This window comes from Scleropages formosus, chromosome 15 (genome assembly GCF_900964775.1).
Source record: "Scleropages formosus chromosome 15, fSclFor1.1, whole genome shotgun sequence".
Lineage (NCBI taxonomy): Eukaryota > Metazoa > Chordata > Actinopteri > Osteoglossiformes > Osteoglossidae > Scleropages > Scleropages formosus.
The window spans coordinates 6,794,891-7,048,461 of NC_041820.1; the positions used below are offsets into that span (position 1 = coordinate 6,794,891).

General features: G+C 40.8%; 4 protein-coding genes and 1 non-coding gene across 10 annotated transcripts; 1 reads left to right on the forward strand and 4 right to left on the reverse strand.

The window, feature by feature from the left end:
• Positions 1-64,108: 64,108 nt before the first annotated feature.
• dcdc2c (doublecortin domain containing 2C) lies at positions 64,109-157,667 on the reverse strand. The gene is made up of 11 exons (XM_018764247.2): positions 157,375-157,667; positions 156,717-156,765; positions 156,050-156,126; positions 155,584-155,715; positions 154,678-154,827; positions 154,539-154,590; positions 149,618-149,768; positions 147,184-147,284; positions 145,305-145,436; positions 67,402-67,549; positions 64,109-64,395 (listed from the first exon to the last, which is right to left on the reverse strand). The coding sequence occupies exons 1-11, from the start codon at positions 157,665-157,667 to the stop codon at positions 64,109-64,111; spliced, it is 1,572 nt and encodes a 523-aa protein (XP_018619763.2).
• trnam-cau (transfer RNA methionine (anticodon CAU)) lies at positions 143,042-143,114 on the reverse strand. Its single transcript has one exon. It is a non-coding gene; the product is annotated as a tRNA-Met (tRNA).
• Positions 157,668-160,151: 2,484 nt separating the features above from the next.
• On the reverse strand, positions 160,152-167,182 carry colec11 (collectin sub-family member 11). Of its 2 annotated transcripts, none has more exons than XM_018730895.1 (7): positions 167,113-167,182; positions 165,177-165,372; positions 164,863-164,934; positions 162,036-162,107; positions 161,826-161,879; positions 161,247-161,342; positions 160,152-160,682 (listed from the first exon to the last, which is right to left on the reverse strand). In XM_018730895.1, the coding sequence occupies exons 2-7, from the start codon at positions 165,304-165,306 to the stop codon at positions 160,291-160,293; spliced, it is 816 nt and encodes a 271-aa protein (XP_018586411.1). In that variant the 5' UTR covers positions 165,307-165,372; positions 167,113-167,182; the 3' UTR covers positions 160,152-160,290. The 2 variants fall into 2 exon arrangements, with proteins under 2 accessions (XP_018586411.1, XP_018586403.1); XM_018730887.1 differs by having other exon boundaries at positions 160,152-160,700.
• Positions 167,183-170,995: 3,813 nt separating this feature from the next.
• myo6b (myosin VIb) lies at positions 170,996-213,387 on the forward strand. 5 transcript variants are annotated; one of them, XM_029258475.1, is made up of 33 exons: positions 170,996-171,147; positions 180,229-180,366; positions 182,396-182,465; positions 182,682-182,755; positions 183,677-183,806; positions 184,052-184,157; positions 184,558-184,613; positions 184,725-184,822; positions 185,091-185,255; positions 187,087-187,167; positions 189,545-189,725; positions 190,415-190,559; positions 193,056-193,213; positions 193,374-193,465; positions 193,847-193,919; positions 195,061-195,188; positions 195,560-195,655; positions 196,838-197,008; positions 199,044-199,082; positions 199,183-199,276; positions 200,030-200,160; positions 200,249-200,326; positions 200,577-200,706; positions 201,152-201,242; positions 201,385-201,535; positions 202,897-203,105; positions 203,816-203,894; positions 204,376-204,533; positions 204,706-204,747; positions 207,180-207,283; positions 207,631-207,762; positions 210,993-211,211; positions 211,958-213,387. In XM_029258475.1, exons 2-33 carry the CDS (start codon positions 180,250-180,252, stop codon positions 212,155-212,157), a joined length of 3,798 nt encoding a protein of 1,265 aa, XP_029114308.1. In that variant the 5' UTR covers positions 170,996-171,147; positions 180,229-180,249; the 3' UTR covers positions 212,158-213,387. The 5 variants fall into 5 exon arrangements, 4 of the variants coding, with proteins under 4 accessions (XP_029114308.1, XP_029114309.1, XP_029114310.1 ...); XM_029258476.1 differs by having other exon boundaries at positions 170,996-171,143; XM_029258477.1 differs by lacking the exon at positions 204,706-204,747.
• A 2,301-nt stretch (positions 213,388-215,688) lies between these two features.
• Positions 215,689-233,047, reverse strand: impg1b (interphotoreceptor matrix proteoglycan 1b). Its single transcript, XM_029258579.1, has 16 exons — positions 232,906-233,047; positions 232,276-232,442; positions 232,051-232,085; positions 231,055-231,061; positions 230,803-230,952; positions 229,989-230,047; positions 229,456-229,670; positions 228,546-228,749; positions 227,801-228,225; positions 227,249-227,338; positions 223,279-223,498; positions 222,182-222,392; positions 221,389-221,574; positions 221,087-221,270; positions 217,303-217,386; positions 215,689-215,775 (listed from the first exon to the last, which is right to left on the reverse strand). Exons 1-16 carry the CDS (start codon positions 233,045-233,047, stop codon positions 215,689-215,691), a joined length of 2,466 nt encoding a protein of 821 aa, XP_029114412.1.
• Between the last annotated feature and the right edge of the window lie 20,524 nt (positions 233,048-253,571).

The following is a 253,571-nucleotide window of genomic DNA, read 5'->3' on the forward strand; positions in this document are numbered from 1 at the left end:
TATCGCTGCGCATCAAACTTGCTGTGTAATTGTACTTATAATCACAAGCCCTGTCTGAGTGGTTAGGCCTCTCAAATTATTCTTTATTATTTCTTTAATAACCCAGCCCCAGAGAACAGGAGGGTACAGGAAAAAAAAAAAAAGCAAAAAAATACAGGGGTCTCGGTGTTTGGGAGGGGGGTCGAGGGGCCTGAACAAAAAAGGAGTTCTCATCCAGTTGTCAACCTGGTTATCATGACAATGACCAGAGCGCTGACCCCAAGACTTGAGCACCAGGTCTTTTTAATCTCTCTTCAGTGCTTCGCGTCAGCTCTCCAAGGTAACCTTGGCTGCATGTGCCAAAAAGCTTGGCCCCCGCTGGCCCCCGCGAGAGACTCAGGCTTCTGTTCCCGCAAGTCTGATGCGTGAAGGAGGGGATGGGTGGGGGTGGGGTGGGGGAGGGGAGGGCAGGGTGTGGGTGGCTGCTGCGGGCGCCTCGCTGGTAGTACCCTCAGCTCAGTCCCGCTGGAAAATCAGTTTTTCCAGTCCCCAAAACACAGCCAATCTCACGGAAGCATGGTCACACTTAGAGAAACGTGGTCGCTCTTACAGAAATATGGTCACTCTTACCTACATTTATTTATTTAGCAGACACTTTTCTTCAAAGTGACTTCCAATGAACTCCATGTAGTGTTATGAGCCCACACACCTTATTCACCGCGGTGACTTACACTGCTAGATACACTACTTACACTGGGTCACTCATCCATACATCAGCGGAACACACACACCCCCTCTCTGTCACTCACACACCATGGGGCAACCTGGACAGCATATCTTTGGACTGTGGGAGGAAACCAGAGCACCCGGAGGAAACCTATGTAGACACAAGGAGAACTTGCAAACTCCACACAGACTGAGCGGGAATCAAACCCATGCCCTAGGTGCTATGAGACTAGATGCTATGAGAGAGAGCTCACAGAAACATGGTCCCTCTTACGAAACCCTTCGGTATTTGTAAAGGTGCAGAACTGTACTGTGCTGCAGGAGCTTGAGTGTCTCTCTGCTTATAGGGTTAGTTTAAACACATTCGGTGCTTCCAGAATAGGCTCTGAACCACCATGACCCTGCGCTGGATGAGTAGTTATTGATAATGGATGAATAATTAATAAGAAAACTTTCCCTAAGTCCATTTTTGTCATTTCTCTTGTGTCAAATCTCCGCCTGGCTTCATATTTCGCAGAAGTACAAATGAATGCTGCCTGTGGAACTGATGACATCGTCTGCATTTCTTCTCCTTCACTTATCAAAAGTTTGTCTAAAAAGCGGTGGATGGAAATGGAATATCAATATGTCGCAGTCTAAAAGAAACAAATCCTTGAAGCATTCCCTAGTGCTAAACTATTCTTTCGGCCCTCATTCCGCTACATAATACATTATACTGATTTTCTTGTGCTGGTTACACACTGCTATATATTTAAATTACAAGGAAAAAGGATTAATTATTAAAGACTTTTCAGAAATTAAGCGGCATCAGACTTTACTTGGGTGCTTATTTCCCTCCAACACTACGGAGAAAAAGATGATGATGATGATGGTGATATTATTATTATTATTATTATTATTATTATTATTATTATTACTACTACTATTACTACTACTATTGTTGTAATACTCTGTCCAAAGGTTCTGTTTAGTGCAGCTCTATTCATCAAAAACAGAAACCTTTAAAGCTGTATAATAATTACAGCCAGTTTTATGACCGTCACGCCATATAGCGTCTTTATACATGATACAGCAACAAAACAAGGTGATGCGGCTCAGCGGGTAGCACTGGTGCCTCATACTATTTGAATTTGCATGCTGTCCCCTAGTTAAAGTTTATTTCCTCCAGGTGCTCCAATGTCCTCCCATGGTGTGAAGATGCGTTTCAGGGGAATTGGTGACTTTAAACTGCCATGAGCATGTGCATATGTGGCAATGAGTGTGTTACAGTGCAGTGCTGTATAGATTGCTGAGCCGCTGTCGGAAGTTTAGCGCAGTGCACATAGTACTGTAAGTCACCGTGGATAAAGGTGTTCCTTGAATACTAGTATTAAATAATTATGTTTAATAATCATTGTATGTTGCTTTGTAGAAAAGCATCTGCTAAATTAATAAATGTTCACTTTTTTCATGGATTATTCAGTACAAAATATGGAGCACATAGAGCATTCAAGTTTTTTTTTTTTTTCTTCTTCTTCCCATGCTGTGGGATTTGCAATTTTGTCCTAAAGGTGTTTTATATCCCGGCGAACGACAGTCCAGATTGCAGCTCGTTCACAATTTTTTCGCTACATAGCGGTTGACAGGGGGGAAACTGCAGGTAATTTTAGTGTCAACAGTAATCTCCCCAAGTCCAGCAGCTACTCGGTGTAACACGGTTATCCCAGGGATGGATCATCTTCCACCTCACCTAAATCCGATCATGAAAAAAAAGAGAAAAACTAGTTCCTTTCAGAAACCAGAGCACAATTTTGAGTTCTGACCGGCAAAACTGACAAAGCTTCCTGTCTTAGGCTTCCAGAAGGTTCATGAGCCAGACTGATTTACAGCCACCGCTTGCATGGCCTGGAAACGGAGTAAAACACTGTGTAAAATATGTTCAAATGTTCAACGTAACTCTCCAGCTGCACCAGTCTGTCTGTTTTTCTTAAATATCTTAATTATTGGTTTGTTTTATTTTATTTCATTATTTTTTAAAATAGCAAAACAAGAAGTTCTTTGCAGTTGTGTTCTATACTTGTGTTTCTCGTTATATATGGAGGGTGTCAGTGGCAAAGTTTCTTCCATCTGATAAAATTTGATCTGATTTGATTGACATCTCATAAGTTCACACTTTTTCGGACAACTGACTTGGATCCATGTGGTCCAGCTGATCATTTCTAAGAAACATTGAAATTTGCTTTTTTTGATTTATACTTGCAGTTTCACTTTCACTTCTACTCTGAGATGATACCATATTCTGTAGGTCACTGTGACCAAATGTTTCTGTTGTCCCATTAAAATAAAATAAAACAATATAAAATAAATAAAATAAAAAAAGGGATCAAGATGCCACCACAATATTCCTGTATAACTTGACAATACTTCCACTGATCATTTTTGGTGCTCCTAAAAAGCGAAAGGGATGAAATTGTGCAACACCCTTTCTATAAAGTGTCATCCCGCACATTTTTAGGAGAAGCTGAGTTGAACGTTGCCACCAAATTAGCCGTATCGCACAGAAGATGGCGAAGAGCCACGTGTCTCGATTAATCAATTGTCCTGTGTTGTCGCCGTGCTTGACCTCAAGGCCATTGCAATATTTCAACGGAGCAAATTGACAGAGGGACTGAAAGCAGGATGACAGTAACAGCTGAGCTCATCTCAGAGTCTCCGGCACAAGATCCTCCAGAAGATGCTCCATCGGGGCTGAGATTAGCAAAGGTAAAAAAAAAAAAAAACAATATTTTACTTACTGGAAAGGTCAATGAGACCTCTTTCGTGAAGAAGCCTCTTCTTTACACATCAAGATACATTCACATCTGAATAACCCTGGAAAAATATGAATAATGCATGTTGCACAGCACTCAGAAAGGTAAGTTACAGTGTTTTGGTTTACAGAAGTATATTTGTACTCACTTTTCTGTTTGTTAACTCACTAGGGTATATATTTATCAGGCGTCTGTCGTGGTTTTGAAGAGTTGCTGTTACCCATAATTCTCCCCACATGGGTAGATGATCATATTGAAATAAAGAATTAAGAGGAAACCGTCCATCAAGCAGTGATGCCCTTTAGGAAGCGCTTTCAGCTCTGATATGCAATTTTAGTATTTGAGTATTTATTATAAATCCTGATCACATTTTGAGATCATTGGATCAGATGTTGGCATAAAAGATTAAAAATCAGAATTTTTTTTTTTTTTTTGGCTGCAATATTACTTGTTTTCTTTGAGGAGATGAACACTTTTCAATAATTTGCAACATTCTGCCCAGGGTCTGGCTGACTTGAAGTCTTTTACATGAACCCAAAGTTAATTGGAATCAGATGCTCTTCTTTCAGCAAAAAGGACCTTATAATAGGGGCATTTTCTAGTGAATTAATTTTAGAGTTATGGATCATATGTTTAGTGACATATAGAGTGTCCTATTAAATTGAACACTGGATTTGTTTAAGCCAAGCCTTATTCTACACAGACACACACACAGAAAACTCATTTTGGTAAAAAAAAAAAAAAAAAAAACGAAAAAAAAACTTTACAGGTGCAGTACAACAAGCCATTGTGATAATCAGCCCTGAAGCACTTTTGCTTATGTTTAGACGTACTTGAAATGAATTAAGAGCAGATGTCAAAAAAATTGGTAACATAGTGTAGACTGACACACTTTTCATCTAAATTTTAAAAGTCACAGTAACAACATTTGTCAGAACATTTATTCTTATTCTTATTCTCATTCTTATTATTATTATGGTATAGGAAGGAATAATACAGGAAGGCAGCTGGCTCATGGTGAAGTCAGACTGATGCTCATAGTGAGATTATGGATGACTGCCTCACAGATTACTGTGCCCCCACCCCTGAGTGACCACAGGACGGAAGGGAGGATTACAACCGTTCTGGAGGATGACAACTATTTCAGTAGCTCCTGTCCCTGCAGGGCCGGAATGGCGGACTGGTAGGATGGCGGGTCGCTGCCTGTCCAGGACCAACGCTCCACAGAGCATGTGGTGCAAACTTGCCAGAACATCCTGAATAAATGGCGTGTGATCCCTCAGATGTGAGAGGGCTTCAATGTCTCTGCCAAACCCCCTCCACCCAACGCCACCCCACCCCCTGGGATGCCAGCAAATGGGACGCTAATCTGTCTGTGACACTGCAGATGCTCCTTACAGTCACCAGCTTCATGGCCCATTATTCGTGGATCAGATGCGGAGGTGAGGCCCGAGGCGACGGCGGTTCCTCATTTCTTCCGTTTGGGACGACACCAAACCCATCTGCTGAGGAAGACTCTTTGCGAGATGGAATTTTAAAAGATTTCCAGTTATCCTTTGATTTCTAACAAATGTGCTGCAACTCTGCTGTTTCAAATGAAAATTAACAGAACATAACCCTTAAAGTGCATTTTTCAGTGAAGAAATAATATGAATAAAAGCCGCTGTAATTTGAATAATAATAATAACAATAACAATTTAAATGAGGGCTAAAATTGAACTGTGTGGAGATGTTCAGGCTCCATACTGATACTCTTTTGAAGTTTATGAGGTAATATTTAGAATCTCTGCGTTCCTGTGTGCACTGACAGCATGAGACGGGGTACACCGAGTAGGTTTAGCTAATTATTAAACGAGAGATGGATCAGAAGTGAAAAAGACGTGAAAGAGGTATGTTTTGAGACCATTCTTGAATGTGGAAAGGGATTCAGCAGTTCTGAGGGAGAGAGGGAGCTCTACTCTGCTGTACTTCTATGGGTTAAAACACCTTGTTAATGAGAAATGCCAGAAGACAACAACCACATTCATTAAAGCACAGAGGAAGGCGACAAGATTTGTTTGTTTTACGTAACAAGGGAAAAGACAAGAATCGAAGTATGCCCACCTTTTGAAAAGATTCACATAACATGGTGAGTTAGTGACACAAAATTTGGTTAGAACTACCAAAATAGTTCATACTTCTTTCATTACTTTTTAAACACATCAACCTGATGAGCGGACAAAGTGATTGACTGATGATCTTGTAAACCGATGCTCTACAACTGAATTTGGATTTTTCTAATGTTCATTCAGTAATGTAATAGGTTTCTATTTTAAATGAAACAGGCAAATAATTGATAATGTGAATTAAGTTTTAGAATTAAAAACACCCCTCATCCAACACTGATTAAAACCAAGAATGATCCTTGAATAATTTATCAAAATATGGAAGTTTGGTTTAGATGGGATCTTATGAGTCGATCTTTGCATTTTCATTTTTAATGTACAATTAATATTAAAATAACAGGCCCCTAAGAATTATGGATTCGGTGAGTATTAAATAAAAATGTACAGTTCTTGAATAAAAAATTAAATTTGAGAGCAAATTTTAAATTTTAGACAAATTAAATTTGAACAGTTTGATCTTGTTTGAGTTGTTTTCTCTTACTTTTTCCTTATTCGGGTCTATTCAGATGAAAGTGAGATTGCAAACCATTCTTGAGCATTTACTTTTATCCATAACCAATTCCATTCTTCTTCTTCTTCTTCTTCTTCTTCTTCTTCTTCTTCTTCTTATTATTATTATTATTATTATTATTATTATTATTACTAAACAATTAAAAATATAAATATTTATTAATATGATGAATACTACTACTACTACTACTACTACTACTAATAATAATAATAATAATAATAATAATAATGAAAGTTTTATAACAGAAATCCATCAGCGCAGCGCATCAGCAAGTTTCCCTTAGTTGCTAAGAATGAGTTTTTACAGGGCGCTCGAGTTACACTCCAGAGTACTTTGTTAGGAAAGGAAAGGACCCTGACAGAGTCGGCTCATCATGTTGCCTAGTAACAAGGCTGAGACTGGTAAAGCAGGATCACTTTTGCACTATTTTCCCAAGAAATCAATATGACAGGGCCTATGATGATGTGATATCAGCAGAAAAAGCTGTGCACGGATTATTTCATAGAGCAGGTACAGAGAAATTAGATTTCTCTGCAACACAGACACCTAAAAGCTCTCAAATTGGTGTCTTTTTCACTTGCTTCTTCTGGTTGTCTCCTGGAAATCACTTCCCCAAAATTCTCTGAACACATGTGGTGAGGTTTTTTTTTTTTTTTAGTCTTGAAAATGTGTACACAGTTTTTTAATTATAGAGCAAATTAAATAACTCATCAAAATGATTCCTTCCCAAAATTTCCTGATGACTTGTGTAATGAAATTTTTCGTCGATTGCGATATATTTTCATTGCAATTGAGGTTCAGTTTGACTGACAAATGAAAAAGGCAAAAACATTTTGTTTCGAAATTAGCCTTCAATAACGCTAGAGATGTTTTCTAATTTCGGTGACTGTCACAGAACAACTGATATTATGGAAACAGAGAAAGAACGCATCCTCAGTCTGGAATTTCTCAACATGACTACAATCAAAAAGTAAGAAAAAAACATAGTGCAACTGGTTGAATAACGATGGGGAGAAGAAGCCTGAAATGAAGCGCAGTTCATGGCCTTGAGGGGGGAATGAGCACTGGAGTGACAATTCAGGAAGATGGAAACGCTGCCATCTCATATAGGCCATTCAGTAATCGGATTCTTGCGCAGAGGAGGGGGTTGGGGGGTGCTGTGCAAGATGTTAGTGGTGGGAGACGGGGGGGTGGGGACAACGGCAGTCCCTGGATGGTTGAAGTAGGTAGGCAGTAATCAGTGTCCAGTGGTGATACCTGTTTTATGACTTTTATAATGCTTTTGGGATGGAAGTGAGAAGTACATATCAAGGAAATAGGACTGGGAATACCATGGTGAACAACACGTGGCGCCAACTACACCTTCCAGTTTCTAGAATAACCTTCATTTTGGCAGGTTGCTTTAATAAAACAGACATATATCTTCCCTTAATTTTCATAGAAATTAACGTTAATTTTCCCCACTTTTAATACGCTATACAACTTGTTGGAGTGGCAGGCGAAGTACTCGTTGGGGTTGTCACCCTACAGTTGGAAGGTAATGAGTTTGAATCCCACTTCTACTTCTAGTACCCTTGATGAAAGTATTTACCCTGAACTGATACAGTAAGTATACACTGCTGTAAAAATGAGCATTGTAAAGCTGATTATGTAACACAATAATTTTCCTTGGACAAAGGCATCAGCTGTACAGGTCATACTGTATGTGAACGGTGTTTAGTGAGATACGTTAATGACTACTGCACTATTGCAAATTGGATGTCCCCTGAAGGCCAGGAAGGTTCACAAAAGTCCTAAAATAATCAAAATAATCTGTCCCCGGAAAGGTAAATAAGTTTTAGCGGTTCTTTTAGATCTGATCACTTATATGCAACTGAATTCCAAGCAGGAAGGACTGAGCTATCGCCGCTGCTGCAGTTTACAGTACACGTTGTGTCTGGGTTGGTACTCATGATGTAAATGTCTGTCTGGTTTATTGTTTATTCTGGTGCTCATATATTTACTTTTACTGTCCTCATTGGAGTGAATCACTTCCACTGATGGTATGGTTACGTTGTGGTTCATCTTTATCGGTTTCTTTCTCTCAGGATTTATATTTTTCAAAATGTGCTCTATCTCTGTTTCTGGTCGAGTTTGTGAGAAAGCGGTGGCAGAGGAATTTGTGCGTCTACCATTTACTCCCAGGAGAGGACAGAGATGCTTTTGATTAGACTAAGAAAAAAAAAATAGAGACTATGATAAACTTTGAGTCACATCCAGTCCAAATGGGTTTGGTTTAAAATGTCTGTGGTTGACATTATTGTCCAAGTTATGCATTTTATTCCCAGACGATACATTTATCCTATTTTAAAAGAATCATATCTTCAAGTGGTTTTTTTTTTTTTTTTGGCATTTTTAAATTTCTTTTCAGTCATGACAAATTCAAAAAAAAGTGAATGAATGAATGAATTATTGAATGAAAGCAAATCCTGAGAACAACCAGTTTGCACACGTATTTAATGAATTGACTGAAAAGCGTACAATACTGTATCTCTTATGGTGCCATTGAGGCAACATGCTGAAATACCACCCGACATCTCCCCCTTTCCCTGACGATCATATCAAATGCACGATCCATTAATTGATTAGCCTTCTGCACGGCCAGCTCAGAGTCAGAATTGGAAATGAACTCCCGTGTCTGCATTTCGGCATAATGATGAGGTAATCAGGCTAATCTGATCACTGTGCTTATTTATCCCAGGCCCGGCTGATTGTCGCTGACATGTAATATCGCCTGTTAGTTTCAAATCGCGGGTCATTAGCTGTCCCCGGCCTCCAATGGCGATGCATTAGGCCAGAGCCAATGTGCCAGCATTTGCCTCACCGGTCAATAGAAAGAGCATTTTCCATGGCCATTAACAGACGAGAGGAAGACACCAGGTGAGAGTGGTATCGCAAAGGGTCACTTTCATTAAATACACTGAGATGTTGCATTATACAGGTTATTAAATAAGGCCTTCGTACCTTAGCAAAGACCAAGAGGTGTAACACAGTGGAGGATGAGGGGAATCTGTCCCCCAATGAACCTAATAGGTCCTCTGGACATTTGTGTATAAATCCACAGAGTACTATTTCTTATTTGTTTTAGTCTCCCAGTACCTGAAATGTAGGTATTTTATGGTATGTACCATTGAGACCAAGCTGACTGTTGAAAACCAATGTCAACATTTGCTTGGCCCAAGCAGGGTCGGGGCAAGCCGGAGCCTACCCGGTAAGACAGGGCGTAAGGCTGAAGGGCGAGGGGACACACCCAGGAGGTGACACCAGTCCATCACAAGGCACCCCAAGCAAAGTTGGAACTCCAGACCCACAGCACAGGGGACACCAGCCAAACCCACCGCACCACCACAGCCCTCTCTGGGACACCACTTGTGTTGTCACAGATTAATGTTTGATGCACAATGTTGTGCTTCATGATAAGAGAAGGTATGGAAGTAGTTCACACGTGTTCTTCTGCATCTGTCTTACCTTCTATTTAATGCAATAATGTATTTTATTTTATTCAAATTGTTTTGAATCAGGGGGCACGGTGGCGCAGTGGGTTGGACCGGGTCCTGCTTTCCAGTGGGCCTGGGGTTCGAGTCCCTCTTGGGGTGCCTTGTGACGGACTGGTATCCTGTCCTGGGTGTGTCCCCTCCCCCTCCAGCCCTATGCCCTGTGTTGCTGGGTAGGCTCCGGTTCCCCGCGACCCCGTATGGGACAAGCGGTTCAGAAAATGTGTGTGTGTGTGTGTGTGTATTGAATCATCTCCCTAATATTTATCTGTGGTCATCTATACATTTATTTATTTATATTTGTTTGTTTGTTTTAGCAGTTTTTCAATGTAAATATTCCTATCCAACATCAGACATGCCATTATGTGATCTTTCTGCTCGTTTACTGAGCTGGTGGCACTAATGTGTAATTATTTGCAATATTTTATACACCTGTTGCATATCCTCTTATGTATCTAAATTATGCACTCATTAAAGTCCTGTCCGCTCCCATTTCTTTGGCACTCAATCATGTGCTTCCCTTCAGCAGCAAAATATCTGTCTGGAAGATGGCGAACAGAGTTGGACACCATTGGGTTTCGCTGAAGGACCTCAGCTCCATGTCCTTTCCTTGCACTGTGGGATCATTTCAACATCTGAGCCTTCCAACAATACTTCCCCTCACAAGCATTAGGGTAAAACTCCCAAACGAATCTGTCACTGCCTTAAAAAAAAAAAAAAAATCAACACACATTAATCTAAACATTTATCTAAGACATGGACTTGACAGGGGTATCTTCTGTGTTAGCTGAATAAGACCTCTATAAGAACTGGTAAAGAGATACACATGTTGGGGTGAGGGGTATGGGTGGACTTGGAGCATTTTGGTCCATGTGGTGCTAAACAGAAGGTTTTTTTGTATGTGCTATTCAGTCTGACATTGGTTAGTATCTATAACACCTCTATTACGTTTTTCATCAGCATCTAACTATTTTTATATTAAATAAGACGGCCGGAATACACATTAGTTACTATATATTGTTTTTTTATTTCATGTGAACACAAAAGTAATGATCCAACACGAATGCCCATCAGCCATGGACCTTCCACAGAGTCACATTAAACAGAAAAAAACAAATGCAGTATATTGTTACTAATGTGAATGCTGGCCTTGTGATACTTTATGTCAGTTTTTCTGGAAGCTTCAGCATTGCTTGTAGTTGTTTCTTGCACATGTTTTTGGTGAGCATATATTTAGCTATCAGTTTTATTTCGAATAAAGACAATGTTTTCCATCTGAAAACCATGAACAAGTTATTTAATTTTCATTCAACAAATAGTATCAGCAATTTGTAGAGAAAGAATCTCTTCCAAAAAAAAAAGTAAGGAACAAGTCTCTGTGATTTAGCTGGCAGGTAGCATAGTGGTAAGAGCTGTTTGGTTTAAATTCCCGCTCCTGTTGTTGCACCCTTGACTGAGGTACTTACTTTAAACTCATATAGTAAAATTACCCAACTAAACAATTATTTGCATGCAGCAGAATGTTGAAAGCTAACAGTGGACAGAAACACTAGGTAAATAATGGAAGATGTTAATATACAAATAAAATCATGTTTCACCCTCCGAACAAAGTGCATCCTGTTGTAACTGTCTCTTCTAATTTGAAAAGAAAATTTAAATATTGTCTTTGATGAGCATTTATTTGAGGTAATGTGCGCTCGGCTCTGGAAGAAGGTGATTCGACAGCCTCGAGCAATAGAGCAAACACTTGTTTTTTTTTTTTTTTTTTTTTTTCTGCATAACAAACATGATTTTAAAAAAGTGTTTCATTCATTCAAAGAAATAGAAAAAAAATAGAATGCCTGTTTTAGTTGCATGAGTGAGGCGCACATTTTATAGACTTGGCCATTAGAAATGGGGAAAAAAAAAGCACATAAATGTCACGTTTCTGTGCGACAGCATAGAGGGCCTGTATTTAAAAGCTATCCTCCTCTTGATAGCCCCCATTATTCTGCGGGAAATTACTTAATGCAGCTATTGACAGTGAGGCGACAAGGAGGGAGCGGACCATGAATCCTCTGCTTGTAGTCCAAGCTGAGCTGCTGCCCGCACAAAGTGGTGTCCCTGGCAAGGCGGGGGGGCAGCGTGATCTCCACCGTGTTCCCCAGGAACCAGCACTGTTCTTTTTCAGAGCATCTGATGGAAGAAAAAGCAGCCACAACCACACAAAGCGTATAAGAGGGCTGACTAGGAGCCGTTGATGAACTTGTAGAATGGTCCTCTGTTGGCGGGCTGTGGACTGGATGTCCTTTGCCTGACCAGAAGCAGCTGATGCCATGGGACAAAGTGTTGCTTTGGTGCCTTTTCATGCTGGACTCTGGCGTATCACAGTGCAAGTGAAAACGGGCAGAACACCTACTGTACCTCTATCGTGCCTTCAAGACTTCGTTTCCTAAGTGAATTCATAAGTGCATTTTCTTATACAGTCTATACGGTTTTTGACATTAACTTATATGAATGATGTGATCTTTTATTATATTTTATTATGTTCTATTAAGCAGTAGTTTTTGTGATGCAGATCATGCCATCTATTTACATGCAATATGGGTCAGTAGGTAGCATGGTGGTTGGAGATGGAGATGGAGATTGCAGGATGGAATCTCACATGGTTTAGTACCCTTGAGCAAGGTATTCACCCTAAAATTACTCCAGTAAAAAAAAAAAAAAAAAAAAAAAGCTGAAAAAAGGTGAATGACTGTAGGTAACTTAACAGTGTTGTTGCGTTGGAGAAATGGACATGGACTTTTCATCTGATGGTTGCCTTTTCAAACCCATCTCTTCCTATACTCAGTTAAGGTGTATATACTCAAATTATTCCAGTAAATATACCCATATATATAATTTAATGCACACACATCATCTGAAACCGATTGTCCTATATGGGGTCGCAAGGAATTAGCCTAACCCAGCAACACAGGGCGAAAGGCTAGAGGAGGAGGAGGAGGAGACACACCCAGGATGGGACGCCAGTCCATAGCAAGGCACCCGAAGCAGGACTCGAACCCCAAACCCACCGGAGAGCGGGACCCAGTCCAACCTACTGCACCACTGCACCACCGCTCCCCCCCAATATAATATAGTAATATTTCATATATTATAAATATGTGGGAACTATAAACCATGGGGACATTTTTACATCTTCAAACATTTACACACACACACATTTTCAGAACCGCTTGTCCCATACGGGGTCACAGGGAACCGGAGCCTAACCCGGCAACTCAGGGCGTAAGGCTGGAGGGGGAGGGGACACACCCAGGATGGGACGCCAGTCCGTCGCAAGGCACCCCAAGCAGGACTCGAACCCCAGACCCACCGAAGAGCAGGACTGTGGTCCAACCCACTGCGCCACCGCACCCCCATTCGAACATTTACATTTCAGATAAAAATATTTCTATGATAGAATGAACCGAGCATATTTAATGAATATAGACAATTCAAATTATTTTAATAGAACATTTAACCTTTATTTAATGATACATTAGTTCATCCATTAATAGAATCCTTTCTTAATTGTTAAATTTAACTATGATGCATCCACAGCACAAAAAGCCTTTGTTGTGAAGACATCATGCATTTTTATCAATTAAATGCATTTCCGTGCTTTTTCCAGCAGCAAAAAAAAGTTTACAGGTCCCAATAATTCAACTTCAGAAAATAATGGCTAAACAATTACTTATTCTAATTATGTTGAGCAAGGAGTGTTACGTATTCTTTTTTTAATAACACATCTCTAATTAGCATATTTTCATTACCCCAGCAAATGAATAATTTACAGGTCCCTAATAGACATGAATTATTCTGTTTTGTGCGGTGATGGATATAAAGGGACGCTGCATTCAGCTTGCCTGTCTTTAGAGGTGACGTGAATAATTAGCAGCATCTCGACCGGCTTTCACTCAGCTGTCTGCTGTCTTACATGACAAAACTGTCACATTTCGGTGGCATTAAAGAGGCCACATCTCAGCTTTCTGCATTCAAGCACTGTTTAGTTGTTTTCTGCCTGCCAGCCCTTAGTGATATCAATGTAACTTACAAACACACGTAAACAAGCAAACACACAATCAAAACGGCATCTCCCTAAATTGTGCTGAGATATCATATACAAAGAGTTTTGGGTTCACTGGTTGTCTCCGCAAGGCTTTGTGTTTCTGTTTTCCCGAGACTGCTTCCGAATAATAATGCAGTTTAATAATATATACTATATATTTTTGTTCCAATGTCTTTACTCAAGATAACTTCACTTTTCCAGTTGTGTTGACAGTTGTCGGTTTACCCCCCGTCTAAAGACACACTTTTGTTATTTCTTCCTCCATAAGACGGAACTTAGTTTCGAGATTTCACACAGCAGCAAACTAGACAGCAACATGCACCACGCTGTGTTATTTTGCATGGTGTTTATATTTCTTACATTTATTTTGCCTGTTTTGCACATTTCTTTTTGCATGGACACACTGTGGATTGAAAGTTATAAGCTGCCATATGAGAAGATGTTTAAAAAGAAATATGCATTCATTTTTCATTCATTTGTGTAACACCCACTATTTTAGTAGTTGTTTTCATTTGGGGAAAATATATATATATATATATATATATATATATATATATATATGAAAAAGAGTGCTTCGTCTGACACAACTTAGAGATTTTTTTCCCCCTGTAATACTCCTATAAAAATCTTTTTAATTTTCCTGAAAATAATGCTATACTGCGTTACTGAACTTTTGAGCTGTTGGAATGAGTAATGAGAAGTGTCAGTTATTGCTGAATGACAGAATTTAAAACATGTGGGTAACTGAACGATTGATTATGTAGGTGTACATACCAGAGGTCACACTGATCACAGAAAGCAAACTCTTTGTGTTTACTTACCAGTTTGTTGTGTTTCCATATGCAATCTTTTAGAGGTATCAGTATTAGTGTTCAATATTTGCAGCAGGTAGTCTAATTTTAGGACAAAAAAAACCCTAAATATAATGCTGTGAAAAAAGAAAAAACAGCCCAGTCAATTCTGATATTAGACATACCCCAACCCTCCTCCAGACCTTTCCAAGCCCTAACGGTCTATATATCTGACCTCAAGTTACAAAAAACACAAATTTAACTTAACACATATTTCAGTTCTAATGGATTGTAACTCACATTTAATTCTTTAAGCCAAAATGCAGACGCCAGACCTTTATTGCTTTCAAATGTGCAAAGAAGGTAAGTAAAATGTCATACAATCAAGCAAAGGTTCAAGATTATTATTTTTTTTTAACTGTAAAAATTGAGAGCAAAGGTCAAGAACTGTAGTCCCAACTCCCCTTGTACTGTTGTTCAAGGTACATATCCACAACTGATACACTGAACAATTTCTGTTGTACAGATCAGTAAATAATTTAAGATTTGTATATTAACCTAACATTGTGAATTTGCGAACAAATGTGGCTGATAACTGCATGAATAACTGTAGTCGTCCTTTCAAACATTAATAAATTTGCTGATGTAAATACATTAGCTGCTGCATCCGTAATTAACATTCAAAATCAGCCTGCAGACAAAACCTGGTCTTCTTGCTGGGATGTGTTAATACACATTTTGTGTGAAGGCGAAAGAGTGAAAAAAAAAAAAAATTACAGCCCCTGTTCTGTATATGTCTTCAGTTTTCGAAGGAACATGAAAATGAACTGCAGTCTTACGGTCAGGTTTTGAACATATTGTTTTACTCAGGTACACATTCACCGCTTGTTTTTCATACTCCTGCAATGCTGTACATTTCCAGGCATTGTCATTTGTTTAAAAATGGAGCACAATGTCGGTGTCATAGACTTCATTTATTTATTTATTTATTTATTTATTTATAGCTGTGATTTTGAAGATGCAGGTCTCTGCAGGAGGTCTGACTCATTAGTGCAGCAGGTATATATCACACCTCCACTGTTGCTTCTGAGATTTTCTGCCGTGCAAACAAAAAAAAAAAAAAGAAATGAAAAAATAAAACTCGGATTGCACAGTGAGAGAAACACCAGGGTGGTACTGGTTCGTTGCCGTTAGGGGGGTCGAATTTCATTTAGAAAAGAAATCATAAATTCACAAACTGCTGTGATTTCTGCTTCAGAAGGTGAACATTCAAAAACCTCATCAACTGTAAAGGTACATTAATTTCATAATTTATAGCTACATTGGTAAATAGATGGCCGAACTGAACCAACAAGAAAAAAATGGAAATAAGCAAATGAGACGTACCAGGGTATAAGCTCTGTATACTGTCACCCATTGAACACACCAGTGAGTGCTCTCATTAGTCTTGGAGCGGCACCTAGTTATTCATTAAATACGTTAATGCTAAACGAGGCTGTTAGAACCGGGATGCCGTTAGCGAATTCATAATGAATCTGGCAACAAGAGGTCCAAAAGGTGAGCAGTTTTCGGTTGCGTGAACATGCTGCTACATGGCACGTTTCAGCTCTGTTATTCATTAGCATCTGCGTATTAGCTGTCTGAAATTGTGCTGAAATTCAGGAGATGTACTTCACTTGGCTTCCACAGTGTTTGTCCATGCTGGATGTGGTCCACTGACTGAAAAGGAAAAGTCAGTTACAGATTCAGCTAAAAACATTGCTAATTTGAACTGATTAACAAGGGTGCAGGAATGGGAACATTTCAGACTCCTCAAATTTTGGAAATTAACTCTGTGCCTTCCATTGTCGAAGTGAGCTGATATGGGATCCTAAGCTAAGCTGTAGAGAAAATACACTTGTTTAGTAGGTGGTGGAAAGATTTTAAAATGATGTTTACACAAATCTCTTGTGCCAGTTGCAGGAATTTTAAATACGGTGCATTACAGATCTGCCTCCTGCAGTGCAAACGTTGTCAGTAGCCTTAAAATTTGCGGAAAACGTTGTGAATGAAGACGTGTTTATTCCTTCTGCATAAACCATACACATATTTTTGCATAGCATATACGTGACAAATTGTTAATGACCTCCAGCATTCTCTAGATGGTAATTACTTAAGAATATTTTAGTAATGCATCATTAATGACATACGGGGCATGGTGGTGTGGCATGGCGTGGCATGGCGTGGCGTGGTGTGGCTGGTTCTGCCGGTGCCTCCTGTGTGGTGGGTCTGGGATTCAAACCCTGCGTGGGGTGCCTTGCGACGGATTGGCATCACGTCCTGGGTGTATCCCCTCTCCCTTCAGCCTTGCACCTTGCGTTGCCGAGTAAGGCTCCAGCTTGCCCTGACACCATTTGGGACAAACAGTTTTTGACGATGGATGAATGGATGGATCTTTAATGACCCAAGGTATCTAAAGATAGGTTAAATAATAGGTAAATATCTGCCACAAACCCCAATGGCCATATCTCGGGAAACCACCTGAGATCCCTCTCACCCAGGTTCTAATTCGCTCCCAGTCCAGCAGGACGACAACACGTCAACTTAAAAATTTAGCCTGTAGATGCAGCCCCTCTCTGATTCTTCTCTGTCTTTTTTATTGCCAGAGATCTCCTATTTGTGACTGTCCTTCAGTTTCCTTGTATCCCTGACCTCATGGATTCTCTTAATTGTTTCATGTTAGTTTGAAGATTTGTGTAACGTAAAAATTACACTTTGGTAACTGTAAATAAATAGATCAATATGGCACTGTAGTCACTGTTAATAAACTTTTATCCAGGGTGTAAGCTGGTGGGTGGTCCAATCCAGGACAGGAGGCAGGAGCTTCAAAATGAACAACTCTCAAGGACCCACTCCTACCCTCAGTGAATAATGAAGGCCAGCTGCACACACTTAAAGAGAATTTGAATGGACAGAAAAGGCAGCTGGTCTGAGGACTTCAAGAAGCTTGGAGAGAGTTTTTGCTTTTGTGGTGTTGCGTGGCTTTTGTTGCTGTTTTTACCCAGAAAGAGTCTGTTTGGATTTATTGTTTTGATTCTTTTTGGTTTATATTAAACCTGTTCTGTCTTAAGTTCTGCTGTCCACTGCCTTGGTCCTGCTCAGGTGGCCACTTCTGCAGCATTACCAGCCAGAATGTCTAGATTCAACTTCAGCCTATGCTTCGCTATTAATATGGTATCTATGAAATCTCCCTGAGCTTTGTTACGAAAAAAAAAAAAAAAAAAATTGCATCAAATGGTATATTTTTGAAAGCCTTTACCACCTGCCTTACCTTTTCAGTAATATGTCTGGCCTGCTTTTGTTTTCTGTCTCTACCTGATCCACAGATTCTATTAGAGTAAAACAGTGCCCTGTGATCCGCTAAGAAGATCCACCCATTTATCTTTGGCTTAAAACTGTATACTCAATAACTTTGTGCTCGACTATCCATCAAAATATCTTGCAGTTCCCTGTAATCTGCAGCTTACAGCGCATGTTGTCGAAACCCATGGCAACAGTTATTACGTTAGGCATAAAGAAGGATGCGAGCCAATGGTTTTGCCATAACAGTACCTGACTGAACACACGGGAAGGAGCTGATGGAGAGTCGAGGGGCATCAGCATCCACGTCACGATTTTGTTGCTTGTGGAGATTGTCTGCTGGTCGATCCGGGCACGATTTAAATTGTGTTACCAGCAACACGTTGGACTGCATTATTTCGGAAATACCTAAGACTTCACATAAATAATTAAACTGTTACACTTTTATGCATTTGCACATTTTCTGCTGAGAAAAATTAATAACATGTTCTGTCCCGGCAAACTGAACACACTTTTGTCAGACTCTGCCATACTGGGCACCCTGACGGTACTTTTCATTGCCACTGATTTAATTGTGTTTTAGACATCTGTAACCCGCAAGATTGCACTTTGCAATTCTAAAACCCTACACAGAACAGAGAAGGAGGCCGGCAATTAATCTACAATTTTCTAAATTACTATTTGTCAAGGAAGCACTACAAATTTAAATTCATATACTTGGCATGAACAAGAACGCACGTGTGTGTGTGTGTGTGTGTGCCTGTAAGTAATCTGCTCCGTTTCATATCCTTTTCTTAATCTTCGTAATTTTTACAAAGAACTACTCCTTCAAAACATTCACTGGTTCTCACGTTAAAGGCGTCGATAGCGGTAAAGATCATGATCCATCTCATAAATGAGTTTTAAAAATAAAATTATGGCTGCTCTTTATTTGAAATGTCAGTATCACGCATGTTGGCGAAGTGTCTTTCTGCTGATGAAACATCATTTACCCAATGCCCCCTCTCGCCTCATTATTAACTGCTTTTGATGTCCCAGTGTTAGGCCTAAATGAGATCTAACAGCTCTATAATTTGAAATAAGGTTGCCATTGCAAGGCTTGAAAAAACTTGTTTTGAACTAATGGATGTTTCTCATGAGTGTAATGTAATAATTTTGCTGAAAGCCAGACTGAGGGAAAATGTGTATGGGAGGATCAGGGAGGGGTTGGGGGTGGTGATTTAATCTCCTCCGCCGTGTCCCTGGTCCCTCTTTTCGCCGAGTCCTGTCTGACAGAGAGACAGCGATCGCTAGATTAATCAAAATTAGATTTTCATACTCCAGTTCCTTCGCGTTGGCAGTCAGCTTGCATTTGGTTATCCCTATACCCAAACGCAAGAATGGAAGGACATTAAACTTGTCTGCATTCATAATGATCTTAACGACCTAAAAAGAGGAAATAGACCTTGCTTGTCAGTGTGTCTGTGTGCCCATAATTGCATGAATGCAACGGTAATGCAAAAGTACACTGTATTGTTTCTTCTTCTTTTGCAGGATATTCTCCTTGTACATTCATCAAATTGGCAGCGCAACCAAATAGGAGCTGATTTTGGGTGACTCAGTAATCACATCCGCAGATCTCATCACTCTTGGCCCGAACGGCCTAGTGGTCCAAGAAGACGTCTTCGGCATCAGACGTTTAATTCGCATTCATTACATAATACTTTGGAGACTCAACACTCAGCAATTTCTTTACTTCTTTTCCTAGTTTTGTTCCTTTGATCTCTAAATTTCATAATATATTAAACCATAACTGCTCAAAATAGCAAGGATACCAAGATATCCCTACTGTCATCAGCTACTTTACTTGCTTTCCTTTATTAGACTATAGTGTATTTTCCAAATTTCATATTTCTAACCCATATTTGCTTCTTTTTTTTTTTTTTGATAAACTGGAAAAAATGCACGATTTAGAGCATTTCCTATCTCACGTTGTTTGTTTTCTATATTTGCCATGGAGATGTTTATGCTGTGTGGCTGTGGAACTGCCAGTTTGTCTCTTTTCTGCTCGAGGCTCCCTTGCTTCGCAGAATTACTGTAAAAGAGGTTAGTCTTCTAGCGTGTGTATTTTTTCCCCCCCCGTTGTTTTTCACGGTGCCCGAAACTGCGGTCGCACTGCTGGATGACGGCAGCTCCCTTCGAGGGTGCCTGAAATGCTCGATTTTTGGAGCGTCGCTCGTCGTGTTACTTCTCCAGCTGCTAAGTCGCTTTTCTCCTTCCTCTGGCAAAGATGAAAACACAATTACTTTGGGTGCCCGAGACGTGTGCTTCCACATACTTGCAGTATCCATCTTTTACAGCAGTCTCCGCACAGGCAAGCACCCCCTTTGGGGTCTGCAAACTGCTGCTTTTGTCAAAGTGCTCACCGAAGGAGAAAACACCACACATGTTTACATACATGTAAGGTATTGGCAACACAGTGCGTAGATGCACAACAACTGCTGCAAACAAGCAAAAGGCATGTGTCAGAGTGACACTTATGAGACAAAGCGCCCCAGGGGCCATGCGAATATTAACCCTCTGCTTTTAGAGACAGGCAGAGACTCTAAGGGTAAAATCTCAGCGCTGACAACTGCTGCATCCAAATGAATGACATGATGCCTCTTCTTTGCAGATACAAATCCTTTTTTTTTTTCTTTTTTTCTTACAGCCAGCTCCAGGGACTCTCTTTCTTTAACATACTGAGTATAGGATTACATAAACAGCACTTACCAGCCCCTTCTCACAAGGAGCATCTGCTTAGCTGGCACTCCCTGTTGCAGAAGCCCTGTTTCGGCCGTGGCATTGATTGTGAGTAATGGATCTGGCAGAGCCCGATAATGCATGATGTAATTGTCAGAGGGGTTTAATTATGTACTTATTACATGTGGGATTAGGCCTTACTGAAGGCTCCAATTTGCTTGCTCTAATTTAGGCTCCAAAGACCTCGAGGGCCTATGGCCACATATATGTTTATTGTGTTGGTGTACGTGGGTTGATGTACTGCTCTCGCCATTTGTGGATCTCAGCTCATGGAGGGCTTTCATGCAAAGCAGTGAGATTTCAGGTATTTCCAGGGCTAGTCCTGGACTCCGGGAAGAGTGTGGAGTTACTCAGATATTTCTGTCATGCAGCGCCCGCCATCCCTTCAGGCCACCGAGTAAGGTAATTGTGGCTACTGAGTGCATATGCTACAGTGAGCAATGCTTTTCAATTACCTGCAAAGTGTGGCCCAGATGAAAAAAAAAGGAAAAAATATATCTCATATTTCTTCTGCAAAATGTGCAGGTCAGTCACACACAGTAGTAAAATATACTTTTCGTCATTCACTTTGACAGTTGTCCTTTTGCGCTATTGACTGGAAGTTGTTACAGACTCTGATGCTGAATTGCCTGCAGTTGCCTGAGTGTTGACTTGACATTTTATTGGTTTATTTTTATTTAGCCTCTTGAAAATATCTAATGTGTGCATGTTTTTTTTTTTTTTTTTTTTTTAGAAGGAAAAAGAAACATCCCAGTTCTGCTTTGACATTTTTTTCACTTTAGCTTTCAAAGCATGTTCTCCTCAAGACATGAATCCATGCACAAGGCCTGCTGTTGCAAGACATTCGGGGAAATGAATTCTCGAGAGAAAAAAGATATCCTTGGTCAAATCACATTTCTTAACTGTTCTCACGTCTCTGATCCACTGTTGTTAGCTTAGCTTTGATGTAGTGCAGCAATATTTAGGATCTTTCGGGAATATTATGTAACATTCGGTGCTTTATTGTGTCTGTAAATTTGGCATGCTTCTTTTTTTTTTTGTTTTAAAAGCATTGCGAAGGGGTTTCATATCGCACAGTACATTGCGCTCTTGACTGCTATATGTGATACATTACAAACCGGGGGAGAAATACTGAAACTGTAACTTGCTCTCTGGTCTGGAGCCTGGATGGTGCTGTCATACATGTTTGCATTTATACATTTGTGAGTGGGAAGTGATGGTAATGGTGCATACAAATGGCTGCGTATGGACACAAGTACAGTCGTTTTCATGCCCTCTTCTGTTTGCCCCCTTCTCTAAGCAACTAGAGATCCCAGCAGACGACACGACGGGATCCTTTAATTGGACAATTGCTTTTCATATCATTTCATCTGAAAGCCCACATTAATGCATTACGTCTGTCGAGAAACTGAGTGAGGACCTTGCGTATGCGTGCGCGACCTGGTTTTTAGCCCTAATAAGGCACATTCATCACGTTTTTTTTTTTTCCTTTCAGGGCTGGGGGCGGGGGTGGAAGGAGATGGAAATCTTGTGCTGTCCAGCAGCGCTGGGGGATGCATTAATTTGACACATGCAAGGCAGGTAGGCTAAAGGGACCAGGAGAAGTGGGCTGTAATGGTGTCCTGCAGGAATTGAGGAGGCTGACTTTAACGAGCATAGGAGGTGCCCCTGGTTCTCCGGGAGAGGTGGGAGGAGAAGCGCGGGTAATGCATTTGTGGCATGATCGCCCAGACGCAGCTGGGTGATGCGCACTTTGCTCTTAAAATTGCTTAAAGACGCCATTTAAATGCATGTTTGAGAGCAATCTGCAAAGTTTATAATAACCTCCCTCAGCTTCTCCTTGGGAAAAAGAAAAAAGAAACTGATCTTGATGCAATATAAGGTCCTATTTGAGGGATAAGAAAAACTGAAGGCAAATAGAAAAAAATCTAGCTAAAAATATATTGAAACGCTGCACATCTGCATGCCATGTAGACATATTAAAAAAAAAAATAGTGTCATCAGGTCAAGCTCATGAGAGTAATTTTTCAAAGCACCAAACTATTTGCATGAATTGCTCAATGAATAATTTTACGGTTTATATCACCCATAGTTATACCATTATGCCTTAATAAGAATTAATTGTCAAGGTAGAAAATTTAAATGAGCAGCTAACTCAGATTTAAACAACATGTTTGATTTTGCTGAAACTAATTGGAATGGCATTTTTTCTAAAAAATTCATTTAACTTCAATGTTTACTGTTGTTCCCAGTGTGTCAAACAAACCTGTTTTCTATTAGCAGAAAATAGGAAATATGTTGTCTATCCTTTGCTATTTAAATATTGCACTTTTTCTCAAAGAAAGATACATTGTTATAGATAAAGTAAAATTGAATTTGGACAATGATTTCATGACCTGTTTTTACTCTTGGATCATGTGGATCAAAGTTGCATTCATCTTTATTCATCCTGTTATGTTATGCTTTCTCTTGCTTTGACAGCAGGGTTGTGGCTCTCTGTGCAGTGTCAGAGTCTCTCTGTGCACCGAAACTAAAGTATGTTCTGCGTCAACAAAACATGCTTTGGTGTCACACTTTCACCGCATGGCTTTTGAAATCCAGACAGTTGCGGGAGCATGTTTGGTGGTTTAATACCACGCATGAAGAAGGAGGGTGGGGGTGGACTGGATGGAGCAGGATGGGTGGGGTTGGAGAGTACAAGAGGAGGGTAAGAACAGGAAGATGACCTTAAGAAAAACAGAGGAGGTCAGGGGTCATAAGGAAGAAAATATTCTGTTCTTGGGGTTTAAAAAGTCCCAGGAAGAGAGAGCAAAGTGTGGAGGAACCAAACCTGTACTGGTCTCAGTGTGGCTGTAGGGTGAATTATTTCCAATAAGGCATGGTCCTTGGCGAAGAAGTGAGCAATAGGTTGAGCCTACAGATGGCCACCGGGTGCTCAGGGGCATACACGGGGCCGCTCGAGGTCCAGCCTCTCACTGGGTATCTCAGCTGTTTGTAAAGATTTGATGTAAGCTCCATCCTCTGCTCTTTTCACACAGTTTTTTGGATTTATGAATGCAGTGCAGCCACTTCAAATGCATTTCTGCTTTACCAATGAAAATGTTCTAAATTATTAAGAAAGCTGCTGCGTGAGAACTAGATGGACTTTGCTCCACTGGGCCACTATGAGTGATTCTCTTAAAGTTCTCAATGACTATCACTTCTTCCAAACCAGTCAGGGTTCTTTTGTTATAGATTAAGTTCTATATTCAACCTAATGGAAGTCACTTTCTTACACTGGATGGTCTGTAAGCAAATTTTCACCAAATCAGTTCATATTAAGGACACTAGTCCTCCAGTCCAATACAGGGTAACTACACAGACAGTGATTCACTTACGCATACATACACTGCTAACAATTTAGAGTCACCAGCTTACTTTCAGTGCATGCCTTTGGATTGTGGGAGGAAACCAGAGCATCAAGACTGAGTTGGACTGAAACACATTTGATCAAACAGCACAGGTGTTCTGTTAATATTGTTAAACTGAACCAGAATTTTAAATGCTATTGTGCTGCTGTATAATCATGGTGTCATATACGATCATTCACATAAAATAAAATAAAATAAAAAATAAAATAAAATGTGCTCAATTACTATAAAAATTTAGATGCTCATAATTTCTATTACAGGACAGGAATAGAGGCTTGACATTTTGAAGCAAGTTTTCTCGCAGCCGTTCTCACCATTTTCTGTTACACAATCACATTTTAAAGGTGAGAATTTAAATTAAAGCCTGTTTCAGTGTATTAATTCATCAGGCAAAAAGTCAAGGTATCATAAAAGGCAAGTTCCTGTCAGTCTATCAAAGTAATGAGATGTAAAAAACCATAGCAAGACCTCCGAGCACACTATCTTTTCATCTGTTTTCGGTATAAGCCGTTTAAGTGGGAGAATTGTGGACATTCAGCCAGTTCGTGCCTCTGGGATCAAGACTGACTATGGTCTGCGACCCTATGGTCAAGTAATCCAACAGCAAAGTCCATGGAAAGACATAACACGAGTGAGTCGTGCACCTGCTGTACTGCTGAGGTGCGATGAGGGAGAATGCTGAGACAGGAATATTAATAGTGCATAAATTAGCTATCGATTTAGTGGTGACATGGAAGAAAAGGAGCAAAAGGAGATGCAAGACAAGACAAAGGTGGATCGTGGAGAGAAGGCTGTTTGTCATCAGCTTTTTAGACAGTATCACCAGAAAGTGCTTTCAGGCCAATTTCAGCTGTGCATAAGGAAGTTTATCCATCCATTTACCCTTGACAGCAAGAGCAAAGGTTCTAGGCCTACATTTGGCACAAGGAAGGATTAGGCGGCAAAGCACTGGACCGCTGAGGCCGAGTACGCGGTTTGCACCTCTAAACAGATGGTGTGTGAAATCCTGAGAATTGCATTAATATGCATAAATAGGGAAACTCTTACTTCTCATTCTGAGCTTTATCTCTTTCTTACATTAAAAAAGTAATCACATAAATGAGTTTAGAGGGCAATACAGTGGAATTGCACTGGAGGACCCAAGTTTAAATCAATACTCCTGACTCCCCAACTTCAGATTCCGTACCCGTGATCAAGGCACTCACCTTAAATTGCTTCAGTAAAAATAATCCAGCCATATGAAAAGGTAAATCAAGTGGATGGAACTAGCCTAGTGTACAACTTAATATTGTAAGTTGCTTTTTGCAGAAAGTCACAAACCAAATGAATAAACAATAATGAATGAAAGAGACAACACTGTCACACCACAGGGGTTTGAATTTGAGTAATAGCAGCACACTGGAGATGGAACTTTATGAAATTCATACTGAATGTAATTAAACAGTTAGGTAATAGGGATAATGAGTCAAACTGAAAGGATCTTCTTTAACTCAGCCGGATGATGTGTGCATATTGGATAAAAAAAAAAGACCACTTTTCATTTTCGTCGAGCAGCTTTAATCGACAAATGAGTTGGAAATGTAAAAGTTACAGTAGAAAATGTAGATGTCAGATGCCCTATAATAGCAAGTTGGAAAGAGGAATGCTCTTCAACACAATGCCAGTGAGACGTGGAAGCCTAACATCGGAAAAATCAGCTACAGGGGAAGAAGTTCTGCGATACAGAGAGGAGGGGCAAGCGGTCAGCCGAAATTGCCTGGCCAGCTTAAACCTCTGCCCCGACGGCAGAACTATACCAATTATGTCTTGACTCTGGACCTCCAGGCCTCAGTTGGAGGAAGACACGGTGCAGGTCAAACTTCAGTGTCTGCCACACAGGATGTAAGACTCAGTCTCGGGTTACTTGCGAGCAAGATTATTTGTGGAATCATCTATGGGTCCCAGTGCTCTATAACATTATGAATCACAATAATAATTATCTCTGATAATTTGTCACTACAGACACTAAAAAAACCTTTTATTTAAAAGCGTAATGAAAGTGACAAAAAAACGTGAGCGAAAAAAATAGTACGGTGACATGGTATTGTGTACAGTTCATTTCACTGAAAATGTGCAAAAGAGGCTGTTGTTTTAGTATTTATTTATTAATTAGTAAGTATTTAGTATTTATTTATTTACGTATTTATTTGATTTAGTGCTAGAGTTACCTCTGTATTACTGAATTATGACAGTTAAAATCTTACAGGTTAAATCAATATGAAGTGCACATTTATTTTTTTCTTTTATTTTAACACTTTTTTGTATTTCAGACAACTTTCCTCTCAGCTACACAACGATGCTGTTTTTTAGTGTGTTTAGATTATAGCTTATTTTTCAGTTTGCTTAATGGTTACCAACAAGCACGCAATGAGAGAGGCGGGGGATTTTATGAGTTTCCAACCAGTTTGCACTTTTATTTTTAAGAATTACTTAATAGGTGGGGAATTCACACACGTTTCAGTAGAACTGAAGCATACAGACGAGGACACCGTCATATCGTGGCTTTTCTCGTTCGAACGACACACTGAATGTGGAACATATCGTTAAAAACTGCACGACTGGTCTCAAAGCAGCCTGAAGACAGTTCATTTGAGTAAAAAAGAACAATCTCTGCATGACAATCAAAAATTGTAACTACTTATAATGCACTGTAATGTGTCATATTTACGTTTAGATTACGTTTAGACAAATTATATTTAAAATATGCGCTGCATTTTTCTTCGCACACGTGCCACAATTTCTCGAAAATAGCTCTTAGACATCAGTGCCCTAAAGAACATGGAGGCATACAATGTTTGCCTTTGGATTCCTAATGCGCCGCGACTCAGTCAGCAAGTCTTTGTGGAGTCTTGGGTATCAATCTTCCCCAGATCAGCGGAGAGCATTTTCTTTTAGTTCTCCTAACGGATTGTGCTGCTTGAGTCCTCCTCTCCCCCCCCCCCCTTCCCTCGGACCCTCTGACCTCACTTCTTGCATTAAATCTCTCTCCTCATCAAACCGACTGGCAAGAATGTGGAAGTTGTGAACTTGTGGGAAGTGAGATCGATAAGCCAAGGACGAGGCGCGAGATCTGCCCGGAGACATTGGCACGCAGGGGCGAGGGCCGTAAATCCTCTTTGGTGCCCCTCCAGTGCGGCGCGCACGGCTCGGGGGTCCTCATGTGCAAGAGCACAACCCCAGTGTAAACAGCGTGACGTCAACAAACCACACAAATCCATATTAATAGGGTCATGAGGAGCTTTGATAAAACACCATATGTCTTCTTCCTGAAGAAATATGAAGAGGACTTTTCATAAATAACATGACGATGTTTGCTTTCACATATGGTTGGCTTCCATACAAATAGTGTAATAAATACAGTAAAGTACTCCAGGTAGATGATCAATCCCCATCTCTTCATGGCCGAAAGTGTGTACTGTTCACTGGTGGACCTGCTTGAGAAGAACAGGAAAAAGCTGAGTGACAGTCCATCAGTTTTCCACCAGAGATAATATAGTTCTTTAATAAAATGCTTCAATATTTTAATACCATGGATAAACAGACATCCACAGACACATTCAGACATGTGTTCACACACATAAAATTCACACCAACAACAGTGGAATTCTGTGAAGGCCCCGAATACATCTGAAGCAGCACCACTATATATATTCAATACATAAATAGTAGGAGGTTGAGTTCCATTTTCTTGGTCGTTATTTTCCCCTCCAGCATTATCAGGTTTTATCATCACATGCGGTGCTGGAAATAAATTGCATTTTGGCAAGTGGGTGCTCAGGATAGCGGCAGCAAGATGCATGTTCCAATACAGAGCATAAGAAAATGTCAGAGGGAGGTTTTCTTTAAACATGGTCTTGGAATTAAACAGCCAAAGGTGTTACCAGGAGGTGCAGCGGGTTTGGCCCGAGGCCCACTGTGTGGTGGGTCTGGGGTTTGAGTCCTGCTTGTGGCGGACTGGCATCCCATCCTGGGTGTGTCTCCTCCCCCTTCACAGCCTTGTGTCCTGTGTTACCGGGGTTAGGGTCTGGTTTAGCGTGACCCCTCTTGGGACAAGGGGTTATAAATGTTGTCTGTGTTTTACCAGGAAAATTCAAAATTGTAATCATAGCTCACTTATGCATTTAAATTAATTGGAGAGATAATTCCAAGCCAAACATTATTTAAGTCTATGAAGGAAAAGCAGGCACCTTTCCAAACTTATTTTGAAACTGAAATACTCAAAGAAAACAAGCAAACATCCAAACCTACCAACCAACAAACAAAACCACCTTCTTTGCTACAGCTTTGTCAGATGGTTTGTTCTAAATTACATCTATTATTTTATGAAATAACAAAAAGACAGTGGAGCATCAGAATGGCAGATTTGGTCTACATACGGTTAGCACAATTTCGGCAAGGATCTCACAGTCTTCTGTCTTCCATCATATTCATGGAAAACAAAAAAAAAAAAATGAAAAGCCAACTGGGCAGTTTTCCTTGCCTTTTGTTTACAGCATTACAAAAAACAATTTAATCTGTGTTTATTACAACTGGACACTAATTGCTGAAAGACAGAGGGTGCAGAGTTTGTTTAAGGTGGACGTGTCTAACCAGTGATATAACAAATAATGGAACTGGAGCGCTGAAATGCAGAGAAGCCAATGCAGAGTCAGTCTTCAGATCAACATTTCATTTGTTTTTCAATCAGTTTCCTTGATAGTATCTGTCATCCGAACGTTCTAATTCCTAATCCCTCCCTCCGTTGTTTTACCCTTAATCAAGGTACTTTTTCTGAACTGACAGCTTCAACGCCCTGTTGTGCAAATGGGTAAGTTCTTGTAAATTTGAATGTTTTCAACTGTCGGTGAACTTGGTCAAAAGCGTCAGCTGAATAAAGGTCAATAATACTAAACAAAGGGAAAAAGAGCCCATTGAATACTTAAAATCCTTCCCTGAATAGAGTCTAGTGTAACTATATCTTTGCAAATACATCTGGGGCTTTTGAAGGACATGGTAAAGCATCCAAGGAGGCCACAGTTTACTTTTGCAGTTTAACTTGCCATGTAAGTACTGGTCAATATCAAAAAAACAGCATTCCATCACTGTATTTCCACCTTGCAGTTGACTAAGGTAATAGTGTAGTACAACAAACGGACAACGATTTAACTTCCAACATGGATTTTTTTCAGGATGTCAGAGTAATTATGACTTAATTATGGGTTCCCCACTCAGTGTCCCATAGCTTTAACTTGGAACCACAATGTCCCCCTGTCATGTTAGGTGAGGGACTGATTGGTTTGTTGTAACCAATCCACGATGACCAATGACCTTTGTGTTGTCTGCTGAGGTTTTGTCAGCAGCTTCAGAATAAATGATTCCTATCATGACATTTGTGGCCATTTTGGGATTCAGCTGACAGTTTGAAGATGACTTTCCATATGCAGAGAGACAAAATGTGTAAACAAATAACCTGATGAATTTTTATCATGCTAAAAGAAGAAAAGTCCATCTGATGGATGATCTTATCAACAGCATACCTGAATGAATAAATAAGTACCAGAATTATAAGATTTTTATATAAAAATAATATTTGTACCCTATTAATTTCATTAATTTTATTATTTTGCTTGGTTATGTTTTTGATCTTGAGAAAGTACTGTTGTTACTGTGAAATTAAGGGTAAAACTGCAAAATGCTAATTTTTAATTAGTTTTACATTATTCTAATATAGTTCCCCTCTATAAAATGCAAACACATTAGCTTCAGGTTCTTTCCATGCTGAAATCATAGATCATTGTACTTGTATTTTATCTGCTATACTATTGTATTGCCTGTCCTCATACTTTATAGGCCAAGCACTAGCACATGTTAAATTACCTCTGAGACACCTGTGAGCCAGGCCAGCAGGTCAGCTGCTGTTCCATTTGTTGACAGTCCACTATGTACTTTCTCAATAGCATTTGTCAGTGAAGTTTTTCTTCCTCTCTTTTCTTCGTAGTTCTGCTGAGCCCTGCAGTTTTTTGTTTTTGCTCTCCCCGACATCTCCTTTCTCCCGGTATTGAACGGTGACGAGAATGTATTGCGTTTCTCAAGCCCATATCCAGCACTTCCCCAGCAGCCCCATGAGAGCCCCGAGGATGATGTAGAAAGAGGAGTGGTAATGTTGATTTGCAGTGGGCCTCACTAATACCTACAGGCTAATGTGAGTGATGTCATTTTCCATTGTGATTCATGGACAATATATGGGCATGACTCATCCAATGGCAGAAAGCAAAGGAAGCACTAAAGACTTTAAGCAGATCAGCCTGTTTTTGACTTTATCAGCTATAATAAGATTTGGTGGAATGAGAGGAATTCCTTATTTTATTTGTATGCAGTATATTTGCATATTTTTTTCTGAAATATTTCACATGTACAGAACTGAAACATTTCCATGAACTTCAAAAAAGAGAGGAAAAAATATTACGATGACTGCTGTGATACGTGATTGCTTACAATATCGTAAAAGTAATTTTTGCTGGAAATAAAAACAAAAATACTAAATGCATGTGGTTCATGCAACTGACACAAGAGTTACATGAATGAATATATACAGTAAGTTCTCTGAATGAATATCACATAAGAACCTGATTAGAAACTCAGAAAGTTACAGGAAAGAGATTTAACTGTTGCAAACTGCATTAGTAGCAAAACTGAAGACCATTTAACTGGGTGTGACTTGTAGGTGATCATGAGGTTCATGTGTTTCATGTGAGGTTCAAAATGTTTATTTTCTTCACAAAGCATCCCAGTCCTTTATCTACAGGTGCAAATATCGCAAAAATGATTACATACAAACTTAAGACAGTCCACTGTTAAACACCTACAACTGTCTTACAACAATACTATTCCTTCCCTTGTTCTCTCTCCTCTTTTCCTTCCTTTTCTGCCTCTAAACTTGAAGCAACGATGCAAAATAGGCTCAGCCATTCCACTAACCAGTTAACATTAACAAATATTCACCTTACATTTAAAGAACAGCAAGCTAACAGTTCCACAATATAACCTTTTACAAACATGGTATTTCATACATCCTTCATCTTAATTCAGGTAGCATGAACAATGTATGTCTTTCTACCATCAATTTTCAAATGGACTCTTCATGTTAGTACTTAAATGACTCTAACCCATAAAGAGATAAGCCATCATACAGTATGAACTCTGCTGAATAACAGTAATATGCAGGTTATGACTGTTTTTTTGTCACGCAAAAGTGTTGCAGATCGTGAGATGATTTATTGCTTTTTGCGTACCTCAAATCTATGAAACATTAGTCAAGGTAGGGGGTGAAGTCTGGGACAATATAATTCTAGATGCTCTCTGTGAACCTAATGTTTTCTTCTGTCTCAAGTGTAGTATATCTGCCTAATTACAGCATTTCAAAATTTCTGGACAAATTCAGTACAAGCACAAACGGACCTGGCCAAACTGCAGTCCCAACAGCCAACAGCAGCTCCAACATAATCAATATTATCTTTTTTCAACAGGAATACTTCAAGCACCACCCAACCCAAATAAGCAAAAATGGTCCACTGCAATCTAAGAAAATATTTTGTTGGAAATATGAACGGTTTGGATATCAGGTTTAAGGTATAACAAAAACAGTCCAAATCACTGCTGGACTATCCAGCATTATACTGACATGCATCCTTTGTCGAGAAAATGAAAGTTGTGTGAAGACAGCAACTGTCATGAGTAGCTGAGGTGGGCCAAATCAAGTCCAGGAGGGTGTGAACTCAAAACCTTTAGGTGCTCTGTGATGATAAGTCACATGTTTACTTTCCAAGTAATCAAGTAATTGTGTCACTGAAAATTCCAAGTCTCCATGTTGCTGATCCAGGTCCAGTTCCCTCAGCTGGATGATGTAGGGTTTTTTTTTTACCTTGTGCTAGCTCTTGCCTCTGACATAAATGGAGCACATTATCAGGGTGTAACAATCATCGAAACTCATTATCATCGAAAACACCTCATAATCTCGGACCCATCTCTCCAGATCTTCCACACTGCTCATAACTTCTGACACTGAATGGACCTTGTGTCAATAGCAAGCATAAGGCCTACTGATTTTCAACAGAAAGTGAAATGTTTATGATAAAAAATCTTTCTCCGCAACTTGAGAATACAAAAGTTGTAAATCCTTAAATAAAAGGGTGATGAAAAGAAAGAATTACTGTGATAGTAAAGAACCTGTGCTATTGTCACTATAGTTCTTTGAATATATAATATGCCATTCATCTTGTTTGCACATTTTAAGTCCCCCATGGTTCAGCTTCGTTTAATTTGTTTTGTATGGAATCATCTTTTCAATATGTCTTAATGTCTTATGAGACATCAAGTACTGGTGGCAAAGTTGAGAACATTGTGGAACTCAGAATGATGTCCCGCAATGATGTCTCAGACCTAGGTAGGATCTTCCAATGTACCTTCAAACTTTTCTACATTACTTTATGGATTTGAAAGCTGGATATTGATGAAGCAAGAAAGGAAAAGCACAGACTCCTTTAAACTGTAGTTTTGAATGGAACCTTCGTGGATATAATGTTCAGCCAGGAAAACAAACAGGATACTGGATCGAATCAAATCTTTCACTGGAAAAACAAATTATGAGACTGTGGTTGTCATCCTTTGAACACAACAATGTTTGGAAAAAAAAAATCTTACTAATTAACTTTTCTGATGTTTTTCTTTTTTCTCCAAAGTGTCTTACTTTGTTATCACCAATAAAAATTTGCCCATTTATACACCTTGTAATTTCTAATAGAGCAATTCAGGGTAAGCTTAACAGTACTACACAGGGAACAGAATCTGAACCTCGGTTCTATGAATACAAACTGATAGCTCTGACCACTAGGCCACATTCTGCTCTTCTCTTGCAGTTGCTGGATCCCGCAGAAAAGATGATAATAACGGGAAAAGCTGGCAGATGAAGGAGACAACCAGAAAACAGATGGATTGATGCAGTTCAGCTAAGGATACAAGTAGAAGACAGAACATTCAAGAGACACTGTTTTTTCATCAAGTCAACCTCAACTTGACAGCACATAGAAACAACAATATTCCAAGAACACATAATATAGTGTGAATGCACTCATCCTGCTAAGATAGATATAATTTAGTGGGGTGATAGAGGGATACGATCATTTGGGTTTTTTTTTTTGCAAGGCTGATTTCCTGCCGACCGGGCTGGATGACAGCACTGACTCAGAATGATGTCCCACAATAATGTCTCAGAACCATTTCTTGACTCACAATGATTTGCTGAAATGGCTGAGTGTCCAAACCCAAACATATACAAGTCTATCCAAGTCAGTTGGCCATTGTGCTTTCTCCAGGATTTGCTTTTTACGTGTCTTAGTTTGACAGTATTGGGTTTTCATGCAGTCCATTAGATGAAAACTTGAATTTGGCAGCACTACAGAGGCACCCTGATCAACAACTACTGCATTTAGCATCACTTTCCTGGAACAACTTAACAAAATGCTGATGTAGGCTGAATGTACTAGATCCCTGTATACCAAGTGATGGTCTAAAAGGCTGTTGAAATCCACAGTATAACTGGTTTGATGGAATTTGAATTATTATTTGGGACCCAATGACAAAGAAAGACAAAAAAAGCCTTTATGTCAGTTATTTTGGTGGAGCAAAACTGCTGGCTGAGGTTTGCATAGAAACTGTGGCGGAGTCACAAGAAACCTTTTATTTTATGGGTTTAATTTTGATGGTTCAGAAATTTTTGCAACAACTGCCTGAGACATCTGTTATTTATTAGAGGCTCACACTCATAAGGGAAGTTGTAATTAGGTTGTGGATGCATTTAAGTTTGCTTTTATGAATTTTGGATATTACATACAAATTACAAAAAATAAGTTAATATGCTGCGCATGCATTTTTTTTTTTTATTCCGGTATCAAATCCACAAGGCGCCCATGTTGAAACTTTTCACATAATGAAATGCTGGAAATTACTGTATTTAAAATATGGAAGTGCAGCTAAGCTTTTTAATGAGCACTAAAGGCACTTTTACTGCTTTGAAGATTTTCATACTGAATTGGATTAATGTAGACTACATTGAAAAGACCTCATGCTGGATGTAAGAAGTGTTCACACAAGGGTTGTGCATGCATTGGCCTGCCAGACATGACCATATACTAAGCTGGAGCAAAGAATTTATTTGAACAGAATGGAAAAAAGAGCACAGTGTAAATCATAAGTGTATGTGCAAATATGCAAACTCTATGCATTTCATACAGTTAACCACAGGATCCTACATTCTTCCCTAAAACAGCTTGGAAACAATGGTCATCACTAAAAAGATTTTGGTCTTACCTGTCAGGTAGATTTCACCAGGTGGTTTGCTGTGACTCTCTGTCTTCTCATGAGTCTCTCTCACCTGGTGTTCATCAGGGCTCATTAATGGGACCTCTCAAAATTGTTGAATCCCTTTAAATATTTTAAGAAGGGTCTAAAACAGATCTCTTTTTGGAGCCACATGTCTTCTGATAATGCTGATCAAGAGCTCCACAAATCTGCATCACACAGTCTGTCACAATCACCTTTGTATTTTCTACCAGACTTAGTTTTATTGACAGCTACTTGTGTAAAATATGCAAGCCATATTTCTGTATCAGACAAATTAAATATGGTTCAACAGTTGGATCATTTGTTGCGGTAAAAAATACAATTAAATTAGACCTGTTTTGTTGCAAAACTTACAGAATCCTAACAAAATGCAAACTGTGACTTTAAACATTCCGATAAGTAATTTTAAAATGATATCATTACTATTCAAAATGTTTAATTGAATAAAAGCTACCATTTAACACCAAGGATTGAAAAGGAAGGCAATATTTTAAAAGCAGATTAAATATTCTCCTAAATCTTAAAGGGGAGGGGGATAGTGGTTTAGATCCTTGGGCTAAATCATGTACAACAATTCGGTTTCTGATGAGGCATGAATACATCTGGCGAATTCTGTTCAGGAGCGATTTATTTTAATTGTCACACAGGGACCCACTATTACACTGTTCTGAAATGGGTCACTGCATTAGAAAATTAAAGCTGATGTCAGGCATTCATTTTTATTCTATTTGTAAATTTAGGCCTGGGGACAGAGATGTGCTGAGTATGTAAATGGGTGTAACCTCCCCATCATCACCACCACCACCACACCACCAAGTCACACAGAGAAAAACTGTGAAAACATATCTTGCATAGAAGGCAGCCACCTCTGCTGGATGATGTCTGACTTTGCAGAAACTGGGCTTGGCTGTCATTTAGGCAGAGATCATGCAGAACTCAGCTCTGTGTTGGGGCTGTATGGGTTTGCATGTGAATATGTGTACAAGTGCATTTTTAAATTAATGTGATTTCATTTTAGAAAAAAGAAAAGCAACTTGTGTAACCCCCTTCTCCGGATTATCTCTGTCAGTCTTTTGAAATGCTATGTAAATCCATTTTTCCTCAATATGACCCCAGACTTGCACTCCTGGGCACATTCCACCCACAGTTAGGGCTAACCCTTATGCTACAAATATCTCTTACTACATCACAGAGCAGTTTTAATGTTGAGTGGAAAGTAGAAGATGGACTACGTCTAGGCATTCAGAAAGTGTAGTTGTGACCAAGGCATTGCTGCTTCAGTAAAAGCCCGTAACCATATCCATGTATGTCTGCTTAGCAAATAAGGTAAATATTTCATTCCCCATATTACAAAAGCAAGCAATTTTGTGTCAAGGGGCAAGAGGACTGCGATGTTTTAGTATCTGTCTTACTTGAACCCTGGCGCAGGGAGTCCTTGGCGGAGATATGTAACTAGGAGCTTCTGGCGGCTGGGATCGGTGCCAAAAAAACTGAAATCCGTCATGCCAGCTCTGCCATCAGTCTGCCAGACACGCATGCCCTCTCCCCATGAACACTGTAACTGGAACCGACATGTTAGTTATCTTTTATCCTATCATTTTCCATTTTATTGTCTATCTATCTATCTATCTATCTATTTATCTATCTATCTATCTATCTATCCACTGTATACTCAAAAATTCACTGAACTATATAAATGCAGCATGACTTCTGAACAGTTCTGTGGCAAAATAACCAGCTGTCTGAGGAGGAACAATAATAAAGGATGAGATGGTTAACGGTCCCTTCCATCCCATGTTTTATCCCTCGATATGGTGCATTATATGAACTGCTGCGGTGTAAATGTAACAGCAAACTGCCCATAATGTAAATTTATCCTGATTAAATTCATTTGCGCCTTTCTTATAATCATGATGAACAACGGCATAGATGCAGTGTGTCTGAAACACATGTCTGAAACACATGCTGTGCACAACAACAAAGATAAACAAAAGCTCTCTTGTGTCAACACCTCTATTGAGGATCAGGACGTTCAGTCACATGCTGGCTGTACTTAATAGCGCCTTCAGAGCACTCACACACAGTAACAAAATTCTCTGTATGCAAGTCTAGTGTTCTCCGCAGATGAGTGATCATAAATTTTTGATTTTGTGATCATTTGACCGTACAATCAAATGAGTGCAACCACATTGGTCTCTTTTCCTCATATGAGATCTATCTATCTATCTATCTATCTATCTATCTATCTATCTATCTATCTATCTATCTATCTATCTATCTCCAATTCAGGTGGGTGCGGTGGTGCGGTGGCCCAGCGGGTTTGACCAGGTCCTGCTCTCAGGTGGGTCGGGGGTTCAAGTCCCACTTGGACTGCCCTGCAATGGAGTGGTGTCTTGTTCTGGGTGTGGCCCCTCCCCCTCCAGTCTTGCGCCCTGTGTTGCCGGGTTAGGCTCCGGTTTGCCGCAACCCCACTTGGGACAAGTGGTTTCAAACAATGTGCGTGTGTAATCTCCACTTTCTTCACACAACACAAAGATGTCGTTTTCTTTTTTTCCTCTTTCTTGAACACATTTGGTCCAAAGTGGAATAACGTACACATTTGATTTTTCTTTTTTTTAAAGCTGATTTTTGATGTTTTACATGATTTGATATGAATTTTGCAGAAACAATGGATATAGATGAAAATATTTCTAAGAACTGAAGAGCTTTGTGTTCCATACTCGTATCTGTATATGTATGTTCTATGTCATCTCTGTTTTGTCTCCTGTTGTTTGCAAATCCTTGTCTCTGAGCTCCAAACTGTTATGTGGATAACGGTAACATGTTTGGATAGTGTAGCTGAGCGAATAGATTCATATAATGAGAGCTTCCTTCCCTTTAAAATACAGTACTTCGGCAACTTTATGGAGGGGAATGAACTAGAAGGGCAAAGTAATGGAAACCAATGGACAGTTGTTTCATGAAGTTGAAATAAAAGTGCTGCGTAACGCACAACTTTGAAATGTTCAGCTCCTCGATGTCCTCGGTACCGCAGTCAAGTGTAAACAAAGCAAAAATGAGATTGTGACAATCGAAAAAATTCCACAGACTGTCAATCAAGGCTTAAAATAAGGAGATGTTCTGTTGTCAGAAAATCCTGATTGCCCTTACAGAAAAAAAAAAAAAAAAAAACACTACAGGTAATTTGTACAAAAAATATGATTATTCTGATTTTTTAAATATTGATAGACAATATTAAGTAAGTATCAGTCACTGAATCTGTATTGGTGTATTTACTAACAAATATATTGATTAGCAGATAAGACCAAATGATTCTACCAAGTTTTCATATCAGTACAGTAATTTCATGAAATGCAACTTTTCAGCATCAGGAGGTCATTACTCACAAAAGACTGAGTGTTTTGTCCCGTAAACATTACTGCAAACTTTTTGCATAACAATAGTAATTTGGTGACTTCCACAAAAATACGTTTCACATACTAGCGAATACATACCTTTCAAGTTTATAGAAATTAGAATAATTCTTTTTTTTTTTTTTTCTTTTTTAGAGCAGTGCTGTAAAGTCCAGTGTGGCCATTTCCTTTGAGGATTTCTATCGGTATACCAAAAAGGCCTATTAGGAGAATGTGAGCAGCCTGCATTAACATACTTTAAAACTTCTAATTCTGAATTTAATTAATATGTGCAATATTTCCATAATATTCATTTATTTACGTCATGTTAAAGCTTTGCAAATTATTTATTTATCTGCTCACAGTCCGACTCTTCAGCGACCGCTGCTGACCCGGGTGAAATTGGTTTTGTTGTTGAACCCCTAGCTGGTAAAAAAAGAAAAAATTAATCCAAGATGGGCAGAAGATTAGACGGAGCCAGACGGAGCGTACAAAGAGCACTGGCACAAAGTGAGAAAACTAGCTCTGAGAGAGGGTTTGTAAGTTCGCGGAGATAAATGGTCGTGATGACTTACTTTGATAGAACATCTGTAGAAGAGCAGGAGAGAATGACAGGGCGGGGGTCTGTGAAAAGCTGTAATTTAATAGCCTAATTTCCTGCCTGGCCCTGCAAAAATATCTGTCTGACGCTGACAGCTGATGAAAATGCACCAGGATTTGATTTGCTTCCTGGGAGAAGACAAGTTCAGGCCCGTCTCTCTCTCCCCAACCCCAAGGTCCCTGGGGCGATCCAACGCGAAGCTGCCGTAGCTATACCGTCCATGGGCCAATGGTAACACACTCACAGAAAGCACTTGTTTTACCCCAACACTGTTTCCTTAATGAATCCTACCGAGAAACATTGCTCAGCAGCAGTACATTTTCCATTACTTTCTATCTGATTTGTTTCAAAATTGGAGGGAAAAAACGCTTAACTCATTTGACCTGCAGTTCATCTCTGTAACCTGTAGATGTATCCTTATAATTTATCAGGAAGGGCTTCAATAGTATTATAAAGTATTAATAGCTATAGTATTTCAGTATTTTACGAGCATATGTGAGATGTTTCAACGGTTTTGCATTCTCCTAAAAAGTCTTTCCCATAGTTTATGAGGCCCTTTCTGCTCCAAACAACCAGTGTCCACAAGTTGTCCTTCTAAGTCGATGTGGTCACCATGAAATGCCACTCCTGACAGCTGGACAGAAAATGGCAGAGAGGGTTGAATGAGTTAAAAAACTAGTAGGTTTTCAGCTGACAGGGTGATGACTGAGATCATAGAACTCATAACGCTAGATTCTTAAAAAGTGAAATGAAGATGCTGCTTAAAGTGAAGTTTTGCTGAAGTTGTCTGTTTTGCTGAAGTCTGGGTCATTATTAGGTAATGTCTGCTGCATATACTTTTGTGGTCTTTTATTTTGAAAGATTGTAACATAGGTTAGGTTTAGCCCTAACCCCAACCCCAACCCCAGTCCTCACAAAATTGATCATAGTTATTGGAGACCCCAGTGCCCTTCAGATCCAAATGAACTCCTAATTTATAACACTTAAAAGCTTTATCTTAGTTTCTCAGTGTCTGTTCTCAGCATCTTCTCGTATTCTATTCTCACCCAACACATGGTAAAGCATTATTTAGGTATAGCCCAGTATATGGATGCCACTAAATATTGTACTTTAATACATGTTGAGTTGCTGTGTCTAGTAAGTTTTGAGTTTGTTGACTTGTGTGTGTTGCTGTTGTGGGTGTCTTATTTGGAGGTGTTGAACTGTGTATTTGTACGGTCTTTAATTTTTAATTGGAGTTAATAAAGGAGAAAAAACAAAATGTCTAGTAAGTTTTTCCTGTTTAAGGCATTTGCCATTTATGTCTCTTCTCTTTGTATCCAATTTGATTGGATCGATAGTCATTCAACTTTGAGAGGATGAGTCAAATGTGGAATGATTACTGTCAACGTGACAAGGGTCTTAGTGAGCTTTATTCTCCTAAACACCCCTACTCCACTTTAAGGAGCCTTTCTGGTTGACTGCCTGCTCCTCATTTTCAAACCCCATCCTATCATAAGTGATGATTATACCACTCCTTTTGTAAAAATGTCCCATAATTCCTCAGTGTATGGTCTCAGCATATATATTCAAATGTGTTTTTCTTATAATAGTCTTCAAACTTTTGAATTTTGGTCTGGCAAAATGGGCAATCATCTGCCAGTTTTAAAATATTACCTTCCCACTTTGGAATAGCGACTAAAATGGAATGAAATCAATAAAATATTCATGTCACAAATTTTGCCCACAGCTGTGCATTGCTATCATGCAGTTTATATAATTTAATAATGGTTATCAATAGTTTATTTTCAAACCAAGCCATGCAGGGAATGAATGAATGTGATTAAATTAGCACAGCTTGGCTGCCTTCCTAAGAATGGTTTTATAAGCAATTACAATTAGCAGACAGAGTAATTAGTAAACACTGGAGATGTGAGTCAGAGAATGCATTAATGGCATCCCGGTAAGAGAGCACATGTGCACTCTGAAGGCAAATTTGAATATTTTCATTCATCAGGGTAACTCTTGCTTTTGTAATTTGCAAAGAATAGTCACCTTTTTTTGGCAATCCAGACAGTTTTTGCATTTGTTTACGGGTTCGTTGCAAAAGCCGATTCTTCATTTTTAACAGCCGATGTAACACTTTGAAAATGTTTATGTATTAAAATTCATTAACATGTCAATGTCTAGAAATTTACCGAACTAAACTTGAGATCCTGTTTTAAATTATCGTACTGACAAAGCAGTAAGCCAAAGCTAATAAATAGGCCTATTTGCTGAGCAACAAGAAATGCTTAAAAGATGTGCTGTACTGTAAGATAATGATAAATCGATTTTGAACTATAAACATCATTCATGCACTTTATACACTCAATTTTCTTTCATTACCTGATTGTGTTTAGTCGAGTCCTGTGTTGATACCTTGTTAACTGTATAATAATAATAATAATAATAATAATAATGCAAAGATGGTAATAATACATAGTTAATTAATTTATTAATTAATCAGCAAACAATTTTGTTCATCATATACTTACTCTTACCTATTACAAGGTTCACAGGACAAGTTAATTAGCATTTTTGTTTCATCCACGCAATGTTCATTAATTTTTATTTTAGCAACAAAAAGGCACAAGGGACCAGATTTTACAGGAAATGACTCATAGCTCCTCCAGGCCAGCAATTCTGTCTGAGTCGATTAGTAAGTACATGATCATACGGTACATTTTCTCCTCGGACCCCTCCTCCAACTCTCTCTTTTCCTTTTCTCAGGACAGCTGCGAAGCCACAGACAGCCCTGAACTGCTTTTTCTCTTTATCCTGCCTCCTCCTCGGCATTGTCACGTTGCTCTGAAGGGGAAACCTGCGGGAAGATGAGGACGAAATAGGCTTGACTCCTATTTTTAGCCTCAGCTGCTAAAATTAAGGTGAGTCAGCCCCTGCCTGAGGACGGTAGACCCAAAGGCCTGGACAGGTGAACAAATAGAGAGGTTTTATTTCCTTTTTTGTGGACGCCTAAGGGAATTGCCGAATTTGCCAGCTAAACAACTTTGTAAGGAAAATAAAATACTTCACGGGCAGATTTTTGTTTTTTCTTCAGTTGAATCTTTTTTCCCATTGAACTTTGAGGGCTTTAAGCAATTACTTAGAAGTAGCTCCACAGTTGACACCACTTCTGCTCAGTCTCTGGAGACGACACGGCATCGTGAGAGTAAAAGCCAAAAATGTGTTAACATGGTTTATATCTTATCCTGAGTGATGGTGACCACACTGTGATCGAATTTCACAAGCATTTTGATAACTGTTACTCGACTTATCATGACATATGGTGCAAAAAATTTGTTTTCTCTTCTACTCTAGTAGGAGATGTGGAAAAATTATCACGGCACAAAGATGGAGGCCTTAAGGTCCAAATATATGTAAACATATTTTAATCCTTTCCGCATGTCTTTTAACGCGGAAGACTTTGTCAGTAACACCTGAACAAATTTTTGAATAATAGGACATTATCATACGCATGCTGAGAGGTAGATGGGGCTTAACGTAAATGCTGTTATTATGATTTATTGATTGAGCAGAGAGATTTACACCGTTAGGTTTGTACATTACATTTACATTTATTCATTCAGCAGACGCTTTTCTCCAATGCGACATACATCTCACAAAAAATACAATTTGTGTATTACGTTAGCAGAAAGAAACATAGCTGGAGTCATGTGATTCTTAAGTTAGTTTCTTTCCACCAGATGAACCAATGTTCATCACACGAGTAGTTGCATAAAACTTTATCAGAATATCCACAATTACAAATCACCTTCCCAGTATTTTTTTTCGTTATGTATATATTTGCATTACATTACAGGAGTAGCTGCATAAAGGATTGATTCAGGCATGATCTCAAAGTTATAGTGCATGAATATTTATACCTTACATGAACTCAAGAGATCATGGGCGAAGTGAGTCTGGAAGAGATGAGTTTTAAGACCCTTTTTTAAATGTGGACAGAGATTCAGCAGTTCTGAGTGAGAGTGGGAGGTCATTCCACCACAACGGAGCCATAACTGAGAACCTCCGTGCTTTACCTTTCGTGCGTGGGACCACCAAGCGGGCACATGTGGAAGAGCGTACCAGTCTGATTGGAGTGTAGCGGATGATCAAGTCTTGTAGATAGCTGGGAGCAGTCCTGTTGATGCATTTGTAGGCCATAACCAGGGTCTTACATTAAGCTATTTACAATTATTTACCCATTTATACTGCAAAGTATTTTTACTGTGTTTGTTTGAGTTATATGCTTTGATCAAGACTATTTCAGCAAGTGGTGAGATTCAGCTGTGTGTGGGTGTGGATCCTTCAGCTGTGAGAAGAGGCTCTAACCACTATGCCACCTGTTGCATTTTATGATGCATTTGATATACTTGTGTTCTTAGTGATGTCTCTTCTGGTGAAACATGCACATATAGCAGGTGTTCTGGATTTGAGAAAACGGAGCGTTCCGTTCAGAAATTTCCAGAAGGGTGAAGAAACGTGTACCTGGAGCTGAAGCAACTGCAAGAGTTTTGTGTGAATAAATCAAGGGCGTCAAACTCCAGATGCAAACTTACAGGCCGCAGGGAACATCCCTATGGTTGTAGGGATATTTCCAACATTTTTCTTTTTGAAATCATAATTCAGTCATCTCAACACAGGATATGGTGTAAGACTGATAAGATAAGACAGGTGGTAACCAACTGAAAGACAAATAATCAAAATGACATTTTGTATTACTTCTGTTACGTCATTAGATATCTATTTAGCAAGTGTAACTTGCAGTTTTCTATCTGTTTATATTATATTACTGGACACCTATTTTGCCAACCTGACTCATACTGTGGAAGAAAAGCTCTTTTTGCTTATGAAATTCCACAGATGTTACTCTGAACATGTGCAGGACTGTAATCAGCCTGTGCCTGGAAAAACCCCATTCCATAAATGGGTACATAATGGTAAATAGTTTACATTACACACGTAACTGTAGGTGGCCTTGGGCAAGCGGGTTGCCTAAATAGTAATGTTGACAATGATATTATTAAATGTATTTATGTTATCGTTATCATTATGTTAGTAGTTAACAGGCAAAAGAGCATTATTATTATTATTATTATTATTATTATTATTATTATTAGTAGTAGTAATAATAATAATAATAATAATAATAATAATAATAATAATAATAATAATAAGAAGGGATTAAAGGATGACAGAAAAATGCAAAGCACCAAACTCCAACGTTGTAATACCGTATGCATTTGGGACAAATCTTTCCTTAAAAGATATTCTTCCAGTCCCTGTCTTTATAGATCCTTTTAATCTGAAACAAAAGTCATTAAAAGAGTGGAGGGATATTGCGGAGGACTTTCAAGACAATTGGCTTGCCAATAACACGATTAAGTCATCGATCCTCCCGCAAAGCCTGGGGGCCTGAAAGTGCGAAATGACCATTTAATCAAATTAGGGAAATCTTGTTATTCCCGAAATTACTGATCAAAGTTTAGGCCAGGTGAGCGTGGGCATAACCTTATCCGATGTGTGGGAGCACAAAAATGTATTTGTTTTAGCTCACCTTCTGCTTTGTGCTGCTTAAGTAGGGGAATGGTTCAGCACCCCTCCGGAGACTCCTGAAGCACTACACAGAATCATGTGCCCCACGATCAATAGAGTTACATTTTAAAAAAGGTCAAAATACTATTCCGTGTCATAAAGGACAATACAGCACATTTTAAACACGGATACACAGAGTGAGTTTTCTTTTTTTTTCTTTTCTGCTGGAACAGCTTCTGTTTACTACCATTACTAAGACAACAATATAAACCTAGCCAGGAGAGTTGTTTACCTGAGTTTAATTATTGGTTATCCATACTTTAAAAATTGATAGGTGCCACCCATTCAGTGCTAACAGATTTTTATACAAAATGTGGGTTTCTCCTCTGGGCAGTGCTTTTAATTTAGCCCTGAAAAGACACACCAGGGACTTACATACCTTTTTAACCCTGCTACTGTAGCAATGATTATAACTGTCTTCTCGTATTTCCTGAAATGAATTATTTTTCATAGACCTTTTTAAATTAATGAGGCCAGATGAAATATCACTTAATTTCACATTTAATTACGGGCTATAATATTTCTTTCATCCCACCGCCCGAGAATGCTGTGTAATTTTATCGGCTGATGAATGCGCCGCGTATGACAACATTTAACATTTATGGGGGCCGGACCACCTGACGGCGTTCTGAGCCGAAATGGAGCCGAAAACAAACACAAGCATGAAACAGACAGTATTCATGGGTCGTATTTCACAACCTCAATGACTGAACATGATCACTGAATATGCCTGCTGACTCCCAGCGGCATGTCGGACATTCTTCCTGTTGAAACTCAAGGATTCTCTACTAAAGGCACTAACCTGAAGGCATGTGTCTTATAGGCAAAGTCTGGTTTAAACATAGTTTCTGAGGGCTCATGCCATCAGACCTTGAAAAAAATCACCCCCTCCATCCCCCTGCACTCGCACTGTCACAGGCTTTGTAAAAATTATGCAGATTACATATCCGCTGTTTTATTACACTCATTCTTACTTTCACTGTTGATGAAAATTTTCATGATAATTTGTCACCTGTCTTGCTGGGGTATGTGGGTCTATGTATATACTGCATATAATTACATACCTTTTGGGTGGTCAGGTCAGGTAATTCAAGCCAAGTTATGATCATTTAAGTGGTATGAGGAGGGAAGTTAATGAGACGGCTGTAAATGAGGACAGGAATGAGTCAAGCAGCTGATGTCATCTGGCTGGAATGAGCTGCAGGACTCTTTACATTGCCTACTCCCCACAATGCACATTGAACGATCGCAGGGGGGCACTGGACAGAAATTCCTGTGACTGTTACCATTTATTTACTTATCTGCTACCTTTGCCCAGGATTACTTACAATGATAGGTATGTGCACTAGGCTACTTACAGTTATTTACTCATACAAAAACATCTGGGTACTTTTCGTCCCATCAGTTTAGGGAAAGTACCTTGGCCAACAGTACTGCAGTAGGAATCTGAACCCTGGACTTTCTGACTATGAGTGTAGCACTTTAAACATAACTTCCAACTTGCTGCCCCAGGTAGAAATATGGTATTAATATGCATGCCCCTCTTAGAGCTGTTTCACATTTTATTTGACATTTTAAGACACAACTTGGGAATTTTTTTTTTTTTTTTTTTTTTTTTACTTTCAGATTTGAGTTTCACAGTTCTTATTCAATCATACAATGGTAAACAGGCATTAAAGAGCATTTGGAGTCAAGTAGGGTGTAGTGATTTGTAAGATTTTTTTTTTTTTATTTTTGGGTTTTTTTTTTTTTCCCATATTATTGCTAATGTTAGTTTGTCGTTTTCGAGACACTGTTAAAAAGAAAACGAAGAAGAAATCTCTGCACAAACACTGATAGCTTTCTCTTTGCACTCCAAGGACCCACTACCTTTGATCAAGATATCTACCAAAAGTGGTCTACTAAAAAATTACTGAGCTTCAAATGCTCTTCATTAAAACTCTGCTTGTTTACCATTGTATGACTGAGTATGAACTGTCTGATTCAAATGGTTAAAAATTGCAGGTAGCTAATTGTACAAAACTAGCACTAAAAATTACCTTTGGGGGAAAACACATCAGCTATGTGAATAAAATTAATAATAAAAGTCGGTGGCGGGTATAGGTTTATGATGTCCTGACGTTCCACGCATGACGTTGAGCCTTTATTTATTCATTCATCTGTTCATTTATTTGTTTGTTCACTCATTTATTGATTTGATTCCGTTTTTTCTGCTCCGTGTTGAACTAACCTAATGGTCAGAACAGCTGTTTTATTGATCCTGACACCACACTGCTGAAGACTCAGATTGTAAAAAACCAACAAATGCAGGCAAACGTAAACTAACAGCCTGCATTAAGGCTTAAATCCGAGAGCGAAAGCACGTTATATCAGAGCTACAAATTCCCATCTTGCTTCGAGCTGTAAATCTCATTCTGTTGTGCTGTCCCGCGGGATGCTGACGCCCGGCTCGAAGTGTATATCGCCTAAGTCTGTCAGTGGGAAAGTGAGGACGCCATTCATGATAATACAGGCATTTACCATTACCGCTGAACAAAGTGCTGCAACTTTCCCGGTGGAGTAAATACGGCCAGTACCAGGCAGTGGAAACGGTGAAACGCGTGGTAATGGACGCTGGCCGTTTGAGATGTGAGAGGCACGTGGGAGAAACTGGAGTGGGCCTTTTATTTTAGGGTTAGCCAAATGCTAACCGCCACGCTAGCAGAACACATGGACAGATTTTCTGCCGGAGACCCTCTCATCTGAATAGGCCAGGAAAGGAACAAGTCTCCCTGCCCCAATGCCCCTTCTATCCCTCTCTGTAGCAAAGACCCAAACCTATTTCTATGGAAGGTGTTTGTTCTAGGCTTAATGCCCAATTCTCTCGATGTTTGTCTGAATTTCACGCTTCGCTCGCCTGCATTCGAGGTGATTCGAGCAGGAGTACGGCTCGTCCTGGTCTTCGGCGGGCATCTTAAAAAAACCCCTTTTGAGAAAACTAATGGTATTAAGTGCAGTAGAAAAAGGACACTGAAAAGCGTGGCCTCGCTGTCTGATAGCAGATTTCATGCACACGATGGCGGAATCTGTTGGCTCAACAACAGCACTACATGGCAGTCAGCCTGTATAAGATCATTATTATGTTCTTTGACGCTGCTGAAATAAAGATGGTCATTTTGTATCAAATCAAGGTCTGTGCTGCACAACAGGGACGTGTTAATACTGTTAGTCATGCGCTTACATTGCAGAAGGCATGACCGTTTTTGTTTATTGACAGCGTGTCTCCAAGGCTTTGGAGTCGTTTGGAACTGATAGGCTCATTCCATGTAACTGTTAAGGACTATAGCCTCTGTCTTTGAAATTTGTGTATGCATCTAGCTACCACAGCTGTTATTATTATTATTATTATTATTATTATTATTATTATTATTATTATTATAACAGCTCACATCTGGTTCCAGCAAAACTTATAGTGTTAGGCTGGCATACTAAATTACTTACTACTGTTTACCTATTTATAAAGCTGGGTACTTTTTGCTGTAACAATCCATGATGCGTTCTTTTATCAAGGGTACAATTGCAGAATAGCACTATAGCAGGACTGTGGATTCGAACCCAGGTTAACCTCAAGTGCTCCAATTGGAAGATAATGGTTCTAACCACCTCTGTCTCCGTCTAGAGGTTGAAGTTTGTGCTCTTGTATTTTTATTCTACATTTTTAGTTTTAAAACTGCAGGAATTAATAAATGTGTTTTTTTTCCTTATATAATAAACCCAACATGTAGAAAGGGACCTACATAGAGGTTTAATTTTGTAAGTTTCTTAATGTTGACTGGATATCTTGCCCGAAACTGTTGTTGCCAAGTGCCACAGGTCTAAGAAACAACCCCAACATCCTACTCAGTATTTGCGTATAGGTCCCTAGGGTACTGTTGCTAATATAGTTATTTTTTTTGGTCTCTCCAACACCTGAGAATCTGATATGCCCCAGCCGTGTGCAATGAATTTTACTGTGGACATGCACTAGAGTGGGCTCACTCCCATGGACTGGATCCTGATCCCACAACTTTGCCGCTGACAACTGCTCTAGTGCTTTACATGATGACTGATGCACAAGTTGCTGACAGACAGTACCACTGCACCGTCCCACTGCTACACACTTGGGGCGCAGTGATTTGTGGCTCCCCTGACAGCGGTGTTCCATCTTTCACTCCTCAATGCGGCATGAGAGTGCCAGGATACAGTACTGCTCTGGCCAGTAGGGGATTAGGATGTGTACTGTTATTTGACCGTAACTGAAGTAGCTGTGGGGAACCTGTGAAATGTGCACTGATTGGTCAGTCTTCTGGAGTGGCAATGAGACCAATGATGGATAAAGCCCGAAGACACGCTGGATAAACTGGTGAACAGACCTCTTCTATCTGGGCTCCTTTACATAGAAAAACATCAAGCTTCATAGACGAAAGGTTTCTGAAAATCTTCAGTCATAACATTTAACCTAAAGCATAAACTTGTAAGTGATTAGTCCATTAAAGGTCTGGTGTTGACTGCTGAATGATTTTCAGAATCCTGTACTTTTCCTTTATTATTATTATTATTATTATTATTACAAACCAACAACTTTGCCCAAGGCAAGCTACTAAGGTTAGTTATAATAGATATGTCAAATGTGCCTTTTTTCATGAGTCCTAGTTTGGGTAAATTGTATATACACACACACACACATTTTCAGAACCGCTTGTCCCTTACGGGGTCACGGGGAACCGGAGCCTACCCGGCAACACAGGGCGTAAGGCCGGAGGGGGAAGGGGACGCACCCAGGACGGGACGCCAGTCCGTCACAAGGCACCCCAAGCGGGACTCGAACCCCAGACCCACCGGAGAGTAGGACTGCGGTCCAACCCACTGCGCCACCGCACCCCCAAATTGTATATAATACAGGTATATTATATACATTGCTATATCACTTTTATTAAGATTGTAACATATACAAAATGAAATGCAGTATTATGTCTACCGTATGTTGCTGTACAATAAATAATTTAATGCAATCGCCATGCTCCTATTTCAGAATGTGAAACAATATGGTTGCGCTGTGGACAGGCCATGAAAATTAAGTTAAACTATTAAATGTGACTGACCAAAATGTTTAAAATTCTTGATTTAACATACATTCCTTTGGGTCATGGCCTGCCAAACCCGGCATATCATACATATGTACCTTTTATTCTGATCATTTCCTGCACAGACAAGAATCTCCAGATATAGCAAGTGATGTAACTCAGCATGGACTGCAATGACATCATCTATCTGAGGCCATTAAAATGATGTCCATCCTCATTAACAGACCAGCAGGATGCCCATAGTGTCATATTATACTGGACAGCCGGTGTACCTGCACACAGAGCAGCAGGTGGCATGATGGTCTGTCACAGTGAAATCAAAAGAGCTAGGTTTGAATCTCAGTTTTTTTCTGTTGCACCCTTGATAAAAGTACTTAGGTGAAAAATATTCTGCTTTTTGAATAGCTGAACAATTTTATTATTCTTTGGTATAAACCTAATATTGCAGACCTCCTCAGACAAAAGTGTCAGCTACCAATAACATGGTGAAGAATAACTTATTTGAAAAAGTCTTCACTGATACTGGAGTTAGTTCTACAGGACTGCAGAAGGGTAGGTGATTCACTCATCTACCTGGGTGGCTCTTGTGAGAATTGAAATGACTGAAAGAGAGGGATCATTCAGTGAAAAAAATGCAACGGAGGTGGGCTGGAGACAGTTAATACCATATTAAACACTCCTCTTAGTTCCCGTCTCTAATTAAATATGTATTAGGAAACTGATTCATTCTTCTTAGATTAATAAGTTCTGTAATAGAGTTCATTCATGTACACCAATGACACTCCCTGGAGAGAATTACAGACATTATGATCATTACGGTTTTCTGTAGTCAGGGTGATTTGGCACAGGGAGCCGAAAACATATGGTAAAGGGTGGAGGGGGCAACAAGGTACCTCGTTGGTAGAGGTCTCTCCCGCTAACTGCAGTTACTCACACAGCTCGTTCTTGATCGCCGTGGTTCTAAACTATTAAGGGTGCGAGGGTTGAGGTGGGTCACAAAGTAATACTTCAAATATTCTTCGTTTTGCCTTTTTCAATCCATCAGCCATTTGCTTACATTTATTTACTTAGCAGAAGCTTTTCTCCAAAGCAACTTCCAATGAACTCTATGTAGTGTTATCAGCCCACACACCCTATTCACCAGGGTAACTTACACTGCTAGATACGCTACTTACAATGGGTCTCATCCATACATCAGTGGAACACACACACTCTCTCACTCACACACTAGGGAGGAACCTGAACAGCATGTCTTTGGACTGTGGGAGGGAACCAGAGTACCAAGAGGAATCCCAGGCAGAACATGCAAACTCCACACGGACTGAGTGGCGATCAAACCCATGCCCTCTTGCACCACCCAGGCGCTGTGAGACAGCAGCTCTACTCACTGTGCCATTGCGCTTCATATCCATTTGTCAGGAATGGGGAGTTTAGCACACTTCAGGGCTCTTCTGCCATTCTCTGGAGTTCAGCAGTGCCCATGCATTGTCTCAGCAGACCCCTGGCGGCGATAGAGGGTGACGAATGGCCAGGCAGAACACCTGTCAGGTGATGTCATCCTCATTAACCGTGCCGACTCCTCCAGCTGCCGTGCCGCCACGCCGTGAAGTGCCTGTTCTGAGTAGCTTCGATTCTCCGCAGCTGTTGAAAGGAGCTACTTTGCCTCGGGCTGTCTGTGTGTGCGTGTGTGTGTGTGTGTGTGTGTATCTTTTCCCTCCAAATATCTGTGTGTGGTCATTTACCAGCTTCATGCGGCTGGCTGCAACGTCGAACCCCTTGGCCCTCAACCCTCGTGAATGGAGCCATTGGACTGGTTTAGACTTGCTGAAATGAGCCCTTCTTCTTGGGAGTGAGATGAGCTGAGGAACAGACAAAGTGTCGCCATGGATGCCCTTCTGCTTATAACACAGTGTAGAGCTTGTAACAAAAACCACCCACATTTATCATTTAACACACATCATTTGAAATACAGCACTGAGGGGCTGTACTGAACTCTGTAAAGAGTCCGCACACAACTTTTAAACAATGATTTAACTTTGTTTAAAAGTATTCAGATCCAGAGAAGGCTTAGAAAAATTTCACAAATGTAAAAGAAAAAAAAAGAAAAAAGTAGAGAATTACTACATCGGGCAACATTTATTCATTCTGCTTGTCCAGTGCAGGGTCACTGTGGTCTGGAGCCTATCCTGGAAGCACAGGATGTGAGAGAATGTGAGACAATCTCATGCACACTCAAACACGTACTAGGTGTAATACAGAGTCACCAATCCACCTATAAAGACGTCTTCGGACTGTGGGAAGAAACAGGAGCGCCTATATGTAGACGGGGTGAACATGCAAACACCGAAGAGACAGAGCCAGGTTTGAAGCAACACCCGAACTCCCAGGAGCTGTAAGGACCCAGGGATACGTGCTGTGTCGCAAGGCAACCTATAAAATGTATATGTACTACTTCCACACGCATTTACACCGTTGATAGTGCTGCGAGTCTTACCATAATGAATGGTATATCTTTTCTAAGTAAGGAATCTGGTACATGATTCCTTCCATTTAATCTTCACAGCACTGAGATATTCAATTATTTGGCAGCACTTTGCAAGCATTTGCAACGCGTGTCTGAAAAGACTTGATAAAATGATCTCGGCATGTTGCCTCGCACCGTTTCCGTAATAGGTTCCACTTTTTTGGTGATAGAGTAGCTCTCGTGCAGATGGAAACCAATTTAAAAGTGGCTCAGACTCCATGTATGTATGTCTATATGATCACACGGAAAACAGAAAGGCAGGCCTTTCACATCTTAAATCAAAAGTAATTTTTCCCCCGATGGCTGTGCTTTGTAATAGCTATCGCAGTGGAATAACACTGATTTAATCTGGCCGAATATCACTGTCTTTTGACTGGGCGGATTGATGAGCTCAGCGCAGACCTCTCGGCTGAGCAGAAAAGGACTATATCAGAATATGTTCAAGCCAAGTTATTTAAATTAATGACATAAAACGAAATAAGCTGTCCAGTAATTCACACGTACTGTGTCTCCAGCAACGGTGGGAACATTTCCTTAATGAATATGTGAATTACTCCAATACAGATGGGCTCGTGTGTCAGAAAATGAGGAATGTGCATAGCCAGGTCAAAGCAGGCAGGGAAACTTCACCGGTGTTTCATTTTGTACATGAACAATAGCACATGTGCTGAAACCAGCAGATTGCGTCCCTTGAACCTCAACTCAATCAAGGTCGGGGGACTGACCCTTTTAAACACTCGCCTGTCATACTTTTAATTGGGAATAATTTAAAACAGTTTCGCTGCATTTTTTATTGATCTTCACCGACTACCAATGAAGCTTTGCTGCGTTGGCAAAATCTGATTTTGAGCTAGTTCAAGCAATATACCTGATTGCTATCGATGGTGTTTTCCATCATTTGCATTTAAGCTGTTTGCATAGTGCTGTAAAATGGATATTTAAAAAAAATTTACCTAGCTGCATGTATTCACGACCATTACAGTTTTAACTGCATGCCAGAAAATGCCAAATGCTAAAAATTAAACAATGTTTGGGAAAATCACGTTAATGACAATGATTATGAAAATGGTACAATATCATATTGAGTTACGTGATCTGTATAGAAGGTGTACACAATGGGGCAGTTGGTTGTGCAATGGTTAGAGTCACAGCCTTGCTCAGGTGAGTCAAGTTTAAACCCTCGCTTCTGTTGTACCCAACAGCACTGAACTGAACTGATACAGGGAAAATTCCCCTGCTGTATAAATGAGAAAATTACCGTAAAAAACTTAACATGGAAAGTCATTTTGGAGAAAGTGTAGTCTAAATTAATTAATAATAATGTGGCGCCTGCTTCTGTACACGCCCCCCAGGCGTTGGTGCTTGTAACTGGACTGTAAATAGAGACAATATTAATTTGTATGGTTGGAAGTGCTATGTGTTTCGGTCATAGATACTGGTGTCTAGCCAATCATTAATGGGCATTGGTGCATCGGTAATGGGGTGATCACCGGCCCTGAGCTATCCAGGCTGGCTTGCGGGTATTAGCCCTACTGCACGATTGCCGTTTTTCAGGCTCAAAGGGCAGCATCTCCGCTTATTCTTCTTGGCTGCACTCTGTTGCTATCTCACGTTTTAATAAACTCTGCATTTTGGAAACTACACCTGTGTTATCATTCTCCTCATTAACAGGCATTGCTACATTGGTGTGAGAAGTGGGATGAAGACCACCACTACAATAATAATAGTTAAATCTAAGCAATATTTTCCTCATGCTGGAATTTGTCAACTGGGACTGAGCTGCTGTTGCAAAACTGCTATTAGTGCCACACATCAGGGTAGCCTTTAAACAATCTGATCTGTGCGTTCAGTTCTATTAATTTTAATATGTTCGGGAAAAGGTGGATAGAGGGGAGTTTATGCAAATTAAAGCCTCAATAATTAGTTTTATTTCTTTTTTTGCTTTCACCTTTCTAGATGACATTTTTACATAACATCACGAGTATGAATTGATATGGGTTGCCTCATTGAACTTCACACCGTAGCTGGATTAAAAATCTTGTTATCTACTGCACACACAAGCCAGCGATCCTGATTTTGCTTACAAGTCCTGAATCCTCATGTCAGACTGAACAAACTCTCCAAAGTCAACATTAATTTAGCAACAAATAAGTTAAGCACTGCTGCACACATGCACGCTGGCCCTGGCAAACCTGCCTGTGAAGACTGACTTTTCTCCCAGGAGAGAAGTACATGATGGTTGCAGATAACAAGCCTGTGCTTTAATTGTGGGCTGGCAGATAGATGACGTATGATGATAAATTATGTGGGAGATGTGCGGAATTGCCAGAGGGCCCTCCAGTGCCCAGATAGCACCACCTTGTGTCTGCTTGTGCAGATTCCATAGTGATGCGCACACGCGTGTCCAGGACCCCAACACGGCGCTCACAGAGAGCGGCTGCACTCAACTGAGTGACGCGCTCTACATTTCCGTGCGTGCTATTTTAATTTGGACGCATTTCCTTCGTCGGCAGATAATTTTGCATTTTCATTTTGTTTGAGCATCAAAAATACACTCAGGTCAACCTGCAAATGAGGTGCATCCAGCCAAGTACATGTTTTACAAAAGTTAAATCCTCAGCAATACATCAAAACTGAATTTTGATGGACCCATTTACCTACTTATTGCAGAATCTCAATAACATTTGGATTTTTGTATTGTTTACAAATGAGCTTGGGATGTCATACATACAAATTAATAATTAGCTCTTTAAAGAAATGCAAAGGGAAAATATGATTACCAACCAAAACACTGCTGGGAGTGACAGGGATATAATGTGCAACGTGAGAAATACTGAAGATTTTGTATTTTGGGGTGTTTTTATAATGGAGAACACTTCGTAGGGGTTCTTCTTAATGATCTTCTTTGATTTCTCTGTTCATTTAAAGCTTCTGTGGGGACCAGACTGAGGAGGAACTCCCGAAATGAAGTGCGCTGAGACTGCCAGGACTCACACATCGTCTCCTGATGGCGTGTGACGTCTCGGAGCCACAGCAACGGAGTGTGTGCTGTCGTCCACCAGTCGGGACGAATCATAAGGTGGAGGGGGCTACGATATGGGGGTGGGGCCAACCTCGGGTCCATGTGGGATCCCACTCACCGGGCAGTCTCAGGTGGATCGTAAAACCTCTACACACCTGTGTGAGTGTGATTTTTCAGCCTGCACAGTTCTGTGGAAGAAGCCAAACACACACACACTCACACACACACACACACACTCAGACATGCACACACAGTCACTGTCTGCCTGCCTGTTTTTTACTGTGTGTGCAATGAGATTCTCTGCTCCTCCGCATGCTTTCCTCCACAGCGCCAAGCAAGAAATTGGCTTGGCAGAAAGTATACCGGAGAACTGCAAAAATCTGCCTACGAGAATTTCATCTCAGCAGATTCAAGGCTGACTAAACTGAGAAGGGAAAACAGTGTCACCAAAATATATATAACCACTATGTTTAAAATGTTTACTTATACATGCATCTGTGCTGTTTACATGGATTTCTCTCACATCAGTTTATTTGTCTGCACGTGAGGTTCTTTATTACACTGAACGACTGTTACGCTTCTGTTTTGTATACGTAACAAAAAACCCCACATATCCATTTCTTTTCATATGGTTCCAGAACTGCGGCCGCCAGTCCAACATCCAACAGCAGAGCTTCGAGTTCTTGCTATTTGAATAACTTAACCCAGCTTCTCCATAAAACAGTAGCCCCTATTCATGCAATTTCTTTGCTGTTAGTTGTTGCCTTTATGGCAGATCTCTTTCATCCTGCGAACCTCATGTGTGCATATATATATATATATATATATATATAAAGAATAAAGGGCAGCCAGGGGCTACAGCAGATCTCAGATCACCATCAAATGACCATGCCTGAACTTCTAGAAACAACGAGAAGCCCGTGGTCAGTTTTCAGAGATTCAGACACAGACGGCAGCTCGGTTGGGTCTCCGCTACTTTTTATTACAGTTTAAATATTAAAAAAAATACATTTGGTAAAACATGGGACTTACAGCATAACCTTACATGACTGCTTTGGAGCCTAAATTTGAATGAAAGCATGGAAGTGACTGGGCATTTTTTTCTGCTCATTTCACGTCCAAGACATTCCACAACATTATTATTATTATTATTATTATTATTATTATTATTATTATTATAAAATAATAATCATTATAAAAAATCTTCTTCTTATATTATTTATAATAATAATAATAATAATAATAATAACAATAAACTGCTTGTCCAGTTACGGTAGTGGTGGTCAAGAGCTTATCCCAGAAACACAGGATGTAATGAAGGGTACACCTTGTGCAAGACATCGGTTCATCGCAATAGTACACTAATTCATTCACTCAAAGAGATACACTAAGGGCAATTTACAGTCACCAATTTACCTGAAACACACATTTTTTGACAGTGGGAGGAAACCAGAGCACTTGAAAGAAACCCACTTTAGGCAGGTGGCGAACATGCAAAGACCTCACCTCAGCAGCTGTATGGCGCCAGTATCTCAAAAATATTTACAGTTAATCATGTGTGCATACATGAATAAATGTAAATATTTTTTTTTTTCCTTTTAGGGTGGCACAGCAAGTAGCACTGCTGTCTCACAGTGTCCGAGTGGTGAGAGAGGACGTGGATTCGATCCCTGCTCAATCTTTGTGGAGTTTGCATGTTCTCCTCGTGTCTGCGTGGGTTTCCTCCGGGTGCTCTGGTTTCCTCCCACAGTCCATAGACATGCTTTTCAGGTTCACCCATAGTGTATGTGTGACAAAATGAGCGTGTATGTATAATGTATCTAGCAGTGTAAGTCACCTTGGTTAATAAGCTGTCTGCGCTTATAACACTATATAGAGTTCATTGGAAGTCACTTTGGAGAAAAGTCTCAAATAAATGTAAATTACTTTAGTTGAGGGGCGCGGTGGCGCAGTGGGTTGGACCACGGTCCTGCTCTCTGGTGGGTCTGGGGTTCGAGTCCCGCTTGGGGTGCCTTGCGATGGACTGGCGTCCCGTCCTGGGTGTGTCCCCTCCTCCTCTGGCCTTACGCCCTGTGTTGCCGGGTAGGCTCCGGTTCCCCGTGACCCCGTATGGGACAAGCGGTTCTGAAAATGTGTGTGTGTGTGTGTACTTTAGTTGAAGCTTTTCTCCAGCTTTCAGTGTTAAGATACTTGCAAATATTTACCCACTTACGGAGCTAGGTAATTTTTACTACAGCAACTTCAGGGTAAGTACCTTGTTCAAGGGTATTACAGCTGGAGGTGACACTTGAACCTGCAACACCTCTAACCATTACACTACCAGCTGCTTCCTTTATAAGGTCATTTATAAGGTCAACTTACACATTACATTGATGAGGTTTTGGCTCGAGTTCCTATGACCTGCTAAGCAGCCTGGATCTTAAGGCAGCCTAATTTTCAATAAGCAGAGCCACAATTGACATGGCTGAGCTCCGATTAGGAAAGGCTCCTTTGCAGCACTTCAGTAAGGGCCTGGCTGTGTTTGAACCTCATTCTGATGCTAATGTCAAAGGAGAAGGAATATGAGAAGCGGCACCATTGAAGACAAATCAAAGGTAGCGTGTCAGGCAGGAGTGAAGCCACGACCACCTCTGGGATTGTCACCTGCACCTGACCAGGAGACACGGTCAGGTACACCTGTAGTATTTAGTGGATAAGAAAGGAGTTTGTCACACTGTGGAGTTCAATTCTGGTATGGCTGGATGTCTTCATCAGTGTACCAGCATCCTGTATATTTCTTGTACTGGAACAGATCCATTAAGGCAAGATACCTTCACCACCGCTGCCAAAATGCATCCAAACAGTTACCAGCTTCCAGAAATAACTGTTTTTTTTTTCTGTGTTGTGTCCATTTGCCTGAATACATCCAGTGTCCATCCATTGTCAAAAATCATTTGTCCCACACGGGGTCACGGCGAGCCGGAGCCCTACAGGCAACACAGGGCGCAAGGTCGAAGGGGCAGGGAACACACCCAGGACGGGACGCCAGTCCATGGCGAAGCACCCTACGCAGGGCTCGCACCCCAGACCTGCTGCACAGCGGTCCAAATAACTCTATGCAGTGTTATCAGCCAACACACCTTATTCACCAAGGCGACTTACACCTCTAGATACACTACTTACAACGGGTGTCTCATCCATTCATCGGTGGAACACACACACACTCTCCCTGTCACTCACACACACACTTTGTGGGAACGTGCCCATGAGTGAAAATGCGTACGTTAGGATGAGGTTAGGAATTATTTTTTGCGTTAAAATGGGAGTCACTTAAATGTCCCTACAATTACAGGTAAACATACGAATGCTCAAGTAGGGTCTGCTCCCACCAGCCTTGGCTTAGACCAGTTGCCTGCTGTTAACACTGTTTTTTTCTGTATAGCAGCAGCCATCATCGAGGGGAATGATGTTCTAAAGGAAGTTCTGAACGTCCTGGATTATGTATGGTCGCCAGGTTGGCCTTGGTAACAAATGTGAAAGGTCGGTTTGCAACATGTATGCCAGTGCCTGAGCCATACTCAGGGGTCAGGATCCTTCATACAGAGGCTGTCATGATGCTGCAGATGTTACTGTGACCGCTGTCTTTGTCCAACACATACGCACGTGCAACTGTGACAGCAACAAAAATAGCCTTGTAGTTGTGGAGGAGATAACCTACAAGGCTTTATAAATGGAAAAATAAAATAATGATGGAAATAGTAGATACTCAATGTGTTACGTGTGGTGAATTAGCAGATTCAGAAGTCATCATAAATACTTCTTCGGAGTGGTTGCTTCCGTATTGCGCTGTCTTTTTTAACACCTCTGGGAATATTTTATATAAAAGTAAAGCATTTTTTGTTAAGCAGGATCTTTTTTATATCATTTTATCACTTTTTTATGTCCCTTTTTATATAATTTTTTTTCAGAAACATCATTTTGTAGAGGTATGGACTTTGTTGTCACAAAGATCACTTTAAATAGATTTCTGTAAGTGTAAACTGGTTCCATGCTTGGGTTGCAAAGGTTTTGTTAATTAAGATATCTATTGAAATTTTTAAGGTATTTAAGTTGAAATTTATCTGACAAATCCTGATGAATGGAAAAAGATTCCAGTATCAACTTCTTAGGAAAAAAAAAACTACAATAAGCGCATAAATAAATAAAGAAGACTAATGATGTAGAATGGTTCCAATTTAGTGAGCAGAATAATCAATGAATTAACGTGGGATTCAATGCTAAACCACTTTCGGTCCACGCTGGCGGTTGTTCGCCCTAATTCCTGCAGCATTGCGTGTTCAGGCTTACGGCACACAATTGATAGTTGCCATTAGGAAATGATTAGGCAGGCAGTGATAAATTATTTCCCATCGATTCGGCACCCGCTTACATTTCCGAGTTTTGGGAGAGAATGAATAAATGCACTTTGAAATCTTTAATGCATAACGTTAGAAAAAATCCAAGGGATGTGCTTCTGCAAGTCTGCTAGGTTTCCTTTAGTGTGAAAGGAGTAGGGCATTTCAAACTTATCTTTCTCATTCCTTTTTTATGTAATATTATAATAATAATAAAAGTAATAGTGTAATAAAGGTAATTGCATTTTAATGATCAAACGCTGTGCTCAGGGTTCAATGTGAGCCAACACTTTATGTTTCCTTTCAGCTGCTGATGTGTTGCTGTTCTCTATTAGTGCCTTTTAAAGATGTGTTAATAATCTTGAAAACAATATCCCCTCATTTTAGAGACACAATAGCAATGTATTAAAAAGACTACAACCAGTTAAATCCGAATAAATTTGTTTACTCATTTGTGTATTAATGAGCTATGTTGACTTTACATTTTTCATTTAGCTGACACCTTTGCCCAAGGTGCGTTGCTGGTTATTCACTGTACTGCTTATATCACTTACCCATAGATACAGCTCACTAATTTTCACTTTAATGATTTAAGGTAAGCATGGCAATCAAGGCTCCTATATATTGAATATTATAGTTGGAGGCGCAGTGGCGCAGTGGGTTGAACCATGGTCCTGCTCTCAGGTGGGTCTGGGGTTCAAGTCCTGCTTGGGGTGCCTTGTGATGGACTGGTGTCCTGTCCTGGGTGTGTCCCCTCCCCCTTCAGCCTTATGCCCTGTGTTACCGGGTTAGGCTCTGGTTCCCTGTGACCCTGTAAGGGACAAGTGGTTCTGAAAATGTGTGTGTATAGTTGGAGGCAGAACTTTAGTGTGGATTCACTGAGTGAAAGGCATTCACTCTAACCACCATGCCACCTGCTTCACCGAGCAACTTCTCTGCACAGTCTTTTGCAAGCAGGTGTGTGGCTGCAATTTCACCCATCCTATCCATTTAGGGTTAGTTTTTGACAGCTATGTCTGGCATCTCTAGGCACAGATTCACTTCACTTCAACTCAATTCAATTTATTTTTTAGAGAGCTCTTCTCACCAAGGCCACACAGAGTGCAGATCTAAGTTCAAGATACAACACGAAATACAATACAGAGTAGCAATTACAGCTAATTATTAGGATAAGCTGGCTGGCAGCTGAGGAGAGGAAAACAAAAAATTGCCACTGTTAAGAAGGGGAGAAAAACAAACCTCTGCGGGTCCAAGTATCAGTGCCCCCCCTCAACTCCCCGGAGGTATTCTAAGATGGAAATAATCGTGATCCGAAGAGAGTCCTCTCACAGTTTACCCCACTAAATAAATCTAAATGAGACACTAGCTCACCTCCTCTGCTCTTTTCTAATGTAAATCCCTTTGGGTTTATTTTCCTTCCCAGTCCATTTTGATTGTGTTCTTATGCACCAACAGATGGACAATCCTCTTCTCATACATTTGGTCTGCGTGCATCATCCAAACTTGATTTTTTTTCAATGCAACAAAAATATGGTGTAATGAGAATATGTCCAAATGTTACACCCACAAGACAAGGGATACCAGACTTTTTGCCAGTTCATCCAATAAATGCAATGTAATTAATTAAACATATTAACGCTAATGTATTGCCCAGCATGCACTTGGATGAAATATTGTAAGAGAGTGGGGGCACAAAATACAGATGTAATGTATAATTAGCAAAAAGAACAAATTAATGGGCTAATTAAGTCCTTATTACTCAAGTTTGGGGCAAAAGCACTTCTGTATCCTCCTCCCCCACCTTCCCCCAGGATATAAGTTTGACAGTCCTGCACTAGATAAATGAGTACCTTTTCTACATGACGAGATGGAGCAATATGTTTCAGCCACAGCCTTCAACAAAGAAGCCGAAGAGGTGTGAATTCACCGGAGCAAGTGGCGACTAACGTTGCAGTGTTCACACCTATGGGGTTGAATTAAGGAAGAATACAAAAGGTTGGATGTCCATCCTCTTAGCAACTGTGTAAGAAAGAGAAGTTTAAAAATGTTTTCTATTCAGTAGTTGTAAGATTTTTAATGAGCCTGCGGAGGGTTACTGATGCAAGGAAATCGGCAAGGGATCACAGTCAGTCTGCTTGTTATTTCTGAAGCCTGGGAGAGGGATGAATTACTATTTGGAGCACTGATGCTGAGGGGAGGAGCAGGGAGACATGGGGAGAGATGGGTCCCCGGGCCCTACCGGGTCTGTGAAGCTGAACCCGACGTCTGACGGCATCGCTGGCTGCGGGGCACCACCAAGCTGTGGATGGAGATGGCACCCTGATGCCCCAAGTTCTTCAAGGAAGGGCAAGGAAGAGATCCCACTGAGCTCAAAGAAAGCACCCGTCACTCATCTTCTCATTGCTGGAAAAGCAGCACATCTTGAAGGCCATGTTGGCTCAAGCCAGACTGGCTTGATGGGAGAAGGTGAGTCATGACAATGTATGATGGAAATTTTATGGGAGGCTTTCTCTACATTTCCTCTGTTCTTTCCATGAATCCAGCAACATGGCATCTGGAAAGTGTTATAGCCTTTTTTTGCGTCTCTCCTTCTTTCGTTGGAGTGATGTCAGGATTCCACCGATAACTGGAAGTGGCCTACTGGTCTGTGTAAATTAGCAGGAGAGTCGGCTGGCTTGATGCGACACGGCAGATTGGTGCCCATATCGATCGGTGGTCCTGGCATCGCTACAGCTCTGCTCATGTCCTCACTTAAACCAGAGTGCTTCAGCTACAGGTTACTGGAGAAGAAACCTATCCTGAAGAAACGTCCAATCCTGAAACCCAGTTCTCGGTGCTTTGCGCAGTCCTCACACCTCAGTCAGATGTACAACCCATGACACGAACAAGCACAATGAAGTCCGATTTTTTTTTAGATTTGCTTGCAGAAATTAATCAAAAGCTAATTTCCTATGTAGGCACTTTGAAAGAAAGTATAAACAATGTAAATATATTAAATCAATTAAATATGAGGAGTCTGTTTTTTTCTGCCTAAAGAAGGAATGAGTTCATATTCCTGCCATACCAGTTATTATCAGTAATAACACCAACATTATATGGACATGTGTTGCTTAACGACGGGGATTCGTTCTGAGAATTGTGTCGTTAGGCGATTTCATCGTTGTGTGAACATCATAGAGTGTACTTATACAAACCTAAATGGTATAGCCTCGATCATAGAGTGTACTTATACAAGCCTAGATGATATATCCTTGATCATAGAGTGTACTTATACAAACCTAGATGGTATAGCCTTGATGCAGTCAAGAGACGCAATAAACACGAGATTTGTTACGCTGCTGCCGGCGTAACACAACATACCGTTTTACAGTAAACTTTTTTTATAGGTCGAAAGAATACACTCTAAAATAATGATAAAAAATACAGTATAGTAAATACAAAAACCAGTAACATATGTGTTTATCATCATTATCAAGTATTATGTACTGTACATAGTGCTATACTTTGATAAGATTGGCATGGCAGTAGGCAGCGCAGTAGGTTTGTTTACAGCAGTACCACCACGAACACATGACTAACACGTTGATTTACGACATTACGATGGCTATAACGTCGCTAGTCAATAAGAATTTTTCAGCTCCATTATAATCTTATGGGACCACCTTTGTATATGCAGTCAGTCGGTAAGCGAAACGTCGTTAAGTGGCGCATAACTGTATGCTAACTTCATACAATAAGGAAGTATTGCAATGGTTACTCTTGTCCACCAATTGGAAAATCCCAATTCAAATTCCAAATCCTGCTGAAGTACCCTTGATCAATCACTCTGACCTGATATGGTAAAAATTAACCACCATCTACCAACTGGAAAACTGCTAGTGGCTTATTGTATAAACCGTATAAGTGAGCTAAGTGAATAAATTGAAATTTTATATATAATACATATATATACGGGGGTGCAGTGGCGCAGTGGGTTGGACCGCAGTCCTACTCTCCGGTGGGTCTGGGGTTCGAGTCCCGCTTGGGGTGCCTTGCGATGGATTGGCGTCCCGTCCTGGGTGTGTCCCCTCCCCCTTCGGCCTTACGCCCTGTGTTACCGGGTAGGCTCCGGTTCCCCGTGACCCCGTATGGGACAAGCGGTTCTGAAAATGTGTGTGTGTGTGTGTACATATATATACAGTACTGTACAAAAGGCTTAGCCTTTTAGATGTTTCACAAAAATATTTGTTTTAGATGAAAATATTTGTTTTAATATCTTCTGCGTTAGTGTCAATGGGAAAGCGCATATTTTAGATTTCCAAGCATCCCTTTTGCAAAAAGTTACAGTATTACAGTGAGGGTTTTGTATGTCGTTAAAGGAAGTGCACACACACACACACACACACTGTCTGAAACTGCTTGTCTTGAGCAGGGTCACAGCAAACCGGAGCCTAACCCAACAAATACAGGAAGCAAGGCTGGAGGGGGAGGGGACACACCCAGGATGAGACGCCAGTCCATCGCAAGGCACCCCAAGCAGGACTCGACCCCCAGACTCATCAGAGAGCGGGACCCGGCCAAGCTCGCTGAGACCCCACTTGGGACAAGTAGCTGTTGACAATGGATGGTTTCGAAGCTTTGTAGGAAGTTTATTAATTAAGAGCATTAATTTTGGAAACATTCTCATTTTACAGCTTTCCTCCCCAACCAAGTGCCTAACTTTTTCACAGTGCTGTATATATATATATATATATATATCTGTAATTAATAAAAAAAAAATCTGTCAGCATTCACATGAATGCAAACACAAGGCTAGTTTTTTACATCAGTACAGTATGGTGAAAATGAAGAGCGCACCCCCTGCCTTCATGCCAGCAGCACATGGTACAAATTAAACACCTTTCTCTTTCTCCCCCTCTCCCTTCCCCATTCGTTCGAGGATGCAGCTTGTCAATAGCGGGAGCGTGATTTAACACGTGGGGCAGGTGTCTGCTGGAGTCTCAAAGCAGACCCAGCGTGGTGCGTGGACTAGCCTTCTGCAACCTTTAACCCCGCCCTCCTTCACAAAGACAGCTTTAAGCATACCCCGGCAACCCCCGCCCTCCCAGCGGTGCCGTCTTCTTTGAGTGTCTCCCATTCGCGCCTCTTGCGGTGCGTCAAATCCCCCAAACGGCTGAGAGTGCATACCGCACTCTTCCTCCTCTTCCTCCTCACAGGTGTCAACCTGGTAGTGGGGGTGGGGGGGTGCTTCATTTTCTGATGGTTAAGTAGAGAGAGGTAATTGGGGACAGGCCTGGGATATCAACAAGGGCCTTTTAGCGAGAAGGCTGAGGACAATAATCAGGCCTCACAGCCAGCGTCTGGGGATGGCCGAAATAATTGCAATATTTAATCTCCAGGTTTCCCCTGCAGCCACAGCTTGTTATACTTTACTGACCCACATATACTCACCGTGCTACTTTTTTTATTTGGTTAGTTTTTTTTTTTTTCCCCTTTTGGTTAGCAGACTAGTGCTGCCCAGTAAGGGCTGCCATTGTTTATTGTGATAAGTCGGTATAATGAACAAATGATGTGCCACCTGGAGCACTCGCAGGCTGCTGTTAAACTTTGGTTATAAAAACCCCTTCCAGTGCTATTGATTTACTGGCAGTGTGTGATTGCACCCCAGGGCCCGAGTCCTCGCAAAGCCCAGCAGACCTCTTACTGTTTTACAGTCCTTATTACACCAAACAAATAAATCTTCTGTGCATTAATTCACATGCTTCACTCCTTTTCCCTCCTGCAGTGGTTCACGGGGGTGGACTCGCGGCCGGAGCCCAAGGTTCGATGGGCTACTCGTACTGCCCCTTTCCACATCAGACTGACCGTACCCCCCCTGCCCACACAACAACCCCAACTGTTTTCTGAAGATTCTTATTGCTCTACAGATGCATGAAGAAGTAATCTTTTCAAACTCTGACCGATCTGCAATCAGCTGCGGCCATTATTTTAATACCATGATCACTTGTTTATGGAGCTAAACATAATCTTTGAAATATTTTGGAATTTAAGGGGGCGCGGTGGCGCAGTGGGTTGGACCAGGTCCTCCTCTATGGTGGGTCTGGGGTTCGAGTCCTGCTTGGGGTACCTTGCGGCGGTGGACTGGCGTCCCGTCCTGGATGTGTCCCCTCCCCCTCCGGCCTTACGCCCTGTGTTGCCGGGTTAGGCTCCGGTTCCCCGTATGGGACAAGCGGTTCAGAAGGTGTGTGTGTGTGTGTGTATTTTGGAATTTATGGATAGTCAATATAATTGATTGACTATTAACAATAACTATATTAAATATTTCTTAATATGTCATATTATTATTATTTTAACACATTTTATTCCAAAACCATAGCAATTTACTGAAAGTTTTTGTGACTACTGAAATTTTAATAGTACTATTTAATTAGGCTATTCAATAATACAATTAAAATGTAACAAAGAATATCAGATGGTAGCATAGTAGTTACAGTTGCTGCCTTCAGATCCAAAGGTTGCATGTTTGATTCTCGCTTCCAGCTGTTGTATCCTTGACCAAAGTACTTACCCTAAATTGCTTCAGTGAAATTACCAGCTGTATAAATGGGTACATAATTCGGAGTACCTTAGCATTGTAAATGACTTTGGAGCATCAGATTAACGCATCTTAAAAGTTATTTCAAAACCTTATATGAACCTGTTAGTATTAGCAGTTCAGTGGAAAAATATAGTATTTTGGGATTTTAAATGGATGTAACACTACAATAAAACGTGCTCAAAATTGACAAATAAAGCAAATATAAATTTGCATAATGCTAAACAAATATCTGCTTACTAGGTGGTAATTCTTATGCTTAAGCTGAAGCACTGATAAAATGCTAATGTGAAGTGTAATCTATGGTGCGAAAATGTTGGATCTTGTTCCATGACTTCTGTAGCATGCAATTACAATGATCCAGTTCATTTCTGTTCAGCTGCTTCTAGAAAAAAAAAAAAAATTTCAAATGAAAGACATTCTGTTTCAAAGTCAAAACGTCAATAAATTTTCGCACTTGCATTAGAATAAAATACACCTGAATCATCAGCTACTGCCATGACAATGGGATTTTAAAATTATAAATTATGTGCAAAACTCTGCTGAGTATGTTACTGCCATAAGCACGGCCAATCAACAGAGGGCAGTGCCAGTATCTGGAGCCATATGTCTTAACTGTCTACCATGATCTGCCCTGAACTATGTTGGCATGATAAGGGTTCAAGATGAGCTGAAAGACAACTCCGTTTTGACATTTTCTTGATGAGTCAAGTCTAAACCTGCTGGCAGGTGGACAAAGGGTTCCCTGATTAGTAATCCCTTGCCTGATTCCAAGTCACTGTGTTTCATAACCCATTGTTCTTATGAAGTCTAGCCTTGTTGGACTTCTCTTTCTCATGTCTCTCTAGCATGCATTTTCCTTCACCTGAACCCTTGTTCATCCTTCCTTATCGAGCCCTACGTTGATTGGCTGTTCCCTTCCTTGTTCTTCAATGCAAATTGTTGGCTTTGCTATTGGTTCTGTTCCTCATTCTTCTTTACCATCTTCCCCACCAACCATCTGCAGTAGAAGCCCAGTTGCTACCAGTTCCTTGGAGGCTCAACAGATTAGCAGAAATCACAGAACCTTCTACTGAAGATTCTAAATCCCTGTAACTTCAGTTACATCAAAACATTAGTTAAATATTTGTGAATACCTTAATGCCTGTTGTTTTCTATTGCTAAAACCCCAAAGACTTATCTTTAACATTCACCTTAACTGATTGCATGCACAAACTTAGAACACAGAGCCACCTTTTATGAAGACTTTTGTGTGCAATGTCCTTGATGGTGACCATGTGCTGAACAGGTAAAGCCTGATTTCCATGCAATGACCAGGTGATGTGTCACCCATTCACTTTTATTGATTTGGACAAGGAAGATCTGCTGTCTACTCTTGGCAGCTTTTCTTGTTCTTAAGGTTCTTGATGTATGACCTGATAATTATGCCAGGCCTCACCTCTGCTTGTTTGTTCATATGCTGCCAGGCAGTGGGTGCAGTCTGAGAACCGGTGGACTCAAGCAGAGCCCCAGTCCTTTCTCAAGGTTAACGCTCAGAAACAATGTCAAAGGGTAGAGTTTTTGTGTGAGATTACTGGCGCCATTACTTGTTTTATCTCATCTACAGGGATGACACCAAAAGCACGTCTTTCCACAGGGGAGGGGGCACTGGATGGGGGGCACACTACCTGTCACACCTGCAAGCGTGAGGCCCGTGCCAAGCAGATCCCACCAGGCAGGTGACATCTGCTGCCTCCATGGTGGGCCTTTCACCTCGTGGACCTCTGTCACGTCAAGCACCTGTGAGCCGGTTGCCAGGGAGCGGCACGCGGGGCCCTGTAGCCAGCACAGTGCTGTTGGATGCAATAATGGACACGCACCCCCGTGACTTTGACCCGGAAAGCATGAGCCGTCATCATGCTCTCTGAACAGAAGCACCACCAAGAAGCCTGAAGACAAGGCGTGTTTGTGCTCCATATTCCTGCCCTATGTAAAACACAAATGACCTTTTCTGACTGTTAATATCACTATGAGCTCATTCTCATTCTCATTTAACTTTAATAAGAGATTTGCTTTAAGTTTAGCCTATAACAAAAAAGGAAAAGGGTGGCTCTGCTGTCTCAGAGTGCCTGGGTGGTGTGAGAGGATGTGGATTCGATCCCTGCTCAGTTTGTGTGGCATTGCATGTTCGTCCCGTATCTGCGTGGGTTTCTTCCCAAAGACAAACTTGTCAGGTTCACCCATAGTGTGTGAGTGACAGACAGAGTGTGTGTTCCACTGAGGTATGGATGAGTGACCCATTGTAAGTAGTGTATCTAACAGTGTAATTCACCTTGGTGAATAAGGTGTGTGGGCTGATAACACTACATAGAGTTCATTGGAAGTCACTTTGGAGGAAAGCATCTGCTAAATCAATAAATGTAAAGAAACTGAAACCATGAAATAAGTGAACAGAACGTGTACAAGAATTTTGGGGCTTTGAATGATACACCATCTGGAATCACTGCCCAAGTTGGAGAAACAGGGATGCAATGTACAAAAGTTACAAAAATTACCCTTAGAATTATTTCACCAGTCATTAGTCATAAATCAGTCATAAATTTTGAAATTGAAGCATGGTCACTAAACATTTGGTATGGATTAAATACTGAAGGCCTGGTAAATATGTTAAACATCTCCAAGTCAAAATATTTTCATGGTTGCAGTCACAGGCCTTGGACCTCAATCCAAATCAGTATTTCAAAACTAAACCATCTCATACTTCTGTGTCTTGACTTAAATCCTGAACTGAAGAAGAGAGGTTGCTTATTTTGCTGAGAACATAGTCACAGGAAAACATACACAATTCAGCATCTATTGTGAAGAGTAAAAATTTTGAGTGTTATGTAATAAGGAAACCGTAGTGTGAGATGCAGAAAAATCTGACATTATTAATATACAAGCAGTTTCATTTTGCATCTCAAGAAAATATAAACAATAACATTTAATTTGCATGTGATGCTTTGGGCACTGAGATTATTTTTTCGTTCTGTATTTCAAAGGCTGTGTGCATGTGCTATGTTCAATACACGCTGCTTTCACAAGAAGTCACATTCCATATATCACACCATCCCTATCCTGTTCCTTCTCTGAGTCACATCACCCCTTCAACCCCTCTCCACCTCACAGATACCACTCTCTGCCCTATGCGCCCCAGGGGGTCTCCGGCACCAACCGTGATCCCAACAACCGTGAACCTTGCAGCTCAGTCCCAATGCCGCCACCTCATTGAGGTACACCCTGGGATCCTATCAGAGCTCGTAGCCCCACACCTAGTTTCAGGCCCGGCCTAATCTCTGAGGCGGCTATAAGGCAGGGGGGGCGCCAGGGCGGGCAGAGAGGTTTTACACACGAAGCTTTGCCTGCTTGCCCAAATTTGCATTCAAAGGCCCTGCAGTAATCTTCAGGCTTATTCGAATCTCAGCAAGAGGCGAGGAAAGAAAAATTCCACATCCGTCCCCGGTGCTTTCCGAGGTAGGCTCTACGTCCACCATAAATAAAGAGTTAAGATCGCATTGGCATTCCCGCCACTGTCTGTATATCATCAGTGCCATTTAATTGACTGAGACTTATTTCCTTCAACATCCAGGACACAAAACACCACGGACAGCTATCAGCGAGAATATAAAACACGTGCGAAAGATGAGTATTGGCACATTATTTTTTCAGAGAGAAAAAAAAAGCGTAAGCATTTTTCCAAGACATTTATTGTCCTCCGAAGAACTGAAGGCACACACATTGTCTTATGAATCATAATACAGCAAGAGATGAATCCATTCACTTTTCCTAGTAATACCCAGTCTTCCTGCTGTATCATTTTATTCTCTCACTTCGTACATCAGATCTCAGCTCGGGTGTCAGTGAACCAATAAAGGCACAATTTCATATTTCTGAAGTCACTGGAAATAAAAAATAAATTTAGGCACATTATTAACTATTATGTACCTGGCATCTTTGTACAAGGTGACTTTCAATGTGGAGTTTCCATGCTAAGGTTCTTATAATTATTAATTCTTTTATAAAGCAGGGTACCTTTATCGTATCAGTTCAGGGTATAGACCATGCTCAAGGACAGTATAGCAGGAGTGATGACTCAAACATGGGTTGTTTCAGCTTGATATTTCTAAGAAGTTTACCACCTCACATAGTGCCCCTTACTGTCATATAGCAAGTATTTGTACCTGTGAACTGTGTGTGTCAGCAGCTGCCAGTTATTAATGGTTATTAATATCAAACTATATTCCATGCCTAAGTTAGTGGGGGCCTTCTTCTTTTCAACTCATTCACATCCTTATCATCAGGCCTTTTCCTTGAGGTTGCCGTACAGTGTTTTCCATACATCAAATGCAAATTAATAATTTGTTCATCTCCAGATCGGATGTATGTAATTCCTTCTGACAAATATCGTTCCTGCCGGGACACCCCTTCATTAATTCTTGACAATGGATCTGATTTGGGATTCAGAGCGTTTCCGCGTGGACCGCGAGCAGAAGCCTGACCCAGATTCGTAACCATACTGAGATGCTTTTAAACTTGAGCTGCTGCATGAGCCAAAATGAGCTGTGAATCCCGCTGCACGAAGGCATTGTTAGCGCTGCTAAGCTGCACGGTGCAGCGCATTAATATTCCAGGTATTGTCTCTGCAGGTCGAATGTTGTGAGAAGGAAAAAACATTGAAAGTGGAGAGTTTTTTTTTTTTTCTTTTTCTCCAAAAGCATTGAGTGAGGAGGCAATAATTAACTGTAACTGAGGGCTAAACTCATCAAATGTTCATAGGGTGCTTAACACTCGGAAAACTGCTGCAGAATGCCAAACAACTTGTAGGAATTTTCACTAAGCGAGCAAAATCATTTTTGCCTGCATTAATTATGAAATCAGTGGGAGCTTTGTTTTGTTGTGCATATATTATGCTGCTAATGCAATTTTGTTTTATAAATTTGTAATTTCGACAGCTAGGCATTTTAATGGAGGTTATTGTGCTGGTTTTAAAATTCGTGTATACAGCTGTGTCTTTATTATTTTTTTGTATCTCTTTTTTGTCAGTCCATTAATTCAAAATCTGTGAAATACTGAATTTTGGACTAGTTTAGACTTTATACCTCAGTTCAACATGGCAAAAAGTGATGAGCCAGATATAAGATAAAATAGCCCATTTCTGTGAAAAGCAAGAAAAGGTGCATGAAAAGCTCATCCAGATACACAGCATGATGTATGGGTTACAGCTTTTACAACACGGTAAGATGTGAGGTCAAATCCCCCACACTGATAAAGAAAAAATTACCCAACTGTATAAATGGGTAAATATCTACAAGTAGCTTAATATACAAACCTAATGCTGGAAATCACCTTGAGTAAAATGTTACTTAAATTGTGGCTAATGATAATAATTTAATCATAATGGGCTAGATATGGGTAAGATCCAAAAGTCCCTTGAAGTCCATTTCTACCAAGACGAGACAGATACATCTGTAACCTTAGATCCATTCAGGCTATCAGTGAGCTATGGGTAATGCGGTGGGTTTACCTGTAATACTCAGGTACACATTAAATAAGAAGGATGGATGTGAATGGGCTGAAAAAAATTGGTCACATCAGTGTGTTTTTGTAATAATTCAGAATGTCAGCTATGTCAATATCATATATGAAGGAAGTCAATATTCATCTTTTTTCTGCTCGAAAATTATACCGTAATGGTACACAGATACAATTTCACCAAAATAATCATTATTATCTGCAGTAACAGAGAGAATTGCATTTTCTAATGTTATCAAAACATTTTCTGAACCGCTTGTCCCACATGCGGTCGCGGGGAACCGGAGCCTACCCGGTAACACAGGGCATAAGGCCGGAGGGGGAGGGGACACACCCAGGACAGGACGCCAGTCCATCGCAAGGCACCCCAAGCGGGACTCGAACCCCAGACCCACTGGAGAGCAGGACCCGGTCCAACCCACTGCACCACCACGCCTCCCTGTTATCAAAACAATTTGTCAAAATGAAACATAACAGCCACCTTTCAGCTGTGATGATCTTTTCATCTGTTATATATTTACATCTATTTTATTTATATTTCTTTATGTGTCTAATTATTAGTAAATGCAGTTTATCCATTAAATGTGAAAACAAAGATTTTTATTGTAATGTCCTTCAGCCCCGTGGGGGGGGATGTTATCTGATTGCCCTTGACTTCCTGAAGTCCCAGTTCACATTTTAGACTGACTGACCAGGAATAATCAGGGTCAGTGTATCGACAAGCTCCCTGACCTTTGACCTTTCCTCTCGCGTTCTGCACGTGCTCCCTGTGATTTTTGTGGTGCAGGTGCGCTAGCTGTCAAAATGGCAGAGTTCACTCGTTGTTTGATGAGACGTTTTGACATCGTGGATCACGCACACGCAGATGGGGCAGAGTGTAAACCGGGCCTCGCTGAAGTCAATTACAAGCTACTTCGTTCAAGAGCAGCCGCTCGTGCCTTTCAAGTAGCGTTTGTGACACATCAGCAGCAAGCAGTTAAATTAATGAAGAATTAGTCAGTTATAGATGCCATTTTGTGCACCGATGAGTGTTTCAGAGAGATAGTTAAATGATTCCCTAAATTTATATTTACTGGAAATGCTTAAATACGTTTGGTTGAAGAAGAAAACGATTGAGTTTAGAGATGTAAGCTGGGGCAACATTTTGTGGTAGACAAAACCTTCCCATCACCCCCTCCCCAAGCAGTGCGCTCTTGTTTTACTTCAATTCGATTCAGTTCAGTTTATATGTACAGAGTGTTCTTCTCACCAAGATCACAGAGAACCCTGAACAAAGATCCGGGGAAAAATAAAATACAGAAATGCAGAAGTTATACTTAATTTTTGGGATATGCCAGCTGGCAACTGAGGAAAGGAAAAAAAAACAAACTGTCACTCCAAAGAACAGGAGTGATAAACATCCAAGTCCAAGTACCAATAGCTGGTTTTAATGACATTTATGAATGCTTCTGGTGTGTTGTGTTAATGTTTGTTACACAGGTGATTGTAAAGGTTCTCAGGTAGCTTTACTTTTTTGGCTGTGCTAGGTCCATATTACTCTCTGGTTCTTCCCTCCATTGGTTGCATGCTGTCTATTAATGCCGACTTCATTCTGTAGCAGGGTAAGTGTCATCATTGATTTTACTGCAGTTTGATATTTCTCTTTCTTTTGAGTTCAGAAAAAAAAAGGAACAAAGTGTAGGGAGGGTATGAAAGCAGTTTGCCGTAATTTTGTTCCTCATAAATCTTATGGGAGGGAACCCACACAAACGTGGAGAGAACATCGTAGCAGTACAGACAGAGCCAGATCTGAACCCAGATCCGAAACCACAGCCCAGGTGCTCTGAGACACTAGCACTACTCGTTGGAGAGAACAAATCTGCCCTGAGTCATTAATTATGACAATACGACAAACCAAGAACACAAAATGTGGTTGTTAAGGTAAACAGGAGATTTTGTCCTGATTGCACTTCCTTTTTAAAATAGGAGAAACAACACTTAAAGTGATTGGACAGAATAAGAATAATTTGATCAAAAAAACAGATGGTGGCCAGTAATTTAGACCAATTACTACGTTACTCCATTAAGTGCTAAGGAAAATAAGACAGTAATTACATAAAGGTATTCAATACAACATATAATGCCAAGCTCTACAAGGATTTGCAGCCTTTTCCCCTGAGCTTAAGGACCTCGGCAGCTGCGGAGGAACTGCTGAAAGATTCTTCCTGGCAGCCCATTTCGGTGACTGGAGACGGGTCAAATTGGTGTGTCACACACAGAACAAACTGGAACAGCGAAACAGAGAAATGGCTTGTCCTCAAAAGATTGTTGCAGCATGAATGAATGAATGAATGAATAAATGAATGAATATAATGCAGTACCACATGCAGATCTGCACTGGTGGAAACTGTAAATCAAGCCGTCGTGTCTCTTGACTTGCCTTCAGTTTTCCATCACCATTTTCACGGACTCTACTCGGTCTTCCATGCTGCACGCCCCCATCTCCCCACCCCTGCGGTAAGAGCCCTCGTAATGGTTGACTGGTTGACATAACCCTGTCAGTCAGTCGGCAGATGGCTGACACCTGAAAGGAGTGTAATTGCTGGAAGACTACACCGGCAGACACAGAGGATGATCCCGAAGGGGCCAAGCAGGCTAAGATTTTGAAGCATGGCCAATCACAAGGACGATTGTAAGCTTGGGTAATCCCGTCCGATGAGTGATGCAGGACTTTGCTCATTTGAGAGATTTTTAAGTGTTGGCCCAATCTGCTGAAATCTGCATTATGATTATCCTACTGTCCATGAAAAGTTTCTATGATAGGTTTAAATAACTCATTTTCCAAGAGCCATCATTTATACGTAGAACAAAATTCTCCAGAAGTCCAAATATGGCATCCTTCAAAGAAGTGTATGTGTGTCCTGCCTCCGCATGTATGTTTATTTCAAGTCTGCTTACATAGTCAGCAATTTTGAAATCTCAGACTTCTGTTTTATTGGAATAATGACCACAAAGCCAATGTTTTTAAACTGCATAAATTGTTATTGCATAGTTTTGTATTTGTATCTTCTCAAAGGAAATACCTGAGATCTGTGATGAAATGATGTCAAATTATCAGGTGGAGGGGAAGTGCTAAATACTTGCTGCATGAGGTAGCAGAAGCAACTGAAAAGTGATTCGACCCAACAGAGCCAAAGTTGCTGGGTGGCTATAAAGCACCATTCTCCTCATCACCTTCTTCATCAGTCACAGACCTCCACAGAGGTTCAATGCTCAGAGCAGCCACACCCCTGGCTCTGTGATGCATGCTGGGAAGCCCAGTGGGCTACTGTGAACATGTGGCGTGACAGTTACTACATGTATCTCCACCCACTCCACCGGTCAACCCCACAAACAAAGATAAGGACTCATTCCCAAGAAGCACAGATAGGATTACCTGGTCTATCTTTTAATTGGCATTCTATATCATACTAACATCCTTCCCAAGGTTAAATCAGGTGATCAAGCAAAAATTAAGATTGCCCACATAGTGAATTATTTTCCTTGCATCCCCTTGAGATGTGGGACATGCTGACAACACATACTAGACTAACACTGTGTGTGTTTGCATGCTTTTGTGGATGATATGCAGGAAAGTCATTATACTGCTCCTAAAAAATTTGCTCAAGAATGTCTGGAGCTGATGCCATAGGCATAAGGTGTGTGGTAGGGTATACTCAGCCCACTGTAGTAGACTTAAGGTAAAGTGCAAGGCCATTTCGAGGCACCTTAAAGAACCCTTTCGGTATGACTAAGGCGCTGGATGAAAGGAGAGTTCCCTAATTCCAACAGGACTTCCTGCACACTTGCTGACATGACACCTCTGCCACTGTGCAGCTTCGTGCCATCAAACGCGAGAAAGTGCACTGCTCTCTGTCCCACATCCACAACTTTCTACATACCGACTGCAGAGAGATCACAGTCACCATATAGCAGTGTACATCTTCCGGAGTAAGGCTGGTTGTGGTTGTGGTGGTGGTTGTGGCGGCGGTGGCAGCGGTGAAGGGGGGGTATTTTCACTTGTAATTGGGCTACCTTTCATCTCATCTGACAGGAGGAGAAGACGAGAATGGAACCAAGAGGGAATGATCACTCCCCCCACATACACACACACACACACACACACACACACACATACACCACTCCATTTCCTGGCCCAGACAAAGCCGAGGCAGCCTGCTGGAGATGCCGTATCCCTGATCAAAGAGCCAGGAGTCGGCAGCGGGTCCCGGCTAGCTCAGCAACCTGATTGCTTCTGGATAGATGTGTCCCTTTGATCCGGGTGCTCTCCCGCGGCACGCCGCGCTGTTTATGCAAAGGAAGGCTATGCATTTGTGGAAACAGGCTTAAGGTGCGCTGGAGGAAACGTCGGCTGACGCTTACGCTGTGAGACGCGAGGATATCTGCCACAATTACAGCGTGTTTCATGATGTTGTTTAAATACTCTTGACTCCTCTCGTTGTAGGACAGCGCAATCTTTAACGTTAATGTAAGCCTCTTTCTTATGTCCCTTTTGATATGCTTAATTCACAAAAAAGGTCATTAATACTGAATGTAAGGGAAGCTGCTCCAAGTGCAAGATATCCTTTAATGCATATAAAATTACTCTGAATAAAAGCACACAAAAGACTTATGAAATCAGATTTTTTTTTAATTGCATTGTTTTACTTTTCAGATTAAGGTCCATTCATCAAAAAACTGTATGTTAAGGAGTGTTAATATCGAAAGGTTTTTTCAGAAGAAATCCAAGAGAAAAGAGCACTCAGAAGATACGACATTAAACAAAAGAGGTAGAGCATTCGGTAGCTAAACTATAAACTAAAGGAGACACAGGTCTCAGAAAAAGTACTTCAAAGCAGAGGAGATAAAGCACACAGAAGATACAGTATAAGCCAAAGGTGGTCCAGAATTCATACATTATAAGGAAAAGAAGGAAAAGCGTTCGAAAGACACCATATAAAACAAAGAAGGCAGAGCATTCGAAGATCTCGTGTAAACAAAAGCATGCAGAGTATTAGAAATCAAACATTAAGGGAGGCAAAGCATTCAAAAGTTACAGCATAAACCACAGAAGGTTAAAAACCTATAAGATGCAGTATAAACCAAAGGAGGTGAAGCATTCATAAGATATAAGCAAAAGAAGGCGGGGCATTCAGAAGGTGCCATATAAGGCAAAGGAGGCGGAGCATCCAGATAATACAGGATAAACCAAAGTGCGCAGCGTATCAGAATATATAAAATTAAGGGAGGCAAAGCGTTCAGAAATAATAGTGTAAACCATAGCTGGTGAAAAATGTATAAGATGCAGTATAAACAAAAAGAGGTGGAGAATTCAAACGGTGTCGTTTAAGGCAAAGGAGGTGGAGCATCCAGAGACCACAGGAATACAAATGTCATTCCTTTCAGTGTGAAAGACCCCTGATTTAGGTACCCAGTGTTGCCACCATTAATCACCACAGGAAGACAGGAACAGGCGGGCCTCTGCCCCCTTCAAGGGCACCTCTGTCTCGGCGAGCCCTTGCAGATGGCAGACCTGCATCTTGCCAGCAGATGTTCAGAAGCCCTGCTGCTTGGAGACACAGTGAACATGGTGGCGAAGCCCAGAACCAGATAGAGGTGCCAACAACAACTCATCTCCTGCAGGCATCACCGCAGTCACAGGGCTGCTCGCCCGTACATTTCCTCACCGGGATATGCAGTCTGCAAAAACAAAAATACCAAAATGTACAATATATACGAAGATGGTTATGAGATAAGAGAAAAAAATCTTGCTTAAAAATAAAACACATCTCTTTTTGTGACATTTTTATGGTTATAGTAAAGTTTGAAACATTCCATCGACATATAACATTAATAACCATGATGACTGCCATTATAGAGTTTTTATTATACATAAAGTTTTTACTGAAGCATAGTCTTAACATGAAACACATCCAGCAATAAATCAACTGTGTGCACCCATTATTGTTTTATTTTACTATAGAATGAAGAATATGAATAATTCATTCTTTAATAGAGTGAAACTATTAGTCATTCACAAAAACCATGCTTTTATTTAATAACTATAATATTTTAATAAATTTAATTGTGTATATATAAATGAAATAATTTTCATTTACTTATATATGATGCTTTATTATACTATTTTAGATATATATGCATTATGTGTATTGTATATGTACAGATAAAATATAAAATGTATAACATTAATAAACTATATATAAAAGTCTTAAAGAATTTATAATGAATCTGTTGCTGCAAGGTTCTCCGCAATGAAATTTGTTTTCAGTCACCGAGGAATGAGCTTCTGGTTATGACACCAAGAATGATGGAGACCAGATGACAAGCAGAGTTTCCCCTGTGTGCTTCACCTCTGTGTGTCAGTCGAGTTCAGGTATGACATTTTCAAGGATCGGACAACTTTCACTTCGACTGAAGCGGACACTAATGCCTGATGGCGTAGCAACGTGGAGCAACATGGGTGGTCATTTGAGATTTCAGACTCAGGACATTTTCTCGTTCTGTAGCGATTCTGCTGTTTCTCAGTCAGTAGAAGAACAAGGTCCAGTATGAGATCAGCTTGAACGTATCTGAGTGTTCAGTCTGAGAAAAATGTGATCTGGAAGTCAAGTAATGCCTTGTAGGTGATGAAAAGATTTGCACTGTGGTAGCGAGACCCTATCTTTCCTTCTCTCTCCACACACACACACACACACACACACACACACACACACACACAGAGATATAGGCCTATATAATGCAATAAATTGAATGAAAGAACCTTGGGATGATGCAAAATTTGAACTGGGTGTGTAGACAGTGTTACCGTGACAGCACTAGATCCACCAGTGTGGTTTCCCTCATAAATTTGCACTTCATGTCATCTTACCTACTCTACCCATCTTCATCCAGGAAATTCATTCTGTTGTACATTTTACAGAAAAGTTGAATTACTAGGGCACAAACAATCTGGGAATACATGCATGGGAAATAAAATAAAATAAAATAAAAGAAAATATTAATCCAGATGGTATGTTGTTTTCCATGTGTAGTACAGAAAATGAACCTTGTGCATTTGAAGTGTATTAGAAATATAGTGTCTTCAACAGATTAAACTGAAGGAAGAAAATAAAAAACAATCCGCAGCTTGTTTTATTTATTTAAAACAGAGAGCTGCCAGGAACTTTTTTTTTTTCCTAGAAAATGACTTTGCCAATAAAGTAATCTGACAATGTGTTAGTCTTGCCAGCATGCTTATACAGAAGGACGTTTTATTAGAGTGCAGTATCTTTCAGAACCTCAGAACCTTATTGATTTTTTCCAGCGTTATGACTTCACAAAATATATTCATGCTGTTTAGAAAGTGAAAGCTTTTGCTCAAATGCTTGAGCGCTGCCAATAAAACCCCTGTTGAGCGGAATACAAGATGGTTTTATTGTTTCCATAAACTGATGTGTTGCTGTTGGAAGAGAGTCATTAAAAAGAAGCGTATATCTTGGAAGTTCTTGAGCACAAAATGAAAACAGTCCTCACGCCATGCCTCCGAGCCGTTTATTTATTGACGATATGCACTCACATTTGTGACCAGTGAAGCCCACTTTAACGTGCCTCTCGTCGAAAGTTTACTGTGCACTGATCTCGCCCCCTTCTGGGGCCTGATATAAATAATGTAAATATTTATTCTTTTTACAGTATTTTTCTACAGTCAGCCTTGGTGTGATGGGCTGGTCAAGCGAGACACAGCAAAGGCCCAGCGATGAGAGTTTCACCATGTCATATTATTCATATTTATATTTATTCTTCTGTTGCTTTATACATGTATAGTTTTATTTTTCATTTCTTAAATAGGTATGTGAAAAAGAAGAAGCAGTAGAACTAGTCCACTCTGTACTGAAATATTTTAAAAATCAAAGATATAACAAAGATGCATGATGCTTTTGGCCACAAGATGTATTTTGATGTATTTTGCACCATAAAATGACCTGATGTTCGGGAGTCTTTAAATTCGATATAACAGCACAGTTCATGTGTTTCTTGAAATTAACAGCAGACTTAAGTGTCTGAGTCTCATTAGAAATTTGCTGCAGTTATATTTAAATGAACACTGAGACCAGACTTCAAAAGACATTAATTTCTTTCTTTTTTTTAAATTGTCCATGTTGGCAGGGGTTCCCTAGAATGGTCCAGCTTTACAGTGAATATTTAATTAAGAAAGGATCCCACTTTCAGCACCGTACACCCAGCAGGCAAATTTGATTGGATGGCCTTTATATATTTATTAAAAACTCTGACCAACCTAATTAATCTAATTATTGTTATATTAAGATCTTTGATGATTGAAAAAAAAATGAAACAGCTATTGTGCAGCAACACTAGACTTCAGACCCTGCAGGGTTGCGTGTTCCTGCTTATGTGAGCATGTGTATGTGTGTGTGTTTTGCCTGCACATCATCTTTGACCATGTAACCACAGCAACCCCCCCGAACCCCACCCCGCCGCTCATCTCGCGCTCCTCTCCCACAGAGACCCCCGGATTGTGTGCTTCTATAAATGAGAAATCCCCGGTGCGATAGTGGGAGAGGCATCCTGCCCTGCTGAAGGAGACTGCCCCCTCTTATCTAGCAGCAGATCGCCTCCCTGTTGAATAAGCAATGGCGGCGCCCGAGGAGCCCACTCCATTTACCTCCAGCCCGCCACAACACATGGGGGCCACCCCCTTTCGATACTCATTATCAACAGGGCCCTGCTCGTGCACAATAGACAGCCTGCTCTGGTTTCGCACTGCAGTGATGGATGCATTTTCGCAGAGGGCCTGTTATCTTGCAGAAACAGCTCTGAGGCCTCTCCACATCTCCACTCCCCCCAGCTTTACAAGTTTTTTGTGCCTTTTCATTCCCACCACCACCACCGAATTTCTGAAGGTCACTCATTAATCCAGAGCTTTAAGGGTGACCTTGTGACCCTTGGCTTGAAAGGCCTGATCTTCCAATACTGAGCTCAGGCCCCCAGTACCTGGTTATCAAGGTCAAGGACTTGGGGACATAGGGTATCTCCATAGACACCCTGCAGAGCGTCACTCTGGATTGATGTGCTGTGCTGCGGTGTCAGCTCAATCAATTCTTACCAATCACAGCAGAAAGCCTCACGATCACCACCGAGCACCTTCGAGATGTGAAGTTCATCCCCGACTTTCTAAATTTTGTACTCGGAAGATATGGTCTGACGTGGGAGACCATCACCAAGGAGAAGCTCTTTCTGTTTCAGCCATGAAAAATACATAATATTGACACACACGGAATTAGTGCTAAGCAAATGGTAAGTCAAGCAAATACAGTTAATCGCTTTAGACAAAGTGATACAAGTACATACAAGTGATTCTATCTATTTTTGTAATTCATTTTTTCTTATTATGAGGTTTATAATAAACAATGGACATCCCATGTAATGGTATGCCTCAAACAACCCCATAATCTCATCCTAACCAACCTGGGACCAATAAAATAAAATAAAACCTTAAAAAATGCTTCAAAAAATCCTTCACAATAGATATTTATTATATAAAAAGAAATCAGGAAATGAAAATGTGCTAATCTATAAAAATCACATTCACTGCTTCAGATTATTGCCAGTGATTAGTATTTCTGCTGCTTCTTTGCAAAGAACTGGATTAATGTAATTAACATAATTATTGCTACTTTCAATAGATAAAAAGAATTCTGAATTATAAACGCACCTGTAATTTTATGTGAGATTGTTAATGTCAAAAGTATGGGAAATATTTCTACATGTATACTTAATCTCAATTTGTGTCTTTTGGACTTGGAAATAAAACACACCTCAGCTTTGAATGCTTGCATGTGGTGGCTGGTTCTTGTCCAACTGCAAAAGAAAGAACAAAATCAGTTATTTTATTTTCTGGTCATAAACACGCCCACACATTAAAACACATACACAGACATACTCAGACTGTGCATGGAGCAAAAAAATATATAAAGTCCATACAATAAGCTGCTTGATCCCTGACCAGACTGCTTTTCTGAGCCCACCCCCCTCGCTGGTGACTTGATGTATCGCATATCTTCTTGTTTTTCCTCTGTGGTTCCTTTTAAGCTCGGGGTCAAGGGGCGAGGTGAAGCAGACCCCCATTTAAATGCTGACAGAGGGTTTTGGACGCCTGAAGCTGCTTCCATCTCCAGAGCTCAGGGTGGAGGGAGGCCCCGTCATACAAAGGTACGGTTTGTTGCTTTTTTGGGAAGAAAAGAAAAAAAATATCGACAGAGGGGTGCACTGCGTGTTCTACTGACCTTTAGGGCCAACCAAGCTGAAGAGGGTTTTTTAAACATCTCAGACATGGCAGGCCACTGCAGCACAGGAAACACAATCACTGCTCTGCTTTCAGGTCCATCGGTAATGCTGGGGTCTATAAAGCATCGATGGAACTCCAAGCTAACATTAGAGTCTGAGATATGTTGTAATAACATGAAAAAAGGTGTATTCATCTCTTGAGAGAGTTAAAAAAAAATCACAAAATATATTATGTTGTCATTATTAGGTATTTACCTAATGCCTTTATTTACCCATTTACACACCAAGTTATTGTTACTGCATCAATTTAGGGGAACTTCCTTGTTCAAGGGTATTAAACAGAACTGGGATTTGAACCAGAAACCTTCAGCAGCTAGTCCAGCACTGTGCTACTCATTGGAGTAAACATTATAGGCAACAGGTGGCATAGTGCTTCAAGCTGCTCTCTTTAAACTTGAAGGACCCACTTTCAAATCCAGTATCCTGCTGTATCAACCTTAAGCAAGGTATGTACTTTAAGTTGCTCCAGTAAAAACTATCCAACTGTATAAAAAGGGTGGATCATTAAAAGTAGCTTAACATTTACATTAATTTAGCAGACACTTTTCTCCAAAGTGACTTCCAATGAACTCTATGTAGTGTTATCGGCCAACACACCTTTTTCACCGTGGTGACTTACACTGCTAGATACACTACGTACAATGGGTCACTCATCCATACATCAGTGGAACACACTCTCTCTGACTCACACACTATGGGGGAACCTGAACAGCATGTCTTTGGACCGTGGCAGGAAACCAGAGCACCCAGAGAAAACCCATGCAGACACAAGGAGAACATACAAACTCCACACAGACTAATCAGGAATCACATCCATGTTCTCTTACAGCACCCAGGCGCTGTGAGACAGCAGCACCATTCGCTGTGCTACGGTGTCGCCTGTGCCACCTGTGCCGCTGTGCCGATGCGTATACATATGTGCGTGCCCAAGAGCCCTTCATCTATTGCTTTATTCAGTTAGAAAAAGGCTATACAAAAGCACCTATATGCAGCTCAGAAAGGTAGAGATGTTAAATTAAATTACATGGTCCTACCATCTTAAATCCCGACACAAAAATGCAACATCAATATTATACCATGAGAGGCAATTTGTCTTGAAAACACATAAGTCATTTATAATATGCACAATTTGCCTTTTTGACATCCACCAAACATTTTATCAAATTTATAAAGCCTGTTTAATATTTAAAATCTCAGTCCTAATCTTACGGTCGGGGAGACAAATAAACTATAAGAGGTCAGGGAAGATAAATGACAGGAAATCAGATCTGTGAAGTTTATGTTACTGATTAGTTTAAACATGCCCTATGCATAACTGCTGGATGATTAAATGCTGTAATTATTTATAATTGCCAATACATTCATATATGAGAACACAAGGCATTTAACCCTCCTGCAATGCATTGCCCTTATCACATAGTGCCCGATACCGGTAAGTCAAGATTTACAACGGTCAGACTAAAGTAAACAAAGTATTCCCTCAAGTAAAATAAATTATGTTTTGCCTTGACTTATTATCTTAATGGGACAAAATGCTAATGTATGTAGGAAACTTGCAGGCCAAGTGTCTGCCTTATTATTTGTAAGATGGCTAAATTATGATGGTGTCAGCATTTTTACTCCTATTGGCTCATCAATGCTTTTCTAAGGAAGGTTGTCCGTGACCAAGAACGTGTCACAATTTGTTAGGGCGATAAGTGAAGATGCAGACAAGAATTTATTTTTTAAAATTTTGAATTTCGTTTTTAAATTTTATTAGTAGTGTATTCCACCCCATATTCAACATTTTGGCCAGAACATTTACATTACTTAATTTAGCAGACACTTTTTTCCAAAGCAACTTCCAATGAACTCTATGTAGTGTTATCAGGCCACACACCTTATTCACCAAGATGACTTACACTGCTAGATACACTACTTACAATGTGTCACACCACCCAGGTGCTATGATACAGCAGCACTACTCGCAGTTTCATCCTTACTTACCCTGAGCTGCTCCCCTGAAAATTATCCAACTCTGTAAATCAGTAAATAATTACGGCAAGTAGCTTAGTATACAAACCCTACATTATAAGCGGTGTATGTATATATACCTATACACATACACACATACATAGATACGTAGCTGAAGAAGCAAACACACACACATAGTTTTTTTTCTTTTATGAGCTACAGATTAGAGGGGTGTGGTGGCGCGATGCGTTTGACCACCTCCTGTTCTCGGGTGGGTCTGGGGTTTGAGTCCCACTTGGGGTGCCTTGGGATGGACTGGCATCCCGCCCTGGATGTATTCCCTCCCCCTCCAGCCTTGTGCCCTGTGTTGTCGTGTTAGGCTCCGGTTTGCTGCGAGAGAACTGGCTTCAGACTGTGTGTGTGTGTGTGTGTGGCTACGGATTTCCTGCCCGTAGTGTGAAAGCCAACTGCCTCTCGATGCAGATGGATGAATAAATCAATAAATATACGAAACGTGACATTATGATATAACTGGAAAATTCCTGTGTTGCCAATAATCTTGGCCAAACTCTATTTTGATGTGGACGAGAGGAGTCCGCTCTTATCCACCCTGCTGGGTCTATGTACTCAGCAGCACAGCAGATGTGTAAACCCATTATCCTTAAGTTTGAAAGAGAAAGCACTCGACTGGCTTCCCTCCCCTGCAAAATCTCCTTTAAATGTTGCTAAACCAAAAGCTCCTTAAGCTCAGAAAAATTTGCTATGTGGGCGGAGCAGGAGGGGGCGGAGCTTCCCAGAGCTCTAACTAATGGGACATGACACTTCCTATCTTTCTAGGCCATGGAATATAAGTGGTTTCCCAAGTTTGAATGAAGGTCTTCTTTAGCCCGAGTGCCAGATTGACAAGGTATTGACAGTGTCTGGTGGAAGACGACTTGATTAAGGGATGTCTCGGGATGAGTATCCAGATGGTCATCTTCCATGGGTCAATGCTCTGTGGAATCGACGCGGAGGGAGATGGTGTCCTTTGAACTCTAGCGTTCAAAACAAGCATTGATCTGAATTTCCTCTTTCTCAGACATCTCAGTGCCTATTAACCCCGATCACTCTCGCAAAAATGACTCTTTCCATCTCTCTTGCTCCTTTTCCTACCCACAATGCACTTGATGAAGAGTCAAAAAGCTTCAGCAGTCAGAAGTTTTGAAAGAACTCGGCTAAATGATGAACAGCGATGAGCCAGCCTTCAATGGACACTCAGCGTTTGCTTCATGCAAGGTATTTTAATATAAATAAGGGATGTTCTCTTTCCAGTACTAATGAAACAGTGTTTTATTTCTCTTGAATGAGATGACCTATAGCCCCAAAATGCAACATCATGTAAACATCTGAGACGGACTGGCGTCCCATCCTGGGTGTGTCCCCTCCCCTTCCAGCCTTGGGACAAGCGGTTTCAGACAGTGTGTGTGTGTGTGTGTGTGTGTGTGTGTGTAAACATCTGATGTTCATGATGAGTCATACAGACACAATATATGAAGAGTGATTTTTCTGCAGTGGCATATTTTGCTTTCTTCTCATATCCATGAAAGGAGACTATTTAGAAGATTGTTCAGGTTTTGAATGTCAGCGAGGGCAGCACTGAGGACATTCCAGGGCCTGGAAAATGTATGTTAAGATTTGTACACTTTTAAAGGCTCTTTGCACAGGACAGGTTTGTACTCAACACAGCTGTAGATTTTCAGTGGTTTCTTGTATTATGCATATAGTGTTGATATAGTGCATGTTTTACATATTAGCACAATCCAAGTGCAAGTTCACTTGAGGTTTCGTCTCAGGGAAATCCCAAAAGATTCATCCTTTTTTCCCGTATAACTCATATAAAGACTGAGTGCTAACAAAGAGGCTTTTATGTTTATTGTTTTTTTTTCCCCCTCTCTTTACAGTCTCTTTATTGGATGAGTCATTTTACAACAGCTGCCTTTGATATCTTACTCGAACTGCTGTGTACACTTTCTCGGTAGTAGCCATCGATTTGCTAAAATTTGCGAGTAACTCTTCGGACTTGTTCAGACGTGCAGCCGTTAATAAATAACACGTCTCGGCCATTGATCCGATTTCTCAATGATTCTGGTATCAGTACTAAAACATGCACTTTTAACACCCACTACTTTAAAGCTAGATGTTTGTGTGTGTGGATGGTGGGGGGGTGTTCCTTGCCGTTGATGCAAACAAGTCTAGCTACCAGACTGACAAGGGAAAGGACCCTTCAATGTCCCAGAGCTCCAGTGACATCTTTAAAAGGATACCTCAATTCCAGCAGTACAGTTGGGCACTAGAGTATGAAGGGAACCCCTGGGCTATTGCTGCTCAACAGTGATCAACAGTAGAGGTAGACAGAGTGGTACCACAACATGGCAACGAATTCCCTCAGAAACATTCCTTTTACATATTTATTTGATGCTTTACTGAAAAGCTACTTACAATGATTCTCCTGCTCAAACAGATGGTTAATTTTTATTGCAATGATTCAGGGTAAGTACCATGCTTCAGGGTACTTCAGCAAAAGATGGGATTCGAACTGGGCTCCTTTGAGTCAAGAGATGGCAGCTCTAACCACTATACCACCTGCTGCCCCCGAAGGAAATTCAGAAAGCATGAATCAGGAGATGATCTAAATATCGGAAATAAATCATATTATTAGAGTGTGACTTAAGGATGTGCAGTGGCATAGCGGGTTCGGCTGGGTCCACTCAACTCAGGACAAGCAATCTCAGCCAACGTATGTGTGTGAATATGCTGTGACAGTCCTTGGGCGGTCCTCTTTCTGAGTGGATGGCAGCAGGTCCATCTCTTCAGAGCCAGAATTTGGGAGTCCCTGGCACGGATGGATGTTTATTTACATTTATCCATTTAGCCGATACATTCCACCAAAGCATCTTACAGTTTTAGTTACTTACACTGATTTAGTCATACACAGCTGGGTAATTTTTACTTGTTCAAGGGTGCTATAGCAGGGGTGGAGTTTGAGCTTGGTTTTGACCAGTGTGTGACACTATCTCCAAGTCCTTCCCCGTTCTATGATGTGTGGGATGGAGAGATACTCTAGACACCCCACCCCACTAGGCTGTCCATTTTCACACCACCAGTTATCCTGACGAGACACACTAATGTGAGCCGCTGAACATCAGCACTCTTATGTGTGGCATCAAAGTTAAGGACCAATGACACTCACTATAAATATTGTATGTCATCATAATCCCCCCATAAAAACTAAAGAGGAAGCATAAAGAATTTGAAAAAGCGTGATGAAACTGTACTCGTTTTGGAGTCAATATCCAGCAGCTTTTAAATAGATACATAATTAGATAAACCTTTATTAGTCACAGATGTCAAGAGCTACGTTATTTTCACCTGGCCAGTGTGGTTTTGCATCATCCCGTAGCTTTGTCAGTCCACCCCCCCAACATTGTGATGAGATATTAGAGGAATCTCTCAGACGCACAGGGACTTCGGCAAGTGCTTAATTTGCGGAATTTATATTTCAAAGGGTTGCTTTAAAACCATCTGAACCCCTCAAATGTCTCAGCGAAGCTTCGTGCCTCATCAGGCTCCCAAAAGTGTCTCCGAAAGAGTCTTGGCGAGGGACCACTGATACCCACTGAGGAGGCTGGAATCACATAATTAAGCCCATGTGCAACTTTTGGTCTCTCTCTCAATATCTCTCTCCCTCTCTTTCGCTCCCAGATCATGGGTCTGACAACTTTAGATAAATCAGACTGTCGGCCTTTTAATTAAAGAGCAGAAACACAGTCGTCGCTTGCAGCCGGCAGATATCGCCGCTCCAGACCATTAAGAAAGATTCCGAACAATTAAGAGCGGAGGGAGCGGCCAGCCCTCGGTACCTGGCTGGAGGACACACCTCTCTGAACGTAGTTTGTCCAGCCGCACCGCATGTCTGTTAAAGGAGCCAAGAGTAGGAGCAAGAAGATTAAGGGGGAAAAAACTGTTGTTTACAGTTGCAACGTGTTTGAACTTCAATTGATTACATGTAGTGTGTGTGGTGTGGCAACGCTAAGAAGTGTGTGCTAGCGGTCAAACGGAGACGCGCCAACGTGTCATTGCGATGCAAAATATCGATGAAAAGAAAGCTCGCAAAATTGAACGTACGTATTATTTTTGCATTTTGCCTTTTTAAAACTTCATCATCTCCTGCAAGTGGAATACATCAACTAATTCTGAGCCTGCTTTATGTGCACTAGCATTAACTATTTTAATTTATTCTATATTATTTTATTTGCCTTTTTTTTTAATTTCACAGTTCAGATTCACTTCGCACAAAGCCGTCTGGCTCTAGTGTGAGTTCACTTTGGCTTAAATGCCCACTAAATGTGGAAAGCTGCGTGTCGATACATCAGCGCGGCGTTATTCACCGATACCAGTAAATCCGCAGGAAGCTGCAAGCTTTTTACGCCGTAAAACACCAACTGACGTGCTGAAGCAGAACTTCCTGGACTTTTGCTGAGGAAACCATTTATATGATCTTGGAATTCATTAGTGGTTTCAGTGCACTACTGGGCTCCACATGGCATGGGCCGTAAGGACCCCCCATGTAATAAGTGTATTGAAGGCCATGTACCACGGCAACGATACGTCCTTTAGGTGTCCTTTGTCAATTGCTACTATGCTTTACTTTCACTTTGTAGTTAATGTGCGAAATGATATTTTTTCCTTTTTTTAAAGCCCGTGTTAGATTGGGTTTTAGTAAATTGTGATCGAACCCTTGGAAAATCCTCAGACAGGCTGAGCTGCCTGCACTGACATCTGTGGGTCAGATTGTGAAAGTACAGCTCCACCTGCTTTGGGTTTGGACAGAGGAATCGGGGGAAAATTGTCTCAGGGAATAAAATGAACCAAAAATTCATCATATTAGAAATACTCACACACACACACACACACACACACACACACATTTTCTGAACCGCATGTCCCATATGGGGTCGTGGGGAACCGGAGTCTACCCGGCAACACAGGGCGTAAAGCCGAAGGGGGAGGGGACACACCCAGGACGGGACGCCAGTCTGTCGCAAGGCACCCCAAGCAGGACTCGAACCCCAGACCCTCCGGAGAGCAGGACCCGGTCCAACCCACCGCGTCCCAAGAAAACCATAATTTTGTAAATCAACAACAAATACGACAATATCCTCACTGCTGCATAATCTGTGCATTGGTTTTACATGTTGTTCTTCACTTTCCACACACACACACATTTTCAGAACCACTTGCCCCATACAGGGTCACAGGGAACCCAAGTCTACACAGCAACACAGGGCGTAAGGCCGAAGGGGACACACCCAGGACGGGACGCCAGTCTGTCGCAAGGCACCGCAAGCGAGACTCGAACCCCAGACCCACTAGAGAGCAGGCCCTGGTCCAACCCACTGCGCCACCACGCCCCCCTAGAAATACTCTACACGGGTTAAAAGAAAAAAACAAAAAACAAAAAACTATGTCCGAGGTTTCAATTCCCAGTCCTACTGTGATATCCTTGACCAAGACACTTACACTGAATTAGTGCAGTAAAATTTGTTCAGCTGTATAAATGGATAAATCATTTTAACAAGCTGAGTGCACAAATTTAAAATTGAAAAGCACCTTGGAAGGAGGCGTCATTTTGATATACTAAAGGGGATTATAAAAACAAGTTAAAAATCAAAATCATGACTCCTGGTTTGAAAAAAATCCCAATATATTATTCAAACAGCCTGAATTTCAATAAGTTAAAATGAAAATGCACTCAAATTGGTTGTTAAGGATGAATGTCATCCTTTCCTCGGAGCTTACTGCAATCCCCTGTGGCTTGGTGCAAGTTCCCCCGGTGCCCCCTCCCGGTGTTTCATGTGCCGTATCTCCTATGTGCCAGATGTTATGCTTGGCAATGATGGAGCGCGTGGCTTCGGCGAGGGTAAACAAACTGTCAACAAAGTTCCCGCCGCAAACCACGGGTCCGAGAGCGGGGCCAGCCAGAGGTTTCAACCTGGGGGGGAAGAACTGAGTGGCGTCATTAAAGGCAAAGCAAATCCTCTGTTGCTCCCCCAGATCAGGGCGAGGCCTAACGCAAAAAGACGGAGATTTCCGTTTTGGCCCTCAATGGTGCGGAATTTGGGTTCGTGGAAGGTGATCGCGCTGCCCCCCCACACCCCACAAACACACACACGCACATCCCCCACCCTTGCCACTCTACCGCACACCGCCTCCGATAAACCTGGGCAAATGTTTGCTGACGCGCGCTATCTGAGACCACATCGCTCAATAACGCCCGCGGCATCTGCTGCTCCGCATAACGATTCAGGCACATTTTAATAAGTGTTTACACGCTGGCCGCCACAGAGGAGCTGTGGGTTGAGCGGGGGTTTGGGGGTAGGGGTCAGATTTATCCGGGACACGACCTATCAAGCTGGCCTTCCCCCCAACATCTCCACAGTTTTTATGCAAAGGGGATGGTGTGGTGGATCAGTGGGTAGCACTGGTGCCACACAGCTCGTGGGCTGAGGGTTTGGATGTGGGTTCAGATCTGGCTCAGCCTGTGTGGAGTTTGCAGGTTCTAGCCATGTTCACATAAGTTTCTCCTGAGTGCTCCAGATTCCAGCCACTGTCCAAAGATATGTTTCAGGTGACCTGTGTATGTGTGTTACATTACTCCAGGATGCAAATAAGTGAATTACTCTAGGTATTTAGTAGAGTGTATAGAGCATTGTAAGTCACCTTGGACAACTAATAATAACTGTGATTATTATTACTATCAAGCATAAGAGAAGGTAATAAATGTGGTGTGTCAGCAGCATTGCGTCCACAAAAGAGGTCTTTTCCTTGTGTGGTGGTGAAACGGTAAAGGGGAATTTTCCAATTGGAAGTCAATAGCTGTAAGTCGGGCATCGTTTTTTCTCATCGACAGTCGTTACACCAAGCTGAGCTGCCAGTAAAGAGGAAGTGTATTGATTTTAATCTTTCGTTAATTTAATGATGGATGCCGGGTGACTCGGAGGGAAAGATCTAGTCAAATATTGACCAAAATGTGTTAATTTACTGGGATGTGAAAGAGTTGGAAGCTGTTTTATTTTACTTTATTTTATTCTATCTGTCTGTCTCATATGTGTTCTTCAGCCCTTGAAAGCTGCCACTATATATAATCACACGTGAACGCACATCCCTCAGCAAAAACACAAGACTAGCTCTTCAGCAAACCCATCTCCGGGTCCCACCACTGCTATGTTCTAGATCATCTCCTGAACTTCAGTTTGACAGAAAAAAAGATGCTTCCTCTTAGCTGTGCCAGTAGGGGGAGTAGTGGTTAGAGCTGTTGCCTAGCAATGGCAAGGTTCCATTGAGATTGTCACTCTGAGGGCAGGACCCTTCATCAAGGTATCTGAAAAATAAATGCAGACTATTTATGTCAAGGTTTGTGAAGCAAGCGGTCGGCAGCAGTGTTCTGTCTTGGAGAACATGGAGCACTGCTGTGCGAACCAGTCACTCTGGGGAACACAGGGGATATTGAACTGGCAAAACAAGGACCGGAAATCGTTCGGATGAATCACCTCCTGAGACCTTTTGGGGGGATTTTTAAGAAGTTCACACCCGCTTACAAAAGCCTGTACAAGTTAACGTAAATGTAACGGAGAAATTCAGGATTTTTTACATCCCCATACCATGAATATGTGTGTTTTTCACAAAGCTGCTTATTTGCTGGTAAGAAAACTGGTAACAGACCTGGATCACCATAAGCGTCATAAAGTTTCTGGGATTAACGGGGGCGACATGTAATGCTATTTAACTTCATTACAGTAGCTGTGATTAAAAATGCAAGGCGAGGTCCTGCACTTAAGGACAGCGGCGATCAAACACTAAAGTGTGGCTTCGTTCACTTTGCGGTATGTGTTAATAATTCAGCTTGTTGCTGGACTCAAACCCATCTCATTACGTGTGGTCCAACACGGCTTGGCCTGCTTGAGGTCCGAAACGACAGAGAAGATATTCGGGATATTTCAAAAAATTTAAATAAAATAAAAATGGTCATGATCATCCTAAACATTTGAACAATTTAAACATTTAAGTATTGTGTGCAGTGGATGGAAGGTTTGTGCACTTAAATACAAATTTTATGACTTTAAAACATACATTGCAAAAGGTAGGGGGTTCAAACCTACTGAAATGGACATACTTGACTTATGAATTAGTTAGTGGGAGAGTGGTGTTTCCTGCTGAGTAGAGAGACCTCCCAGATTCTCCAGGTTTTTTACTACTTAACTATACAAGATAGGGGTCAACAGGCCATGAAAAAACAGGAACAGGAACAACCTCTGGCCCAGTTCAGGGTCCCGGTGGACCAGAGCCTATCCTGGAAGCACAGGGCGTTTTGCAGGGTACACCCTGGTCAGGACACCATTTCATCACATGGCAATCACCCTCAGTCTCTTTCACGCTCTCTCTCTCTCACACACACTCTCACACACACACACTAAGAGCAGTTTGGAGTTACTAGTCCACCTAAAACACATGTCTTTAGACTGTGAGAGGAAACCAGAGCCTCCTGAGGAAACCTCACATACCTGCTGTGCAATCAAACTATCTCTATTCTGTAGTAGTTGTCCTTTAATTTTATAATTATCCACAAAAATTGCTAATTGCCATCAATCTTCTATAATATTTATGTATTAAGTTCAGCTTTTCAGCTGCACTGTGATTCTCCGGTCTTGCTAATATAATGTGTATAGCTCAGGTTTCCCTTCGATGGGTCAATGCTGTTTTCACTGAACTCACAGTGACCGCAGACAATGAACCCAGTTCTCCACAGAACCATAACCACCCCAAAAGACATCAGCAGAGTGTCAGCAGCTCAACATTCATTAATAATAGGATTTTCCCAAAAAGCCCATAAGCTACTTTGGGTCCTTAGGACAATTTGCATTGCAGAAAATGCATGTACAGTATGAATGAATGAATGAAAATAGTAAAATAAAATAAAATATAATAAAATAAAATAAAAAGAAAATGATGGAAAACAAGTATTCCCTTCAAAGGCTGTTCTGCTGCTGCTTGGCTATTTCTCATCAAATTTCCACATAACCATTTTATCACTGATCATCATTTCACCCAGCAACACTAATGTATCACACTTCTGAGCCCTGAACACAGTGTCACAGAAAGGGATAAAAAGCTGTGCCTGCACGGAACACCATGCCTGCGTTATGAATTCTCCAAGTGCCACAATATTAATGTGGCCGTGACTTTGATTTTAACAACTTCGAGTCTTGGAAAAGTAAATACCATAATTGTATGCCATGCTTACTTTAAGCATTACTACACAGGAATCTTGACTCCTGGGTATGTACCGTGGTACATTATAGGGCTTTTACAGTGACTGAGCTGATGCTCACTCTGAAGGCGAGACTGAAAGAAGAACGACTTGAGCTCCCTGGAAGTTCACCTTTAGCTCCTGAATGAAGTGGGAATATGAGGTGACACATGCGTGAACCTCACAGGACAGACTTCTCATACTTCCAGAGGGTCTGGATGTCACCAATCCAGGTCCACATCACACCAGCCCCCTTAAGAAACTGAACCAGTATTGGACAGTGGTTGCAGCTGTTGCCTGGCAACCGAAAAAAAGGTCTGGATTTCATCTCCTGGTGTAATACTCAGAATCAATTTAATTATGCTTAATTATAACAGTAAAAAATATCCTGCTGTATAAATGGGTAAATTAAGTAACTTAAGCTGCTTTGGAGAAACGTGTCACGTAAACAAGTTTCTTTTTTTTCTTCCCCTTTTTTGCAAGAGGCCCTCAAACACGGGCCCCAAATTGGCAGAGACACAACCATGAGCCAGGTGCAAAAGGCACTCATACAAGGTGGTGATTAGGGGGAGAGAGTCCCTGCGGAGGGCCCAGGGTAACATCTGTGCCTATTGCGGTGCGCACAAAGGCCCGGGGAAGGGGGTCTGCACTCGAGTGTGAGTTGTGGCCCCCGGAGCACCACGAGCTGAATTTTGCGCTCTAATTTAAGGCTTTCCCTGCCACTTGCCATTAGCATTAGCATTTCAAAACGTGGGGAGAGCACTCACTGAGCAGGGAGAACTTCGGATCGTGATTTAGATTGGTGGCAAGAGCTCCTGGCCACAAAGAGCGTGGCCTTATCACAGCTTGGAGTGGTTTTTTTTTTTTTTTTTTTTTTGATTATTTGTATGAGGTTTTTTTCTCACTGGCCAGATGGGCTAGAGGGATTTGAACCCCTAGTGTAGTGGCTAAAGCAACTGCCTTTAGATCTTAAGGTTGCAGGTTTGAATTCCACCTCCAGCTCTAGGACTCTTAACATGAAGTACTTACCCTGAATTACTAGAGTAAGATTACCCAGCTGTATAACTGAATAAAGGGGGTGCGGTGGCGCAGTGGGTTGGACCGGGTCCTGCTTTCTGGTGGGTTTGGGGTTCGAGTCCCGCTTGGGGTGCCTTGCGGTGGACTGGCATCCCGTCCTGGGTGTGTTCCCTTCCCCCTCCGGCCTTACTCCCTGTGTTGCCGGGTAGGCTCCGGTTCCCTGTGACCCCCTGTGGGACAAGCAGTTCTGAAAATGTGTGTGTGTGTGTGTGTATAAATGGATAAGTTAATGTTGGTACCTTGACAGTGTAAGTTGCTCTGGAAGAATGTGTCAAATAAATGTAATGTTGGTATATGATGTAAAAAAGACACACATAAAGGTACTCTGGATAATGGCACCTTGATTTTGACTGATGAAAATGAATCAGACTTTTACTGTTCTGCATTGCACATGAGGGACAAGTTCCTTTTATAATTCAAATTTACAATTTGTATGAAATAGGTACACAGCCTCTCTTTCAGAAAGATGTAAAACTTAAAATGTTCTTCTTATATGCAGAAGGTACTTTGAAATGTAAGCATAATATTGCTGATCAGAGGTCCTCATGTGACGAAACACATGGAAGGATCTGGCTGTTCTACATCTAAATTTATTCATTTAGCAGACACTTTTAAATCTGTAAGAATGAGAAACTGGACAGAAGAGTCAAAGCAAAATGACCCACAGGTTTCCTTCGTCTCTGAGAAATGCCACAGAAAAGGTGAGAAAATATGCAGCCAAACTTACATTCACATTTATTTATTTAGCTGATATTTCACTCCAAAACAACTTGCAATATTAAGCTGTTTTCAATTATTACCCATTTATAGAGGAAAGTAATTTTACTGAGGTAATTGCCTTACTCAAGGGTATTACAGCAGTAGGTGAGATTTGAATCTCCAACCTTTGGGTCTAAAGGCAGCAGCTGTTACAACTATGCTACTAGATGGTCCACAAGCAAAAAAACCTCATGAATGAACAACTGGACACAAAGTTTTCCCACTCATCTAAATCGATGCGCCATAAAATAATATGAGCAATAATAATATGAGCATTTTTTTTTAAAGATCTGTGAGGACACACATAACTTAATACAGCTTTGAAAAAAATGTAACAATGTAATGATGTCAAGAGGTATCCTGCTCTACATCTAAAATAATTTCATCATCAAGGAAAAGCCCTTTGGACTATAAAATCAATATATAAAATAGAAATATAAAAGTCAGTCCCAGTTCCATGTTTGGATACAGATAGCTTAAATTCAGTTCCATGCTACACAGTCCAAGGATGGGGGACAATAAAATATTTCATCCATCCCCAGCTATTGGAATGGCAGTACCTTCAAGAGTATCAATATGGTTCATAACATTGCTAATGGATGGTAAGGCATAAAAATTATGCAGAAATAATAATAAAACACTCCAGTTCCAGTACAAGCCAGTATCCAGGGCATCGGGTTGTGTACTGGATAGCCGTGCTTCTGAAATGGGGCCTTCGGGGACCTGCAATTACTTATTTAAATGCCATGGGCGTATATATCTGTTTTGCTAAAATATTCCAATTCACTCAGAGACAGTAAGTGCCTTGCTGAAGTGAATTATACATGATAAATCTCCAAGCTGACATATTAGATAAGACATCAGGAAGATCTGTCTCAGCTCTTTTTTTCCATTATTTAAAATCAGTCATATCTGGGAAATAAAAAAGGAGAAATCACATGGTGTTGTTATTAATTTTGCGACAGAAATAATATGTATATTAAAAATATTTAGAATATTTTAATATTACGTTTTTTAAAACGATATTATTAATAATTATGCATTTGATGTCAACTTTATCATCACAAATGTGCTAAACCTTGACACTTATGAGGCTGTTTAGAAAACTGTATTTAACGTACCACCCTTTGACGTACCACCGTAAAAAAAAAACGTTAAATACCTTAGGCTCATGAGTGAAAGATCATTAGGCCCCCCTTTCATTATTAAATCACTGCATATACAGAATGTGGAAAGTTTATCAACAGATCTAAATGAGTCAGTAATAACAAAATAAAATGAATAAAATAAAACAATGTTTATAATGGCATGCGATTGTAAATATTTTATATATTGTTCTAACTTTGTGGGGGTGCGGTGGTGCAGCGGGTTTGGCCAGGGCCTGCTCTGTGGTGGGGCTGGGGCTCAAGCCCTGCTTCGGGTGCCTTGTGGCAGACTGGCGTCCCATCCGGGGTGTGTTCCTTGCACCCTGTGTTGCCAGGTTGGACTTCGGCTCACCGCGACCCCGCTTGGGACAAGTGGTTGTAGACTCCGTGTGTGTGTTTTAACTTTAAAGCACATTGCACGGACAATCGTATTCTTCATAAGGATCTTTAAGATGTTCCCCCAAGAATTAAATTTAGAGGCATATGAGTTGTCCTTTGAAATTCAAGGATTGCTTTGTCCATTTCCCTCTTTCTTAAGTACTTGTGTGTTTCTGACATCCACTTGTGTCACCGGGAAGGATGTGATTCCATCATTTTTATTCCTTAGAAAATATCTGCATGTCACTGACACATCAGAATACTGGAGTGTTGCTGAACACATCTACATTGCTCCCCATTATTCGGTCTCCCAATATCTGTCCCCCAGCAAATTTGGTCCGAGACTATTCCCACCACTTATTGTTAATCAGCCTGTTATCAGACAGTCTGCTGCGTCTGGTTTAAATCACACTTTGTCCAGCACAAAAAATTGAGAGCAGAGGGAAGAATTATTAATATCCACTTCTTGAAGAAATTTAGAAATTGGTTCCACCTAATTAATGACACTGAATCACGTATTAATAGTAGAGTAAATTGGAAAAACCATCAATGCCCACGTATTTAGCAGGTCGTGTAAATATAGCCCGAGGTGAAAGAACGACCAGATTCAATAGCTTAAGAGCAAAGCGATCAGTTTATTGGTGTTTTCAATATGGCACATGATCATGAGTAAAGCTGATTTGTTATAATCAGTCAATTTCAGCTCGCAGAGTTTAAATCTGAAAAATCTGGTAAAGATGGACTCTTTTGATGGGCTAGCAAGTTTGAACAAAGCCAAAGAGACCAACATCACGGATGAAGAGGATTAAATTTTAAGTCTGACTTCGTGATAGTCTGACACCCATGTCTAGAACTTTGCCATGAGTTTACATGAACATAACTGACTGAGTGTTCAAAAAAAATATTTTTCTTGGCATTAACATGTGCAGACATCGATTGTTATTCCCTATGTCTCATGTGAAAGTTGTGCTCATTGCACTTATTCATTTCGTTGACACTTTTCTCCAAAGCAACATATGATGTTAAGCTCTTTTACAGTTATTTACCCATTTATACAGCTGGGTATTTTTATTGGAGCAATTTTAGGTAAGTACCTTGCTCAAGGGTACTACAGCTAGGGGTGAGATTCAAACCTTTGACCTTTGGGTCTTGCTACAGCTGCTGGTGTAACCACTACGCTACCAGCCGTACCAAGAAGAAAAGGTTCAAACGCTGGTTCTTGAATAATGAGCTGAAGTTGTAACCATTGCCCTTCCTGCTCTGTGCCAACATATAACTGGCATTTTGAAGCCACCAATGAACCGCATCATCAAAATATGTACAAAGGGATCACAGAAATGCTGGACAGTATTTTCCTACATTCCATGGGGGGTGTGGTGGTGCGGTGGGTTGGACTGGGTCCTTCTCTCCGGTGGGTCCGGGGTTCAAGTCCTGCTTGGGGTGTCTTGTGATGGACTGGCATCCTGTCCTGGGTGTGTCCTCTTATGCCCTGTGTTGCCGGGTTAGGCTCTGTGACCTTGTATGGGACAAGCGGTCCAGATGCTGTGTGTGTACGTATTTTCCTACATTCCATTTTATGATCAACTGTTCATTTCCTCCTGTTTGAGTTACAACGGCCACGCCACTCCTGAGACCTCCACCTGCCGCCTGAGAAATCAGACATCTCCTCCTCGTCAGTTTATCAGAAAAATACAACACCTTCGTTTCGTGGGTTGTTATGGAAGGTGCGAAACACAGCAGCGCTGATGTGACCTCTGCGGATGGAGGAACAAACACTTAGAACGTGCGCAGACGAAACACAAACAGAGAAATACGATGAAAAAGTCATGAGCTCTCGGGAGATTATTTATTTGCAAGATAACACACACACACACACACACATTTTCAGAACCGCTTGTCCCATACAGGGTCACGGGGAACCGGAGCCTAACCCGGCAACTCAGGGCGTAAGGCCGAAGGGGGAGGGGACACACCCAGGACGGGACGCCAGTCCATCGCAAGGCACCCCAAGCGGGACTCGAACCCCAGACCCACCGGAGAGCAGGACTGTGGTCCAACCCACTGCGCCACCGCACCCCCTTCTGCAAGATAACAGCGAATCTGAAATGTTTGACCTCCTTTTCTGCAGGCGTACACATTTACCTGATCTTGAGGAAGATACAGAAAGACACAGCCATACATTATGCATGTTGCTAAAACAATCGCACCACACCGGAGTGATATTGTATATAAGTTCAAAGGGAGCACCGCATAACCGTCTTATGATGACTTCCCCACCCCCATAATTTTTTTTTTTTTTTTTTTTGGCAGTACTTATTCTATATTGTCACTTATTCTTCCTTTAGACCGCAGGATGTGTTTATAGGAGCACTGGGGAAATAAATATGTATGCCAATCCTCGGAAACAATTTGGTAAGTGTTAAAACGCAAATATTTCACATTGGTGCGGACGAGTTGTCATCAAAACGTGAAACCTTTTTTTTTCTTTTTTTTTAACACAGTCTGCTCTGTTTTATAGTGAGAAAGTCATACATTTCAAACAGACTACAAAAAAGATACGCAGACTATTAAAAGAAACGGCTCCTCTATTTCTTTTGAATTGTTCTTTCAGGAAGTAAACGAAAAGGGGACAGATATGGGTAATGACAGCAACACGGTAAATAACAGCTTGCGGATAATGACAGTGTGGCATCTCCAAGTGCGGGACATCATTTGGTCTTTGCATGCATGGAGTCACTGTGCGCAAACTGTCACAACATCGGCTCTCCGTTTGGTGAAGCCTGATTGAACAGTCCTCATTTGGCATTCAACCGGAGGCCTGACTGTGCGCTCGTCTCGCTGGGGAATCCATCATACATTAACTCATAACGGAGCCCATGTTTATCCCTTCGCAGCGCGCCTTGAGGCCCTTGATGTAATTTACAGAATCCCAGAAACCAGAATGGAGGTTACGGGTAGAGTGGCACCACGGTAGAAACTCGATTCCAGAGGATCCACTCTCACCTGGCTGTGCAATTTACAGCCACACGCTGGAATATTCCACTGGGGTTTTTTTCCCCTATTTACACAGTTAACTTCCTGCGCTGAAATGGGGTTTTTCTGACAAATAAACCAAAATGCACAGCGGACGAAGAATACGCTGTCATTTTGTTATTTAAAATAGTTTTTTTCTCTTCTGCAGCAATACCTGGTGTTGCTTTCCTAACACAGTGCTGTTACTCCTGGGCTCTGGTTTGAAACTCAGGTTTCAGTCTGAGTTTGTATGTTCTCCTTATATTTGTGTGGGTTTCCCCCAGGTGCTCTGGTTTCCTCCCACAGTCCAAAGACATTCAGTTCAGGTGAAATGGTGATTTAAAATTATGCTTGCTATGTGTAATTGCCCTGCCATCCCATCAAGGGTACACCTCACAAAACACCTTATGCTTATGGGAGGGTCTAGACCACAATGACTCCGCTTTAGACAAATGGTACTTGCAGATGGATGGTTCTTTTACAGTATCATTTTCTGCTGTATGTTCTGTTTAAATACCTACTATGCAACACAGTAAATCATACACACACACACACTTTCTGAACCGCTTGATCCATACGGGGTCGCGGGGAGCCAGAGCCTAACCCAGCAACCCAGGGCATAAGACTGGAGGGGGAGGGGACACACCCAGGACAGGACACCAGCCCATTGCAAGGCACCCCAAGTAGGACTTGATCCCCAGACCCACTGCAGAGCAGGACCTGGTCCAACGCACTGCACCACCACACCCCCCTCACAGTGACTCACACACAGACACATTTTCAGAACCGCTTGTCCCATACTGGGTCACGGGGAACCGGAGCCTACCCAGTAACACAGGGCATAAGGCCAGAGGGGGGAAGGGGACACACCCAGGACAGGATGCCAGTCCGTCACAAGGCACCCCAAGCGGGACTCAAACCCCAGACCCACTGCAGAGCAGGACTGTGGTCCAACCCACTGTGCCACCACACCCCACTTCCACAGTGAATCATATACATTTAATTACATCAGCATGAATTTTGTTATTTACATTCATTCAGATGACACTTTTCTCCCAAATAACTTACAGCTATTCATCCATTTATGCTGCTGGCTAATTTTACTGGCACTATTTACAGTAAGGATGTTGCTCAAGGATACTATAGGTGGGATTCAAACCTGCAACTTTCACAACCAAAGGCAATGGCTCTAGCCACTATACTATCAGCTGCCTCACAAGAGACCTGAAGATGAACATTACAAGAAGCAGCTGGTTCAGTTTAAAAACTCTGATTTATACTTATCCTGAGCTAGTTAAGGGTATAGCTATAATTTTCTAAAGATTTATAGACAACCTGATTAAAGTTTCAGCTCCATGATGGGGACAGAAGGTGTTCATTGATGCAATTCTTAGTCTTTTTTTCATTATGGACAGCAATAGTGACTCTTCAGTAAGAAAGAATAGCAATGTTAGTATAACAGAGACATACAATCTTTGACACGATGAAGTTGGCTGTTACATTGGAAGTCACGTTGCAGAAAAGCATCCATTAAATGAAGAAATGTAAATGCAAATGGGAGCATACGGAGTGACAAAGTCCATGATAGAGTGGCTGCTCCACACACACAAAAGGGCAGATTGTTCAAGGATAATATAAATAAAATAGTGCCTGTAAATATGTTTATTAAAAAAATGTTTGGTCCTGTATCAGAAGAGAAGAAACAACACAGAGCTTACTTGTAGGTAAAATGGCAACATGATCACAACGATGCCATAGACAGGATGGTGGGAATCTGAGTCCTTTAAATAGCACCAGGTGGAACCCATTTGGGACGAGGGCGGTGGGAGCTGACAAACTGGTCTCAGGGCAAATCTTTGAACGAAATGGTTCAAAAAACAACAGCATCGTGGAATACCGACGTGATTAATTTCCGTTATTCAAAGACTTCATGGGGATGAATAGTTGTTAATCGTTGAATTACTTGCGGAATAGAACGGCTGAGGGCAGAGTCTCTTGTACTGACCTCGTATTTCAGAGGAGGCAGAGGGGAGTAGAACAGGAGGAAAGAGACAATCCTGTAATGGCAATTTCAATAACAACTTGTCCCAAGCAGGGTCTCGGTGATCCGAAGCCCATTCCGGAAGCACTGGGTGCACGTCTGAGTGGGGGGGGGGGAGGACACCAGTCCATTGCAGAATGGTATAATGGTAAATTATGTAAATTCATAAGCATGCATATAGATATGGTTTGGCCATTCAAACTTATAAATAGTAGGCTGGTAGGTTTATGGAAATATATTATTGTGGATCCACACTTCCTTGTGTTTCACTTCTGTGCATGGCTAGTGTTGTCAAAAGCATATTTATGAAGTAGTATTATTATAAAGTATATTTTAAAGAAATTTTAAAATGATTACAAGTACTTCTTAGGAGAAGGTGTTTCTACCTGTCCCTTCCCTTTGGAAAATTTAAAAAAAAAAAAAAGCCATTTACCAGCCACACGACTCCCAGCCTTGGACATTAGCAAAAGGCCATCAGACTGATTTGTGCCCACGGCTTCACTTAAAGATTGAGCGCCAGTCAAACTGTAATATGTGCTCTTCCGATCGATTAAATAGACAAAGACGCCCTTATGCTTCAGGTGTCATGTCCTGCTGTAATAAAGCCTGGGGCTTCACGGTGTTCCGATTTTACCGGCTCAAGGTCATGCATTATGAGATGAATTATGGATACAATTTTAAAACTTCATTTTGCCAACCTGGCTGCCAAATCGTTGCCGTGGTGGAAAAAGTGTAAACAGACGCTAAAGCCTGTGCTATGCCAATCGACACAGTGGCAGTATAGGAAAAGTGCCATGTTTGCTCTGAAACATGCATCATGCTTTTGAGTAGTGAATGCGGAGCAGATTTATGGACACATCCTACATCGGTGAGAATTACTGCCTTTTGACGATCAGTCACTCTAAATTACAAGTAACGATACAAAGCTGCTTCCTCTGCATTACCAGCAAGATCTATGGCTTCATATTTTGTGATCTGCAGATTTCAGTTTTTTTTTTCCTCACAATTCTGTCTAAAAAGTCTAGTCTTTTCTAGATCCTACTGTGTCACAGAGCTTCAGAGAAAGGATAAAAAAAATAAATTAAATATTATTAATATTTTAGTCCCTAGCTCAATAACAGACTGGCAAGGGAAATTCAAATCAAGACCAAATAATATTTGTTTACCTTCATGTTGCTACTAGGGCTTACAAACCCTGGAGAAACACGTGTGCGACAAACATCCTGCAACAGAACTGTCCTTTCGTCTGCAGTATGTTTTCTCTGGCACTTATACTGATGTGGCTCTGATGTTAAAAGTCTCTCATTAAAAGGCAATATTTTTACAAGGGGTCTTACAAGTAGTTTGACCTCTGAAATGACCCCAAAATATATTGTATTATTACTAACCTTTTTACAGTGTCACCTTTGTTCTATTATAGTGGACACAAGAATTATACTAACATGTGTCTTATAGTGTTAGATCATCTAATTTACAATGATTTACCCATTTTTATAGCAGGGTAATCTTACCGTTATCAGTTCATGGTAAGTTCCTTGCCCACAGGTACTACAGCAGGAAATGGATTCAAACCAATAACCTTCACATTGCAGTGTGATTGCACTAACCGTTGCATTACCTGCTTGCAAATTAATTCAAAATACAGAAAGGAACCAAAAGCAAATATCGCCCAGCAAATTAGGGTATCATGTAGAGTTCCGATATCATTTGTGGTCTTACCTTGAGTTTCAGCTCCATCCATCCATCCATCCAGCTTCTGTCCCACCTGTCCTAAAAGGGTCGCGGTGGCAGCAGGGAGAGCAGAGAGGCCCAGCCGCCCCTGTCCCCCGCAACTTCCTCCAGCTCAACCTGGGGGATCCGCAGCCATTCCCAGGCCAACTGTGAGATGTAATCCCTCCAGCGGGTCCTGGGCCGACCTCGGGGCCTCGTCCCAGCTGGCCGTGCCCGGTATACCTCCAAAGCGAGGCGCCCAGGGGGCATCCTTATCGGATGCCCGAACCACCTCAGCTGGCTCCTCTCAATGTGAGGGAATAGTGGCTCTACTCTGAGCTCCACCCGGATGTCCGAACTCCTCACCCTGTCACGGAGAGTGAATCCCAGCACTCTGCGGAGAAAACTCATTTCGGCCGCTTGTATCCGCGACCTTAGTCTTTCAGCTCCTAAAAGTCCTATTGGTTACATGTCAATAAAATTTGACGATCCGCACTGCCATTTATGGAAAATTAAATAAAGACATTGTTTTATTTAATTTTAAATAAATGGCAGCAAGGATGATCAAATTTTATGAAGAAATGTACAAAGTCTGATTTATTTCTTGAGGATGAATGGGTTTAATTGATTAAGCTTCTAAAAATGAACAGGGAAAACAATAATTGCTTTGGGTGCTAGAGGATAAATTATGATTTTATGCTCTTCTCTTTGACTTTTGATGGCTCCTTCCACCCCTCGTGACCACAGCACTGGACAGGCGATGACGGCGTGTTCAGTCCAAGGTGAGAACGGAGTGACCCCTCCAGCACAGTCATGTGGACACACTTCCACCTGACGGAGATCTGACCTGTATCCATCACACACACCCCATTTCTCCCTGTCACACCAGCACATGCTAGAAATGCGTTTTTAAACTGAGTCTTCTTCCGTTTTTTTTTGTTTTGGAGCCAAACGTGATTATTTTCCAGGACCCTTCAGGAACCTCTATTTTCAGATAAGGGAATAAGAAATGTCACAGCACAGAATAAAGCGCTTTAGACAAGTGACACGCATCAGACAGACATATAAAACCCAGCCTATAACACGTGACACTTCGATTCATGTCTGGCCCCAGACACGCTTAGTGTCAGTGACAGAGGGCTGGTCTCTGTCAGTCGCAGGGCATTTTTCATCCTTATGACTTTTGCAGAGGAGCCGGCAATTGCGGAACTATTAGCACTCTAGATCAATGTGTTTCTTCTCTTCTGGAGACGGGAGGGATATTAGAAAACCTGAATTATCGGGACTCCCCGGAATGCTCGCGGGAAGCTTATTTGTAACGCCCGATTACATCTCCTTATCCCTCATCCTCGTACAGCTGTCCTAGCGGGCCGCATCCGAGGGACTTGGTGCGCTGGCCTATATCTCGCAGAAAGGAGACTAAAGAAAAAAAAAATGTCCCACAAACCTGACAGAAGATGACATGGATTCAGCCCCCTGACATGAGGGTGAAGTAAATATTTTTTGACCCCGTATCCCACCTTATCCCAAACACACACCTTATCTCCTGTCCCTACATCCATTTATCAGAGTGTAAACACAGTCTGTCAGCTCTGTCCCCAACTACAGCCCACCCCCTTCCCTTCTTACTTTCATTGTCAGAAGCGGTTAAATCGTTGAAAAAACAACTTCCCAGACAGAAGGTCACAGAGGACTTTCGTTAGGAGACAGAAACTTGGCTAATGGAAGCAAACTTTAGGATTTCTGTTGAGTGTTACCCTGTTGGCCATCAGCTGGACAAAGAACCACGTTATGGATGTATGTTTAAGGTCTGCAGTCACTCCTGGAGTTCCAGCGCAAATTTTTCCGTGAGCACTCATTCCATGGGGAGTCTTCGCACTGGTTTAGAGTGTCATTACGCCGCCATGCTGTAATCGGTCCAAACGATTCTTCATGTCCTTCATCGACACCGTGTCTGCATGCGCTTGGCAGAAGTGCGATCCATTGAAATAGAGAATAAATGAGTGTAAAGACAGTGTTAAAAGTCACGAGACCCACTAAATGTGCCCTATAAGCTCATAAGTGAGTGTCATGTAAGAGATGACACTCAGGAGCTTGTCAGAAGGAAGTGGAAGGTGTGTTAGATCTTGGATCATCACCATTATGAATCATGGCCAAGTGAGAATCTCGCTGCATAAAGATTTAAAATGACTTCATTATATAACTCAGCTAGCAAATTAATTCTTCTGATCTTGCTTAATTTTCACAAATGATTCTCAAACTGAACCACCTGGACTCTACCACCTTCTTCACATACGTGACAAACTGCAGTCCAGCACCATATCATGAAGCGAGCAGGATATATGTGCAAGACATGACCTCAGAAAGTCCTCAGCACATTAACAGAAGGAAGGAGATGACAGGACTGTGAAGGATAGAGAACTCGTGGTACGGGAGAAAACACCTCCAGGATTTGGACTTGCCCTGCACTTTTGTCAAAGCGGTAGGAAAATGTCAGAATTTGGATTCCAAAGCGCAGAGAGCGGGAGGCCACCACCTGTTTCCTGAATATTTTTGACACTCCATGTGCTTCATTGAGTATTTCTTTAGCACACACTTTAAATCTGATCAAACTGCACAGTCTGGAAGGGAACCAATAAATATTACCGGATATACGTTGGAACTTCAGCAGCTCCTTGGATGTGAACCTGCAACCTTGTTGGCCGCTTATGCAATTCTTACTAATCTTCTGTGGAGGTTCTCCACTAGAGGAGAGCTCTCGTGGGATGACTGTCGCAATTTGACTAAATTCACTTTGAATTCTGGTCCAGAGAAACTCCATTACTGTCAATGTATCTTCAGGGTCCTCTATCTTCAACTGCTCGGTTTCCAACACAAGGTGCTGGAGCTAAATAATGTTTGACTTTCCTCCTTTGGAAACTTTTAATAGAGTTCATTCTGCAATCAACCTTAGTGGGAAGCGGTGTGAGCTCTGACCCCACAGTATTGATCCCCTTGCCTGTGCACCAGCTGGGGTCACAGGATTCCTTTTCCACCCCTCAAAAGGTCAATAATGTCAATACGGTAAATGAGGTAATTTTGCTGGAAAAGATCCAGCGACGGTCTCGTCCTATTTTCCTAAACTTTATATGTATGCTGGACAATTATGGCTGCGTGTCAAGTTGTCACCTTCAGAGGAGAGGAAAAAAAAATATTACAGCCCATGGCATCAATTAGATTTATTAAAAAGGGCAGTATGGAAAATGAACAACTTTCATGTTGAGGGAATGATGACAAATCCCTCCCTCATCCAAGACAAAGTATTAACCGTCTTTAACCCTCAGAGTTGGCAGTTTCCTTATAGGTGTACCTAGGAATGGATACGAGGAAAGATTATTATTATTATTATTATTATTATTATTATTAGTGTTTTTATTGTTGTTGTTGTGTTCAATGATGCAATAAATCACAACAGAAAGAAAATGGGATATACGCATTATATATACAGTATATATATATATATATATATATATATATATTACAAACTAATAAACAACTTCAGGCGCTCCAGTAAAATCTCAGATTTATCGGAATCTGTGAAATTATAATAACTCTTCATTTTAAGTTTCCGGTTTGGATTTTATGAAAAATCTATGTACATACACTTTATATGTAATACACACACACACACACACACACACACACACACACACACACACACACACACTTTCTAAACCGCTTGTTCCATACAGGGTCGCAGGAAACCAGAGCCTGACCCGGCAACTCAGGGCGTAAGGCTGGAGGGGGAGGAGACACACCCAGGACTGGACGCCAGTCCGTCTTAAGGCACCCCAAGGGGGACTCGAACCCCAGACCCACCGGAGAGCAGGACCCGGTCCAACCCACTGCACCACCGCACCCCCTCTTATATGTAATAACCACACACACACACACACACACACACACACACACACACACACACACACACACACACACACACACACACACACACACACACACACATTTTCAGAACCGCTTGTCCCATACAGGGTCGCAGGGAACCAGAGCCTACCCGGTAACACAGGGCGTAAGGCCGGAGGGGGAAGGGGACACACCCAGGACGGGACACCAGTCCGCCGCAAGGCACCCGAAGCGGGACTTGAACCCCAGACCCACCGGAGAGCAGGACTGCAGTCCAACCCACTGCGCCACCGCACCCCCTCTTACATGTAATAACCAATTATCAATTAATTTTAAAAAAATAAGAATTTTCTCCATTTCATTCACCATCACAGAGAGAAAAGCTCTGACTTTCAGCTAATTTGGAGGAAGTGCGGGGAGGGGGGGTGTCCAGGTCTCCAAGCACAATGAGAAAGGACTGATGTGTCACACTGAGCCAAACCATCAAAGACAGGACCGAGCGGCCAGAGAAACTGTGTCCAGCAAGTCTATCGCCTGACAACCACCAGGGAAATAAATAATGGAGCAGGAAGTGGATTTTATTGGAGAATTAATCAACAGTCGGAGTTTTAGTTGCGCTTAATCCAGATTGAGCCGGGAACCTTTCTGACACCGGGGTTATCAATGCAGGCCATGTGAGAGAGTGTAATTGGATCTGTAATGTCTGCGCACACACTTTCTCCACCCTCCTGGCACGTCAGGGTACAGGGAGGGCTGCCCCAGAAAGCCCAGCAAGAGTTGCGCTGATCTGGGGGTCATGTGCGGTTTTAATCACGACCAGTGGCGTCTTTCCTGCTACGTTACAACTCGGTTGCATTTCTTACCTCATACAATAGCAGTCAAAAATTTGGGTACACCTGGACAATCTGGACAAAGGAGTGTGTACCTGTATGGGACAAACTGGAGAGAAAAGTGAAAGTAAAGCAACCCACAACTGTCCTACATCTTAGGAATTGCTGCAGAAAACTTGAGAAGACGTGAGGCCTCATTTCCGGATCAACCTTGTTAACCGAATGCTGAAAATGAACAAAAACCAGTTTTCAGCAAGTGGACTCGCAAGTGGACTCTTCACTGGTACTGTGTCCTGCCTTTCTATAATCACCAGAATTGTTGTAAATTGAGAATCAGTGGCATCTAGAAAACCATCACCCATTAAACTAGTGGGTGCAGAGTTGAATTACTAACTCTGGCAATTCACACTTTGGTAATGGGGATGGCTCCATTGCCATAATGTAATTATTACATAATTATAAATCATGATTTAAGAGAAGTCGCACCCGGAGCAATTTTCTTTAAACAGTGTTTCTGTGTGGATATCTAGGTAAGGTGTAAAAATGTGTATCCATGACAAACCAGAAACCACTGGTCCCTCATAACTGCTGAATCCCTTCCAGTATTATATGTCGCTTCTATACGTAGCTATTGTAGTGTGTGCACTAGGAAAGCCAGGGCACAAAACACATAAGTTGTGTTTCAGTAATCATACATGCTTATCTAAGCCCACTGTCTGAAGTGGGGATGCACTTTTAATTAGATTTCTATGTCGCTTTGGGGCAACACATCAACCAGCCGCATTCATGTAAATGTTTTCGGTAAACAAAGATAACAGTGTCCATCAAGTCAATACATATTATACTGTAATGTGTCTAGTATGTTTTTCAGGTCCAGGCTGCTTTCGCTATAAAAAATAAAGCGGAAGGAGGTCACCTGCTTTTTGTAATAATTTCTGTAGTAGTTTATGGTATCCATATCATAGCCCTGCCCTATGGTATCCTATGGCAGTCTACATCAGCCGTATGTGTAAATTCCCTCTTTCTTCGTGCACATTTGACCTTCTCCACAACCCATCAAGTCACCTCGTCTAAGAATCTTTCTCTGTCTTCAGTTGTACGTTAACGGGCGCGGCAGCTGCCTCTGAAGCGCGCACACATTAAAAAAGCTCAATGCTGGAGCCAAATAACACGGAATGGCACTTGAATGATGTGCAATAAATTGTAACTGGATACATGAGAACTGTTTGTGTTGTTTCGTTGTTTGGCTGTTGTTTTCCTCTCGATTGCTTGTCCGCTCCTACAATCAAGAGTAATGAAAGGGTTTTATTGAATTCAGCATCTGGCCCACTGACTGGCGATATCTGATACCAGTTTGAACTGTGATGATGTATAGTTGAGTAAATTTTATGTCAGTGTCAAGAGGAAAAGGATGAATCTAGACTACAGTCATCTATCTATAGATCCATATATCCATATATCAGTATTACATTTACTGATTTTACATTTATTTACTCAACAGACGCTTTTGTCCAAAGCGATTTCCAATGAACTCTATGTAGTGTTATCAGCCCACACACCTTATTCACCAGGGTAACTTACACTGCTCGATACATTACTTACACTGGGTCGCTCATCCATACATCAGTGGAACACACTCCCTCTGTCCCTCACATACTAAGGGGGGAACCTGAACAGCATGTCTTTGGATGTATATCCATCTGTATCATGTATGCAGTAATTGGAGGTGGAAATTGATGACTGCAGACTACAGAGCGCCGAAACCTTTACAGACAAAGTGACACAGCTGGTTCAGGTTTGGAGGACTCTGAGAGCATCATATTTAAAGAGCAGGGGTGCTGCTTTACTACGGTGTGCTTATTGATTTGCCATTCGTGTATTTCTTCTCGAGAAGCGGCAAGGATCCCAGTTTCATTTTATCCCTGCCAAGAAATGCCTGTGCCAAACACCATCAAAAACACCCTTTGATGGAAATGCCAAGACATTAAGCATCCCTGAAATGTTGCTCTGGATTCATGCGCCAGGTGTATATCACCTAATAATTAGGTCAGCACTGAATCAAAGCTGGATATAAAATATACTGTCATATGCTATGTAAAGCCCATATATTTTCCCACACCAGTATTCCAGAATTATAATACCTGCCAAATGGCTGGGTGTAAATCATGCTTCTCTATTTACTTTTGACATTAAAGATTTGGGAGTCTATACCATTGCTCTCCCGCTTCTTTCAAATGAAAAAAAAAAACATTTTTATTATGTACATATGTTCAGTGGCTAAATTTATTGGTGACTGATGTTTACAGGGAGATTAAGCTGTTTTTCAGTTCAGCAATCCAGAAATATCTGCAATATGAGAAGCTCTTCTTTGCTGCTTTTGAGGTGTGGCAAACAATGCCGTTTTTATTCATCCGTTCAATTATTTTTATAACTGAATTTGAGTGTGATCATGCTCCTGTTCACACTTTCAGAAGGTGATGTCATAGAGGGTGATGTAACAGATGGTGATGTCACTGACAGCCAACCAGAGAGATCTGTGAGATCATGCTGTGAGGCAGCACTTAGGCTCAGGTAAGCAATCACTGATGGTTCTGATGATCCTGATGATTCCTACAGAGATGTTCAGATATCAGATCATTAACATCTGCTGCAACAATCGCTCATTCAAATGAAGGATTGAAACGCAAATAAGAATTAATGCTGACCGTCATTAAAAAAAAGCACTGAACCAGCAAAGTCCAGAGATTTAACTGGGCTTCCATTAGTTGGGGTAATTACAAACAAATCATAATAGTGAAAGCTTGAACTGTAAGTTATGAAACATAGCGATTAGTGGCTTCAGTGGTTTCAGATTATGCTGGATTAATGCCTGGTTGTTAGCTACCATGGATACCATCCCATCGATGGGCAAATGACGATGAGCTTTTCCCAGAATTCCTTGCTTTTTCTGTAAATGGTTTTGCTAATGCAATTACAGGTAAACCTGGAGAAACTTGGAATGTAGGGAATACATATTTCAAAGCCGTTTGGTGATATGTTCAAAAATCATTTAATCATTCAGATGTGTCCTTGGTGAACGATTTTGAATGAAACGATGACGGATCCCCACTCCGGATTACCATATTGAGTGAATAAGAGATGGAGCAGACCCCACTGTACTCCACTCTGACTTCCAGTGCTCCTCAAAGCACCCCACTTCCACACTCGCACACCCAATAACAGCGTCTCGCTTTCGGACGAGCTCTGCAGGGAAACGGCGGCTCATGCCCTGAAATCGGTGCTGCGTGGGAAGATAACAGAGCCTATTTGTAATGCAGACTTCCCAACCTGCAATCTGATGTATGACACATAAAAGGGGATAACAGTATTGAATGATAAGAGCAATAATTCATTTTCTCCCCCTTTTGCATTATTAAAGATGAAATAGATTGAAAATTCATGCACCATTTTAATATTCATAGAAATGAACTTTATATTAACAAAAAATATCTTGCTCATATGTACTAGATTGAGGGCCAAAGAGAGCTGATTAAATTTCATAGCTGGCTCACTGCTAAGAGATGGGTGGGCTTTAGGAACTCTGGGAGTGAAATGTAAGCTGTTCAATAAAATTATCACTGTTTCCAGGAACAAGAGCGATTGTGTTTTACATTTTGTCTTTTAGCTGAAGTGACTTGTCTGACTGCACAGGGAACAAAATAATGTGTGTTATTAAACAGAACTGCATCCAAAATTTTCTAGGCAAGATTTCAAATAGCAAGGAAGGTGGTCTGAGAAAAATTATTTAAGTGCAAGTAACAGCTTAATAAAATTGGTTTGATCCATCCATCCATTATCAATAACTGCAACTCCAGCGCAGGGTCATGGTGGTCCACGGCTTTGGAGTTGTGAGGATGTTCTACCTAATATTACTGTAAAAAATTACAGTTTAATAAAAATATTAAAGTGCATTCATTTTCTACGAGGTAGTTATATACATAAACACACTAAGAGCAATTTTGTGTCACCAGTTCACCTCAAATACGTCTTTGGACTGTGGGAGGAAACCAGAGCACCTGGCGAAAACCCACATGAACATGAGGTGAATTCCATACAGACTGAGCTCAATTCAAATCCACATCGAAACTCATAGCCCAGGAGCTGTGAGGCACTAGCACGCCACCCATTAAAATCAGTAATCTGCCAATAAGAAGACTAAAATTCTGGTGACCATTCTGTGATTTCACTGTAATAAAAAGAACAATGCTAACAGTAATTTAAAAAAAAAAATTCTAATGGTCTTAATGAGTATCATTAAAAACACAGCAAGTCCTCAAATGACGGTCAGTGGTGCACACTCTAATGCTTTTGCACTCACATTGAGATTATTGTCGCATGCTGGGCTTTTTTATTGAGCCTAAATAGTGTTCTTAATGAGAACAAGTTTGCATTTTATGCAGCATTTTCATTTAAACAGTCTGCTAAACATAAAGCATGTCGTGCTGAAATGCATTGCTTGAATATGAAATGTGGAAGAGAAAATACGGAAGGGATAAAAAAAAAAACTTAAGCTGAAAATGGGTCAATTTGTTTCAGCTAGTTGGTTAATTTTATTCTGGCTTGGGGGGGCGGGGATGATTTCTTTCATTATTTTCTAGTTAAGGGATCAGTCCCTGGAGTGGTGGGATTTGCTCTTCGGTTCCAGCAGCTTCCCTGTTCTAAAATTGTTACTGAAGCAGGACATGGCCTCTGTGATCCGGACCAATAGACCTAATAAACCACCGGTTCTCCTTACAGCGCCCCCCGGAGGGCAGATGTTGCATACACAGAATCACTTAAGGTGAGTGAGTAAAAGTCTGGGGCCATGGCTAGAACACACATCTAGTACAGGTAAATGCTTTGTACTTTGATCAAGGGTTCCATTGCAGGAAGTGGGACTCAAACACATGTCCTTCAAGTACAAGTCAGGAGCTCTGATCACTACAGTACATTTACCAGACACTTTTCTCTAAAGCACACACATGTTTTCTGCAACCGTTTGTCCCATACGGGGTCACGGGGAGCCAGAGCCTAACCCAGCAACACAGGGCATAAGGCTGGAGGGAACACACCCAGGATGGGACGCCAGTCCATCACAAAGCAACCCAACTGGGACTCGAACCCCAGCCCCACCAAAGAGCAGGACCCAGTGAAACCCATTGCACCCCCCTACTTTTTTCTAAAGCAACTTACAATATTAAGCTACTTTCAATTATTTACCCAATTAGACAGGTGGATAGTTTCAGGGTAAGTACCTTGCTTAAGGATAGTGCAGCTGAGAGTCAAACCTGCAACCTTTGGGTGCAAAGGCAGCAGCTCTAACCTCTACACTACCAGCTGTCTCATGTACTGAGCAGTCATGTACTGTAAGTCTCATACAGGTTTTACTATGTGCATCTGGATATCATAGGAGCATATTCTTGTTTGATTTGTTAGTTATTTTTGATGCATTCAGCTTATATCATTCAACAAGGCAACACAGGCTACTATATTAATGCGCTTGCAATTATTTACCTAGTTGTAGTTCCGGATCATTCTGATGTGTGAATTTAGGGTAAGTACTTTGATAAAGGGCACTGCAACAGGAGCAGAGACTCAAACCTGCATCCTTCAGTTCTATGGTGAAGCCCCAACAACCACATGACTTCAGTTCTAAGTAAATGGCTTCATCTGTTTCCTACTGGGTTGTGCAGCTCAGCTAAGGAGGAGAAACACACACACAGAGTTTGTTTATTCTTCTATTGTCGAATAATCACATCTTTGTAATTCAATATAATCTTTTATTTATAATAAAATGAAAAACTGTACATGTTTCATTTGTGGCGGATTTTATGTATTGCTGATAAATATTAAGTCTACTCTGCTCAGCAGCCATGGAAGTGTTTAAACCAAATCTGGTGGACGTGTAAATCAAATGCGCATAAGTTCATTTACTGGCAACCATCTGCATCTTAATTCACTCTTCCTACAGTCACGAGCATCTATTACATGGTGTTTAATGTGCGTAGCTGGAAATTAAGACAAATAAGCTAAACGCAGCCTTATAAGCGCAGCTTTGCTTTTTCTAAAACAAACTTTTACTGTGTTTCATGAAATGTTTCTGGTTTTTAAACTACATTTTGCTTCTGTATACAGTCCTGTACTTTTTTATACAATGCAGCACGTTGCTTCATCTGAGGGTCTATGAAGCAAACACATTCAAGGGCTCTTGCCAAGATAATAATAATAATAATAATAATAATAATAATGGGGAGGTGGTGGCACAGTGGGTTTGGTCAGTGCTCGCTGTGTGGGGGGACCGGGCTTCGAGTCCTGCTTGGGGTACCTTGCGGTGGTCTGGTGTCCCATCCATGGTGTATCCCCTCCCCCTTGTGCCAAGCAGCTGTTGACATTGGTATTATAATAATACAATTTCCAGTCTGAGGCCTGGAAATCAGTACAATGTGTCTAAAATAAAATATCAAACAGGATTAGTATTCAGAGGGAGGGCTAACATGTCTATTTGGCCGCTGTAATAAAGATGGCAGCTTTAGGCATTGACAGCCAGAAGCTCCACATTGCTTTTCTAACCAATTAAAAGAAGGTCAGGTGTTGGACTGATTCTGAAAGAAAGCAAAGTCCTCACTTAGGCTGTGTAATACCTCCTCATTATCAAACACCACTCTCATCTGCTTCAGTGACCCCCCCAGGACCAGATCCTTTCCCGAGGGTGACTTGACCTCTCATCAGAGAGGATTTCTTAAGTCTTACCTGGAGAGTAGCCTTCGCTGTAAAGACGGTGAAGGGTCGACTCAAGAGCAGAAGATCCGCTCGGATCCACAGTTGTTAAAGACGGGGGTGTCCAGTGGTGGCAGTGGAACCTGACCCCTAAGGGATCCTGTGCCCAGGTTTGCCATAATTGGATCCTTTTTTATTTGTACATTATTATTCATAATTTCTAATCAAACAAAAAATTTTAAAACTTGTCAGCCTGATACCTGTAGCTGGAAGTATATCTGTTTTTTTTTTTTTTTTTTTCTTAATACCATAAAGTGTTTATACCCCTTTAAAGTGAACCTATCCCTTGAATTTCATCATTAATATCCATTAGAAATTAGGCATGTGATACGTATTGCTGGATTACAATAACAATAATGAATGAATGAATGAATGAATGAATGAATTCTTTATTAACCCCAGAGGGAAAAATATGAGTAGTTGAGTAAAGTAAAGAACATGCAAGCATATCTGTATGCAAGTGGGGGCAGAGTGAAGAAGTGTGAGAAGAAAAAGCAAGAATAAGTGAGTGATGTCAGTAATGTATTAGAAGAGGAGCCCGCTACGGTACTTTTTAAGTTAAACGCATGATTAAACATGTTAAACATGCCAAGGTGATTTATAGCAGTGAAATCAACAGGACAAGAAGGGACTAGAAGATTAATATGGTACAACAGGCTGCTGATGATGTCATTGCACAGAAGAAGCATAAGTTAATTTTTCGGTATAGTTCAAATTAAATTACGGCACCGCCTGTTTTATGTGGAAAGTTTAATCTGTATCAATGCATTACTGCCTATAACAATCACCCCCACTAATGAGCAGATGAAGCCATTTACCAAAACATAAAAATTAATTTTGTGTTGAGAAACTTGATCAGCAATGAAAAACAAATGACACCTTTTTACAGTTGTATTTCAACAAGAGATAAGAACTAAGCTGAAACAGGACTGATGGTGTCATCAAAAACCTTAAGCAGCACAAGTGAGGTTAACAAAATACATACATGCATACACACTGAGCCACTTGTCCCATACAGGGTTGCGGGGAGTCGGAGCCTGACCCGGCAACACAGGGCTTAAGGGACACACCCAGGACAGGATGCCAGTCCATCACAAGGCACCCCAAGTGGGACTCGAACCCCAGACCCACCAGAGAGCAGGACCCAGCCCAACCCACTGTGCCACTACACCCCTCTCGTTAACAAGATACTGCTTTGAAAAATTTTAACGTGGAAATTTTACATTTTTAAAAATTTCAATAATTTTAGGTGATGTGATCAGCTGTGTTTTGTTCTTTTGCTCAGTTCATTCCTCATTAACACTAACATTAACATTAATGGTTCTCAGAGTTGTTCTACGGGCTGAAATTATTTTTACCAGGTTTATAAGATTTTTTTTTCCTTTCAAGCATGTTTATTATAAATGTATTTGCAGTACACAATACTGCATTTGTTTTATTTGGCCTGTTTTATGAAATCTTAATGGACTTTCTACTAACATTTCATACTGATTTTGTTAATTCTGTTTAGATTATCCCAAGCTTTATTACAGCATACACCTTTTAAAAAGAAATAGTACATGTATGCAAGTCTATAAATGAGTCTAAAAAAAGATTAATCTTTCAAACTGTCCTTAATTTATATAATTTTGTAAATTTCAAATTATACCAGATTGACTTCATCATGTAAAATTAATGATTTTCAGCACCTATTTATGACAAAAAAAAAATCTGTGTTGCTAGAGAAATGTTTGCTTTGGTGTCAGCAGTTTCCTTTGCTGGTGTGAACCTAAATACACATATTTTTTCATCCCAGAAGGCTTTAAAATTATGAGAATCACCCAGTTATCCAGTGATAAAGTGAATTTCATTTTCAGCAGCATCCCGAAGATGTAATCAACATGCAATTTGCTAAGTGCACAAAACTATCATTTTTGTTAACATTGCATATTTGCAGTAGAAATATTGCACAGCACATCAGACCCCCAATACATCTTCCCATCAGACCTGCAAGATGTTTGTCACCAGTATCTGCCCTAATGTATTTAACACTATTTACATCCTCTAAAATTGAAGATGTGGCTCAGAATGGCTAATGACATTGTCATCATTTCGTTGTTGCTTTTTTCCCACTGCATCAACCAATGAGGGAGGGTAGCTGGTAAATAATATCTATCCCCCCTTGGACTAAGCAGAAAAATGCACGAGCTCAAATACACACAGCACCACCCAAGCTCTTCACATACACTGGCTCCCGAGTTTAAAAAACACACAAGTAGGATCTGAAGTCTACTTGTGATTTGGTTTGCTTATAAATCCAAAGTTGCTTTTACTACTAAATCTCAGTCCATAATAGGTTAAAAACACTGTTAGGATCTAAGAAAAAAAGATCATATACTCAGTTTCTCTCTGTAACCACTTGTCCAAGTCAGGATTGCAGCAGTCCTGGAAGCTAAAGGCACCAGGCTAAGTAGGGTACACTCTGAATGGGATGTTGGTCCACTGCAGTGTAGTCACACACACACAAATTCATTCACTCAAGGAATAACCCAACCCTAACCACTAACCCCTAACCTTAACCGTTTACCCCAACCCTAACCCTAACCCTAACCACTAATCCTAACTCTTTTTTCATTAACTCCACTTCAGGGGCTCTGACCTATAGTTCCATATTCAGTCAAGCTAAAAAGGCAGTGGTTTAGTCATTAACCTCACAGAGGGAAAGAAAGGGACTTCATGCATTCAGCCAAGCAACGGACAATATTTTACAGCAACAGACATTACCAATGAATAATTAAGTGTTTAATATAATGTTCTTGGGGAATAAGAAGCAAGGAGGGAGGGTGAGAAAATGATATTTCTGCAATTGATTGCCCTTAAAAACCACCGTGGCCTTATTACCAAGTATCAGGAAAGCTCTTTCAATGAAACGAATAGGTTTTTGATGGTTTGGCCAATGAGGTTACAGTTACGGAGCTGGACGGTTTCTCCAGGGTGCAAGAGATATGTTGCAAGGGGTGATTTCACTCTAGAGGGGCAGAAGGAAGGGGCGGTATGTTTGGAGATACAGTGCTGCGTGAAAGTATGTAAACCCTGTGTGTCCCTTAGTTTTACCACAAAATGGTTATTTAACAAAAGGGGGTGTGGTGGCGCAGTGGGTTGGACCGCAGTCCTGCTCTCCGGTGGGTCTGGGGTTCGAGTCCCGCTTGGGGTGCCTTGCGACGGACTGGCGTCCCGTCCTGGGTGTGTCCCCTCCCCCTCCGGCCTTACGCCCTGTGTTACCGGGTTAGGCTCCGGTTCCCTGTGACCCCGTATGGGACAAGTGGTTCTGAAAATGTGGGTGTGGGTGTGGGTGGTTATTTAACAGGAAGTGCTCTTTCCCATAGGGCACAATAGGTGTGTAATGACCAGTTCCGTATGTTGCTTTGGAGGAAATCATGTGTGTAGCAGAAACACAGAAATAGTACAGGTGCAAAAATAAGTGAACCCCAAGTAGTTAAGTTGAATCAGGTGTATAAATTATAGTACTTTATTTATTTTATAAGTTCATTTTAAAGTTTAACATTCAGATTTTTTATATTTATTTTAATATTTTATACAAGAATAAAGAGCATCCTTTTTGGGTTCGTATGCTTTCAAGCAGTACTGTATATTTGGCACCATGTGTGTTTTCAGTGGGAATGATAGGTAGCTATAAATAAAACACTTCAGAAGCCATAAGTGCTCCAGTTTAGGTCATTCTTTGGTGATGGGAAGTACCTGCCCTATGGAATATAGCATCTAATCATGATGAATGTGAATGAAAAATCAATCATGTATCCTTTTTATATCAAGTTGATATTGCAACATTTCCTTATGTAGTGTCTTACTGGAGTGATTTTGTTGAAAATATTTAAGTTTGGACCATGCTGTTTAAATATTTAGTCGTAAATAAGGTAAGTGTCATCTAACTTATTTCATAGATTTTGCACAGTAAAATGGAAATAAGAAAAATCGAGATGAACTGCTCTGACAAACTGCTCTTTTTGGGACACGTCTGCAGAAACTGCATCACATCTGTTTTGGAGTTTTTCATCTGTTGAGATGCTGAAGAAAGACCTGTGTACATTCATTGTGGCAGATGAATTTATGTAATGATGTTTTCTTTATTGTTCTGTGTGGTTTCTATAATATTAATGATGACATAAAATTAATACTGACTGATTAATCATCTTATTCACAAAATGTTTTATTCATAAGAGTAAATTTAGTTAAAAGAAAGAGTAAGTTTATTGTATTTCATGATGATTTCAAGCAGTATACCAGCACTCAGTTTTGCTTGTTTTGTTTGTTTGTTTGTTTGTTCGTTGTGAAGACCATATTGCCATAGAGGATTTGTGGAACACCAGTCACCATCTGCAGACACTGTCACAATAAGATTGTTTAACACCTTTGTCTAAGATGCCACTGAAGTCTGTTCTGTCATTATTAAGACTAAGTTAGTTGTCTTCAATTACACAGAGTTAGTTGTCTTGCCCAGGACTAAATTCCACTATATATGAGTCCCCCTCCAGTGTTGGACTGTAAAGGTCAGCACTGAGGTGTCCATTCTTCGCTCAATAGATGTCATTCATTTCCATTGTGGATGAAGTGACACGAAAGGTAGGAGATCCTACCCAACTCCTCCATCACAAACGTCCATTTACAGGTCACTACAATAGGCAAGGAGATTAATTTTCTTTAGTAAACCAAATGAAGAAAGGAAGAGCACAGCCAGCAACCAGATGGATGGACTCAGTCACAGTGGCCATGGATTCACCCTTTTCATCACCATTGACACAAGTGGAAGACAGAACATTCTGGAAATGCTCTGGTCAGTATCAATGTGGTGGTGCTTAATAACAACAAGGCAAAAATAAAGCACATCTTATGCAGCAAAATATCTGATGCATATGTCTATTGCAAGACACAAAATTGAAAATACAATCTGCAGTTAACATTACCTTCAAACCTGACATTAACTGGCAACACACTAGTGGGATAAAAACCATAAAACACTTAAAGTGGTCCGAGAATTATGATCATTTAATTTAACTCGGAAGTATGAAGCACAAATTACTGAGTTCCTCATTATCTCATGCAATCTTTCATTTCGAGCTACGAAAGCCTCACCTTAAGACCTCATCTTAATCCAAACAGCTCAGATCCTGGATTAAATCTATGCAGATATGACTGCAATTCTATGAATTTAAAGCCACTATTTTTTATTTATTTATTTATTTTTTTTTGCATTTTATTCTTAGTAGTTCAGTAATAGTTATGTGGCGCCAACCAAAGGAAAAATGACACACATTGGAACTAATGAACTTATATTTCATTTAACATCTACCCTTCTCACACTTTTGTACATCTTAATACGGTGTGTCGGTGTAACTTGCACAGATGTAAGGTAATTTACCTCTTCAAATGAGTGGCCTGTGGTTCCTTGTGTGTTTCTTGTTGGCGCGTGTAACAGATTTCCATGCATATTCATATCAACATATGGGCACCCGGTGAGAGGCCTGTCTCATTTCATTGCATACTGTCTCCTTCGCGCAACTGCTACCAAATGTGAAAATGAATAAAGTCAGAGTACAGCTTCATGCAACTAATCACTGTAACCAACCAGATTTCTCAGTGGAGTGTGTGTGTGTGTGTGTGTGTGTGGGTGTTATTCAGGTCCCATGGCATTCCTTTCCCTCCAAACTGCTCCATCTGCTGGTTTTGCTCTCAGGCTTCTACAAATTAAAAGGCCTTAATACATCTGCTTTGGGCCACTATGTTTGCTGAGTGTACACTCAGCATTTTCTTTTTTTTAATGAGTGTGTGTGTGTTTCTGAAAAATTGAATGCCTTCTGCTTTGTTTGGTGTCTTTCAGCAAAAATCCCCTTTCAGCCACAGTGACAGAGCCGCAATCTTTCCCCCCTTCGGTCAAACTGGAGAGCAAGGGGAGAGTCTCTTGAGTAAAAGCAACGCAAAAAAAAAAATGCAAAATTAAGCTTTGTGGAACTTGAGTTTATTCCTGATAACCGTCGCAGTTGTTTCCCACCAAAATTATCAGCAGCAACACAAGTGAAGACTAAAAAAATCTAAGTAGTTTTTCTTCTTGCTGCACTTGTGACAATACACTGGGATAATATAATTATCATATTTGTGGCTACACATGACGTTTCCTTTCACTCTTTCTAGAGCCTTAGTCAGAACGATGTGCAATGGCATTGTCTCCTGAAGTGTTGTGGTTAAGGGTGTTGCTTGGTAACGGAAGGGTTTGGGTGTGAATCCCACTTCCACTGTAATACCTTTGATACCTACGCTGAAATCATGCATTAAGAATACTCACCGCGATAAAAGATGTGTAAACTGTTGTAAATGCCTTATTATGAAACCCAGCATTGTGTAGTCGCTTAGACAAAGGTGTCAGCTAAATAAATAAGTAACAGTAATGATGGGGGCCACGTGTAATGCTGCAGTAAAGCTTTATCCTGACAGTGCACATGCAGGTTAGCAGGGGGGGTGGGGGTGGGGTGTATGATGCTTTTTACACTACTTAAATAATTCACCCCTAATGTTGTGTAACCTTGTCTCGAAACATTAAGAGGGGAAACATTAATGCACAGGGGTCCTGCCTTGATCGGGAAGTCCAGCTATAAATTATTTTAAATGCATGTCTTTTGGGGTGAAATGATCAAGTGAAGGTAGAAAGCTCAGCCCATGCACCGTTCAAGGGTAATTACCTATAAATGCGTTATTCCTTGTAAAGACAACATGAAAAGCCCAATATAGGATTACTAGGTTTAACAACTGAAGGAAAATTAAATATATTGGTTTATTTTTTTTGCACATCAGCAAAAATCACAGTTTCATCCATTTATACAACTCATTTTTGTACTGGAGTCCATAATTACAGCAGAACCCCTCCTGGGATTCGAAACAAAAACCTTCAGGTTGTAAGTGCACATCCTTAACCACGATATCTGCTGTTGCTTTATTTTTTATTTTTTTTCAATGTACTGGACCTCGCTGCAGCCAGTTCTGGAGTGAAATCAGACTAATAATATTTTAATGGAGACATTTACAGGACCTCATTTATATTGAAACCATTCATAAAGATAATTGTATCTGAAACAAAAGTGCATAAATCACTGGCGCTGCCACGTCTTTGAACCCGAGCATTAGCGTATACCTCTCATTGAAAATAATCAATTTCGCCGGTGACAAATGGCCAGTTCCGTTAGATTATTGTTAATGCGCTTAACATATTAATTGACAGCGCATTTTAAAAATCAAACAATAAATTGTTCCTGAGCAGCGGCTGACACCTGACCTGTCGTAAATTTGGCGCTGTGCTTATAAGTCCATTTGTCCTGGTGATGTCCTCATGAATATTTCAGACGGCCAATTAAACCCTGGCTGACCTGTGAGCCCGAAGGGGGCCGAGCTGAGCCGGGCCGGGCCGAGCCGAACCGGGCCCTCCGCGCTGGGGACGGAATGGCCAGTGTGTTTCATGGCCAGCCTTCTGAAGCCCCTAAGCATGTGCAGCTGGTGCTTTACTTTCAGAAAGTATGTGTGCAAGTGCATTTTTTATTCTGGAAGAAAATTCTGGAAAGTTTTTGATCTAGCTCTTTACTTACTTTTTACTCATTGACTTATTTGCTTGTGCTTTTATTTATTTTTTTTTTATAAAAGAAAATTGAATTGGTAGTGCAGTGGTTAGAGCTGCTCCCTTTGCATCTTAAGGTTGCAGGTTGGACCCTCTCCTCTGGCTGTGCTACTCTTGTGCTTCCTCAGGGTTACCCAGCTGTATACATGGATAAATAATTGTAAGTGATGTAATGTTATAAATTACTTTGGAGAAAAGCATCAGCCAAATGTAATTAGTCTGTTGTTTGCTGACTTATTTTCTTGTGATTTTATTTCTTTGTTTGTTTTGTTTCATTTAAATTAATTTTGTTTTGCTGTATTTTGTTTTATTTTGTTTTATGTATTTGGCTGACGTTCCTGACATTGAAGGAGCAACGCTGATTTGAAGCTACGTTTAACCGGATTTTCGCTGAAAATTTCCAAAGAATATTCAGGGATGAATATTTCTACATAATTTACATGTTTTCAGTGATGTGTTTTTGCTGTGCACGGTACAGTATTTGCTATGAAAGTCACTGAGGGAATCAGCAGGTAGTAGAGTGGTTATCACTGTTATCTTATACTCTAGTGACTTGGGTTCAAATTCCTTGAGTAAGGGAACTAAGAACTACCCAAATGAATAATATTCTATATTAATATTATGTTGGCAACTTGGATTGTTTTGTAGGTCATAAATACAACTTTTATGGATAAATTATACATCAACATTGCCTTTACTCTGATCTTTAACAGTAAGACAACTGAATGTTGTAACAGAACACAGTAGAAACACATTACAGAATACAAGTGCATTGTCTGATTGATTATGTGTGCAAATTTTCAAAGAAGACATTTTTGTGGCCTTGCCGTTTAGAAAATCGTGTCATTCGGGTGTCTAAGTACTCAGAGAAAAAAACTGCTCTGTACATAGAGTAATTTTTGGCAATAATTTTCAGCAAATTTGCGAGGGATTTATATGCAGTTTTCTTCCACATTTCAAATCAGAAGAGAATCCAAAGCTCAAAGTTGTGTAAAATATATGGTTAGGGGTCTGTTATTACCCATCATTCTCATGGCTTGAATCCATTTGTTTTAAAATATACCTCCACGAGTCTCAGTGGTATTTTGCGAATGCTGTCATCTCGCTCCAACCGCGATCTCAGTGTGCCGCCTGCATCGACTTATACACGTTTTAGCAGGGAATTGGAAGCAAACACTTGTCTCTCTGCGACTTCCAATACCTTCCGTTTAAGGCGGCGATATTGACTCCCTGTGACCGACACAGAACATTTATGCTGAAACGAGGCAAAAGCAAAGAAGAATATAATGCACGCCCAAACGGAGGCCTGAAAAACCCTCAAAACCTCCATTCCCAACCTCCACATAACTGTCATTGGAAATAATAAGAGAACATTAACCACAGGGGACCGGTCTGTGAGATAAGGGATCAAGGATGTCTGTATTATTAACCTTTTATTGATACTGAGACTTAGTGAAAATGAGTTTGGTTTTTACAAAAAAATGGAGTTATGACCAAAGTTGTGCCATTATAATCCCGTTTCAATTCCCCGTGAATAGGAAAAGAAATTGGTCACCAAAGCCAATATAACGTAGTAGGACCCATGCTGCTATTGATTAACTTGTGTGTCACGGAGTCGTCTATGAGAGGAGCTCCTGAGAAACACTGAGGCATGAACTGAATGTAATTATCATTTATGTAAAAATCACTTGACACCGACTCACCGGTGCTTAAAATAATTCTTCTTTTGTGGACAAAATATTGTTTCATTAATTCACAAAGTTGTCCCCAAAGGGCTGGCGTGGGGTGGGCTGCCTGCCGCATACTTTTCATATCATATTCCATTAATGTACAGCTCATATGAGAAGATAGGAGCTGTCTGGGTCTGTTTCACAAGATGTCTTTCTGGGGTGAAACTTACCTGCTCACTTTACCGCCTTTTCCAGGAGTTAGTGAAATGCTTCAGGAAGCCGCCGTCCTGTAGCTCCGCTTTGGAGAACACATGGCCATGGAGAAGTTCAGCGGGTCTGGCTATCCGGAGACCGGGACCTGTCGGTGAAGCTTCCTCGAGGCCACGGATCTCCTGCGGAAACTTTTTCTTTGCTCCATCACGGCTGCGCCACTCAAAAGTCAAAAGACTAAAGCGAATGGCGCGGTCTAATATTTCAAGACATGTGTGCTCTGTCCCCAAAAACCCCACTTACTTTCATCAGACCGCTATTACACGTAAAGAAAAAAGCATCATTCACATCACCTAGTCAATTACTGGGGGAGTGGCGGGAGGGGAGCAAGTGAGGCTCCAGGTATATATATTTCAAGTGCTTCGTTCAATTACTCTCGAATACCATACTGCGTTCCCATTTCTGTAAAAATCTGATTAGCCAATCTGGCAATTTAGTGAGCAAGATGAGAGAGCACTTGTTCCCCTCTTCAGCGCAACCTTGCTGTATTTGAGTAATGTGAACCTTTGATCAGGATCCTTATTACCTATAAAAGCCTATTACATGAAGCTCCGCATCGCCTTATTCCATCTCCAGTGCTTTCCAGGCCCCATCTGCATTAGATACGGCAGACTCTTAGGGAAGGACAGAAAAATTCACATGATCATAAAGAATTGAAATGAACGATAATGCATTTTGGCCCCTATTATGTTTTATCTAAGAGTGACGCCTCGGTGGTTTACGATGGTCCCGTCACCGTGTAATATCGCCCCCTTGTGGTCGCCATAGTCAATTCGCTGACTCAATCAACCAATAGCTATGCGTGTCGACACAGTTCCATATTTACCATTAAATACATTGGAAAGCAAGCCAACGTGACATTGCCCAAAAAACACTGAGATTTAAATTAACACGCTGAGCTGACCAAGGTGAAGCATACACTATATGCTAAACCGCACAGGGTGTTTTTTTTTTTTTGCAGATTTAGCACTGGGCACCCTGGGGCTCTGCTTCCACCATTAACATATAGAGGGTTTATTCAAATGCAATCCTTTAAAAGGGGGGTTGCAGTCAGGCAGGAAGAACGGAGTGACGGTACAGCGTGTGGGCTGATTGAGCTCTGGTTTGATCATCTTCTCCAGCTGTGGGGTAAACAGCCTGGTGACGGATAAGGCCCCGTCACAATGGGAGAGCGAGAGTTTAATTTCCTGCACGTGTTCCATCTTTATTAACGTCGGCAACGGCAAGTCGTTCATTCCATTAGGGCTTTATTCGCTCACTAGGCAACTAAAGTGGTGAGGACCAGGCCGGTTAATTGCAGAAGATAGTGGCAGGTTGCCTTTCGGGCATCTGCAAATTCCGAATGCATTAACACTAATGTGACCAGATTTAAATGGCCACAAAAAAAAAGTGATGTGAGATGATTGTATGAAAACCCATCGGTTCTGGCCCATGTGACAAATTTCCTGCAGAATGCATATTTGAAAGAGGAAATATACAGTATATAGTAATAGTAATCTCAGCTCCTTAACATTATAAGAGATTGCAGAAAAACTCTGCAAAGTTTAGATTATTGCCTTTTAATTTCTGCAATCTCAACTCCACTTCTGAAATATCTGAGCTGAATGATAAAGGACGCTTATTGTCAAAAGTTTATCTCTGAAGATGCAGTTCAGAAACAGGCTGGTACTCCATGTGTATGAGGCGTAAGGTATTTGAACACAGGCTGCCATCAACACATCACCCTTAGTTTCTGATGTGATTTCAGGCCCCACGGCAGCTTGCGATGCCAGCATGTCACAAACGCACCGAAAGGAGCCTGTCAGCCTTGCCATTTCACTCCCACGCCCAGCAACTGTTGTTTCCCTCCCTTTGCTCCTTGATTCCGACTCTGTGACACAATTCTCATCAAGCGAGCGTGATAATATCACACTGTTTGTCCCATTTACGGCCTTAACTGACTTTAATGTTCTACTGTCTTGTATCATTGCCGTGACATATGGGTTTCATTTGCTAAAGGTCTTTCTTTTTTTGTTTTTTTTTTTTGTGGTGTTTTTGGCTGTTTTACTTTTCTGCTTGTGATTTTCACAGAGGCTCAACTGGAAAGGAAAGCGACTCTGGTCATGCTCTCTGTATACATGCTGCAGTTTATGTACCGTTGCTGCTTGCAATATGAGGCCAAAAGCACGAGAGAGTTCTGCCAAGAGTATATGATTATTACCGTGCTGAATTTATATTGATTGCTGTAGCTTAAGAGCGAGAGCGGAGTTATTCCCAGAATGCCACCGTAATATATAGTCTGTTGCGGTCTGGGAGTTTGACAGCATGCGCAATGAATCGCAATAAGAATGGAGCACACGGCACTGCCAGTGGGCAAATTTCGCTTCCCTTCAAGCTGTGTTTGAATCAATTATTTGCAGTGCCGTGCAATTCCAGATATGGATACAAATCAGAGAGTGAGGACGGCAGGAGCATTTAAAGTGCAGTCCCAGTCAAAGTGACCTAACACTGACATCGTTATAGTTCTCATATTCATATATGTACAGCATCTAGCCTTGATGAGAAGAGCAGATTCATTAGGTTTTCAGGTTCCTTGGGGCAGCAGGTGGCATAATGCTGAGAGTTACTGCCTTACTCTCAAAAAACTCAGGTTTAAACCCCACATCATCATGCACTACAGCAAAAATGACCCAGCTGTATGAATGGGTCAGTCATTATGAGTTGTATAAAAATGCATAATCTAAATAATCTGTGCAGCAGCTAAATGAATGAATAACTAAAAATATTTAGCTATGAGGCTCCAAAGATGGCTGACTTATTTCTGTTTGTTTTTTTTTTTTTTTTTTTTTTTGATGTGATGAAGTTGCCATTTAAAGTTGCAAGGGGTTTCAAAGTGGTGCGGAAAGGTGTTTGCGCCGTGCTTTTGATCGGACTTCTATATAATCTGGCAGAGGTGAACACACTGACGGATCTCTCTGATGTAGCAATCTGAAAATTTGTTATTCACTGAATTGATTTTTAAAACCGGTATTACCAACATGCGTTTTGTTGTGTTCGCCAACCTAATTCATTGCTTTAGATCTCTTTGGGAAAAAAAGAAGGCATTTCATTGAAAATACGCACTCAGAATCCTTTTAAGGATTCTTTCATGGAGTCCTTTGATGGTTAAGGGGGTATTTACATTAAACGTATGATACAAATTCAGATGCATTCGGGTGTACATAGAGATGGATTATAGGATTCTGTTTTGAATCAAGTGTTGCATCCAAGGATGACTTTAAGATGACAGTTATTGAATATGTGTTCAATGAGCAGGCGGCTTTCAAAGACCTGTCCCCGGAGAGCCCATGAAAGAATCAAACATAGATCTTGGTTAAAAAACTAAGTTTGTAGACTCGTGTTGGAGCCAGCAGGCTGTGATGCATGATTTGTTTAAAAGTAGGAAAGCAAATAAAGAAAATATCCATCTTTTTCTTTAAGATTCCTGGGTGAGGAGACTTAGTGTAGTTAATTTTGAATGCGGTGTTTAATTTATTTCTCCATCACGTGATATTTTTCCCCTTAATTCAGAGTTACTCATTCATTGAGTGAGTTTATAAATACAGAAATTGCATTATTTGGACCTTGCAAATGAATCTGGGATTTACTAAAGCTTGTCCAGAGTGCAAAGCAGGCAATAATACCACGCAGCTAAGCATATCTTGAGTAGTAACCCTACAGAAGAACAGTAACTCTCCATATATCTTTCCGATTCAATGACATCATCATGACTACTTAAGAAACTAGCAGAACATTAATTAATGTATCTAAAGAATGATTCACAATGGCACTATTTAATTTGCATTCATGTTCTGGGAGATGCGAGGTTCCGTGGCAGGGACACTACTCACTGACAGTTCTTCTAAAGCAGTTTGAAGACTTTTTGAGATGTTCATCAAGGAAGTGTATATTCACCGTTAGAGTCTTAGACTAAGAGCGGCGGCGCAGGGGAAGTATTTGTATTTACTGTGACACCAGTGGTGGTGTTCGATAACATATGTTTGAACACAAAGCAATATGAATGATTGATGAAGTCATTATTGTGTTTTACAATCATGAAATGCTGCATATGGTTTACGGAGCTGCATTGTTCCCACTTTTTAAGGAACTTCTTATCATCCCGTTCATTGTGAAATCCACGTGCATCATGCGACCTGTCTGTTCATTCTTTGTGTCCATGACTGGGAACGTAGCTTTCAAAAAGTGAATAATGTGTGTTTAAGAACAGCATAGCTCGCCTAACTTTTAAAAGAAAACTGCATCTCCGAGTGTTTCACAGAGTTCAGCGGGTCAGGAAAAACTGCTGCCAAGCAACCGTCCCCCCACAGCCTGCATCAGCAGCTCATCGCTCGTGACATTTACCGCTGCATCGCGCTTTTTTCATGCACAGAAAAACACCTGCATCGATTCATATCCGTTAGATAAGCAAGAGCGCAGACTATGCTTTTTTTTAAGGGAACATTAAGATTCTCAAGGCTTTTTTTTTCCATTCGCGCTGAAGTGGAGGAGAAAAGGAGACCCAGCGCTCCGCTGGTGGAGCCGTCTAACAAGGGTATTAGAGAGTAATCTCAGAGGAGGCCTGCCAAGTCCTTGCACAAAACTGTCTGAAATATAGCAGCAAATGCTCCCTAACGCTTTCATGAATATGCAGATGGGGGACTAATAGCTATTGGTAAAGCCCAGCTCAGACCTCGTTATCGTTACATCTTCCGGGACCTCCATACAAAGGGTACAGGGTGATAAGTAAATCTGTACATTTTTCCTTTGTGCTTCCCCAGAACTATTCTCTTTGATCTTACCGAATTTGAGCAGCAATGCATTAAAAACATACTCTATGCATATTGTTAGATATTTGAAGAAACTGTAGAATATTGCATGAGGTCTGTATATAAATTAGGAAATTATATTTATCCACCAACAAAAGTTGGGCTCTTTGAATAAAGGAAGTAGTTTTTATAGACCTTGTTGCAAAATGAGGCAGAGCAGCAAATAGTGCGGCAGGTAGTGGGTTTGAATCCCTGTTCCTGCTCTAGTACCTTTGAACAAGGTGCTTACTCTGAATTGTTCCAGTAAAAATAAGATAAGAAAGGATGGAGAGCACACTTGAGCTTAGTGGGATAAATAGATTAGTTTGTACAACACGGATGCATTTTGGCAAATCACCTTCATCAACGTTATGTAAGTAATGGCATATGTGCAATGCAATGAATATACAGTATAAAATGTTATGATGTCATTGTTCTTGGACCAACCACTGAGACAATGAGGATTATGAGTGCAGTAGTAAGGAAAGGACAATGATTTAAAAAGTGACAATGATCAAAAAATAGAGAGGAGATAAAAAAGACATCAAAATTATTGATTAAGAATCAAAATACAGAACATTCATTGGTGACAACATGGGTTAAAGAACACAACTGATAAATAAATGGGTTATGAAAAATGTGTAGGGACATATCTTTGCTGAGCCTTGGAAAATTTACCCATTTTAAGAGTAAATAACCCTGTGTAGTGTGGTACACAGACTTAAAATTACAAATTCCTCATGAGAAAGGTGTCAGCTACACAAATGTTTAACAATAAATGGACTGAATACATCTTAGATGGACTGTTCAGGACTTTAAGCGATGATGCTTAGACTCATTAACACGTTGACTTCTGGATTAAATACAGACACCCCTCTACTTATATGAATTCAATTGACCTAAATCCAGATTTATGGAAAAATTCCCGGCATACACATTATTTAGGGTTAACGCTTTTATTTTACAAAAAACATTTGAAATGTGTTACGCGCAAGTCAGCATAACGAGAATAGACAGGAAGTTGCATCTTCCAAGTTCCCAGATGTGTTGAGCAGTGAACGCTTCTCTTCTCATTAGTGTAGTGCTTTTTTCCCATATTTTTTACCCATTTCATTATTCACAATGCCTGTTGGTAAACATGCACTTGAAGGAAAACTATAACTGTCTTGCAAACATACAGCAATCGACTTAGGGATAAAATTGAAAATAATAAAGAAGTATGAAGGTGGACAAATATTATCGTCTATAGCGCGGGAACCAGATTTAGCCGTATCAACTGTGAATACAATAGTGAAGAATGCTGCACATATAAAGGAGCACATGAAAGGAACTGCTAGCATGAAAACAACAATAATAACGAAGAAACGTCAAGATGCAATAACTGAAATGGAAAAATGATAAATTACACAACAACAACACCCTCTTGTGTACCAGCATACTACTAAATATAAGGTGAACATGCACAGTCCAATACCATACACCTACTATATGCAGTAATGTATTTTTTTAATTAAATATATGCTTTATAGAAATTTTAAAATGTATTCGATTGATTAGGCCTATGCCTTATTACAGTATTTTATATGTCTGACATTTAATAGAGAATTATATTGTGTAATTTTTTTATACCCCTGTTTGCAACAAATGCAAAGGAAATTTGAAGGCTTGGCTCTGTAATGAGAGGGATGGGGATTCCGTCATACACTAATTTTTGACTTACGTAAGGGGTTGAAGAACGTTCTCTTGGAGTAAGTCGAGGGGTGTCTATATTTCTATGTAACCTATTTTCTCAACGCAATAATGCAAGAAAATAAAATTACAGTCACACAGGCAACTTTCACTGCAAATAAAGAGTGTTCTCATCAGTAGAAATGGCAGTGAGATTAAAAAAGAAAGAAAAAGAAATTTTCCTTAGTAGATGTGTCAGCTCAGAACAGTGGACTTCACCAAAAAGGCTTGTGATGCCGGAAGAGAAGACTGTTGAGGTGCAAGGGGAGAGATGGACAATGCAGCGACATCAAGAGGTCTGAATGGACTGCTAATTGGCCAGGTTTGCAGACCATCATGAGAACTTGGCAATGGCCAGAGTTCATGACTGGAATCATTAAATAACCAATTAGTGACGCAAGGGAGGCCAGGCTGGTCTAAAACCAGCGCTCAGTCTCATGCGGTGTTTCCAGGGAGGGCATGAAGGAAGCGTTAAGGTAGAAAGATAAGTGAGGGTAGGGTGAGACTTCACTTTCCTCAGGAGATGGCTTCAAGAGAGGGAACTCAAAGGGACGAGGCCGCATGAACCCAGACAAACACACTGACCTTGGACTTCATTATTTCAGCCTATTTATTTCTCACTCCCATAAAGGAAGACAGGGCAGAGGGACAGGAACTTCCCATTAAAATTCACCCTGCTTCCACCCCCTGCTTTAAGCAACTTCTGGTGGTGCTGCAACTGAGAAATCTAAAAAAAAAACTGGAAAACATTAAAAATAGTATTTTCTACAATACATGTGTATAAAAACCAAACAAATTAAACAAAGGAATTTAAAAAATGCAGATCTTTTAAATATCTTGGACACGGGCTGCATGAAACTCCATATACAACATACTGAAATAAATTATTCTCATCGGAAACCAGAGTACATTTTAATAACTGAATCGAAAAATATTTCTAGTATGTCATGCATACTTTAACATTTATGTAAGGTCAAGGCTGAAATATTCCTTATGAAATCTGGCAACTGTACATGAATAAAGTTTAAAATACATAAAAAAATAAGTTGTGCCATGATTGTCCCTGTGTCAAATGTGTCATTAAAAGAAAGTATGCCACTAATATTAACAAACATTTAACATACTTCTCCTGTTTTCCACTAAATCTTTATTTTGGTGGTGGTTCCAAAGCCATGCAGTCGTCGTATTGACCAACACATAAATTTTTTACTGATCCTGGAGGTGACATTAATTTTCTAAGCACAGATATGCACAGATTGGTACACCACAGTCCTGCAATGGCCGACACCACATCTAAGAGATCGGCGTTATCGCCACGTTAAGCACATCACAGCCGCTGTATTTCTCCATAAACCCAGAGCTTCGCATACAATGAGAACTGGCTAGATAAGGTGCGGAAGACCATTTCTCTTGACATTCACGATGGCAAACTCATCAGTCATGCTGTCAGAGGCCATGGGCCTGCCTGCCTTTGGATTTATGAGGAATGATGATGGATTGAAAATTGCTGTAAGCTTTGGCCCTCCCTGTGCTTTGGATAGCCTGTGTATGAAGGCATGCACTGCATAACATCTCATTTCTCTTGGCTTTGTTGCATACATACAGTGCTGCTTCAAAGTATGTAAACCCATTGTCCCTTAGTTTTACCACAAAATGAGAAGTAGTTTTGCCCAATTCCATATGTTGCTTCAGAGGTAATCATGCATTTAGTAGAATGGGATGGTCTTTATTCTCGTATAAATATTCAAACAGACTTATTAAATCTAAATCTTAAATCTTAAAATACATTTATAAACCAAATAAATGATTATGATTTATGACACCTGATTCTACTTATCTACTTGATTTAACTTACTTGGAATATTTTTAATTCAGTAACCATCCCTATGAAGGTGCCCTAATGATATTGCCTGTTAAACGTACTTACTAAAAGCTCAACAAAACTTTTTCTCCACTGTATAATCTGGCCTGTTTAGCTGTTCCGAGTCCAAAGCCATGTTAGAGAAATGCCCTGCTATCCTTGCATTTAAACCACAATTTTTAAAGTGCTGATGTGTGACTCAATGGATCAACACAGAAGGGTCTGTCTCTATAGGTTCTGGAACCTTAACCCCTGGGCCAAGAAAGGCAGAACAACACCTTAAACAGCAACTCAGCTGTGAAAAGCTGAAAAACGATGCCATTTCCTCTCCAAGTATATTAAAAGCAGCTCCCAATGTGACTCCTGCCTAATTCTGAACTTACATAGCTAATACGGAAAAGCAAGAGTACTCAATTTATTTTAGTAGGGGCAATATAACAAACTTAATAGCAGTTTATTGGGAATTAAATTTCTCAAAGTAACTATTCTGGGTAGAAAACATTACGACTTTTTATTGTTGTATTATTTTTTCATTTTTTCCCCCTTTTTTTCTTTTTTCCTACACCACCAGCACACTGTCTTAACCTACATGGACTAACCTTAAGGCAGAAACTAGCAAACAAGACTCTTCTGCAGTTCCAAAGCGGCCTTTGAATCTGCTGGCAAATGTATACTGAGGAATGAAATGTTTTCCTGTGCATTTAGATGAGACCTTTAACAAAGGTCCCTGATGCAGATATGAACCATTTCTCCAAGAGAGGCTACCAGAAAGAAATTGGCTGAGGAGGAAATGTCACTATGTCTATAAAAAATATAGGTACTGAAATCATTATTTTCTTATCCTTCATTGGAAGACGCAGTCTTCACAGGGCCTCAATGAAAAAAAAAAAGAATTTCAATTTTTTTTTTCAGATTTTTTTGTTTCAAACAATAATCTAACTAGTTTAATGAACACTTTATCTCCTTTTGTCTTGTGTATTTTCTGTGTTGGACAGGAGTAGTAGAGGCAATTTATTAAATAAATAATTATTCACTGTCTAAAGGTTACACAAAGACACAGATGGTAGTGTTGGTGTCTCATAGTTCCTGGGTTGTAGGTTCTGATGTGGGTTTGAATCAGGCTCAGTTTGCCTCTAGTTCAGACATTCTCTCCATGCTCACAGATGTTTCCTGTTTACTGCCAAAGTCCAGATATATGTGTTTCAGGTGAATTAGTGACTTTAAATTAGCTTTCATGTGTTTGTTGGAAGGGGGTGCGGTGGCGCAGTGGGTTGGACCGCAGTCCTGCTCTCCGGTGGGTCTGGGGTTCAAGTCCCGCTTGGGGTGCCTTGTGACGGACTGGCGTCCCGTCCTGGGTGTGTCCCCTCCCTCTCTCCGGCCTTCCGCCCTGTGTTGCCGGGTAGGCTCCGGTTCCCCGTGACCCCGTATGGGACAAGCGGTTCTGAAAATGTGTGTGTGTGTGTGTGTGTGTGTGTGTGTGTGTGTTTGTTGGAATGCATTTGTGTATGACTACACTGTGATTTACTCTCACACCTTACACTTCTGGGATACGCTCCAGACCGCTGTGACCCTGGACTGGACAAGTTGCTGCTGAAAATGAATAAATTCTCTGCCAAGTTTGCTCAGATTCTTTTTCTGCAACATATATGCAATGTGGTGATATGAATAGGCCAGCACTATGGTTCAAACAATGGTTTGTTATCAGTTCTATTTTTTGTAGATAAGTTAAGTCACGTGGACAAACCTTTTCTTCACAGCTTGGTTTCTGCAAACCTTTTCTTCACAGCTTTCTTTCTGCTGTCTCATTGGTTTATCAGCGTTCAGATTAGGATGGACCTTCTCAAAGAACCGTATGCTTTCAAAGCCAGGGATGAGGGTGGAAAAGTTATACTCATTACAGCATCCTGGGAAATCTGTTTTGTCACACCACACATGTGGGAACTGACATCATTGGAGATATTTCATTTATTTTCAGAACTTTCGCCCGAGACGATGCAATCAGCATGTGAAACCCAGTGACATCCACATAGCGACATATTATCAGTTGCCTTTGGGTTGACTTTGGCCATTATGGAGTCTACTATAGGATAGTACCGTAAAGTACAGACTATGCTATTCTTTACAGGATAAAAAACGCTGGAGTAAACATTGTCTCTTATTCTGGATGGTTGGCTACCCTTCTCCTTCCAACCTGATAACTTGATATGATTCAGACACCAACAGAGGGCGGAAAAATGTCCTTCAAGAACCTTGAGCTTCTGTGATACAATTAATCACCATGAAATCCATTTGTGAATAACAGTACAGGACCTCAGCCTGGGTGAAGGAGCATCGGGGGAGTCCTCTTTGTTATTGTACGCTGATGTGATGTCACATTCTGTATGCTATTTGCTTCTGCCTTTAAACGGACCAGACAGCGATGGAATGCAACCGATTCTTATCTAAGAGGCCTGTTGATAAGACAAGTCAGGTTGCTTGCTGGTGATCCACTGGCATTTTTACAGAGGACAAGTGCAGAGGACGTTGCTTCCAGGTCTTACTGCATTCAGTTCCTCGGTATTGTAAAGCCACTAACGTGAACTTAAGCTTCAATACACGTCTGTTCATTCATTTTGTCAGTCATTTCCGAGTGAAGCACCCTTGACCTTGCCACATTTATCCATGGTGATTCAACTGCCAAGTTTGACAAAGGTCTTGTTTCTTGAAAACCTGTGTAACCCCACAGAGACCCCTAAGGAGATGCTCAGTATTTATGCTTTTGGTTCAGTTTGGTCGTAATTTATTGTGTAATCTATCATCGACTGCAGGGGACTCAAAAAAAGTACTGACACATATAACTGGATGCCTCACAAGAGGAGTGACATATACATTCTACCACATAGAACTAAGCAGAATGTCTGGTTTCTTGGGCCTGCTGTGATTCCAGGTTAGCCTCTGCTAAACTGACAGTTAGCTAATTAGCTAGCTGTAGCCTACATCACTAGACTGAACCCATCAATATTGCATTGGTAGAATCGATCATCATCTCCGGGGTCCCTCATTAACAGAATGGCCCTCTTGAAGTCCCAGAACCACTGACTAACTCACTATCTCTTGGGATTGACCGAATACTCACCTCTTCAGACTGTGCTGATTTTATGGTCCTAAAATGTGTTTCACCGTCTTTTCAACAGTAAGATCCAGCAGTTTGACCCTGATAATTTATTTATTTTTTTTAATAAAACTGTACAATTCTTAATGCTGTTTTTTTTTTACCACTTTATATTGATTTGATTGCATTGACTAAATTCTCTTTACCACATTAATGTGCACATAATGCATTCCTGCATGATGTGGGATGGATGACATTGTAACCTGAACTATGCTTAACTGAAAAGGTATCTTAATATTAATAATATTATTAATGTTTTGGAATACATTTTTTACTATGCATTAAATAATTGTATTGACATATTGTGGTAAAATTAAGTAGCTATAGCAGGATAGTGTTCAACAAGAACACATTAGTATTTTGTCATGGTTACATTGCTAACAGAGGAATCCAGATGGAAACAAATGTGTATTTACACAAAATTTATCCCAGCAGTAAATTTATTCAGTTGTGCAGCAGACAGACAGCAATAGCAAAAATGCATGCTGGGATTAAGGACATGTGTTTCTGTAATCTCCAGACCCCTCCTATTTTTCCACTATTGTTGTTTAACATCATCTAGCGGTTACCACCAGTTTAATAAGCCCCCTTAGGACTTTGCATAGGAATTGGCTGAAGTGCAAAATAGAAGTTCAAAAGATCCCAGTGGAGCTGACCTAGTCAGTAGGGGCCAGCATGTGTATCCTCACATTAAAATTAATACAATCTTCAGTCAATTTCATTGAGCTGAAGGAACTGCAAGTCTACACTTGTTAATGAGGTCATGATAGCTATGAGGGGAAAATATAGATATTCTTTCCATTGTAACACCTCGGTGCTAATAATCTGACCACAGCAGTTCTGCCCAGGAACATGGTGTGCTTTGTATGTGTGTGAACGCATATGTAAGAACATCAGAGGAATTATCTATATGTGGAGGTTATGCAGCTTGCTGTGCATGTTTTGTAAACCATTTTTATTAAATGAAAATGAAACAGTATAGTTTCATCAATGCTCTTCTGACGACCATTGTAAAGACTTTCTTTGTGTGTTAATGTCAATGAATTTTCAACATTATGTACTTTTATCAAAAGCAACCTATAGCTTTTGAGAGCTTCACGCATACTGAAAGAAATCATGACAAGTACCCAGCTCAGCATTAGGTGCTATCAGCTTTTAAGTTAATGATAAAAGCTGTCATTTTACACATCATCTGAACTCAGTTTTTAATATCCATGGCTCTGAGCATAGTGTACATTTTTGTTGCACTTCAATATCATTATGTTAGTAGACACTGTACCAAGGGTTTTTATCATCAGAGTAATTTGTCTCTTGAGACAGCAAGATTCTCTCAAGCACAATTACCCTGCATGCTGGGCTTTGCTGATTAGGCAGAAACCTCAATAACAATTAATCAGGAAATTACAAAAAATAATCTATCAACACTCTTACTTTGATATCCACCCAGGACCTTTGCTTCTTAATAATTAATCCTTACAATTACCCTACTTACCCTATACACAGCGCAAGAGTCCATGTAATATTCATAGGAATGCATAATTATGCCACATATTTCTGACACAAAGAAGATATAAATCCACAACGGGGATGTAATATTCTGACGTTTTTATGTGGTTTATAACACATTTTGTTTTATGGAGACTAGATTCCTGAGTGAAGAAGGTAGTTTTCTTGAACGCTTGGGTGTTAGTGCTTATTTTCTTTATATTCTATAAGAGGAAAAAGCACCAGTGCCACATGCCTGTTCAGATCCTGCACAACTCAAAGGGTATTAATTTCAGCAAAGGCCATCGCAGAAGAAAGAAGCCCAGCACCAAATCTGTCATCCATAAGACTAAACAATATCGAAATGAAACAGATCACCGATGCAGGCAGCGCGATATGAAGCAAGCAGCACGATAAAGTCTACATCACGGTCACCTAGGTATGCTACAAGTCGTGAAGTCCTCGATAGGCCTCTGGAATGAAATAAAGAGCTCAAGTCATACAACACACCACAAGATGAGGTGCAGAGATCACCAGCCAAAAGCGGCGCACAGAACTGATATGGGGCTTGAGAAGATGAACGCTTCACAGAACCTTTGGTTCCCATCACAGAGAGATTCAAATCACACTCTTTCCACAACAGACAACTTAAAAACTTTTCCACTGAAAAAAGGGTCACCAAACTTGTGCTTGTTCAACTGACACATTTCTCCAAAGCTACTGACAGTTTTTATACAGATGGGTCATTTTCACTGTATCAGTTCAGGATGAGTACTTTGCTCAAGTGTGCTACAGCAGGAGGTGGGATTTAAATCTGGATCCTTTGAGTGCAAGGCAGCAGCTTTAAAAACCACTTTTGTGTGTTCCATTGTGTGTTTGTTGAACCAATGGATTTGCAAACCCAGTCCATGTACCTCCTCAGGCCTGGTCACTCCCCAAAACCAGCATGTCCAATATACTACAGTAACATTAACCCACCTATTAATTACTGACCAACTGGTCACTTTTTATTTTTAGCTGGAACAAAACAGACAAAGATGTTATGACTTGATTCTACAATTCTACTTGATTTAGTCGTTAGTGGATGCGACTCAGAAACTCAAAGTAATCAAAAGTGTATTTCACCAACAGATGGAGAGAGAAAATGTGTGTGTTTTATTTAAAGTGATATTATTAAAAAGGTTGAAATTTTATCTTTTTATTTAGTACTCTTACTAAATATGACATGGCATTTTATTATATTACATGGCATGTAAATCATTGTGTAAAATCTCTTCCACTACTTCCTATAGGTCATTTTCATTATTTCCCTACTGTAACATGCATAAAAAGTTTTAACCAAAACATTTCCACTATCCTTTCCAGAAAAATAGTTTCTAAATTCCCTTCTGGTGAGTTTTTAAAAATTGTCACCTGAATAGTGTTTCCATCATTGCCTGTAAAATATGACTGATAAGCATAATTTCCTCAATGTATAAAAAACTGTTTCAATTAACAAGGAAAGAAACACATTAGTAACAGATGCCACACTGAATAATTGAGGAACAAATGCATGCAAACTATTTTTACGCAGATCTCCATTACTATGAAAATGCGGTGCTGGAAAACTTAATTAAACATGACTGCTTTTTTTTTAAAATATATATATTTTAAATGCTAATGGAAAATGAAGGGTGGAAAGTATGCAACAAAATCAATGCGCACCTCGTACATATTTGTCAACACAGCAAAAACATTGTTCTGTTTTGCCTTTTATGAAGAGACTTTGTGTCTTTCTAATATGTTGTATACATCAATGTCACACCCATGATGCACACGTGTAAAATTAAAATCGACGTAAAGGTCATCATTCAGGAATAATCATCCCTGGTAGTGAATTTGATATACAGTACATTCATTTGGCACGTGGAATAGCTCAAGTGTGACACATTAAGCCGCACAAGGGCAGACAGAATATGCATGTGAGGGGCAAGACAGCATGACTGAACACATCTTTTATCCCCAGTCAATCACACTACTTTACTACCAATATCGGTGGACCCTAACAGTGGACATAAATTATACAGTCACTGTTCACATTGCCAATAACTTTTGAAGGAGAAGAGCTCATTGTGTGATAAAAGAGCAAAGAACATAAAGTCTCCAAGCAGGGCAAAGTCTTGTCATCTAGATATAGTTTGAAGGAAGTTATTAGGGATAATGTATTTACTTGACAGTGATTTTGGGTTCTCCTCACTAAAAAAAATCTAACATTAAGTACACACACACAATGTCCACTTGTCCTGAGCTAGAGTATAACCAGGCAACACAGGGTGCAGGGGTGAGGGAACACATCCCGGACAGGATACCAGTCTGCTACAAGGCGCCCCCAGCAGGGCTTGAACCACAAACCCTCCGAAGAGCAGGCCCCAGACAAACCTGCTACACTTCTGCATCCCCATTTAGGGTTAAGTTGATTTGTTTATTATTACCAATCCATCCGTTATCAATAGCCACAGGTCCACTGCAGAGCTCTGATAGCCAAAAGTCTGTCCCAGAAGCTCAGGGTATGAGGCAGGGTACACCCTGGATGAGCCATCAGTCCATCAAAGGACTATCAAGCAATCACTCAATCATTTACACAGACATTCACACACTTGGCAAATTAAGAGTCCCCTATCCACCTGAAACACATCTCTTTGGACTGTGGCAGGAAACCAGAGCTCCTAGAGAAAGCCTTTTAATTTTTCTTTGTATTTATTGTAAACATTTATTTCCCTGATGCCTTTCCCACAAGTGATTTACAATGTTTGCTAACTTAAACGGGAGCTTCATAATTACAGAAAAATTAAACTTTTATAAACAGAGTACCTGGAGTTCTTTCCGATGATTATATTCTCTCTAATCAATAAAATGGTCTCAATGTCACCAACACAGCTGTCCTTTATTAGCACACTGGCATTTGCTTTTTGAATAGAATGTATAATTTTTTTTTAAATGATTAAATATCAGATCCAGCTGTTATATGGAGCAACTTATAGTTAGTATGCATTTATTAAAATTTTAATTGTTATATGTATCATCTTTGTCTCCTTTAGTCAATGCTTGTACATGTATTCATTTACATTTACATTCATTTATATTTATTCATTTAGCAGACGCTTTTCTCTAAAGCAACATACATCTCATAGAAAACAGTGTGTGAATTATATTAGCAGTAGGAGAGACTTTAATGCAGACGCGTGTTTCTTAAGTACAGTTAGTTTGTTCGTTTCTGTTACCATAGAATGAAGGCAATAAAGCATCCAATAGACAATACACATTTAAAAACAAAATCTTTGCAAAACCATTGTTAAAATCAGTAATATTAAGCTGCACTATCTTGGGCTTCCATGCTTTAGCTTTTGCATGGATTCATGGCTTTTCTCCACCACCTTTCTCAAAACAAAGGACATGTTCAAAAGTGGGATAAGTTTTACTATTTGTTTGCATGTAGACTGCAGTATAAACCTTTATGGAATATGTGCACAATACAATACAGTCTGTTGAAGACTGACGAAAACTCTAAAGGCTGTACTTCAGATCAAGGCTGCATTCTGTTGCGTTGCCTCTTTTTGTGGGATGTGTATGTAGCAACTAATACGTTTAATTGCTAAATCACTCAAATTGATTCAAAGTCACATGTGAAGGCAAAGTACAATTAAAAGCTTATATTCGCTGAAGCATTCCACAGACCCAATTTCATCCATCTCAGTGTGTGAAACAGACATCAGCAGTTTATATTATTTGAGTGACTCAATAGCCCTGCAAAGCATAACGAAGGATATCACTCTGATCACTGCTCATTAGGCAGTGAATGGTCATTAAACTAATGGTATAACACAGTCACCCTTAGATCACGGAGGAATATTTATTTGCAGAGCCAGCATTCGCCTCTGAGGTTGATGGTTCACCTTGTGAGTCATAATCAGGCTTCGAAGGAATCTCTGAAGCGTTTAACTTGCATTGGGAAACATCAAGAGAAAATCGCAGACGTATGGGGCCGATCAATAGCCATTTGATATTTTTAATAATATTCTGTAGAAGAGGAAGACAACCGAACACCTACTAAATAAAATACGTTTGATCAAATTAATACTCCTGTTAAATTTGTTTTTTTTTTTAGAAAAATTATTACATTCTGGCTAATAAAACCAGCCAGTATCATTAAATGGACAAAAATAGATGTGCAAGATACATTGTTACACTACTGCTCATACATTATTAGTTTTACCCTTTCTCTAATGAATGTGCTGGGATAGGGGAGAAAACATCATTAGAACACACAGAAAAACAAAAGCTTTAACCTCTTAAATCCAGGTTTATTCATCTTTAATGGCTGCCATAAATAGTATCTCAGGCTGCAGAAGGCAAGATAAAATGATATAATGACTACATTTGAACTATATCTTAATTTGATTGCCGCATTGTTTTACATCCAGCATATTGCCTGAAGACATTATTCAAACATATGTCTCAATATTCCATATACTTTGTGAAGTGATGTTTCCCAAAGTTCAGATAAATGGCATTCAGTGCATCCAACCACTGGCAGTCGATGTTGGTTTCAAAGAAGACCATGTGAGTCACTGAAAAATAATTTTTTAAAAAATAATAAGAAATTATTATTAAAGACAAATAGCCTTAATATGAAATTATATTCCAACTAAAGTACAAAAAATTCATTCTAGCTCATCAAGATACTCTGAGATGGACTGATGTAGATGAAAAAGTTTCGACAGTTAACAGACGTATGGATATCTGACATTTAATTAGGGATATGGTTGTTCTGTTGGAACTGCATGTACAGTTAATCTATACATTGGGATGGACAAAATACTAGAAACATTGCATGTTAAAGGAACTTGATTTTGAAGGAAGTAAATCACTAAAAAAATGAGAAATGCAAAAGTTTGTCATATTTGGCTTACTGCCACTTAGCAGTGTGTGTCACCTAGGAAAGGGGTCTGAGGGTTAACACTTTGACATGAGTTTTCAAAGCAGCATGAGGCAGCTAACAGCATTCCATCGATCTATCTGTTATCATTAACTGATTGCCTTGGTCATGGTTGCTGGGGGTCCAGAGCCCAGCCCAGAATCAATTAGAGAACCCAAGGCTTTTTCTCCTTGAAAGATGGTGCAATACCGCACTACACGCAGTTCAAGGCTTGTACGACAGCCTTCTGAAAAACTGAAGCTGTTCTGAAGACAGAGGCTGGCTGAACTCCACATTAGGTCTTTGATATCAATATACTATTCGGTGTTCCCCCTTAGGGCACGGTGGTGCAGTGGGTTGGACCACAGTCGTGCTCTCCGGTGGGTCTGGGGTTCACGTCCCGCTTGGGGTGCCTTGCGACGGACTGGCGTCCCGTCCTGGGTGTGTCCTCTCCCCCTCCGGCCTTACGCCCTGTGTTGCCGGGTAGGCTCCGGTTCCCCGTGACCCCGTATGGGATGCGCGGTTCAGAAAGTGTGTGTGTGTGTGTGTGTGTGTGTGTGTGTGTGTGTGTGTGTGTGTTCCCCTTATTTTCGTGTAAGTACCTTGATCCAGGGTATTTCAGCAGTGAAATTCAAACTAACGTTCAGATCCAAGACAAGATTCCAAAACACTACTCCACCTGCTGCCCAGTATCTGGGGTTCCTCTCCAAAATGCCTTAGGCTGAAAGGTTTGTACTATTAGTTACCTATATGTAGAGATGGTTTGTTTTTTTTTTTTTGATGAGGGAAAAAGCCCAGATAGAGGCTCTCAAGCCACAAAACACAGCCTTGCCCCGTGTGAGGATCGAACTCACGACCTTCAGATTATGAGACTGACGCGCTACCTACTGCGCTAACGAGGCTCTTGCAGAGACCCCTGCTTTTTTCAAACCAGACTGGAGTGCTGACAGACTGTAACTCAATAAGGTAAAAAATATTGTAGGCTATTCATGTGACTTCGTATCCACAAATACAAAACCGACATGAGAAAATGCCAAATTCCTCTTCTTCTTTTTTTTTTTTTAAATAATAACCACTGCTTTAACACAATAAAAACTCGCACTGACTTTAGGGTGAAATACATACTTAACACACAACTATCGAGCAGAAATGCATTAAGATTAATTAAGAAAAAGCTTTCATGGCATGCAGCTATGGATTTTAAGCACTTTATAATCAAATGTCACAAGCATCACAAACCGATAATTTTTGTGAACGCTGTTAGCGCTGTTATTAAATGCCCGAATCGCGGTTTAAATTCGCCGCGATTTAGAAGCAGAGATTATAGTAAAACATCGTAAGGGACTGAACGTGTTGGCGAGTGGAAAAAAGGAGGGAAAACAGCTGGGGCGCTAAGCAGGCTGGGAAGGCTCGTTGGAGGCGATAGAAAAAGGTCCTCGGACCAAGAGCATTTTCTGCGTGTACTGTTATAGCAATAAACGTTCTTATGAACTCTGGTCGTGTGTTTTTCTTCGCTTCATCCGAACCCAGAGCGAAGTGCGATATTATATTACAAATAGTAAAAAGCTGGAAAGTTGGAACAAAACTGCTGAAGCGCAGGACATTCTGGAATGCAAATGTTAACTGAAGCATAGGCACAATGTAAATCAATAATATCAAATACTGTTTTCATATAGTATGCATCACATACTATAAAGCACCCAGCAGACATGAAATAATGCTAAGCTCCTGTTCTTGAATGATTTATTAATAACTGCTCGTTTTAAAACATCAGTGACTTATGGATAGTAATAGTAGGGAGGTTTATTGTTAGTGGTGAGTAATTATATAATATAACAAAAATAAGGACATATTTCACTGCCTCTGGCATTGGGCCTGTGTTGTCTACTGGTGCTGTGAAAAAACTATCATAAGTGCCTTTTTCTCAAGAAAAAAGACCATCGAAGGTACATACAAGTCCTTCCACAGAAATGGTGAATCAAACAAAAGGTCACCAGTAACTGTTTAATATGCTGATAGTTATTCTGTTAATTAGTCCAGAGCTAAGGACTGTGATCCAATTGCTTCAATTACACCTTGGCTATTCAGTGAATCTGTTTCACACCTGATTCAGCAGTGTTCCAATCTGAAGAGAATGCCATAATTAATAACATTATTTATGTAGCCTTTCAGGAGGTAATAACTGGTCCCTAATGTCAATAATTACTTTCAAGAACAGCATCTTAATTACAAAAGAGCATACCCCAGTATTATAATCATCATCATCATCATCATCATCATCATATAAACGTCCCTTAGATGTAATTGCCTTGTCTTAAAATGATGATTTCCATTTAACAAAATGGTCAGTTGCCCATTGTTTAATAAGACTTGCTATTTCAAAATGGAATGAAATTGCATTGTATCACAATAAACGGTTTTATTATGTGTGTTCATACCTTTATACTACTATGCACTTATGGTTATTAAAGAAAAGTATTGTAGGAAAGTCCTATCTGCCACTACTTTAAAAATTCATTCCAGGGAATTATACTATAATCTAAATGCATTCACCTAAAATAGAACATATATTGTGTATAGGAAAGTATCTCAAATCACCATATAATTTTAGGGAATCGCAAAAGAAAAAACAACTATGGTTGATACATAATGCTAGATGGCAGTCCCGGTCAGAGTAGCCACCCACACACATAAATTCACATACTATAGCCAATTTAAACCCATCAATTGACATGAAACACCTGCCTTTGTACTGTGGGAGAAAACCAGAACACCCTTTTGAAAACCCACACTAACACCACAGTGACTGAACCTGCATGCAACCCTATAGCCCAGGCACTGTGAGGCACCCCTACTATCCCCTGTACCATCATGGCACCCGATTTTTTGTAGTATTAAACATGAACATGCACCTGTTCTCTTGTTCGGTACGTGTACGATGCCAGGAAGTTTGTTCTGGTTCTCTTTGGCCTAATTCCCCCAATGAGGAGGCAGTGGCTGAGCCCTGAAAAGGACATACGCCAAGGTTAATCAGCATGTTAGGTAGGGGGTACCACATTGCCAAGGTGCACAGCTGCAGCAGATTGACCCACCATTCCCAAGCCTGTATTCATGGCCCACGAGACCGTCTCGCTACTGGATGTGCCAGGCCCTCTTAGGGAGCCCATTCGTGACCGGGAATGGATGAGCTCATACTGCTCTTCATCAACCACCTTGGCTTCCATCTGGAAATGTGAATGGCGAAAAACTCACTGTATGTGGTGAGTAATGCATTGTGTGATATTTAAAGTTCAAATAGGCGATTACAGTTAGCCACCAACTTAGGATCTTAATTGGGACCAAGAATTGGTTTGTTACTTGAGAAATTTGTAAGTCAAGGCCCAGAGGCTTGTCATCAGTTCTCTATGCAATGCCTTGTGTGATGTGCTCCAGCAAAAAATTGTGGTATGGATTAAATAAGTGTACTTTGAGAATTGCAGGTCTGCGTCTGTACCTTTCTGATGGTAAAATGCACTTTTGTTCACTTTGAGTTGTATTTCACTTCAGAGAAAACCCATCTGCTGAATGACTAAGTGGGGGAGGCAACAGCATGGCTTTTTGTGGAGAAGAGAGAAGTACAGCCGATTGTTTCTCTCTCTCCCATTGAGCAGATTGTTGACAGCAAGGCTGCAAACAGCCCTGCTCTTTTGTGAGCCAGGATGCCTCATGTCCTGGCTGGAGTATTTTCGACATGTTGTAAATAAGAAGGCCAGTAAAGAAATGGATCAGGGTGCTTGTGCTCACCTACAACTCCTCATTCCTGTTGTTTACCCAACATATCACGTGAAATTTCATTATATCCAATACAAACATAATAAGAAATAAAAGCATGATTGTGCTATTTTTGTTTTTTTTTTTTTTAATTATGCTATTTACTTTGCGCGGGGGTGCGGTGGCGCAGTGGGTTGAACCACAGTCCTGCTCTCCGGTGGGTCTGGGGTTCGAGTCCCGCTTGGGGTGCCTTGCGACGGACTGGCGTCCCGTCCTGGGTGTGTCCCCTCCCCCTCCGGCCTTACGCCCTGTGTTACCGGGTAGGCTCCGGTTCCCCGTGACCCCGTATGGGACAAGCGGTTCTGAAAATGTGTGTGTGTGTGTGTGTGTGTATTTACTTTGCAGCATAGACAACAATTGTGCATCAGCTCAGAGGTGAAGGTATTACTTGGAGGTGGAGGATGATTCAGGAACAGGGCTTTGATGACAATTCAAAACAAGTTGATACAGAAGCTTTGGATCTTTATGAAAAATCACACTAAATACTGCTCAAGAAAGTTTTTATGTGCAAAAAAAGTTTGTTACTCTAAAGTTCATAAGTTGGAGACTAGCTGTATTTAACAATTCAAAGTCTGTGCGGTGTGCTTTATATGTAAAAGCAGTTCAATTCAGTTACTCTGTATTTAAACAGGAAACATGTTTATTTCATTTTCTTCCAAAAATCTACAGTAGATATAAGGTATCATGCTCTATGTTGAATTCAAGAATTGTATCAGTTAATTAAAGTTATTTGGAATGAAAATAACATCACCAGATGTGACTAAGTTACTAATTAACCCACTTTCAAAACATTAATTTACTTTTACCTGCAAAATTCAGCATAAGTTCTTATATTCAAGCAATAACTTTAATTAACCAATTAAGTTCAAGGGTATCCCTTAGAGCAAGTGGTCCAAGCAAGGCTATATTAAACAAAAATGTAACTATGAATAGAAATAACGTAGTATGGACAGAACTAAATATATTCATTATATTTAATCATGTTGCTTGGTATTGTGTTCAAGGTGCAACTTTATTTAAATTTAACAAAAGCAATTGTTTAACCTTGAAGTGTCAAAAATGTATGTAAATTCTATCTCATTAACATCATAGAAGTGTACTGAATGATTCTTTTAATTATTTTTCCATGCTTATATGGCCCTAAGATAGATAGATGTTTACCTGATCAATAGGCAAGTCCACCTTCATTCGACCATCTTCCTGCACTTCCATCGCACCCATCATTTCCTTTCTTCTGCTTTTTGCCATGAATATGTTTCCGTCTAAATAAAGTGATAAATCTCAATTATTTTGACAGCTGGCATTAATTAATATGGCTGGGCTGTTTTCATACTCTGCATTTTTCATACATAAACGCATTTATTTATCCAAAACTGTATATGTGGGTGACAAAAGAAAAGATTAATGTTAGAAGCATTTGTAAACCACATCTTAAACATGCATTTTTGATAAGCATAAGCACTTTCTATTAAAAGAGCCAGAACATCACAATGTCACACATTAGTTTGGGGCATTTAGGAATTACATGAATTACTGATGATAACACCATGCAGAATAAATTAAACCTATCTTTGATGAATAAGTAAATCCTAGAGTCTAGCAGGATGTCATGTTACATATTCCTTGTTCTATCATTACTCAATACTTTCTGCTGGGTCCACCTCCCACATGTTAAATGATCCAGGTTATAATGTATGGCACTTGAAAATGCAAACCATCCTCTCACTGTAAAATTTTGACATGCATAAATCTCTGAGACATTGCTCATAAGGAACAGTGAAAAGCTAAGCTAGTTTAGCAGCAAAGCCACCATTTAACAAGCGTCGGTACTGCACTGGGCTTATAAAGTTTAATAGATCCATCTAATCAGAAGATGATCCATCCATCAGAAGATCCATCCAGACTTATGCTCGGGACGGTCTGACAACCGTGTGTGTGTGTGTCTGTGTGTGTGTGTGTGTGTGTGTGTGTGTGTGTGTGTGTGTCTATGAAGTGGTATTTTAACCATTAACGATGACTTTATGGTAAGGGGTTTGCCCCATCGAATGATCAAGTATCCAGAGCCAGGAAAAGTACTGGGGTGCTCTTACAGTCCAGCCTGCAGACGCCCCACTCCATGTTAACACAGTCTGGACACGGGGAAAGGAAATTCAACCCCACCTCAGGACTGTTGGCTCGGCAGTGTGTGAAGTAATAGCACCTCTTAAATGCCGCAGCATTAGTCATGCTATGATCTCATAGCATCTTTAGACAGGATTATTTCAGAACTCGATATACCGCTGTCACTGAGCAGCCATCGTTAAAAATAAAAATCACGCACACGTATGTCCAAGAGCAAACCAGAAAACCCTGTCTGTGCAACACAGATGATAACACATTTTTGTATGTATGTCTTTATTCCCAGTCATTTGCAAATTGATTAAATTGTTTTACCCTCATGCTCACAGGAGTCCCAGTGTCCCATGTCACACTACAAGGCCTAATAGAATTTATTTATGATTTAGAGAGCTTTATCCAATTTCAAACCTTGTTCAGTTAAATACTCGCCTCTTAGGGAGGAATTTGCTATACGATGTATTTCCCTGATGTAGGATGTCCCCAGGAGAGTATCTTGCAAATTAAAAGTAACCTAAAGTAATCCTTAGCACCTCGCATAAAAAAATGTGCAGACACTCACACACATATGGAACATCCCTATAAGGTATATTTTTCATTTTACCTTTGGCAGGCTTCTTACTCAAAATATGGATTGTGTAAAAAGGTACACTTGGTTCCCAACTTGCAAACTTTAAAGTAAGAAACTTTTGCCAATACATACTTTTTTGAGAAGTACTTATTTTCCAGAAAAAGATGTCTTGTGCACCAGTTAAAATTGCCTGCCAAAGTGTTACTGAATGTGCTAACAGATAGTAATCATGAATAAGAAGTGCTGCCTAAAGTTTGCCAAAAGAGTTAAAAAAGAAAAAAACTGAAGGTAAGCACACCGCAAATGATTAGTTGGTTTCTACATCTACTACTTTTAGTCATCAGCGATAGACACCTCTCCGTCAACATTTACTTCCATGTAATATGTCCGGCTCAGAAATCATGAGTATTTATTTTCTACCCTTTAAGGTTAATAACATATCATTTGCACTTCCATTGGGCATTAATGAATTTCATGATGTGTGGCATAAGAGAGGGGATCGAGCACTCAGGTTTACTTCTTTATTGGGCTTTCTTTTTTGTACCATGTCGCAAATACTTCTACCAGGGGTCTCAAAACGCCCAGGCACGTGCACAAGCCATTCCCGGCTCACCAGAGGGATGGACGGAGAGAGTCAGTCTGCTGAGCCATCCTGTTCCCGTCCAAAAAAAGACCCTATGCTGCATCCTACCCAGTCACTCTGTGTTATGCTTGCCCTATAAACTTTTCGAATAATGAACCAATCGTCGATCCCAATTAAGTTTGTAAGTCGGGGGCTAACTGCATAAACAAACATACCAGCTGCTTCTCTAAATGATCTAGTTTCAATCAGAAAGACATGAAGACGACGAAAGCTTACAAACCTGTTTGTCACAACGGGGTGTCAGTCTGAGGGGTCGCGGTACCCACCTTTTGTTGAGAGGAAGTGCAGATTTTTGGCGATCACCTTCTGTGCTTTTGTTCGCTCCGGCCTGGAATAGAAGGGAGAGCCCGATGGGTTTTGTAGCAGCTCACCGTCTTCTGGATCTTCAGCAAGAAACGGGCCTCTTTGATCTGAAAGCTACATGGAGCAAAGCCAGTGTGAGCTGAGGCGCTGACTCCAAATCAGTACAGTTCTATTTCTTCTGCTCTGTTCTGTCAAAAATACTGGATTACATAAATTTGTATCTGTGCAGTCGCACTTGGAGCATAAGAATGTAAACTTGTTTTTCTGCTATTCCTTCTTTTCCTACTTATATTTTTTCAGAATTCTACATTGACCTCAATTTTTCATGAGCTGATGTGTTTTGCAGGCCTCCTGTGACTCCCATAGTATTGAATTCATCTGGTTCCAATACATCCCCATGTACAGCCTATCAATCACCAGAGAGCACAGCAAACTAATCATTTATTGATGAAATAGGGCAGCCATGAATTTCTAACCGCATTCGTCTTATTTATCAAGATCAAACAATGAAAATCCAAACAAGCTAAAAGGGAAAAGAGTTCTTGGGAATAACTTATTCTTGAGCAGGCTGCGGATGGGTATTGATGACAAGGGGTTGGGAACCAGACCGAGTGAGAGAAAGGCAAAGAAAACAGAGGGGAAGATGATGACTGGTGCGCCGTTCAGGCCGTGGGGCACGAGTCTATATTAGTGCTCCCACACAAGCAAATTTTCTCTTCCCATGCTCTGCATAGTTACTCCTAGGTGGAGAGGTAGGGAAGTACATGATCTTAATGTTCTTTTTTATGTTTGCTTCCATTGCTTAAAGGTTGTTAACCGATCCCTGCCTCCCAGAAGAACACCCTTCGGGCAATTGTATTTGTTAGCACGCCAACGCTGAGCCGAGGGAATAGCAGAACAGTTGTTTTGTTTGTTAACACCAAGGCAAACTTTGTTTGCCCCTTTGAATATTAGGAATCGACGACGGGTTCGAGAAGCAAAGGGCTGAAGAGTGTCTGGGATTTTAATTCGGCAAAGGTTGAAACGGAGTTCAGCAGACGCTGCCAATTGACTTGTCGGTTAAAAATACATGCAAATTAATGCTTTGTTTGTTTTTTTTTTTTTATGTAGCACTTTATGTAATACATCTTTTGCTTTGTATCATCTGGAGGCTGTTCCTTCAGACATGCCAGCACCTTGTGGAAACATTTATTCTCATATAGTCAGTGGGGCCAAATGTCTGACCTCATAAGTCAGGTGAACCTTTTATTGAAAATGAAAAGTTTGCAGAAATTCCTTGGAGATGTCCCCACAGGACATGGAAAGTGTGTGCAGTACACACACACCTTAAAAAAAAAAAAACTTGCCTTCCACAAGTACGATAGGTCAAATTTTAGAAATGTGCAAATTAAAAAGTAATCATACCATTAAATTTTTTGTGCTATTTTTTAGTATTTTTGCTCAAATTAAAAGTTTTTGGAACATGGAAAGAGCAAGTATTCCAAACGATTTCACTATGACAGCCATGCAAAATGTTTAAATCACTTAACTTCTGTATAAACATGTAATTCGGAGTGTAGAGCAGAAGAGGAAATCAGGGGGAAAGTATAATCAGTGTGTGAAGCCTCAGACAATGGGGAGTGTATTGCCTCTGTCCTGTTAAGCGCCAGTGCAGTGGAGTCAGGCCGACACTGATATGATAGCAGGAGCTGGGCAATGTGATGGTCTTCAGATCAAAGAGCACTAACCATGGGGGGGGGGGGGGGGGGGGGTAGTGTCTCGGTGGGAGTTATATCTTACTGGCGGTCTGCTCATCTGCTCATGCCACCCACCCATCTCCGTTCCACTGCTGTGAAACTGACTTCAGCGCATGGGTTCACATGCACAAAATGGGCCAGTTTCTGTACAGCCAGTGTCCTCAACAGGCGCAGTGTGCAAGAGGGAGCATAGCCCATCCGTACTGCCCAGCCCCTAGTGGCCTTTTCTCCAGCTCCTTAATCCTGCAGTCATATGAGCCCAAGGTACATGCCCTTTGCACTACTGTAATACTGACAACTTAACATTTGGAACAGCTGCTCAGAGGAAGAGAGCAGCTGAACACCACTCAAACACATTTACAGTAGAAAATTTATACATTATCATGCCCTGTAATCTGAAGTTAAAATCCCATTTTGGAAGCAAGGGGAGGGCTATGAAATGAAATGAATCACTGTGCACAGAAGAGGCATTAATACTGCCAGTGTGGTGTCAGTTTTTTCACACTACAAGACCCCCTGGTGATGGGAGGGTAGGACTGCTAAGACAATGTCGCCCTCTATAGGTGAAGGCTGGGAAAACAATGTAGCTGATATACAGTACTTTCACTGCCTTAATGTTCTCTGCCTGCTGTTAAGAGGCAACATTATTATTATTATTATTATTATTATTATTATTATTATATTCTAAGAAATAAACATGACAGGAATACTTTAGTCCACACATCGTATTCATGTTTTATGTGCATATGCTATAAACAGTTTAAACACATCGTTTAGACATGTGCATTATGAGTGCACCAGATTTTTTTCTTTTTGTCAAAATTAAACTGAATCTAAATTTAGATTTTTGCTGTTAGTACTGTATTTAATAACATAATTCATTGACAGAATTAGGTCTGAAATGATACAACTCATTAAAAAAAAACAATTTATACTGAATGCAATTATTCATAAATATAGATTTTGATGTGCTGAACCAGTGCATGCTTTTAATTTAATCAAACACACCCTGGAAACTTTGATCAACAGCTGCAATTTCTGCCAGTCACAGACCTCTCACATAAATGTTGTTTCTGTGATTAAATAATCCCCCATTTCTATACATTTTGGTGAGGAATAACTGATCCAGAAAAGAAAATCATTCATGCACAATTTAAATTGGCACTGACAAGGGTGAGGCTATCATTTTTCTTGTTTATAATAAACAGGCATAACATATTTCTCTGTTGATTTCATCTCGGGCCTAATCTGCTGAGTTTGCGTATTCGGTCCTGAGCGCCTTTCTCCACGTGTTTCGTCACCCCCGCTGTGATGTGTTCCGACCCCCTTTCAACGCCACCTACTTAATCACAATACAAATTGTCCCATTCTGCAAAAGTGAAGGTTTTTTATTTCATTTATTTTATTTTTTTGTACCCGTTCTCTGTACCCCCCCCCCCCCCCCCCCCCCAATGTGTCTGCTACACTTGATCAATCAGCACAGGAGCACCCGTCTGGGGATTCTTTTCAAAGTGGAAGACAGGGTAACACCGTACCTCCCTGAGACAGTGATTGATGACGGAGAAGTGTCTCACACAGCACCAGAGAGCACAGCCACTTGCAGCAGCCATTATATTATTTATTATGGCACCGTGAAAGATCACGGGCTTTTCAGGGCGATCGCAGTACAGTAAAACACTGGTTCCTATGCAGGATGAATTCTTACAGGCAAGACTAGCAGCGAGACTCGCCTGCAGTATGTGGACTGAGCATATAACACGATTTGAAAAAGGAATTGCTTCTGTTCTGCCGAAAAAATATATGAAGCTGTCGCACAGATAACAACTCTCATTGCTGACTGTACGAGGCGCTCATCTCCGCTGTAACACCACAACCCAGTTTGTCTGACTGTTTTTCTGCACAATGTCTTTCTGGATATTTGTCAGCAAAAGAGAGTTTTCATCTGTTTGCAATTATAACGAAAGCCACGCTCAAGGTCTGATCGAGGTCTGGGAGAGGCACCAGCGAACAAGCATTCGCGTGTCCTTACATGGAGAGTTTGCAGATTGTCATGGATAACCTTTGGTGTATGCACCATACGAGAGAAAAATTATGAGCAAAACATGTTGCATTTGGCAGGGCTTTCTAATGTGTGTGGCAAGTAATATCAGCAAAAGACATAATCGAACTGTCAGCGTTAAACATTTTTCTGACAGTGAACAACCTTTGTTGTAATTCAATGACTTAAACTTAAGGAAAAGAAGACAATAATGTTATAACTGAAATGTAGGTGATAAAGCGACTTGCTAATATAGTAGTATTTTCTCAACTGGTTTCCTGTAGCTCCTTCTATCAGATCAAGATTCTGACTATGGCCTACAAGACAGTAAAAGGCTATACACCCCTATACACCCCTATACCTAAAGTGCCTGGACTCCGCTCCAGCTTCAGAAACTTGCCTGTCCCATTCAGGAGAGGAACAACTGTCAAAAGTACATTGCTTCTTGGGTTTGGTCTCACTGTACTACTGAGCTCCCTCAGTCACTCAGAGCTACTGAATCCCTTCTAGCATACAGGAAAAGACTCAAAACCCACTTCTCTCCTGATCATCTGAAAATCTGAATTAGTAAATTTGCTGTTTGAATGTCACTTTTACAAAGAGACATTTTAGTCAATTGTACCAGTAAAACCATGATGTGGTATCAGAGAAAAAATTATGCTTTTAGAGTCATGAGTGTCTATTTGTAGTTTTTTTCTCTCTTCACAAAATACACTTTGTATATTCTGAGTTGCGTTGCACTTGTATGTTGCTTTGAAACAAACGGGTTTAAATCACTGCTCTTACTACCCTTGAACATGGTATTTACTCTGAATTTTTATGGTAAGAATACCCTGCATATCTAATGCATGAATCATTGTAAAGGCGATTGTCTAATTTTGTAAGTCACCTTGGATAGAGAGGTCAGTCTAAATAAAATTACCCAGCAGTACAGGGGTAAATCATTGTAAATTGCTTTAGAGGAAACTGTCAGCTAAATGAAAAAAATAGCTATATAAATGTGGTATTGGTCATTAATATGATATAAAGAAGATTTTAGTTCCCCCATAAATTTGACAAAGGCAAAAAAAATAAAAAATCTGTGATCACAAAAGAAGTACCCCTACTTACCATGTCCTTTGGGTGTTTGGATTTTCCCATTGGGGGAGGACCATGATGGACCCTATTTTTCAAAAGGGAAGAAGTGAAAAACCAAACTAACCAGCAACAAGGTTACAGTCCTTTCACACATAGAGGATGCAGGGCTTACCCATTACCTTTGGCCCGGACAGCCCTCTTGCTAGGAATGCACTGGTAGTATGGAAGAAATCGGAATCTCTCCGCTCCAACTGCAACATAGTACTGGTAGTTCTCCAGCTCGATGGAGCCGAGTAGAGGAGTACCGTCTAAAGTGCAGAGTCTGGACAGCAGCAGCGAGACAAAAAGAAGCTGCAACTGTTAAGACGAGGAGTCACAGCAGCAAAATCAGATTTGTTTCCGTTAAACGTGATCGTATACTGGGAGGCTTTATATGAGAGAAAACGTAATATTTTTAAATAGCTTGTCTGTGTACGGCTTCAGTTTCTTTGCCAAGTGCTGTTCATGTCTAATTTAAATAAATAGATAATAGCATTGCCAGCAATATAATGTAGATTACCAGCTAGCACCTTAAAATGTTTTTTTGTAACGATGACATGTGTACAGTAATTGATTTTGATTTTCGGTTATTAAGTAGATCTTCCCACGTATGAGCTTAGAGCTCAGTGATGTAAAACTCTATATAAAACACAGATATATTTACACACACACATCGTCTGAACTGCTTGTCCCATTCGGGGTCGCATGGAGCCAGAGCCTAACCCGGCAACACGAGGCATAAGGCTGGAGGGGGAGGGGACACACCCTGGATGGGATGCCAGTCTATCGCAAGGCACTCCAAGCAGGACTCGAACCCCAGACCCACCAGAGAGCAGGACCATGGTTCAACGCACTGCACCACTGCACCCCCTCCGCTATGTTTATTTATTATTATTTATTATTTATTCATATAACTGTTTCCATTACAGAACTTCAACCAGTTAAGTTGGAAAAAATAACTATTCGGTAATTGTTTTTTTTTTTTTTTTCCCCCCCCAGTAAAATACATTTTTCTGTATATTGTAAGCTGAATTCCTACCGGTGGACAGCTCCCGTGCGCAGATGAACCTTCTGTGTTACTAAGGCCAGAACACTTTCCCAGTTTTTTAGAGTGTACTTTGGTATTAGTATCCGAGCTGGAGGAACCAAGACATCTCCATTGGTAAAGACACTACAAAACACAACAAGCATGAATATGTGCTTTACATGACCGTTACACATTCTGTACAATTTCTTATGTTTGTCTGAAACTGTTACCGTGCTGTTGGTCTATAGCAGCATACCACACATTTAACGAATAAGCACACATTTCATAGGACATTGAAGTTATTAAACCAGTTGAGTACATTCATTTCAGCGATAAAGTCCTCCAAAGAAAGTAATTATCTGTTAAATGGTGTATCTAAAACTCATCCATCGACAGGCTCCAGTGTGTTTTGGAATACCACCTCGCTGTGTTTGCCAAGGTGGCAAAGTGTCAAATCAGCTTGAAGACACACACTCACTTGATTGTGCAGGATTCATTAACCGCTTTTTTCCAGCGTGAGGAAGCAACTATTCTACTGTGAACAACAGGATGTATCTGTAAGAAAGCAGTTACATGACTTATTTAAAATATTATTTACAAAGATACTCGTGAGTCGAGAAAGTGCCCCGAGAGAGCAGCTGGATTTCTATAATTCATGCAGTGGCAGTTCTAGCAGCAGATGAAGTGTTAGCAATACTTAACGATGGAAGCACAAGACAGCACATCACGAACTGACTTATTCATCGAGCGATCCACTTAATGTTTCCAGTTAATTAAATGAAGTTCTTTTCCCAAATCTGTAAAGTTCCCTTAGATGTGTTCCACTCAATAGCCAGTATGTTTCATTTTATTAATGATAAACATGGGGGGAACATTGCCACAGGAACTTGACCGGATTTCATAATAAACAGCAGAACTTTAAAAATTAAAATGTACTTTTTATGTGATTTATCAGTATTTCCACAAATGGCAAATTTTTATTTAATTTCAATTTACTCTGAATACTAGTACTGTATAGGTCATGTGTTGGAGGAGTAACTTGTCTAAGGAGACATAAAGTTAGTTTCTAGTTGATGTTTTTCAATTTACTATATAAATGATAGAGAAGAAGCAGGTAACTGTGAATAAAATTCTTACAGTCTTACCAGCTCACTTGCTTTTTTCTGTGGTTTCTGGGCTGTTATTTTATAGTAACTAAAAAAACAGAAACAGCACACACTGGTTGGCAAATTGGCAGTGATTTGCCACAGATGCAATATCATAAAGGTACTCAAAATGACATTAGAAAAAAAGTTGCTCCGGTAAATGAAAGCCCTGCTAAGTCACAGGTAAAGCATAGTATTTCTCAACAAAATTTACATGACGATACTGTCTTGTAAATACTGTCTTGAAAATACCGTAGGAATAAAAGATCCTAAAGAAGATGAGAAATAGAAAAATAAAAATACAGGTCCACCCCAGTGCCAGTAAGTCTCAATAGGTCAGTCAGTGCAGTGAACCGCACATTTAAATGAGAAAAAGGTGAATCGGTAACTTTGCATTTGTTAGTAAAATGTACAAGTTAGGTAACACCATAGGGACAAAGGATGCTAAATGATATGAGACATGAGAAGAAAAGCACAGGTGAGTCCCACTACAGGTAAATAGGTCACAGCATTTGTGACTCACCACAGGTAATGAACAGCGCTAGTCAATAACTAACAGGTGACTCAGTAAATTTGCACTTGCCACTAAAATGACCAGGTGACCCAGCTCTGTAAGCTTCAAGGTGTGTAAAACGGAGTGCAAATGCAGATCACCTACTCCAGGTGTTTGAATCGCTCCGCACCAGCCGCCACGTATCCCTCTCCGTGCCGCAGCCGCTCCAGATCCACGACTCGGTGTCCTTGCAGAGGGGTGTAAACGTTTCTCACGGCCCCAAAGGGAGCCTGGACGGCCCGTGTCGCCGCGCTCAGGAATCTGTCAAAGGTGGCCACGTGGCGCTGGTTCACCACGACCTTCCTGGGTGGGAAAAAGGCGTCCCCGTTGCGGTACATCACAATGGTTTTAGTAGGTGGAATCCGGGGAAGGGACGCTCTGCCCGAGGCCCCGGACATGTCTTCTTGTGCTGGGCTTTGCCTATCAAAGCCCTAAGGTCAAAAGGCAAAAGTTATTAAAATAGCGTCGAGTAACTTGAGATGCCCAGGTGTATTCGAGAAAGACGCCCAGGCTTGCTCAGGTGTGCGGCCTCTGATCAGGTGTCCTCTGCGCCTTTCTCTCCCTCTAGACACACGCCGTGTAATCCACTCTTCTATTCATCCTTGCGGTTCCTGTCAGGTAAACCATCATCTTCATTATTATACGTGCCCATTGTTGAAACTCATCTTTTGTCGATAGTTCTAGGTTCTCCGGAGTGCCAATAACGAGGCACAAATTAGCTTTAAAATGGTTTTTTAGAGTCCTGCAGAATCTCACCAAATGTTACTCATCAGTCTCTTCACTGTCTTTCTTATACTGCCTACATTCCAGTCCCTTGTACCATAAAACCGACTATACAAGGGTCGCCTAAACAGAGGTGCAGAAATTCCACTGCAGGCAGAGCAAAGTACAAAAAAAAGGCATTCTAGCACAATATAATGGAGTAAAAATTAAAGGCATAAATGAATACCATTTGGTGAATAATATGATAAAAAATATTTAATTGATTTAAAAAATCTAAATATATTAATATAATAAGGTTTATTATAACATAATAAAGAATAATTTAAAGTACTGTATATCATAATAATCTAAGGCTGTATAAATAACAATAAAACTGTAAAAAGGAAGTGCATTCCAACACCATAGACATCAGAAAATGCTTGTGTGTGTCATTCACAGAAATAAAACCTTAACGAAACAAAATACATAAGTTTAATGGTGTCTTTTCAGCCCATGAATCACATTCAACTTTACTGCAATAATCTGCTGTAACTGTCTACCACCAGCATACATGAAACAAATAATTTGATAAACCTGAATTTATTCAGCACAAGTTTAAATGAGTATTTGTGTCCTATGCTAGTAAAAAGGACGGAATGACGAATTTATGGTCCAGAAAGTAAACTGATCTTACCTCCATTCACAGTGTGATTTGTGCTTTCGAATCATCGTCCATTATCTGAATATTGAAGTAACCAGAAACCGGAGGGAACCCTGTACAAAGAGTGGATGTATGAGAGGATGTATTTATGATGTTGTTGTTGTTGTTAACATTTTCATCCAAGGCCACTCGTAGAACTTTAGGTAAACAACATTTACAATGATGCACCTATTTATACAGCTGCACAACGTCTATTGTAACAGCTCGAGTACTTTGACCCAGGGTATTTCAGCAGAAAAATTCAAGTAAAAACTGTCAGATCCAAGACGAGATCCCAAAACTTTACGCCATTTGCTGCCCAGAAATCTGGGGTTCCCTCTCCAAAATACTTCAGGCTGAAAGGTTTGTATTATTAGTTACCTATATGAGAGATAGACATTTTTTTAGATGAGGAAAAAGCCAGATGGAGGGTCTGAAGCCACGAAATACGTGCTGCCCTGTGTGAGGATCGAACTCACGATCTTCGGATTATGAGACTGACACACTACCTACTGCGGTAACAGTACAGTATTTATATGGCTTTGTATACCACAAAGCACAAAACAGACATGAAAAATACCCTCTTTTCAAATTCCTCTTCTTTGTTTTTTTAATTAATAACCACCAATAAAAATTCTAACTTTTTTTTCGTATGTATCTCTTTACTTCACCATAACACTAGAACTCCCAAACAGAAATTTATACCTCTTAAAGAATAAACCTTCATACAGCTGTGGATTTTAAAAAACAGTCATTAATGTTTTTCATGTAGGTTTTTAGCTTCATCCACGTAAACAGTGATTTTGTCTTGATTTTAGTCTTGGAAGTTAAAAGGGGAAGAGATTTTTAAAGAATTCTACAGTTATATGAAATACATAATGCAAAAGTGTGATAAAAGATGTATTTTAATTTGTTTTTCAAGATGTATTCTATTTTTTTTTGACAAAATAAACAGCTTCCATCTTTTGAAGTGTGTATTTCTGAAATATATCATGAATCAGACTGAATTAAGGATTTAAAGCTTGATATATAGTACAAAGAATATGTGTCAACTGGATTTAAATCAAAGAGATAAGATAAGGTAAGGTAAGATAAGATAAGATACTTTATTGTCATTGTATACAATACAATGAAATTCGGTAGACTTAAGACTTAGATTTAAGACAAAATAAAAAAAAAAATGATAGTAAATATAACATGGGTTTTGTGTTTAAAAAAGTCCAGGTCCCAGCACCTTTTTCATTTGCAAGACCTAACTGCTTATATATCAATATTTCAATAAATAACCTGATAAAATAATGTTTAATACAGTTGCTTCTTTCCACTGATGAATGCAGACTGCTTTATACTTAATTAAATATTATTTCAGATATCAATGCAAGTTACATTTTAACAATAAAAATGGTATACAACATTTAATATTATTTACTTCAATATTATTTTTAAACTAAATTTAAAAAGTCCAATAAACTCTGTGCCAGTACAACACAGGTCTGCTTCCCCTCCGCAGTGTTTCATACTGTAAAAAATGAAGTAAGGCTTCTTCACGCCTGCTTGTCATGTTCATTATGTAAAGGAAAAACGGCAAAATGGCCTCTGTGGTCCCTGGTTCGACGGCCTCAGGCACCATCTTTGTCAAACTCGCAGATGAAGTACATGGTGAGATGACAGGCCACGTCATTCCAGCCGCCCGCGGACACCATCTCGGCACAGTCCTCGTCCTCATAGGCGTTGTTGGGCTCCCCTTCCCTCCACTTGTTGAAGGTGCTCATGGGGGATCGATCCACGTAGGCGAAGTGGCCCTCTCGCTCTACATCGTTGATGCCAATGAAGACCCTGGTGAGGCCCGCCTGGGTGACGTAGGAGGCGATGGCCCCGTTGGCGGCGTCATCCTTGGGCATGGCAAGATGCCCTCCCCTGCCCTGGCAGTAGACCTCGGCGTCCACGTACCGCTTCTCCTCCTTGACCAGTAGGTACACCTTGCTGTCAGTCTCCTTGACGCCAGCGACAGCTGCGGGGGAGGGCAGTGCTGAAAAATGAGCACCTGCATGTCTACAGTCACTCGTATACTGGGAGGCTTTATACAAGTTACAAACATGTGCAGCATTGGGTTCATTTACATTACATACTCAGCTGGTGCTTCTATCCAAAGCGGCCTGTATTTATTTACCCATTTATACAGCTGGATAATTTTACTGGAGCAATTTCAGGGTAAGTTCCATACTCAAGGGTACTATGGCAAGAGGTGAGATTTTAAATCTGCAACCTTTTGGGCCACAGGCAGGAACTCAAACCATTACCATACCAGATGTCCCACAGTACTGCACTGGGACAGCTAGTAGTGTAATGATTAGAGCTGCTGCCTTTGGCTCTAAAGGTTGCAGGTTTGAGCTCTGCCTCCAGCTGTAGTACCCTTGAGCAAGGTACTTACCCTAAATCGCTTCGGTAAAATTAGCCAGCTGGGTGAAGAATTGTAAATACCTTAACAGTGTAAATCACTTTAGAGAGAAGTGTCAGCTAAATGAATCAATTTAATACTTCAGCTTCTGAATTCAAGGACGAGTTGCAAACTTACCACTTTTAATGAACTTCAGCTCGGTGCTGAGCTGCGACACAAGGATGTCCATTTCCCCGATCATCTTCCTGAGGGGGGCACACTCACAAGGAACCCCTGTTGACACATGCCAAAATCAAACGCACAACAGAGTAATCATCTTAATATTTATCAGCTTACATCACCAATGATGTGTCCACGTACATCAAAAGATGCATACTAAAAACGTAGCATATTGCATAATTCAATGTATGACACATAAGAAGTATACAGTACATTCATATGAACTGTGCTGCATCATCTGTCTAGAGGATGTTGCTCTCCATCACATCATATCTTTAAAAGTAACATCTGAACGATGGGGGACAGCAGGTGATGTAGTGATCAGAGTCGTCACCTTCCAAAGGTACAGTATTTACCCTGTACTGATGCAGTAAAAATGACTCTGTATGAATTGGCTGTAATTACCCATTTGAATAAGTAAATCATTGTAAAGACCTTAGTGTGCAAATCTAACATTGCATCTCACCTTGGAGAAAGGAGACAGATAAATAATGGTTCCTAATAAACATATTCTGAGGGCAAGGATTTAGGTTATACCTGGTGCTCCATTTGGTCCTCGTGATCCAGGATCTCCCACATCCCCCTTTAACCCTGTTTGAGTAAAATGAGAAACCAGGGTGTCAAATGCAACCCTTCTCATTATTGTTGTGTATTTAAGCATTAAAAGCACACACACACACACACACACACACACACACACACACACACACACACACACACACACATTGAAGCAGTATTCTGTTTTACCTTTGGAGCCAGCTGGGCCTGCTTTCCCATGACGTCCCATGAGACCTTTCTCTCCTTTTACTCCAGGGTGCCCTAAAGGACAGAAACACTTCACAGCTGTGCCCGTTCAATAACAGTGAAGGAAAAATATTACTATTATAAGCAGGAGTAGCACAATGGTGCAGCAGGTAGTGCTAGTGTCTCCAGCTCCTGGGTTGTGGGATTGGACGTGGGTTGAGACCTGGCTCAGTGTGTGAAGTTTGCATATTATTCACATGTTCACATAGAGCTCCTCCTGGTGCTCTGGTTTCCTCCCACAGTGCAAATACATGTTTCAGGTGGAATTTTGACACTAAATTTAGATTAGTATGTATATCTGTGTGTGATTGTCCTGAAGCAGACTGGCATCCCATCAAGGGTGTACCCTGCCCTGCGCCCCCTGCCTCTGTGATAGGCTCTGGACCGCTCTGACCCTGCACTGGACAGCCAGTGATTCATGATGTATGGATTATTTATGTGCAATATAATTTCACTCAATGTCATTCACACAAGTACCAATTTAAAAATAGCAGTACAATTTCCTTGTTCAAATATTTGGACTTGCCCAGTCTTTCAACTACAAAACTGTCTGATAGCCCGTAATAATATAAGGGACTTGTTTCAATATTTACTAGCAATATACTCAAGTTCAAGTTCATACTCAGTACATATATATATATACATATATATGTACATATATATATATATATATATGTACATATATATATATATATATATATATATATATATATATATATATATTTTTTTTTTTTTTTTAAAGAATCATCTGAAACATCAGTGACGCAGGGTGCATCATTACATCAGATTTTATGATGTTATGCTCTCTAGGGTACATTACCAGGAGCTGCTATTGCTTCTCTGATATCAGCCTTGACCTAAGTCTGAGTTTCAGTTACCAAGGTCACTAAGGCAAAGCTGAATAAAAACATGGTTTTCAGAATGCATTACTACCATCAGTGTTATTGCAGATATTTCTGTATTAGTGTTGCAGTCTTTACAGCTCCTTGTTGGGCTTTTAATACTTGATCTTACCGTAACCCTTGATTTGTGTTTGAGACAGCTTCGTATTGCTGGTGTTCCGGTCCAAAATTGGAGAGCACATTATAATGATTTATAAAGCAATAATAAAAAATAGATCGTCACCTAAATCTGTGTTTAAGCAGTTTTATTCCTAGTCATTATCACAAGTTCTACATGTCTTTTTTTGGAATTTATGCTCTATAATTGTACTCGTACATTGAGCTATATGATCTACTTTGTATGACGTTATCATCTTGTCCTTCACTGTCTTGTATGTTGCAATTATTGTGTTTCATGTTTGGCACCAGACCACAACTAATTTCAGTACAATATATACTGACAATAAAGGGTCCTGAGTTCTGAGTATAGACCTCATTAACTGGAAATAGCTCTGCTGTGTCTGTGTGTGTGTGTGTGTGTGTGTGTGTGTGTGTGTGCGTGTGTGAGAGAGAGATCTCCTAAATTACGCATTTCATATTATTTGCTCTTTATTATAATCTCACTTATTCATTTCCTACAAGTGGCCCGATCTGACCACACACAGCACGGATGTACAAATGTGAATAAATCACATAAATTCATTGGAAACTGGTGATCATTAATTTCTTGTGTTCAGATGCCCAGTGTGGAGGATGCCACAAAGCTTTACGGTATTCAGATTCTATCCTTTGATGGGAACACAAGCCAAGGGCTAAGGGCTCTGGGTTGGGCTGTTGAGAAAGGCGCTATATGAAGATAAAGTGAGTTGAGCTGAACTGATTACCAGCGGCCGCCATGGTGGCCCAGTAGCGCATGGGTACACTCACGCGGAGTAGTTTTGGGACTTTTCTTCTCACCGCGATGCATGCCACACCATGCTGGCAGCAGACCAGGAAATGTTCCTTCTGCGGCTGGGGTGGTCTGTGTGAGTTCAGCCGTGGTATCCTCAGCACCCCGCATAGTTAGCGTCTTCTGTGTAAGGCCCCTGTCCCTTCTGCCACCTCCAGCTGCAGTCCTCTGACCTTGACATTATTTGACTCTGCAGCTCCTAAGCCTCAGGTCTTTCTTTAGACCGAGGTAAAACACTTTGTTTTACTACCATGCAAACAGGTTGGGATGGTGGCGCAACAGGTAGCACTGGTGCCTCAAAGCATCTTGACCGTAGGTTCAGATGTGGGTTCCGATCCGGATCTGGTTCAGCCTGTATGGAGTTTGCATGTCATCCCCTTGTTTGTGTGGGTTTCCTCGGTGTGCTCTGGTTTCCGCCCCCCACTGTCCGAACACTCGTGTTTCAGGTGAATCGGTGGTGCTAAACTACCCATATAGTGTGTGGAAGTGAGTGTGTGTGGTTGCCCTACGATGGACTACTGTCCCATCCGGGGTGAACCCTGCCTCACCCGAATGCTTCCAGAATAGGCTGTGGACCACGGCGACCCTGTGCTGGAGAAGCACTTATGGATAATGGAATGGATTTGGGATGGACCCTGTGCTGGACAAATGCTTATGGATAATGGAATGGGATGAATTTTTGCTGAGATGTACATCGCTTTGGAGAAAAGTGTCTGCTAAATGAAAAAATGTAAAGGTAATGTAACGGAAAGCAGTTTATGATCCCACCCATTTAAGAGACTTGAAGAAACAACCTCTGGGTTACACACCCAGCACCACCGCACTGCTTTCCTCATTTCTAGTGCAATGATCACCCTGTACATTTGAGTTCAAAACCAGCTCTAGTACATGTGGGGTATAGAGATGTGCCCCCCATGGCTGGGGGCTGCGTAAGACATACCCATCTCTCCAGGAGGCCCGACTCTTCCTGGCCTTCCGGGGGCTCCTTTCTCTCCCTTTTCTCCCGTCTCCCCTTGTCAACGTGGCAGGAAGTGACACAGATCATTACGAAGGGGATTAAGGAAAACTGTAGAAGCAGAACCTCAAGGTGCCACCAGTGTGTTTGTGAGTGTAATAATAGCGTGTGACTCTGGCTGACATTCACACATTTACACCACTACACTATTCATTCATATAAATCCACTATTCATTTCCAAAAGAGCTACGTCCAGTTCACACCTGTCCAGGAAGCAGGTGGGCGGGGCACATCCCTACCTTTAAGTCCAGGGACTACAATTTGGAGGGAGCAGGGCTCCTCGGACCCGTGTTGGCAGCGAGACAGCCTCAGCTGGGTCAGGAGCAGCAGGGTGAGGAGACATTGTAGAAACAGCAAGCTTGACCTCATCTTGCAATCTGCAGTGCTGCAGGCTGTTTGGGATGACTGGCACAAAGGAGATGGAACCACAGAAATCTGCAACAGGACAGGCTGTTAGGGGTCACTGGCAGGAAGGGGGCAGTGATAATGGATCCTGCAGTGAGACATGGATGGATGGATGGATGGATGGATGGATGGATGGATGGATGGATGGATGGATCAGAATCCTATCAAATATTTCTGTGAAGGGATAGAGCCAGTAAAACATTTAATGGAAAATTCTATTAGGAAAGAATGATGTGCAAGGGGTAGAGTCAATACAAAATGCAAGAAGGCAAACCGGTGTGAAGGGCCAGAATATACATATATATATATATATATATATATATAAAGCACTACACTGACGCCTCATAAAAATGTGAAGCACATTTTCCTTTCCATTAAACAGTTTGTTGGAAACCTGATACTTTCTGTGCATTTAAAGCTAATTGTCTTGAAGAATTTTATTAATTGCACTGATTGTAACAATATTGGAATGCTGGCAAATAAAGTCCAAAAGAGATGCACAAGCTGCTTTTCCAGAAAAACTGATAACCCGCAGAATGCCAGTCTTTGACAGCCAGTGCAGATCCCCCGCCCCCCCCCACCACAGTGTCTTTTTAGACAACTACCATGGAAAATGGGCAACAAATCTAACCCTAAATCCATATAATTGGGCAAAAATGCTGAAATGTGTTCACATCTTTGTGTTTAAGTGACATGTTGTATATCCTGTCAGTGCGGGTGGTTTTGGGAGAGAAAGAACACAAGGGGCGACGTTATCACAGGCAGACGTGTATCTGACCCCACGGTGATGGATAAGGTGCCGGGAAGCTCTAGCAGTGACGAATGGCAGACGACTGAGGGAGGATGTCATTACGCAGCCAGAGAGAACAGGGTGCGGTAAAGTGTGGTGAAACACTTTTGGTGCAAACCACTTTAATGGCAATGACTATTATTTTATGTTTTCCTTATTAGTTACAGTAGCAGATCATTGTTTTTCTGGGGGTCATATCTCAGGACGCATTAACTGAAAATATTAAATTCTATTTAATTTTCAGCTTTAAAGGGACAAAGCGTTGTCTTATAATAAAAAACTCTCGGATTTAAATCTTAACCTTGGTCGTGCTACTTCACCTCATTTGAGCATTAAATTATCAAGGGGTAAATAGTTGAAACCACAGTATTTTCATGTACAAAGTTCACATTGGACGTCACTCTGATGAAAGGAAAAATCTGAACAAATACATGAAAAGACATTTTCAAATGTGAACACTGAACAATTCACTTTACCATATTTATAAAATAAGCAGGTATACCTCGACTGAAAAAGTCCCAAAATATAACAAACAAATTTTAATTTTCATCAGTTTATTTGAAATTTGCTCAATGATCCCTCTCGGAACACAGTTCTGCAGTGAGGTAAAAGTGAATATTAGTTGTCAATAATGGTGGAATCTGATATTACTGCTCAGTTACCAATAACGCCAGTTACAATGAAGCATTTCTGTGTTGTCTTAATTCAGTTTGATCACTTCCCATAGAAGTAATAATAATAATAATAATAATAATAATAATCACTATGATTAAAGCATTTCATACAGATTCAGAACGTCTGCTCCCTGTTGCACAAAAGCTAGGGGACCCGAGTAACTGGAGGATGTGTGATCCTACTTTGCCCTCATGTCTTATGAATAATATTCCTCTGCTATGGAGTGGTGCATCAACACACACAGTAAAATCCAAACGTCACAGACTGAAGGAGCAGCGCACGAAAAGATCAGGAAGCACACATACCTTTTAAGATGTTCCAAGGGATGTTGCAAGGAGCACACTGGGCACGAGGGTGGGCGTAGGCCCTGCGCTGGGGTTCTGTCACAAAGCGCTGGCGTCCGCTCCGTCACCCCTCGCCCTCAGCAGCCAACCAGAGAGCACTGGGAAGCATCTGTAAACACAGCGGAGACATCTGCGCAGCGCGGCGATAACAGTGCGTGGGAAAGCGCGCCGTAATCACTTACGAGGCCCTGATAACAAACACACACACACACACTCATCTGCACTGAGGAGATTTCGTAGGGGACAGGGGTGAGAAGTGAGACTGGTTCATTACACTTTTCCAATTAGTAGACACAAAACAGACTGCTGGATGGGGAATACCACAGATCATGAAGCGCCTTCACACAGCCCAGAACGCCAACCGTGTGGCACAGGAAATCAGCTGCTGAAATCTATCTGGAGTGTGTGTGTGTGTGTGTGTGTGTGTGTGTTTGTTTGTTTGTTTGTTTGTTTGTTTGTTTGTTTGTTTGTTTGCTTGCTTGCTTGTTTGTTTGTAATTTAATTCTGTGCTTAACTCCAGTCCATCTCTGGAAACTTTGTGGAGTCATTGTTTAATAAGAATTCTAGAGGCATCATCACTACCTTGTTGCTATGAATCACAGTTCTGCAGTAAGTTACTGCAGAGTCTTGTTAGTAAAAACCATTCAAGACGGGTAGTTTTTCCCTGAAATAAAACAAAGGTCAGTTTCTTAAACACTGCTAGATGCTTTGGTAGTACTAAGGCGAGAGAAGAACAGTTCTGTTATGGATAGGCAAAGCTTAAAATCCTTAAAGACACACACACATTTGTAAGAGTTTCCCTTCTAGTACCAAGCAAAGGCTGAAAGGCTGTGAAAATCTAAACCTCTGCCACAAGTGCTAAGACTTGTTAGAAATCTCACAAAATTCTTTAAAAAAGAAGTTTTAACAGAGGAAGCTGTGAAAACTACTGCTAATCCTGTGTTCACTATTAATTATTGAAAGACTGTAGTGATCCTTCATTATCATGAACTAAATAAAGACCTGAACCAAGTTCTATGAGTTCTGGAGACCACGGCTTCTGGAAATAAGAGCAAAAACGCACCTTTCTACTGCAAAACAGAAAATAAACTTGAATACAGGGCAATAAAAATTGGTCAGCGTTGACATTTAAGGGTATTTTTGGCTAATGTCTGTTTTTTATACATCCTGTTAGATAAGTATGACTGGCATGCATCAGAAGGGAAGCATGTCGTAATTAACTGAAGAAATTATTACCGAGGCAACAATTAATTTCTAGAAGCTTGTTTTGAATTCCAAAATAGTTTAAATAGCCTTCTACCTATGCACTTACCAAAAGTGAAAAATAATTTCTTCTGAAGAAAGAGGCTCTGAAAACATCCTCTCTCTACTTCCTCTAGTGGTCATGTGTTGATACTGCAAAGAACAAAATTCCCTTCTTCAATGTACGTACATTCCACCATTAAAATATAAAAAGAATAAACTAAATATACAGTGATTCATTTTCAACTGCTGCTCTAAAGCAGAAAAATAAAGTGTTTATTAAAACAACTATTTTTAATTTATGCAAATTTATTTTAATTGTGTGTGTGTGTATTTTAATTGAAATTATGCAATCTCAGAATAATCAGTAGGTGGTGCTGTGGACCATAAATTTCATCTGACATAAATTTTTCACTGAACATCGATACTGCCTTGCTCCTCTGCACACCAGTACCACCAGTGTCATAGGTAAAACAAACAACCAAACAAACAAATAAGATAATGTGCACTCTTTACCGATATGATGTTTGTCATCTGAAAATGTGTTGATGTCATTTTTGGTTTTACTAAATTAAATTATAATTTCTAAATGGATTTTATCTTAAATCAGTGAAGTATCAGTTAAATAAGTCAAATATCCCCACATTTTTATGCAGCCACTTAACTGTGAAGTTGACAGACTGGTCTCCATAGCAATGGATGAAGATAAATCCGTCGGGAGATTAAGGGGCTCATTCTCAAAATCTGGTCATAGCAACAAATGGACAAGATGACTTCGAAATCTCTGAAACCATTTAGACTCAGCCCTGTAACCTCCTGCACTACTGACAAATACATACGCAGCCACACACAAACGAGTATTTTGAGACTCGTATCTCACTTTATTTATAGTGCTGTTTGAAAGAGTTTTACCATGTAATGGTTATTTTAATGAGAATCGGTGTTTCTCCTGTGACATAATAGGTGTGTAATGATCAAGTCCATATGTTGTTTTAGAGGAAATCGTGTGTGTAGTAAAAACACGGGAATATTGCAGCTGCAAAAATAAGTGAAGCCCAAGATGCATTGGTTAAACCAGATAGGTAAGTAGAATCAGGTTTGTAAATCATAATCATTTATTCATTTCATAAGATTATTTTAAGATTTTCTACAACAGTAATGACCATCCCTATAGGGTTTACGTACTTCCAAGCAGCGCTGTATGTGTAGAATCATATGGATCAGAGCTATTCATGTCAACCTACTTTATTTAAACACAGATGAGCCATGATTGTGGTTTGGCAAAGTCCTCCCGCTGCACTTTTTGTGTCTGCGAGCGTGTGACCCGGCACCAGCAACCCACCTTATTATACACGGAGAAATTAAATGTCATGTAAACATTTCAGGAGACATGCTTACGTGCCTTTGTAGCTGTGCAGAAACACGATAGTTTCAGTTCTGCATGTATTGGGTGTCCTTCTAATTAAAAGCACCCGTCCCATATTAGCTTTCAGCCCTGGATTGGATGTCCTGCAAAAACGTTGAGGTTTAGGTTACTGGCCTTTAAAACATTGATGACTCACAAGTTGGCCGGCATGTGGAAAAAACATGGTGCCGTTAGGGGTAAATTTGTGACACGGCTGCTTGTGCTGCTCTCTCTGTGGGAAATTTGCAGGGTTGCTTTCAAGAAGGCCACACGTATGTATCCTGTTATGTTGTTTGCATAAATTCCCTCGGAATAATTAATCTCCCTGCAAATTTGTTTTTCTGATCTGAATTACATCCTTAAGAAACTTAAGGAAAACCTGTTTTTAAGTAGTTTTTTTTTTCAGCATACATGTAAATTCTTAATATTTAAAATCATTCACAGTCACAGCTATTGTGTATAACAGCAGCATTTCACACTATACTAATCCATGGTATTATTTTATTTCTGTTTCTTTCTTTCTTTCATTGGTCACCTGACACTTTCATCCAGATCATCTTTCACATCTTTGCCTATGTTTAACTTGATATTTTTGCTGTGCTGCTTCTACTAGTGGGGAGTGCTACTGATAGTACTCATTGTTAAAGCTGCAAGTTTCAGAGGCCAAACTACTGCCTGTATAAATAAACTCTATGGTTATAATATTGTTACAGTATTTCTATAGTGGGGGGTGTGGTGGCGCAGCGGGTTTGGCCAGCTCCTGCTCTCTGGCAGGCCTGGGGTTCGAGTCCCGTTGGGGGTGCCTTGTGACGGACTGGCATCCCGCCCTGGGCGTGTCCCGGCCCCACGCCTCATGCTGCCGGGGTGGGCCCCGGCTCGCCATGACCCCGCTCGGGACAGGTGGCCTCAGCCAATGTGTGTGTGCATTTTTATAGTGTTCTTACAGTGCTTTTATAGAACTGAATTGTATTTTGTAGTACTGTTACAATATTGTTGCAGGAGGATAGCACTGTTTCCACTCTTTCCCTCAATTGCTATAGTGTTGTCAGTGTAATGTCACTGTGCTGTTCCACCACTGTTACTGTATTGTCACTGTAATGTGACAGTGCCGTTGCAGTACTGACACTATTTGCTCCCCGCGCCCCCTACAGGCGCACAGCCGCTACTGCAGCGCTTCCCTCTGACGTCAGCGGCCCGTTTCCCGACTTCATTCTGGGACTGCGGGCGGCGAGCGGCAGGACAGGGAAGCGGCACTTGGGTCTGCGGAGCATTGTGTCGTCGGGAGCCTTTCTGCTGTTTCTGGAGGAGAATTGCCGGAGTATAAACCGCGAAGGACACACAGGCAGTGAGTGAGTACGATCCTCACGGCGCAACGAGCGGGCGGGTTTGCAGCCATGATTACGCGAGGACGAGTCGAGTGTGTGAATGATGATGATGTGTACAAAATTATAAGTGCACACCGATCCTGAGAGATGTCTGGACACCGGTGTGTTGATGGATCGGGCTGAAAGGACCCTCAAAACGGCGATTGTCGGAGAGATGGACCCTCCCCCCCTAACCGCAACGCATTGGCAACATTGTATCACTGTGTGTGTTTCTTCACGCGCTTTGTTTTGTTACAGTTATTGGGAAGTAATGCAGCATGGGATGGCATACAATAGACTCAGGGTAATATCAGGGTAAGAACTAGAAAGCCTGGCTCTTAGACCACTGGACTCGGGAGTGCGTGGACAGGGACACTACTTCACTTCAGTCTGACACAATGCTGTAATAAAAAGAGCTTAAGTTAAGAGTGAAGTTTTTTTTTTTTTTTTTATGTGACACCTTTTTCCAACGCCACTTGCACAGTTAGATAATCAGCTGAGCTATAGCCTTCTTCTTTTCCCTATTTATACAGCCAGATATTTTTAAAGTACCAGTTCAGTGTAACTAACTGCCTACAGGGTGGTGCAGTAGGTGGTGGGATTTGAACCAGGAACCTCCAGATTGTAATGCTGCAGCTCTAAGCATGACACTCCCTTCTACTCCCTTGTATAGTTTCAGAAATGTGTCATTGTAAACACCGACACGTTAAAGACCCGATTGATTGTGTGATTGTCCTGTGTGATTCATATATAATCTTTAGAGGAATATGGAGCACCTTATGATTAAATTTTAAAATATCACGTTTTATACACCATTTTCAGTTGCTGTCATATGGGACACGTTTCTTCAGAGAGTGATGAGAAGTCCAGTTTTAGAAACAAAATGGCAAAAGTTGATCAGGAAGTTGTTATAAAGTAATAAAGCCATAATTTAGCATAATAAAGTAGTTTCCTCTGTGGCAGGTTTACATATGTGAGAGTAACAGTAGCAATAGTAGTTTATATCTGACTTGGATTTTTTTTTTTTTTTTTTTTTTGTGATGTGCTAGAGTTGTTGACCAGTGTTTCTGGGTCCTCGGAGCTTTGACCGCTGGGTTGTTACTGCTTTTTTTGTCTGTTTCCCCCCTTAGTGATCAATAAACTGTTGTTTTCCTTTTTTCCATTGACCATGTTTTCACTCCAGCTTTAATCAAATTGCCAGCTTAAGGCAGTGTTTGCTCACTGAAGGACTGGTTGATTTTTGGTGTCATCACAATAATATCATACAATTGGCCTGACACCTGTATGGGTAAAGGATAATACACGGGCTTCTCATTTTTAAACACAATTGGGGCCAAAAGTTTGTAAATTAATTTGTTCAGAAATATAAATTTACTTTTACCACTAAGACACCTTCAATAAAAAGTTTAATAATACAGACTTTCCTCAGTGACTTACCAAATAAGGTCACAGTAAATTATTATACTAAATTAAAAATTATTTTGTATGATGTTTTTAGTTTTGGGGCAATTGATAGTGTAGGGGTTAGAGCTTTGGATCAGAAGATTTCCGGTTCGACTCTCATCTATGGCTTTGGTACCTTCAAGCAAGGTACTTACCCTAAATTGCTCCATTAAAATTTTCCAGCTGTATAAATTGAATAGTTGTGGATAGATTTGTATTGTAACTTGTTTTGGAGAAGAGCATCAGCTAGCTGAGGAAATGTAATTTGATATTTTTATTAACTTCAAGATCCTTTAAAATGACTGTTGTTTCCACAAACTCCTATCAAATACTGGCCTTTGACTAAGAGCAAAATGTTCATCACCTTGTTATCAATCACCCTAAATGATCCACTGGAATTCAGGTGGTCCTTCACTCCTGTTTTTTCACTGTGGATTTTACTGACACCTATAGGCTGGATGTGGAAACACAGGTTGAATTAACACTGCTGCAGAAAGAAATTATGTAAATCAGATTAGTGAATGAATTGCAATTATGAATAAATAAACTGGAAAATATTTGTATCCTGAAAATGTATAACTCATCAGTTCATAAGCTGACGATCCAGCGTGTTACTGCATGCATTGGGGCTGTTTTTCAGGGCTGCACCTCAAGGTCTACTCGTTGTCAACAGGTTTTGTTGTATCCTCTAAACTGCTCCATGGTTCCTTGCTATCAGGTCATGTGTCTGCTGTTTCATGATACCCCCATTTGACTTATCCTCTCCTTTATCCTTTATCTAATTACCGGCTGGTGCCTTGCATTGCATGGGCAACCTTTGTGATGCTAATATCCATGATGCCCCAATCCCCAGTTAAGACAGCTTGTCAACCCTGCTGCCGTCTGGCTCTCTGCTCTCCTTCCTGCTTCCTGCCGGCTCCTAGCAGATACCAGAAATGTTTTTTCCATTTCCTGTCTCTTTACTGTGAGAGCAGGAAGGGGGAGAGGGGCTCTGTACATACTCCAGGAAACCCCTGTGAACCCATTCCTCCCTCCCCAGGTCGAGGACCATGTAACTGCCACGGCCTATGTTGGCACTGAGGCTGGTTTTTCCATTCATGTGGAGTCTCGGTGGGGGAGGGGGGCTTCACCCGTCATCTGAAACCGGACTCCGGGAGCCAGGAGAAACATCTCACCACTGCTGTGATCATGGAGCGCTCACACGGTCAGCCCCAGTCACTGCAACCACGTGAGGTCAGGGTCTGTGTTACATTACGGTTCTCAGAAGGGTTTCCAGAATGTCTTCAATGATAAAATAGGGACGGGTATGGTGAAATCATCTAAATGTCCTCTACTCTTAGCCTCTGGGCCCTTTTTTTTAAAAAAAAAAAAAAAAAAACACTCTTTGAGGTCTTCGCAGTGTTTGAATCCATCCATTGTGTAGTCTTGTGTTCCATCTTTTAACCCTTAGCTGTGCAGATTATTGGAACCCACACTCTTGGTTGGGATCGAAATGGCTCATATTAAAGGTGTGCTGTCATTTTACATAATAATAGTAGCATTTTGATTTTCTCAGCAATAATGTAATTATGACACACAAAATAGTTGAGCTGCCACCTTAGGACTGGAATGTTCCTCCTACCTCCTGCTGTAGTGCCCTTGAACAAGGTCCTTAGTTACCCAGCTGTATAAATGGGTATAAATCAGTGTAAGTAGCTTAACACTCAGTTGCTTTGGAGAAAAGCATGAGCTAAATGAATAAATGTTATGAATGCTCACCAGACTAGAATTCCGCTGTTTGGCCTTCAAGGATGTGCCTGTTATCCGATGCACTTCCCCTTTCAGAGATCACACATGGGGAGGAATGGCTTTATGAGTTTATGATACATGATGCAAATATCAGATGTAATTTGTGATTGAACAGCAACACAAGTCAGCCAGAAGTCTGCAAACAGGAACCTGAAAATGCAAACTAATGTTTTCAGGTCCCGAGAGAGGAAATGCTGCAGGGAACCTCAATGTAGGTTCTCCTGGTCAACTGCTTCAGGAAATCCTGCTGTATGTGTTCACCTTCAAAGTGTTTGTGCTTCACTTTAATTTGCATGGAAACTGGGAAAAAAAAAAGTTGAAAAATATATTACATGTAGAAATATATAATTTTCCATCCATTCGTTATCAGTAAATACCTATTCGATTTAGGGTCACGGTGATCCGGAGCCTATTCCAGAAGCACAGGGCATGACGCAGGTGCGCCCTGGATGGGATGGCTTCACAGGGCAGCCATACGCACATTCATTCACGCCTCATGCAGTGAGGCACCAGTGCTACACGCTGTGTCACTGTGCCATTCTATTATAATAATCATTTTACCCTTTTCTTGCTGATAAAACACATTTCGCAGTACCATGGTATCACTGATCAGTTCCAACATTGAAGAGGGTGCTTTGTGATGAATCATACCGTGCCCCCAACATTCGTACTCGTTACCAGCACAACAGCCCCATTTGGATGCGAGCTGAAGCACTTAGCTGTGGCCTGCAGACGATCGGAAATCCCTGCAATGGAAGCTCTCATTAAATCTAAAAGTGGAGTTGAGAACGCTCTAATTTAGTAAGTTCGGCGCATGCGAGAGCCATCGTAACGGCCCGGTGCTTTGAGGCTCCACTGCATCTGTCCCGCCTTTGTTCTCGCCGTCTGTCGAGACGGAGCAAATATAAACATAAAAGAATGACTTGCTGTGTGACGTCGCCCGGCGTTCAGCGAGGAGTCGGGATTCGTTTGCCTTTCAAAATAAACGTTTGCATTCGCCGCGCATGGTTGGTTCTCAGCCCTCAGCGCTTTCTGGAATAGCAGCAAAAGTGATGTATTATGTTGCTGAAACTGTCAGTGCATTTTGATCTTTCACTTCAGTGCTGCATGTAGCAGAAAGTACTTTGGCATTTTGTGTGAAACCCCTTCCCTTCATCTTTTGGGTGGTCCCTGTATTATTAATACTCAGTCTTTTGAAATTATTACAGCTATTTGTCTAGCTGATGCTTTTCTCCAATAGAACTTACAATGTTAAGGTGTTTACAACTGTTTACCCATTTCAGCTGGGTAATTTTACTGAAGCAATTTAGGGTAAGTACCTTGCTGAAGGATAGTACCACTAGAGGAGAGGCTCAAACCTGCAACCTTGGGGTCTAAAGGCAGCAGCTCTAACCACTACACTATCAGCTTCTTTGAGCAAACCCTCTGAATGCGTGAATAATTAAAAATGACTTAGTGGTGTGCAAACCCACTGTTGCAAGTTGCTTGTTGAAAGTAACTAAATTAATCATGATTATGGTGATAATTTACATTTATTTAGCAGACACTTTTCTCCAAAGCAACTTCCAGTGAACTCTGTGTAGTGCTATCAGCTCACACACCTTATTCACCAAGGTGACTTACACTGTTAGATACACTACTTACACCGGGTGACTCATCCGTACATCAGTGGAACACACACACACACACACACACACACACACACACACACTCTCTGTCACTCACACACTATTGGTGAATCTGAACAGCATGTCTTTGGACTGTGGGAGGAAACCAGAGTACCTGGAGTAAACCCACATAGACATGAGGAGGACATACAAACTCCACACAGACCGAGTGGAGATCGAACCCATGTCCTTTCGCACCAGCCAGGTGCTGTGAGATAGCAGCACTACTCGCTGTTATCATAATAGTATTAAATTTATAGGTGCGCTTCATTAACAAGGTTGACGTCTTGCAATGTGTGTTTTCAGCTTGTCATTGAATATCAGCTTTATGAGAATAAAATTAAAAAAAAAAAAGAGTCTGTTTGGATTCAGGTTTCGAGCATGATGATGTGGGATGGCCAAAGTGTGACAGGCCTTGACACCACAAATCAACAGGTTTGGACAATGGGGTTTCTTTAAAGATTGTTTTCCTTCACAGCTATTATCTCTCAGGCTCAAAGCGCATAAGCAAATGAGTTTGCTTTGAATCCAGTGGTTGTTGCACAGTAGCGGTACAGGGGACCCCGGGACCCCCACATGCGATCCTCTGCTGCTCATACCTTGACTGTTTGCTCCTGGCGCTTCCCTTTGGTTTCCTTTTGTTTCCATCCACCGTGAGTCCATAAAAAACGGTCAAGTTGAGATATTTCTGTGGCCGATTGGCCCCCCGAAAACCACCAGGGTACACACAAATTCTGGTCTTTGGCTTCGGACAGCACAATAGTTCACTTGTGACGACATCCAAATTTGTTTCCCAATTTGAATGGAACCCCATGCTATTTTAATGTCTGCTGATTTGATTGGCTGCTGTTTGGAGCTCATTTGCATACACAAAGTTGTCTGTGCAGGGAAAGACCCCCGCTGGTGCCAGTGCCAGCTAGCTCTTGTGTTGCTGGATGATGATGATGGAGTTTCTAGCTCGCTTCACCCCTTCGTTTCCATTCTTTGTCTGAAGGACAGTTGTTAGTGTGGTAGTTAGAGCTGCTGCCTTTGGACCCAAAGGTCACAGGTTTGAGTTTCACTTCCAACTGTAGTACCCTTAAGCAAAGTACTTACCTTGAACTAGTAGAAGTATCCTGTAGTATAATTGGGTGAATAACTCTAGGTCGCTTAATATTTTGGAATGACGCATCAGATAAATGAATGAATGTAAATGCTCAGACAGCAGTGGCTGTGTGGTTTGCAGAGATCTGTATGTTCATTCATGACTGTGTGTGTGTAGACAAACTAATCCTCTTTCGCTAGTACAGAGGAAGTGTTCTTGATGTTGGCCGCAGAATCGCAGGGTCATCAAGTGTCGTCATACTCTTAACGAAACCAACCACGCAGTGTGTTCAATTAATGCAATTAGTTCACCGTGTTCTGACTGCACGGAGCCCACATTAACATTGCGTAATGAACACGACGGTATAAATTGGAGTCATTCCAGTTACACAAATTAGTGTGGTTTTGAAGGTAGAAACGGCTCAGTTGGGGGTTTACTGAAACGAGTGTGAATCGCTGGATTGTATGTGGAAACAATAGATGAGTTTAGGTGGAATTTGGGGCCTGTTTTATGTTGGATATTCAGCACCTCTTCTTGTGGCCCTATAAGGTAAAATATATACTGTATGTACATATATATACACACACATATTGTACAGTATGTACCTATAATATATGCTGTCACAGAGTACATTGGCTAGGTGTTTTTACTGGGGACAAAGGTTCAGGTCTGTAATGTTTCTTTTGCTGTTGGGTGACAGCTGGAAAAAAGAGATGGACATGACACGTGACCTTCCAGCTTTGTTCGTCTTGAAACAGTCGCCCCATCCATCAGTTTATGAACTCGGTTGCACAGCAGCAAGTCTGTGGGATCGCATTGAAAGGGTTCGGTCCTGGAATGGTGTGGTAACTGCTGGTTTCTTACTGTCCTTATTCTCCAGTAATACTTTACTTTAACTTCTTAAACTCAACATGGTGAATATTAACTTTCTGAGCTAATATGCAAAAAGCTGCAACTATTTCCAGTTAAAACGTTCCATACATTTGTTGTGGATAGATACCGTAAATCTCAATAAAGTCTGAACTAAAAACATGGGCCCACGTCGATCTGATGACACTTTGCTCGTGACCCTATGTATTGCACTCATGGCCTGTGTGGTTGTGCTGCTTCCATACTCCACATGTTGACATGCTTGAAATGCAGCCCTCAGTGTAAATGGTCCTTTTGTAACCTCTTTATGTTGTTGATCTCTCACTTTACATGAAACCCATGGGAACCACGAATAGCTGACCTTCTGCCTCGGTTCTCAGGAGAACCAGCGACTACGTGACAACAAGCCTCTCAGCACTTATTTGTTTATAATGAAAGTCAGTGAAGGCTGAACATTGTGTCTTGAATCCCTGCCTTATGTTTTTTAAGCAGAGATAAGCAATGTTGGAGTAAATCATAAGGGAGTGTTTTGAAGCAGATGAAAAGTGTTGTTGAAACCATTGTCATTTAAATTGAGTTAACTCCCAGGCTTGGAGTGTTTGCATAGACATTGCTTCCAGATTAGACTCTGGACCACCTTGGACAAGCGCTTATTGATAACGGAGGGATGAGGTTATTTCCTACTGCTTGGCTAACAGCACCGGCATGTTAAGGGATAGATAAGTGACCGCAGAAAATGAGCTTTCGCTTCATGTTTCTACGCTGAGGCCTGGGATACCAGTAGGTTATCGGTTTCATGATCAGGAGTAGAAAAAGAGATTCCCTTGTGCTTCTGGAGGCAATATTCTGCAGACAGCATCTCCCTTTGCATATTTTTGTTAGCGTCTTAATCCGGGGCAGGTGGCATAGAGGTGGGATCCATTGTACTGCAGCTGATGGAGCTGGGTTTAAATCTTGCTCTAGTACCCTTGAGCAAGATACTTAGCCTAAACTGGAAGAGTAAAAATTACCCAGCTGTATGAATAGGTAAATCATTCTAAGTAGCTTAGCGTTCAGACATAACACTTTAAGACACGCTGGATGAAGGTTTCAGATAAATATATAAACAGAAATGCATTCTTTCAAATTACGTAACAGATATTTGTGCTTAGCTGAGTCTGAGAATGTGAAAATTAAATATTTTAGGTTGGATTATATATAACAGAAATAAATAAATGTGTATATATAAGTATTGATTGATTTTAATGAGGTACAGGAAGAGTGTTGCTGCTGTTGAAATTTATCTTATTATTATTATTATTTATTAAGTATGTATGTATGTATTAATAGTAAAAAATGAATTTATCCATCCTTGAAGAAACCCAGCTGGAATTTTATTGTTCAGTAACTTTCATCACTTATGTCATCCCTCCTTATGGTCAATGTTTTGTAAACCTGATTAATCTTCCGGCTATAAACTTGTCCATAACTTGGAGGGTCATGATCTTCTCTAAGTGGATGAGTCCATTCGGAGAAGGTCTGTCAGCGAGCTGCTGGCGTAAGGGCCACGTGGCCATGTTCTGTGAACATGAAGGGGAGATGTGCCAGTGAACTCTTGAGTCGTGCCAGAGTTTTCCAGTAGACGTTGATTTACCGGACCATGTTTTGTTTGACGAATCCCACCAGCTTGCGTTCCTCCATAAAAACATCAGTCTATCACTGGGGGTTACTTCCTCAGCCAACCGTTTCCAGAGACTTCCACCAAGCTCCGTCTGACAGCGTTGTCAGTTTGACTGACGACCTGTAGGGTGGCACTCTTGGAATTATAGGGTTTCAAATGTTGACATTCTTCACCTCCAGCTTCTTGGAAAAATCGTGATCGTCATCGTGGATGACTCTAATGTATTTGTAGTAAATCTAGAGGCTGTCAGCGCTGCGAGAAGTTGTGGCCATGTGCCGTGTGCACTTCCTGCCACACTCTGGCCTTCGTCGCTTCGGGGAGCCCATTTTTTTGCCTTAACGTAGCTTTAATTACTTTGCATCTAATATTACTGTTGCTGTTGAGCCTTATCTGGGCAGCCATTGGGAACTCGTTCAGGGACACACACAGATGAGATTAAGACGAGGCTATTTTGCACGGTTTAATATGACACAGGTCATTACCATGGTTCACCGTGCTTTCGCGTGCCACCGCCACGCCTCACCCGCTGCCTCTCCCTCCTTTTTGTACCGCAGCCTGTGCAGCCGCCGTGTGCAATGGAGGATGGGAAGCCAGTGTGGGCACCTCACCCGACAGACGGGTTCCAGCTGGGCACCATTGTGGACATCGGAGCCGACACCTTGACCATAGAACCGCTCCATCAAAAGGGAAAGGTGAGCGAGGGTGCGATTCGGCGGCCTGTTTCTTTCATTCTCTGATGGTTTATTAATTTTGTTTTCTCGGGGCCGATCCTCGACCGCTTTTCGGGCCTTATTAATACTTAACGACGAATGTTTTCCAGCCCCGCTCTGCCAGATCTGCTGGGACTTGCTCACTCATTAGCTCTTTATAAGCAGGAGCCACTGGGGAAATCCAGGCCCCATCCAGCATGCTGCTTACCCAGCAGCCTCGGTGCTGGAAGGAAGGACGTAGCGCAGCGCTGCTCGCTAATGGTCGAGGGAGCGCTAAATCGCTAACGTGAGCCTAATTGGATTCGACGCCACACATGTCTTCAAAGAGCAACCTCGGTGAATGAAAGGGGTTGCGGGAGGAGGTGGACTGTTTGCGTTTATGGATGTGCATCTCATTTTTCCAGTGCGGAAAGGGCACACAATGCGCGGCCTGTTTGTCGGCAGGCCGCCCGTGCCAACTCGCCACCTCGGCCCAGTCTGGAGCCCCAGCAGCGACCCAACAATGTCCCTTTGTTCGCCAGATTTTCTGAACCCTTCCCAAGGCTCTCTCCAGGTTTTATTTGGTGTAACGATGAGGAGCGCATGAAGAATTTTAGGAACAGAAAGCCTGGTTTGGGGCTGTTCCACATAGAAATTGTTCCATTTAATGTCCTCAAGCTTGAAACAATCTCCTTCTTTTTAAGTTAAATATTGTTTTTAATTGTCGAATGAACACCAGTCCAGTAAGCTTGTACATTGTTACCTTCCAGAAAAGGGTTATCAAGACACCTGGATGGTTTTCATTTGTTAATAAAAAGCCTATATGTTGAAAACTGCTGTCACTTCCCTTAGGCAAACACCTCCTTGTAGAATAAGTGGAGCTATTTTGAAATCCACAAATGTAATCTTATGTGTACGTGAAGATTTCCCTGATATCCTTTACTGCGTGTTTTCTGTAATGTCGAAATGACCCACAGGCCTCCCCTTAATGATGAAGGTTCCTTTTACAACAATTTGGACGCACGAGCTCATGCAAGTAACTCGTGCCCTATAATTTGCAAGCCATGAAATAGTACTTAAAAACGTCTAAGAACAGAGATTTCAGTGTAAAATACAAGCCGTGCGAATGATAGGCACCACAGAAGATGAGCAGACTCGTAATGAGCCCTAAAGCGAAGAAAAGAAATTAAAGAAAATGCAGAAAGTTTCAAAAGAAATTTTACAAATCAATTAAAAACATTAAATGATAAAAAGCATCTTGTTCTCTTCAAAGACGATATCATTACGAATGACTTTGTGTGATTTATTATTAATTTATCAGAAATTACGCTTTACCTTTAATTTAAAGAAAAAAACAATGAGAAGGAGAAAATAAATGGACTGAGAGAAAGTGGGGAGGGAGATAGAGAAAAATGCTCCCAGATGTATTGTTTGTGAGTGATTTTGAATAGGTTCTCATATTCTGGACTTGATTTAAAATCAGGTTTTTTTCATGTTTCAAAGAGGAATTCTCTATGTTTCAGTGATAGCAAAAAAAAAAAAAAAAACTTCTTGTGGTTTGGGAATGAATCATTTCTTATTTAGTTAAATTATTGTTTTTAAAGAGTTATGAACCATTGCGGTGGAGCTGCTTACATCATCTTCCCCGAAGAGGGACAGCGTCTGTTAGCCAGGAGATCGGTAGCTGCTTTCTCACTGTCCTCGTTCAGGTCCTACACATACACACAGAGAGATCCTGTTTCTCCTACCAAATAATTAATTTGCCCACAATGTTTCCCCTGTGGTTTATTACACCAGCCGAAGCTGATTTAGTTGATTACTGAAATATAAGGCTTTCCACTGCAGGGAATGTCCTGTTCACACCAGGGTCACACCAGGCACCTCGGTGGCTGTCAAAGGTTCAACGGCAGGGATTTCAGAAGAGACGAGTGACACCTGGCCAAGGAGACAGTGATCAGTCAGAATTAATTTGATTAATATCTGTTTTCTTTTCTTTTCTTTTCTTTTCTTTTTAAATCACTTTAAACTATAGACCATCTTGGCTCCCATCAGCCAAGTTTTTCCTGCCGAGGACGATGTCAACAAGCACGTCGAAGATAATTGTGAGTCTGATTTTTCAAAGTGAACTCATGGTGCACGCGCTTCCTCCCTTTAAGAAGTGAGGGGAAAAAAATAGTGCCTTTAAACCTATGAAATGCAAAATTTCAAAGTCTTCATTTAAAACAGTGTAATTAAAAAAAAATGGCCATAATACTTAATATCTTGTTTGATTTATTTTGTAAATATGTTTTCCTATGTTTTGCTTTTGTCTGTTCCAGGTTCCCTTATGTACTTGAATGAAGCAACGCTCCTAAACAATGTCCGCGTTCGGTACAGTAAAGACAAAATATACGTAAGTACAGTATTTACGTTCATTTGGATGTGATATATCTGATATCGCAGTGACTAGTTTAGTGGTTCCAGCTGAAGGTCCTGGATTTGAGTCCCTGCTCCTGCTGCGGTAACCTCGATCAAAGTACTTATCCTGCACTGATACAGTAATAATTACCCAGGGTAAATTATTCTCAGGAGCTTAGTGTACAAGCCTAACGCTGTAATTTAAGTAGGAGAAAAGTGTTATTGTAATTACCCCGTTATTCATTTTCCCACCTTCCATCCTGAACCGTGACTCCAACATAACCTGATACGACGAAGGGGAGGAGAACAATGGTTTTTGTTGATCTTTCGTCTCCTCTGAGATCTACCCTCGTGCTCCAGTGTGTCTCGCATGAGTCCTCATGTCTCTCACACACACACACGCCACTGACCCTCTGGGCTGCCCGTGGGCCCCTGGTGGGTCCCCACATCTCCGGTGACCCTCCTGATCTCCACCGAGCCACTACCACATTACACCACTGTACAGAGCAGCTAATGGTGTAGTGGTTAGAGGTCCTGCCTTTTGGATCCGAAGGTCACAGCTTTGAATCTCGCCTTCTGCTGTAGTATCCTTGGACAGGGTTATTTACCCAAAGCTGATACAGTAAAAATTACCCAGCGATGAAAATGGCTAAATAATTGTAGGTAGTTCAACATTAATTGGCTTTGGAGAAAAGTGTCGGGTAGATGAATGAATGTACCAATGAAGATGGTCAGTTCTGCTGAAGTGACAGAGGGACATGGCGCAGACACCCAGCGACACGAACCGTAACGTGCTTGTTTTACTCCACCATCACAGGTGACCAGTGATTAGTCGGAGAGCGTAGCGCCAGTGTGTCTGTGATCTTCTCCCACGAAACTCTGCAGATATAAACACCGTTTCTCCGCCCTCTGCTAGACATTCGTGGCCAACATCCTGATCGCGGTGAACCCTTATTACGACATCCCCAAACTGTACTCGCCCGACACCATGAAGGAGTACCAGGGCAGGTCTCTGGGCACCCTGCCGCCCCACGTCTATGCAGTCGGTGAGTGGGCATGCTGGGAAACGGGACACTGCGGGACACTGACTGTATTTATATAGCAGATGCTCATGAACAGAAATAACTGCAGAGATGCAATCGATGCAAATGAGAACATGGTAATAAATATGGTACGATCAAAAATGCTGTAATTTGGGATGCGTTTCAAGTTCTTGGGGCATCAACTGTTTTGTCTGGAGCTTTTCAGCAACGTAGTTAACATGGCACTTTCCCCACATGTTCATCCCCAGCGGATAAGGCCTACCGGGATATGAAATTGCTCAAAATGAGCCAGTCGATCATCGTTTCGGGTGAATCTGGTGCGGGGAAGACGGAAAACACCAAGTTTGTTCTCAGGTCTCGCTTTATTTAGTTATATACACTATAAATAGGTGTGTCTATGTGTTTATGTAATGTAATTTAATGTAATAAGTATAGTGTATATATATGACTGTGTACTTATATACATACGTGTGTATATAATATATATATACACACTATACATATTATATATTTATCTACTTATCTAGTATATGTTTATATATAAAAAAACATTTGTATGTTTGTATATCTTAACTGGGAACATATTTTGTTACTGCTTGTTATGTTTTTGTAATTGTGCTCAGAAGAGAAGCATCAATATGCTTCTTCGTGTTTGGAATTATTAGCATTACTAATATACACACTTACAGTCACTCACTTGCTTTTAGTAAGTTATTAGCATTATCAATAAACCTGTTCATTTTTTCATCTCCAGGTATTTAACAACGTCATACGGAACAGGTCAAGATATCGATGAGAGAATTGTTGAAGGTGTGAATTATTCATTTTTTCATAATGGAATCTTTTCTGTAATAAATGCTGCGGATGTACTTTGTAAGAATATTGTAAAAGTCCAGCACCGTTGTACTTGTTGACTTGCAGCAAACCCCCTGCTCGAGGCGTTCGGAAACGCGAAGACGGTCCGAAATAACAACAGCAGTCGCTTTGGGAAGTTCGTAGAAATTCATTTTAACGAGAAGGTAGGGCCTCTCCCTTCGCTTTCAGCAGATTTCAGCTTTTTTGTTTGAGATTTGCAGCAAAACGTAATTTAAAGCAAAATTCCTTCTGTTCTTAACAGCTAGAATGGTTTTTTTTTTCTTTTTTTTTTTTTTTCTCCATTCATAAAAACTTGAGCTGAACTACAGGACTTTTTTTTTTTTTTCTTTTTTTCCTCCAACAGTAAAATGTAGTATCTGATTCAGTACTGTTTCTCTGCATTTTCACCCACTGCTTGCATCTGCGTTGCAGAACACGGTGGTGGGCGGCTTTGTGTCCCACTACCTGCTGGAAAAGTCCCGTATCTGCATGCAGAGCAAGGAGGAGAGGAATTACCACATCTTTTACCGTCTGTGCGCCGGGGCCTCGGAGGACATCCAGCAGAAGCTGCACCTCAGCTCGCCAGACAACTTCAGGGTGAGAGGACCTGTCCCGGGGGGCTGGAAAAGTGACACTCAACCCTGTGTGTGGGCCTCAAGAGATTACCCATCATACTGTAGTGTGCTGTGTGGGGGGCACGTATCTAATATGACATCAGTAAATGGTGTGAGCAACGTTCTTCATATTGAAATTCATTTTTATGCAATGTATTATTAATTTTTAAACAATTCCTGACACTTTATTTCACAGTTAATCAGGAGTTTCACTGAAGTCTGAGTCATTAATTAATAATTAAAATTAAACTTTTAAAGAAAACATGAGGATTATTGCGTCGCAAATATGATGTTGTTATCAGAACGGCCACGAGGTGGAGCCAGAGTCCATTTTTCAGAAATTCCAAAGAGAATGTGTATTAATACAGTACATGTACATTAAAAAATATTATTATGAAAAAAAAGGTCAACACAGCATTTCATGCACATCTATGATTTGTTATACTCCTATTAGAAAATATATCTAGCTTTGGGACTGGGTTTGTGTTTGGCATTTACGTTGCAAGTTTTTAAAAAAGTAAAATTCAGTGTCGCAGTCTCCTTACACACACACACACAGAGGCTGAAACTGCTTGTACCGAGTGGGATCGCAGTGAACCGGAACCAAACTTGGCAACACAGGGCGCAAGGCTGGAGGGGGCACACCCAGGACGGGACGCCAGTTCGTCGCAAGGCACCCCAAGCGGGACCCGAACCGCAGACCCGCACCAAATCAAACCCGCTGCGCCACTGCGACCCCAGTGTCCTTACTATGTTACAAAAAAAAACAAATCTGTTTTCTTTCATTCGTTGATTCTTAATCTGTCCATGTAGTTGCTTGTAAGAGTTTAAATCGCACCACTGTGGGCTGAAGACCAAAAGGAGCACAAGTTGTGATGTGAGATTAATGAGGCCTCTGATGCTGTGCAGAGGCAGCACCTCGAACCCACTGCCGCCACCACCGCTGCTGCTGCTAACTGATGAGGATCGTGTATCGTTCGGCACTTCTGTGAATTTTATTTTCCCCTAGAACGTGAACCGCTGGCATTCCGATTTCAGTTCTGTCTCGTCACATTGGGTCGAATCCCCCAACATAACAAGCGCTGAAACAAAACAGCTGAAAGTCAACATTTACTTTTATTAATTTTTCCAAGATAACTTATGATGTTAAGCTACCTACAATTATTTAGCCATTTTTACTGCTGGGTAATTTTTACAGTATCAATTTAGGGTAAATACCTTGCTCAAGGGTACTACAGCTGGAGGAGGGATGCGAACCTCTAATCTTTGGACCTTACCAACTGCGATTTGTACATTTGTAGCCTCTAATTGATATTAAATGGCAGCTTTCTGTGAAGACAGTTTATTTATACAGTTTTTATTTTAATAACGTTACTCAAGATCACATTGGAACTGATCACTAAAACTGCTCTGTTTGTGGTGTGTGACCAGTGTCATAAATACAGTTTAAATTGCACTGATTTTTATTAGTTTTAGTGATTTCAAAATCTGCTTGTGCTTGATCATGTGAGGCCACTGTAAACACTTATCAGACTAGCTGGTAGTATAGTGGTTGGAGTAGCTGCCTTTGGACTCAAAGGTCACAGGTTCGAATTACCTCCAGCTGTAGTACCCTTGAGTAAGGTATTTACCCTAAATTGCTCCCAAACCGTTTCCTAGCTGTATAAATGGGTAAATAATTGTAGGTGCACTAATATTTTACGTTGCTTTGGAGAAAAGTGTCAGCAAGATGAATAAATATAAGCTTCTCTTCTCCTCGTGCTTTGATCCCCTCTGTAGTAAAGCAGTTTTTTCTTTTTCTGTGTCCCTCCTAGTACCTGAATCGAGGCTGCACGCAGTTCTTCGCAAATAAGGGCTCGGAAAAAGAAATCCCCCAGAACCGAAAGAGTCCCGAGGTACAGTATGACTTGCGGCCACCCTCTCAAACCCCTTGGGTCTTGACCGAGACCTAGGTCGCACACCCAAGATGCACCGTTTCCATTGACCCCCATGGAGGATACCGCCCGATGAATGTTGACGGTGGCCTTGACAGTTTTTCCTTTATTATTTCTCATATGTGCCTGACATTTGCATTACTTGCTCTGAGTGCATGTGCTAAATTCCAGCCTATTTTATTTTGGATTCAAACCCCAGACAGTTTAAAAGCACTTGTTGCTCTGTTTCCTCAAGTAATGAACTCAACAGGCACGACAAGGCTGTTGGTAACTCCTTTTGTTCGTAATTCCAAAAATCACTTTTATCGTAGTAAACGAGTAACAATATACAGACGTTCCTCCATTTATATACAAGACAAGTGCAGGAAAACCTTGGACATACTGTAGCTGTAGTTAAAAAAAAAAAAAAAAAAAAAAAAAATTAGTAGGCTTTAATTTGGAGGTGTATAATAATGTAATTAATTAATTAAAAATGACCGAAAATAAAAATATGTGGCTTCCACTTCTTCGCTCGTCCAATAAACATGTACATCTGTTGTCATCTTGTCGCTTATCGCCAACATCCAGGAACACCAGATTACAAACTGTGAACACCGTGGAAGTGGATTGAATTAATGTGTTTTGCTGCCACTTACTAGCTAAAAATTTATGAAACTTTAGGAATAGTGGAGGAAAAAAAGATTAAAAAATATATTAAATGGAAAATGTTTGTATCACTGAAAATTTGTAAATCATAATATAAACAAATAAATAATGGAAGATATGATTGGACATATAATTCCCAAGTGCTGTAAAGAGGATTCACGCTCTTAATTAGCAAGACTAAGTAATGTTAAACGAAACTAATGTTAAAATGTTTTCTTCTCTGATTGGTTCCTGAATATCTGCTAAACAAAATATGTTTTACCTTCAGAATTGGCAAAAAAAAAAAAGCTTGATTAAAGATGGTTCTGTTAAACATTGGCTGCCATAAATGACCTCTCTTTCATGATAAATTTCCTCGTTTTCAAAAGTTTAATTACCTCTTACTTACCTCAGTTAATGTTAATGTCTTTTTCAGTTTTTTTCCTCTAATAATCTAATTATTCTGTATAAGGTGTGGCAAAGCATGACCCACTGAATGTTGACAGCAGTAATTGATTTATAATTATCTGCTAATGAGCACAAAATTAGGCCACCTGGAGCACAGTATTGGGAAGGTTTAGAACTTCATTTTTCACATCTGTCAGAGTATCAAAGGAAAGGATCCATATTCATATTTTTTTTTTTAACTTGCTCACAGTTTACCTCCCTAGTGCAGCTGTGTGTCGCGGGTACGACTGGTGGTGCGTGCGCGTGTGCACACGTGTACTTCCCTGCTATTAATTCGAGCTCTGTGTCTCTCCTCACGTTCTTTCCTCTGTGTAATACAGGATGATCAGGTGATGAACTTTGATTGGTTGGTTGGTTTTTCATGCTCTGATTTTCTTGTCTCGCAATTTACCTTCACTGAAGTGGGGAGGGTGCATGTGTCTGAGTGTGGCGTAGGGTTTGCAGTGGGTTGCGGTGATTGCGCTGCCCTCCTGCTCCTCTGGATCAGAATGCCACAGTGCAATATTTGAGTATGCATTTAAAAAAAAAATAAAGAAAAAAAATCATAAATCAAATTAGCATAAATCTATATGTATTTCATCCTGTCTGAGACGGTGCTGCTCTGTGACATTTTGCTCGAACGTGAGCTGTGACTCACCGCGGTCCGCGTTCCCTTCTCAAAAGTTTTGTCACCTGTTGTGGAAAACAGAAGCCGACTCATTTAATATTATTATATGCTATTATTATTGATCTATGTCTTAATGACACCTTTGTCCAAGTTCTATAATCAACTTTACACTGATTGATCCATTGAATCAGCAGGGTATTCAGGGTAAGTACCTCGATCAAGAGGCCTAGGGAGTGGGGTTTGAAGCAGTAGCCTTCTGGCGTAGGTGACAACCCTGAGCACTTTACTGAATGTTGATGCGTAGAGGAGAATTACTATGCTTCACCACTCCAACCAGCAGAGGTCGAGGGTAGGTGATAGTGTCAAAGGTATAGTTTACATTAATTTAACCGACACTTCTCTCAAAAGAATTTTGGTGTTAAGATTTTCTGCAGATAGGCAATTTTACTGGGGGGATTGGGTTAGTACCTTGGTCAATGGCTCTGCAATAGGATCTGAACCTGCAACCTCTGAGTCCAAAGGCAGTAGATCTACCCCTAAGCTAAAAGAGGTGTGTGTTACAGCAGCACGTCCTTTGGACGGGACGGGATTGAACTCGGTGGCGTACGAAGGGGTTCTAACCCTACTGTGGTTCCGCAGCACCTGAAATTCGGTGGCCTGAAGGACCCCCTGCTGGACGACCGAGGTGACTTTAACCGCATGTGCGTGGCCATGAAGAAGATCGGCCTGGATGACGCCGAGAAGCTGAACCTCTTCCGGGTGGTGGCGGGGGTCCTGCACCTGGGCAACATCGACTTCGAGGACATGGGGAGCAGCACGGGTAACGGGTCCTGAACCCTACCACGCACACACACACACACACACACACGGCTATCTTAGCTCTATCTGCTGACTGCCAAACCTTCTTCTTAATTTCCTGCCAGCATCTCATCAGCGTGTGTTTCCCTCTGGGGGCCGTGTTGTCCAGACCGCCTTTTCCTCATTGGACACGCTAGTATGGCGGCTACCGAGAACTTTCCAGAAAAGTTCTGTGCACAAAAAGCTCTGAAACAAATCAAAACGGTGGAACCACCGACCGCAACCTGGCAGGCAGGGAAACTGATCAGGAGGAACATCTGGAGAACAGTTCCCTCCCAGGGTGTCTTTCGACACCACCCTTGTTGCAGGAACGATTCGAACCCTGTCCTCGGGCACAAATAAGGACAGTTATATGAGCGGTAATGGTTGAGCTCCCCGTCGGTGTTACTCAAAGGTCTAGTGGGTGCTGCAGTGACGGGTTAGGTTAGTGTTCCACAACCTGCTTTACACCTCTGCAGAGTAACACCGAACGCTCTGTCGTTTTCTCTCCTTTTTTATTGTCTTCATGTTGTTTTATTCTTTATTTTCTCCCCAAGCAGGCAAATTAGAGCATTTACCTTTTTTTTTTTTTGGGAATTTTTGGGGTTCGCTGTTATGTACTTGCTGTTTTTTTTCCTCTTGTCACCTTCATATTTGCACCCGTGTTTCCAGGCGGTTGCACCCTAAAGAATGGCTCGGGCCCGACGCTAGAGCACTGTGCCGATCTGCTGGGCCTCGATCAGGACGACCTGAGAGTGAGCCTCACCACCAGGGTCATGCTCACAACAGCAGGGGGCGCCAAAGGGACTGTGATCAAGTAGGTGGCATGTCCCTGGGGGGTTGGGGGTTAGGGGTCGGGGGGGCTGTGTCTACAACCTCACCTGAAGGTTTGGGTGCAGAGTACGTTTGAAAAACGCCTCCAAACGGTATGGCGGCAGAAAATTAATTTGCGCCAGCAGGTGGCGTAGTGGTTAACACCGTCGCTTTGTGGTCAAAGGACCCGAGTATGAATCTCTGCCCCTCCTGTAGCTCCCTTACTGCATACTGTCCTAAATCAACACAGTAAAATTACCCAGCTGTTTAAAGGGGTAAATGATTGCAAACAGCTCACTGTACAAACCTGTCACTTTAGAGAAATGCATGAAAGTAAGGAAAAAAGAATATTATTAATAATAATTCTAGCAGGCATTAGATAAAATTTTATCAACAGAATAAGAACTGAGGGGCCTCATATATGATAAATTTTTGTTCCTACAGTACCAGATTTTTTTTTTTTTTTTAAATTCCATTTTCTCTGTTAAGACTGTTAAATGTTACATGGGAATTCATTTAAATATTCATATGAACATATATCGGAATGTTGTGCACAGTCCTATATATTTATATAATTTAGCGAACCAGCGAACAGGTTATTTTTATTGGCTGTATTTTGCATATGTCAAATAAATTTCCTCCCGGTAAACTGGCCGTGGGGGTTAAAAGCCAGGGTCAAGTCAAATATCTTCTAATCTCGCATCATTTTCGTGAGGCAGCGATCATTCATGATTTCGATCGTGACGTAAGCATGTGGAGGGAGGAGAGTCCGGAATGTGCCGGGCCTCACGGAAAAAGGCTTTCCTTCCGTTTCGGGTGACCGGGTCATGTGGATGGGATTAATAGCTAGTCCTGTGGAGGTTTGCGAAAAGAACCGGGGTCCTTTGGGCAGCAGAACCAGCGACCCACCCCTCTCCCCCTACCACCCTTTGTTTCTGTGGCTCCTAGAAGTCTTTGAAATGCCGAGCGGATGAATATTTCAGTGTACACAGATGCCGGCCTTGGAGTATATTGGCTGATGAATAATTGAGTCTCGCCTGCAGAGGGTACTCCCATGTCCTAAAAGGAGGGTTCGAGGGGTTGTCTCATAGACCCCCCCGCAAGGAGGGGGATTCCGATGTCCTGGAACACAGTTGTCAGGGTGTCGGCAGGGAGGTCAGAAGATGTGCAGTCAAGGGGTCACGAGGAAGGTCTGGGGTGTCTGAACCTCTCTGCTTGACATCTTTATGAGACTGAGTGCTGCTTCAAAGTCTGTGAATCCGTTACGTCCCTTAGTTTTACCACAGAATCAGAATCAGTGTATCTTATGTGATGACATAGGTATGTAATGCCCAGTTCCATATGTTGCTTTAGAGAAAATTGTATGTGTAGTAGAAACACACAAGTAGTTCAGGTGCAAAAATAAGTGAAGCTCAAGTTGAGCAGGTTAAACCAGGTAGGTAAATCGTAAGCTAAATTAATAGATTTAAAGTTTAGATTTAGTAAGTTTTTATTTTAATAATCCATACCAGAGTAATGGCCATCCCTATAGGGTTCACATACTTCCAAGCAGCACTGTAGGTAAGGGTAAGATCCGCTGCCTTAGGACTCCAAGGTCGTGGTTCAAATCCTACCTCCTGCTCAAGCTCCCTGGAGCAAGGTACTTACCTTGAACTGAAACAGTAAAAATTGCCCACCTCTGTATACGAGTGAGTAATTGTAGGGTAATACTATGAGTTGCTTTGGTCTGCTAAATTAATAAATAATGGCAAAATGTCTTGGAATAAACATTTATCTAATGCTTTTCTCCAAAGTGGCTTAGAATGTTAGTCTACCTACAACTATTTACACAGCTGGGTAATTTTACTGGAGCAGTTTAGGGTAAGTACCTTGCTCACACATACTACAGCCGGAGGTAAGATTTGAACCTGTGGCCTTTGGGTCCAAAGGCAGCAGCTCTAACCACTATGCTACCAGCTGCCAGTGCCCTACTCCTTAAAATAGAAAGTTTTGCTCAAACTGGGATCGCAACCCATTCCCAGGTACAGCCAAATGAGTAGATGGACTGCTTCACATAGGCATGCTGCACTGTGATGTACCCCAGTATTCCTGTCTATTACCATGTTTCCCAGACAAATTGTATAAAATCATTTTTTTTTTTTTTTTTTGGAGGTTGTGTTAAGCCAGGTTTCAGGAAGGTCTCACCCAGTAGCTTTCATGTTCTATTCAGGTGCTCTGGTTTCCTCTCGCAGGTCAGACATGTGTTTTAAGTGAATTGGTGACTCTAAATTGCTCATAGTACATGTGATTGCTCTGTGATGGACTGCTGTCCTATCCAGGTTAGACCCTATGCTTCCGGCAGAGGCTCCGGACCACCACGACCCTGCCCTGGACAAGCAATTATCGATAGTGAATGAATAAAAGAGCTTCCTCTCAAGTTGATCACGGATTCTTTTCTTTGAGTTGAAGGTACACCTAGGTACGCACTCTCACTTCACCCCCTTTGCTCCGTCCCCTCCAGAGTCCCATTGAAGGTGGAGCAGGCAAACAACGCCCGTGATGCGCTGGCCAAGGCGATCTACAGCCGCCTCTTCGACCACGTGGTCACACGGGTCAACCAGTGCTTCCCGTTTCAGACCTCTTCCCACTTCATAGGGGTCCTGGATATCGCCGGTTTCGGTCAGTGGCGCTACGCTTCTCGCCACTCTCTGAACTCAAGAGTAGACGGTTTCCTGTTCTAACTTCAGTGCCAACTGCAAACGCTCATGAAAATGACTAAGAGAAGCATCTGGGGCTGAATAGGCACATTTAATGAAATTTTTATTTTGTTTTCCTCAAGAATACTTTGAGCACAACAGCTTCGAGCAGTTCTGCATCAACTATTGTAACGAGAAGCTGCAGCAGTTCTTCAACGAGCGCATCCTCAAGGAGGTGAGGAGTCCTGGGCTCACCAGCTGGTTATGTGCTCTGAATTGAAAGCTGCTAAGCTTTTTTTTAATATTAAAAAAAAAAAAAAACTTCTCACCTATGAGGACGGTGAGCAGAGTCATCAGCAACATGTTTTGATTTATTCATCCGTGTGGCTGCATTGGAGAAAACGATATTCATAACTAGTGGTGTTTAAGGAAGGTCAGAGTGCTCAAAACCCCTTAACTAATTCCAGTGGAATTTTCTATTTGTATTTATCTTTTCCTGCCAACCCACATGTCACTGGAGAGCTGTCACTTTGCTGAATATTGTTCAACAGTGAGTGATTGAATGTTGTATGTATGTAAAGAACTGATGTGAATTTTTTTGTTTTTCTGCTCACAGGAGCAGGAGCTGTACCAGAAGGAGGGGCTGGGTGTGAACGAAGTCCACTATGTGGACAACCAGGACTGCATAGGTCAGTCCTCGGTCCGTCTCATTCCCGTTTGCTGCTCCACGTGCGCTAATGAAGCCCCCTGCGCATCGCCGTGAGCTTTGCGTAGCTCTCGGCTTCGCGGCTGAAAATCGGCTCCTTCCATCACGTAACAAATCCCACCTCGCGGACATGTGCGTGTACTCGTTGCGAGAGCCGTGTTCGACAACTTCCCGCTTCCCCTGAAGATTGCCGCGTGGTCCTGAGTTGGAAAGGAGCCGAGCGGAGAACAAAGGCGGGAGGCGATCAAAGCGGAGCGCGGCCTTACAAACGGTCTCAGACGGGAGTAGACCTGTGTGCTGGGATGGGGGGGGGACTTACAAATATAGACCTGAAGGTTCCTAGTTCAAGTCCCACAAAGTAATACTTCAGTCATACCTTTGGAGCAAGGTATTTACTCTGAATTGATAGCATAAAATACCTAGCTAGGTAAATAATAATTCTCAAATGGAACTTTGTATTTATTATTATTCATTTACTTGGTACCCTACCCTTTCAGCACTCCAGTCACATCCTTATGTTTTTGAATTTTATTTATTGTTTAATTGATGCAAGTGGAATTTGCAAACTAAAATTTTTAAATGTTAAAATATTACATTTAATACATTAAATAAAATTAATATTAAATATATTTTAATAGTATTTCATGTGTAAAATTTAAATATTTTGATTTGCAAATGTCAGCCTTACACTCCCATCAGCCCCCACAAATTGTCCGCTGATGTTATGGAAATCGGGATTGGTCGTGTCTCATTCCAGTCATTTTATTAATACGGCATATTCAATGATATGTTTATTGCTTTGTTTTTTTTCTTTTAAGCAGTGTAGAGAGTACACTTTTACATTTGAACACTGCGAGGTCGATAAATCATTGATATATTTTGTTCGTAACGTTACTGTAATAAATACCCGCCTTTCAGATTTTCTCACAAGGTTCTCACAACAGTGTTCTGTGTTCTACAGCAATATGTAATCAGACTAAAGAAGTTCGACTTATGTACTGTCTTGATGTAAACTGAATTAATAGCTAAGTAAATTAATGTTGTGCATATTACTACAATCAGAAAAACGGCGGTCGAATAGTAGTTCGTTAACATTATACCTACATGCGGCTTTCCGTGCACAGACCTGGTGGAGGCCAAAGTCATCGGCATCTTGGACATCCTGGACGAAGAGAACCGCCTGCCGCAGCCCAGCGACCAGCACTTTACCGAAGCCGTGCACGGCAAGCACAAGGACCACTTCCGTTTGACCGTGAGATGTGCTTCGTGCTTCTTAAGGGCCTTTGCTGCAATTTGACCTCTTCACGGTGAAATTCGTTTCTTTTTATGCCCTTTAATTTGTTGCTCCTGGCTGTACAATTCATACCAGCAGTTCTATACTTGTGCTTCTTTTGTTTAATTGTTTTTCTTCCGTTGTTTGTTTTAAGATTCTGATCACGTGGCATAAGGATGTTCAGGACTAATGTGTTTCTCTCACAATAGGGCTTTCGTTAGTTTCAACGTAGTGTTCGCTCTTTTCAACGAGACCCAGGGAACAAACTTGCTGGGTGGTCCAGCGGAAGCCGCAGAAGCCTCGGTTTAGCTAGCCGCGGTGGTCCAAATCGGCTCCACCTTTTTCTTTAGGTCCCCAGGAAGTCCAAGCTGGCGGTGCACAGGAACCTGCGGGACGATGAGGGCTTCATGATCCGACACTTTGCCGGGGCGGTTTGTTACGAAACGGTACGTCCACGTGGACGTGCGCCCATTTAAGGGTCACCTTCTCCGCAGTCGTCCATTTCGCTCATCCAGCCCTTGTTTGATCGCCAAATGCAGTGCGGGCACCAAAATCTTTAGCTTCCCCCCAGATACAGCCCCAAACCCAGGTAAGACAACAACATGCAACACGAGACATGCTGGTAGTGAGCAACCAAGTATTAAAAAAAGCACAAAACTAAATATCCCACCCCAGTGACATTTAACACAAGAAAATAAACACAAGATTACAAAATGGTTACTAATAATAATCTAATTTAAATCAACTTAATGCATTTAATCATATCTAAATCAACACCTATGCTCTCTGCAGCAAGGGATGATGTTAAGGGTTCCTGCTACTACTGTATCTTTTATATAAGACCAAAATGAAAATAATTAAAAGGTTAAGATTTGTGGAAGAGTTTAATGAATTTTAAACCAAATCAGGTTTTTCCATAAATTTGAAATGAATGTTCCCCCCCGTTGTAAAGTAGAGAACAGGCTCTGAATTTATCGTGGACAGCAATTATGTCTTTCATGCGGATCAGACTGCTGCAGAAGCCGTATTAAAATATACAATGCTACACAAAATTTCATTGCTGGAATAGATTTAAGTATGAAGTAATATATTGTTTTTTAGATGTCTTTAAACGGTGAACAACTTGTACACAGTTATTAAACGAAAACTAAAACTACAATTTTTTAAAAATATTTTACATGTATTTTATTTGACAGTTTATCTGGCATGTTTTTGACTCCTCTTCAGATTTATTTTTTAATAAGTCATCACTGAGATGCATGGGTGTAAAGGGCAAAACTCATCTGTGGAGTGAGATAAATTGGCTTTTTCAGAGAATAAGCCAAAAAAATGCAATAATTCAGAAATTATATGGTCGGTTAAAGATATGGGAATAAAATTTTCAACAAAGAACCTAATTCTATAGACATATCTCCCACTGTGCGAAAGAGATGATCCAAAAGGAGAGGGCATAATAATAAAACTGATAGCTACAGGAACCTTATTCATTTTGTTTGTGGTGTCTATTAAATGTGTTAAAAGAGAGTTGTGCTGTGTGTATGCAGTGTTTGTATTTGGTCTGTTGTGTGTCTTTGTATTGTTTTTCTTTGACTCGGTCCCTGTGCGTCTCCTGCGCTGCCGTCTCATAGGCCCAGTTTGTGGAGAAGAATAACGATGCCCTGCACATGTCCCTGGAGAGCCTCGTGTGCGAATCCAAGGACACGTTCGTGCGGGAGCTCTTCGAGAACTCCAACAACTCCAAGGACTCGAAGCAGAAAGCCGGGAAGCTGAGCTTCATCAGCGTGGGCAACAAGTTCAAGGTGAGGGTTAGGAAAGGCCCTTCGCTTCTTACCTCTTTCCGCAAGTTGTGTAACAGTCATGGTGCTGTATGTTTCCTTGCTCAGAGCTGTCGTCCAACTAAAGAATAATAGCTCAATAATAACTAAAGAAAAATATCTCAATGATTCATCGACCTTGCTCAACGATTTTGATGAAAATTATTGCTGTTGGTGGATCTTGTTGATGGACGTAGCATTGGCTTTATTTACCGCGAATGTCTGTGTGGGATTTTCAGTGTTGTATAGAAGAATGCTTAAAAAAAAGTCCCAGAGAGGCTACAAAACACAGGATTTTAAACTTTCACATTTAAAAGGTTTCTCTCTTTGCAGCTACGTGCTCTTGAATCTAATGGCTCTCCTTCCTACTGTTTCCCTCTCTTTACTCCACGTCCCTCTCCACTCGTGGACCTCCTTCTGTCTCCCGATACCTTCCCTAAGAGCTGTGATTTGTAAGCCGAATAAAGTCAGCCTGAGATGTCTAGTGGGGGGAGGACAGGAAAAAGCAGTAAAGGGTAAAGTCAGTCGTGGGTGAGATGTAGACTCAGCCAGGTAACCTTTCTTGTGTCTCGAACCCACACCCAACTTCACAGCGTGTGTAAAGAGCGCTTCTGTCTTACCATCTGCTCTCTCAACTCATCCACAGTCTGCTTTGCATGCAGTGGTTTAACACACAACCAAGCTGCACTTTACTGTCTATCTTGATTACTATGGGCACTAAATCGGTGTGTTTTTAAGGACGGGTACAGATGTTGCTGGTACAGTCCCCAAGATGCCATTTTTATCCTGCTTCTCATACCCTGGTGAACCCTTAAAATTAACTGTTAACTTGTTACTTTTGATTTAAATTAGGGACAGCAGAGGACATAGCGGTTAGAGCCACCACCATATAATTAAAGGGCCAGGTTTCGAACCCCCTGTTTGTAGTACCCTTGATCGAGGTACTTACCCTAAATTGATACAGTAAATATTCCTCTGCTGTATATATGGGTAAATCATTGTAAGCAGCTTAGTGTACAAACCTAACACTGCAGGTTTCTTTGGAAAAAGAGATAAGGTACTCAAATAGTAAAAAAAACACAAAGCAAAATGATAAAAATCATTAACTTATCGATTTAACTTTTCCTGTCACTATTTTAAGTGATTTAAAATGATTCTGATTTACTGTTTTACACCATTAGTCATAATTTGTTATAAATTAGCATATTTTCTAAAAAAAAAAATAGTCCTGTAAAACATCTCATTTGAGAATTTCTACTGTACAGCCATCAACACATCTCTTCATAAATTAAGGTTTTATGTTGACGTCTTCCCAAATGCCGTATTGAGAATGTAGGATTGTTTTGAACTGAACACATTTTTCAACATGATTTATAAATTATGTCAAGGAAATTAGAGTAAAATATTAAACTCAAAACACATGTTTATAGTCAGTTTTAGGACAAACACAATGATGCCAAATGCTCAGAATCAGTTAGGAGGAAGTTACCCGGCTGATTTCCCATAATACACCTTACCTACATGTGTGCAGGGACAGCTGGTACCATAGGGGTTAGAGCTGCTGCTTTTGGATCCAAAGGTTGCAGGTTCGATCCCCGTCTCTGACTGTAGTACCCTTGAGCAAGGTACTTACCCTAAAATTGCTCCAGTAAAATTTACCCAGCTCTATAAATGGCTAAACAATTGTAAGCTTTGGACTGTAATAATTGTACCCTTAACATTGTAAGCTGCTTTGGAGAAAAGCATCAGCCAAATGAATAGATGTAATGTAATGTGTGCCTTGGTCGTGCTGTCTGTGTTCAGGGCCCATTTGTTTGCATGAAGAGTTTTGGCCGTTTGATCTGAGACCGCTGGCATCAGTCACCACCCGCTGACATGTCAGGTGTGGTTGTATTTGCACGGGGATGCGAAGACTACTTATAATAAATAATAATCAGTCGGCACAGTCTTGCATGGTTTATGTATGAATGCAGTCCTGCGTTTGCTAATCGGCCCCGTCTTCTCGCATCTTTCTTCACAGACACAGCTGAACCTCCTGCTCGACAAGCTTCGCAGCACAGTTGAGTGTCTGAATATTTCATAAAACCACGTGGAGTTAATCGTGTGGACATCTTGTCACGTCAGGAGTAATGTTTGTCTCTCATTTGCCCCTTTCAAAGGGCTCTAGTTTCGTTCGCTGTGTGAAACCCAACCTGAAGATGGTGAGCCACCAGTTTGAAGGAGCGCAGATCCTGTCTCAGCTGCAGTGTTCAGGTGATCCACCATCATGTTACTTTTCCCACCACCACCAACAAGAGACTTCTTGGAAGTCATTTTGAGGGCGGCGGGTAGAGTAGTGGATCGAGCCAAAGCCTTGAAATTGAGAGATCCATCAGAAGGCACAGGTTTGAATCCCATTTTCTGCTATAGTACCTCTGATTGAAGTACTTGCATTGAACTAGTAATAATATCCTGGTTAAAAAAAAAAAAAAAGGGTGAATCATTGTAAGTACATTACTGTACGAACATAACTTAGACAGTATACCTGTGGAAATTTGAGGGCCTAGAGAGGAAGGAAAAGGAAAAATAAGCCAAAAAAGTATGTGTCGAGAAGTAATTTAATACAAGTAAAGCTTAAAAATTGCATTTGAAAAAACGGAATTCTAGAATTTCAAGGTATTTCCTAAGAAGTTTCCTTCTTTGGCTTCTCCAGCAATCACCTGGTTTAGCACTAGAATACTTTAAAATGCATCAACTGAGAGATATTGAATTGGTATTTTTTCTCCTTTAGCACATTTTGAAATGAAAGTGCCTAGGGCCTATGAACGCCAAAATCTGGCCCTGACTTTAAGTTGCTTTGGAGGCAAGCTTCAGTTAAATGAATAAACAGTAATAATAATTTTTATTTCCCTTGCTTCTTTCACCACAATTGTTAAATGGTGATTTTGTGGACGTGATCGATAAAATGATTCTGAATGCATGCAGCTGATGGGCTATTTTTCTCTTCTTCTCTTGGTCCTCTGTCAGGAATGGTCTCTGTGCTGGACCTCATGCAGGGGGGCTTCCCATCAAGAGCCCCCTTCCACGAGCTCTACAACATGTATAAGCAATACATGCCTTCCAAGCTGACCCGTCTCGACCCACGCCTCTTCTGCAAGGTCTCGCGGGTCCCGATCCTGCATCTCTACACGACACAACATCCTGTATTTCTGCCTTCTTGATAAATTTTCTCTTTTTCTTCTCCAGGCTTTATTCAAAGCGCTGGGTCTCAATGAGAATGACTACAAATTCGGCTTGACCAGGGTGTTCTTTCGACCCGGGAAGGTTAGCTCTTCTCCTCGCTGGTTTGCCGATTTCGGAAACATTGACTGAGGATATTTTTCATGTGTTTGTGACTAAAATGAGGTTTGAACCATAACCTGCTTACTTTGGTCATAGCTACTGTTGGACCTTCATTTTCTGATATGTTACGGAGCAAGAGTGTGTGTGTGTGTGTGGTAGCTATGTCTCTGGGATGCTGGTGTCATCCAGTACTGTTGACCGTGACCATCTTTGCTCCCATCTGCTTGCCTAGTTCGCCGAATTCGATCAGATCATGAAGTCAGATCCGGAACACCTGGCCGAGCTTCTCAAGCGTGTCAACAAGTGGCTGGTGCGCAGTCGCTGGAAGAAGGTCCAGTGGTGCGCGTTGTCCGTCATCAAGTGTACGTAACCTTGGGTGAACCCTGTCTTGAATTCCTTAGGATTCTTAAGCACTCGACACCCCCTGAATCCAGTAATGACCCAATTTTGGCTTTGATGTGGTGGAATTGAGTGCCTTGTGTCTCAAAACATATCTCTTCCAGTCCCAACTCTCTGCTGATCTCCCATCTACTCTGTAAACCTGTATTAAATCATAGTCTGTTACAGTCACCTCTGTATTCCCTATGAATTCTATATCCCGCTACTCATTTAATGTGCGCTGGTGGAAACGGTGGTTTCGGACCAACTGTGCTTTGAAAATCCCTTATCTGTGTCTGGAACCTTTTGTCTGGTGTAAAATACGCTGAAGATGACTATGAATTGTACATCGCTTTGGCGAAAGGCATCTGCCAAAAAAAAATAAATGTAAATATACACTATAGACCATTTCTTTGACTTCTGGTGCAGTAAAGAACAAGATGAAGTACCGGGCCTCTGCTTGCATTAAGATTCAAAAGAGCGTCCGCATGTGGTTGTGCAGGAGGAAACACAAGCCAAGGTGGGTCCCATCCTCGATGAAAACAAACTTATTTCATTGGCTGCTGTTTACATATTTTAGATCAAGTGGCCTGGGGCAGCCAAATCTGATTTCTAGGACCTGTGATTCTCCTACTGGCTGGTTGCTTCCTCTTGTGTCACAGGATCAATGGGCTGGTGAAGGTCAGGAACCTGAAGAAACGGATGGACAAGTTCAACGAGGTAGTCAACGGGCTGAAGGAGGGAAAGCAAGAGATGAGCAAGCAGATCAAAGAGCTGGATGCCTCCATAAGTGCTCTTATGGCCAAGATCAAGGTACCAACATTAGTCAGTGTTGTTCACCCTGCTGCACAAACCTTTCTCCCCATGTAAAAAGTTCAGTTCTGATGTATCACGATGTAAATACCCTCTTTATGTTACTTCTACATATCAGAATCATTCTCTGGTGACATGACAACACCTCTTTGTTACTTCAGTGTTTTCATCACGGTTCCTTTCTGCCAAGTTCTTTCCATCTTCTTGTAGAGGTTCTGACAACACAAGTTGTGCTTTGACATGAATTATACGGCTCCTTTCTTTTTTTTTTTTTTTGGTTGACAAAGTAATAACCTGCAGTACAGCTGTATATTTTTACATGAGTGACTTCCTAACTCTCCCCCCCCCCCCCCCCCCCCCCCCCCCCGAAGGAGCAGAGCAATTTAGCTGTTTAATCTGTTTCGGGGTCCCGTTCGGGCTCCAGAAGATTAGCGCTTTGTTTCAGAGTGCGAGCACCTGGTCACCTCGTTCTTATTCAGGAGTCAATGTTGTCCCTTGAATAATGCATGGGGCTCTGCAAGGGCCATGTTTTGTCGACCCCACCCCGGCACCTGTGACTGTCATTTTCCTAATTGTGTTTAGTGAGTCGTGGGATAATGATCCATAAAACATCACAGAATTGCCACCCTTTCCACCCTCCTTCTGAAACCCCTCTTCTCCGTATATGAAAGGACCCATGCATTTATTGGTCATTCTTCACTGTCGGGCTTCTGTAGATGGTTTCTAAGTGGGGAAAGTTTCACTGAGGAGTCCAAAAATTGCTTTCTATGGTTGTTTTTGAAGTGGTAGCACAGTGATTAGAGCTGCCACATCTAGATTCAAAGGTTTCAGGTTCAAATCCCAATCACTGGTGTAGGGCTCTTGAGCAAGGTACTTATCCTGGGTTGCTCCAGTAAAAATTATCCAGCTCATTGAAAGCTGCTTTGAAGAATAGTGTCAGCTATATGAATAAATGTCAGATGAATCTCTAATGTATGGGTTGGACTCTTACATCTGTTCATTTAGCTGTTGCTTTTCTCAAAAGCAACTTAAAATGTTAAGGAACTTCCAATTATTCATCTAGCTGGGTAATTTTATTGTAGTAATTTTTTTTGGGTAAGTACCTTCCTCAAGGGTATTACAACCAGAGGTGGGAATTGAACCTGCAACCCTTGGGTCCAAAGCCAGTAGCTCTAACCCTAACCCTATCAGTTATCCCCACTGGCTCTTATTCTCTTCAAGCCCAGGATCTGTAAAGCCTTTTCCTGAAGGTCATGAGCACCACAGCAGTGGAGCAAACTTTTAGCTGGCCAACATGATGGCTGTCATCACCATGGCTACATTTGACCGATCCTCCTAATCCTTCTTGCCCAACTAACCAGGCCACAGTCATGACTCGTGAGGAGATCGATCGTGAGTATAATGGCCTGGTACAGCGCTCTGAGCAGCTGCTGGACTCCATGCAGAAGAGGAAGCAGGAGGAGGAGGAGCGGGAGCGCCTGCGGCGGATCCAGGAGGAGATGGACCGCGAGAGGAGGAGGCGAGAGGAAGAGGAGCAGCGCCGTAGGCAGGAGGAAGAGGAACGCCAGCTGTGAGTGAAGAATATTTGAAGGAGGCGTTAAATAACCCTTTCGCTCTCGTTATACACGGTCATATTTGCGTGCTTTGACAGCCTTTAGTGTGAGAGACGACAGGCCAGATTGAGTTGAAATTCATCACACGCACGCTCTCCACACTCACCCACTGGGCTGGTGAAGGGTGCAGCCAGAAAAAAACAGCGGCTTATTAAAATCGGACCACATGAAGTGTGACAGCGCCACATAAGCTTCATAGGATTAGTATAAATCAATATTATGTTAATTCACTCTTTTTAAATATATCAAAAAATTTACTGTGGCTGAAAATGAAACATCTGATGGAATTCATCTATTAAGTATCAAGCCTTTATCTCTATTCTGCGTGCAACTAAAACAGTGAGTTCTCCACTTACGATTAATCATAAGTATTTTAATGAATTTGAAGTCCTGGTTATATTTAAAAATGTTAGGGTCGATTATAGGCAAATTTGGAAGAAATTAATTTTACGGGAGGGGGGTTAATTTGGGTCGTGATTAAGCGCTGATCCGTGGACGTCGTACATCATTTAATCTGCAACCTGCTTATAAAATGAATTATATGGCTGTTGAAAGTTCTGAAAGGGTTGATGACTCTGTTAAGGTAATTGATAGGAGCTAATTTCCCTGTTCATATCTCATGCTAGATGGATGGGTACCAGAATATTGCTGTCTGTTGTTCCCCCAGGAAAGCTGAAATGGAGCTGAAGAGGAAGCAGGAGGAAGAGGAGCGAAAGAAGAGGGAGGAGGAAGAAAGGAGGATGCAGGTGGGATTTTGGGCAGATGGTCTACTTGCTTCCACTTTCTGAAGACATTGTTGGGTTGGGGACCGTTTTTTCAACAGCTTCCAAAGGAGTGATGCTCGGTGTACTGAGCTCCTCCATCTCCCCCTGGGGCAAATCTCTCTTCCATCACCCCCTTGCAGCCCATCTTCTTCCCTTTGTTGGGAAGATTGATATTCTGTGTGTTTCAGTACTGAGCACTCCACACCCCCATACCCCTGCTCATCATGGGTCAGAATCCATTATACAAATTTCCACTGGTCGCTCAGGTTGAGGACTAATGGGTGATGCGAGTTCTCGCCCATGTGACCAATCACGGTTGAACCACACAAGTTCTGGAGACACAAATTCACCTGTCAAATCGAGATGAAATGGCTGAATGTCGATAGAGGAAGGTACCCTCTCCCCTCGCCATGAATTGTGCAGTGATGTCGATTGGCTGAAGGTGCGAGTTGGTGCCTCGCAGGAGGACATGGAGCTGCAGCTGGCCGCCGAGCGAGAGGAGGAGGTTCAAAGGCAGGCCATGCTGGAGCAGGAGCGCCGCGACCGGGAGCTGGCCATGCGCATCGCCCAGAGTGAAGCCGAGCTCATCACCGAGGATCAGGGGGACGCTGGGCTGCGCAGGTACTGCACACGGCAACATGCGCTTATGTACGTTCACACACACACACACACACACACACACACACACACACACACGCGCACACACGCGCACACACCACTAGGGACCAGGCAAGCTTAAGAAGTCCCCACCCCCTTATGAGTGTTTAATGTCTCGATTTCCTTCTTCCCTCAGTAATGACACTTCAGGTGACACACCATCCTCAGAGAGCGCTAAGTAAGATTCAAACCCTCCCCGGCTTCCGGGGGGAGGTCGTCAGTTTTCAACCCCTTATAACCTCCCAGCCAAATCCCGTCAACCTAGATTGCGATTCAGATTAGATCATTCGCAGTGCTTTTTTAATCACTAACAACAATGCAGTTCCTTCCTGAAATTAACCTAATTTTTGCGCTTAACTCGCTAATCAGTCCTGAACTGGATGCTTCCATGCAAGTAAGATTTTAATTTCACCGGGCAGCAAGCGGAAGGTCTTGTGCAAAGTCAAACGCGGACGTGGACACGGAATCTGCCGTGTTTACTTTTTGTGTCGCTTTTGTTCCTCTGCGGTGCAACTGGATGAAATCTGGTTTTGTTAATTTGATGCAAATTTGCATGTGTTTTTAGTTTTATCGCTATTTATAGTTATTCATATTTATTCAGATTACTATTAATATATGAGGATGAGGATTTATGTATGTATATATATACGTTATATATGTTCATGTCATGATTTTAAGATTAGTATGGACAACTTGTGTCGTCGGGGTCACAGCACTCGGAGGACCCGGGTCAGAATCTCACTCCTTCTGCTGGACCCTTGATCAGGATACTTACCCTGAACTCATACAGTGAAAATTACCCCACTGTATCAATAAGTAAATCATTGGAAGTAGCTTAGTCTTTAAATCTAGCAACTGAAGTTTTTATGGACAAAGACAGTGAAATAAATGGAAAGTAATGAAACTGACCGGAATTTCTCAATTTAAAAAAAAGCTTATTGTGAGCAAATGAGTAATCTGTGATATTTGTGCTCTAAATCGGCTCTTTAATTAGTTGGTTTCTGTTTACTACACTTTTCTAAGCTGTGCTTTTCACCAGGTGAAATGTTTTAGGTTGGTTCTTAACATGGATTTTGAAATTGATTCCGGTGCAGACAAATCTGCGTTCAGTGACTATCGGACATGTAGCTATGCCTAGAAATACCACTATAGCTCTTAGTCCTAACAGCTCCCCTGTTTACTAACATATGTACTCTTTGTACTGTAGTAAATTGGATATTTTCTCATTTCTCATTTATTTATTTTTCACTAAGTCTTCTTATTTTTAAATTTATTACATTGCAGCTACATGCTTCACTACATAGTGTGTTGTTGGAAAAATGAATTCAGTTCACTTTATTTGTACATAGGGCCCTTTCTGATATGTTTCCATACCACTTTCAAGATAAGAAAACATTTCTTGTTAAAACTTACACTACCCTTTCAAACTGAGAAAAGTCCAGAGCTGATGTACTTTGATGGATCAGTACAGTAGGGGAGACCACTGCAGCCTGTCTTTGGGTTTTTACCGTTGTAGAAGAAACTGAAAGACTATGCTGCTCAGGTCTTCTGCCAGCCTTGTGGATACAAATGAGTGTTTAATAAAATTTTCTGTAATTTAGTGCAACAAGGCTATTTCTTAAATTTGTTCCTTTGCATTTTGTAACCCTTGAATATCCTGGCGGAAAGACAATTTTATAGTGCGATGGAAGACAACTGAGTTCCTTCTCTTAAAGGTAAATTTAAAAGTGTATTGGAAAACATGGAAGGTGTCTGCATGTCGTTCCAGAGTTACAGGTTACGATGAGCTTCTTTTCTGACAAGGTTATAATAAGTCAACTTTGAAAGAAGTCAAAAATCCCCTTATATGAACCATAAGGGTAAATAAACCGTTAAAAAGAATAAATGCAGTGTTGTATCTTAGTCTATTGCTATATTTGTTCACTAATCTCACACATTAAAATAATACTATTGAAGAGTAATATACTGTACAATATTATAATTTTCATGCTCCACTATTTTTACTTCCGTCTCAGTGTATTCAACTTTTTTAAGCATCACCAGAACTCTTTTCTTGCTTCCTAGTCATTTTAAATAAAATGAACGAAAAGTGGGGGGTGCGGTGGCGCAGTGGGTTGGACCGGGTCCTGCTCTCCTGTGGATCTGGGGTTCGAGTCCCGCTTGGGGTGCCTTGCGACGGACTGGCGTCCCGTCCTGGGTGTGTCCCCTCCCCCTCCGGCCTTACGCCCTGTGTTGCCGGGTAGGCTCCGGTTCCCCGCGACCCCATGTGGGACAAGCGGTTCAGAAATGTGTGAATGAAAAGTATTTAAAGCACATCGCAACTGCTGCTACACACCCAAACGCTGACTGAGACCCAAAACAATAAGAAATATGGTATCTTGTGCAGCACAGCCACCCAGTGCTATCATACAGTAGATGGAGCGGTCCATGTTGAGTGTTATAGCCAAACTTCGGGAGTTGATTTTGACACAATAAAGTTAATAGGAAAGCCGTCATAAGTCCAGGTGGTTGTAATTCACATATGTAGTAACTTGAGGATCGCATGTGTTTACTCTTGTCCTTGGGCAGCATGTAACTCACATTCATCATGCTTTTGTCCTGTTGTGCCAGGGGTGCCCTCGTACAGGCCACCAAGGCAGCTGCCGGCACAAAGAAGTACGACCTGAGCAAATGGAAGTACGCTGAGCTGAGGGATGCCATCAACACATCTTGCGGTGAGGACCAGACTCAATGGAACCATCATCACATCTTTAAGCAGGATTGGATTTTTGGAAATACTCTTTCCATAAGTTTAAAATTCAGTGTTGTTCTTTTTTTTTTTTTTTCCTTTTCTTTTCTCCCCCCCCAGCATGCATTGAGTGTATTCACTGAGAACAGTATAAATTAAAACATTTACCTTTTTATTCAAGGTATAATTCTGCTGAACAGTAAGTTCTAATTCATCATCCAACGAGGTCACCATCATTACTGTAGTGACCTTTGCAGGTTAAGTGTCAGGATGGCTGATGTCTTTGTGCGTGTGGCTGGAGGTAAGACCCTTGCTGTGCCCCTCCCCTTGTAGACATTGAGCTTCTGGCAGCCTGCAGGGAGGAGTTCCACAGACGCTTGAAGGTCTACCACGCATGGAAGTCAAAGAACAAGAAGCGCAATACCGACAGCGAACAAAGAGCCCCCAAATCAGTCACGGATTACGGTAGGAGATCCACTTGGTTCTAGCAGACCCCGCCCCCACAATAGGCAAACTCTGCCCCCTCACCAGTAGTCTGGTCTTTTCCATCACTTATCTCAGTCTACAGGATCTGTAGATCCAACAGAGCCCCAGTGCAGGACCTCTGTTTGCCATGCCTGCCGAAGCACGGCCCACAGTGAGGGAATACGGTGGGGGGGGGATTAGCCTTCCTTTTGTATGTGTGTCTTGTCAGGGACCATTAGGTCAAGGTCACAGTTCAGTGGGACAGCAGGTGGCATTCTAATGTAGGAATTAAACCCTGACCTTCAAAGCTGAAGATTCAAAGGTTTTCACCAAGAGGTTGACCTGAAGTTCATGGCTAAATATCCGGCAACTTAGATCTGGTTTAAAAAATATATATTTACCTGTGAGGCTCATCTGAGATTAAACAACCATGTTTATCAGATGGACTAGTAAAGGGGTACAGGTGGTCCCCGATTTACGATGGTTTGACTTAAGATTTTTTTGACTTTACGATGGTGAGCTGGCGATAAACATTTTTATTTTTTTCCCAGGCAAGCGATATGTGGTGCGATACTCTATCGTGATGCTGGGCAGCGGCAACGATCCGCATCTCCCAGTCTGTCACGCGGAGGTGTGTATTAGGTGTATTAAATGCATTTTCGACTTAGGATATTTTCGACTTATGATGGATTTCGCAGAACGTAACCCCATCATAAATCGGGGACCACCTGTATTATAGAAGAGGAGCGTAGTTTTTCCAGAAGGAAGTTTGATTGTGATCTGCTCTTGCTGTCTTGGAACATCACTGTGTCGATCTCTCCAGCTCAGAAGATATCGATAGCGCTCCTTTTTCTTTAATTTTGTATTTACATTTATTAATTTTGGTGTTTGATTTTCTCCAAAGCAATTTACAATCTTGAGCTACTTACAATGATTTACCCATTTATAGTGCTGAGTAATTGTTACTGGAGCAGGCCAGGGTAAGTACCTTGACCAAGGGTATTACAGCAAGTGGTGGGATTCAGACCTGCGATCTCAGTCCAAGGTACTTAGTCACTTTGACACCTGTTTCCCCCTAAAAGAGAGACTCCGAGAGACCACAGAGACTGCACTAGAATGCAGGAGTGCTTTTGGTGTATTTGTGTTTCAAGGATACGCTGAGGTCGCTTCAATATCACTTGAACTTCAAAAATCCATCTGTAGTGTCTGACTGGATAAAAAAAAAAAAAATCACAGCGGCGATAATGCTATGGCATTAATGCTTGATGCTTAAAGGTAGCACTATAAAACTCCTTGACTAATAACTCGAGCACTCATGTCACCGTCAGTCACATAAAATGCTCTCAAAACGTAATCAGTTCTCAGTTTCTGCGCTCCATCTGATCTTGTTGGAAAGAAATTACATCACATGGATGTTTTGCTACACACCCTGAGAATATTAAATAGAGCTGATCTAAATTGATACAGTAAAAATTACCCAGCTTTGTAATTGGGTAGGTCACTGTAAATAGCTTAGTGTACAAACCTATCATTGTAAGTAGCTTTGGAGAAAGAAATGATCTACATCAAAAATTTCTGCACTTCAATAATAATACTGATCCTTTGGTAACGGCATCTAATTTTATGAGTGAGCTCAGCATTTTATAACTCTGAGGACACTCAGTATAGTTTTTCTTACAGTATATGATATATATTTCATCTTTATTTTGACAATAATTCAGCCTTATTTAAGACCTTTGTGATCGGATGCATCATTTAGACTTACATTTATTTTTTTTAGCGGTCGCTTTTCTCCAAAGCAACTTACAATGTTTGACTGCTTACAGTAATTTACCCATTTATACATATTTGTTGCTATAATGCACTCATTGTATTTTTCTGAGATATACATTTCTTTGGAGAAAAGCATCTGCTAAATGGATAAATTTTTTTTTCTGAGTTTGTCATCACTTGAGTTTTTTATAATATCAAACTATGTTTTCAGGCTGAACGTTACATAAATCGTTAAACAATAATGTACCATATTAGCAAGGTGATTATGAACACGAACGATTTTTCTACAGATTTTATATCTAAACATTGTGATGTTATGAACATCCATATTATCTTCCATCACTAAACGCATAATCGTTCCCCGCTTAATGTAGGGAAAAGAATGACGCAAAAGTGGGTTCTGTCGTTCAGCTGTCACCTTATTTAGGTTTTTCTTCTAAGCCTGTTGAGTTTGTCTGCAGCATCTTAGCTGCTTCCTCAGAGCCCGGCGAGTTAATTGTGAGATAAACAGGTGAGGTAGAAAGTCGAGGAGAAAGATTAGACTTGATAGAGTAATAAAGACACGCTCGGCACCCCGGAACATTTGCGCAAATTCAATTTCTCTGCCAATGGCGGCCTCATTAGATTCATCAGAGTGTAATGGCACAAAAAAGTCTACCTTGCATTTCAAAGGGAGCAGTCTCAATTTACTACTCAATAATGCAGACAATTGCCTGGTGCTGAATTGTTTGAATGCGGCCGGCTGTCCAACCTGAATTGAGAGCCAGATAGGTTGTACTGATGTGCTGTCTGCACTATATATATGCACACACACACACACACACACATATATAAAATATGTGTATAAAATCTCTATATTGTGTAGTTCCCCCCTTCGGCTGTTGAAATCAGCACGGTGATTTATTAAAACGGCTAACGCTGTAACGATCCCCTGTGTATTTCTTTATTTTGGAAAGGCTCCCAGTGCAATTAAAGAAATCCAGTTACAGGCTTCCTCTTCCTTAAAACTTAACTTACTTTGGAGCTAAAACGATACGAATAATCTATACACGGTTCGTTTCTAGCCAGGTTGCAAGCGGCTTATTTGCATGATTTTGCCAATTGTTTTTTTGTTAATGGGTGAATGTGGCTAGGCTCTATTTCAACTTATTCTTCTACTTTTGTTTAAGGATATAAATATTTAGATTTGAATTTATTATGTTGATATGTATGCACCCATGGAAACTTTTATTTTGAATTCGTTAAGCTCAGTCCGAAGAGTAACACCAGTTTCCGTAATTACTTGAGGTGTGGCCAGCTACCAGAAATTATTCGATGAATGTATTAAAGTCTCTTCCATCTCCTGAAAGACGAGACTGAAGTTATGAAGTAATGAGCTCCAGTGCAATGCCACCCTGGTGATTCCTTGGTATGACAATGAAGAGGAGGTTGGTAATGACCCTTTTGTACCCCTGTAGCCCAACAGAACCCTGCCCCTCCCACGCCCACCCGCCATCAGGAGGTCACTGTGAACCGGCAACAGCGCTACTTCCGCATCCCGTTCATCCGGCCGGCTGACCAGTACAAGGACCCGCAGAACAAGAAGAAGGGCTGGTGGTACGCCCACTTCGACGGGCCCTGGATTGCCCGCCAGATGGAGCTCCACCCAGATAAACAACCCATCCTCCTGGTGGCAGGTAAACATCTGCATGCCGTTTCCTTGATGAAGGTACCTGCTTTCTGCTGATATAGTAAAAATTACACTGGTTTGTAAAGTTAAATATTTATTTAACTTATTCTTTTCTCTAAATTGACTCAATATTAAGATACTTTAATCCCTAGATTGATCTGGGTATCTTAGTTTCATAAATTTGTAAATCAGGATTTTGGGTACCTGGGTTAAGAGGGTAAGGTTGTGGGTAAAGCCACTGCCTTTAGATTTAGTGGTTGCGGGTTTGAATCCCACCTCCTGCTGTAGTACCCTTGACCAAGGATCTTGTCTTACATTGTTCTAGTAGAATTTACTCAGTTGTATTAGTTGGTGAAATCAGTGTAAGTGGTTTAACATTGAAAGTTGATTTGGGGAAGAGTGTCAGCTAAATCAGTACATGTAAATACATTTATCAGAGGTGGTACAGCAGGAGGTGGGGTCCGAACCGTTGTCCTTAGAGTGGAAGGCAACAGCTGTAGCCCCCAGCCGCTCCCTTAAAACGGGGTAAATGTAATTCTAAGTAGTTCAAAACACAAATGTCACACTGTAGGTCGCTTTGGGGAAAATTAAGAATGTTCATAGTTTCTGTATTTCATCTTTGGAGAATCAGGCTGCCTTGAGTCACTTTCCTCTGACTTTGTGTCCCGGAGCTGTCTCGGCATCCATCTCCTGAATGAACGTCTTTGGCGTCCAGCCTTCCTCTGACCATCGCCTCTCCAACACCCCCTGCAGGAAAGGATGACATGGAGATGTGCGAGCTGAGCCTGGAAGAGACGGGACTGACCCGGAAGAGGGGTGCCGAGATCCTGCCCCGGCAGTTTGAGGAGATCTGGGAGCGCTGCGGTGGGGTGCAGTACTTGCGAACCGCCATTGAGAAGAAGCAGGCCCGGCCCACATACGCCACGGCCATGCTGCAGAGTCAGCTCAAGTAGAGCATCGCCCTGGTGATTCCTTGACATCAGAAAGGAAAGGAGAGAAACTCCTCTGGTAGAGTAAAGGGAGTACGTCCCTTATCTCATAGGGCTCCAGTCTGAATGGTAGTGGGGAAACCAGCCGTTTTGATGGAACTGATTTTTGTTAATCGTTGTCTTTTTATTGGCAGTTTCTTCATTATGGTAGAGTCCCAATTATCCCTGCCCCAGGTATTTTTTTGTTTTTAATCCATCATTGTACAGAATGCCTTTGATTGGAAACAAGCAGTGTAAACTTCAAGTAATGCTGTTCACCCCTGAAACGTCTTAACTGCCCATTAAAATTTGTTTAGTGAGATTTTTTTTCCTTCACCTTTATCAGTTCTGTGCTGATGTGTGGCAGTGTAATAAATCTGGTTTAATTTTGCTTTGCTTTAGGTTTTATTTCTAAAATAACTGAAAGAATGATTACTGCCTGGGGCTGAAAAAGAATAAATGAAGGCTTCTGTACCTTTCTTATTTCATTACTTTGCATATATGTTACCAAATGCAGCTGATATTACATGTCTCCATATTAGCAACATTTTTTTTTTTTTTTATTACGCAGCCCACCACCACTGTTCTCATTTAAACCAGATAATTGAGACTCTACTGTAATTTTATTTTGCAGTGAACCTCTTTGGAAAAGTGAGTCAGATAGACCTGCGTGCCCTTTTTTTTTTTTTTTTTCTCATACAAATCTGACCTGTGCTTTGACAGCTCAGTCATGGAAACCGAGGCCTTAAGAGACATTTTGTAAGTTATTCCAGAAAATAGGTGCAGTTTCAAAGCTTCCAAAGGAACATGGAGTGCATCGGTTTTGAATTGTTCAATAAATTTATGTTCAAAGTTTTTGGTTTGTGAGCTCATTGTTTGTTGAGGCAATGATTTTTTTTTTTTTTTTTTTTTTTCCTGCTTTAAACGGATCTATAAACCGTTATCTTGAAGTGAGCAGTAGTATGCATTTTGCATTGTCCATAAAATAAATGCAGCTTTGACAGTTTACCATTAAATGTTGTGCATAAAACATGCACAGAAAAGCGTTTTAATCTCAGACGAACGAATATGCAAGAGAAAAATTACACGGTACTGACCACTTCATTTAAATATATATCTTTTTACTTTTTTAAATTATCCATATAGAAACTGCTGCAAAATTGCAAACCTGTCTAGTGCAGGTTTAATTTCATTGTAATTTCTTTTTGCATTTCGTTTTAGGGCTCAATCTATTTCTTTTTTGTCCAAACTGAAGAGAGAACATTTTACTTTTTTCTTGTAATGTATTATGCAAAGAATACACATTTATGAAATTAAGTTATTCAGTGCTCTGTGCATTTTACGTTGCATAAAATGCATCCAGTTTCAGTTATGAATGAATGAATGGTGACTAAAAAAATAAATGCCAGAGCAGTTTAGTTTTTCATATTTTTTCCATAGGTTTTTTGGAATACATATTATTTACTATAAATTACAAAAAAGATTCGGTGCTTCAAAAACATTTTAACTTTACTGTGTGAATTAATAGAATTTAAATACTCTAGACTATTTTTTTCATCTTGGATAAATCTACAAAGATTAATATAAAGGATATAGAAATGTATTTCAGGGTGAAATAACTGCAGCTCCAAAAGGACTGAAATCTGAACCCAAGTGGAAGCTGCAGCTCAGGGTTAACAGATGGTCAACATCTCAAAGCTGCTTCTCAGCTGTTTTATTTGTTATTTGGGTTAATGCATAACGTGGTTTAATTTTTTATTTTTCTTTAATGAGAAGATTCTCAAGAGTTTGAAGGGTGGGCGTTCTGGTGACAACACACCGCTCTGAAATTTGCTGTCGGTCTGCATCTCTATGCAGAGATTTCTGCACGTTTTCAAACGGCAATATTTCATTTCATATTTCATGATCAGAAAAAAGGGGGGATATAGTGAGACAATCAAATCTGTGGCCTGATAATTTTTCTTTCTTAATCTTTTTATCTCCTTTGCTGCTTGGCCCAGACTCTGTTAACAAGAATTTATGTCAGCTCCCTTTCCATTTCATATAGGAAGTGTTTAAGATAAATTACAAAAGTGGTGACAACTGTGCATTTCCTCCAGCATTGTTTTACTGTATAGTGGGTGCTGTTGATATGAAACTTGACTCATTCGCTATGCCTTTTAATTTCATTCTCAGTTAAATCACTTTTTAAGGTATTGATTTCCAGTTGATGTACCACAGTGCAGTAAATAAACGGTCCTCAAGTTTCATCTTGTTTCATTGAGTTTTTCTTTTTTTGGTCACAAGCCACTGTTTACTGACAAAAAAAAGTCTAATATTAAATAAATTACAAAATAATACTAATAATAAAGCCCAAAATTTACCATTTGCTAACTTCGTCATTTTCTGTTTTGATGCTTTCGAATGTTTAGTCTTGTGACGGATTAAGCTAAATTCAAAGTACAAATAATATTAAATAGTCACAATTATTTGGCCTCCTCTGACTAGGCTGTACACCAAACAATGTATGTTTAATAATTCTTGTGTATTAGTAAATCATTCTCAAAATCCAAAGAAAAACATAATACCAGATGCATTTTTTTTGTCTTTTTTTTTTTTTTTATATTTCAAGCATTCAATTCATCGTCCGGTGTCAGTTTTTGTAATCACTGTTTTGCTGATTAGGTTCTTGTTGTAAGTGGTTTTGTTTGTGTTACACTTGCTTTAAATTCATGAATTTATCTGAGCAGTCATTAGAGATGTAATTTATTTTTCAGTAAATCCATAAAAATAAGTCTGCGAAAGATGATGATTTTAAAGTTCGGCTTTTTTTATGTGCACCAGCAATCAGACTGAAAAAAGCGACAAATGGAAATCAGATACGGTGTATCCAAATGGTCTTGAAGGTGAAAGGTTTAATTTGTTGCAAAGTTTACATTTTATAAAATAATTGCACATTCTACAGAATAATAAGTTAATAATTACAATCTTGAATCCAGAATAATTTTTAAACAATTTTTTATAAGTTGTCAAACACATACCAACTCCACACTGACAATGATTAAGTTTCAATATACTTGAATTTTTTTAAATTAAAAACAAAAGTTATAAACCAACAATTTTTAACATACATGGAAAGGAAATGTGTCCCTAAATTTAATTTTTGACACACACAGACATATATACAATATACACACTTATACTCTTATGGACTCTTCGGAACAAGATAAAAACAAACCCCTCGCGCTCTTGTGACTTATGAGACAATGGTGTATCGTTGTGTAAATAAATACCTCATTGTGAGGGAAGAATGGACCTTTGACAAGGCCATATCGTGGAGGACATATCCATAGTCTTCAGCTGCGCTAATGGTAGTCCCTTGAGCCTGTGGAGCGCTGTTCCACCGCCTGGTTGATGGCTTTGTAATCCCAGTGACAACTGGGTCCTGAAGATGGGAAAATAACCTTCAGAGCTGAGGTGCAGGTGAGTTTGAGCGAGGGCGGTCGAAGGCAAGGCGCCGGCTTCCTCGGCATCCCATCATAAAACGGTGACCTCCAAGCATTCGTTGTCCCCTGTCCTCAGTAGGCAACATGACGTCCTGTATTCCTTAGACAATCTCCACTTCTAAATGGAATACAAAAAGACACAAGGAAGCCATTATTTCCAGTTTCACAAACATCAAGCATGGATTAAGGAAATGTTAATGCTGTTTTCAAGGTTGCTATTTTGGAATAAGCTATAAGAGATGCTGCGTTCTGGAAGACCCACAGTTTGTTATATACGGTATATTGGAACAATTATCAGTCAGCAACAAAATTAATTTGTGTTTAATAGTAATTTTTTAAATCCTTTTTGTTACAGTGCTATACTAAGATGCTGGGAAATAATTATATTCTACAGTCCAAATGTTTCAGCTGTAGTCCTTGAGAGTATACTTTTTCTATGACCACATTTCAAAAACATTTTTTCTCAAAATGATTTGAAATATGGTCATTAAATGGTTTTTATTAGCGTAAGGAGGTCAAAGCCTTATTATGTAATTACAGTAAATTTTGACTTTTAGCTGCATGTTAGAGCTGTACAAGAAATGTCATCATTATGTTGCATTCATTAAAAGTTTGTCACTTATTAAAATCACAATATTATTCATTCACTCTACTGATTTGGATTAGAAGCTTCACATAAGATTCTGCTGTTACATTACCTCCTTCTGTATAGTCAACCAAGAAACTTCATACCTATAAATAATTTAATACAACATGCATATTTACACATTATTCATACTTTACTGTAATGAGGCATGTCATTGGAACAAGTATTCATAAACTAATGTATGGTTTGAAAAAAAGTTTCTATCAGCGCAGTTAGTCATTCTTAAGAAACACATTATGAAACCGCAACCCATTCATCCTTTGTATGCCATATTAAACATAATTATTTTCTGAAGTCTTATCTTAAACTTTTCTAAAGGTTAAAAAAAATTAAGAAAAAAAGTCATCCCCCAGTTTCTGGATGAAATCATCAATGCTGTTTGAAAACAAATTTAAGGATGTTTCAATCACAGTTTTTCAGACTTTTAGAACTAATTAACAGTAGACTGGGGGCACTTGGCTTTAAAAGAAGTTCACTTGCTTTCATCTCATTTTTTAGCATCCTTACAAATTTTCAGCTAGCATATGGTAATAAATACTTCCACGAACAAATGTAAAAAAGAAAGAAAAAAAACTTCTTTAATATTTATTTTGTTCTTTGGAGAAAATAAATAGCATTAATAATACCAAGGCCCTGTTTTGTTATTTTTCTTATTTTTTCAATGTTAAAAAATAATATGGAAGACAACATTTCAAAATAAATCTTTGATGCATCTCTCATGAATCTCTTATCCCCTTTGAAGAATCAAGCTCCAGGCAGTGATTTATCTATTTGATTCAGTGAAATAATCTGTCAGAAATTAAATGACCCACTTTGATGCACTTGAGCTTCAGCAACATGAGCGACCTGCCATAGTAAAATGTGTCTTTAAAAAACACGGATTAATTAATTAATGAACCACTCATGCGAACTAGGCTCCATGAATAGAAAGAACAATAAAAAGTGATGCATTTAAGGGCACTGATGATGAATCGGATGAGCTATGGAATGCATCCTTACCTCGGGGAACGGTATACAGTGATGGAAATCCACCATTTCTGAAACTAACTTGTCCGGCCTCGTAGTGTACAGCTGTCTCGGTATCTACAGAACGGTGGACAAATATATCTTATACGTAGAAATGTTAACATTTAAACTGCATCATAATTTCAATGAATTTTTGGATCTTCTTACTGCTATACGACCACCCTGTTAAATATCGTAATCTTTTTCCCTTGTATTGTTTTATGTATCCTTATGTATTTGCAATTTCTCGGTACTACATGCTGTATACTGTAGGTCTGTATTGTTATGACCCAGTTCTAATCTGTTGTTTCTTAATACATAATAGCACATATACTGCCTATTACACCAAAAATAACAATCTCGTTTGCACTAAAACAAAAATTTTACAAAATTTTACAGTCTTAACTGTTTTTGTGCTGTGAAATTGGTTACTGATAACATTTATCTCTTTTTGATTATGACAGGTCTGACTGAAGAAAAACTGGTACAGTAAGTCTGTGTGGATTCTTTAGGTTTTATTGGGCTATTTACACTGTGATAAGTCTGCATCTAGTGGAGGTGTGGAATCAGTTACAGCAGTACAAGAGAAATCCTGACACTGGGGAAAAGAATGGGCACACAAGGTAAAACCCAGACACCCCCAAAACACTAGTAAATAATCAATGGTAGCCTCCAGAAATTATCTTACCAACAAGTCTTTAAACAATAAACAAGACCCAACTCCTCCAAGAAACTCAAGCGCTCCTCAGACTGTTGCAACTTATATTCACCAGATTTTCTTCTCTCTACCTCACAATAAAGACCTCCATAACAAAAAACCAACAATCTCAATACTTCCACCACCTCATGAAGGTAATTTGTTCCAGAAAGACACTTTGTGAAAAAATTCTAAATTATTATTATTCTTGTATTCAGTGGTAGACATTTTAATGTTTTCCTAAGCACCAAAACTGACACCCGTTTATGCTAAAATATCAAAAAATCACATGAAAATGGACACAATTACTTCAATACTCAACATTAGTTATCATAACACAACTAAGAAGGCCGTTTTCCTTCGTTAATTATTCTGTAAAAGTCTACAGGTGCCTTTTCAACCTTTATTGCTAATACACATGGTACATTCATGCACTCACAAACAAAAACATACATACATATCACACTCGATGCTTATCCATATATTAACTAAGCCTTCAGCGGAAATAACAGAATATTAAAGACAACAGAAATTGATGAAAACTATGTGAATGTATTCGAATGATTAGGGGTCATGATTACCAAGATTTTAACAGGTGAAAATAGCAGACAAGGGTTGTTCAACATTGAGAACTTAGTGCAAGACAAGCCAAACTATGAGAAAAAGACCAAATGCTGGCTCTGGTCTTGCACTGTGCATCTGTCAGGAGTCACAGGAAATCCAAATTCAGTCTTATAAATGCAAAGAAATGACTCATAAGTTGAAGTAGGGGTATCAAATGCAAAGCCCTGTAAAGTCCAATTCTCCAGTCCAAATGAGTGTATCTCGGGGATGACTGCTTATATTTAAAAAGAATATATATATAAAATACTTAGAAAGAAAGATATCATAGACAATATGGGTTATGTTTTATCTCTTCCCTCCCCCTTCCATCAAGTCGTCTTGCTAACCATTTTTGAGTGGTATTTATTTTTTCGTAAAGAGTGCTAACATATCAGTTTAACTTGGTTCTGATGCGTCAACCGGCGCACCCACAGGTGGAAATCGCAAATAGTACGTGTTGCCTTAAGCTTTTCCGAAGAGTGAAGGTGTAAAAGAAGCAAACAGAAAATGAACAAGCTTTAGACGACCCTCTGTCATCTTTCTGCACCTTCATGTAGTACCTCTGGCTCCAAGTTGACGTGCACTCGTTGCGTATGCTTCAAGGTAAACGACATACTAGTTGGGTGATGTTTTTCTTTTTTGAATTTCTTATTTCATATTAAATATTACTGAATCTTGGGTGATCGATGTGTTCAGGTGATCTTGCTCTGGGCAGGGGTCTTCATTAGGGTTTCTTATTTTAACCATGTCATAAATGTTCCTGTCAGGAGACTCCAAATGACAAGGCATGTGCACAAGCCATCCCAGCTCACCACAGGGAGCAACTCTCTGTCCCCTTGCTGTCCTCAGTCCACTGCATGTGACAGAGAAGCAATCTGCAGAGCTGTCTGGGTTGTTGACATTAACATTTGTTTATTATGTTATTTCTCCAAGTCAATGCACACACACACACCTACACACACACACACACACATTTTCAGAACCGCTTGTCCCATACAGGGTTGCGGGGAACCGGAGCCTACCCGGCAACACGGGGCGTAAGGCCGGAGGGGGAGGGGACACACCCGGGACGGGATACCAGTCCATCACAAGGCACCTCAAGCAGGACTCAAACCCCAGACCCACCAGAGAGCAGGACCCAGTCCAACCCACTGCGCCACCGCACCCCCAGCCAATGTACAACTCGAAGTAAACAAAAGTGCATTTAACCAACTGACGGATACAAATACACAATTCTTGGAATATAGGTCATGAGGGGATGGTTGCAGAATTCCAATTGTCCCATGCTACCTTTTTTTAACCAACACACCTTCCAAAAGCAGCTGTATATATTTATTTAGCAGACTGTCTCCAAAGCAACTTCCAATGAACTCTTTGTAGTGTTATCAGCCCACCTTATTCACCGTGGTGACTTACACTACTAGATACACTGCTTACAATGAGTCACTCATCCATACATGAGTGGAACACACTCTTTCTGTCACTCGCACACTATGGGGGAATCTGAACAGTATGGTTTTGTACTGTGGGAGGCAACAAAAGCACCCGGAGAAATGCAAACGCCACACAGACTGAGCGAGGATATCGAACCCATGTCCTCTTGCACCACCCAGGCGCTGTGCAACCATGTTGCTCTTAATGAAGACCTTCTGCTCCGCTTTATGTCACACTCAGCTTAGGAACACTGAGTAAAAAAGAACAAACTGGGTCCCATTTAAGTTCATAAGTCCGGGACCAATTGTACAGTATGCTTCTGGTTCAAAAACAGATTTTACCTTGTTTATATTCACAATACGGTTTACATGTGCACTCAAAAACACACACACACATTTTCTGAACCGCTTGTCCCATACGGGGTCGCGGGGAACCAGAGCCTACCCGGTAACACAGGGCGTAAGGCCGGAGGGGGAGGGGACACACCCAGGACGGGACGCCAGTCCGCTGCAAGGCACCCCAAACAGGACTCGAACCCCAGACCCACCGGAGAGTAGGACTGTGGTCCAACCCACTGCGCCACCGCACCCCCCGCTCAAAAGCATTATCGAGCATTTCTGTTGCATTTGCTGTTTTACAGTTGTGAATCAGCAACGAATCTGACTTTACTTTCATTCACTTTGGTGGGGTCTACATTTAAAAAATAAGTATTAAAAATAATGGCATTAATGGAAATGTGTTGTGGCATTAAATGTTAAATTAATATGTATGACTTAATATGGATTACTTTTTCAACATGTGCTTAAATGCAGTGTTTAAGTGAGGATTTGGTCACGTGAGTCTAAGGTATTACTACAAAAGAATACAAAGAGTGAAGGTTGCCAAAGGTCTCGTAAATTGTGGACTTGAGTGTTGTTCACCTCAGCACTACTCTGCACATTTTAAATCATTTTAGGTCAGTCACATGCCCTGTGATTAGCACCAAGAGAAAATTACCACAGCTGATGTAAGTTGGTGAGCGAAGATTCGATGAGCGCCACTTACTTCGATACTAAGGTGCATGTTTTCAATGGAGTCCAATGTGTCGTGCTCAGAGAACCGGGAGGAGCTGGTTCCGGAACTCGAAGTGCAGTTCAGGCTGGAGACACGAGTCAATGTGCTATCGTCACTTTCAAAAACCGGGTTTACTCTCATAGTGTTCCCAAAGGAAAAAGGACTGCGCGAGTGCCTATAATACAGAAGACATATACATTTAGGAAAAATGAGTGTAGAATCTCTGAAATATTGGCTGTCCTGTAAAGATACCTTCAAGAAACAGTATTATGGAGAACAAAATGCACACTTACACCAGTGTCACAGTTTTTCTCGTCCGTATACATTTCCTATTAATTAGAAGCAAGAGGCCTATCACGGCCAGAACGAAGAGGAGGAACCCCACAAAGCAAATCACAAATAGGAATGGGTCTACAGGCACAGACACCAGTTCTGTGCAGCGCTCTCCATGAAAGTGCCAGTACTTCCCTACAGGACACCTAAAAAAGAAAAAAAAAGGCAGAAAGACAGTTAATAAATTACTCATGTTTAAGACAAATGAAAAACATTTAAATATTATTATTATTATTATCATCAGTCTGTCTTGCAGACAGTTGGAAAAGCATTTCACTGCACGCCATACAAAGTGTGGTTGTGTATGTGACAAATAAAACTTGAACTCCATCATCATCATTAATAAATTGTAAATAGTTAGACTGCATTTGAATTGTTCACAATACGTAAACTTTAGTTAAGCACAAAATATTATATTTTTAAATTTAAGAAAACACAAGATTTTTTTTTTTAAATTTTAATTTTTAAAACTTCTATAAACAGTATATATCCAGTTGGTAGTGTAGTGGTTAGAGTCACTGCCTTTGGATTCAAAGGTTGCAGGTTTGATTCCTGACCTCTGGCTGTAGTGCCCTTCAGCAAAGTACAGTACTTATCCTAAATTGTTCCAGTAAAATTACCCAGCTGTGTAAATAATTGTAAGTTGCTTTGGAAAAAAGTGTCTGTTAAGTGAATAAATGCATCTATATAGTTTATTCTTAATGAAGGTAGCTGATTGTGACCATGTAGCTCAGCTGGTTAGAACATCGCTACCTGCACGCAGCGCCATGACCCGGGACTATCTCACACTGCCCCCCGTTGAGGCAGTAGCCCGGCTCCAGGGCGCAGACGCTCTGACAGGGCTGGCCGTTCACCGAGCTGTAGCCCGGGTTGCACAGGCACTCGGGCTCCTGGGTCCATCTGTTAACCACGCAGCGGGAGAACTCGTTGCAGGCCGTGAACCTGCAGGGGTCCGCCTGGTCGGCTGCAGGGCCGGCAACAGAGACGACACATTAGCGTTTGTGAAATTCCGTCCGCCTCTCTATTGTCCATCTGCCTCCACGTCTCAATCACCCCACAAAGCTTGTCTGTATGGGCCTGCCAGGAATGCAAAGAGCACGTGACTGACTTTAATTAGGCAATCTGTGTTACCTGAGCGTTAGTTAAAAAAATAGCTTTAACCTTGTTCTGTGTTACATAGAAAAGCCAGGTCCTTTTAACTAGTATAGTATAGGAGCTGTGCCTGTTTTGTTAAACTGTTGGACCCTGTTTCTCTGTTTTTCCACATTGGTGGGACTATAAATATACTGGTCTATTGTGTTATAAATTTTTAAAGATGCAAACACTTTCCTGATTGATTTATCGTATTTTTATTGGAGGTTTCTTGCTTGCTCGGTTCCAATTTTTTTTTTTTTTTTGGAGCAAACTATCTGTTTTTCTTCACCAATAGACCAATAGTAAAGTGTTCGGCATGTTGCACCGATCAGTCAATAGTTGGGATTGAATGTGCATTTGTGGAGGCACTATTTTTTTTTTTTCACATTTTCCAGTCACCCTAAGGCAGTTTTAACTTTAAAGTAGCTCAAAGTTAAAAAAAATATTAGTCTTGAAAAGCGTTTTTAGTTTACTAGAGTTCCAAGAGATTTTAATAGAACCTAACCAGCAAATAAGCCTTCTGTTTTTAACTTTTTATTGATCGTAAATTAAGTGTACGTTACTTCATAGTTGCAAACAAATTAAATAAAGAACAGACTCCTATCAAGGAAGCTGAGGAGCCAGCATGCCGTTTTTCCCTCTCCGTGCCAGAATGACTCATTCCTTCATGTTCCTTTCGAAACAGGCAACATATTCATAAGGTCTGGCACTCTTACCAGTCTCAATGTCCAGGGATCGACTGTCAATCTCGATGTCAAGCCGTTTGGAAGCGGCATTGCAGAAGTCTTGGAGGACACAGTGAACCGCCTTGGTGACGTTGTATGGCAACGACTCGGCAAACTTCATCTTGCTGTTTACTATAACGCTGCCGTTCCTGAAGTTGAGAATCTCTAATTCTTTAAACCCGGACAAATTAGACTGCAGATATGGGAGAAGCTGGGTGGAAGGGAATACACAACAAAAATGTTATTCTCCCAGCAGATTCCTATCCTGCACAGAAAAACTGCCTCATTTCTCACATTTCTTCACTGCCAAAATCTGCTTACGCTTTTCACAGGTATTTGCAGCTGCTGGTAAGTTTTCAGTATGCATAAGCTATTTATTATTCTCATGCTGAAAGCTTGACTTTGCATTTCAGTGCAAAACATATTGCATGAAATTCCTGCTTCTATTAAAAGTGTGTCTAACAGAGAAAAAACCACTTACCTCAGAGCTATTTGCTAAAGGATACATACTAGTCATCATTTAAATAAATATAAGGAATAATTTAGACAGACTTATGCAGAAATACTTGCTTAGTATGGAGAGGATTAGAAAACAAAAGGGTAGCGGCTAGTTGTAAATTTGCTCATAATGTATTAGAGAAGGATTTAAGAGTTTGGAGAAGGTTGAACGGGGATAAGGAAGATCACCACGATTTGATGGCTCAATAGATAAACAGTATTAGGCATGGTGCCTGATCTCATTATTTCTCCTGTCAACCTCGCTCAGATGACCCGATCAACAAAGTAATTAACCCTCGCCAAATACCTTCCGACTTACAGAAACCGAGGCGGACAGCGGAACATACGAAACGTGTCCAACTTTTCATTTCCTGCACCGTTCCTTTTATGTCAGGCCTCTTTCGGAATTGTCTCTGCTTGGTTTGCTAGTAAAGGATATGGGAGAGGCTTTATTCTAATGAACATTTACAACTTGCAGTGTCATCGAGTCGGCGCTTACAAACGAGAAAGAAAATGCAATCCTAGTTGTTTCTTTAAGACTTTACTCCTGTTTTTGACCTTGCTATAAGTCTTAAAACTTGCGAATATTTACTATATTGTAAAAATTACCTTTTAAAAAAATCCTGATTGTTCAATAAAGCATGCCCTATATCTGCCAGTCTTTATGTGTCCTCCACCCTTCGCTGTGGTGTTTTCACTATTCGTTTAAACAGGGATTTTGGAGCGTAACTGGCCCTGTTTTATTATGTTGCTCCTGCAAATATAACCCATGAGCCCCCCCAATAATAAATACACATATATTTATATTTTGTAGGACTTTTTTGACAGGTGTCCGTAGCATTAATGCTGGTATTGTTTGCAGGATTTTGACACCCAGACAGTCTTGTTCATTCAGAATGTTCCGAGTCTTCGGCCTGAACTCTTCCCAGTTATGAAAGGGTAAATCCGCATTAAAACCGCTTCAAAATTCTGGTCGGTTCCACAAGTAAGGCTGAAGAGCTGCGTTCCGTGCTTTCAGATTTGTTGAATAAACAAACCTTATTGCATTTAATATCACAAAATGTATTCCGCTCACTGAGCTCAGAAGACAAATTGTCCGCCTACATGGCACCAACATAAACTGGAAAATGAGTGCTACGTAGTCAAATTTCTTTAAAAGCCGCTCTATGTCTCTGCAGACTTTTTCTCGGTGCCTTTACAGAGCCATTGTTATTGTCTCTAAAAAGCCATTTTAACCATTTAATATGTCTACGCTGCTACAGGAGCCAATCCACGAGGCAGGACGTTCTTGTAAAATTTAGAGCCTTAAGAAGAACAAGAACACTGACTGTTTCGAGTGAATAATTTACCCTTATGCTTTTTTTAATCTTTATTTACCCTTATGCTTCTTTCATTCTCCCTGCATGTCAAAAATGAACCAGTTTTCTCTCTGAGATGCTGAACTATTTCTGTCTTGCCAAGTGTATAGGCCACCACTGCTTTTCATAATTACTGCTACATGCTTAGACATTTTTCCTATCAAAAAGTGCGAAATTAGCTGGCTTAATATATAGTTGACAAGGAATACTTGCTCAAGGGGATCATATTCCTTTGGCTGCACAGTGGACATTCTAACCAGAAGTTTTAGTGATTTTGCACTTTATCCATTTGTTATCACCCATAAATAAATTTACAGATATATTGAAGTTGTCCAGGTACTTTCCGCTGGCATATATGGATCTGTGATTGCTAATACAATTCCCTGAACACTGTATTTGTACTTGATGTGGACGGTGATAACAAACTGTAGAATGACTTGTTTCTTATTTAAGTCACCTCTTAATTTGATTATTTCCATGGTGTAAATCATAACTGCAGGAGATACTTTTTGTTGTTCAGATTAAAGCATGCCGTTGTGCTAAAAGCGTTGCGCAGAGAAAAAAAATCACGCACTGCAAATGCATCAAGATTCGCCTGCTAGACAAAACGTATATTTTCTCCTGGCATGAAATCAATTCTGCATAAAATATTGAGTGGCGTTGCATGTTTATGGCTGTTTCTGTATGCATGGTATATTTGAAACAACCCAAGCACGCACACACACAAACGCGCACACACACTCCCACACACGCACACATACACATTGTGAAGGGCAGCACCTGCATACCACAGATGCGGAGAAATAAGTGGATTTGTACAATTACAAGTGTTCATGCAAAGTGCATTTATCCAGCATTACATAAAGCCTCTTACTCATTCCCAATCTGCACTGAAGTACAGTACACTTCAGTCATTACTGTAAACTTCCACACCACATGACCAGCAGCACCTCTCTCTGTCTGCACAGTGAGATCATAGGAGCCAAAGTAAACAGGTTAGTTTGTTCAAACATGTTTTAAACCATATAGTGATTATAGTTATAGTTTAAGTATAGAAAACTCCTGCATTGCTCTCCTTTCGGCTCATCTCAGGTGCTCATGCCGTGATGTTATTCTATTTTTCTTTTATTTCTTAAAAGCTATATTGATAGTATGCCTGCGCATGCTTATTGTTATTATTTATTCATTTTGCTGATGTCCTTCCCCAAGAAAATTTATATTGTTGAGTTTATATACTAAGCTACTTATTTACTGATTTATATAGCCGGGTTATTTTACTGTGTCAGTTCAGAGTAAGTTACTAGTGCAGAAGTGGGGATTTGAAACCCAGTTGTTGCAAGATAACGGCTCTGACCACTATGGTACATAAAGGCCTCTGATTTATAGGCGAGCATGTATTAAGATGACTTTATATATTGTTTGTCTTTGTGATGAAAATTTTTATAACATGCAGTTCTAAGCAATTCCTTTTCAATAACCCTGAATGAAATGTACAATTATGCACTTACAGGAGTTATAAACCATAGAGTAACAAAGTGAAAGTGCAGACATAATAAAAGCTGCAAAGAAGTTTTTTTCTGCTCTTTTGCCCCCTAGAGAGACACCTACTGCTAAAAGTAAAGACTTGTGGGAAAGAAGAATATGTCCACATAAGGGAAGCTGGAAATTGGTTCAGCTTTTAAAATAGCTGTGCAGTAGAATAAAAATTGAGCTCTTTTGACCCTTTTTCAGATACAAATCAACAAAGGGGCGTAACAAAAGGATAGCGGACAGAGGTGGACTTCAGTGGAATTAGTGGTTGGGTAAAAAAGAAAAAACTGTCATGTTAAAAAGATAAAGTGATTAATGGATACTGTAAAGGGGGGTTAAAGAGAAAATCTTTTATATAAATGAATGCTTTAGAGCAAAAAAGTTAATTTTACTGAGGTCTAGACTAAAGCATACTGCAGTGGCCTGCTATCAGTAAATTTAAGCCAGGGAAATCACAGGAAATCAAGGAACTTTTTATGTGTTATTTTTTAAGAAACATTGCAATGGTATTCAAACCATATTAATTTCATGCTGCTTTTTTGGCTTTAAGTAGTTAAGGTTTAATGTAAAGGTACCGGGATTGATGCTAATGTCCTCTGTCTCCCAGTCTCAGATTTACTGGATGCTCCTGGGTTCGACGAGTCTTTAGGGTCAGAGATCTGTGTCTAAGTGAGACAGAACGTGACCCCCCCCACCTTAGTGAGGAATCCTGCCACAATTAATTATTAATCATTTACTTCGCAAAACACCTAAAAGATCACCTTCAAAAGAAAGTGCTCCACCAGCAACAGATAAAAAAAAAATAAAAATAATTTATTCAGAATTATATAATTATTTAAACCACCATCTTTGATGTTGAGAAAACTAAGCATTCAGCATAAACTCTCCCCTAATGAAAGAACATAACCTGTGCCCTTATTTAATAAAAAAAATAAGTGCTTGCTATGAACTTTGAATTAGGAATGGAAATGTTAGGTTGCCTCTGTATAATAGTTTCATATCATTTTTTTAATACATTATATCTGTTCTTTTTAAACACTTTGGAAAAAAAGATCCTTCTGCTAAGAAAGAATGAAGAAGAGGCCAAGGAAAGCCCAAATGGAAAGTCCAAGAACTTTCTTACGTACCACCTCAAGGAATGTGTTCTCCAATGATCGGTATTCAGGGGAGCTCTTGTTGAAAAGGTCGGTGGAAAACATTAAGTTGGTGACCCTAAGGCTGAAGAATACCACTAACTCCTTGCCTTGGCGTGCCATATTCAGTGGTGGGTCATGTGTGGATGCTTCACTTTCCACCACTTGTTCTGTCTCTGCTGGGTATCCTTTCTGGAAGTCCATGGTGTCTGCATCCTTTGGCAGAGGGGCCACAGTTTGGGATGGTGGTCCCTCTTTGTGAGCTTCCTGTCTGTGTGCATCAGTGGGAGAAGATCCCAAGGTGACTTCCTCTACATGTTGGGGGGACTCGGTGACATCAGGGACATCCACTGGTTCTTTCAAAGGCATAGGGTAGACCTCTGTTTGCGTGGTGGAAGTGACACGATCTGCAGTGGGTTCTAAAAGATTCAGAGTGATTTGTGTACTGGATGTTTTCAAATCTGACTTGAAGCACAATGTACTTCTGGCATTTTTAACAACATCAGGAAATCTATGCCAATCGTGCCATTGCTTTAAAACTCAAACCCTTTTAAACTTGCAATTTGCTGGAAGGTAAATATATGTAACATGAAATGTTTGATTTCTCAACAGAACAGATGAACTCTAGAACATGATAATTTTATTTTCTCCAGCTGTGATTTTCAGTCATTATGGTAATATTTTTTCAGGAAAAGAGAATTCGGTTAAAAATCAAGGTACAACTTGTTAAAGTTCTCACCTGTGGTAGCACGTGGAGTCAGATTTCCTCTTGTGGTTTCTTCAGCTTGGAGGGACATTGGTTTGTGTGGGACACTCTCGTTCACATTACCCTCAAGCTGCTTCTCTATGATCAGGTTGGCTGGTGGCCACACTGTAGGAGCTAATGTAGTCTGATGGAGCCCGGAGGTCAAGGCTACTGGATCATCATCAACAGTGAATGCCCCTACAGAAGGAGTCAAACTTGGGAAAATGTCAGTGTCAGTTACAGGCGCTGGAGTGTTTCCATTAAGATCTGGCCATCCATCTGAGGAGGTAAAAGTTGAGTGGTCTTGGTGGAGAACATTATGAGCAGGTCTGTGGTTATGGTCATTATTGATGCTTCCAGGCTGCACCAGTGTGGTGTCATATGTTAGAGATGTGCTTATGATTTCAATATTTTTCTGGTCCACATCTTCTTTTACCATGGTTGCATCCAGAAGAGATTCCAGGTCATTCCCATTTTCCACCAAGGTCAGCGAAATCTTGGTTTGATGTTCTTCTGAAATGGTTGCTGGCCTTCCTGTCGATAGCGTCATTTCATTGTGCTCGTTGAGAATTGGCAGCTGGGAAAATTGATAAATTCAAAACAAATATCACAAATTTATTTAACCATATCTATTTCAGCTACTATTGAATTCTACAGCACTTTAGATAGGATAATGACTTACTTCATATGACATTTTTGGGGTAACTGTAGAAGTTGATTCCAACACACCCTCTTTAAGGGGAACAGTAAAAACAGTAGAACATTAACTTGGACAATTCTAGAAACTGAACATTATTTTTCAACAAATGAATGCTGTATATGTGTCCCTTTATTTTTGACGTGAGATCTATACCCATGGTCAAAGAAGATACACCTTTAGTGACCCTATGAGGTTTAGCCTAACCAGGGTCGAAGCAGATGGAGCCTACATCCACAGGGAGGGACTTCTCTTCAGTCAGGGCTTTGGTGACTATTTGCTTCAGACTGGAGGATGCCGTGTTCCCGCTGTCAGATCCTACTCCTTCTTCATCTTCGTCGGCACTTCCTTCACCAACTTCTTCAGTGTCCAATGTGAGTGTCTCAAAGACCACGGCATATCGGACCGAAACGCCTCCAGCTCTGAAATAAAGTGGCAAGTGTGAAAAGTAAAATGTGAAGGCTCAACAGGTTAAATGTCCCATTGTATGATTAACTGTATGGACTATTTGGAGATATCCATAAAGCTCAGGATTTTACCCCAGTGTCTGGTTTTGGTCTAATATCTGGTTGACTTAAGCTACCAGAACAGTGTGTCTCCCTGCATATGCTTGTTGATATGTCAGATGCAAAGCATGCATTCTTTTTTTTTTTCAGTTGGTTTCAAAACATCTCTGACAATATATAAGTCCCTGCGTGTAATACCATTTAAGGGTATCCTAAGATCCTATGGGTACCCACCTGAATCCTAAAATTCTGAACTCTTTAAATCCTGGCAGTTTATCAAAAACATGCAGCATCTGTGGAAGAACAAAACTGAAGTTTATGAATTTGCTTTGTTTTCCATTTTGGCATCTGCCTAGTGTGCATCGACCTACGTGACTTTTAACTTCTAGGCATATTTAGAAGGAGTCCAAGCTCACTGAGAATCCCATGCCACAGAAAGAATTAAATAAGTAGATCAGCAGTTGCTCACCTTATTAAACTGATAAACTACAACAATTTCCTTTCCAAAGACAGGCAATAAGCATGAGAATATTTACAGCTGTCTGGCCATAACTGCATATCAACCACAGAATGGGAGGTATGAGGCAAACAACAGACTCACACATTTTTGTGGTGAACAAGTGATGAAGAGGAAGGAGCAGAAGTCCTCAGCTTTGACACGCACTGTTTGAAACCATTTGTCCCAAGCAGGGTTGCGGCAAACTGGAGCCAAACCCAGCAACACAGGGCTCAAGGCCAGAGGGGGAGGGACACACCCAGGACAGGATGCCAGTCCATCGCAAGGTACCCTAAGCAGGACCCCAGACCCGCCAGAGAGCGGGACCCAGCCAAGCCCGTAGTGCCATTGCGCCCCCTCTCAGCATCCATTCAAATTCAAATTCAAATTTTATTTGTCGCATACACAACCATGCTTAGTACGATGTGCAGTGGAAAAAAAGGCCTGAAAGGGCCTCAGGGCTGATAGTCCAAAAGCTAACTTATTCTTTGAAATAATTACTTTATTTTAAAAGCTGCTCTTTTATTAATGGTGCTACTTGAAAGCTCTTGCCTTTTTGTGCAGACTACGAGTGAAGTCATAGTAGTGCGGATTGCTGGTGTCGTTCAGAAGCTCACTGAAGCCTGGATCCACAACTGTAACACTGAACTCCACCACATGCTCTGCTGCTTGTTCAGGTAGAGTGTTGGAGAGGCTTGTTTCCTGGGGTGGAAAGAGTTCTCACTGAAGTCAAACATGTGGGCTCACCGGCTGGGTGAACATTCCCACTGAATGAGTAACAGATTTATCGGCAGCAGAACATACCGACTGGCTAGAAAACACATTCACTGGCTGGAGGACACACCGACCAGCACACCTTTATCTTAAAAAAACTAAATAATTGCAGAGCTCTCACCTCTTTTCTAATGACGACATTGCATGCGTTGACACTGGGATGTTCTGCAAAATAAATATTACAGACAAAATTATTTGTAAAAATATGTTGTTCCTGTCATTTTTAAATTAAAAACTCAAATATATGGAATACAAGCAGCAGCATTAGTGAAATCTCACCATTTTCTGAAATATCGTTTTCTTTTTGTGGATCAAATTCATTTGACCTGAGAGGAGAGGATTGGTAATAAAGATAGAAAATTCATTTTCAAATAAAATGGAGCGTCAAAATGATAACTTGAATTTTTTGCAAATCGTTCTTTCCGTGAATGCTTTCTATCCAGAATATCATTTGTTCAAAAAAGTCTCTTTCAGTTATTGTCACTTAAGTAATAATATTAGAATTGAAAATTTCGAACTGCTTAGCCAGTTTGGGGTTAAAATTGCATTTCTTTGTCTGTTACTTATTTAGCAATTTTCTTCCCTTGTTAAAGTTTGCTTCTTCCTGCTCATTTTTTCCATAAGCCTTTATTTTTTCATTTACAGCTTAATTTCACTTCTCCACCGCTCTTTATACTGGTAAATTATTCTATCATGCATACCGAGCCAAAACCCATATAATTTAAATTAAACTCTAATTGTATTTTCCTCCTCCACTTTGCAGTAACTCATCTCTATGAAGCCTAATCGTGCATTTTGCATATGTTCCCAGTGGCCGCTGGTTAATTCGAAACACCAGGGCTACTTCCCTTTTTCTGTCCGCTTATGACTGAGAGTTTTTTCTCAGCTGAATATAGACATAACCCGATGAAGGATATTACACACGAGTTGTGTGACAAACCCTTGTGGAAATATTATGCCTCTTGGAAATCAGTCCAAAAGCCGAGGTTAAGATCAGCAAACAGGAGGGGTCATCTGTTCACCTACCTTTCCTCCTCAAATTCATCCAGCACACTAAGTTTCTGTGGAGACAAAAGGAAAATATAAAACATCTGATTAAAACATATTAGAGGATTAATTAACAAAAAATGAAATGCAGATTGTTATCTTTATGTGAGTGTTTCACATATAGTATTAATATTGAATATTAAAAGGGCCAATTCATAGTGGGACATTCCTAGGAGTGTGAGAACATGCCACTCTAGGACCCACCTTGCTGACCACGTCCATGTGCTCCTGGGAGGCTGAGAAGTTCCTGAGCAGGTCAATCATGCACAGTGACTCCAGCTGACAGGTGGAGACCCAGCTGTCGTATTCAATGCTGCTGGGGATGCGGTCCAGGAAGACGCGAAAGGCCTCCCATACTGACACCTGGCAAACTGAATGTATATCCATGTATGAACACACACATGTTTCTCAACGTATTGACCATGAAATCACAGGGTTACCCTCAAAGGCAATAGTATTTATCACACAATAAAAGATTTTAGAACACGTAAAGGTAGCCAGATGCTCTCCCACCATAACTATAATGCCTTAATAAGTCTCATAAATGAATAAACATGACATCACATGTATGTTTCCGAAAGACCAAAAGATGAAAGGTCTGTTAGAATCAGTCCTTTGAGCAGGATGAGCAGTTTCAGCGGGAAAAGTCACCACTTAACTGCTGGAAATGAGAGGCAAGTATTGCACGGATCTCAAAGGGAATTTAGAAGAGAAAAGATGCCAGAGGATGAAACAGAGTTTCTCATTACCTCCGACGCCTTAATTAACACCAGTAGCTCACATTTCCTACGTGTTGTCCTAGAGGCAGAAGGAAAATTGTGAGGGGCACCTCACCTCTTAGTTTGAAATAAGCTTGGTGGCTGGCGAGGGTTTCGCTGACACTGTCATCATGACAGACTTTAGCTCCTGTGTGGGAGACGGCCGATCGCTTTGTCCTCTGTCTTCCTAATTCAAATGTCGTCTTGACATTCACCATCTGTTTGGACGTTCTTGGAAATTCAGTTACGGGCATATAATTGACTCCAGATAAAGCTTCTTGGCTCTTCATACCTGCAAAAAAAAAAAAAAAAAAGAAATTTCAAAGAGGAAACTTTTTGAGTTTTTGGATGTGACACATGCATTAGGTGTAAATACAATGTTATGTTAAATACAACATGAAACATAATCTTATAAATATGTAGTAGTAGTAGTGACTGGCACTCTTACGTACAATTTTTCTTTGAATTTCTTATTTTGGTGAAAATACTTTACTCAAGCTAAATCAATAAATGCTGTTTTGGCAGAAAATCAAAGAGCAGCAAAAAGCTCTGCTGGCAGTGGGTCATACTGTACTTATGAACAGATGTTTGACTAATTATGGATGCCTCCTCAAAATAATACTCTGTACGCGCTTGTGTGCGTTTTTAATCTGTTTTATAAAAGTGCATTGTGTTGCAGTGGGAACCAGCTGACAAGCTCAGGATGGATCTGCGGCTCAAGAGTCCAGAACTAGCAGATAAAAGACTGCAATTGGCTGCTTCTCCACTTCATGTAATGAAGATACACAACAGCCCAGGGGATGTCTGTGCCCCAGCATGCGCTACCATTCCCTCTTTTTTTATTTCTCACCACCCTATTGCACAAACTGGCCCTTGGACTTTAGAGGACCTGACGCCCAAGACAATATCCGATTTTTCATTACGAAAGGCAACTGGTGGTATGCCAAAACAGCCAGGAATAGGCACACACTGAGCAGCGCCCTTTCAAATTCTATTTATCCCCTTCATTAATTTGAATTCAGTTGAACTTGTACTTATCATCTTAGCATATGACTCGCCCAGCCTTTTCATTTTTACTGGCTGTTTTCATACAAAGTTGCGTTCAGAAGGTGAGGTGTCATAATCGCATTTTTAAAAATCAAAACGCTTTACGCAGCATCAGACTAAAACTGCTAAAAAGCAATGACGCCGTGTTTTCGGAACCTAACTTGTAAAAATTTCATTGAGATTTGGTTTTGAATTGAAAAACTGCTACAGCACTTGAATTTACGCCTTCCGTAAATAGCGGGATAATGTTCCGCACAAAGACAAAAGACACAAAGTCCTGTTGAAAACTCATTGCATCATATCACGGTGGTGCCAGCATGTTATTCAATGTCATTACGGTTGTGATTGAGTCACCAGGGTTAACGCTGGGAACTTGCGACAGATCTCCAGATGAAGAGAAATTCGTATACAGCTGGAATAGAAGTGGTAAAACCTTAATGTATGTGGTCACAGGTATAATTGGCCTCAGGTGTCTGTGAACACAGGTGTATGAGAGGACAGCTAAATCTGGACACAAGTGCAGCTGGTGTAGGTTTAGACCTTTCAGTTATTACCCAAGAAGGCTGTGAAAAACAGAATGAATGATAAACATTCTTCTTCAGCATTTAAATTCTCAGTAATCTGAAGATTACTGTCAGCTATGTATTTTTTGCATCTATTACTATAAAAGGAACTGAAAAATGCAATGCCTTTTGGTATACAAAATTTAATTTTAAAAAAAACTGATCAAGCTTTAAACATAATTCCTCTTGCAGAGACAGTTCATATGTTATACATGTTTTCTCCAATCTACCGTCTCATTTAAATTGGGACATGGGTTACTCAAGGGACATGGGTTATAGTACGGTGATCTACATTATTTTATTAGGTAATCTGTATCCCTTCAGCCTAAGGCTTTGATGGGATTAATTCATTGTAATGCTCACAACAACTAGCTCAGTAAAGCCCTAATTCTATTAAGTGCTTAAAAAACATTCCGCCAATTATTTGATGCAAACTGTGTTGACCTGATGGGTAGAGACATTTGTTTCTTCTGACACAAGTTCTTTGTTATGGGAGCCCAGACGTTGGATTTGGAGTTAGGGTTGGACACTGTGGCTCATCAGAGGTTCTATTAAACAGTACTAGTCCTATTAAACAGTATGTACAGGATTTGGAAAACAAAGTCGACAGTCAGTCACTGTTACTTCGATCTTGCAAAACATTGGATTCAACCTGGAACAAATATCCACTTGACCATTTAGTCATACCTTGTTGTAATGGCACAACCCATTGCTCTTTAAAAGCTTGTGGCCTTTCTGAAGGGCTTACACATTGTCACAGTGGAACACAATGATCCAGCTGACGGACTCAAGTGTGGGTGTTTTATTTCCAACAAGGGGCAGACAAAGTACGTAGTTAGGGAGAGGCAAGGGTCGATCGATCTTCAAACATCAGACAGGAGAGGACACAAGAGCCATGATCGTGGGTACAGAGCAAAGGGTCAAAGAGCCAGTTGAACCAAATACTGGAGCACAGAGAAGGGAGGGCAAAGGGATCGGGAAGGCAAACAAGGAAGAATGTCTCGGCACAATCGTCATGAGCTGCAGCTTCTCAGGTTGGAGAGGTGTTTTCAAGCAACCTCTTTATACCCTGCCTCCTGAACCATCTGCAGGTGCAGTCGTCGGGCACACGGATTGGGGATGTGACACACATCATGGTAGGGTGCTCATGAAGCTGTGAACCCAATCACAGCCACCTATGGACAACCATCCCACCCCAATATAGGCATTGCCAGGTCATAATTAAGGTGTGCCGCTAAAGGACTGTCTAGACACTGCTCACTATGGGCTCGTTCCCAGTAATCACCTGAGGCTGCCAAGTGAAGATAAGAATATGAAAACGGCTCCTTAAAAAGAAACCTCCTCTTTAGCAAAGAGAGCTAATTACTATAAATCTCTTAATTATGGCCAGCCAGTTGTTACGTAAGTTCTATGAGATCTCCAACCTAATGACATCCGTGACCTTAGGTCACAGAGCAGGTACCGAGACTGAACTCTTGGAAGAAGAGTCTCACCAAGGTGGTGCCTTGCAAGAATAGACAGTAACAAGAATAGACATCCCATAATTCAGATCAATACCCATTGACCACCATTGACCAATGTCTAAGACATTGAAGAGAACCACAAAGATACAAAAAACTGGCCTAACAAACCTCCCATGCAAGTGCAGAAGGTTAGAGTGTGGTCCATTATGTGTTCTTTGGGTTTTCCAGAAGGTAACGCTTGATTTTGACTTTTTTATTCTTACTACGCGGGGGCGCGGTGGCGCAGTGGGTTGGACCACAGTCCTGCTGTCTGGTGGGTCTGGGGTTCGAGTCCCGCTTGGGGTACCTTGCGATGGACTGGCGTCCCGTCCTGGGTGTGTTCCCTCCCCCTCCGGCCTTACGCCCTGTGTTGCCGGGTAGGCTCCGGTTCCCCGTGACCCCGTATGGGACAAGCGGTTCTGAAAATGTGTGTGTGTGTGTGTGTGTGTGTGTGTGTGTGTGTGTGTGTGTGTGTGTGTGTGTGTGTGTATTCTTACTACATCTTGGCCATACTAAAACAGTCAAACAGCAGTAGAAACCAGACACCAGCCAACCTTTCAGTGGCCCAAAATGTGTACTAACACCACTCCTCATGAAGAAAGAAACTGGTAAATTTTTTGGACCTGTAGCTAACTGCTGGTGACAAAGACTACAATAGTTTCAACATTCCATTTGAAGAACTAATGAGTTCTGGGGGAGCAAGGCGGTCGACATAATTCCTAACAAAAAGCAAACAATGGTATTTTTGTTAAAAATATCAAACCACGGACAATTTTATTGACTGCTTTTCTGTATTTCTTCCAAAGTTGTATTATACCTGGTAGTGTTGTTGCATGGAATGGTACAGAAACGTAGAAAGTGGCAAGACGATCGAGAGCTACATAAACCAACGTGACTTCAAAAACCAAACATATCTGTAATATAAAGATTATCATGACTCTTAGCTCATCTGATATCACATTAAATAACAGATATGACACCTGCCCAAAAGACCAGCGTTTTCCATGTAGACCTTCAATAAAAAACTGAAAAAAAAGCTTCTCACCAGTGGTAGGAAATGGCAATGGTGGAAACAAGTCAGATAAATACTGTAAACACTAATGCATTGAGAGTTTATTGGTGTGAGATCAATGCGAAGAAAAATCAGACAAATGGGCCATGGAGCAGATGGGTGCATGTTGCCTCAAAGGGGACTTTCCTGGTTGACCCTGCTCAAGTGATCATTCGTTGGACTAATCGGACATTAACTCTTTAATGATATAAAAAAACTTTGAAAATATACAAGTGAGTCAACAACTGCCCTGTAGCAGATTTTCGGATTCATTAATGAAGGGAACCTCAGTTCATGCAGAGGACCATTTCTGATGAGGAGAGCAGAAGCAATTTGTTCCATCGTAGGGTCTTCTGAAGTGCCCTTCCCAGCCCATTCCACCAGGTTCATTGTTCTGATAAGGGTCCCACGTGAGACGACACAGTACGCACCCTCTGTGAAGCGTGCCAAATGTCCCTAACTTCATAGGATGACTGACTTTCTAATTGCAACCACGTTGACAAATTGTGGGGAAGTCCACACTGCGCACATGTGTAGAAACGGGTAGGTGCTGGGCACGTTGTCTGGGTTTGAGCCCACTGTCACTGGACAATGGGGGCCGGGAGGCGGGGGCTTTTGGGGCAGTCAGAAGACATTAGGGTTCTGTGCAGAGAGGAACAGAACGCTTTTGTTTGCGCCTGTAATGAACAGATCTCGAAAATCGAAATGTGAACAGAAACAGCATTCGTGGAGCAGGTGTCCCTATTCTTGCCCGGGTCACTTAGTAAAAACAGAAAATGTTTTCCTTGAAAAGTTTCAATATTTCTCTTTTAAGCCTGTGTATTAAAAACAAATTCAGATGTAGAGTGTGTTCTGTTTCTGTCCAAATTGTCCATCTGAACACTCGATAAAGACAGAGGGAAAACTGGGCAGACTAATATAATAAAGAAGCAATGCAGCAGAAGTGAACGTTGCACAGAATTATTCGGCGCAGTAATTTCCAGCATAAAGTGTCAAACATTAAGGCTTTTGTTGGTTATAACTGTTTTTAAGATAATAACTGAATGGTTATGTCACTTGAATTAACAAATTAAATTTGACTTTTCACAGGATTCATAGATTCATGGTATATTTTTATTGAATTTATGACCTCCTCTAACACATTAGGCATTTTAAAAAATCCTGCATAAGGAAACATTAAATCTCTGTCATGTAAATAATATAGAAGAAGTTATAGTGATTATTTTTCTTTACTTCAGAGTAACATTTTGAAATTCTAAAAACCAACAGTATGTAAGATTATGGGCATGACAATAGAATCATGTGTTTCAATATGAGTAGAGTTTAGGTAAATCGAACCAAATTTGGACTGAATATTTTACAAACTTTCAGGAATTCAGCTGATAAAAACTATGTTTTTCAATATAAACCTAGATTTGAATTTACCTACCTTTCGATCTGGAGGCCTGGAGAGTAAATAGGAAAAGGAAAAGCAGAAGTGAAGTTTTCAGTGGCATGATGGCAGAGCCCACTTCACTTTTTCTTGCGTACAAAAAAAGGAAAAAAAAAGTCCTTGGAGTAACAGGATTTCCAGGTTCTTTTCAGAAACGAAAGCAGAAGGACAGACTCTGACTGTGGTGCAACAGATCAGTCAGGAGAGATGGTGGCGGTTCCAGCCTGGAGGACACTGGCGTTCCCAGAGGACTTGGACGAGAGAGAAAAAGTACAGTGTGGGCATCATGGGAGAAGCAAAGTGGGGTGGGGGACGGGTTCTGTTTTGGCCGTAATCCCTTTATCTTCTGCTCAGACTTAATCCCGCTTGGCCCGCGAGGTGGACATTCTTCATCCTGTTAGTGGACCTTCTGGAGAAGAAACATCTGCCAGACTGTAGACCCTGGGAGCAGGAGAAAAAGGACCACCTAGAGCAGCCCTCCAACCAGGCCGCCCCCCCGGTGGTGCCTGCCAAGTCCCCCCTGACCCACCCAAATCCCCCCGCTCCTCACTGCGCACCAGATCTCCGCAGGGAACAGAGGGTCCTTAACTCCCGGCCTGGGCGCGTGGCCGACATGTGTTCGCCGCTGCCCGTAGGTCTGTGTAACACACCGTTGCGCTGGTCTGATCTAACGCCCTTGCCGAGAAGAGGATTACAGGCCGGCTGCTCTTATTAACATTTTGTTGCCATAAGATGTCTCAATGCGAATGCGTTGGCAAGGTCAGCTCTGAATGACAGTTCCTACTGTAAACCAACAATATTTACAAAAAATATTGTATGAACAATTATATTATTATATTATTATTGTATGAATAATATATCACAATTTCTGTTCAAATTTAATAATAATAATAATAATAATAATAATATTTTTATTATTATTATTAGGGGGCACGGTGGCATGATGGGTTGGCTCCGGTCCTGCTCTCCGCTGGGTCTGAGGTTCGAGTCCCACTTGGGGTGCCTTGCGACAGACTGGCATGCCATCCTGGGTTTGTCCCCTCACCCTCCAGCCCTACGCCCTGTCTTGCCGGGTTAGGCTCCGGCTCCCTTCGACCCCGAATGGGACAAGTTGTTCAGACAGTGTGTGTGTGTGTGTGTGTGTGTGTGCGAGTGTGTGTGTTATTATTATTATTATTATTATTATTACTCCATGCATCCATCCGTCCATCACCAATAAGCACTTGTTTAATGCCAGGTCGAACTGATGCAGAGCATATCCTGGAAGTAGAGGGCATGAGGTAGGGTATATCCTGGATATTATTTATTTGTCTATTTATCATGACATTATTGTAATGTCTGTTATGATGCACAAAGAACTGGGGATATTTTTATTAACATAGTTCAGACGGACAGAGTTTCAGAACCATTGTCACATCTGACCGGTTAATTCAGCTACCCCGCACCCTGTTTACCCTCTGTCTAGAGTTAGCCTGGAGATAAAAATAATGACCCATTCTCTATTTCGAACCACCTAGAAAGGACACTCAGCTCTCCATGGAGGACTGATCTGGGGCAGCTTTGACGCGCAGAAAGAGGAACCTATTTGCTGAGATGATGCTTCTCCTACAGACTGAACACCGTGCTCCCTGCCTGTCGCCTCCTGCTTCTTTCGAGACACCGGGGTTTGACTGATGCCACGGGGTGTCCCGTGGCAGTGCATGATGGGAGATCGAGACACCTCATTGAGAGGCTCTGATGGGCTACGCAAGCCTGGCAGCAAATCGCCATCTTAGAACAAATTCAGCGGCCCATCACATGACGGAGGGCAACCTTGAGTCACCCTTTTGGGATTAATTGTGCCCTGCTTGCTTGCATTTGGGGAGATTACCGAGAAATCAGCCTCCATCATACTCTCATAATGATAGAGCACAGATGCTGAACATACTTTAATATCGATCCTGCCTTCATTTCGTCCTTTAAACGTAACATTTTGACCTTTCAGTTGGTCGGCTATTAGAAGGTGAGGCGCAAAGTTCATTTATCGCAGAGAGCCCCCCCCTCCCGGCAGTGACCACTTGTCCAAGGTCATTAAATCTCGATGGAGAAACACAGCTTTCTTTTGTTTGTCTCCAGGAAACTGTGAAACGAGATTTTGGGGTGAACCGGTGACGGACAGGAGGTGTTAACCCTTTCAGTGTTACGAGTAAAAACTCTGTGCTGCAGGGGAAGAGGGTTAATGAGCTCATTTTGAGGTATGAAGGCTTTAAAATTTTGCAAAAAATGCATTTTCTCTTTTTCATTTTAAATTTTCTTCTCTGTTTTTATCTGAAATTTTAGTTTGCTGCAGAGAGATTGTAAGCTGGTTTACAGGTTCCAGGCTCAATCCCTAACTTCGGCTGTAGTACCCTTGAACAAAGTACTTACCCTAATTTGCTCCAGTAAAATTACCCAGCTGTATAAATGGGTAAATAACTGTAAGTACCTCAATGCAATGTAATGTAAGTTGTGTTTGTGTTGCCAGCCAGTAGATGACTGTAAAACACACAAACATAATAGGAGTGTGGAACTGCACTTATTCCATTCACTTCCACGGTGTTTACACCTGGTGTCTGGTGATCGGTAAAATGGAAAATTATGCACGGTCCCCAGGAGTCAATTAATTGTTTTCCGTCATTTTAAATTTTTCAAAGATTTTTCTAAATGTCAATTTTAATCTAGTTTGAAGTTAATATTAAAAAACATACAGTCTTAAAAAGATTAGATTTTAGATTTATGAACAATTGGAATTATGAACAGACGTCTGTCCCGAATGTGTTCTGAAGCTGAGGAGCAAGTGTGTTTAGGCACAAAAGTAACAGCCTCCCAAATGTCTGACGGGAACAAGCACGGCAGGAGGCAGGCGGAGGAGATCTCTCAGCAAAGTCTGGAGCACGACAGTGATTTTTCGCTCTGAATTGTGGTGTGCAGCTGGCCGCAGCTGGGACCGCACGTCCTCCGGAGATTTCTTCAGAAACGACAAAGCCTTCAATTCCCAGAGGAAGGGCTTTTGAAATGGATTGCACCAGTCCAGTGTATTTATTTATTTTATTTATTCATCAGCAGCAGAAACTTCAGTTGATGGAGGGTCTCGTTTCATTCAGTCACGTGTGCGCTCATGTCTGGTCCATTCATTTGTGCAAAATTGCCTTAAATTCCCACATTTATTTATTGTTATCTTTTGTATGTTAATCTGTCTTAGGCTTTTCTTTATTTTGCTTTTTACCATTCTTTCACCGATTCATTTATTCTTGCATTAATGGCCCTTATTTCTGTACTTATTATCTGTCGTGATTGTGACTTCAAAAAAGAATGAAAAGTGAATTAACATTAGAAATTTACGCCTTTGCACATGGTGGATTAAAGTTTCACATAGCAATTTGTCCATTTATACAGCAGGGTATTTTTCTGTGTCAATTCATAGTAAGTGCAATGGTCTAATGGTACTACAGAAGGAGCAGGGTTTTGAACCCAGAACCTTCAGACTGCATGACAACTGAACTAAATACCACCAACTGCTGATCCCCAAAAAAGTTTAAAAAATATTAAGAGGTTTAAACATTCAAACAAGTTTTTAACGTCATCTTGTTAGCCTTGGCATTGTGCACATAGGATTTCGAACCTCACGCGTGCATGAGGGCTGTGCTATTGGAGCCACATCAGCTTCGGCCAGCAGAGGGCAGAGCTTCTAAGGAATTCAACAATTTGTCCAGTAAAGAGGAGAAAATGTTTCATTTTCATTTAAATAACTCACGCTTTCACAAATACCGGAATATTTTTACAAGAACGCATGAATCTGACTTGCATATCAAAACTTGTTCATAACGCAGCTGGACATTTTGCGCAGTTTCCATCCCTCACAGTCTCCTTCAGCTCGCTATTTCTCATGTAATTTGAGTTATCAGAAATGGACTCAGACATCAGTGTGCTGCAAAGGAAGCAGTGCATCGCTGACTCATGCTTTAATGTAGTTAAAGGTCCCTGTGGCTTACAGATGCTTCTCTCATAGAATCATAATGAGGTGCCATTAATTAGCGCAGCTCAGAACAGTTAAAATTACAAAGATATAGTGCATATCTGTCTTCATTCAGATCAGGGGTAATGAAATTAATAATTCTTTATATGGTTTCATTTTTCTAACACTTTGCCCATTTACCCAAATGTATAATCCCTTGCTCTAGGGCATAATACCGTACCTTTTTCTGAGACTTAACTATGGAACTTCATGTGCTCAGTTTATTAAGGCCATTAAATTTCGTGTACCGAGTCGTCTAATGGGCTTTCTGTGAGTGACACGTTTCAAACTTAGCAAATATTCTTATATAAACAAAACTGTGAGTCCTGTTATATAAGAAAGCCAGAATAAATCACTCTGCTGGGATTAAAGAAGCACACGGTAAACAACTGGATTATTCATTAGCTCGTAGTCCGTGACCCGTCTCCGGCTTCTGCTGCCCATTTGTAGGCCGTGAATAAAGATCAAAGCCGCCTTTATGGTATGAATCGACAAGTGCTGTCCGTGTGAAATTTAGTGTGTCATCCTTTATTATTATTACTATTATTATTATTATTTTTTATCAGCATGCAGGTGAGCTCATGTAAAACCTCCAAAGAGTTACTGGCCATTTTTCAAAAATTGGTGAAATTATTCACACTTTCTCTTCTTTTTAATCTGTTAAACCAACTAAATATATTCAGTTTATTTTATCATTTTCATTACTATATGATGTTATACTTACTGTTCTATGCAGTATCTATAAAACTATTCTATATACAGTATGTATATGAAACTATACTTACACTGCTGAATTAAAAAGTCATTACAGGTGCCAACATTAACACGTATTTATTTCTGTGGGGTGGGTGCGATTTCAGAATAATAAGTTTCTCACTTAAAGAATATTTTTATTTCCTGGTGTGGTGCTACATGGTAACAGGTGGAACTAGAACAGGCAGAGAATTATAAAATGAAAAGTTCCACAAAAAATTTGTCTTTCTAAGTTTTCAAAAGAAGATTCTATAACCGCATTAATACATGTTTCAAAACCTGTGAAATTAAACCAGTAAATAAGTTTAAAGATGTTTTTGCGGCAAAGTTTCAACGCAGGTAACTCTCCATGCACAGGAAAAAAAAATATACAACTTTTGTGAATATGATGAAAAATATACAACCATCATCCACTTTCAATAACGCTTTGCCGTGAGCGGGGTCGTGGTCATCCAGAGCCTATCTTGGAAACACTGGGCACAAGCCTGAGGAGGGGTACACTTCGGACGGGACTCCAGTCCATCGCAGTAAATGATATACATTTTATATTAAATTATATAATTTTTAAAACAAACCTTTGGAATGTATTTGCATAATTTAAGTAAATTACAGGGGTAATTTTTTGTTTTTTCCATTGATTTTGCATAAGACTATAGCATACTGTTCCAATGTAAATAATCCTTTAATTCTGCTGAAAACACAGAAAACTTTAAACAGAAAAAAACAGCAGGAACTTTAATTCAGTTCACTCTGCCACTGCTACAGCAAAAAGAAAGAAAAATCAATATCATTAAATAATGAACGCTACTGCATTTCGTTTGCTATATACCCACTGCATTTAATACAATGTCCATTATCAATTTTACATGAAGTTAATGAAATATAGGTGTGAGAGGAAACATTCCGAGTCTGAATTCTAAAGGATATGAGTGTCGATTATATAACACATAAAGCGAAATGCAATTTGCCTTGAATCTGAAGCCTTGCCAGGCAATTAACAATGACCTCAATTTGACAGTAAACAGCTTCTTTTTTAACATTGTAGAGGCAAGACCTAAGTTGCACGAACCACATTTTGAAACAAAACACACAATTATATCTCTGTAAGGTACGGTATGTCTGATTTTAAAAAGCACGGACATCTGATGACCTTGTCATGGGTCCTGGGTGTATTGAACGACTCTGATGGGAGAAGAAAAGCCCCAGTGTCTGCGATGTGTCGCCTGTTGTCAAGGTAACAACCAGCACCTGTACACAGGACTCGTCCGTAGCTCAATCCAGCCCCCACCTGAGCCCAAGCTCAAATCAATGATTCATTCGTTCGTTCATTCATTCATTCATTCATCGAGCACCTATCCGGTGCAGGGAAGTGGTGATTCAGAGGCTATCCTGGAAGCACAGGGTGTGAGGCAGGGTACACCCTACTTTTACCCACAGCCTGTATGGTTGCTCCGTAGTCATTCATACTGACAACTTGCATTAACAGACCTGATGTGAGTTTCTTGTATAAATAATTTGATGTTGTATTTAATGTTCATGTCATATTCTTGCCTTTGTATTAACAGCAATATTATTATTATATTATTTTTGGGTGGCACTGCAGCACAACAAGCAGCACTGCTGCATCACAACGCCTGGACGGAATGTAGGTTCGATCCGTGCTCAGTCCATGGCGAGAGTGCATGTTCTCCTCTTGTCTCCATGGGGTTTTTCTGGGTGCTCTGGTTTCCTATCAGAGTCCAAAGGCATTTAGTTCAGGTGAACTGGTGACTCTAACTTGCCCTTAGTGTGTGAATGGGTGAGTAATTGTGTGTGTGTGTGGCTACCCTGCAATGCAGCAGTGCTACTTGCTGTGCCGCTCAGCCCAAAGGGCAGTTCTCCTTATTCACTATTTGGTCTGAACCCAATTTTACCCAAAGGGCCTGACACGCCATCTCATTTCACACCTTTATACATGCACGCAGGTGGATGTTTACCGTGGTAATTTCCGATTAAGCACCCGAATCATGGGGAAAATGGCAATTTCCCTCCTGGGATATGAATGTGCAATCTTTTGGTTACGGGTAACCAATCTGCACCACCTGGTATCCCGTCCTGCCTTGTTCTGCTAAGATTAATGAGAAAGAGCCCATAGTGTAATTGTTTTGTTTTCCCTGCAGGAGAAACTGAATTTCTTAATCATCTGGCCGTATTTATTTCAATAACTGCCATGGAAATTGACGTGAGTGTGTCATAAACCCAGAATAGTAAAGGCACAGGTGATATTCTAAAGAAACACATTTTCCTCCCTCCTCCCCCTCCCATTCATTACAACTGAGTGTAACAGGACCACAAATACAGATTTTGAAGGTGGAATGTGTTCATGTGTGTTCCGTCCAGCTATTTCCCCTGTTACAAATGCAAATATTTGTGTGATTGTTATTTAAAAAAAAAAAAATACAAATTGTTATAATACTATCTCTTCTAGAACCTCTTCACAATATGAGGTTTGGACACTAAGATGCTTCACTGTTATTCACCCATTTACACAGCTGGATAATTTTTACTGGAGTAATTCATGGTAAGTACCTGGACTAGGGGGTGCGGTGGCGCAGTGGGTTGGACCACAGTCCTGCTTTCTGGTGGGTCTGGGGTTCGAGTCCCGCTTGGGGTTCCTTGCGACGGCCTGGCGTCCCGTCCTGGGTGTGTCCCCTCCCCCTCCGGCCTTACGCCCTGTGTTACCGGGTAGGCTCCGGTTCCCCGTGACCCCGTATGGGATAAGCGGTTCTGAAAATGTGTGTGTGTGTGTGTGTGTACCTGGACTAGGGTATTAGGGCAGGAATAAGCATTTCAACCTGGATCCTTTGATTACAGGGCAGAAGCAGTAACTGTTATGCCACCTGCTGTCCTTTCTTGCATTACCAAATATTTACTTTCATTCATTTAGTTGACACTTCTCTCCAAAGCAATAATTTACCCATTTCTACATTTGGCTGATTTTACTGGAGCAATTTAAGCACCTTGTTCCAGGGTACTACAACTAGAGGTGGGACTCAAACCTGCAACATTTGGGTGCAAAGGGAGCCACACTAACCACTACATTACCAGTCCCCCCTCTCATGAAAGCTGCCATGTATCTTAACTTTTTGCATGGTTAATTTTTTAAACAGTATCTCTAATTTCTGGTCCAGGAGTTCAAACCATCTCCAGGGAACCTTCAACTTTTCGGTTATAAATTGCATATCATTAACTGAACCCCACATCACTCAACATGTACAAGACGTCCTCTCTCATTGCAAACCGAATTTTAAGGCTATAATTTTTCATTCTCATGAAACAGTTCTGTTAGCTCAGGACTGACACAGTTATTCATTATACAAAAATAATAAATCAATGACAGAAATACATAAAATATTAAATTAAGTGCAGCCTTTCTATATGCGCAATTAGGCACAATGTGATTAGTATTATTTTCCGTTGCATTAAAGGATAATTATTTGTCTTTTTTTCTCATTACGGCCTTACCTGGATTAGTGTTGACATTTGTGTTGATATTATGAAGCCAGAACCATCTTATTATTTGTTAACATATTTCCAGAAACTTCTTATCTTCTGGACATGGTACAGCATACACAGTGCAAACGTTGTTTGAAAAACACTGTCAAAATTCAAAATATGTAGTAGGATGTAGGGGCAGCAGGTGGCGCAGCGGTTATAGCTTCCATCTTCCACTCACAGGACCTGGATTTGAATCCCATTTTCAATCAAGGGACTTACTCTGAATTACTCTAGTCCCCTCTAGTTGCACAAAGCATTGTAAGAAGCTTTGGAAAAAAAAAAAAGAAAAAAAAAAAAGGTGTCCTCTAAATAAACAACTATTAAGATTAATGTTTGTTGCAACCTGAGCGATTAATTTGGACTTTCTGTCCTGGTTGGTCTGTTTCATTACGACACAGCATGCAGCTATAAAGCGGTTTTCGAATGACAAGTAATATTTCCTTTTGCATAATGCTTGGCTGCATTGGCGATACATCACTACAGCACACAGCAGCCGAAAAATGAGAATAATTCTCACCCTGCTGTTGTTTCTCAGCTCAGAAAGAGATGTGACTGTGCATCTGACTCTGCTACCGAAGCGTTGACGTCGGTAATTCCCACCTTCAGCTCTGCTAAATGCCATCGAATGCGTACATACATATATACAGTACATATATACCGTTTTTTGCAGCTAAATACAGTACAGTAATGGCATTTCTAATAATAACTTAATATCTGTGTATGACTGTACGAAACAGCTATCATTGTCCCGCGCCTACGAAATGTTTTGGTCATTTTCAAAGTTCATTGTCTTTAAACTCACACAGGATGGCAGCCTTCTAAAGATACACATTTGTAAGTGATGTGAAATCTCTTGTATATTACATCAGACATGTTTCGACAAGGAAATAAGTTCCTAAGATAATATTAACCTCCCAACACTGTGTTGTGCAATATGACATAAGATTTGATCTCTGGAAAAGAATGAGTCAAGTCTCTGCTTCTCTTTACTCACTGAAATGAAAGCCCGGTCCTGAAGATACCTCCTGTATGACATCTCCAGGATTCACTCATGTCTCTCTAACACATTCTACTCAGCTCCTGGTCCTAGCCATGATAATATCTCACCTGGACTTCTGCAAAACTTCATGTCTGGTCTCCTGGCCTCCACCATATAGCCTCTCTGCAAGATCATGATGCAGTAGTACAAGTTGTGGGTGACCACCCAAAATGTTCCCATGGCTCTCCCTTCCTGGTCGCTCCATTAGCTTCCTGGAGGTGCCCATGTCAAGACTCCATTAACAGACTCTACATCGGTCAAAGCATCTAGAGCCCAATACCTAGAGAGCCTGATCACTCAATACTCCACAGCAAGAGCACTATGCTCCTCCACCTCTCGCTGCTTGGTGGTCCCCCTCACATGGGGTCCAACATCAAAAGTACATACCTTCTCGGTTTTGGTTCTGACACTGCGCTGGGCTCCCCCTCTCCTTCAGAACTGCTGAACCCCATTCAGCACTCAAGAAGGGTCTCAGAACCCATTTCTTTCAGATCTACTTCTCCCCTGATCTCCAGAATCAATTCTACAGCCAGCTACCTGTGTATCATGCCAGCAAACTCAATGAAATTGTCCAAACTAGCAGTGCTTCGACAGTAACATGCCTGCATCTAAAGCTCTTTGTTGAGGAAATGCACCCTGTTTACTCTGAGCTGTACATCACTTTGGAAGAAAACATCTGCTAAACAAAGAAATACAATGTAAAAAAAAAAAAGTTGCTTATATTCTACTCTTTTTTGTGTTGGGTTAGGGTTAGGGTAATGTGAAGCCTAGAATGTAAGCTTTTACATGAAAGAAAATCGTTTAAAGGGTTGGCGTTAACAATAATTTCCATCCATTTCCAGTCATGCATTAATATTTTCCTTTTTCTCCCTGGACACTCATGAGTACGACCCCAGCACCATGGCTTTCACCCACCTAACCCTCTCCAGTTCGCCAAACCTCATCACTGAACCTGCCTCTTTCTCTCTCCAGGACGTGATCGACAGATGCAGCCGCGAGCTTCTCCGGATCAAAATTCACCTACAGAAGCGTAGCAGTGGAGTGAAGTGTTTTGAAAGCGGAGCCCAGCGCAGAAGGATGGACACACTCTATATTGCAGGAAGCTCTATAATGTTTGTACCACTTCAGTTTCTGGTGTCTGCCTGTGAAGTTGGCTCCGCTATTATTATTCCCAACGAGAAGGTACAGTAATTAAGCACTTATCATGCAAACAGATGAAAAAGAACTTAACGACAACTGGAATAACCAACTCCGCAGTATGACTCAGTAGGTCTGGAGTGGGAGTTGGTTCACCATGCACCGTGGACCATCATCCTGGGGTCATATATATTCCCTTTCACTGTGTCACCTGCAGTGTTGCCGTACCATGGAAATAAAGAAAAGTTCAGGTTACAACTTATGTAAAAAATTTGAAATATTGAAAATATTACTTTTTTATTTCTCTAATGTACATTTATTCATTTGGCTGATACCGTTCTCCAAACTGACCTTCTGTGTCAAGCATTTATATTCAATTCAAACATGGAACATACTAGGAATTATTCAGAAATGATACCAGAAAAGCTTTTATATTTTCCATATTTAAAAGTCTGGGGGTTCTTAAGGGTGAGTTTTGCTCCGTGAAATTTATGCGTTTTTGGAATATTACTGAGTGATTCTAGATCAATGGAAAAGCCTTTGGTGCAGAAGTAGAGTTGTACCAAAAAGTCAAGCCTGTTTTACACTGTAATTTTTTTAGTTTTCCCTGCCGCCTTGTACAGTAACTCAGCTAGTAAGTGAGCAGAGAAATACTGTAAGTGAGACTAATATTAAAATCAAAAACGTTTAACAAATGAATTAAAACTTCTCTGGGAATTTGTTGGTCGCTCACACCATGTTCTCCGCCGTCCCAAGGCGTTACATTAATTGAACTTCCAGTTCATTCAAGGCTGTTTTCCTAATTTCTTTTAGGGTAGAACAACTATGACATTGCAACCCAAGTGTTTTCTAAATGATATACCGGTAATTTGCTGCCGCTGTGGTTTGTATTACCGATAGCTCTAACCGTTTTAATTTCAGGTCTGTTTAATATTACCTTCGCCTGAAGCATCCATTCACCTGGCTCGGCTCAAGAAATATGAAAAGCGACGTTTATGTGGAATAGGCCATCGAGGCCACAGGCTCCCGATCCGTACACTCAAGGTGCGGCGTCCTTTAATTCTCAGCTCCCTTATTTTATTTATCGTCTCTTTTTGAGGCTGTTATTATGAAAGAATTTTCCAGTCCCTTAGAAATATTTGTATTAATATTTATGGCGGTTCAGATGCAATGTTCTCATCATCGCTCGGGTCACTTGGCGGAGAAAGAACAAGGTCGTGAGTAGTGTTCACAAACACACAAAAAAGCCCTAACAAGTCACTGCATATTCATTCGCGCCGCATTGTTTCAGAGAACGTTTCGTGGGGGACAAGGGGATTACGGGCAGATGGAGAGGGCCCTCAAAGTGCTCCGATTCTGTGCGGTTATTGTATTCATATCAATATTTATACAGTCTCCACAAACATATTCACATCGAGGGCCGGATTCATTGCACAGGCTGCGCAGGTCCACGGTGCCTTTGCATTACAGATTTCACCAGTAATAATTCCTGCTTCAACAACAAAGATGCTCAGAGCAAAAGAGGATAAATTAGCAAAAAAAAAAAAAATGAACACTTATGCTTTTTTGAACATGTTACAGAGCAAGGATCGAAGTCTGGGAGGGCGTGATTCACTACACATGTTGAGCTGAGGTGCACAGAATTTGCAGAACTTTACAGTCATGGATATTATACTGCATTTTTCTCATTCTGTTCACACATTGTAAATTGTTGCTGTTAACAACTGTTTAACTCACACTTTTGTCCAAAGCAACTTACAATGTTAGGTTTGTATACAAACACATAGCCTGAAGCTGCTTTTTCAAAGTGGGGGGTCCACAGTGAGCCAGAGCCTAACCCAGCAACACACAGAGTGTAAGGCTGGAGGGGGAGGGGACACAGCCAGGACAGGATGCCAGTCCATCGCAAGGCACCCCAAGCAGGACTTGAACCCCAGACCCACTGAAGAGTAGGACTCAGTCAAACCCACTGCACCACTGCACCACCCTTAGGTTTGTACACTAAGATACAAATACAATAATGTACACATTATAGTACAGGTGGTCATTTTTACTATATCAATTCAAGGCAATTACCATGCTAAAGGCTATTTTTGTGGAAGCACATATTCAAGCCTGGGACGCTCTATTGCAGACGGCTTTAATCATGACACATCCCACCCCCCATCACAGTAATTTTAATCAGTAAAATGCTTTGTTCAACATTTTTAAAAAGAAAGGCACAGAAAGCTTTGACCTTAGGTGTAGAGTCAAACAGTACGATGCTAAAGTAAAAGTAGACGTGTTCGTCCTGTTTGGTACAACACACATCAGCACTGATTCATAGGTTTGAAGGGAATCCAATGATTTTTATACCCGAGGAGATCAGGGAAGACTCAAGCCTGTGGATTATCTTTTCAAGCACAAACAAATATGCTGACATGGATGCCCTAGATAATAATGTAAACGCTGATGGTGAAATAAGTCCTTTACTGCTAAGTAGGAGTTATTGCTGGAGCTTTCTATACTTGAAAATGAAGCATTGAAAAGAAGTGCAATTTTTTCATACATAGTGACATATTTAACATAGTTAATAACCACACCTGAGCATCCCAGTGTTTCACCAGTACGGTTCTTAAAGTTTATTGACATTTTATTAACTCAGCTGACTTGACATAGCTCTTGTGCCAGGCTGCAGTACATTTAACATAAAGAAAGGGCTCTAAACATTTTCACAGTGAATGGACCCTGTTCACTTGTAATCATTACCATGATTTGGTTGCTTAGCTGGAACATTTACCGAAAACAACGGACAATTACCCATGAAACAGATGGATATGTTTTTTACGAGCAAGTCAGTCTAAAAAGCTTGCATAACAACCTGCAGCGGCAGCCCCTTCCTGAAACTTGAACCAGCAACCTTCGGGTTACAAGGCCTTTAAGAATGACATCACTTCCTTTCCCATAAGGTATGACGGCAACGAGTACCACGTGATTGCAGACCGCCGACATTCCAGGAAGATCTTCATGGATAGCAAGCAACTTGTGGGAACAAGCCAATGTCAGTTACACAGCATAAAACACTGAATATTTACATTTACCCTGCATTTCTTTAACAATCGTTGTTAAAATTTATTCTGCATATGTGAAGCATATGTGGACTGATGGATGACAAATGAATCATACATATATTGTGATTATGACCCCTTATCCTCTGTGAGATTCCACTCTGATCTAACACATGAATTTGTTTTTTTTAAAAAAAATCCTTTGAATATGCAATCGATACATCGTCATTAATGATTCTCAGATCTTCCAGCTATAAAACTCTATGGTAAGGTATATAGGGAAATATCATGAGTATAATTAAATAAGTATGTATAGAAAGGGGTAGTTTGATTTTTGAGCCAAAGGTTGCAGTACAAATCCCAGGAGGGGGAACACCTGCTATCCCCTTTGCTGATGGTATTTAGAATGAACGACTGCTGTAAATTTCCATCTGTAATAATCTGTGTGAGTAGCTTTGGTTAAAGTCATCTGTCAGCCAAATGAATAATGTAATACAGCGCACCAGCATGACTGAAAGAGTCCCAAGGATCAAAGCAGAAAAAAATCAAATTGTATTGATTGGCTCTTGATATATTATTACAGTAGACCACAATGTATGAGAAATGCAAACTGTAAATGGCATGTGAGGTTCTGCAGCCAACTTGTTGCTAGTCACCTCAAAAATGTAGTTATTCAACATGATTTTTGCAGACTATTGAGGCTTTTATATTGTTCATTTGATTCTCCTGTTCCAGCATTTTCCCCAAACTGTATTTCAAAATATTTTCCAGTATCTCATTTTTTCTACAGTACTTCAAGTAAAGTTTTATCATGTTGCATCAACAAGACTGATACAAATTCCAGTCTTAAGACATATACCCAGTTTACAGTGATTTACACTGTTCAAACAAATGTCTTACACTACTCATGTTTCCGTAACTCTTATGCGGTTTTGAAAGTATGAACCAAGATACATAACACAGCAACTCAATTCCTGTTGCGTGTCTAGGCACATACTTTCCTGTTTTATTTTTTTTTTCCCTTTAATTTAATTCCAGGACACCTAAAATACTGGCCTAGCAAGAATCTGGGGCCACATGACATGCACATCATTTCAACTCAAGACAAAAAGAAAAGATAGAAAGAAAATCAACTGATAATTCAACAATTCAATGCAAACCATAAGCTTAAGTATAAACATGTAACAGATATACATATATATTTACACATTACAGTACATAATCAGTCATTATGAAAAGGTTTCCCACAGGAAAAGCAGAACTCCAAACCCGGGAATAAATTTTAAAAAGCAAAAGCTATAGAACACCAACCTGCCGCGGGTTTTATTTTCTTCAATTATTTTAAAAGCTGTTGCTTAAAAAAAAAAAAAAAGCATCTTTCTTTGAGGAAAAAATGGCATGCAAACTGGGTTTACAAAATGAACACTTTGTAAAACACTTCCATGGATTTCCAATGTACACTAATAAATAATACTAATAATATCCCAAAGTCTATGTTGTCATAAGGATAATAAAAAAGGGAGCGAATTAATAATATCAGTTTCACTCCTCTTGTTCGCCTGGAAAGTTTCTCCGGGTTTAATTTCTTTATTGTGAAGCCT

Excerpts from the sequence above, each read along its gene's own strand:
- dcdc2c (XM_018764247.2), bottom strand. The coding sequence starts at position 157,667 with ATGTCCGGGGCCTCGGGCAGAGCGTCCCTTCCCCGGATTCCACCTACT. Across the intron at positions 155,716-156,049 it reads AATGAATCCTGCACAATCAA|TGTCTTTACCAATGGAGATG; the intron begins GTGAGTGTGTGT and ends TGTGTTTTGTAG. Across the intron at positions 154,828-155,583 it reads CGCACGGGAGCTGTCCACCG|ACTCTGCACTTTAGACGGTA; the intron begins GTAGGAATTCAG and ends GCTGCTGTCCAG.
- colec11 (XM_018730887.1), bottom strand. The coding sequence starts at position 165,306 with ATGAGGTCAAGCTTGCTGTTTCTACAATGTCTCCTCACCCTGCTGCTC. Across the intron at positions 162,108-164,862 it reads CGGGCCTCCTGGAGAGATGG|GGCACCCTGGAGTAAAAGGA; the intron begins GTATGTCTTACG and ends TCTGTCCTTTAG. Across the intron at positions 161,880-162,035 it reads AGGCCCAGCTGGCTCCAAAG|GGTTAAAGGGGGATGTGGGA; the intron begins GTAAAACAGAAT and ends TTACTCAAACAG.
- myo6b (XM_029258475.1), top strand. The coding sequence starts at position 180,250 with ATGGAGGATGGGAAGCCAGTGTGGGCACCTCACCCGACAGACGGGTTC. Across the intron at positions 180,367-182,395 it reads CGCTCCATCAAAAGGGAAAG|ACCATCTTGGCTCCCATCAG; the intron begins GTGAGCGAGGGT and ends TTTAAACTATAG. Across the intron at positions 193,466-193,846 it reads ACGAGCGCATCCTCAAGGAG|GAGCAGGAGCTGTACCAGAA; the intron begins GTGAGGAGTCCT and ends TTCTGCTCACAG.
- impg1b (XM_029258579.1), bottom strand. The coding sequence starts at position 233,047 with ATGGTGAATGTCAAGACGACATTTGAATTAGGAAGACAGAGGACAAAG. Across the intron at positions 232,086-232,275 it reads ACATGGACGTGGTCAGCAAG|AAACTTAGTGTGCTGGATGA; the intron begins GTGGGTCCTAGA and ends TTGTCTCCACAG. Across the intron at positions 222,393-223,278 it reads ATCCCTGGACATTGAGACTG|CCGACCAGGCGGACCCCTGC; the intron begins GTAAGAGTGCCA and ends CCGGCCCTGCAG.